Source organism: Danio rerio, chromosome 8, assembly GCF_049306965.1.
Source record: "Danio rerio strain Tuebingen ecotype United States chromosome 8, GRCz12tu, whole genome shotgun sequence".
NCBI lineage: Eukaryota > Metazoa > Chordata > Actinopteri > Cypriniformes > Danionidae > Danio > Danio rerio.
In genome coordinates this window covers 36,925,757-37,204,082 of record NC_133183.1, presented here as the reverse complement: position 1 = coordinate 37,204,082, position 278,326 = coordinate 36,925,757, and the positions used below count along the sequence as shown (strand labels likewise).

At 36.3% G+C, this 278,326-nt stretch overlaps 13 protein-coding genes and 10 long non-coding RNA genes across 54 annotated transcripts; 7 read left to right on the top strand and 16 right to left on the bottom strand.

The window, feature by feature from the left end:
• Positions 1-17,030: 17,030 nt before the first annotated feature.
• On the bottom strand, positions 17,031-19,993 carry LOC141375711 (E3 ubiquitin-protein ligase RBBP6-like). 2 transcript variants are annotated; one of them, XM_073910611.1, is made up of 7 exons: positions 18,849-19,993; positions 18,559-18,655; positions 18,380-18,455; positions 18,145-18,233; positions 18,008-18,068; positions 17,766-17,905; positions 17,037-17,670 (listed from the first exon to the last, which is right to left on the bottom strand). In XM_073910611.1, exons 1-7 carry the CDS (start codon positions 19,006-19,008, stop codon positions 17,496-17,498), a joined length of 798 nt encoding a protein of 265 aa, XP_073766712.1. In that variant the 5' UTR covers positions 19,009-19,993; the 3' UTR covers positions 17,037-17,495. The 2 variants fall into 2 exon arrangements, with proteins under 2 accessions (XP_073766713.1, XP_073766712.1); XM_073910612.1 differs by lacking the exon at positions 18,008-18,068 and having other exon boundaries at positions 17,031-17,670.
• Positions 19,994-26,794: 6,801 nt separating this feature from the next.
• On the bottom strand, positions 26,795-32,250 carry LOC141375723 (E3 ubiquitin-protein ligase RBBP6-like). Of its 2 annotated transcripts, XM_073910638.1 has the most exons (7): positions 29,499-30,450; positions 29,209-29,305; positions 29,030-29,105; positions 28,795-28,883; positions 28,658-28,718; positions 28,416-28,555; positions 26,795-28,320 (listed from the first exon to the last, which is right to left on the bottom strand). In XM_073910638.1, exons 1-7 carry the CDS (start codon positions 29,656-29,658, stop codon positions 28,146-28,148), a joined length of 798 nt encoding a protein of 265 aa, XP_073766739.1. In that variant the 5' UTR covers positions 29,659-30,450; the 3' UTR covers positions 26,795-28,145. The 2 variants fall into 2 exon arrangements, with proteins under 2 accessions (XP_073766739.1, XP_073766740.1); XM_073910639.1 differs by lacking the exon at positions 28,658-28,718 and having other exon boundaries at positions 28,059-28,320; positions 29,499-32,250.
• A 3,990-nt stretch (positions 32,251-36,240) lies between these two features.
• LOC141375701 (E3 ubiquitin-protein ligase RBBP6-like) lies at positions 36,241-39,754 on the bottom strand. 2 transcript variants are annotated; one of them, XM_073910582.1, is made up of 7 exons: positions 37,687-39,754; positions 37,397-37,493; positions 37,218-37,293; positions 36,983-37,071; positions 36,846-36,906; positions 36,604-36,743; positions 36,247-36,508 (listed from the first exon to the last, which is right to left on the bottom strand). In XM_073910582.1, the coding sequence occupies exons 1-7, from the start codon at positions 37,844-37,846 to the stop codon at positions 36,334-36,336; spliced, it is 798 nt and encodes a 265-aa protein (XP_073766683.1). In that variant the 5' UTR covers positions 37,847-39,754; the 3' UTR covers positions 36,247-36,333. The 2 variants fall into 2 exon arrangements, with proteins under 2 accessions (XP_073766684.1, XP_073766683.1); XM_073910583.1 differs by lacking the exon at positions 36,846-36,906 and having other exon boundaries at positions 36,241-36,508.
• Positions 39,755-44,296: 4,542 nt separating this feature from the next.
• LOC141375687 (E3 ubiquitin-protein ligase RBBP6-like) lies at positions 44,297-46,708 on the bottom strand. 3 transcript variants are annotated; one of them, XM_073910546.1, is made up of 7 exons: positions 45,746-46,681; positions 45,456-45,552; positions 45,277-45,352; positions 45,042-45,130; positions 44,905-44,965; positions 44,663-44,802; positions 44,306-44,567 (listed from the first exon to the last, which is right to left on the bottom strand). In XM_073910546.1, the coding sequence occupies exons 1-7, from the start codon at positions 45,903-45,905 to the stop codon at positions 44,393-44,395; spliced, it is 798 nt and encodes a 265-aa protein (XP_073766647.1). In that variant the 5' UTR covers positions 45,906-46,681; the 3' UTR covers positions 44,306-44,392. The 3 variants fall into 3 exon arrangements, with proteins under 3 accessions (XP_073766648.1, XP_073766647.1, XP_073766649.1); XM_073910547.1 differs by lacking the exon at positions 44,905-44,965 and having other exon boundaries at positions 44,297-44,567; positions 45,746-46,708; XM_073910548.1 differs by lacking the exons at positions 44,306-44,567; positions 44,905-44,965 and having other exon boundaries at positions 44,607-44,802.
• Positions 46,709-47,068: 360 nt separating this feature from the next.
• Positions 47,069-104,831, top strand: LOC137489318 (uncharacterized). Of its 4 annotated transcripts, XR_012384567.1 has the most exons (26): positions 47,069-47,183; positions 47,454-47,621; positions 48,730-48,897; positions 49,182-49,241; positions 49,525-49,603; positions 49,918-49,993; positions 52,393-52,468; positions 52,787-52,863; positions 53,168-53,240; positions 63,225-63,276; positions 63,486-63,563; positions 64,865-65,018; positions 69,608-69,719; positions 71,399-71,519; positions 76,027-76,083; positions 76,225-76,276; positions 77,104-77,146; positions 77,804-77,854; positions 78,207-78,261; positions 79,645-79,699; positions 81,464-81,518; positions 82,108-82,162; positions 83,291-83,345; positions 90,157-90,214; positions 104,119-104,180; positions 104,289-104,831. It is a non-coding gene; the product is annotated as an uncharacterized lncRNA (long non-coding RNA). The 4 variants fall into 4 exon arrangements; XR_012384568.1 differs by lacking the exons at positions 77,104-77,146; positions 77,804-77,854; positions 78,207-78,261; ... (5 more) ...; positions 104,119-104,180; positions 104,289-104,831 and adding exons at positions 53,557-53,611; positions 69,478-69,512 and having other exon boundaries at positions 47,458-47,621; positions 76,225-76,292; XR_012384570.1 differs by lacking the exons at positions 76,027-76,083; positions 76,225-76,276; positions 77,104-77,146; ... (7 more) ...; positions 104,119-104,180; positions 104,289-104,831 and adding an exon at positions 53,557-53,611 and having other exon boundaries at positions 71,399-71,431.
• LOC141375783 (uncharacterized) lies at positions 49,915-51,987 on the bottom strand. Its single transcript, XR_012384594.1, has 4 exons — positions 51,605-51,987; positions 51,317-51,404; positions 51,089-51,218; positions 49,915-50,974 (listed from the first exon to the last, which is right to left on the bottom strand). It is a non-coding gene; the product is annotated as an uncharacterized lncRNA (long non-coding RNA).
• Positions 104,832-106,126: 1,295 nt separating the features above from the next.
• LOC141375754 (E3 ubiquitin-protein ligase RBBP6-like) lies at positions 106,127-107,167 on the bottom strand. Its single transcript, XM_073910702.1, has 5 exons — positions 107,097-107,167; positions 106,862-106,950; positions 106,725-106,785; positions 106,483-106,622; positions 106,127-106,387 (listed from the first exon to the last, which is right to left on the bottom strand). Exons 2-5 carry the CDS (start codon positions 106,894-106,896, stop codon positions 106,213-106,215), a joined length of 411 nt encoding a protein of 136 aa, XP_073766803.1. The 5' UTR covers positions 106,897-106,950; positions 107,097-107,167; the 3' UTR covers positions 106,127-106,212.
• A 939-nt stretch (positions 107,168-108,106) lies between these two features.
• On the bottom strand, positions 108,107-109,569 carry LOC141375757 (E3 ubiquitin-protein ligase RBBP6-like). The gene is made up of 2 exons (XM_073910706.1): positions 109,234-109,569; positions 108,107-109,040 (listed from the first exon to the last, which is right to left on the bottom strand). The coding sequence occupies exons 1-2, from the start codon at positions 109,391-109,393 to the stop codon at positions 108,940-108,942; spliced, it is 261 nt and encodes an 86-aa protein (XP_073766807.1). The 5' UTR covers positions 109,394-109,569; the 3' UTR covers positions 108,107-108,939.
• Positions 109,570-110,532: 963 nt separating this feature from the next.
• On the top strand, positions 110,533-128,222 carry LOC141375776 (uncharacterized). Of its 4 annotated transcripts, none has more exons than XR_012384576.1 (13): positions 110,533-110,647; positions 110,922-111,085; positions 112,196-112,363; positions 112,648-112,707; positions 112,994-113,072; positions 113,384-113,459; positions 115,862-115,937; positions 116,256-116,332; positions 116,637-116,709; positions 117,026-117,080; positions 125,797-125,848; positions 126,058-126,135; positions 127,439-128,222. It is a non-coding gene; the product is annotated as an uncharacterized lncRNA (long non-coding RNA). The 4 variants fall into 4 exon arrangements; XR_012384575.1 differs by having other exon boundaries at positions 110,918-111,085; XR_012384573.1 differs by lacking the exon at positions 117,026-117,080.
• On the bottom strand, positions 114,587-115,151 carry LOC141375786 (uncharacterized). The gene is made up of 3 exons (XR_012384599.1): positions 115,074-115,151; positions 114,786-114,873; positions 114,587-114,687 (listed from the first exon to the last, which is right to left on the bottom strand). It is a non-coding gene; the product is annotated as an uncharacterized lncRNA (long non-coding RNA).
• Positions 128,223-135,579: 7,357 nt separating the features above from the next.
• On the bottom strand, positions 135,580-137,990 carry LOC141375682 (E3 ubiquitin-protein ligase RBBP6-like). 3 transcript variants are annotated; one of them, XM_073910528.1, is made up of 7 exons: positions 137,016-137,966; positions 136,726-136,822; positions 136,547-136,622; positions 136,312-136,400; positions 136,175-136,235; positions 135,933-136,072; positions 135,580-135,837 (listed from the first exon to the last, which is right to left on the bottom strand). In XM_073910528.1, the coding sequence occupies exons 1-7, from the start codon at positions 137,173-137,175 to the stop codon at positions 135,663-135,665; spliced, it is 798 nt and encodes a 265-aa protein (XP_073766629.1). In that variant the 5' UTR covers positions 137,176-137,966; the 3' UTR covers positions 135,580-135,662. The 3 variants fall into 3 exon arrangements, with proteins under 3 accessions (XP_073766629.1, XP_073766631.1, XP_073766630.1); XM_073910530.1 differs by having other exon boundaries at positions 136,918-137,386; XM_073910529.1 differs by lacking the exon at positions 136,175-136,235 and having other exon boundaries at positions 137,016-137,990.
• A 2,345-nt stretch (positions 137,991-140,335) lies between these two features.
• LOC141375669 (E3 ubiquitin-protein ligase RBBP6-like) lies at positions 140,336-142,748 on the bottom strand. Of its 2 annotated transcripts, XM_073910495.1 has the most exons (7): positions 141,774-142,724; positions 141,484-141,580; positions 141,305-141,380; positions 141,070-141,158; positions 140,933-140,993; positions 140,691-140,830; positions 140,336-140,595 (listed from the first exon to the last, which is right to left on the bottom strand). In XM_073910495.1, exons 1-7 carry the CDS (start codon positions 141,931-141,933, stop codon positions 140,421-140,423), a joined length of 798 nt encoding a protein of 265 aa, XP_073766596.1. In that variant the 5' UTR covers positions 141,934-142,724; the 3' UTR covers positions 140,336-140,420. The 2 variants fall into 2 exon arrangements, with proteins under 2 accessions (XP_073766596.1, XP_073766597.1); XM_073910496.1 differs by lacking the exon at positions 140,933-140,993 and having other exon boundaries at positions 141,774-142,748.
• Positions 142,749-145,113: 2,365 nt separating this feature from the next.
• Positions 145,114-147,526, bottom strand: LOC141375673 (E3 ubiquitin-protein ligase RBBP6-like). Of its 2 annotated transcripts, XM_073910504.1 has the most exons (7): positions 146,552-147,502; positions 146,262-146,358; positions 146,083-146,158; positions 145,848-145,936; positions 145,711-145,771; positions 145,469-145,608; positions 145,114-145,373 (listed from the first exon to the last, which is right to left on the bottom strand). In XM_073910504.1, exons 1-7 carry the CDS (start codon positions 146,709-146,711, stop codon positions 145,199-145,201), a joined length of 798 nt encoding a protein of 265 aa, XP_073766605.1. In that variant the 5' UTR covers positions 146,712-147,502; the 3' UTR covers positions 145,114-145,198. The 2 variants fall into 2 exon arrangements, with proteins under 2 accessions (XP_073766605.1, XP_073766606.1); XM_073910505.1 differs by lacking the exon at positions 145,711-145,771 and having other exon boundaries at positions 146,552-147,526.
• Positions 147,527-149,887: 2,361 nt separating this feature from the next.
• On the bottom strand, positions 149,888-152,284 carry LOC141375740 (E3 ubiquitin-protein ligase RBBP6-like). Of its 2 annotated transcripts, XM_073910676.1 has the most exons (5): positions 151,326-152,284; positions 151,036-151,132; positions 150,857-150,932; positions 150,243-150,382; positions 149,888-150,147 (listed from the first exon to the last, which is right to left on the bottom strand). In XM_073910676.1, exons 1-5 carry the CDS (start codon positions 151,483-151,485, stop codon positions 149,973-149,975), a joined length of 648 nt encoding a protein of 215 aa, XP_073766777.1. In that variant the 5' UTR covers positions 151,486-152,284; the 3' UTR covers positions 149,888-149,972. The 2 variants fall into 2 exon arrangements, with proteins under 2 accessions (XP_073766777.1, XP_073766778.1); XM_073910677.1 differs by lacking the exons at positions 150,857-150,932; positions 151,036-151,132; positions 151,326-152,284 and adding an exon at positions 150,485-150,616 and having other exon boundaries at positions 149,894-150,147.
• Positions 152,285-152,599: 315 nt separating this feature from the next.
• Positions 152,600-174,409, top strand: LOC141375773 (uncharacterized). Of its 5 annotated transcripts, XR_012384562.1 has the most exons (14): positions 152,600-152,712; positions 152,987-153,150; positions 154,259-154,426; positions 154,711-154,770; positions 155,057-155,135; positions 155,447-155,522; positions 157,925-158,000; positions 158,319-158,395; positions 158,700-158,772; positions 167,891-167,942; positions 168,152-168,229; positions 169,532-169,685; positions 174,168-174,202; positions 174,298-174,409. It is a non-coding gene; the product is annotated as an uncharacterized lncRNA (long non-coding RNA). The 5 variants fall into 5 exon arrangements; XR_012384561.1 differs by lacking the exons at positions 174,168-174,202; positions 174,298-174,409 and adding an exon at positions 159,089-159,143 and having other exon boundaries at positions 169,532-170,316; XR_012384559.1 differs by lacking the exons at positions 174,168-174,202; positions 174,298-174,409 and adding an exon at positions 159,089-159,143 and having other exon boundaries at positions 152,983-153,150; positions 169,532-170,316.
• LOC141375785 (uncharacterized) lies at positions 155,869-157,541 on the bottom strand. The gene is made up of 4 exons (XR_012384598.1): positions 157,137-157,541; positions 156,849-156,936; positions 156,621-156,750; positions 155,869-156,503 (listed from the first exon to the last, which is right to left on the bottom strand). It is a non-coding gene; the product is annotated as an uncharacterized lncRNA (long non-coding RNA).
• A 6,236-nt stretch (positions 174,410-180,645) lies between the features above and the next one.
• LOC141375780 (uncharacterized) lies at positions 180,646-181,767 on the top strand. Its single transcript, XR_012384587.1, has 3 exons — positions 180,646-180,722; positions 180,864-180,915; positions 181,713-181,767. It is a non-coding gene; the product is annotated as an uncharacterized lncRNA (long non-coding RNA).
• Positions 181,768-181,783: 16 nt separating this feature from the next.
• Positions 181,784-207,016, top strand: LOC141375775 (uncharacterized). Of its 2 annotated transcripts, XR_012384571.1 has the most exons (12): positions 181,784-182,414; positions 183,076-183,126; positions 183,785-183,839; positions 184,495-184,545; positions 184,905-184,959; positions 186,366-186,420; positions 188,184-188,238; positions 188,828-188,882; positions 190,089-190,143; positions 190,895-190,952; positions 206,304-206,365; positions 206,474-207,016. It is a non-coding gene; the product is annotated as an uncharacterized lncRNA (long non-coding RNA). The 2 variants fall into 2 exon arrangements; XR_012384572.1 differs by lacking the exon at positions 188,184-188,238.
• Positions 207,017-208,312: 1,296 nt separating this feature from the next.
• Positions 208,313-210,517, bottom strand: LOC141375675 (E3 ubiquitin-protein ligase RBBP6-like). Of its 2 annotated transcripts, XM_073910509.1 has the most exons (7): positions 209,751-210,331; positions 209,461-209,557; positions 209,282-209,357; positions 209,047-209,135; positions 208,910-208,970; positions 208,668-208,807; positions 208,313-208,572 (listed from the first exon to the last, which is right to left on the bottom strand). In XM_073910509.1, the coding sequence occupies exons 1-7, from the start codon at positions 209,908-209,910 to the stop codon at positions 208,398-208,400; spliced, it is 798 nt and encodes a 265-aa protein (XP_073766610.1). In that variant the 5' UTR covers positions 209,911-210,331; the 3' UTR covers positions 208,313-208,397. The 2 variants fall into 2 exon arrangements, with proteins under 2 accessions (XP_073766610.1, XP_073766611.1); XM_073910510.1 differs by lacking the exon at positions 208,910-208,970 and having other exon boundaries at positions 209,751-210,517.
• A 2,521-nt stretch (positions 210,518-213,038) lies between these two features.
• On the bottom strand, positions 213,039-215,206 carry LOC141375693 (E3 ubiquitin-protein ligase RBBP6-like). Of its 3 annotated transcripts, XM_073910562.1 has the most exons (7): positions 214,486-215,145; positions 214,196-214,292; positions 214,017-214,092; positions 213,782-213,870; positions 213,645-213,705; positions 213,403-213,542; positions 213,046-213,307 (listed from the first exon to the last, which is right to left on the bottom strand). In XM_073910562.1, the coding sequence occupies exons 1-7, from the start codon at positions 214,643-214,645 to the stop codon at positions 213,133-213,135; spliced, it is 798 nt and encodes a 265-aa protein (XP_073766663.1). In that variant the 5' UTR covers positions 214,646-215,145; the 3' UTR covers positions 213,046-213,132. The 3 variants fall into 3 exon arrangements, with proteins under 3 accessions (XP_073766664.1, XP_073766663.1, XP_073766665.1); XM_073910563.1 differs by lacking the exon at positions 213,645-213,705 and having other exon boundaries at positions 213,039-213,307; positions 214,486-215,206; XM_073910564.1 differs by lacking the exons at positions 213,046-213,307; positions 213,645-213,705 and having other exon boundaries at positions 213,347-213,542.
• Positions 215,207-215,734: 528 nt separating this feature from the next.
• LOC137490063 (uncharacterized) lies at positions 215,735-251,705 on the top strand. 4 transcript variants are annotated; one of them, XR_012384591.1, is made up of 14 exons: positions 215,735-215,847; positions 216,122-216,285; positions 224,657-224,824; positions 228,311-228,372; positions 228,650-228,725; positions 229,034-229,110; positions 229,444-229,521; positions 229,826-229,909; positions 230,240-230,294; positions 233,419-233,470; positions 233,680-233,757; positions 235,056-235,209; positions 239,812-239,923; positions 249,702-251,705. It is a non-coding gene; the product is annotated as an uncharacterized lncRNA (long non-coding RNA). The 4 variants fall into 4 exon arrangements; XR_012384589.1 differs by lacking the exons at positions 239,812-239,923; positions 249,702-251,705 and having other exon boundaries at positions 224,761-224,824; positions 235,056-235,839; XR_012384590.1 differs by lacking the exons at positions 230,240-230,294; positions 239,812-239,923; positions 249,702-251,705 and having other exon boundaries at positions 224,761-224,824; positions 235,056-235,839.
• A 738-nt stretch (positions 251,706-252,443) lies between these two features.
• Positions 252,444-254,690, bottom strand: LOC141375720 (E3 ubiquitin-protein ligase RBBP6-like). 3 transcript variants are annotated; one of them, XM_073910630.1, is made up of 7 exons: positions 253,874-254,404; positions 253,584-253,680; positions 253,405-253,480; positions 253,170-253,258; positions 253,033-253,093; positions 252,791-252,930; positions 252,444-252,695 (listed from the first exon to the last, which is right to left on the bottom strand). In XM_073910630.1, exons 1-7 carry the CDS (start codon positions 254,031-254,033, stop codon positions 252,521-252,523), a joined length of 798 nt encoding a protein of 265 aa, XP_073766731.1. In that variant the 5' UTR covers positions 254,034-254,404; the 3' UTR covers positions 252,444-252,520. The 3 variants fall into 3 exon arrangements, with proteins under 3 accessions (XP_073766731.1, XP_073766733.1, XP_073766732.1); XM_073910632.1 differs by having other exon boundaries at positions 253,776-254,244; XM_073910631.1 differs by lacking the exon at positions 253,033-253,093 and having other exon boundaries at positions 253,874-254,690.
• Positions 254,691-255,128: 438 nt separating this feature from the next.
• On the top strand, positions 255,129-273,870 carry LOC141375771 (uncharacterized). 3 transcript variants are annotated; one of them, XR_012384554.1, is made up of 12 exons: positions 255,129-255,241; positions 255,519-255,682; positions 262,766-262,933; positions 263,218-263,279; positions 263,559-263,637; positions 263,948-264,024; positions 264,343-264,393; positions 267,164-267,236; positions 267,559-267,636; positions 267,964-268,047; positions 271,459-271,510; positions 273,087-273,870. It is a non-coding gene; the product is annotated as an uncharacterized lncRNA (long non-coding RNA). The 3 variants fall into 3 exon arrangements; XR_012384553.1 differs by lacking the exon at positions 264,343-264,393; XR_012384555.1 differs by lacking the exon at positions 264,343-264,393 and having other exon boundaries at positions 255,515-255,682.
• The last annotated feature ends 4,456 nt before the right edge of the window (positions 273,871-278,326 follow it).

Here is a 278,326-nt window from a genome sequence, read left to right as displayed (position 1 = left end):
CACTAAAGAGCCAATTCATCGATGCGTAGCTCTACCAATCCTGAACCATGCGAGGCAGTGGCGACAGCGGAGAGGGAAAAAAACTTCACCTGATGGGAGTGAAGAAAAAAAACCTTGAGAGAACCAGACTCAGTTGGGCACGACCATTTTAATTTCTCCGCTGGCCAAAAGTCTAGTGCAGAACTTCATTCGTCGTGGTTTAGGCTGGAAGATGGCCTCAGCGAAGACTCGTCTGTCCCTGGAGCGTCGCTGGAATCAGACTCATGTTCTCCACTCCCCACGACCATCAGCGCAGCAGCAGCTCAGGATATGGCCTGGTCCCGGATATGGAATCCTTGGGATCATCACGTCGCTGGTCTTGGATCCAATCAGTGACTCCGCATAATCTGAGGACCTCGGGATGAGTATCCCCAGGTGAAAATAGAGAATAAAGAAAATAATTAGCGTAGCTGCTGTTCATAGTGTATATAAGCAAGATGTAGAAGCCAGTGTGGAACCCGCTAGGTGATGCATTGAGAGCATGCTTTACTAAACAGATAGGTCTTTAATCTAGTTTTGAACTGGGAGAGTGTGTCTGAGCCTCGGACGTTATCAGGAAGGCTATTCCAGAGTGTAGGAGCCATGAAAGAGAAGGCTCGACCTCCTTTACTTGATTTTGCTATTCTAGGTACTACCAGAAGCCCTGAATTTTGAGATCTTAAAGAGCGAGTTGGTTTGTAGCGAGACAGAAGGTTGGTTAGATAAACAGGAGCTAGATTATTTAGAGCTTTATAGGTGAGAAGTAATATTTTAAATTCAATACGAAACTTAACAGGCAGCCAGTGTAAGGAGGATAAAATTGGGGTTATATGATCATATTTTCTAGACCTGGTCAGAACTCTGGCTGCTGCATTTTGTACTAATTGAAGTTTGTTAATAGAGGATGCTGGGCAGCCAGCAAATAGAGCATTACAGTAATCCAGTCTCGAAGTCATAAAAGCATGGACTAGCTTTTCTGCATCTGAGATGGATAGCATATTTCGTAATTTAGCGATATTTCTCAGATGAAAGAAGGCAGTTTTAGTGACATGGGATATATGGTTTTTAAAAGTTAGATTGCTGTCAAATATGACACCCAAATCTTTTATAGTAGAGCTAAAGCTAACTTTGTATCCTTCTAATTGTAAATTGAGTTGCGAGATCTGCTGTGTGCAAGATTTAGGCCCAATAAGTAACAATTCTGTTTTGTCGGAGTTTAAGAGAAGAAAATTGTTGGTCATCCAGTCTTTGATGTCTTTGATACACTCAGTTAGTTTAGAAAGTTCAGACGTCTCGTCAGGTTTAGTTGAAATATATAATTGAGTATCATCTGCATAGCAGTGAAAGCTGATCCCATGTCTTCTAATAATGTCTCCCAGAGGTAGCATATAAATTGTAAACAGTAAAGGGCCTAAAACTGATCCTTGAGGCACCCCATACTTTACTGGGCAGATTTGTGAAGGCTGTCCATTAAGATTCACAAACTGGTAGCGGTCAGTTAAGTATGACTTAAACCATTGTATAGCCTGTCCCTGGACACCTGTAGACTTTAAGCGATTTATGAGGATATTGTGGTCTATGGTATCAAATGCCGCACTAAGATCGAGTAAAACTAATAGCGAGACGCACCCTCGGTCAGCAGTTAAGAGTAAATCGTTGGTTATTTTCACTAAGGCGGTTTCTGTACTGTGGTGAGCCCTGAAACCTGACTGAAACACTTCAAAAATATTGTTCGTCTGCAGAAAAGAGCATAATTGAGTGGAAACAACTTTTTCTAGTATTTTAGGCATAAATGGAAGATTTGAAATAGGCCTATAGTTAGCTAAGTTGTTGGTGTCTAGTTGCGGTTTCTTAATAATAGGCTTAATAACAGCTAGCTTGTAAGAGTTTGGAACATGGCCTATAGATAAAGAAGAGTTGATAATGTTAAGAAGAGGTTCTCCTATAGCAGGTAGCAGCTCTTTCAGTAATTTTGTTGGAATTGAGTCCAGCATACACGTAGCTGGTTTAGAGCTATTTATAATTTTTACTAACTCTTCATGTTCTATGATTTTGAAGCAGTGTAGGTTATTATTATGATTTAATGAAATATTTACAGGATTTGGAGTATAAGCCGGTGCAGAAAGTTTGGCATCTCCTATTTTTTGTCTAAAGCCTTCTATTTTATTACTGAAAAAATTCATAAAGTCATCACTACTAATTTGCGGTGGAGTAGTTTGTTCCAAGGATGACCGATTATTAGCTAATTTAGAGATGGTGTTAAATAAAAATCTAGGATTGTTATGATTATTTTCTATCAGTTTGCGCAGGTGCTCGGTCCTGGCAGATTTTAGAGCCCTCCTATAGCTGGACATACTGTCTTTGTACGCAATTCTAAAGACCTCTAAATTAGTTTTTTTCCATTTACGTTCCAGGGCGCGGGTTGCTGTTTTGAGCGCACGAGTATGACTATTATACCATGGTATAGTTTTAATCTCTCTAGCCTTTTTTAATTTGATGGGTGCCACAGTATTTAGTGTGCTAGTAAAGATGGCATCCATACTGCTGGTTACTACATCAAGATCATTTGAGTTTGCGGGTGCATTACGAAATAGAGAGAGATCAGGTAAGTTATTTATAAATTCATCTTTAGTTGACGGAACAATAGTTCTACCAGGGCGGAGTATTGGAGCGGGTTTGCTGATTTCAGGTAAACACAGCTTATATAGTAAGAGGTAGTGATCTGTAATATCATCACTTTGTGGTATAATGTCTACGTCAATAACCTCGATTCCATAAGACAGAATTAGATCTAATGTATGCTTTAAGCGATGGGTTGGGCCCACAACGTTTTGCTTTATCCCAAGTGAGTGTATTAAATCCATAAACGCGAGTCCTAATGTATCATTAGCGTCATCTATGTGGATGTTAAAGTCACCTACAATTAGCATTTTATCAGTTTTGACTAGTAAGTCAGAAATAAAATCAGAAAATTCTTTTAGAAATTTGACATAGGGTCCTGGGGGTCTATATATGGTGATTAAAGCGAGAGATAACATAGGTTTTTGTATAGTATCTGGAAGCTGAACATTAAGCGATAATACTTCAAAGGAGCTAAACATAAGTCCGTTTCTCTGTTTAATATTAAGGAAATCACTAAAGATTGATGCAACTCCACCACCACGACCAGTTTGACGAGCCTCATGTTTATATAAGAATCCTGGAGGAGTTGCTTCATTTAAGCTAATATAGTCATTTTGTTTCAGCCAGGTTTCAGTGAGACAGAGTGCATTAAGATTGTTTGACTGAAGTAAGAACGCTGGAGGAACATCAAATTTTAACACGGAAGAGTTTTTTTGTCTCTCTCAAATTAAAGCAATATTTCTTAATCTTGTTGTTTTTTTGTTTTTTTTTTACTGTACAGTTGCCCCAGGTGTTTATCAGGTGTGATGCCTGCTCATCTGACCTTTGACCTTGGCACTCAACTGCTGCCAGTTTTCTTTCAATGCCATGAGATTTCTGAATTCTACATGCAGGAACCGATGCATTCTTTTTTTTTTTTAAACAAAACAGATATGGCAGACACGGCCAAACATTGAAACTTTGGAGGGCATTGAGGGAAAAAAAAAGCACAATATCATCAAGGGGAATAAAAGGTTTGATCAAAGCGTGCGTTTACACACGTTCATTTAAATATGGACAAAACCAACATTGGGTTATTTTTGTTATTAGATTTAAAATGCACGGACCCTATTTGACCCAGTGTTCATATATACATATGTTTTTATGAATGAATATTTTTGCATATAAAAGATAATAAAAGACTGACTAGACAGATTAGATAGTTTAATAGACAGATTGACACGTGTAGTCATTCGTTCCTGTGTATTTGATGACTAGCTTCCAGCAGTATCTGGCTGCAGACTTGCATGCAATCTGAGACACAAAGCACTCAGCGGAGCTAGTGAGGTCACTGTGAGAGGCGGGGTTAGGGGTGCACACTCACTGACAGCCTAGATTTAGCCTGGTTTTAACCAAGCCGTCTATTAGACTTTTAACCCTTATGTATTGTTCATATTGTTCAAGTGGCTGTTTTTGCCCCCAATGACCTCCATTATAACTAAACTTGTTTTAATTGCAAAGCCATGACACCAGATAGTAACTCATTCTTTATTGTTGGTGGTTTCCCTGTTGGGATGAGATAAAATGAGTCATTTTTACTTTTGATGGTCAGTTGGCACCTTTAAACACCCCAAAAAAATGCTTGCTGGGATGGTACCAAGAGGCTGTGCTCACTTCTGGACAGAGGGGGTGTAGACTTGCAGCTAGTGCCGATAAGAGGTGCAGACGCTGAGGCTGTTCTGTACGCGAGTGTTGAGGTTTTGAAACATCAGCTGACAACGTGTAGGTAGAGAGTAGCAGGTTCTGGGAGTAGATGAGCTTGTCACCGGTGTAGACTTTGACCGACTTGTGAAGTTACTCACAAGACCTCCGCTTATGGGACATTACCATTCAAATGAAACGTTTCCAGCAGAATATGACGCTTTAAAAAACTCCATCGGCACTGGTAACTATGAAAAACACGACTGAGCACTAATAGTGTACTCAACACTTTACACTGACATTTGAAGGATCACCTGACATTAAAGACTGACGTAAGAACGCTGGAGGAACATCAAATTTTAACACGGAGGAGGCGTGTCAAGATGGCGCTCTGAGCACACGCTTGTTTGAGAGGCTCCCGATCCCAAACTTTATTTTGGAAGTTCTACTGAATTGTGAGAAATTTATTTTGATTGGTTAATGTTTTTTACTACCTAAGGCATCTCAATCACAGTAATGGGTGGTTCTGAAAAGAGAAAAAATTCGAAGAAGTCCGGGAAAACAGTGTCGAGCACAGCTGCTAATTCTAGCTCTCCTAGCAAAACGGCCTGTAACTCGCTTGAATCGCAAGGATGTGATTATGCTTCCGCTGTCGGGGTTTTGAAAAATAACATGCACGACTATGTTGAGCAAAACGATGATTCTGTGCTTATGCTCATGGAGGAAGTAATCCCGCCGCTACCCGACACTCCGTGCAATTCTCCCGTGGTCAAAATAAGGAAAACGGACAAATTCGACGCGACAAGTGTCTCCTCGCAACTCTCTGAATGATTTCAGTTGGTGACAAATAAATCAGACGAATTACAAACGCTGATAGTTGAAAACTCCCGGATAATCAAAGACATGAAAGAAGAGGTCGGCAAGAACACAGAAAAAATCTCTAGTGTGTTGGAAACTATTGATTTCATCTGCAACGAGGTTAAAGATCTGAAACAAAGAGTTGATTTCATTGACTCGCGCACAAAGAAAGAAGAAATTAATTCCACTGAACGAGAACAACGCCTGGCGCATTTAGAAACCTACACTCGTCGATGGAATCTGAGGATCCACGGAATTCCTGAGAAAGATAAAGAAAATGTCCGTCAGGAGATTATTGACGTGTGCCAACAGATTCTTCCTCAGTTTAAGGAGAAATTTCCTGATGTCATTGATGTGGCACACCGTCTTGGCCGTGTTCACCCACACAGCAAGGGCCGTGGTATTCTCTTCCGATTTACATCGCGCTTTTACCGAGATGCAGTTTGGCGTGCTGCAAAGGATGCTGACTTTCTGACAAAAAATCGTTTGAAAATCACGGAGGACTTGTCATCAGCTGATCGAGCAAAAAGATTGAAGCTGTGGCCAATAATTGAAAAAGCTCGAAAAGAGAACAAGCGAGCGTTCTTCGTGGGCGGACGCGCTTTTGTGGATGGTACAGAGATTTTTCCTCCTACATAAAAACTAAAGTTTGGACTTGATATGATCCATCTTCATTGCTTTTTGGCGGTGCTATAGTATGGACTGCAGCTCTTATAAAACTTTTTTTTTTCTCTTTTTCTCCACCTCGAAGATACCTGATTTTCTCATACTTCAAAAGTTCAGTTCAAACTAATTATAAAGGGATTGTTGTCCTCATCCCTTCCGATTTAGGGTTTGACCATTTGGTTTTCCATTATAGTGATATTCTCTCTTTGTAGTAATTCTTAGGTCTTGTTCCTGTTTCCAGTGTTTTGTTCTTATCCTTCTTGTTTCTTTTTATGTCCTTGTCTATTGTCTCTTTAAATTGTAGAGGGCTACGCAACATTCTTAAACGAAAAACAGTTTTTTTATTTCTTAAACGTTTTGAAACAGATTTTTGCTTTCTTCAAGAATCTCATTCAACCGTACAAGAAGTTAATTTATGGAGATCACAATGGGGGTCAGAAATTTGGGTGTCCCATGGAAATGAACATTCTGCCGGAGTTTGTATTTTAAAAAATAATTTTAGTGGAAACATTTTGGCTAGTGATTGTGATATTAATGGTCATTTCATTTTACTAGCTTTACAGTTTGCTAACCTAACATATGTTATTGCCAATATTTATGGTTATAATTCTCCAAAAGATAATAAGTTTTTTTTTGTAAATTAGAAACTCAATTATCTAAAATGTTAACTAAATATCCAAACTCTTATTTAATTATTGGTGGTGACTTTAATGTTGTGTTTAATAACACATTAGATAGATGGCCCCCCCATCCCACCTGTATTAATAATGATTATTTATTTTCTTTTGTACAAAAGTTTTCTGTTGTTGATGTGTGGCGAGAAACTCATCCTTTACAAAAAGTTTTCACTTGGAACAATAACTCACTTTCTAATCAATCCCGTCTTGACTTTTGGTTAACTTCAGCTGAATTATCAAACATAAAAACGGATATTATTCCCTCTTTATTTTCTGATCATAAAGCCATTATTATCTATGTACCAATATCTTCTACTCCCCCACATAAAAGATCCTCATACTGGAAACTTAATAATTCAATTTTAAAACACAATGAAGTTCAAACTAAAATTGATTATTTAATTTCTTCTTATTGGGATAAAGCTAATAAAGAAAATTTATTTTGTAGCAATTGGGAACTTCTTAAATTTGACATTGGCAAATACTGTAGAAATTATTGTAGTCTATTAGCAAAAACTCGAAAAAAAAAAATGAAGATCAAATTATGGCTAGAATATCTGTATTATCACATAAAAATGTAGAGGATCTTACCGACACAGAGAGATCTGAATTTATAGATCAGAAACATCTTTTAGAAGATATATATAAACAAAAAGCTGAAGGTGCCTTCATAAGGTCTCGTCGAAAATGGCTAGAAGAGGGTGAGCAGAACTCTGCATATTGTTTTAGGCTAGAAAGGCAGCGAGTTAAATATTCTATTCAAAAACGACGTATTGACGGGAATATATCTGAGGACCTCAAAACAATTGCAGAATTTTGTGCCAGATTTTATAAAGATTTATACTCTTCTAAATTTTGTCAGGCATCCGCCACACATTTTTTTGATTCGTTATCCAACATAAATAAAATCAGTTCTGAAGAGAGTCTTCTGTGTGATGCTCCTATTAGTCTTACTGAAATTGCTGAGACAATTGATCATCTCAAATAAAATAAATCCCCTGGAACTGATGGGTTGTCTGCAGAAATTTTAAAAAAAACTGGCTCCTTTTTTACACAAAATGTTTTTAGAAAGTATTGAGAATTTAATGCTCCCTCCTACTTTATGTCAGGGTCTAATAACTCTAATACCCAAGTCCAATAGAGACCCCCTTTTAATAGAAAACTGGCGTCCAATCTCCTTATTGAACACTGACTATAAAATGATTGCCCTAGTCTTAGCAAAAAGATTAAAATCTATTCTAAATAGTATAATAGATGAGTGCCAATCAGGTTTTATACCCCAGAGACATATATCTAATAATATCCGCTTGATTTTAGATTTATTGGATTATTCAGATCTTATTTCTACTGACAGTTTTATTCTTTTTTTGGATTATTATAAAGCATTTGATTGCCTAGAACATGATTTTATATTACAGGCCCTGCGTAAACTTGGTTTTGGTAGTTTTTTCTGTAATTGTATAAAAATGTTTTATAATAATGGAAATAGTTCTATTCGGCTTTACAATGGCACTTCTCCCAGATTTGATTTAAAGCGTGGTGTAAGACAAGGATGCCCCATTTCCCCATATCTGTTCTTAATTGCTACACAATTTTTAAGTTTACATATTAAAGAAAGTCCTCTTAAAGGAATTTCTGTCGCTGGAACAGAATTGATAATCAGCCAGTTAGCTGATGATAGTGCGTTGTTTTAAAAGATGTCTCTCAGATCCCAATTGCTTTAAAGTCTCTTCAGTTTTTTACTAATGCTTCTGGCCTTCAGCTTAATATTGATAAGTGTGAGTTGCTTCCGATTAAAAAATGTGTTGCCACCTCTATTTATAATATTCCTGTCAAAGAGAATGTAAAATATTTAGGAATTAGAATAACAAAAGACATAAAACTAAGATGTAAGGAAAACTTTGACCCTATATTAGAAAAAACAAAAAAAAAATTTAATGTTTGGTTACTAAGAGATTTATCTTTAAAAGGTAGGACTTTACTTACAAAAGCTGAAGGCATCTCTAGGTTATCCTATGCGGCTCATTCTTTATTTGTAGATAAACCGACCTGTAAATTGATTGATGTAATGCTGTTTAAATTTCTTTGGAAGAATAAAACGCACTATGTTAGAAAATCAGTTATTTTAAATTCCTATAATAAGGGTGGCTTAAACTTCATAGATTTTGATTCACTTAATAATACCTTAAAAATAAATTGGCTTAAACGCTTTCTCCACAATCAATCTTCTATTTGGAATGTAATTCCTAATTATATTTTTTCTCAATTAGGAGGCATTGACTTTTTATTAATGTGTAATTTCTCAATTAACAAACTGCCTATCAAACTTTCCAATTTTCATCAGCAAATGCTTCAGGCTTGGAAACTTGTTTATAAGCACAATTTCTCGCCACACAATTTTTTAATTTGGAACAATTGTAATATTTTGTATAAGAGGAAATCGATATTCTTTAATAATTGGTTCAGTAACGGTGTGATATTAGTAAAGCAGTTATTTGACAGTAATGGTAATTTATTTACTTACTCTGTTTTTACTGCAAGATATAGTCTTGACATATGTAAAAAAGAATTTAATATAGTTTGTAAGGCCATCTCCTCTGAAATCTGTATGCTTTTTAGAAATAATAATAATAATAATTCATTGATTTCTGCTTGTTCCCTTAGTCCTGATTCTACTGCTGTTGGTTCTATTTGTTTTTCCACTAAAAAATCCAATCATAAAATCAGATCTTTATTTTTAGACCTTATCATCACAAATCCTTCTTCTATTTCTTATTGGAACAACCTATTTGATGATATTAAATGGTCGTATGTCCGGTCGCTCCCCCAGAAATATCTTTTAAAATTATTCACAGGTTTTATCCCGTTAAACAATTTTTACAAAAATTCAAAAATGACATTGACATCTCTTGCACTTTCTGTGAAACCTCTTCTGAATCTGTTGCTCACTTGTTTTGGGAGTGTCCCACTGTTAAATCTTTTTGGTCTGATGTAAACTCTTTAATTGTCCAAAAGGTTTGTGGTGATTTTTCTTTAAGCTATCGTCATGTTATTTTGGGGCTATATATTAAAGGAAAAGAATTCCTTAATGCAACTTTTTGCATAAACCTCATTTTATTTATTGGAAAGTTTTTTATACACAAATGCAAATATACTCATAGTAAGCCTAATTTTTTATTTTTTAAACGAGAACTAGCTCTTTATTTAAAAAACATCATAGACTCTCACAATAAGAAAGCTATTAAAACTTCTAAAATATGTGGTTTATTTAATATTCTGCAACAATTTAATTTTTCTTTATGTGCCCTTAATTATTTATTTTTCTTCTTCTTTTCTCTCTCTTGCTCCCTTTAATTTCTTTTACATTTATTATATTTGTTCTAAATTTGTTACAATCCACTTTTTTCAAAAAGTAATATTTCTATTGATTGTACTATACTTCTTTCAGTTTTGTATCGGTATTTGTTGTAATGTAATGTTACTATTGCAATAAAAAAAAAAAAAATTCAAAAAAAAAAAAAAAATCAAATTTTAACACGGAAGAGTTTTTTTTGTCTCTCTCAAATTAAAGCAATATTTCTTAATCTTGTTGTTTTTTTGTTTTGTTTTTTTACTGTACAGTTTCCCCAGGTGTTTATCAGGTGTGATGCCTGCTCATCTGACCTTTGACCTCGGCACTCAACTGCTGCAAGTTTTCTTTCAATGCCATGAGATTTCTGAATTCTACATGCAGGAACCGATGCATTCTTTTTTTTCCTTTTTTTTTTTAAAACAAAACAGATATGGCAGACACGGCCAAACATTGAAACTTTGGAGGGCATTGAGGGGAAAAAAAAGCACAATATCATCAAGGGGAATAAAAGGTTTGATCAAAGCGTGCGTTTACACACGTTCATTTAAATATGGACAAAACCAACATTGGGTTATTTTTGTTATTAGATTTAAAATGCACGGACCCTATTTGACCCAGTGTTCATATATACATATGTTTTTATGAATGAATATTTTTGCATATAAAAGATAATAAAAGACTGACTAGACAGATTAGATAGTTTAATAGACAGATTGACACTTGTAGTCATTCGTTCCTGTGTATTTGATGACTAGCTTCCAGCAGTATCTGGCTGCAGACTTGCATGCAATCTGAGACACAAAGCACTCAGCGGAGCTAGTGAGGTCACTGTGAGAGGCGGGGTTAGGGGTGCACACTCACTGACAGCCTAGATTTAGCCTGGTTTTAACCAAGCCGTCTATTAGACTTTTAACCCTTATGTATTGTTCATATTGTTCAAGTGGCTGTTTTTGCCCCCAATGACCTCCATTATAACTAAACTTGTTTTAATTGCAAAGCCATGACACCAGATAGTAACTCATTCTTTATTGTTGGTGGTTTCCCTGTTGGGACGAGATAAAATGAGTCATTTTTACTTTTGATGGTCAGTTGGCACCTTTAAACACCCCAAAAAAATGCTTGCTGGGATGGTACCAAGAGGCTGTGCTCACTTCTGGACAGAGGGGGTGTAGACTTGCAGCTAGTGCCGATAAGAGGTGCAGACGCTGAGGCTGTTCTGTATGCGAGTGTTGAGGTTTTGAAACATCAGCTGACAACGTGTAGGTAGAGAGTAGCAGGTTCTGGGAGTAGATGAGCTTGTCACCGGTGTAGACTTTGACCGACTTGTGAAGTTACTCACAAGACCTCCGCTTATGGGACATTACCATTCAAATGAAACGTTTCCAGCAGAATATGACGCTTCAAAAAACTCCATCGGCACTGGTAACTATGAAAAACACGACTGAGAGAGGACTTCCGGTTGCGCCACCGACAGGATGACTGCTTAATCTTCGAGCTCGCCGACGGTTAACAAAATAACCCCCTAAAACCTGATTTTGTGAAACTTTGGGAGTATTAAAGTAATGATGGAGAAAGGGGTCACCACAAGGAGCAAAATAACATCGAATGTATCGGAAAACAACCCTGAAACAAGTCAAGTAACGTTAAACAGAAGCCGTTCCCGGACACCATCACCTCATGGCGAAGAGGGCCCCGAGGTCAGTCTGCGGTGTATTCTCATCGAACTTCGAGAATTCAGAAAGGATAACATGGAGCAGTTTGACGAATTCAAACAGGATTTAAAAAGAACGAACGATAGACTGGAAGAGGCTGAGGAAAGAATTGAAGAGACCGAGACCACGCTACAATTAGCATCGACGCTAATCAAACGCCTCATACAGCGCCAAGCTAATCTGGAAGCCAGAGTGCTCGATCAGGAAGGACGGGCACGCAGAGATAATCTAAGGATTTACGGTATACCTGAAGACAAGGAAGGCACAGACATGATCGAGTTTCTAAATAATTTGCTGAAAAACGCATTGGACTTACCCCGGGACCGTGAACTTGGAATTGAACGAGCACATCGAGCGTTACAACCGAAACCCAGTAACCCGGAGGCAAAGCCACGCTCAAAAGTAGTGAAATTTTCGAGCTACCGGACGAAAGAAGAAGTGCTTCGAAAGGCCTGGCAGAGAAAAAAGGTGTATTTTAATCACACTCGTTTCTTCGTAGACCACGACTTCCCTTTAGAGGTGCTTAAAAAGCGAGGAGAGTATGTCGAAGTCAAGAAAGTATTGAAGGAGAAGCAAATAAAATTCCAGACCCCATACCCGGCAAGGATGCGTGTTTTCTATGAGGATGGCACCCAACTGTACCAGAGTGCGACGGAGGCAACGAAAGACTTGGTCAAGCGTGGATTTACGGTCGCGGTGGTGAAACCTTCCGTGGCAATAGAACAGGAGGAAATTACAGCTAAACAACTAACCACCTGGCAACCGGTACTGAAACGACGGGACCGGGGAGAAGATCAGAGATACGGAGAGGTGGCCGGTGACGCACAACCCAAAAAAGCTTCCCGCAGTCAGTATAAGGAGAAGCTTAAGCAATTTAGAAAATGAACAAAAACGGAATTCTATACATCTAATCCAGGAAAACAGCTAAGATCTCATATGTCTTTCACACCAATATTTTATCCTATCTGACTGTTTTTGAAACAATCATCTGAATGAATAACGTTATATTCCTAATTGCGTTCGAATAATGTTTGAAAATGTCGGTACTTAATGATTGACTGTCATCCGAGGATAATTTTCTTTTGGAGTTAGACTTTTTTTTTTGTGTTGTCTGGACTAATTTACGACCAATTAATAGGGCCCCACTTCTTGAATAAAGTGGACATTTCCCTTACGGAGGCTTAAAACTCAGTAAGCCCCATAAGGCTCTTTAGAATCGAGCCTCTACACCGGAAGCAACTGTTCTTGTTAGTTACGGTGGTGTAATGTTCTTTAAAATTGTTCTAATTTGGTATCAGTTTAGTATCTATAATTTAAGAGAGGCAATGTCAAAATATACACTACGGTCAATAAGAGAGACGCAGAGGGGAATTAAATTGGTTAGTAAACTACAAAAATATGAATAAAGGTAATCTTAAAGTTATTACATTTAATGTAAATGAAGTGTTGAATCCAGCTAAGAGGAGTCAAATACTGTTAAAAATGAAAAAAGAAAATGCAGGGATAGTGTTGTTACAAGAGACACACCTTACACCAATAGAACATGAAAAATTAAAGAGAATGGGATTTTCCAAAGTGTATTATTCTTCTTACAAATCAGGACATAGAAGGGGAGTAGCAATATTAATTTCGCAAAAAATACCATTTGAACACCTCTCAGAAATTTCAGACAAGGAAGGGAGATATATTTCAGTAAAAGGGAAAGTTGAAGATATTAATATAACTGTATGTAATGTATATGCTCCCCCAGGAAGCAAGTTATCTTTCTATAGGAAAATAATTGACTTAATGATAGAAGGCAAAGGAATTGTTATATGTGGTGGAGATTGGAATATCCGTCTTAATCCAAATCTAGATTCATCAAAAAACTCTAAACTCACACCCCTACATAAAAAAATAAAAATTGTAATGAATGAGCTAGGTATAGTAGATCTCTGGAGAGATCTTTATCCAACAGGCCGTGACTACACTTTTTACTCAAACCCCCATGATGTATACTCACGAATAGATTATTTTTTTGTACTCAAGCGAGATCGACATAGAGTACAAACCTGTGATATTGGAACGATTGACCTATCTGATCACGCCCCTCTCTCTTGTACTATACATATTAGAGATAATCCAGGAAGAACATTGTGGAGATTAAATACAAATATGCTGAATAATCAACAATTTCAAACTCAAATTAAGGAAGATATAAAGTTATTTTTTACAGAGAATGATAATGGAGAAGTTAACCCAGCCATATTATGGGATACATTAAAAGCAGTCATTAGAGGTAGAATCATATCACTATGTGCTCAAGAAAAGAAACAAAAACGATTAAAATTAACAAACCTTAATGAAGAACTAAAAGATCTGGAATTACAACATAAGAAGGAAAAAAAATCTGATTTAATGACTAAAATAAAGAAAATCAGAAACGAGATAAATTTAATATATGCACAAGAAATTGAAAGAAAGATTAATTTTACAAAACAAAAATGCTATGAATCTGGTCCAAAGGGCACTAAATTGTTAGCAAGAAGGATGCAAAAACAACAAATTGAGAGATCAATATACAAAATAAGGGATTTGAATTCTAAAAATACACTACACAAACAACATGAAATACAAAAGACTTTTGAAAACTATTACGAGCTCTTGTATACTCAGCCACATTTAAAGAACGCCCAACAAATAGAACAATTTCTCGATTCTATCAACCTACCAGTTGTAACAGAAGAACAAAATAAAATATTAACTGCTGAAATAACTGAAACTGAATTAGTCAACGCTATTTCTAATCTTAAATCAAATAAGTCACCTGGCCCCGACGGGTTTTCATCAGAATGGTATAAAACTTTTCGATCAAACTTAACTCCAAGCCTACTCCAAGCGTGCAATATCACTATAAAAGAGGGTAAGATGCCCCCATCATGGAATGAAGCAGTAATCTCTGTTTTACCAAAGGAGGGGAAAGATAAATTAGAATGCGGTTCATATAGGCCAATCTCGATCTTAAATGTTGATTATAAATTATACACAGGCATTCTCGCCAAAAGACTGGAAAAGATTCTTCCGCAGCTAATACATAAAGATCAGACAGGTTTTATCTCGCAAAGACAAACTTATGATAATATTAGAAGATCCTTACATATACTAAATCATATATATCAGAACAAAATGGAGGCTCTTTTAATCAGTCTTGAGAAGGCTTTTGACTCTGTAAATTGGTCTTTTTTATATAAAGCTCTTGAAAGATTTGGCATACATGAAAACTTTATAAAAGGCATTCGTACAATTTACAATAAACCAGTAGCCCGGATAAAAATAAATGGATACCTCACAGACACCATAACATTACAACGTGGGACAAGACAAGGATGCCCAATCTCACCATTGTTATTTGCTCTATATATAGAACCTTTGGCACAATGGATAAGACAAACTAAAAATATTAAAGGTATAAACATAAATGGAGATATTCACAAGCTGGCATTGTATGCAGATGATATTTTGATTTATTTAAGCACACCCACAACCTCACTTCCTGAACTAATGACTTTACTGGAGAAATTTGGTTCCTATGCAGGTTATAAATTAAATATACAAAAAACACAGACCCTATCTTTTAAATATACACCCCCAGTAACTATAAAAGACAAATTGAATATGAAATGGGATCAGAAATCACTAAAATACTTAGGAATTCATTTAACAAAAGAGATTTCAACATTGGCAAAAGTAAATTATGATCCTCTACTAATAAATATTAAAAATGATATATACAGATGGAATGCCGTTTCTTTCTTGAGCTTTAGCCAGAGAATTGACGCAATAAGAGTGAATGTCCTTCCTCGATACCTCTATTTATTCCAAGCTCTCCCAACAGAAATACCCCAAACACATTGGTCAGAATTGAACAAGACCATTTCTAGATTCATTTGGCAGGGGAAAAAACCAAGGATTAAATTAAAAACAGTAGAACTTCCAAAGGAACAAGGAGGAATGGCTTTACCCTACTTTAAGGATTACTTTTATGCAGCCCAGACTAAATATCTGGTTAACCTATGTAACCCAACATATCAAGCAAAATGGAAAGACATTGAAATTACACTAATGAATGATCCTCCATTACAAGCGATATTGGCACATAAAAACCTGGGGGGATACATAGAAAAAACGCAAAATTTATGAATTAAAGCCCAATTAAAAATTTGGAACATTATAAAAGAAGAATACAAACTGAATGATAAACTACAAATAATTCAATGGTGTGCTTATGACACTGAATTCAAACCAAATCAAATGGACTATAGATTTAAATCCTGGATTTCTAAAGGAATATTAACATTCTACTCACTCACAGAGAAAGGCCTTTTGAAAGATTTTGAAAGTCTGAAGAAAGAATATAACCTGGATAAATCTGATTTTTATAGATACCTTCAATTACGTAACCACTTTGAAAATAATATTAAAATTAAAACAGATCTGGATGACTCAATACTGAAAATTTTTATAGATGCCTACAAAGGCAGTGGGAGTAAAGGTATAATTTCAAAACTTTATAAAGGATTTAGATCGATTAAACCCCATTCAACAGAATATGTTAAAGAAAAATGGGGAAAGGAAAGTAATGCCATTATTACGGTGGAAGAATGGTTAGACATATGTAGATTTACATCAAAATGTACTAATTCACATATGTGGAGAGAATTTGGATGGAAATGTCTAATGAGATTTTTCATCACGCCAAAACAAAGAGCATACACCACAGGAAAGAACACTAAGTGCTGGAGACTATGCGGGTCTCAGGAACCTAATCACTGGCACATTTTTTGGGAATGTCCAGTAATAAAACATTTTTGGGTAGAAGTACATGGAGTAATAGAAAACATACTTAATATTACACTACCCTTTCAATTTATAGTTATTTATTTTGGAAGCTCTGATATCCAAATATGTAAATCTGATAAATACTTACTTGATATTTTAATACTCGCAGCCAAAAAAGCAATTACAAGACACTGGTTACTTCCTGAATCCCCAACAACCCAAGAATGGCTAGAGATAGTATATAATATCTATGTGATGGAAAAAATTACATTCTCCCTTCGACTCCAAATTAATACATTTAGAAACATCTGGTCCAAGTGGACTGATTACGTTAGATTGCTCCATCCAATCTTCATAGAAATATAAAACTATTACTATCTAATTCCCATCCACATAACAAACATTTTTTCAATTTACGACCCATTGCACTCCCCCTCTCAATCATCTTTTTAAATTAGTAATTCACAGTTGATAATAACCTAAAGTTGAATGAATAAATAAAGATTTGACCCTCTCTGACCTATGGAAATTTAGTATTGATATTATTTATGTTACCATTTTACTGTTATTTTCATATATTGTATTTGATGAAACCTTTATTTATTTTTATATATTTTTTATTTTTTTGTGTTCTGTTACTTTAGAGTTTGTGAAAAAGAAAAATGTTAAGCAGTGGGAAATGTTTTCTCTTAAGTGGTATCATTGTACTGTGTTTATTGCTACTACAAATAAAAAGTTATAAAAAAAAAAAAAAAAAAAAAACACGACTGAGCACTAATAGTGTACTCAACACTTTACACTGACATTTGAAGGATCACCTGACATTAAAGACTGAAGTAAGAACGCTGAAAAAAACCCATCAGATTTTAGCTCAGAAGAGTTTCTCTTTTCCTAAATTAAAGCAAAACTTCATGATATTGTGTTTATGAATTCATTCGTGTGTGTGTGTGTGTGTGTGTGTGTGTGTTGCACTGCTGGAGTGAAGGTTAACCAGTCCACACAGTTCATGCGGCTATAATCTTTATTATCTTTTATTAATAAACTATGTACAATATTTACACGTCGGCTCCAGGTCTCTTGGATGAAGGTCTCTCAGCGACGTGGTCTCTTCTGGTCGCCGCGCGTCTCTGGTGAAGATGGGGAGCGGGACCGTTTCCCTCCGGCGTCCCGGACCGAAGATGCCGCACCTGCTGAGGACGAGGAGGGCAAAGGCTCGGTCTGGCAGGAGAAGGACGGCCTCTTTCTCTTCTCAGCAGCATAGGCCTCACTGAACAGATCGAGCGCAAACACACACAAGCAGACATCATGTGAGATTTGGACAAACACTAGAACATGCGGCTATGCCAAGTACAGTTTACTCACGCGTCTATGATGGGAATGACGTATCTGCCGCTGCCGTCTATCATGACTCCCTTTCGCTCTGGGTCGTCCACCTCCAACAGGAAGCTGCGGGGAATCCCTGTGCTCTTCCGGATGCGCTTGTGCGGCGCGGAGCGGCTGCCCTGTGAATTGAGGAGTGACAGTCAAACTCTGAGCAAACAATCTGACTGATGAGGACAAGAGCTCAAGTTCACAGCAACCGTGAGCTTGGAAAACCCAGTTACCACATTAGTGGGGCAGTGCCTAATGTGGTGTCCCGGGATCCCAAGCAGCCTCATGGCCTCACTAGTGAACATCAGAACCATGAGAATCAGCTCAGACATCTCTCACAAAGCAAACCTGTCAGTGTCTGAACGCTCACCTGCTGGAGTAGTAGCACAGGCTGGACTGGTACATCACCGCTTTCAGCTTGTCCTCCTCTGACGCCTTTGCCTCAGCCAGATTCTCAGTCTGTTTCACAGGCATTTGCACATTTGAATCTTTTTCACCCTCAACCCTTCAAACAATCTCAAATCTCCCTAAGAAGCTGAGTGCGTGTGCGTATATTGTGTGCTTTACATTGCGTTTTGCTATTGTGCTATTCATTTGTTCAATACCTTCAACAACTGCTCCAGTGAGAGGAGTGAAGGATCAGCTCTAGGTGAAGGTTCACGCCAGCGTCCAGCTTGATGTCTGCAAAACAAAGGAGCTTGTGTGACTAAAACACCAGGGACAGACCAGGAGTCTTCATATAACATCTAACAGAGGACGCGTGTGCTCATTTCACAGCACTTACCCAACAAATCTTCTGTTTGAGGACTTCAGTCCCGCCGCAGGGATCCGTCTGATGATGACCGACGTGTTTTTAGGGATGAGAGCATCATCTGTGTATTCTGACAGCAAAATAAAATCAGAATCAGCACATAATTATGGAGCACGGTATACTTTGAGAGCCATTAGCCTTTTAAAACAGTCAAAACATCCCTACATGTCAGCATCAGCACCACCTTACAGCTTCCAGAAGTGTCTGATGTAACGCATCTAATGTTAGCGTAGAACAGTTGAAGTGTCTTTTCCTCAACTCACCTTCATCAGTCTGGGCGTTGCTGATCTTCAGCTGGCAGAACTTCAGCCTCTTGCTCCTCATGATCTGCCGCTTCAGCTCCCCCGCGCTGATGTTGAGGCCTTCAAACTGGAGCGAGTCGTAGGTGAGTCGACTCTGGAACCTGTAGTGAACACAAGACATACTGAACACAAACACAAAGCACAGCGTAATAAAAAGGGTCAAACCTGAGTGACGGGAACAGCGGGCGATCAATCGACGTATCCAACGATCAATAATATCGATAATCTGGAAAAATTGTCACGGAGGACGCAGAGATCAGATGCCAATCGACACAGCGAGATTCAAACAACACCCACAGGACGGTTGTCATGGATGCTGATGATGAACACGTGACGCATGCGCTGTACAACTTCCGGCAATATTATCATTATTCATATTAATTTTATTGATAGTAGTAGTAAAATCATTGCGATAAGTATAATAAAATAAACAGCAGAACAGTTGGCCATCTCTGAATAATACACAGCGACGTTTCCCTGCACGAACGATTCAGGCCTTCGCCAAGAAGACTCGGGTGAGTCGATGATTCAGGGATTGATTCAACTGTCCGTTCATCCTATTGGCTTCTTTGGCTGAATGAATCGTTCAATGCTTTACTCAAATAAAGCGGCCTCTTGCTGCCACCTATTGGGGGTTTGCTTTTTTGTTTTCAAAAGTACTTTGACACTTTTTTAAAGGCACCTTTAAGTTCATTTTTGCACAAAAGCTCGTCTCTGTGCGTTCCAAATGGTTTGAAATTTCCTTAGCACATGGTTTTCTTGATGCGTTTGAAATTTTCAATGTAAATCCACTCGTACTTGCATTTGATCTTTATTATGCCTTAAAATCAAAACTATACTAAAGGTGTCTTATCCAAATGCAGATTTTCATTCAAAACGTTATGACAGAACCATATTACTTTACAGTGGCCCATGGATATATATATATATATGTGTGTGTGTGTGTGTGTGTTGCTTGTTGTTCTGTCTTTTCATCTAGCAGCAATAATGACGACTGGAAAACTTTGTTTAGAACGAAAATGAACTGTTTACTGAAGTTTTTGTATACTGAAGCAGGAGCGAAACTCCGAACACACACTCTCTCTCACACTGAGTCAGTTGCCAATGGTTACAGGCGCGCTTTCAGTAGCGCTAAGCATCATAGGAAAACTGTTCTTAAAGCAAAACAGCATATATAAATAAAAAGGTAAATAAAGTCACTTTATGACAATTAAACGATAAATGGAGCATTAATTAATCACTCTTGCATATATATCAATTTAAGTCATAACATCCTCCCCCCCATGAACAACTGTTCATCTACTCAATCTCTAATGCATATAGCAATTGAATTGGTCTTCTCAAAACAGTCCCTGCAGATGTGCGAACAGCACATGCTCGAACTTTACCATCTCGCCCTGGAAACAAAAGTTCAATTTTTCCTAACTTCCAAGATTGTCTTGGCATGTTAGCTTCTCCAATGAGAACAATGTCCCCAATTTTCAGCTCAGTAGGTTTCTGTATGCGGCACGAATGTGCAGATTTTAGGTCTAACAGATAGTCCTTTCTCCAGCGGTTCCACAGGACGGTTATGAGTCGATTCCTGTATCTCCATCTCCGTGTCATATCCTCTTTGTTCACAGTGGGGTGATCATAGTCCGCAGGAAATGGTTTTGGTGGCAGTGAAGTTAGTCGCTCGCCAACTAGAAAGTGTGCAGGTGTAAGTGGCTGTGGCTCATCAAGTTCATTATTGACAAAGGTAAGTGGTCTGGAGTTAAGTACAGCTTCTACTTCTGTAAGTAGTGTACACATCTCTTCGAAAGTTAGTGATGCTCTCCCAAGCACCTTTCTCAGACACGTCTTCACAGATCGTACTAACCTCTCCCAAAAGCCGCCCCACCAGGCTGCTCGCTCTACGATGAAACGCCAGATGATGCCCTTCCCTGAGAAATATTCTAGAACTTGAGGATCTTTAATTGTTTGCCACAGCTCACTAAGATCTTGATTGGCTCTTTTGAATGTTTTGGCATTGTCTGAATAAATTATCTTGCACAGTCCTCTTCTAGATACAAATCGCTTAAGTGCTAGCAGGAAGCTTTCTGTTGATTGGCTTGAAACCAGCTCCAAGTGCACTGCTCTGGTGACGGCACATGTGAACAATGCAATGTAGGCCTTGCATAACACACGATCATTTTTTACATACAGAGGACCTGCAAAATCAATGCCAGTCACTTCAAATGGAGGGGTCTCTACTATCCTATCTCGGGGCAAGGGGGCAGTGTCCTGTTGTGAGGGCTTTGCTTTAAATCTTTTGCACACAGCACATTTTGACAGAATAGTTTTCACAAGTTGTCGGCCTTGTAAAATCCAGTATTTACTCCTAATTTGTACTAGAGTGTCTCTTAAACCTGAATGCATAGTTAATTCATGGTTGTGCTGCACTAGCAGCTCACAGTACCTGGCCCTTTTAGGTAGAATCCATGGGTGCTTTTCCCTGTAACTGAATTCTGATTGTTGCAGTCTGCCTCCAACACAGATTAATTCATCGTCATCCAGGAAAGGTTTCAGTTCTCTTATTTTTGAGTCCGCATTTAGGCCTTTGTGAGCTTTTAGCAAAGTAATCTCATGCCTGAAGTTGCTGTCTTGTGTCACTTTAATCCAGTACTTTTCAGCCTCAAACATTTCATCTGCAGTTAACTCACCGCGTCTTTTAGAGCTTGATTTACTGTTGTGCATGAACCTCTTGATCCAAGCAGTTATTCGCAATACTCTGTTCAGTTTACTGTACTTTGCTAAATTTAACAAAGGTTCCATTCCACTGTTGTCCTCGCAACTGTTAAGTTGCACAGTGATCTGCTGAACTTCTAATTCATCACTCACCTCTTCATCTTGATTTTCATCACTCATTTCCACTGAACCCTGTGCTGTCAGAAACTGAGGTCCCTTCCACCAAAGTTCATTTTCCTTTAGATTAGTCACAGTCTGACCTCTAGTGGGAAAGTCTGCGGGATTGTCTTTGCTCCTACAGTGTGACCACATTGCAGGGTTAGTTATAGACTGTATTTCAGCCACTCTGTTTGACACAAACTGTTTCCACTTGTGAGCTGGACTTTGAATCCACTGTAGTACGATCATAGAATCAGTCTACATGTGAAGTGATTGGGGATCCATATTCATCGGTTTTAACAAGCTGTTTCCTAGTCTTGCACCAATCACCGCACCCATAAGCTCAAGACGTGGCAGTGACATTTTCTTCAAAGGCGCTACCCTGGACTTGGAAGCGACAAGGCAAGTAGTCTTTGTTCCATCATTCAGCTCTAGTAACAGGTAGGCAGCAGCACTATAGGCTCTTTCACTTGCATCACAGAACACGTGAAGTTGCTGTGCATCATGTCTGTGCTCGGATGTTATTCCATACCAGCGCGGGATGACTATGTGGTGGATCTGTGCTAGCTCTGAGCACCATTTTCTCCATTCCTTTTCAATGTCTGCAGGCAGCTCCTCATCCCAGCCGAGACCACGCGTCCACATCTCTTGAAATAGGCATTTTACTCGCACAGTGAAGGGAGTGAGGAATCCTATTGGGTCGAATATGCGAGCAGAGAGTTTCAGAATGGCTCTTTTTGTGTTCTCTCCCTTTGCTACAGCATCTAGTAATGCAGTCAAATCAAAGACAAAGTCATCTGTCTCAGTTCTCCAAACCAGGCCTAATACCTTCAATACAGATCCTGGCATTTCTTTATCTGGAACAATGTCATTTCTCACTGTTTTCCATTTTTCCTTTAACACATGACAGTTGGTTGTCCATTTGCACAGGTCCATGCCAGCAGTTGACATAATCTGTTTTGCAGTAGTTGTTATGGAGAAGGCCTTTTCAACATCACTTGCACTTGAGATGAAATCATCAACATATAGTGATTCTTTTATTATGTTTACTACCTCAGGATTCTGCTCTTCATATTTCTTCAGATGCTTTCTCACGGTAGCTGCAAGGAGAAATGGGCTGGGGGACACTCCAAACACCACTCTCGTCATCCGTAGCACACGCAGCTTCTCGCCTTTATCCTCGTGTGGTGGCACAGCAAGCCAGAGAAATCGTACTGCATCCCTGTCCTTCTCAGCAAGAGAAATCTGCAAGAAAGCCTTCTTGATGTCTGCTGTAAATGCGATTGCATTCAGTCTGAATTTGATTAATATGCTGAGAAGATCTGGGTTCAGATTAGGACCAGTTAGCAAACAGTCATTTAGTGATGGAGAATCAGTTTCATGTTATGATGCATCAAACACCACTCTGAGCTTTGTTGTTACCTTGTCTTCACGCAGAACAGCATGATGAGGCATGTAATATTTTGCAGTGGGCTGAGATGACTGATCCTCCGCAACTTCTTCGACAATGCCCTGCTCAAGGTAATCACACACAACTTCATTATATCTGTGATACAAAACTACATCTGACTGCAACCTTTTTTTCAGGCCCTCAAATCTCTTCTTAGCAATCCTGTAGTTATCAGGGAGTTCTGGTTTGTCAGGTCGCCATGGCAACTCAACTTCATATCGGCCATTTTTGTACTGAGTTGTCTTTTCAAATTTGTGAAGAGCTTCCTCTTCCTCAGCGCTGTCTGTCTGCTTCATGGTTATACCAAGAGACTCAATTTCCCAGAAGGCTTTTAAGTGATCTGAAACCAGCGTGTCTTCATTGACTTGAATATGCATACATGCTGCATCAGCAACACTGGACATTTTGACTGGGCCCTGCACTGACCATCCGAAAATGCTTTCAACAGCTACAAGAGCATCTGTTATTCTTTCCACATGGCCTGACACTATGTGCCAGTAATAGTCAGCACCAATCAACACAGATAACTCTGTGTCACAAGCATTGTCATCTTGGTAATCTGCTATCTGCAGCCCTTTTCTTCTCAGTTCTGCTTGTATGTGCCCACCTGGAATTTTCATCAGAGCAGTGCACACCTGGGGTGTCTGAAGTGCTTCTATTTCAATTTTCTGCCCCCTGTGTTGGGTGTTCTGGAGAGTTACCTTCACTGTATTTCGCTTTGTTGTCACTGGTTCTGCACAACCAAAGGTATGTAGAGTGAATGTTTCTCGTTTTATTACAGGTAATTTTAAAGCTCTGACAGCCTTTTCACTGATAAAGCTTCTCTGGCTGCCTCCATCTAATAAGCACCGAACGCTTATTCGTCCACCAGGCCCTTCAGCCCAAGCTCTGACTGTCTGCAGCAACACACTGTGGTCTTGTTTAGTGGGTTGTATCTTTAATGAATGTGAGGTAAAGGAGGAAACCACATTATCTTTGTCTACACTGTCAGGTGCATTTTTCTCTTTTTTCTCACATACAGCACTGTGATGTCTGCTTCCACATGAATTGCAGCTCACTTTGCTTTTACAGAACCTTGCAATATGTTTTGGTCCTAGACACAAAAAACATCGTCCCATTTTCATCAATTTTTCTTTCCGTGTAGCAATATCAGTTTCTGCACACAGTTCTGTTTTGTGTGTTGTGCTGTCACAGAAAACACAGCTTTGTGGTCTATGACTGGTAGTTTGAAGTACTGCAGCTGATGGAATGTGATGCTTTCTCTGCTTAAATTCAAATGCTGTGTCTTGTTTTTTGAATGGTTTCTGATAGCTTTGATTGTCTTTGTAGTTACTTGGTTTAAGCAGCTGCACAGTTCTCTCTCTGCTTAAAATCTCAGCTTGTAGGAATTTCATTATTTCTGCAACTTTCCATTCATCACTGTTTCCCCTCTGACGACTGTACTGCAGAGCAATATCATCTGGAATCATCTGTAGCAGAACGGGACATAACAGGCTTCCATAGGCATCTGATACGACACCCAGCGACTCTAAGCTGCGGATCTGCACTTCACACTCGTCATATAGCTGTCTCAGAGCAGTGACGTCATGGGATTTCCTTACGGGACAGAGATTCAGGAGCTTGGTCATATGCGCGTTAATAAGCAGATCTTTTCGTCCGAATCGATTCAGCAGCAGATCAATAGCATGGTCGTAATTACTGTCTGTTAACATCAGCCCCGCTATGGCCTTTGAAGCAGCGCCGGTTAAATATGTCTTTAAGTAGTTAAACTTTTCCGTTTTGCTCAGCGCGTCATTTTTATGAATAGCTGTGTCAAATTGATTCCAAAAGTCCTGCCATTGGCCAATTTCTCCGTTAAACTTGTTAATAATTAACTTCGGTAACTTAACTGTCTGTCCTTGTCGCGGGGGGTCTGTGTTGCTCTGCCTGCTGCTTTCGCGGCTCTTCTGTATCACTCTGTGCGCGCGGGTTTTCACAGTGATTATCCTTCCTTTATATTCCTCCACGTTCTCAACTTCATTCTCCAAATCATCAATGTCCGTTCCTTCTTCTATCTTAATATTCAACTCCAGTAGCGTTTCCTCTTTTGCAGATAACAGGGCTAACAGTTCACGCAAATGATCAACAATCGGATCTTCTTTGCTAACTTCCGTTTCAATGTCCTGCAAAAGTCTCGTTGTGGATCCGCGTACAGCTCTCCGTTTTCGGTGTAATCTCTCCAGCTGTTCCGCCATTTCGGATGTTGCTTGCTAGTTTCCCGGGTTTCGGCACCAAACTTTCTGTTCTGTCTTTTCATCTAGCAGCAATAATGACGACTGGAAAACTTTGTTTAGAACGAAAATGAACTGTTTACTGAAGTTTTTGTATACTGAAGCAGGAGCGAAACTCCGAACACACACTCTCTCTCACACTGAGTCAGTTGCCAATGGTTACAGGCGCGCTTTCAGTAGCGCTAAGCATCATAGGAAAACTGTTCTTAAAGCAAAACAGCATATATAAATAAAAAGGTAAATAAAGTCACTTTATGACAATTGAACGATAAATGGAGCATTAATTAATCACTCTTGCATATATATCAATTTAAGTCATAACACTTGTTTCTTATTTACCCATGCAGTGACTTTTAGGCATAAATACTATGTAGGCTTGCTAAAGGGTTGCATGAGAAATGTCATCATCGTGAGAGCTTGACTTTTTTTTTGTCGCTGCCTTTAGTTGTGGTGAAATGAGATGCATCATGTCGTTTATCTGTTTGTGCAGTCTGTACCTTCATTTCTGAATCGTGTGGCATCGTACTTGAAGCCAAGTCATTTAGCCCAAGGCATAGTTGTCTTAGAATGAGTAGTTTGCTGATCAAATTCCACATTTTGATGAGGCAAAACACATCTTGGATGTTTTAATTACTATTTTAGGTGAAAAACAAAACAATGAGATTTGTGTAAAATCTAAAGTTAACCAAGTCCAGCCCGCCATCTTGTCCTGCCTCTCAGTTCTCTTAAGCCTTGGGCCGGCTCTGTGAAGTGGCCTCTTTTGGGCTCATCATTGAAGACCGGACGAGCTGCAACATTTCGTTCTGCCAGGTTCTGGGAGTAGATGAGCATGTCATCGCTCTAGACTATGGTCAACTTGTGAAGTTACTCATACACCTCCGCTCATGGCATATTACCATTAAAATGAAACTTTTCCAGCAGAATATGACGCTCTAAAAAAAAAAACTCCATCGGCACTGGTAACTATGAAAAACACGACTGAGCACTAATGGTACACTCAACAATTTACACTGACATTTGAAGGATCACCTGACATTAAAGACTGACGTAAGAACGCTGGAGGAACATCAAATTTTAACACGGAAGAGTTTTTTTTGTCTCTCTCAAATTAAAGCAATATTTCTTAATCTTGTTGTTTTTTTTGTTTTGTTTTTTTTTACTGTACAGTTGCCCCAGGTGTTTATCAGGTGTGATGCCTGCTCATCTGACCTTTGACCTCGGCACTCAACTGCTGCCAGTTTTCTTTCAATGCCATGAGATTTCTGAATTCTACATGCAGGAACCGATGCATTCCTTTTTTTTCCTTTTTTTTTTTTAAACAAAACAGATATGGCAGACACGGCCAAACATTGAAACTTTGGAGGGCATTGAGGGGAAAAAAAAGCACAATATCATCAAGGGGAATAAAAGGTTTGATCAAAGCGTGCGTTTACACACGTTCATTTAAATATGGACAAAACCAACATTGGGTTATTTTTGTTATTAGATTTAAAATGCACGGACCCTATTTGACCCAGTGTTCATATATACATATGTTTTTATGAATGAATATTTTTGCATATAAAAGATAATAAAAGACTGACTAGACAGATTAGATAGTTTAATAGACAGATTGACACGTGTAGTCATTCGTTCCTGTGTATTTGATGACTAGCTTCCAGCAGTATCTGGCTGCAGACTTGCATGCAATCTGAGACACAAAGCACTCAGCGGAGCTAGTGAGGTCACTGTGAGAGGCGGGGTTAGGGGTGCACACTCACTGACAGCCTAGATTTAGCCTGGTTTTAACCAAGCCGTCTATTAGACTTTTAACCCTTATGTATTGTTCATATTGTTCAAGTGGCTGTTTTTGCCCCCAATGACCTCCATTATAACTAAACTTGTTTTAATTGCAAAGCCATGACACCAGATAGTAACTCATTCTTTATTGTTGGTGGTTTCCCTGTTGGGATGAGATAAAATGAGTCATTTTTACTTTTGATGGTCAGTTGGCACCTTTAAACACCCCAAAAAAATGCTTGCTGGGATGGTACCAAGAGGCTGTGCTCACTTCTGGACAGAGGGGGTGTAGACTTGCAGCTAGTGCCGATAAGTGGTGCAGACGCTGAGGCTGTTCTGTATGCGAGTGTTGAGGTTTTGAAACATCAGCTGACAGCGTGTAGGTAGAGAGTAGCAGGTTCTGGGAGTAGATGAGCTTGTCACCGGTGTAGACTTTGACCGACTTGTGAAGTTACTCACAAGACCTCCGCTTATGGGACATTACCATTCAAATGAAACGTTTCCAGCAGAATATGACGCTTCAAAAAACTCCATCGGCACTGGTAACTATGAAAAACACAACTGAGCACTAATAGTGTACTCAACACTTTACACTGACATTTGAAGGATCACCTGACATTAAAGACTGAAGTAAGAACGCTGAAAAAAACCCATCAGATTTTAGCCCAGAAGAGTTTCTCTTTTCCTAAATTAAAGCAAAACTTCATGATATTGTGTTTATGAATTCATTCGTGTGTGTGTGTGTGTGTGTGTGTGTGTATGTGTGTGTTGCACTGCTGGAGTGAAGGTTAACCAGTCCACACAGTTCATGCGGCTATAATCTTTATTATCTTTTATTAATAAACTATGTACAATATTTACACGTCGGCTCCAGGTCTCTTGGATGAAGGTCTCTCAGCGACGTGGTCTCTTCTGGTCGCCGCGCGTCTCTGGTGAAGATGGGGAGCGGGACCGTTTCCCTCCGGCGTCCCGGACCGAAGATGCCGCACCTGCTGAGGACGAGGAGGGCAAAGGCTCGGTCTGGCAGGAGAAGGACGGCCTCTTTCTCTTCTCAGCAGCATAGGCCTCACTGAACAGATCGAGCGCAAACACACACAAGCAGACATCATGTGAGATTTGGACAAACACTAGAACATGCGGCTATGCCAAGTACAGTTTACTCACGCGTCTATGATGGGAATGACGTATCGGCCGCTGCCGTCTATCATGACTCCCTTTCGGTCTGGGTCGTCCACCTCCAACAGGAAGCTGCGGGGAATCCCTGTGCTCTTCCGGATGCGCTTGTGCGGCGCGGAGCGGCTGCCCTGTGAATTGAGGAGTGACAGTCAAACTCTGAGCAAACAATCTGACTGATGAGGACAAGAGCTCAAGTTCACAGCAACCGTGAGCTTGGAAAACCCAGTTACCACATTAGTGGGGCAGTGCCTAATGTGGTGTCCCGGGATCCCAAGCAGCCTCATGGCCTCACTAGTGAACATCAGAACCATGAGAATCAGCTCAGACATCTCTCACAAAGCAAACCTGTCAGTGTCTGAACGCTCACCTGCTGGAGTAGTAGCACAGGCTGGACTGGTACATCACCGCTTTCAGCTTGTCCTCCTCTGACGCCTTTGCCTCAGCCAGATTCTCAGTCTGTTTCACAGGCATTTGCACATTTGAATCTTTTTCACCCTCAACCCTTCAAACAATCTCAAATCTCCCTAAGAAGCTGAGTGCGTGTGCGTATATTGTGTGCTTTACATTGCGTTTTGCTATTGTGCTATTCATTTGTTCAATACCTTCAACAACTGCTCCAGTGAGAGGAGTGAAGGATCAGCTCTAGGTGAAGGTTCACGCCAGCGTCCAGCTTGATGTCTGCAAAACAAAGGAGCTTGTGTGACTAAAACACCAGGGACAGACCAGGAGTCTTCATATAACATCTAACAGAGGACGCGTGTGCTCATTTCACAGCACTTACCCAACAAATCTTCTGTTTGAGGACTTCAGTCCCGCCGCAGGGATCCGTCTGATGATGACCGACGTGTTTTTAGGGATGAGAGCATCATCTGTGTATTCTGACAGCAAAATAAAATCAGAATCAGCACATAATTATGGAGCACGGTATACTTTGAGAGCCATTAGCCTTTTAAAACAGCCAAAACATCCCTACATGTCAGCATCAGCACCACCTTACAGCTTCCAGAAGTGTCTGATGTAACGCATCTAATGTTAGCGTAGAACAGTTGAAGTGTCTTTTCCTCAACTCACCTTCATCCGTCTGGGCGTTGCTGATCTTCAGCTGGCAGAACTTCAGCCTCTTGCTCCTCATGATCTGCCGCTTCAGCTCCCCCGCGCTGATGTTGAGGCCTTCAAACTGGAGCGAGTCGTAGGTGAGTCGACTCTGGAACCTGTAGTGAACACAAGACATACTGAACACAAACACAAAGCACAGCGTAATAAAAAGGGTCAAACCTGAGTGATGGGAACAGCAGGCGATCAATCGACGTATCCAACGATCAATAATATCGATAATCTGGAAAAATTGTCACGGAGGACGCAGAGATCAGATGCCAATCGACACAGCGAGATTCAAACAACACCCACAGGACGGTTGTCATGGATGCTGATGATGAACACGTGACGCATGCGCTGTACAACTTCCGGCAATATTATCATTATTAATATTAATTTTATTGATAGTAGTAGTAAAATCATTGCGATAAGTATAATAAAATAAACAGCAGAACAGTTGGCCATCTCTGAATAATACACAGCGACGTTTCCCTGCACGAACGATTCAGGCCTTCGCCAAGAAGACTCGGGTGAGTCGATGATTCAGGGATTGATTCAACTGTCCGTTCATCCTATTGGCTTCTTTGGCTGAATGAATCGTTCAATGCTTTACTCAAATAAAGCGGCCTCTTGCTGCCACCTATTGGGGGTTTGCTTTTTTGTTTTCAAAAGTACTTTGACACTTTTTTAAAGGCACCTTTAAGTTCATTTTTGCACAAAAGCTCGTCTCTGTGCGTTCCAAATGGTTTGAAATTTCCTTAGCACATGGTTTTCTTGATGCGTTTGAAATTTTCAATGTAAATCCACTCGTACTTGCATTTGATCTTTATTATGCCTTAAAATCAAAACTATACTAAAGGTGTCTTATCCAAATGCAGATTTTCATTCAAAACGTTATGACAGAACCATATTACTTTACAGTGGCCCATGGATATATATATATATATGTGTGTGTGTGTGTGTTGCTTGTTTCTTATTTACCCATGCAGTGACTTTTAGGCATAAATACTATGTAGGCTTGCTAAAGGGTTGCATGAGAAATGTCATCATCGTGAGAGCTTGACTTTTTTTTTGTCGCTGCCTTTAGTTGTGGTGAAATGAGATGCATCATGTCGTTTATCTGTTTGTGCAGTCTGTACCTTCATTTCTGAATCGTGTGGCATCGTACTTGAAGCCAAGTCATTTAGCCCAAGGCATAGTTGTCTTAGAATGAGTAGTTTGCTGATCAAATTCCACATTTTGATGAGGCAAAACACATCTTGGATGTTTTAATTACTATTTTAGGTGAAAAACAAAACAATGAGATTTGTGTAAAATCTAAAGTTAACCAAGTCCAGCCCGCCATCTTGTCCTGCCTCTCAGTTCTCTTAAGCCTTGGGCCGGCTCTGTGAAGTGGCCTCTTTTGGGCTCATCATTGAAGACCGGACGAGCTGCAACATTTCGTTCTGCCAGGTTCTGGGAGTAGATGAGCATGTCATCGGTCTAGACTATGGTCAACTTGTGAAGTTACTCATACACCTCCGCTCATGGCATATTACCATTAAAATGAAACTTTTCCAGCAGAATATGACGCTCTAAAAAAAAAAACTCCATCGGCACTGGTAACTATGAAAAACACGACTGAGCACTAATGGTACACTCAACAATTTACACTGACATTTGAAGGATCACCTGACATTATTCAATTCAATTCAATTCAGCTTTATTTGTATAGCGCTTTTACAATGTAGATTGTGTCAAAGCAGCTTCACATAAATGGTCATAGTAACTGGAACAGTGTGGTTCAGTAACTGGAACAGTGTAGTTCAGTTTTTAGTGTTTAAGTTCAGTTCAGTTTAGCTCAGTTCAGTGTGATTTAATCATTACTGAGAGTTCAAACACTGAAGAGCCAATTCATCGATGCGTAGCTTTACCAATCCTGAACCATGCGAGGCAGTGGCTACAGCGGAGAGGGAAAAAAAACTTCACTTGATGGGAGTGAAGAAAAAAAAACTTGAGAGAACCAGACTCAGTTGGGCACGACCATTTTAATTTCTCCGCTGGCCAAAAGTCTAGTGCAGAACTTCATTCGTCGTGGTTTAGGCTGGAAGATGGCCTCAGCGAAGACTCGTCTGTCCCTGGAGCGTCGCTGGAATCAGACTCATGTTCTCCACTCCCCACGACCATCAGCGCAGCAGCAGCTCAGGATATGGCCTGGTCCCGGATATGGAATCCTTGGGATCATCACGTCGCTGGTCTTGGATCCAATCAGTGACTCCGCATAATCTGAGGACCTCGGGATGAGTATCCCCAGGTGAAAATAGAGAATAAAGAAAATAATTAGCGTAGCTGCTGTTCATAGTGTATATAAGCAAGATGTAGAAGCCAGTGTGGAACCCGCTAGGTGATGCATTGAGTGTATGCTTTACTAAACAGATAGGTCTTTAATCTAGTTTTGAACTGGGAGAGTGTGTCTGAGCCTCGGACGTTATCAGGAAGGCTATTCCAGAGTGTAGGAGCCATGAAAGAGAAGGCTCGACCTCCTTTACTTGATTTTGCTATTCTAGGTACTACCAGAAGCCCTGAATTTTGAGATCTTAAAGAGCGAGTTGGTTTGTAGCGAGACAGAAGGTTGGTTAGATTAACAGGAGCTAGATTATTTAGAGCTTTATAGGTGAGAAGTAATATTTTAAATTCAATACGAAACTTAACAGGCAGCCAGTGTAAGGAGGATAAAATTGGGGTTATATGATCATATTCTCTAGACCTGGTCAGAACTCTGGCTGCTGCATTTTGTACTAATTGAAGTTTGTTAATAGAGGATGCTGGGCAGCCAGCAAATAGAGCATTACAGTAATCCAGTCTTGAAGTCATAAAAGCATGGACTAGCTTTTCTGCATCTGAGATGGATAGCATATTTCGTAATTTAGCGATATTTCTCAGATGAAAGAAGGCAGTTTTAGTGACATGGGATATATGGTTTTTAAAAGTTAGATTGCTGTCAAATATGACACCCAAATCTTTTATAGTAGAGCTAAAGCTAACTTTGTATCCTTCTAATTGTAAATTGAGTTGCGAGATCTGCTGTGTGCAAGATTTAGGCCCAATAAGTAACAATTCTGTTTTGTCGGAGTTTAAGAGAAGAAAATTGTTGGTCATCCAGTCTTTGATGTCTTTGATACACTCAGTTAGTTTAGAAAGTTTAGACGTCTCGTCAGGTTTAGTTGAAATATATAATTGAGTATCATCTGCATAGCAGTGAAAGCTGATCCCATGTCTTCTAATAATGTCTCCCAGAGGTAGCATATAAATTGTAAACAGTAAAGGGCCTAAAACTGATCCTTGAGGCACCCCATACTTTACTGGGCAGATTTGTGAAGGCTGTCCATTAAGATTCACAAACTGGTAGCGGTCAGTTAAGTATGACTTAAACCATTGTATAGCCTGTCCCTGGACACCTGTAGACTTTAAGCGATTTATGAGGATATTGTGGTCTATGGTATCAAATGCCGCACTAAGATCGAGTAAAACTAATAGCGAGACGCACCCTCGGTCAGCAGTTAAGAGTAAATCGTTGGTTATTTTCACTAAGGCGGTTTCTGTACTGTGGTGAGCCCTGAAACCTGACTGAAACACTTAAAAAATATTGTTCGTCTGCAGAAAAGAGCATAATTGAGTGGAAACAACTTTTTCTAGTATTTTAGACATAAATGGAAGATTTGAAATAGGCCTATAGTTAGCTAAGTTGTTGGTGTCTAGTTGCGGTTTCTTAATAATAGGCTTAATAACAGCTAGCTTGTAAGAGTTTGGAACATGGCCTATAGATAAAGAAGAGTTGATAATGTTAAGAAGAGGTTCTCCTATAGCAGGTAGCAGCTCTTTCAGTAATTTTGTTGGAATTGAGTCCAGCATACACGTAGCTGGTTTAGAGCTATTTATAATTTTTACTAACTCTTCATGTTCTATGATTTTGAAGCAGTGTAGGTTATTATTATGATTTAATGAAATATTTACAGGATTTGGAGTATAAGCCGGTGCAGAAAGTTTGGCATCTCCTTTTTTTTGTCTAAAGCCTTCTATTTTATTACTGAAAAAATTCATGAAGTCATCACTACTAATTTGCGGTGGAGTAGTTTGTTCCAAGGATGACCGATTATTAGCTAATTTAGAGATGGTGTTAAATAAAAATCTAGGATTGTTATGATTATTTTCTATCAGTTTGCGCAGGTGTTCGGTCCTGGCAGATTTTAGAGCCCTCCTATAGCTGGACATACTGTCTTTGTACGCAATTCTAAAGACCTCTAAATTAGTTTTTTTCCATTTACGTTCCAGGGCGCGGGTTGCTGTTTTGAGCGCACGAGTATGACTATTATACCATGGTATAGTTTTAATCTCTCTAGCCTTTTTTAATTTGATGGGTGCCACAGTATTTAGTGTGCTAGTAAAGATGGCATCCATACTGCTGGTTACTACATCAAGATCATTTGAGTTTGCGGGTGCATTACGAAATAAAGAAAGATCAGGTAAGTTATTGATAAATTCATCTTTAGTTGACGGAACAATAGTTCTACCAGGGCGGAGTATTGGAGCGGGTTTGCTGATTTCAGGTAAACACAGCTTATATAGTAAGAGGTAGTGATCTGTAATATCATCACTTTGTGGTATAATGTCTACGTCAATAACCTCGATTCCATAAGACAGAATTAGATCTAATGTATGCTTTAAGCGATGGGTTGGGCCCACAACGTTTTGCTTTATCCCAAGTGAGTGTATTAAATCCATAAACGCGAGACCTAATGTATCATTAGCGTCATCTATGTGGATGTTAAAGTCACCTACAATTAGCATTTTATCAGTTTTGACTAGTAAGTCAGAAATAAAATCAGAAAATTCTTTTAGAAATTTGACATAGGGTCCTGGGGGTCTATATATGGTGATTAAAGCGAGAGATAACATAGGTTTTTGTATAGTATCTGGAAGCTGAACATTAAGCGATAATACTTCAAAGGAGCTAAACATAAGTCCGTTTCTCTGTTTAATATTAAGGAAATCACTAAAGATTGATGCAACTCCACCACCACGACCAGTTTGACGAGCCTCATGTTTATATAAGAATCCTGGAGGAGTTGCTTCATTTAAGCTAATATAGTCATTTTGTTTCAGCCAGGTTTCAGTGAGACAGAGTGCATTAAGATTGTTTGACTGAAGTAAGAACGCTGGAGGAACATCAAATTTTAACACGGAAGAGTTTTTTTTGTCTCTCTCAAATTAAAGCAATATTTCTTAATCTTGTTTTGTTTTTTTTGTTTTTTTACTGTACAGTTGCCCCAGGTGTTTATCAGGTGTGATGCCTGCTCATCTGACCTTTGACCTCGGCACTCAACTGCTGCCAGTTTTCTTTCAATGCCATGAGATTTCTGAATTCTACATGCAGGAACCGATGCATTCTTTTTTTTCCTTTTTTCTTTTTAAACAAAACAGATATGGCAGACACGGCCAAACATTGAAACTTTGGAGGGCATTGAGGGAAAAAAAAAAGCACAATATCATCAAGGGGAATAAAAGGTTTGATCAAAGCGTGCGTTTACACACGTTCATTTAAATATGGACAAAACCAACATTGGGTTATTTTTGTTATTAGATTTAAAATGCACGGACCCTATTTGACCCAGTGTTCAAATATACATATGTTTTTATGAATGAATATTTTTGCATATAAAAGATAATAAAAGACTGACTAGACAGATTAGATAGTTTAATAGACAGATTGACACGTGTAGTCATTCGTTCCTGTGTATTTGATGACTAGCTTCCAGCAGTATCTGGCTGCAGACTTGCATGCAATCTGAGACACAAAGCACTCAGCGGAGCTAGTGAGGTCACTGTGAGAGGCGGGGTTAGGGGTGCACACTCACTGACAGCCTAGATTTAGCCTGGTTTTAACCAAGCCATCTATTAGACTTTTAACCCTTATGTATTGTTCATAATGTTCAAGTGGCTGTTTTTGCCCCCAATGACCTCCATTATAACTAAACTTGTTTTTATTGCAAAGCCATGACACCAGATAGTAACTCATTCTTTATTGTTGGTGGTTTCCCTGTTGGGATGAGATAAAATGAGTCATTTTTACTTTTGATGGTCAGTTGGCACCTTTAAACACCCCAAAAAAATGCTTGCTGGGATGGTACCAAGAGGCTGTGCTCACTTCTGGACAGAGGGGGTGTAGACTTGCAGCTAGTGCCGATAAGTGGTGCAGACGCTGAGGCTGTTCTGTACGCGAGTGTTGAGGTTTTGAAACATCAGCTGACAACGTGTAGGTAGAGAGTAGCAGGTTCTGGGAGTAGATGAGCTTGTCACCGGTGTAGACTTTGACCGACTTGTGAAGTTACTCACAAGACCTCCGCTTATGGGACATTACCATTCAAATGAAACGTTTCCAGCAGAATATGACGCTTTAAAAAACTCCATCGGCACTGGTAACTATGAAAAACACGACTGAGCACTAATAGTGTACTCAACACTTTACACTGACATTTGAAGGATCACCTGACATTAAAGACTGAAGTAAGAACGCTGAAAAAAACCCATCAGATTTTAGCCCAGAAGAGTTTCTCTTTTCCTAAATTAAAGCAAAACTTCATAATATTGTGTTTATGAATTCATTCGTGTGTGTGTGTGTGTGTGTGTGTGTGTGTGTGTGTGTGTGTTGCACTGCTGGAGTGAAGGTTAACCAGTCCACACAGTTCATGCGGCTATAATCTTTATTATCTTTTATTAATAAACTATGTACAATATTTACACGTCGGCTCCAGGTCTCTTGGATGAAGGTCTCTCAGCGACGTGGTCTCTTCTGGTCGCCGCGCGTCTCTGGTGAAGATGGGGAGCGGGACCGTTTCCCTCCGGCGTCCCGGACCGAAGATGCCGCACCTGCTGAGGACGAGGAGGGCAAAGGCTCGGTCTGGCAGGAGAAGGACGGCCTCTTTCTCTTCTCAGCAGCATAGGCCTCACTGAACAGATCGAGCGCAAACACACACAAGCAGACATCATGTGAGATTTGGACAAACACTAGAACATGCGGCTATGCCAAGTACAGTTTACTCACGCGTCTATGATGGGAATGACGTATCTGCCGCTGCCGTCTATCATGACTCCCTTTCGGTCTGGGTCGTCCACCTCCAACAGGAAGCTGCGGGGAATCCCTGTGCTCTTCCGGATGCGCTTGTGCGGCGCGGAGCGGCTGCCCTGTGAATTGAGGAGTGACAGTCAAACTCTGAGCAAACAATCTGACTGATGAGGACAAGAGCTCAAGTTCACAGCAACCGTGAGCTTGGAAAACCCAGTTACCACATTAGTGGGGCAGTGCCTAATGTGGTGTCCCGGGATCCCAAGCAGCCTCATGGCCTCACTAGTAAACATCAGAACCATGAGAATCAGCTCAGACATCTCTCACAAAGCAAACCTGTCAGTGTCTGAACGCTCACCTGCTGGAGTAGTAGCACAGGCTGGACTGGTACATCACCGCTTTCAGCTTGTCCTCCTCTGACGCCTTTGCCTCAGCCAGATTCTCAGTCTGTTTCACAGGCATTTGCACATTTGAATCTTTTTCACCCTCAACCCTTCAAACAATCTCAAATCTCCCTAAGAAGCTGAGTGCGTGTGCGTATATTGTGTGCTTTACATTGCGTTTTGCTATTGTGCTATTCATTTGTTCAATACCTTCAACAACTGCTCCAGTGAGAGGAGTGAAGGATCAGCTCTAGGTGAAGGTTCACGCCAGCGTCCAGCTTGATGTCTGCAAAACAAAGGAGCTTGTGTGACTAAAACACCAGGGACAGACCAGGAGTCTTCATATAACATCTAACAGAGGACGCGTGTGCTCATTTCACAGCACTTACCCAACAAATCTTCTGTTTGAGGACTTCAGTCCCGCCGCAGGGATCCGTCTGATGATGACCGACGTGTTTTTAGGGATGAGAGCATCATCTGTGTATTCTGACAGCAAAATAAAATCAGAATCAGCACATAATTATGGAGCACGGTATACTTTGAGAGCCATTAGCCTTTTAAAACAGCCAAAACATCCCTACATGTCAGCATCAGCACCACCTTACAGCTTCCAGAAGTGTCTGATATAACGCATCTAATGTTAGCGTAGAACAGTTGAAGTGTCTTTTCCTCAACTCACCTTCATCAGTCTGGGCGTTGCTGATCTTCAGCTGGCAGAACTTCAGCCTCTTGCTCCTCATGATCTGCCGCTTCAGCTCCCCCGCGCTGATGTTGAGGCCTTCAAACTGGAGCGAGTCGTAGGTGAGTCGACTCTGGAACCTGTAGTGAACACAAGACATACTGAACACAAACACAAAGCACAGCGTAATAAAAAGGGTCAAACCTGAGTGATGGGAACAGCAGGCGATCAATCGACGTATCCAACGATCAATAATATCGATAATCTGGAAAAATTGTCACGGAGGACGCAGAGATCAGATGCCAATCGACACAGCGAGATTCAAACAACACCCACAGGACGGTTGTCATGGATGCTGATGATGAACACGTGACGCATGCGCTGTACAACTTCCGGCAATATTATTATTCTTATTAATATTAATTTTATTGATAGTAGTAGTAAAATCATTGCGATAAGAAAACAGCAGAACAGTTGGCCATCTCTGAATAATACACAGCGACGTTTCCCTACACGAACGATTCAGGCCTTCGCCAAGAAGACTCGGGTGAGTCGATGATTCAGGGATTGATTCAACTGTCCGTTCATCCTATTGGCTTCTTTGGCTGAATGAATCGTTCAATGCTTTACTCAAATAAAGCGGCCTCTTGCTGCCACCTATTGGGGGTTTGCTTTTTTGTTTTCAAAAGTACTTTGACACTTTTTTAAAGGCACCTTTAAGTTCATTTTTGCACAAAAGCTCGTCTCTGTGCGTTCCAAATGGTTTGAAATTTCCTTAGCACATGGTTTTCTTGATGCGTTTGAAATTTTCAATGTAAATCCACTCGTACTTGCATTTGATCTTTATTATGCCTTAAAATCAAAACTATACTAAAGGTGTCTTGTCCAAATGCAGATTTTCATTCAAAACGTTATGACAGAACCATATTACTTTACAGTGGCCCATGGATATATAAATATATATATATGGGTCAGTGACAAAACAGGTTTGGCAAGATGGGAAATTTAAAAATCTTTTACAAAGTTGATTTAAAAGCATCCGTCAGATATTTTAAAATGTACAGATTGTATTCATGTTGATTTTATGTAATTAAAAATAACATTTACACCATTTTTTACAGACATTAAGACTGAATGCAACTGAAAATGTCAAATGGTGTAACTGCCAAAAATTGTGAAATATTAAATAATTTACTCCTCCTAGATGATATGCAAGTGTACACACTGAAATAAATACTTCATTTTAAAATACCACAATAACATTTATTGTATTCGCATTATCTCTAAATGTACATTTTAATGAGTTTTTGCAATATTCGGCCAGACACATGCTAAAAACACTTCTGGTTTCTAAATAATCTTTGACAAATTATGTAAAAAATGTTAAAAACTATTTTATTACACTAAACTAAGTGTTTTAATTTTAATTTCACATTATTTCCATGTACATAATTATATTTTTATGTAAAATACTGGTTACACCAATTGACAAAAACCAGTTACACCACCTGACAGTGTTGCTTCTACAGCCAAAGATTTTGAAATTGACAATTAAAATCAATTCAAATTAAGAATGAAAGTCAACAATTTCAGTGGGATTGTCATTGACAAATGTGTTTAGAACAATGAAACCAGGTTGCTGAACTTTAATACACCAAGGAATAACATCCTTTACATTAAATGTGTGGCCCTCATCATTAGAATATTAATAAACTAAAGAAACATGTTTAACATTTGACACCTTTTCCATCACTGTTTCTTTTCAGTTGGCTTAATTAAAATAAAAATAAGTAGATGATATTAGAAAAAAATCCACTATTTTACTTTTAAGCTATTTAGAAACAATTTGCCAAACACTGTACGTAAATCACTAGTACGTAAGAACTGCTGCTTACTCGTTGTTGCCTTGGTGCTGGGATTAAAGGCCAATTTTTGTAAGCATACACGACTGACTGACAACAAATAATTTCATGAGTGTATCCACAACTTATCCACAAACTATTTATTTTATACAGTTAACTTCAGAATTATGCAGAATTATTATTAGTCCCCCTGAGCTATTAGCTCCCCTGTTATTTTTTCCCCAATTTCGGTTTAACAGAGAGAAGATTTTTTCAACACATTTTCAACACATAATAGTTTTAATAACTCATCTCTAATAACTGATTTATTTTCTCTTTGCCATGATGACAGTAAATAATATTAGACTAGATATTCTTCAAGACACTTCTATACAGCTTAAAGTAGCATTTAAAGGCTTAATTAGGTTAACTAGGCAGGTTAGAGTAATTAGATAAGTTATTGTATATCCATGGTTTGTTCTGTAGACTATCGCGAGGAAAAAGCTTAAAAGGGCCAATAATTTTTACCTCAAAATGGCTTTTAAAAATTGCTTTTATTCTAGCCTAAATAAAACAAACAAGACTTTCTCCAAAAGAAAATTTTTTATCAGACATGCTGTAAAAAAACCCAAACAAAACTGATTTCAACTGCAATTCATTTGTTTAGCAACTTCTGACTTGTTCTTCACAACTTTTCATCATTAAAGTTCCTCCGAGTCACCTCCAGTTGTTAATAATAATAGTACAACAGCAAGCGCATCAAGTATGAAAACCTCCAAAACTTAAGGCTGTGTGCACTCAGTCTATAGAGGCTTGTCAACCTTATTTCATTTCCCATGTTAATTTTTTCTTTTATTTAAAAAAGAAATTCCCAAGTGCTCTTTAACAGAGAGAATATTATTGTCAACACATTTCTAAACAAAATAGTTTAAATGACTAAATTCTAATAACTGATTTCTTCCGTAATCTTTGCCATGATGACAGCACATAATATTTGACTAGATAATTTGTAAGACATTAGTATTCAGCCTAAAGTGACATTTAAAAATGTAATTAGGTTAATTAGGCAAGTAAGATCTATTGGCCAAGTCATTGGGTAACTGTGGTTTGTTCTGTATTTAAGAAGGCTAACAATATTGACCTTAAAAACTGCTTAAACATTTTAAAAACTGCTTTTATTCTATCCAAACTAAAAGAAATAAGACTTTCTCAAGAAGAAAAATAATACTTACAACATTTCAAAGGAGGGTGATACAGTGGCTAATGTGGTTAGCACAGTTGTCTCACAGCAAGAAGGTTGCTGGTTTGAGTCCAAGATGGACCAGGATGGCTTACTGTGTGGAGTTGACATGGGTTTCCTCTGGGAGCTCCAGTTTCCCCCACAGTCCAAAGACTTGCGGTATAGGTGAATTAGAAAAACTAAATTGACTGTAGTGTATGAATGTGTGTGTGAATGAGAGAGTGTGTACATTATATTGTGTGAATATAAACATGGATTAACATAAACAAAAAAAACCATTCATGTTGTGCAGTAAAATAATTTTATCCTATGTTTACAGAGCTTTAATAGTAAGGTTGTGGATTAAGCACCTATTTCTCAAACAAAAATAAATAAATAATCTACACTATGAACACAAATAGTAGTTTAATTTATGTCGCATTTTTGATCAGCATCATGAACTAATGATATTTGACTAAATTGACCCCTGACAGAAAGACTCCTGCTATATGAGTCAAATGGTGTAACCAGTTACACCCCTTGACATTTCAACTTAAAATGAAATTTGACAGGCATTATCAATAACATCTATGTAAGCACATGGGCTTGGTGGGAATATTTCAAATTTAACTTTTAAATATAATACTTATTTTTATAATTATGAACAATTATCAGTGCATTTCTGGGGTCTTACCATTTGACATGCATATCTAAGAATAGCTGGCCATACCTTAAAAAGGTCAAAGTATCTCACATTTTAAAAAGAGTTACTAACCTTTGCATGCAGCAATTAGTCTTATCAAGAGTTCTTCTCTGTGATTCAATTTCCTGTCTAACTGTCTTGTGCACAATATTAACAAAATGGCTCAATAAATAGTGGTTACACCATCTTGACATTTCAGAAATTTGAGGTGACAGAAAAAATTCCCCAAATGAATTATAATATTTAAAACAATTATATTTACCTTTATTTACTATTAAATATGTCTAATGTAAAATTATGCCAGACTAGCCGATACAATGTTTCATTGAGGCTTTCACATTTTTTAAACAAGGTAAACTATTTGGTACCAATTTCTTTTGGTTACACCACATTGACATTCTTGCAATAATCCCCTAAAAATTTTCTTAAAATGGATTAAACCCAAAAAATTAAACTTGGTCCTCAAAATAGAGAATGTATGCAAGTAATTTGCTTATTTATTTTGAAACTGTAACCTACTTGAATTTATTTAAAAGACATGGACACAAAAAAATGAGCGTCACGTCATTGACCCATATATGTGTGTGTGTGTGTGTGTGTGTGTGTGTTGCTTGTTTCTTATTTACCCATGCAGTGACTTATAGGCATAAATACTATGTAGGCTTGCTAAAGGGTTGCATGAGAAATGTCATCATCGTGAGAGCTTGACTTTTTTTTTGTCGCTGCCTTTAGTTGTGGTGAAATGAGGTGCATCATGTCGTTTATCTGTTTGTGCAGTCTGTACCTTCATTTCTGAATCGTGTGGCATCGTACTTGAAGCCAAGTCATTTAGCCCAAGGCATAGTTGTCTTAGAATGAGTAGTTTGCTGATCAAATTCCACATTTTGATGAGGCAAAACACATCTTGGATGTTTTAATTACTATTTTAGGTGGAAAAACAAAACAATGAGATTTGTGTAAAATCTAAAGTTAACCAAGTCCAGCTCGCCATCTTGTCCTGCCTCTCAGTTCTCTTAAGCCTTGGGCCGGCTCTGTGAAGTGGCCTCTTTTGGGCTCATCATTGAAGACCGGACGAGCTGCAACATTTCGTTCTGCCAGGTTCTGGGAGTAGATGAGCATGTCATCGGTCTAGACTATGGTCAACTTGTGAAGTTACTCATACACCTCCGCTCATGGCATATTACCATTAAAATGAAACTTTTCCAGCAGAATATGACGCTCTAAAAAAAAAAACTCCATCGGCACTGGTAACTATGAAAAACACGACTGAGCACTAATGGTACACTCAACAATTTACACTGACATTTGAAGGATCACCTGACATTAAAGACTGACGTAAGAACGCTGGAGGAACATCAAATTTTAACACGGAAGAGTTTTTTTGTCTCTCTCAAATTAAAGCAATATTTCTTAATCTTTTTGTTTTTTTTGTTTTTTTTTACTGTACAGTTGCCCCAGGTGTTTATCAGGTGTGATGCCTGTTCATCTGACCTTTGACCTCGGCACTCAACTGCTGCCAGTTTTCTTTCAATGCCATGAGATTTCTGAATTCTACATGCAGGAACCGATGCATTCTTTTTTTTCCTTTTTTTTTTTAAACAAAACAGATATGGCAGACACGGCCAAACATTGAAACTTTGGAGGGCATTGAGGGGAAAAAAAAGCACAATATCATCAAGGGGAATAAAAGGTTTGATCAAAGCGTGCGTTTACACACGTTCATTTAAATATGGACAAAACCAACATTGGGTTATTTTTGTTATTAGATTTAAAATGCACGGACCCTATTTGACCCAGTGTTCATATATACATATGTTTTTATGAATGAATATTTTTGCATATAAAAGATAATAAAAGACTGACTAGACAGATTAGATAGTTTAATAGACAGATTGACACGTGTAGTCATTCGTTCCTGTGTATTTGATGACTAGCTTCCAGCAGTATCTGGCTGCAGACTTGCATGCAATCTGAGACACAAAGCACTCAGCGGAGCTAGTGAGGTCACTGTGAGAGGCGGGGTTAGGGGTGCACACTCACTGACAGCCTAGATTTAGCCTGGTTTTAACCAAGCCGTCTATTAGACTTTTAACCCTTATGTATTGTTCATATTGTTCAAGTGGCTGTTTTTGCCCCCAATGACCTCCATTATAACTAAACTTGTTTTAATTGCAAAGCCATGACACCAGATAGTAACTCATTCTTTATTGTTGGTGGTTTCCCTGTTGGGATGAGATAAAATGAGTCATTTTTACTTTTGATGGTCAGTTGGCACCTTTAAACACCCCAAAAAAATGCTTGCTGGGATGGTACCAAGAGGCTGTGCTCACTTCTGGACAGAGGGGGTGTAGACTTGCAGCTAGTGCCGATAAGAGGTGCAGACGCTGAGGCTGTTCTGTATGCGAGTGTTGAGGTTTTGAAACATCAGCTGACAACGTGTAGGTAGAGAGTAGCAGGTTCTGGGAGTAGATGAGCTTGTCACCGGTGTAGACTTTGACCGACTTGTGAAGTTACTCACAAGACCTCCGCTTATGGGACATTACCATTCAAATGAAACGTTTCCAGCAGAATATGACGCTTTAAAAAACTCCATCGGCACTGGTAACTATGAAAAACACGACTGAGCACTAATAGTGTACTCAACACTTTACACTGACATTTGAAGGATCACCTGACATTAAAGACTGAAGTAAGAACGCTGAAAAAAACCCATCAGATTTTAGCCCAGAAGAGTTTCTCTTTTCCTAAATTAAAGCAAAACTTCATGATATTGTGTTTATGAATTCATTCGTGTGTGTGTGTGTGTGTGTGTGTGTGTTGCACTGCTGGAGTGAAGGTTAACCAGTCCACACAGTTCATGCGGCTATAATCTTTATTATCTTTTATTAATAAACTATGTACAATATTTACACGTCGGCTCCAGGTCTCTTGGATGAAGGTCTCTCAGCGACGTGGTCTCTTCTGGTCGCCGCGCGTCTCTGGTGAAGATGGGGAGCGGGACCGTTTCCCTCCGGCGTCCCGGACCGAAGATGCCGCACCTGCTGAGGACGAGGAGGGCAAAGGCTCGGTCTGGCAGGAGAAGGACGGCCTCTTTCTCTTCTCAGCAGCATAGGCCTCACTGAACAGATCGAGCGCAAACACACACAAGCAGACATCATGTGAGATTTGGACAAACACTAGAACATGCGGCTATGCCAAGTACAGTTTACTCACGCGTCTATGATGGGAATGACGTATCTGCCGCTGCCGTCTATCATGACTCCCTTTCGGTCTGGGTCGTCCACCTCCAACAGGAAGCTGCGGGGAATCCCTGTGCTCTTCCGGATGCGCTTGTGCGGCGCGGAGCGGCTGCCCTGTGAATTGAGGAGTGACAGTCAAACTCTGAGCAAACAATCTGACTGATGAGGACAAGAGCTCAAGTTCACAGCAACCGTGAGCTTGGAAAACCCAGTTACCACATTAGTGGGGCAGTGCCTAATGTGGTGTCCCGGGATCCCAAGCAGCCTCATGGCCTCACTAGTGAACATCAGAACCATGAGAATCAGCTCAGACATCTCTCACAAAGCAAACCTGTCAGTGTCTGAACGCTCACCTGCTGGAGTAGTAGCACAGGCTGGACTGGTACATCACCGCTTTCAGCTTGTCCTCCTCTGACGCCTTTGCCTCAGCCAGATTCTCAGTCTGTTTCACAGGCATTTGCACATTTGAATCTTTTTCACCCTCAACCCTTCAAACAATCTCAAATCTCCCTAAGAAGCTGAGTGCGTGTGCGTATATTGTGTGCTTTACATTGCGTTTTGCTATTGTGCTATTCATTTGTTCAATACCTTCAACAACTGCTCCAGTGAGAGGAGTGAAGGATCAGCTCTAGGTGAAGGTTCACGCCAGCGTCCAGCTTGATGTCTGCAAAACAAAGGAGCTTGTGTGACTAAAACACCAGGGACAGACCAGGAGTCTTCATATAACATCTAACAGAGGACGCGTGTGCTCATTTCACAGCACTCACCCAACAAATCTTCTGTTTGAGGACTTCAGTCCCGCCGCAGGGATCCGTCTGATGATGACCGACGTGTTTTTAGGGATGAGAGCATCATCTGTGTATTCTGACAGCAAAATAAAATCAGAATCAGCACATAATTATGGAGCACGGTATACTTTGAGAGCCATTAGCCTTTTAAAACAGTCAAAACATCCCTACATGTCAGCATCAGCACCACCTTACAGCTTCCAGAAGTGTCTGATGTAACGCATCTAATGTTAGCGTAGAACAGTTGAAGTGTCTTTTCCTCAACTCACCTTCATCAGTCTGGGCGTTGCTGATCTTCAGCTGGCAGAACTTCAGCCTCTTGCTCCTCATGATCTGCCGCTTCAGCTCCCCCGCGCTGATGTTGAGGCCTTCAAACTGGAGCGAGTCGTAGGTGAGTCGACTCTGGAACCTGTAGTGAACACAAGACATACTGAACACAAACACAAAGCACAGCGTAATAAAAAGGGTCAAACCTGAGTGATGGGAACAGCAGGCGATCAATCGACGTATCCAACGATCAATAATATCGATAATCTGGAAAAATTGTCACGGAGGACGCAGAGATCAGATGCCAATCGACACAGCGAGATTCAAACAACACCCACAGGACGGTTGTCATGGATGCTGATGATGAACACGTGACGCATGCGCTGTACAACTTCCGGCAATATTATCATTATTAATATTAATTTTATTGATAGTAGTAGTAAAATCATTGCGATAAGTATAATAAAATAAACAGCAGAACAGTTGGCCATCTCTGAATAATACACAGCGACGTTTCCCTGCACGAACGATTCAGGCCTTCGCCAAGAAGACTCGGGTGAGTCGATGATTCAGGGATTGATTCAACTGTCCGTTCATCCTATTGGCTTCTTTGGCTGAATGAATCGTTCAATGCTTTACTCAAATAAAGCGGCCTCTTGCTGCCACCTATTGGGGGTTTGCTTTTTTGTTTTCAAAAGTACTTTGACACTTTTTTAAAGGCACCTTTAAGTTCATTTTTGCACAAAAGCTCGTCTCTGTGCGTTCCAAATGGTTTGAAATTTCCTTAGCACATGGTTTTCTTGATGCGTTTGAAATTTTCAATGTAAATCCACTCGTACTTGCATTTGATCTTTATTATGCCTTAAAATCAAAACTATACTAAAGGTGTCTTATCCAAATGCAGATTTTCATTCAAAACGTTATGACAGAACCATATTACTTTACAGTGGCCCATGGATATATATATATATATATATATATATATATATATATATATATATATATATATATATATATATATATATATATATATATATATGTGTGTGTGTGTGTGTGTGTGTGTGTGTGTGTGTGTGTGTGTGTGTGTGTGTGTGTGTGTGTGTTTGTTTGTTTGTTTTTATTACATGGTGGGGACCTCAGCATGATAGCACACTCACAAAGTGGGGACCAAAAACACACTATGTTTTGCCTTTAAAAGACTCAGGGGGCGTTGCTGATATGCCTAGTGCAGTTTTTTTCACTGATCCCCACCTTGACCATTTACCTGAATTGAGTGTGTAAGTGTGTGTCGGCGCACTGCTCTATAGCGGTCCTGTAGTCGGATGGCGGTACTGCACCCTGACACACACTTGACGCCTACTGCACATGCGCAATCTCATAAATGAATCCGACTTTAATCAACTTAATTAAGATCTATCATCAAATTATTCGAATTTTTGGGTAAGTTAGAATGTTTTTCACCATCATAATGTAATAAAATAGGTTATATGACAAATACTTATGTTGCATATTTTGACAGTTATCAGGTATAGTTAATTAAATGTTTTAACTAATTTCCTGGGTGTTTTAATCGATGTTGTTTCAAATTACGTATTAATATAACACTGATAAGACACAAACTACAGTTCGGTATGTAATTTAACTTGTTTACACGAGTAAAAGTTACTCGCGCTAATGTGCTAACGTGCTAACTGCCCGGTGCTACGTGAGTCAGAGGCCGGGGTGGAGTGCATGAGCCGCGGTCAGACAGTCACCAATCACCGGGCGGCTAAATGGATCGACGGAGGATAAAACCATTAAAAGATGCGGAGAAACACATCACCAGCTCCACTGACAAGACCCATTCACTGGAAACCGAATATATAGAAGGTTACTAAGGTATGTTTTCATAGTTCTTGTATCGTACTTTTTAAATGGTTAATTGGTTTAAACATTTAACGTTAATCCTGAAATAACACTATTATATACTATTTATACGTTAATGTAGTAATATAACGTTAGAGGTTATAATTAAAATGTGGGGCTATCTGGTCCTAGAAATGTACTTAATTTATTGTTCTATGACGTGTAGAAACGTTTTATTTTAGATAAATAATTATAAATATATAACTTAGTGTAAAACATATATAAAAGTACATAAATGTTCACTGTGTGTGTTTTATTTATTTATTTGCTGTCAACTGGTAGCCTTTTACAATAAGGTTAAATTAGTTAATGCTGGTTAATGCATTTACTAACATGAACAATAAATAATACTTTATTACAGTGTTTGTTCATGTTTGTTAACTTTAGTAAATGAAAATAAAGTTGTTCATTACTAGTTGAACACGCACAATGCATTAATTATTGCAATGCATTATTACTGGTACAAGCATGAATTTAGATTTGAATAATGCATTAGTAATTAGTAAATGTTAAACTGATTAATAAATGCTGTACATGCATTGTTCATTACTAGGTCATGTTAGTAAGTACATTAACTAATAAAACCTGATTGTAAAGTGTGACCTGTAAACAATTGAAGTGGAAAAAAAGTTCTTTAAAACTGTCCTAAGAAAGAAGAACAGGTGTTCAATAGTATTAGAACAACATTGAGGAAAGGTTCTGATCCACTTCAAAAGGTTTACTGTATTTATAATTCACACACAGAGAGGATGCTAATGTGAGGTTTTTGTAGTTTTTGAACCCTACACATTTCATTAAATCTTTTAGGTCAGAGTTTGCGTTGTCCACATTTATCAAAGGAAGTTTTGTGGTTGAGTACAAATGATAGACCTTGTGGAAGCAAAACATATATGAGATATAATAAAAATACTGTCTTTATGTTTGACTTTATATGGTAAAACAAGAACAGGTGGTTAAGTGTTTTCCCCATTCAAATGTACATGTATATATTATATTCATTGTGTTTGTATTCATGCCATAGTTTAGCTTTTTATTGCTATGAGAGGGCATAATTAAAATGTTGCTTGCTCTTTTCTCTTAGTTTTGCAGCATTGATGCCGATCATGAGGACGATCTGCACCCTAACTGCACTGTCAATAAGATCGTTGTTCAGAGAAAACCTCATTTGTGCCTTTTTGCAATCAGGGATATTTTCTTTGGAGAGGAAATAACATTTGACTATGGCGCATGTGATTGGCCTTGGAGAAAGGTTTGACATTTTGATTACTTAATACATTAATCCTTAATACATTCAGCAAAGCTAAGAGTTTTTTAATGTTAATATAGATTAAGGGTAAATCTGTTCAAAAATAAAGAGTTTGCATCATCCATAAGAGATAATGAAATCAATCTCTTAATATCTTCTTCGTGTCTTAATGGGTAAAAAAGTTTAATTAATTGGGTAATGCTTTACTTTAAAGGGGGGTTCATAAGACTGTCATGAAAGCTTTATAGTCATGACATGACTTATATAACAAAGCTGTTTTTAAATAGCTTTCATTGAAGGATGCCCATATGACTGCAGAAGAAAACTGCTCCGACAACTCTGATGAGGTATGTTTATTAGTATTATTATTATTATTAGTAGTAGTAGTAGTAGTAGTAGTAGTAGTAGATGTTGTTGCTGTAGTAGTGCATTTAATTGTAATTATTTAACTTAGTGTGTGTCCTAATTTATGAACATATGCAATAGTGTAACATTGTGGGGACCAGAGGCATGTTAGAGAAGCTGTGAAACACACTTAGTCCTCAATACACACACAGTACGGTCTGACATAGTGGGGACCAGGAGCCGAGTACTACTGTCTAATTATTATTTTGTGTTTTTTATATTCAGCTTTCATTGAAGTATGATCATATGACGAGAAGAAGAGAACTGCTCTGCTCCAGTAGGAGACCCACAACCCTCTGATGAGGTGTGTTTAAATTTAATAATAATAATAATAATTATTATTATTATTAGTAGTAGTAGTAGTAGTTGTTGTTGTTGTTGTAGTAGTAGTGCATTTAATTATAATTATTTAACTTAATCAAAATCTAGAAATGAAACAGAGTGTGTGTCCTAATTGGTGAACGTATGCACTAGTGTAACATTGTGGGGACCAGAGGCATGTTAGAGAAACTGTGAAACACACTTAGTCCTGAATACACACTCAGTACGGTCTGACATTGTGGGGACCGGAACCCTTGAGTACTGCTGTCTAACTAACATAATTTTTTTTATTTTCAGCTTATATTGAAGGATGACCATATGACAGAGGAAGAGAACTGCTCTGCTCCAGTACGTGACCCACAACTCTGATGAGGTGTGTTTAATGTTGTTGTTATTATTATTAGTACACAGCAAATTCTGGTCTTTGGAATAAACTCCCTGGGATTCAAAATCAACTCAATCTGAGTGTACATGCGTGACCATCAAATGTACTCCCATTCAGAGTTAAAATCACTCTGCTTTTGGAGTTGAATTTTAACACATTTTTTGGAGTTAGATTATAACACTTTCTGGAGTTAAAATTGTATTCCTACAGAGAGTACTTTTACATTTGGGTATAATATAAACTCCTTACCAATGTTAAAATGTAACACTTTTTAGAGTTAAAGTGTACTTCAAACAAATATATATATATACGAAAATGACTGAACTGATGCAATACTCTTTACTTACTGCTTTTATTCATGCAAATCCACACATTAGATTTAGAATTTCCATCGATGTACACACTTTGAAATTAATTGTCATCACAGCATTAAATTTAACAGCAAAACATTTACAATTAATATATGTTAGCAGCTAGTGCCAACTAAAACCAATGACTTAGTAAAATTGCATGAGACAATCAACACATTACATTATATAAAATTAACTTCACAGGAATCAAAAGCAGTAAAAAAATATCTTGTCATACTCCTCAATCACAGTCAACTCTGCTGGCTTTGATGTTAGAATTTGCTCGATTTTCTGAAACGAAGAAAAAAAAGTATTTAGAAAGATAACCAAAATTAACATTTTTTTAACAAAAAAAAACTAAATCTAATAACTGTGTTTATACTATGTTTTACTTTAAAATGCATTCATTATGTAACGTTATTTTGTAATGTTTACGGTATAATTTCTATGTATATGGAAGTTTAAAAAAAACTTTGATTTTTTTGGACACTGCCCATTAAAGGTTGAATAATTTGAGATCCAGAATCACTGCTGCTCAAACTGCTTGACACAGACAATGTATCTGTCATACTTGGGGAGGAGGGCACTTTAACAGCCCCTTGCTGCAGGACAGTCAAATCTGATGAAAAAACAACAACAACACGTGTCAGTAAATGGTTCTGAAATGCACACTTTCACTTTGAGTCATGAGACCAACTTTCAAAATTTATAAAAATGTTCTTAAATAACCTACCATCATTAGTGTGGATGACATGTTTCTTTGGTTGTTGCAAGTTCTTGAAATACATCCTCATCCACCTCTATGCCATGGTCATCTGTGACTTTCGATGCTGTATCCTCTGGTATCACAAACTTGTGCTGGACTACAACATAACAACAATGTATAATTTATCAAATAAATTTCAAAATGACTTATTATTATTATAATTAAAAAAAAAAACTCTGTTACACTAAAACTCACCCGCACTGAAAAAATCCAAGAAACAATCTTCTTCCAGTTTAATATATTTTTTCTTGCCTCCAAATTGCACTTTTATCAGCATCGTGGCCTGAAATAAAAAAGATAAATGTTATTTAACAACTTATGTTAGTGTGATTGAAAATGTAATGTAAATATAGCTGAAAACAGCATACTCTCACGGTCACGACTAAATCATGATACAATCCAAAACATTTCATGAGCAATATTACACATATTAAATCTTACAGACATAAAGCTCTATTGCTGGATAAAAGATATTGACATTACCTCGTTGTGTAAGTTAGCCTATTTGAAATGTGAACAGCAGGTTTCTCCATCTGATCAAGTAGGCCTACCACCTTTTTGACAGCAGAACACATATTTTTAGAAACACAGGGGAAGAAAAGATTATTAGCTAGTGTTAGCTTGTTCAAATCCACAACATTTTTTAAAAAAAAACTGCCACATTGGAAAAGCTAACATGCTATGCTAAGTTAGCCACATGCAGTCACTAGCCTCACAGTACAAAATGAAACAGCTACAGCAAAACACACTTCTGCTACAAAACATCCAACATTTAGAAAAAGCTTTCTAAAACTTTCTAAACTTTCTAAAAATTTAACTCCAGTAAGGAGTTAAAGCACGTTTCTGAACACCAGAGAATGAACTCCAAAATACAACACAGCAAGGGGTATCCCATAACACAAAATCGTGTTAAAGTTTAAAAATAAACTCAAAAAAATTTACTCTCACACTTTTTTGCCTAACTCCTAATTTTTCAACTCCAAAAAATTTGCTGTGTAGTAGTAGTAGTAGTAGTAGTTGTAGTAGTTGTTGTTGTAGTAGTAGTGCATTTAATTGTAATTATTTTCTTAATCAAAATCTAGAAATGAAATAGAGTGTGTGTCCTAATTGGTGAACATATGCACTAGTGTAACATTGTGGGGACCAGAGGCATGTTAGAGAAGCTGTGAAACACACTTAGTCCTGAATACACACACAGTACGGTCTGACATAGTGGGGACCGGAACCCTTGAGTACTGCTGTCTAACTAATATAAATTTTTTTATATTCAGCTTATATTGAAGGATGACCATATGACAGAGGAAGAGAACTGCTCTGCTCCAGTACGAGACTCACAACTCTGATGAGGTGTGTTTATTATGGTTGTTGTTGTTATTATTATTAGTAATAGTAGTAGTAGTAGTAGTAGTAGCAGTAGTTGTTGTTGTAGTAGTAGTGCATTTAATTGTAATTATTTAACTTAATCAAAATATAGAAATGAAACAGAGTGTGTGTCCTAATTGGTGAACGTATGCACTAGTGTAACATTGTGGGGACCAGAGGCATGTTAGAGAAGCTGTGAAACACACTTAGTCCTGAATACACACACAGTACGGTCTGACATAGTGGGGACCGGAACCCTTGAGTACTGCTGTCTAACTAATATATATATATTTTTATATTCAGGTTTGCTGAAGTATGAACGTATGACAGAAGGAGAGAACAGCTCTGCTCCAGTACGAGACCCACAACCCTCTGATGAGGTGTGTTTATTAATATTGTTGTTGTTGTTGTTATTATTATTATTATTATTACTAGTTGTTGTAGTAGTAGTGCATTTAATTGTAATTATTTAACTTAATCAAAATATAGAAATGAAACAGAGTGTGTGTCCTAATGTATGAACATATGCACTAGTGTAACATTGTGGGGACCAGAGGCATGTTAGAGAAGCTGTGAAACACACTTAGTCCTGAATACACACAGTAATGTCTGACGTAGTGGGGACCGGGACCCTTGAGTACTACTGTCTAACTAAAATATATATATTTTATTTTTTTTTTTCAGCTTTTATTGAAGGATGACCATATGACAGAGGAAGAGAACTGCTCTGCTCCAGTAGGAGAACCACAACTCTGAGGTGTGTTTATAATAATAATAATAACAATTATTTTTAATATTATTATTATTATTATTAGTTGTAGTAGTGATAGTAGTTGTTGTTGTAGTAGTGGTGTATTTAATTGTAACTATTTAACTTAATCAAAATATAGAAATGAAACAGAGTGTGGGTCCTAATTGGTGAACATATGCACTGACATTGTGGGGACCAGAGGCATGTTAGAGAAGCTGTGAAACACACTTAGTCCTCAATACACACACAGTAAGGTCTGACATAGTGGGGACCGCGACCCTTGAGTACTGCTGTCTAACTAATATATATTTTTTATATTCAGCTTTTATTGAAGGATGACCATATGACAGAGGAAGAGAACTGCTCTGCTCCAGCACGTAACTCACAACTCTGTTATTGCATATCAGATTCAACGAACCGTTTACTACGGATTTCATGTAATTTTGATAACTGTGCATTAATCAGATGTCATCAAGCTGCTGTGCCGTCAGCCAATCGTTGTATTGCTGATAATGATTTTGAGGATCGATAGATCTGTCACAACACACAGTCACAACACCTCTCAGATCAGTTTAATCTGATTCGCAAACTTTTTTAAAGAACCAAATTAGCCTAAGATGAGTTATCAAGATTAAAAGATCCAGGATCTGTAATATATTCTTAGATTATTTAAGCGAGGTCCGAAGAACAGACCCCTGGACCCTTGAGTACTACTGTCTAAATTATATTTTTCAAAATAAAAATTATAAATTATATATAAAAATATATAAAATATTTTTTTATAAAATATTTATAAAATTATATATAAAATATATATTTTTAATTATATACAGTTGAAGTCAGAATTATTAGCCCCCTTGTTTATTTCTTGTACTAAATTTCTGTTTAATGGAAAGCAGATTTTTTAAACACATTTCTAATCATAACAGTGTTAATAACTCATCTCTAATAACTGATTTATTTTCTCTTTGCCATGATGACAGTAAAAATTATTTGACTAGATATTTTTCAAGACACTTCTATACAGCTTAGTGACATTTAAAGGCTTCACTAAGTTAATTAGGGTAACTAGGCAAGTTATTGGAGGGATAATAATATTGACCTTAAAATGGTTCATAAAAAATTAAAACTGCTTTTATTCTAGCTGAAATAAAACAAATAAGACTTTCTCCAGAAGAAAAAAATATTATCAGACATACTATGAAAAAATTCCCTGCTCTGTTACACATCATTTGGGAAATATTTGTAAAAAAGTTTTAAAAAGGTGGGCTGACTTCAACTGTATATACTTTTATTGCGACTTCCTGATGCCTCCTATAAGTCGCTCGAGAGGCAGTGAGGGTCCTTTATATTTGTGACGCGCTGGTGGCTTTAGACAGAGACACTGAGCCCAAGATGTTATATGGAAAACTTTATGTAACTTGAAGCATGAAAAAAACAATACAGCAATTTGTGTCTTTGAATACCTGTTTTGTATGGTGCCGATTATTGCGTTGGTGTGATGATTGTTGCGTGTGCCGTTGTGATACAGTTTTGCGTTGCATGGTTTGCGCTGCTGTTTGCGCTGCTGTTTGCGGTCAACAAAAAACCACCTGTGTGATTGTGCACGCGCTTTATATGTTCGAGCAGGTGTCAGTTATGCCCACGTGACCAAAACATAAAACGTCACTGTGAAACCCAAACCAATCAGTATACAAATAAACATTATAATTAAATGAAAAGTAATATGGCTCCTATACACCAGCCCCTAATTATTAGATCACCACATAATAATTATCCAAAATTACAGATAGGAGACATAAATCAAACACACAAAAGTTCAACTGTAAAGTCCAACAGTAAAATGTCCATACTTTTCTTCTTTGTGTCCTAATGGCAAAATCCACAAAAAAAAAAACAAAAAAAAAAAATCCACAAAAGGAATTATTCAATTCAATTAAATTCAATTCAGCTTTATTTGTATAGCGCTTTTACAATGTAGATTGTGTCAAAGCAGCTTCACATAAATGGTCATAGTAACTGGAACAGTGTGGTTCAGGTTTTAGTGTTTAAGTTCAGTTCAGTTCAGTTTAGCTCAGTTCAGTGTGATTTAATCATTACTGAGAGTTCAAACACCGAAGAGCAAATTCATCGATGCGTAGCTCTACCAATCCTGAACCATGCGAGGCAGTGGCGACAGCGGAGAGGGAAAAAAAACTTCACCTGATGGGAGTGAAGAAAAAAAACCTTGAGAGAACCAGACTCAGTTGGGCACGACCATTTTAATTTCTCCGCTGGCCAAATGTCTTGTGCAGAACTTCATTCGCCGTGGTTTATGCTGGAAGATGGCCTCAATGAAGACTCGTCTGTCCCTGGAGCGTCGCTGGAATCAGACTCATGTTCTCCACTCCCCACGACCATCAGCGCAGCAGCAGCTCAGGATATGGCCTGGTCCCGGATATGGAATCCTTGGGATCATCACGTCGCTGGTCTTGGATCCAATCAGTGACTCCGCCTAATCTGAGGACCTCGGGATGAGTATCCCCAGGTGAAAATAGAGAAAAGAGAATAATTAGCGTAGCTGCTGTTCATAGTGTATATAAGCAAGATGTAGAAGCCAGTGTGGAACCCGCTAGGTGATGCACTGAGTGTATGCTTTACTAAACAGATAGGTCTTTAATCTAGTTTTGAACTGGGATAGTGTGTCTGAGCCTCGGACATTACCAGGAAGGCTATTCCAGAGTGTAGGAGCCATGAAAGAGAAGGCTCGACCTCCTTTACTTGATTTTGCTATTCTAGGTACTTCCAGAAGCCCTGAATTTTGAGATCTTAAGGAGCGAGTTGGTTCGAATTATCAAAAAAAAGAAAAGAATTTAACTGTAGTTCATATTTAATCAAACTCAGCCTCCTGCAGCAAGCAGACCTTGGTAATAGGTCTTTCCAAACAGCTGGTTTTTGTTTTAATCCGTACTTGACGGACAAATCCTCCTCGGTCTGGGAAGGTTTGGATCACTCGACCTGTTGGCCAAGAATTTCTAGGAGCTGTGCTGTCCATAATGATCACAAGATCTCCCACAACGAGGTTCCTCTTAACTCCAATCCATCTCTGACGCTCCTGTAGCTGAGGTAAGTATTCCTTAACCCATCTCTTCCAGAATAGATCGGACATGTATTGTACCTGTTTCCACCTCCTAAGTGCATACATGTCTGTCGGTTGGAACAACCCTGGGGGTAATGATGGTGAAGTCTTTAACTGCAACAAGTGGTTTGGAGTTAGTGCTTCCAGGTCATTTGGATCCATGGAAGCCTTGGTGATTGGACGGCTGTTGATGATGGCTTCAATCTCACAGAGCACTGTGTGAAGACCTTCTTCATCCAGGTTTTGCACCTTAAACATTGATTTAAGGACTTTACGCACTGATCTTATTAACCTCTCCCATGATCCTCCATGATGAGAGCCAGCCGGTGGGTTAAAACTCCATCTGATTCCCTTCTGCAGCAAAAGATCATTGATCTGCCCCTGGTTCCACTGTTTAATAGCAGCTTTCAACTCACGTTCTGCACCTACAAAATTAGTTCCGTTATCTGAACGGATCTCTCGCACCTGTCCCCTTCTGGAAATGAAACGCCTGAGTGCATTAATGAATGAGTCCGTATCCAGAGATGGAGCAACCTCAAGGTGTACAGCTCTGATGGCAAGACAGGTAAATATAACCCCATACCGCTTTACCATGCTCCTTCGGCTCTTAACCTCAAAAGGTCCAAAATAGTCCACTCCCACTCGAGTAAATGGTGGTTCATCTGGGACTATTCTTTCGTGTGGCAAGTCTGCCATTTGCTGGTAAACTGGCAGAGCATTTAGACGGCGACAGACGATGCATTTGGACAGTACTTTCCTTATGGCTACACTGACACCAGTTATCCAGTACTTCTCCCTCAATTTGGACAGCATATGGTTCCGTCCACCATGCCCCACTTCCTGATGGATATGTCTCAGCAAGAGTTCTGAAATGTGAAGATCTTTTGTTAATATTATAGGGTGTTTAACTTCCACAGGCATAGCCAACCTACAGAGACGACCACCAACTCTCAGGATTCCATCTTGCAGCTGTGGACAGAGTTTATGGAGGTGACTGGATATTTTAATATGTTGCCCTTTGTCCAGACTGGCTAGCTCTTCAGGAAATCTCTGTCCCTGACAGAATTTAATGATGGCAAGCTCAGCCCGGTCCAAGTCCTCCACTGTAAGTTTACTGCTTGTCCTTTTAAAATAATCAATCTCCTCTGCCACGGAGGAGCTCTGCTGTGCATTGTTGTCAGACTGTACAACGGTCTGATGAAAGTGCCTTGTTTCCTTTAAACAAGACATGAGCCAGTCCTTGATCCTCAAGAACCATGCTACGGATTTCTTAAGGCGTGTCCAGGAAGAAAAATACTTGATCAGGTAAGTGACTGAATCTTCTTTGAGTTGTGTAACGTTTGTTGCAGCAACATTTTTGACCTCGGGGTCTTCAGGTGAAAGGTAGTTGACGTCCTTGTTTACAGGCCACTCACTCTCCGGATGTAAAAGAAAGTGAGGCCCTGACACCCATGTAGTGTTTTGAATAAACACATCCACCTTAACACCTCTAGATGCCATATCAGCTGGATTGCTTGCAGTGTCCACATACCTCCACTGCTCAGGACTGGAAACTTTCAGGATTTGAGAGACCCGATTAGAAACGAAAACTTTGAATCGTGAGGTTTCATTTCGGATGTATTTGAGCACAGATGTACTGTCTGTCCAAAACACAGAATCCAAAAGATCCATATGCATCTCTTTCCTCCAAAGAATGTCCATGCGACTGGCCATGGTAGCAGCAATAAGCTCCATTCTAGGGATGGTTACGGATTTTAACGGAGCCACTCTTGCCTTCCCCATGATGAAAGCACTGTGCATTACTGAATGCTGGTTCTTCAGCAACAGGTAAGACACTGTTCCATACCCATCCTGACTGGCATCACTGAAATGGTGTAACTGGGCTGTAACAACATCTCCAAAGCATGATGGTTTCACACATCGGTCCACCTTAAACACATCCAACAAATGCAGCTGCTGCAGCCATTTCAGCCAACCCTTTGACACGGACTCCGGCACAGTGTCATCCCAGCCAATTTCTCTCCTGCACAAATCTCTCAGAATTTTCTTTGCTGTTAAAATGACAGGGCTTAGCATTCCCAGAGGGTCATAAATTGAACTGATAGTAGAGAGAATTCCTCTTCTGGTGAGTGGTCTATCCTTTAGTACAATCTTGAACTTAAAACAGTCTGATTTTATGCACCATTCCAAACCCAGCACTCTCTCCACAGGTAATGAATCCAACTCCATGTTTAACCCTTCCATGCCTCTTGCTCTGTGACTTTCAGGGATAGCTTCCAATACACCAGGCCTGTTGGTTATCCATTTTGTGAGGGAAAACCCACCCCTGGCACACAGAGAAACCAGCTCCTGGTAAAGTGACACTGCTTCCTTCTCTGTAACAACTGACACAAGGCAGTCATCTACATAAAAAGAGTTCAATAATTTGTCTACTGCATTCTCACTGTAGTGACATCCATAATCCTCTGCACACCTTCTGAGGGCATAATTGGCACAACTAGGTGATGATGCTGCCCCAAACAAATGCACCTTCATACGGTATTCAACAGGTTGTTGTTCCACATCTCCATTAGGCCACCAAAGAAACCTAAGCAGGTCTGAGTAATCCGAAGAGACCCGTACCTGGTAAAACATGGATTCAACATCAGCCATGATTACTACTGGTTCCTTTCTAAAACGAGTCATGACTCCTATCAAAGAACTCGTAAGATCTGGGCCCTGTAAGAGCTGAGCATTCAACGATGTTCCTTGATAACTCGCTGCACAGTCAAACACAACTCTCATCTTTCCCTTGGTGGGATGAAACACTCCATGGTGTGGTATATACCATACCTTTCCAGCACTGCGGTCTAGTTCCTCTACAGGCACCTTCTCAGCATAATCTTTAAGAAGCAGATCATTCATAAAGTTGTTATATTCAGCATGAAATAATGAATCTTTCTGAAACCTCCTTTTCAGATGATGCAAACGCTGTTCGACAATGTTCTTGTTTTTTGGCATGCTGACGTCAATGCTCCTTAATGGTAATGCAATTTGGTAGTGCCCATTCACATGTTTTACTGAATTACTCACTAGTTCTAGGAATTTTTGATCTTCTCTTGACATACCAGCATAATCATCGAGACTGTTTTCAGGGAAGTCAGTTTTAAACTGTTGGTGCCAAATCTCATCCAGATTTACAGCTGACACTCTATTAACCATTACCAGGGGCTGTTTCCAGTTAACCCTTTCTCCACTGTCTCCCATCAGTGGTCCATTAACAGTCCAGCCCAACATGGTTCTAATGGCATATGGTCCATCATTTACACTGCATACCACTTGTAATGGTTCCAGTGCTTTAGGGACATTGGTTCCTATCAGGAGTTCTATTTCGGAATTTTTAGTTGGAATATTTCCTCGGTGCACTGGCATGGACTCTTGTGTATAAACTTTTGGCAGCTCAAGAAAACGATCTCCTTCCAGAGCTGCAACCTCCAAACCAGATATAATGTTGCTACTCACAACCTTCTCCTGCCCCATGGTTCGTAGAAGAATACGCCCCTTCCTTCCTGTAAGGTGAAGCTTGTGCATCAAGTTCTCTGTACAAAACACTGCAGTGCTCCCTTGGTCCAAAAATGCATAGGTATTAATAATTTTGCTTCCTTTATTAGATTTTACCTGAACCGGTACTATGGGTAGCTTGCAGTCCTCATCTCCAGCCCCTGTAAGACCACTTGACACCAGCATGTTGTCAACAGGCACCACTTTGATTTTATCAACAGCACGTTTACGTTCACATTGCAATCTCTCAATTTTATTCAGCAAGGCCTTTTGAGTGAGTTTGCTTTCCCTTTTCTTTCCCATCTCTTCAACCGAGCACGGGGTACCACCAGTTTGACTCATAGTGACTCTTTTGATTCAGTGTTCAGTGAATCACAACATCCAAACACAATGCAACGTTTGAACACGCTCAAACGATTCGATTCAATTCAACAGCAGTTCATTTTCCTTCCAAACAACATCACGGCATCACACAAACAAGCCGCAAAGTGCAGACTTCCTACAGACACCAAAGTAAGTCGCGCGACCTCGCGCATCCGATTTGCATTCCAAACAACTTTAACATGCACCAATGCCAACCAGATTCCTCATCCACACATATATCCACAGATAAACTTATCTGTCCTATGTAAACGAACACATGACGTGGCCCATTTGGTTTGCAATCGCATCACTTACTTGGCGTCTTCCTGATTCGTCTGTGCGCTGATTTTGCGAGCGATGATTTTCCTGATAAGATGCCGTTTTTTGTTGACAAAATATTGCGACTTCCTGATGCCTCCTATAAGTCGCTCGAGAGGCAGTGAGGGTCCTTTATATTTGTGACGCGCTGGTGGCTTTAGACAGAGACACTGAGCCCAAGATGTTATATGGAAAACTTTATGTAAACTTGAAGCATGAAAAAACAATACAGCAATTTGTGTCTTTGAATACCTGTTTTGTATGGCGCCGATTATTGCGTTGGTGTGATGATTGTTGCGTGTGCCGTTGTGATACAGTTTTGCGTTGCTTGGTTTGCGCTGCTGTTTGCGGTCAACAAAAAATACGGCTACCCCACTCTCCTTCTCTCCTCCACCTGTGTGATTGTGCACGCGCTTTATATGTTCGAGCAGGTGTCAGTTATGCCCAAGTGACCAAAACATAAAACGTCACTGTGAAACCCAAACCAATCAGTATACAAATAAACATTATAATTAAATGAAAAGTAATATGGCTCCTATAACTTTCATATATATATATATATATATATATATATATATATACAGTTGAAGTCAGAATTATTAGACCCCTTGGAATTTTTCTCTTCTTTTTTAAATATTTCCTAAACGATGTTTAACAGAGCAAGGAAATTTTCACAGTGTGTCTGGTAATATTTTTTTCTTCTGGACACCGTTTAAGGGACAAAATTATTAGCCTCTTTAAGCTATATTTTTTCTCGATAATCTACAGAACAAACCATCATTATACAATAACTTGACTAATTACCCTAACCTGTCTAGTTAACCTAATTACCCTAGTGAAGCCTTTAAATTTCACTTTAAGCTGTATAGAAGTGTCTTAAAGAATATCTAGTCTAATATTATTTACTGTCGTCATGGCAAAGAGAAAATAAGTCCATTATTAGAAATGATTATTAGAAATAGTTATTAAAACTATTATGTTTAGAAATGTGTTGAAAAAAATCTTCTCTCCGTTAAACAGAAATTGGGGAAATAATAAACAAGCTGTCTAATAATTCAGGGGGGCTAATAATTCTGACTTCAACTGTATATAAAGAGTTTCATTGCAGAACGAGATATATCCATTTAAAAAAATGTTGGTAATTTTGACATTATTTTTCAGGACATCAACTGTCAAGTTCATTCACAATTTTTGTACATTAAACTATAACTTGAGCTCAGTGAAGGCCAGGAACACAATATTTTCAAATCCAGGATATTTTTTATTTAATTTTATGTCTATAATTAAGTAAAAAAAAACATGCCAAAATGCTACATATTAATCCAACCCACATTGTCAAACATGGAATAATATATGCAAAGATTGATTAATAATAATAAGATTCTAAGTTAGATTTGGCCAGAATGTACACAACATAACATACTGTAACTTTATTATTATTTTTTTTTGCAAAACGCTACATCCACCTGAGGCTATATTATACTACATTAATACCATTACCAAAAGCTAGTGAATCAATGTTTTGTTTGATAAGTAAGATTAAGTTAGTTAGATAAATGACCTTTAGCTTGGTACAGAAAGAGTGGGGGGCGGCTCCTTCCACACCGCTGCAGAAAACCAAACCTGTATGATTAGAGCGGGCGGAGCTGAGTCCGTGACACAAACTTGCCTCGCTATGTCATATTTAATGAATTATTTGACTGTAATAATAATTATAGCTTATTTATTTGGTTGTGAAAAAGCTAAACCGTTTTCTCCATAACAACATGTGCCCTTTAAGTTCCTTTGTAATAAATCAACAACAACAAGAATTAATTTTAAATAATAGCTGCAACCACATAAATAAATCTTCAGATAGGCTACTCAGCTACATTTAAGAAATTATTTAAAAAATAAACTTATAAAGAACACTTGCAGACAGGTATCTTGTGATGGGGAGTAGGAAAAAAGGCGCTCCTAGGCCTTCTCTTGACATCAGCGGAGACTCGTTCCCTGCTGCATTTGTGTATTGTTGACGCAGAAGTATCTTATTCTGGTCCACTTTTGTGGCCTTTTTATAATTTTTTGTGAAGTTGAAGACTTCATCTTCTATCGCTAAATCAATGAGCAAACTCTGAGCACTTCACCGGCGATGACTCTCTTCCCAGGGGATGCTGAGCTCGCGCCGCATCCTGAACGCTCTCTAACTGTTATATCGCACTTTGTAAAGAAACTGGTCTGACGGATATTGCGTTTTGTGAAAAAAAATACGTTTTGTACTTGGCCTAAAATGTGCATTCTTAAATGTTATTAATGGCAGCAATTGACACATAGATTAAGGTACATCTGAACAGTGATTTCCAATAATAAAATCCAAATGTCAAAAAATGCCGTTTATCGCATTTTGCAACCGAACTCTTCATATGTATGTGTGTGTTATGACTGTATGACTGCAGAAGAGAACTGCTCTGTTCCCACAACTCAGTTTTTCTGGGACTTGAAAACAGACGCTCAGCAGATTTTAAAGGGGGGAATCTTGATCAAATCGTGGGTTTACACACAAACATGTAATACAGTGCCAGATTTTCTGGATGTTATATACACATTTGTATTTGCAAACATATACCATATTGTTTTAAATGATGTATTTTTGTGTGGGTTTTTACATTCAGAGAAAGTTACAGTGGATCGTGATTTTGGAGGAGGTGAAGTCCAATCTAAAAGGTAAAAATATTATTTATTTTTCTAATCAGATTTTTTCTTTTTTCAGAATGTTTATTTTTATCATGATATGTATGTGCTATGTTTGAAAACTATTTTTAAGCTACCATCACACGCTTTTACCCATTAAAAAGAACAACACAAAATCAAATAAATATTTTGGTAAGCTTTATGCAGAGAAGTCAACTCTCAGACTTGATTTTTACTTTCAGAGTCCCCTCAAGTATCATCACCATGGTACAGTGTCTGTGAAGATAGTGATGCAGACCCAGCATTCACAAAAAAGAGAGGTATGATCATTAAAGTTAATTTGTGACTGACTTGTTTTATTGTACAAGTCCAAATGCACAAGCTCATTTACATAACATGTAGGGTAAAACAGGACAGAAGCACATTACTTCTATGATGATTTCAGTACAGTTGCACTTGATGTCTCATTTCATGTTAGTTAAACAATATTGCTAAATACTTTGGAAAAATATACTAATTGCATATCTGGTTACACTTTATTTTGATAATTTACTTTACTACTACTACTACTACTAACTACAAGTAACTGCAACTACTTGTCAACTAACAGCCATTAGACTGTCTGTTAGAATCAACACTGCTAATGCTCTACTAAATTTATATAAGAATTAGTCATATTGTACTAATTTTGAGCGTAACCTAACAGTCTGCTGTACTATTTACTGAGACCAATGAGAGTTGGTTTTATTGAGGTAACCTTAACTGTCAGCTAATACTCTACACTCTAAAATTAATACAAATAAGTAATAATAATTAAATTAGCAGTTTTTCATAATTTGTTTTTATGAAATCTGTTTGTTTCTGCTTTTGAATTGCATTATGGGATCTTGATCTTTCTTCCAACAACTTTTAATCTTAAAAAGTAAAAAAAAGTGACTTTTTGTTTGGGTTGTTGTTGTATATTATGCTACAGAAACCTTGTAATAAACTGCCGGTACATTTTCTGTTATTCTAAAGACTTATTTATCTCTATATATTATTTCTTATACATTATATTATTTCAAACTACTAAAATGTCAGTAAAAGTCACTTTGTTAAACTGTAGAGTTGAATTTTCAACATCAAAAGTGCACAGAGCAGAGATCAACATCCCATAATGCAATTCACCACCACAAAAAAAAACAAAAAAAAAAACTTGTAAATCACAAAATACAGGAACTGGTAATGAACAGATATCTGTTACAGTGTAGTGTTTTGAGCTAAACTTGAGCTAACAGTCTGCTAATACTCTACTGATAATCAGATGAGCGTTAGTCTTATTGAAATACTCTAATACATAATACTTTACGGTGAGATAATTAACGTAGTTGCAGAGTTACGCATAGTTAGAAGAATGTCTAAACTGGACTATGGAATAAAGTGTAACCCCATTAACCAGATTTGAAGTTATTAGGAAGTATTTTTTAATCCATCTCCATCTTAAGTATTTTTAATAATAGGCAAGACATATTTTTCTAGCATTTTCTATCACAATATTAAACTAACATAACAGCACATGTTGTAAAAATGACTGAACATTTATGCAACTAAAACCACTTTTTTATATTTTAACCACCCATAGGTCCCATAAAGAGAAGATCCTGGAGCAAACAGGAAGTACATGCTGTGGTGAAAGCTGAACCATTGGCTCTAAAAACCAGAGATCAGCTTTGGATTTTTATATTAAAAACTGAATCTCGGCTCTTTAGATAAAAAATCTGAATAACACTTTTATAGTAAGTATACACTATACATCATTAGTTTAGCACTAACTCTACATTAATAGACTTTAGGAAGCAGTTTATAAATACAGCTTCAAACGCTGTATTCTTGACTTGACTTAATTGTATTTTCATGCTTTGTTACTGATTCATTTTTCATTACTATATTATGTATTGCATTATTTACAAACTATTTGTATATAAGAGTAGTTGGTGGTTTTTAAGATAATTCAGAATGAGTTATTAAATGAATAATAAACTATTCAAATGAGCATTTATACATGTTATATTCAGGCATATAGTAATTGTAACCATGTGTGTTTGTAAATGCTATAATAACACAACTTCATGCAGTTTTGTGACCTAAGGACTGTTTATAGTTGATAAATCCCTTATAAATGTCAATTTAAGGCTCAGTATCTAATGAACAATAAATCTTTGCAATCTTATTTAAAAAATTCTGTAAAGTTTAAACATTGCAAAATAAAAATACAACATCATTTCAAAACAACAATTAACAATATGACAATATTCATTTCAGTGTTTCTGTGATGTTTGCACTGTACAGTAATTTTATATTTTGATAAGATTGCAAAGATTTATTTTTCATTAGATAGTTTCATTTGTGTATCTTGAAATTAATGGAAAAAAAATATATATATATATATATATCTTTTTTGGCCTTAGTCCCGTATGATTGCGGGGTCGGCTCTTTTTGGAACAAGTCCTTCAGTTTTAGACTTGTCCATATGATAACGACTTTTTTACACCTTCCGGCCAGCCTGTCATATGGGCCTGTCACACTCATACACTAGGGACAATTTAGCCTTCCCAATTCACCTGTAGCATGTCTTTGGACTGTGCCTTTGCACCCGGAGGAAACCCACACGAATGCAGGGAGAACATGCAAACTTCTCACAGAAATGCCAACTGAGCCGAGGTTCAAACCAGTGACCCAGCGACCTTCTTGCTGTGAGGCGACAGCACTACCTACCGCGCCACTGCTTCACCATATATATATATATATAAAGCTATAAATCACTCCCCCTTTTAATTTATTTCTTTTTTTCTGTGTAGAATATAGCTGAGATTTTAATTTTCATTTATAAGGGATTTATAAAGCATCAATAGTCCTCACTTTAGATTAGCTCACAAAACTGCATGAAGTTGAGTTTATAAAGCATTTATTATTAGACAGAGTAACCATTACTATATGCCTGATTAATAAGATATATAAATGTTGGGTAACACTATAATAACTGCACACAATGAATTATTTATGAAACATTAGCAAATAGTTAGTTGAACGTTTGTTAAGCATTAACGCTACATTAATAGGCATTAGTAAGCAGTTTATAAATTATATTTATAAATATAAATTACAAATATTATTGACTTATAAGCACAATTATAATGTGCTTAATGATTGTTTTCATACTTGGTAAATAATGCAATACTTAATTTAGTAATGAAAAATACATCATTAACAAACCAGATATTTAAAAGTAGTAGGTGTTTTTTTTTTTTAGATAATTCAGAATGTGCAAGTAAATGATTAATAAACTATTCAAAATAACATTGATAATTCTTATTATTCAGGCATATAATAAGTTGTTTAGTATGTTAATAAATGCTTTATGAACTCAACTTCATGCAGTTTTGTGATCTAATCTAAAGCGAGGGCTATTCATGCTTTATAAATCCATTATAAATGACAATATAAGGCTCAGTTACATTATATACAGGGAAAAAATGACTATTAATTTCTACTTATTACAAGATGCTCAAATGAAACTGTATCAAATGAAAAGTAAATCATTGCAATCTTGTCTAAATATAAAATTGCTTTACACGTAATGTATTGTTAAATTATTATATTGTTGTTTTATCAAATGATGTTGTATTTCGACACTCCTGTTATTCAGCAATGTTTAAAATTTACAGTAATTGTATTTGTTTAGGTACGATTGCAAATACTTATTGTTTATTTGATACACAGTAGGTAGTGCTGTCACCTCACAGCAAGAAGGTCGCTGGTTCGAGCCCTGGCTGGGTCAGTTGGCATTTCTGTGTAAAGTTTGCATGTTCTCCCTGTGTTGGTGTGGGTTTCCTCCAGGTGCTCCTACATGCGGTACAGGTGAATTGGGTAGCCTAAAATGGTCCGTAGTAAATGAGTGTGTATGTGTATGGATGTGTCCCAGGGATGGGTTGCAGCTGGAAGGGCATCCGCTGCATAAAAACATGCTGGATAAGTTGGTGGTTCAATCCGCTGTTGCGACCCCGAATTAATAAAGAGAGAAAACCAAAATGAAAATAAATGAATAAATGAATGATTCTGAGCCTTTAATTGTCATTTATAAGGGATTTATAAAGCATCAATATTCCTCACTTTAGATTAGATCTCAAAACTGCATGAAGTTGAGTTAATAAAGCATTATTTAACATGCAGAAAAACGTATTATATGCAGGGCTCCAAACCGGTTCAAGGAACGGAAACGAAAAACAGAATCAAATGACATTTTTCAGGAACAGAAACGAAAACCGAAAAAAAAAGATCAACTTTAATCGTTCTGAACAGAAATGTTTACAGTTAAACGGTTAATAATGTTATTTTATCGTTCTCTTTATTATATTATTTTTGGGAGACAAAAAGCATTAATTTAAAGCATGTGAACAAATGCGACGGTGACGCTCGTTTTTATATAAACTATAAATGTCTGGCCGTGATGCGTATTTAGGCCTATGCCAGTCTATAAAAGATAATGTAGCTTAAAACACTTTAAAATTTTAGAGAACGTAATACAGTTTGCACAACCAATGTTTGGTCTTAATAACCTGCCCATAATTAAACGTCATGTAGCCTACTTTTTGATTACTTGACCAGCGGATTAATGGCAGCACCAGCGGATAAACGAGATCTGAGCATAATAGGTATGACCAATATGTGCATAACCAATATGCAAAGTCAAGAGAGTGCACGACTCCATAGGGTAACGTAGCCTAAACTGCGCACACTTGATTATGTAATGTGTGAAATCGTGGACGCATCTCAAAGAGCAAAGCATAACTTATTAAATGCCCATGCTTAATCGGTCATCGATAAGGTCTATCGGTTTTAAAGGGTTACCGACAATAAATCAATCGAGTAATCGTTAGCATCCCTAGTTTAATCAATGAATGTGTTAAATTTTATATTTATATTAAAGATGAATAAGGCAAGAATATGATAATGATACTTTTTAGATTTTTACACCTACAAAAATATCTTGTGGTAGTGCACTTGTTTAATAAAAATCTTTGTAAATAGGTTATCTGTAAAAAACGCAATCAGAGCCAATGACATGTAGAAGTAGTGTTGCCTAAACGGCTATTAAATTTCTAATAAAATTAAAACCAAAGTATAAATCATTGCATTTTTCGTTTGATAAAAATATACAGAAACGAGATAAAATCATAAGGATGCTAGTTTGTAATTTATGTTAATAATAAATAAATGACATGCTTAGACTATAAGCTTAACGGCTATACGCTGCCAATAGGCCACTAATAAATATTATTTTACTTTGTACTGGATTATAATGTATATTTTACTATAAAAACTAAATATAGCATGTCTTACTGTCATTTAAAACAAGAATTTCAAAATACACATCAAAACTGTAGACCTGCAGTGTGTAAACTGTATACAGGGGGTGTTGGTCAATCAATAGCCTACAGCACATAATTGAACTAATTATGATGCTAACTGTAATATAGGCCTACGATATATTTTCTGGTGTTTAATTTTGCATGAGCAAATAGCAGTATAGCCTAAAGTAAATTTTTTAAAAAGATTTTACTAATATTAATAATAATGGATATAATAAATTTAAATAATAATTGCACTGTGCAGTGTACTAAATATTTGTATTAGGCTACATGACTGAAAAACTATTTCATAACAATTTTCATAATTTTTACTGCTATTTCATATTATACAACATCTAAATGTAGGGCCGGGCCTGCGCTCGATACCAAGGAGTGGGGCTGTGTGTAGAGTGAACCGATTGGATTTTCTTTTTTTTTTCTTTTTTTTTTAGCCCTGATTATATGCCTGAATAGTAAATGTATAAATGTTCATTTATATAGTTTTTTAATCATTTATTTACTCATTCTTAATGATCTTAAAAAACACCAATTATTCTTAGACAGTTTGTAAATAATGCAATACTTCATTTAGTTATGAAAAATGAATTATAAACAAAGTATGAAAACACAAAAATTGAGCACATTACACATGCTTATAAGTCAACAATAGAGCATCTAGCTGTGTTTATAAACTGCTTACTATTAATGTAGAGTTAATGCTTAACAAATGATGTCTATTTGGAGTTTTGGTGGCTTGGTTATATGATGAAGGTCTCTTTGCATTTGTGGGGTTCAGTTCTTTATTAATATATTTTAAAATATTTTTAATGTTTTTTTTTTCAAATAGTTAAAATACGACAGAAACAGAAATAGAACATACTGGTGGGTTTTAAGAGTTTACCCAAAAATGTACATTATATTATTAATTACTTGCCCTCATCTCACTCTAATCCCCTGAGACCTTCATTCTTCTTCAGACTCAAAGGAAGATAACTTAGATGAAGTGCAAGAACTCCTCATCCTCCATAGACAGCAAGGGATTGAAACAATTTGAAGGAGAGGAATTAATAAAAGAATCTTCATTTTGAGGTGAACTAACCGTTTAATATTATTTGCTATTGCACTTAACTAAATGTGCACGCAGACATGGAAGAGTTATGTGGAAGCTTGTTATACCCAATGAGAACTGCTTTTAGACAAGCAAGAGAGTTTCATGGATTTTGTGTTTACTGTTTTTTTGTGTTTAAAGTTTTTGTGGAAATTATTTATAATAAATATAACATTTATTAAATCTATTCTGGACCATTTCCTGTTTGGATCTTGAGGTTCCTTCTGTATTCAAATTACATTTCTTATAAACTGACCTGCTCTTCAAATGAAAATTCTAAAGCAGTTTACTGTCAAATTACTTGATTGAGGTTTAAAATTTAATATTAGTAAGGGTGCTGATCTGATCCCCACGTTGCCTAAAAACCGGTAATGTGTGTGTAGAACTGGTCCTTACTTTGACTAAAAAACGGTAATGTGTGTGTAGATCTGGGGCCTCATGTATCAACGCTGCGTACGCACAAAAACTTTGCGTACGCCAGGTTTCACGCTCAGAATAGCTCACGTTTGGATTTACTAACGATGAACTGAACGTGGGAATGTGCGCAGCTTCACGGCAGCTTTCTGGCAGGCGTACGCACATTTTTTGTGCGTGTCTGTTTTATTTCCATTGGCGACTCTTAGAGGCAGTTGTGTTAAATTCCTCTCTACAAAGTGTCTGAGCCTTGCAATGGCAGCTTTTTGAGACGGGTTCATATAGTAGGTATGTAACATTTCCATACCATACAGTTGACCAGCTAAACATTAAAGCGCAAATTGCAGCAGTCGCAATGTAATCTATTAACTAATCTAATCTATCAATTATTTATTATTATATGTACTGTATTATTCCACTTGTTATTCAAAATAGCAAGTTTATTTATATATTTATATCCGGCGCGTACTGTTTTAGACAATAATAATTAGTGACTGGGAACAGAAGATGAGAACAAATAAACGTTAGAAATAGGTGTTTGTAATGGCAGCATCAGACGTAGTTCTTCAAAATGTGTATTTGCTAATAATAGCACGCGCTCGGCCTGTATCTGGCTCGGAAGCGCCGGTGTCGATTTCACCCAGAACCGGGCAGAGCTCACTCCTCCGCGGTAAACAATTCGCCGTCTGATTCCATGAGATGTAACGTTATGATAGATGCACTATGTAACTGTGATTTTTTTTCTACACATACTTTTATGTGAGAAGCAATGACCATTCGAATATGGTATAAATAACATGGTAACAAGGTATATTAAACATAAATATGACGTAGAAACAATTTACTAAACTTGAATTATTAAGCATGATTGAACAAAATGTTTGAATTTAGTAATGTAAATGTGTGGTTTTATTTTTTCTAATGTTTTTTTGTGATAAACTTGTGTTCAGTTAAACTGTACATTTGAATAAATGAACTTTTATTATGAAAAGAGGTTAACTTACCCAAGTTAAATAACTTTATTTGATCAAATTGTCAAAATAGTGCACTACTAACTTATATTTTGTTAAATGGTTTGAAATGTGATAACTGTATTATGAAATCTGATAACTATATTACTATTTTCTGTTTTGGTCTTCTTTAGAGAATTTTACACTACGTCACATATATTAATACTGCTTTGCATATGTGGTATTGTATTGATATTATAAACTGTGAAGTTTAACCTTATATAATATTTTAACAGTGAATGAATGGTGGTAAGAGTCAAAGCAGAGGATTAAATCCTTTGAAAGATGCTGCTCATCATGTGAGGTTGGGGAAGGATAAAGACATGCTTACGTGGAGGTACATCAGTGACATCAAAGGTACCAAAGTTTTGTACATGTTTTTTCTTACTGCAGGTAGTCCCCAGTTATTGTTTCATTATAAGCATAGTGTATAAAATGTTAAGATGCAAAAAGGAGTTTAATTTAACACAAAAAAATTAAGTCATGAACGATGATTTGATGACAAGACATTATAAATGTCAACAAATAACATTTAAATAATAATAATAATAATAAAAAGAAATGTCCTAATTGAAAACCACACTTTAAAATGTTAATGTTTAATTTAAGAGTCTAAAAAATGCTAATATTAATGATTTCCATATTAGTGAAAAGTTAAAACTATTAAAGATTGTACACTATCCAGGGCCTGATTAACCAATGGTTAATAACACACATTGATGGAATAAGCCATTTACACAAATTTTGTCAGACAAGTGATGTCTGACCGACAGAGACAACATAACTAAATAGCGCCAGTGGTGTAGCTTGTAATGCACAGCAACATGTTTTGACGCGATTGATCATCAACTCGAGTTCTAATATACCGTCTGCTGAACTTATTCTTATTTTTTTTCTCCCCATTGGATATCAGATGGGAAATACATTTATTTTTAGGAAACATTTAAAAAAAAATTAAAATAATGCAAATGTTAAATAAAGTCACAAGTGCCTCGTGTGTTTTGATGATGTTTATCTTATTTCTCTAAATAGGTATTTTAAATATATAATAAAGTTATTTTCAAATGTTAGCAACATCTTAATAGAATTCATTTGTATTTATTTATTTGTGACGTTAGTCACTAGGGGTGTAACGGATCACTGTTGATCCGTGATCGATACGGATCACAACCCACGGTTCGGAATGCGCGTGACCCGTAGATTAATAACTTTTTTTGAACTTGTAGGTTAATCCAACATTTATAACAATCGCAGAGAGATCGCCTCCCGTGTCATTCAAATTGCATGAATGAAAGCATTTTGGCTTCCCTGTAAAATATAATGATGACGTTGTGGGACCTACATAAATGCTTTTGGCTATTAAGGTGTTTTTTTGTCACTGTTTGTTTAGCCTGCATTAATGCATTCATTATGGTAAGAATAAAATCACTGTTTAATGAAACAAGATGCTGGTGAAAGCAACTACATTGTGTAACCAACAGATGGCGACAAACAAACATCAAAACTATGTAATTGAATAGGTTTTCAAATATAATACACCTACAGTATAATGAAACATGAAGTTTTATGTGTGAATTGTTGAATCATTAATTGAAGATAAATATATGTTGTGCAAGATTTCTATATATTTTGCATTATCAGCAACAGTAGCAAAGATCATATTTCATATTGAATACTTTTTTTTAGCTGGTTATTTCCTGATTTTTATTTTTTATTAAAATTACAGGTTCTATGTTCTGTTTGTTAAAAGCAATGTTTTATGCAGTAACATTTTTGTATAAATGGAAAGCAAATTGTCTCCTCCCTTTTTTGCTGATCCAAAAAATGGTCCGATCCATAACTCAAAAAACGTAGAGTGATCCGAACTGCAGATTTTGGACCCGTTACACCACTATTAGTCGCCCTTTCCCAAACCCTGGTTAGCCTGTCGATTATCATTTGCCACAACTAGCGCTACTTCACCCATATTCTCCTACCTCATGGCTCTGTTGAAGAGCATTTAATAGGTTGCACATGTCTTAATAAAGGTTGCCTCCCTCTCTTTAAAAACATTTTTTTTAGAAACTAGGCATTTCCTCTTAGCAAATAGTCAATATCATATATTAGGGGTGTAACGATACACTCAGCTCACGATACGAAGTGTATCACGATATAGTGTTCACGATTCGATATGTATCACGATATTTGGAATAAAAATTGAAAATTTAACTGAAATGCAAATTTTACCAAGTAAACTATTTTTTATGTATTTCTTTTGTTTCAACTTGTTAAACTGAACCTTCTTTTAGAAAATATATTAAACAGGCCTGTCTCTGGAAAATAAAACAATTTAAAAACTTCTTAAAAAATATTATTGCAATGACAGAGACAAAATTAAGGAACAATTTAAGTAAAGGTGCAAAAAAATAAGCTTTCTATTCAATTGAATTTAACAGTGAGAGCTTAAGGCTTTGCTTGGTCACTTGCGTTTTTTGTGTGTGCAAAAAAAAATCTACATTTCCAGGTAATCAGCAGTTCTATAAGATAATCCTGAACTTATGTGTATCTGTCTGAGAGGTTTTTATGGATGGCTGTCTTCATGTTGGGCATGAGTGACAGGGTGGCCGTCTTATCATTACACAGGACAGTCGTGACTCTTTTTAGCAGTTTAGGCAGGTTTACTATTTCTTCGGCGTCGCTGATGTCGGCGCTATCAAGTGTATCATGTTGACGTGCATTTTTGTGTACCTCTGTACTCAAATTTAGCTTTAAAGGGTTAGCTCGTCGTAATCATAACTCTAAAATCGATATGATTGTTTAAATAATGTGTACGTTTTCGGTTTCATTTACACTGCTAAGTGCTGTTCAAACTTCCCACGCTGCTCCTGAAAGATCACTCTGTTCCACAAACTGAATGTTGTTTACTACTTTATTAGTCACAACCTGCAGGTTCTGTTCACTGAAGCAGACGCGCGCGTATGGCAAGCCGTTTTAGCATTTAAACCTTTGTTCTGACTATCCATAAATATATGTAATTAATATTTAATTAAATTCATTTAGAGATATCTCTAATTATATTTTGACTAGTCGAATTATAATTATGACTAGTCAAAATATAATTAGAGATATCTCTAAATATATTTATGGATAGTCAGATCAAAGGTTTAAATGTTAAAACGGCTTGCCATACGCACGCGTCTATCATAGTCCGCCCTTTGTAGTAACAGCTCACGGTCAGCTCATGTCATGTGTGATTTTGCGGCCGCCAATACATCATATGAAGACAGAATGATATTTTAGGGTGAATTGTACCTTATAAATACAGTATGTGACTCTTTCAACACCATTAGGAGGTATCCCTGTCGCTGTGCAAAGTATGTAAATCACTGTGAAGACTTTAAAACTTAGGATGTGTGACCCAGTATGCGTGTCAAAAAGCGGACGAGTCTAAAGCAATTACTGTACAACCGAAATGTTGCCAGACGTCTGATTTTGAGAGGATGGGCCATCCTCTATTTCAACTCCACTCATCTTGGTTTGCTAACATTACTGCTGCTGCAATCTGAACTCACGTGCGACAGCAGGTGGAACGTAGCTCACGTGCAAACAGCTCAACTAATAAGAGAAAACGGACGTCATATCGTAATCATATCGTCATAACGCCACGATGCATATCGAGACATTTTTGCATCGCAATAAATCGTACAACGATAAATCGTTACACCCCTATCATATATTATTATTATCATTGTATTTAAATTGTCAGAAAATGTCACCATGTATAAAAAGCATGCAGATTTTTTCCTTTCCTTCTTTACTTTTTTTAACTAAACAGCATGCTTTAATTGGTGAAGTGCTTGTAAGTTTTGAAATAACCTGCACTGAATTGAGCGGACTGTAGTGTAGTATTTGCCGTAGATCAAAATGAGTGAACAAGTGGATTTGGCAATCACAAGAGAAAAAGAGGAGAGGGTGCATCTTTATTGAGGCATGTTTCATGTATTCACTCCTTCAAACAGACCCATGATGAGGAGAATGAGAGTATAGAAGACGTTATGGTAATGTTATGTGCAAGCTAGCATTAACCAGGTGGAGGATGCTAATGGCAGTGCAGACTGGATTCATCGTGTGTCTGAGGGCGTACTCGCACTGTACAGTTGCCATGAACCAGGCTGAAGCATGCTTTTCCCCCCTTCCGTCTCCCCCTACGGCCTGCACTCACATTGCATTCGTGCCTGGGCAGTCTTGTCAACGAACGTGCTGTTCAGTAAGCGCTCTCGCAAAGCACAGTGGAGAATAGTAATAAATACCTTTTAAAATATATATTTTAGTACTGCTTCAGTTAACTTGAACAAGTGTACTTATACCATCAATTTTCATTTTCATAAGAAAATTTTCATTTTCTTAAAAAATAAGTTAAATCTTTGTAGACTATATATATATATATATATATATATATATATATATATATATATATAATTTATTTAAAAAATGTGGGCAATATATTATAGATTTGTTTTGAAAAAAATGTATTCTATTCTTATTTTTTTTAATACAGACCTCTTGAGTTCTTAATCCGGGCCTGACACTATCAAATAGTAAAGTATTAGATAATTGTTTTGGGCCAGTTTCCTGTACAGTGTACTTTTTGTGCACTATTAAACCAACATAATGAATTTTTTCAATGATTTAGTTTCTTCTGTATCAGTTTTCACTGTCCAGAAAAGTTTGTGATGCATACTCTGTGGAGTCAGTGTTCATGTGTTGACAGAACTGTTTTTATTTGGCAGAGTTACAATTTTAATCTTGTATAAAAAAAAGTACCTTGTGTTTAATTTTAAAACATTGTTCTGCACGATATCACAACATACAATTGTAATTTTAGAGTGTGTCATGTGGAGGAGTTGACCTTCTCTCCTGTAACAAACATGAAAAAGCAAAGGTAGGGTATATTGGATTTTATTTTAAAAATTGGCATATTTTGAACCGTATGTAGTATTAAATATAATGTTTAATAATGTCTGTTTAGCACACACTTGAGTTGTTTTAGCTTTATTTTCTGTGTTTTGATTATGTTTTTCAGTCTCTTCATGAGCCATTATCTTTGAATTCTGAACAGAGTGAGCTTCAAAGAGGTTTGTCTATATAATTGTCTTTTAAATGTTGATCTGAAGAGATATTTTCTTATTGTTCCTGTATCTGTGCAGTTATTTTTATATAATAATACATTTAATATGGGTGTAGCGATACATTATTATATTGAGAATCGCAATATAACAATTCAAAGTTTTTTCTTTAGATTAGCCTCTATTCACACGGTGAGTATTATGTGTAAGATTAAACGTTTACACAGTTGCAGTATAAACTACTGTTGTTAAATGATGAAAATAATGCAAGTTGAAATCTGATGATGACAAATGCCTGGTTATACCAGTGAAAATGATCTATTTGCATGTGGACCATAAGAGAGTGCAAGCATACATCTAACACTCATCTTCAGAATTTTGAATTTGTATTCTGATGTCATCTCTGTCCTGTGCATTAAAGACCAATTTAAAGTTTAACATGCCAGATCTATGCAAAATTGAGCATTTTAACCATTACTAGGCCTACATATTATAATAATATTGTTTTTTACCACATTTGAGAAATAACAAATATTACTAATATTTAAAGCTTTTTTTTATAGCTTACAATATTGAGATATCAAGAGAAACAATGTCAAGTTTGCTGACCTATCAATAGGCTATTGTTTTAATATCTGTGTGTTTGCTCATGGTTTATGAGGACCAAGTATGTCTATTTTATGTGAGTTAGCAGCAAGCTATTGTTATATCAAATATGTGTGTTTACTCATAGTTTATGAGGACATGATTGGTTATGGAAGACTTGAAGCTTTCAGTAAGTGAATGTCATGTTTTCTTCATCTTTCTTTGCTTCTCTCTTTCGGTACCTCCATGAGCCCGTCGCTTGGACAAACACAAACAGAGTTGTTTTCTACAGAGGTTTGTTAATTCTTTTGTCAAGCTATTTTGACACTCCTTAAAGGCATAGTTCACCCAAAAATGAACATTTACTCACTATTAATTTACCCTCAAGTGTTTCAAACCTTTATGGGTTTCTTTTTTTCTGTTTAATAAAACAAATGAGATACTTTGAAAAAAGATGGAAACATGTATCCATTGACTTACATAATAGAAAACACAAATAATATGAAAGTCAATGGTTACAGGTTTCCATCGTTTTTCAAAGTATCTTCTTTTGTGTTTAACAGAAAAAAGAAACCCTTAAAGGTTTGGAACACTTGAGGGTAAATTAATAGTGAGTAAATGTTAATTTTTGTGTGAATCATCCCTTTAAGTGCTAAAATGACAGTTACATATTTCTGCTAAATGCAGTGTAGCAGTCCTGTGTGATTAGTCATGGTTTATGAGGACCAAGTATGTCTATTAGATGTGACTTAGCAGTAGGATAATGTTTTAATAAATCTGTGTGTTTCTTCATGGTTCATAAGGACACAGTATGTGTAGGTTGACATAGTGCTAGCAGTAGACAATTATAACGTGTGTTTCTTCGTTATTTGTAAGGGCATGATTTGTTATGCGTGACTTAAAGTAATTTAACAATGTTAAAAAAATCTTATCTTTGCTTCTCTTTTTCAGTACCTCCCTGAGCCCGTCACTTTGACCAACACAGAGTTGTTTTCTACAGAGGTTTGTTTATTCTTTTGTCATGTTATTTTGACACTCCTTAAAGGGATAGTTCACCCAACAGTACAATTGTGTCCTCATTTGCCTACCCTTTACTTGTTTCTTTATTTGTTCTGTTAAAGACAAAACAAAATACTTTTAAAAAGATGTAAACCTGTAATTCATAGTAAGTAAATGTTCATTTTTGGGTGAACCATCCCTTTAAGTGCTAAAATGACAGTTTCTTAATTAGACTAAATGCAGTGTAGCAATCCTGTGTGTTTAGTCATGGTTTATGAGGACATGATTGGTTTTGTGAGACTTTCAGTAAGCGAATGTCATGTTTCCTTCATCTTTCTTTGCTTCTCTCTTTCAGTACCTCCATGACCCAGTCACTTTGTCAAACACAAACAAAGCTGTCTTCTACAGAGGTTAGTTAATTCTTTTGTAATGCTATTTTGACACTCCTTAAAGGGATAGTTCACCCAAACAGTACAATTGTGTCATCATTTGCTCACCCTTTACTTGTTTTAAATCTTTATGGGTTTATTTTTTCTGTTGAACACAAAAGAAGATACTTTGAAAAAAGATGGAAACTTGTAACCATTGACTTCCATATTATTTGTGTTTTCTATTATGGAAGTCATTAGCCCCTTTCACACAGTGATACCGGTAAATATCTGGAAAATTTCCGGAAAGACTTTACCGGTATATTCAAAAAAGCGCTGTTCACACAGGCGAGGACGTTACGGAAATATTCCGGAAAAGAGCATTCACACATCCATTCCAAAATACCGGTAAATTCTGACAACATTCACCACAAATGAGCTTTAAACGGCTGCGCTTGTATTTGTAAACATTTGACTAAATTACAAACTCTGTGGATGATCAATATTGTGAACATCTTTCGCAGGATCACTTTCGCATGTCGAGATGTTCATAATATGTGCATGTGCAAAGCTTGAAGGTAAACAAACAACGGCTTATCATAAGCATCTCATCGATGATTATTTACACAGTTATCATTAAGAAGAACATATAAACGTGATCTGACTAACTTCTAGCAGCTAAATGTGTCTGGAAAAATATTCAAAGGCTTTTATCCTCACAAACCGCGCAGACGTAAATGCGTCTGACTGTTGTGATTGGCTAAAGCAGACGTCTCACGTCAGCACGTTCTAGACGTGCACGCGCTTATTACGGGAATCTTCTTTTTGCATTCACACAGCGCAGCATTCCGGCACATTGCCGGTAATGTTACAACTTCTCTTTCCGGAAAATAGCAAGAACGAATTTACCGGTATTTTCAAAAAGGACCTGTTCACACATACTATTTTCCGGAAAGGTCTGTATGTGTGAAAGGGGCTATTGATTGCAGGTTTTCTTCTTCCATCATAATATCTTGTTTTTGTTGTTTATCAGAAGAAATAAGCACATAAAAGTTTGGAACACTTGAGGGTAAATTCATAGTGAGTAAATGTTCATTTTTGAGTGAACCATCCCTTTAAATGCTAAAATTACAGTTTCCTTTTTCAGCTAAATGCAATGTAGCGGTCCTGTGTGTTTAGTCATGGTTTATGAAGACACAGTATGTCTATTTAATGTGACTTAGCAGTAGGATGTTGTTTTATGGAAACTGCGTGTTTCTTCATGGTTTATGAGGACACAGTATGTGTAGTTTTACATGGTGCTAGCAGTAGACTATTATAACGTGTGTTTCTTCATGGTTTATGAGGGCATGGTTTGTTGTGCAAAACTTAAAACAGTAAGTAAACGAATGGTAAATTTTCTTTATCTTTGCTTCTCTCTTTCAGTACCTTCATGAGTCCGTCACTTTGACAAACACAAACAGAGTTGTCTTCTACAGAGGTTTGTTAATTCTTTTGTAATGCTATTTTGACACTCCCTAAATGGATAGTTCACCCAAACGGTACAAATGTGTCATTATTTGCTTACATTTTACTTGTTTCAAACCATTTTGGGTTATTTCTTCTGTTAAAGACAAAAGAAAGTACTTTAAAAAAAGATGTAAACCTGTAACCATAGACTTCCATAGTAGAAAACACAAATAATATGAAAGTCAATATTCATTGGTTTTCAAAGTATCTTTTGTGTTTAATAGAAGAAATAAACCCATAAAGGTTTGGAACACTTGAGGGTAAATTAATAGAGTAAATGTTGATTTTTGGATGAACTATCCCTTTAAGTGCTAAAATAACAGTTTCCTATCTCTGCTAAATGCAGTGTAGCAGTCCTGCGTGTTTAGTCATGGTTTATAAGGACCAAGTATGTCTATTAGATGTGACTTAGCAGTAGACTATTGTTTTATTAAATCTGTGTATTTCTTCAGGGTTTATGAGGACATGATTGGTTATGCGAGCCTTAAAGCTTTCAGTAGTTTTCTTCATCTTTCTTTGCTTCTCGCTTTTAGTACCTATATGAGCCTGTCACTTTGACAAACACAAAGACTTGTCTTCTACAGAGGTTTTTGTAATTGTTTTGTCAAGCTATTTTGGTACTTTAAACCAATCATGTCCTCATAAACCATGAAGAAGCACACATTATAAAACAACAGTCTTCTGTTAACATTGTAAAACTACACATACTGTGTCCTCATAAACCATGAAGAAACACAGATTTAATAAAAAAAACATTGTACTGCTAAGTCACATCCAATAGTCATACTTGGTCCTCATAAACCATGACTAAACACACAGGACTGCTACACTGCATTTAGCAGAAATAGGAAACTGTAATTTTAGCACTTAAAGGGATGATTCACCCAAAAATTAACATTTACTCACCATTAATTTACCCTCAAGTGTTCCAAACCTTTATGGGTTTCTTTTTTTCTGTTTGACAAAACAAATAAGATACTTTGAAAAAAGATGGATACCTCTAACCATTGACTTTCATATTATTTTTGATTTCTATTATGGAAGTCATTGATTGCAGGTTTTCTTCTTCTGTCAAAATATCTAGTTTGTTTGTAGGTTTGGAACACTTGAGGGTAAATTAATAGTGAGTAAATGTTCATTTTTGGGTGATCAATCTCTCTGAGTGTTAAAATGACAGTTTCCTATTTTTACTAAATGCAATTTAGCAGTCCTGTGTGTTTAGTCAGGGTTTATGAGGACCAAGTATGTCTATTGGATGTGAGTTAGCAACAGGCTATTGTTTTATTAAATCTGTGTGTTTACTCATGGTTTATGAGGACACAGTATGTGTAAGTTTACATAGTGCTAGCAGTTGACTTATAACTTGTTTCTTCATGGTTTATAAGGGCATGGTTTGTTATGCGTGACTTAAAAAGTCCCTTCAAGTGCTAAAATTACAGTTTCCTATTTCTGCTAAATGCAGTGTAGCAGTCCTGTGTGTTTAGTCATGGTTTACGAGGACCAAGTATGTCTATTGAATGTGACTTAGCAGTAGACTATTGTTTTATTAAATCTGTGTGTTTCTTCATGGTTCATGAGGACACAGTATGTGTAGGTTTACAATGTTACCAGTAGACTTATTTCATAACGTTTGTTTCTTCATGGTTTATGAGGACATGATTGGTTTTGTGAGACTTAAAGCTTTCAGTAAGCGAATGTCATGTTTTCTTCATCTTTCTTTACTTCTCTCCTTCAGCACCTCCATAAGCCAGTCGCTTTGTCAAACACAAACAGAGTTGTCTTCTACAGAGGTTTGTTAATTATTTTGTCAAGCTATTTTGACGCTCCTTAAAGGGCTAGTTCACCCAAAAGTACAATTGTGTCATCATTTGCTCACCATTTGCTTGTTTTAAATCTTTATGGGTTTATTTTTTCTGTTAAACACAAAAGAAGATACTTTGAAATAAGGTGGAAACCTGTAACCATTGACTTCCATATTTTTTGTGTTTTCTATTGTGGAAGTCAATGATTGCAGGTTTTCTTCTTCAATCAAAATATCTTGTTTTGTTTTTTATCAGAAGAAATAAACCCTTAAAGGTTTGGAACACTTGAGGGTAAATTCATAGTAAGGAAATGTTCATTTTTGGGTGAACCATCACTTTAAGTGCTAAAATGACAGTTTCCTATTTTTACTAAATGCAGTTTAGCAGTCCTTTGAGTTTAGTCATGGTTTATGAGGACCAAGTATGTCTATTGGATGTGACTTACCAGCAGGCTATTGTTTTATTAAATCTGTGTGTTTCTTCATGGTTTATAAGGACATGATTGGTTTGCGAGACATAAAGCTTTCATTAAGCCAATGACATGTCTTCTTAATCTTTCTGTGCTTCTTTCTTTCAGTATCTCAATGAGCTCGTCACTTTGACAAACACAAACAGAGCTGTCTTCTACAGAGGTTTGTTAATTTTTTGTCAAGCTATTTTGACAGTCGTTAAAGGGATAGTTTACCCAAAAATGACAATTGTTTCATCATTTGCTCATCCTTTACTTGTTTTAAATCTTATGGGTTTAATTCTTCTGTTAAAGACAAAAGAAAATACTTTTTAAAAAAAAGATGGAAACCTGTAACCATAGATTTCCATAATAGAAAATACCAATAATATGAAAGTCAATGGTTACAGGTTTTCATCAGTTTTCAAAGTATCTTTTGTGTTTAACAGAAGAAATAAACCCATAAAAGTTTGGAACACTTGAGGGTAAATTAATAGTAAGTAAATGTAAATTTTTGGGTGAACCATCACTTTAAGTGCAAAAATGACAGTTTCCTATTTTTACTAAATGCAGGTTAGCAGTCCTGTGTGTTTAGTCATGGTTTATGAGAACTAAGTATGTCTATTGGATGTGACTTAGCAGTAGGTTGTTGTTTTATTAAATCTGTGTGTTTCTTCATGGTATATGAGGACACAGTATGTGTAGGTTTACAATGGTTTGCATAGTGCTAGCAGTAGACTATTATAACATGTTTCTTCATGGTTTATGAGGGCAGAGTAAAGGAGTACACCCAAAAACGACAATTGTGTCATCATTTGCTCACCCTTTACTTGTTTTAAATCTTTATGGGTTTATTTTTCTGTTAAACACAAAAGAAGATGGAAACCTGTAACCATTGACTTTCATATTTTTTGTGTTTTCTATTATGAAAGTCAATGATTGCAGGTTTTCTTCTTCCATCAAAATATCTTGTTTTTGTTGTTTATCAGAAGAAATAAACCCTTAAAGGGTTGGAATGCTTTGGGGTATATTAATAGCAAGTACATTTTCATTTTTGGATGAACCATCCTTTTAAGTGCTAAAGTAACAGTTTCCTATTTCTGCTAAATGCAGTGTAGCAGTCCTGTGTGTTTATTCATGGTTTATGAGGACCAAGTATGTCTATTGGATGTGACTTAGCAGTAGACTATTGTTTTATTAAATCTGTGTGTTTCTTCATGGTTTATGAGGACATGATTGGTTTTGCAAGACTTAAAGCTTTCAGTAAGTGAATTTCATGTTTTCTTCATCTTTCTTTACTTCTCTCTTTCAGCACCTCTATAAGTCAGTCACTTTGACAAACACAAACAGAGCTGTCTTCTACAGAGGTTTGTTAATTCTTTTGTAATGCTATTTTGACACTCCTTAAAAGGATAGTTCACCCAAAAATGACAATTTTGTCATCATTTGCTCATCCTTCACTTCCTTCAATCTGTGTTTCTTCATGGTTTATGAGGACACAGTATGTGTAGGTTTACATGGTGCTAGCAGTAGACTATTATAACATGTGTTTCTTCATGGTTTATGAGGGCATGGTTTGTTATGCTTGACTTTAAAAGTAAGTAAACGAATGTTGAATTTTCTTTATCTTTGCTTTTCTGTTTCAGTACCTCCATGAGCCAGTCGCTTTATTTTATTTTATTTTTTTTTTATTTTTTTTTATTTATTATTTTTTTTATTGGGATTAACAAGACAATACATCATAGTATACAATACAATAAAGGAAAAATTACAGAGTGTCTTATTTTCCTTATTTTCCCACTGTCCCCTTAAAATAAAATAAGTTCAAATGTATGAATTATAAACAAACATATCCTCTAAACAAAATAATAATAAATAAAATACAAGAATTAAAAGAAATTGTTAAGCAGTATAATAATAAATGAGCAAGTTTACGATACAAGCAAAATAAATAAAAAATAAATAAATAAAATAAATAAAATAATAATAATAACAATTGAAAAAAAATAGTAATTAAAAGTTCACATTAAGGAGTCAATATTTTCTCTTTTCAATTAATTACTGTTTATTAGATCTGATATCAACTAAACAAGGTAAGCCTTTGATATAGTCTAAAACAGGGTTCCAGGTCTTGTAAAAAGATTTGAGAGATCCTGCAAGTAAACATCTTAATTTTTCAAGTTTTATGTAACTAAAAATTTCTCGGATCCACATGTCATGTGATGGAGGAATCACCTGTTTCCATTTGATAAGAATGGCTCGTCTAGCTAGAAGAGTAGAAAAGGCAATAACTTGGCGAGATGCAACAGTCAGGTCAACTATCTCTGAAATACCAAAAAGTGCTGTCAAGGGGTTAGGGTCTAGATTTATGTTAGTAGATTTATTGAGAGTGTCAAAAACACTGGACCAGAAATTTTTTAATTGAGGGCAACTCCAGAACATATGAAGATGGTTGGCCGGAGACTGCTTACAACGATGACAGGCATCACTTCTATCAGGGAAAAATCTGGCTAATTTGGCATTGGTTAAATGAGCTCTATGGAGTACCTTACACTGCATTAGGCCATGTCTGGCGCATATGGAAGAAGAGTGGACCATCTTTAAAATATCCTCCCATTGTTCTTCCATAATATCAATGCCAAGGTCATTTTCCCAAGATTCTTTGAGAGACACTATAGGATTTTCATTTAGTGTACTTATTAAATTATAAATTGCTGATATTAAATGTTTCTGACCCGTATCTAAACTGACAAAATAATCAAGATGGTGTTCAGGAGGGCGGTTAGGAAAGTGGGGAAACAATTTCTTAACAAAGTGTCTGACCTGAAAGAAGCGAAACAAGTGACTGTTGGGGAGATTGTATTTAGTGGATAGGAATGAAAAAGATGTAAATACCCCGTCTTCATATAAATCCTTTACCTCAATGAGTCCATTAGCTGCCCAAATGCGAAAAGTGTTATCAGAACAAGATGGTGAGAAAAATTTATTGTTCAAAATAGGTGTATGGATAGATGTTTTATGTAAGCCGTAATGTTTTCTGAATTGAACCCAAATTTTTATAGAGTTAGTGACTACCAAGTTAGTTGAAATTCCGCTGATAATTAATGGAAGCTGGGAGCTGATAACAGAGTGCAGAGTGCCTTTTGTTGACACTATCTCTGAGTGAACCCAGGGGGCACAATTGTCAGCTGGAGGAGGATTCTTCCAGTAGAGAATCTTATTAATATTACAAGCCCAGTAGTATTGTTGGAAGTTGGGAAGTGCAAGTCCTCCTTTGGATTTAGGAAGTTGGAGAACTGATTTCTTGAGGCGTGCAGGCTTGTTGCCCCAGATAAATGAACGTAAAATACCATCCAAATTAGTAAAAAAAAGATTTCTTAATGAGAATTGGAACATGTTGAAAAAGATAGAGAAATTTAGGTAAAATAACCATTTTTACTAAATTAATACGGCCTACAAGGGACAAAGGTAGGACCATTTAGAAAAGTGTAATTTGATTTTATCAATCACTGGTTGGAAATTATTAATAAATAAGTTATTGAATGAGTTGGTAAAGAAAATTCCAAGGTATTTGAACCCACTTATAGCTATTTTAAAAGGAAAATGTGAGTATGAGATCTTACTCGCTTCAGAGTTGACAAAAAATAGTTCACTTTTCTGTAAATTTATTTTATAACCTGAGAGGTGACTGAATTTATCTAGAATGTCCAAAATCACTGGTAGGGAGGTGGCCGGATTAGAAATGTAAAGTAAGAGATCGTCAGCATAGAATGAGAGTTTATGTACTAAGCCATATCGTGATATTCCCTCAAAACCATTATGGCTACGGAGCCATATAGCTAGAGGCTCTATAGCAAGGTTAAAAAGTAAGGGGGAAAGGGGACAGCCCTGTCGTGTTCCACGTTGAAGGAAAAAAAGGGGTGAATTTAAACCATTAGTGTAAACTGACGCAACTGGTGATGAATAGAGTAACTTAATCCAAGAGATAAAGTTAGCATCAAACCCAAACTTCTCTAAAATAAAATATAAATAAGCCCATTCCACTCTGTCAAATGCCTTTTCAGCATCTAATGACAAAATTATTTCTGGTGAATCAGAAGGAGGTGAAAAAAGAATATTAAGAAGTCTCCTAGTATTAAAGAATGAGTGTCTCATTGGTATAAAGCCTGTCTGGTCTAGACATATTAAAGATGGTAGTATAGATTGGAGACGGCATGACAATACTTTAGCCAAAATTTTAAAATCCACATTAAGCAGTGATACTGGCCTATAACTGCTACAGTTGGTGGGGTCTTTATCTTTTTTAAGAAGCAATGATATTGAAGCTTCGCATAAAGTGGGTGGGAGGTGGCCTTCTTTAAATGAATCGTTATATAACCTTGCTAAGACTGGGGTTAGTGAGGAGGCAAATGACTTATAAAACTCGGCTGTGAAGCCGTCCGGACCTGGCGATTTACCAGATTGCATAGATTTAATTGCGTCTTGTATCTCTACCTCAGTGATAGGACTGCCTAAATTAATAGAAAGAGTTTCGTCAATTTTCGGAAATGTTAAGGCATTGAGGGAATCCCAGCTTGTAAAGTTCGAGGAATTTTCTGACATATATAATGTTTTATAGTAATCTAAAAATACAGAGTTAATCCCTTTATGATCTGATGTCAATTCACCTGTTGGCGCTTTGACTTTTGAAATCCACCTTGAGGTATAAATTGTGCGGGCTTGGTGAGCCAAAAGCTTACCGGCTTTGTCCCCATGTTCAAAGAAACGTTGCTTGCTTTGTCTAAGTTGTCTTGCTATTGTATTTGTCAGTAAAAGATTATGTTCTGCATGTAACTGTACTCGTTTATTATAAAGGGAAGGGGAGGGGGAAGAGGCATATAATATATCTAATTTGTGAAGATCATCTGTGATTGAAGACAATCTGGAAGTTTCAGTTTTCTTCAAGTGAGATATAAAAGAAATAATCTGCCCCCGCATATAGGCTTTAAAAGCTTCCCAAATAGTTAGACTACTGATATCTGGGGTCTGATTAAGTTCAAAATACAAATTAATTTTCGAAGCTACAAAGTTTTTAAAATTGTCATCTGATAATCTGGAAGAGTCTAATCTCCAGATTGGGGATGTAAGTCTGTTAGGGACTAAAACTACATCTATGGATACAGGGGAATGGTCGGAAATTACTATTGCATGATAGGTACATGCCTTGACGCAGTTAAACAGTTTATTATCAAGAAGAAAGAAATCAATCCTTGAGAATGTATGATGCACATGTGAGAAAAAAGAGTAGATTTTATCCTGAGGATGTTTGTGTCTCCAAGGGTCAGAGATACCCAACTGAGAACTATAGTCTGCCACTATTTTTGCCGACTTGGATAAAACTGATTGCTTAGAAGAGGATCTATCCAACACAATATCTTGAACCAGGTTAAAATCCCCCCCAATAAGTATATAGTGGTCAGCCACATTCGGGAGAATAGAAAAAAATTTTACAAAAAAGTTGTCGTCATCCCAATTGGGAGCATAGACTGAGGCCAAAATGATTGGGACATTGTTTAGCTTGCCTTGGACTACTACAAAACGACCATTTGGATCTGAAATTATATGCGACTCTTCAAACATAACCTTTCTATGCATTATAATAGCTGCCCCACGAGCTCTTTGAGAAAATTTGGAATGGTAAAAATTACCCATCCAGGGTCTCTTAATTCGTGTCAAATCAGAAGATTTTAAATGTGTTTCTTGTAGAAACATAATGTCAGCCTTTAGTTGCTTTAAATGTAATAAAACCTTGCCAGCCTTGACCCAAATTATTAATTCCTTTGACATTCCAGGAGATTAGACGCATCTCATTGCCATTCACTGTAGTTACACTAGCCATTTCCTGAGATCCTGATTTTGACAGACTCCATGTTGAAATAAAACATTAAAAAGTTAACAAAGAAACCAGAAAAAAAAGCAAGAAAGTAAAATAAATAAATAATTGAAATAAATATAAAATATTCCCCATAGAAAAAACCTAATTGAGCATTTAGGCTCCACATCATAAACCACTTCTACCTTTCTAGGTTAGGTACTCCCGCTTTTTTTTTATATTAAATTTACGTAAGTTAGCAGCTATGTTACAGATCAAAAATAATCTGAAACCTTACTTTCAAATGTCAAGTGAATGGAAAAAATACAAAAAATGTAGAGAACCATCTAAATATCTTTAGAAACATCTAAAAAACAAAAGAAACAAGTAACAATAGAATACTATGTATCATCTATTCAATCAATTGTTGTAAAATAGCAAAAACCAAATATCGATAGATGATCAAATAAGGCACTTAAACAGACCTCTATTATTTGCATTCTCTTACAATGGTAATCAATACAGTGAACAAACCATGATGCACATTGCACATAACAAAAATAAACAATGCTGTGACCGTTCTGATAAGAAAAAAGGAAACTCAAAATGATACTATTGTAATAACAGGGATAAAAAAAAAAGTTCCTCATCTTGATAATGTATTGCAATAAATTGTCTGCAGCAAAAATTCAGTTCAGTTTCTCAGTTTTATCAAAAATGTTCGAAAGGAAGTAAAATATAAAATAAACAAATAATGATAATGCCAATAAATGGTCAGCAAAAACTAAACATCGTATGTGCAACACTTAACGTCTGTATTGTACCTGATCGTAGCGTTCTTAGAAAACAGCGCGTTTGAGAGTGCACGCAGCCAACTGTGCGTCAGGTATTTTGAGCTACTTCAGTGAGGAGAGGCAGACCGGATAGAACGTAAATATTCCTCAGTTTCAGACACCGATGTAAACGATCTTCGACTCCCGTCTTTGGCTGTAATGGACAGTCTCGCAGGGAAAAGCAAAGCTGGTTTGAGCCCCAAATTGTACAACTCCCCCATCACCTGTCGGTATTTAGAGCGTTGTGCCATCACCTCAGGTGCATAGTCCTCATATATGGCAATTGGGTGGCCTTGAAACATCAGCTTCCCTCTTTTGGTTCTCGCTTCACGGATTATCATTTCCTTTTGCTGATAACGGTGTAACCGGATGATGACCGCGCGTGGCTTTTCACCGGCCGCAGGTTTGTTGACGAGAGCCCTGTGGGCTCGGTCAATCTCCGGTGGAGAAGAAAGAACATCTTTTCCCAGAGTATCAAATAGAAGTTGTGAGAAGAAGGTAGAGGGTCGCGGTCCCTCCATCGCTTCTGGTAGACCGATAATGCGGATGTTATTTCGGCGGCTCCGTGATTCAAGATCGGTGACTTTCGCGAGCAGCTTAGCGTTACTGTCGGACAGGGCGGCGCAGGTCGCTTCCAGCGTTAGCATGCGCTCGTCAACAGCGTTAGCATTAGATTCAAGAGAAGCAATCTTAGAAGAATGTTCTGTTACCGCAACTTGAACGCAGTCGATTTTTGACTCGAGTGAGGATATGGTAGACTTAAATTCGGCTGATAAGGCCTGGCGGTGTTCCTCCAACAGCTTCGCAATCTCCGCCATTTTGAGCTCGCTGGAGACGTTGTCAGCAAAGTCCGTTTTGGTGTCTTTTTTAGTTTGTTTACTCGATTTTGAGGTCATGTTGACACTAAAATGTAAACTACGTCGTTGTGGTCAGGTTTATAGACAATATTATGTACAAAGTGGCTGCAAAATCACAGCAATAGCGGGAGCTACGCGTAGACACGTCTACTCCATCTGCTGTCCGACGTCGTCGAGCCAGTCGCTTTGACCAACACAGAGTTGTTTTTTACAGAGGTTTGTTAATTCTTTTGTCAAGAATTAACAAACCTCTGTAGAAAACAACTCTGTGACTGGCTCATACCCAAAAATGACAAATGTGTCATCATTTGCACACCCTTTATGGGTTTATTTTTTCTGTTAAACACAAAAGAAGATGGAAGATGAAAACCTGTACTCATTGACTTCCATATTTTTGGTGTTTTTATTTTGGAAGTCAATGATTGCAGGTTTTCTTCTTCCATCAAAATACCTTGTTTTTTGTTTAACAGAAAAAATAAACTTGTAAAGTAGAAAAGTCCAATAGTAGGAAAAATAATAACATGGAAGTCAATGAGTGCACGTTTTAATTTATTAAGAAAATAAACTAATAATAATTAAAATAATAAAATAATTTAAATAAGTGAATAATAATGTCTCTCTCACTTTCTCCCTTCAGGAAATAACAGGTAAATCTTGACAGAAACCCAGGAAGCCAGACAGTGATGGTGGTGATGGTAAGAATTTCTGTCAATAACAATGCAGGAAGAAACTAAGTAACTAAAATTACTTTAAAAATAATGTGCATTTTAGGCCTTTTTTATTTTAAGCAAATTTTAAGCATGATCTAAAGGGTTGAGTTTATTTTCTTAATGAGTTATAGGTGTATTTTGAGAATAAACCAATCAGAGTCTCATCTCCCATTCCCTTTAATAGCCTTGCATCGTGCCATAAGCGCATTTGCTATTTACATGACGTAAAGTAAGTTTAAGTGGAAAAACTGAGCATTTCACAAGCAAACAGTTAACAGTTATTTTTAACAGAAAACTGTTAAACAGAGCATCTACCGCGCGAGAATGAGAGATAAATGATCTACTTTCACTTTCGCTCTTGGTGGATAGGAAAATCTTTACGCACAGACATCAGTTAGCCTAATAATAATAATTAATTGCGTTTGTTAAGCGCAAGTATTTGTTTCAAAACTATTTCTAAATGCAGTTCTAATTTTCAGCAAATGAATAAATGAACAATAATAACTAAGTGTTGTCATAAACCTGAGTTATATCCTAAAAAACATGTTGCCCGCATATGGTCTAAAACCTGCAGGTGGGCAAATCTAAGCTTTTTTTTTAATAAAACAAATATAAATATGGATATAATAATTAATACTGCTAATAATAACATACAAAAGCAAATTGTTATGAATAAAAACTATTGCGTCGTAGAGAGATAAACAGTGTTTGTTATTTTAAAGTAATAGGACTAAGATGGTCAATAAATAAGCTTTTTATTTACCTATTAATTCACAGTTTTAATTTACATTTTTTGATTATATTTTACTCTTATTTTTACCTATTAAGAATCTTATTTTTTTCTTATTATTACTCTTATTTTACTTTTATTATATTTATATTTTACTATTATGTTATTTTGTCTCAATTACTGTACATTAATAGCAAATTAATATTTAAGTAGGCCTAATTATTTATTTAAAAACATTACCAGCGAAATACTGAGAAACGGTCTGGCGCTATTTTTATATACAGGCCTATCATAATTTTAAAGAAAGCTGCAAGGTGTGCTACATTATTTTAAATTATTTTTTCTGTCTGTTACTTGAAGTTCAGTGCGTGTGCGTGTGCGCTGAGAGACAAGGCAATATTGACAAAATATTGAATTTTGTTTTTTATATTGCATTGCATTAATTTGCAGAGATGTTTTATAGTTTATACAGGCCTAAAATAAACGCTTTGGTACAGAGTTATTATTTTAAAACAAACCTGTGTTTGTAATGATAGATGTAGGTGTCACAAAATACTTTTTAAATCAGTGTTTTTATTAATATGATTATTATTTATTGTGAACAACACTTAATAAATACTGAAATGTCCTTAATACACACCTTATTTTTTTATCAATTACAGTGCTTCCCGCTAGGGCTGCTCTATTATGGGAAAAATCATAATCACGATTTTTTTGGTCATTATTTTAATCACAATTATTCAAAATGATTATCAGTTCAAGTCAAAATTATTAGGGCTCCTGTGAAATTATTATTATTATTTTTTATAAATATTTCCCAAATGATGTTTAACAGATTCAGGAATTTTTCACAGTATTTCCTATAATATTTTTTCCTTTGGAGAAAGTCTTATTTGTTTTATTTCAGCTAAAATAAAAGCAGGTTTAAATATTTTGAAATCTATTTTATGGTCAATATTAATAGCTCCCTTAAGCAAAATAGTTTTTGATGGTCATCAGAAGAAATTACTGGTATACAATGACTTGCCCAATTATCCTAATTAAGCCTTTGAATCATACTTTAATCTGAATGCTTGTATTTTGAAAAATATCTAGTAAAATATGTGCTGTCATCATAACAAAGATGAATGAAATCAGTTATAAAAAATTAGTTATTAAAACTATTATGTTTAGAAATGGGTTAAAAAAAATCTTCTTTCCATTAATCAGAAATTGGGGGGGAAAGTAGGGCTAATAATTTAGATTTCAACTGTATTCATTTATTTCTTCCCTGCAAAGGAAAGGGAAATATGTACAATAGAATAAAAATATGAAACAAACTGTGCTTTAAGCATCTTCACTGTAAAAAAAAAAAAACTTTGATTATAGCTACTAAAGTCCTTCAGACAAGAACAGTGAGGGATTGTCTTCTTTTGTTGTTTGATTAATGGTAAAAACAGTCGGCAGCAGGAATATCACGCACTTTCACTTTAAGAGCAGTACGGTTCTGATTTATGGTTTCTCTTTCACATGTCTTTTGATTCTCAACTAGTTTGTTTATTACTTAAATGAGAGTTAATATGAATAATCACTGAACATCGCGTTTTGATACCTATTTGACCATTAAAATGCTCACATTAAGATAACTTTAGATGTGTGTGCTTTGCTCTGAGCACACAGTGTGCGAATATGTGTGTGCCGCATACACACACCATGCGGTCTCATTCATGCTTTTAAAACATGAATGATTCGAATGTACATCAATGAATGATGCACATGCCGTGCTGCAAAATTACAATGCATGCTTTTAGTAATATTCACGTGAAACTGAGCTTTGCAGAGCAACAAATGTGTACAACTGAAAAGAGGACGATATATGATGCAACAATCGTTTTATCTCGATTAATGATTTTCATATTCGTTTGAAGCTATAATCAAAATCGAATTTTCGATTAATTGCATAGCCCTACTTCCCGTATGTTTATAATATACTTGCGAAGGTAGCAGGCCCGGCGCCAGGATATCATAACTGAGGAGGCATTTTAATCCCATGACTAATTTTGGTCCCTCTTGTTCCTTTCATTTAGGCTATTTATTCACATTAATTATTACTTTGCATTACTGCCTAAGTTACTGACTCAAGGCAGTAATATACTTTTTTATAGTAATAATGATATGCAGTTTTGCTATTATTGATTTTATACCATTTATCAACGCAGACAGATCATGGTTCATTGCCAAACGAGTGCTTTATATCAAATTTTATTATCCTTATATGGGCCTATAATAGGCCTATAAAGGTTTAAAGTTTTAGGTAAAGACGTCAAACTATGCCCATACATGCAAGCCAATCCACGGTTAGACTATTCTATAACCGGTAAATAAATATAGTAAAATCAGCATTACTGAATCACGCTTCACAAAACCTTAACCAACCAAAATCAGTGTTAGGAAAAAGTTAAATGTTACAATCAAATGTCATTAAAAAAAATTTATTAAGTTACATTTTAAGGCATTAGTACGGAGACTCAGAAGGGACGTGATGGTGAAGAAAAAAATTGGGTGGAAGAAAAAAAAACTGAGTGGGAGAAAAAAAAGGATGGTAGAAAAAAAAACAGTGATAGGAATATATATATATATATTTTTAAGTTTTTGTTCCCTCACAAAGATGTTTTGCGTTATCCACACTTCCTGTTCACTTCATACCTGTCAACCCTCCCGTATTTTACCATTCTATCCCTCTATCATACTATTGTTAAGTATTTTCCCATATTTCTCATATATTTTTATTTTTGAAAGCATTCTGAAACAAATATAAAAATGTCTGCATTTACTTTCTTTTCATTAAAAGCTGTGGGTTGATCATCGCCCTTCATATGCAACCTCTGAATCAGGGAATGATAAACTGATCCCAGATCAACTTCTGTACATGCCATTTAAAGAGGAGCTAAAGTGCAGGATTCAGATCTGTGTTTAAACAGACAAATATACTTAACAATATGTAAACATGTTCGTCCTGTGTGTTTTATTTTAAACACAACTCATTTTCTCTTAAATGAGCACAAACAGTTACTTAAGTAATGGAATACTTTCATTATAGATCTGTGCATTCTTAAATTGACACCTCTGATATGAAATAAAAGAAAATGAGAGATTCATTTGCTGCTCATCACTTGTTTGATAACAGAGGTGTCGCTTTAAATGGTGTGTATAGAAGCTGATCTGGGATCAGTTTATCATACCTAGCACATCCGTATACATGCATTCGCTAATTCACAGGTTGCATATGAAGAGCGATGATCGACCCACAGCTTTAATGGAAAGAAAGAGAAATATGGGAGAATCCCAGCAAAAACGGAAGGCTTGGGAGAATCCTGGTAAAACAGGAGGGTTGACATGTATGAAGTGAACAGGAAGTGTTTGTGGAAAAACAGTTTTGCGAGAACGCAAAACATCTGCGAGGGAACGCAAAAACTTCCAAAAGAGGATTTTTAAATAAAAATATAGTCAAGGTAAAATGTTCAAAAACTAGGTCTGACTCACTCCTTTTCTTCCGCCGTCTCATTAACACACCTTTATTAAATTACAATAATTAACAAATTGCACAAACAAACAGTAATATTTAAGAGTAAACTAATGAGCTATTTAAAAGTACACTTTAAAGAAAACCACATTTATAAGAGAGACTGTGCCTTAAAGCATATACTGCTCTGTCACACTGCTTTTATTTATTATTTTAGGTTTGTTTATGAATGAATTATTTAAGTTAAATATTTCATGTATGTGGTTTAATATTTAATTGGTCATTAAATCAAATGAAGAAGCTAGCTACTTTATTTTTTGACACTTCAACCGATCAATAAACAAAGAAATGAACAACCACAGATTATTTTATTCTCTCTGTAAAGTATTTAGATACTTAGACTATACTAAATAATTAGACTATTCTATATAGTTTTTAACATTGTTTGGGCTCAGTTGGGATTATTTGTTAATGAACTGCCACTCATCTTTCCATTAAACATTTTGATATTAAAATTATGTTTTAACTTTATGTCTCCAAGATTGCATTGTAATTTTCTAAGTTAAACTAAACTAGTTAAACTAGACAATTAAAATATGCTGTAAAAAAGTTTAGGTTGATAACTATTTTATTTTGGCTGGAAATGATTTACTGCTGGTTTTATCTGACCAGAGAACAACACAATGTTGGAATTGACGTAGTAGCATTGTGTAAAGTGCGATATGAGACAGCATATTTAATCCTTGCACTATTTTAAGTGAATGCATATGTATTCCACCGACTCCAAAATTAGGAGTTAAGAGTCTCATCCAAAAAACCCAGAACCGAACATCCCTAATCGACGCCCCATTGATGTTTCTTTGAACATCAGGTGCCATTATTAACTGTTTATCAAGTTAAATTTCAAACTGAACCTATAAATGTTTTTGATTAATTCAAAGTATAGCCCAGACTATTTTTTTCCTTTTCAAAATCAGTAGCAGTATAGCCTAAACAGGACAGTTTTACAAATGTACAGATAAGCATTTTTATAACTGAACATCACAAAAGGCCTACAAGAATTTTCAGTCCATTTTTATATACAGGCCTATTATAATTTTAAAGAAAACTGCTAGGTGGGCTATATTATTTTAAATCTAGCCTATATTATTTTTATTAATTTCCTCTGTATCTGTCACTTGCGATTCAATGCACACGTGCTGAGCGAGACGAGAAATAAGGCAATATTGACCATTTTTTATAGGCCACTATAGTATATAATAGTTTATTTTTACATATAGTATTGCATTAATTTGCATTGACGTTTTGTAGTTTGTAGAGGCCTAAAATGAATGCCTCGATTTGGAGTTATTTAAAACATAATCCTGCGTTTTTAACATTCTTTAAACCAATGTTTTTTATTATTATTATTTAATGTGAATAACTTTTAATTAAAAATTGTAATGTATTTATTACACCACCTTATTGGGAAAAAAAAACGATCAATTACAGTGCTTCCCGCAGGTTTGAAATATAGGACTTGCAGCATTGAAACACCATTTACCCACATCACATAGTTAACTATGCGACAGACAAAACTTAATTGCATTTTTAATAATAATTGTATTTATTATGACACTTTTTCTTTTAATGGGTTAAAGTAAAAAAAAAAAAAAAGAATGTTACAAAATGTTACAGAATGTTTATGCTATTTAGGAGCAATGTGCAGCCACTGACAGGTAAAATTCGCTTTTCTCTCTCAAGTTCAAAGCAAATTAGGCTTGCCACGATAGACGGTGTTGACGGTGATACCGGTTTTAAGACGCAACACCGGTGACATCACGTTTTTACCGTGACACCGTCCTCACATTTGTTTTTTCTAAGTATTCGTTTTTTTTTTATTTTTTTTTTATTAAATATTTATTTTAATTAAATGGAAAATAGAATTCGTAATAATTTACTTAAGGCCAGAGCATGCTTTATAATTAAAATCTGAACATAGTAATGCGTCATATTTCATTTATCACGTGAGAATAAATATGCAAGGCATACTCTCATTTTAAAAATCACGCGACCATCATCTCACAGTGTTTAATAATAAATATCTTATTTTTATTAAAACAAGAATGATGTAGCAATGCCGCGCCATTGACAAGCCAACTGCAGAGAAACAAAGCAATCATCACGGCAACTGAAGTGAGCACTTTTTCCGAAGTTCAGCTCTTCTTTTTTGCACTTTATGCATTTCATGTAAAAAAAATAAAAGATGAATATGCCTACAAGAATGTAACCTGTGTGCGCGCGTCTTTTATCACTGAGGCCGCTGTCTTTAAAAACCAAAAGTTGCTTCATCTGTCTGGAAATATTTCGGCTTTTAATAAATGAAAAGTTAATTTAGGTGAGGCAATATTAAAAATTGCTATAAAGTAACTGTGAAGTGCGGCTACACATCGAATCTGAGGTCTGATCTCATCTCTCTCTCGCTATCATTCAGACATCGAAACGCCACACAGGTCAAGTCGCAAAACTGAGGCTGGTCCCAGCTGACAGGTAGAACAGCTGAAGCCTTTGCGAAATCTGTCAAAATACAGCGCTGAAATTAACAGGCACAAATATCTTTGAGCCAGAAAGTCACGGAGTTGTGTAGCCTATTAATTATATTAATTCTAATAAAATGAAAACCAAATTAAACTATTCATTGCATTTTTCGATTGATAAAAATATACGTAAACGAAAAAAAATCAAAGGGTGGCTAGTTTGTATTAATGTGTCTTAAAATTAATAAAAATATGCTCAGCTTATTTAAGCTTCACGGTTATATGCTGCGAACCACGTTACTGAACTACAATATCTCCGAGGGAGACTATATAACTCGATAGACAACATTACCTTGAGGGATTTTAAAAACAAAAGGTGTTTTAAAAAAGGAACAACACGCCAATCGGCAACAAATAAAACATCTTGCCAGGGTATGCTGTGTGTAATCCGCCACTGACAGTGACATAAGACACCTGCGCCTGTCAACTGTGCTTGTAAGAGAGCTCAAAGCTTGTATCGATATAACCAAAAAAAGCAAGATCATATAGTTATAAATATTCCATAACAATACTTATCGAAATATTTATACATTTACATGTTGATTATTTTTTTAGCCTGTTAAATAAAATTACTTTTATTTAGCCTGTCTTTAGATTTTTTACACAATGTTTAATTTCTTAACATTTCTTTCTTTTTTATTTAAAGTTTATATATAAAATGAGTGCTAGCTTGTTTAGTTGTGATCATTATGCAAGGATCATATTTCATATTCGGTTTATTCTTCACTAGCCTATAAATTCGTTAATAAGGCTATTTTATAAACGGATTGTTCATAAGGACTAAGCTATTAATATATAATGCAATAGGCTAAATAATACATTAAGAAATTGAAGTCAGGTAGGACAACAAAAGACAACCAAACATGTTCCCCCTGTTAGCAAATGTAACCAAAAAGTATCTTTACGTGCAACAAGCTGCTCATCTGAGGGTGTGTTCAGCACGATGGGGAACATAGTAAGCCCCACAAGATCCCATCTTAAGCCAGAGATGGTCAACATATTGGCCAGGATTCCTCGCAAAGAACAAGTAAACCTCACTGTTAATAAATGCCAATTTACAATGTTTTATTTTATTTTATTTTTTAAAGACTGTGTCAACCTGTCATTTTTGTAATGTAATTTTGAAAGCTTTTCTTTTATATTTGTTTCTTGTTCATTCGTTTAATCTTATTTAAACTTTGTGCAATTTAATTACTTATCTTGCTATTTTATTTTCTTATTCGTTTTAAAAACATTCTAACATTCATCACATTCGTCCATTCAAACAATTTACGCCGAATTGGCAATTCCCGCAAAACTGAAAGTGAAAGTATTATATGCATTTATAAGCTATTTAAAAGCAGAAAGAAAAGAGGAAACCCCGACCCCCACTATGATACCGGTATTACCGGTGTTGTCACATGTCGATTAACCGGTGGGGAAATTTCCTCATCGTCACAACCTTAATTTGAATGATTTTAGATGTGTATATAAAATAGCCTATGTAAAATATTAACATCATCAAATTAATAAAATAATGACAAATTTGAAATAAATGACAGAAAAGTTAATAAAAACAGACATTCTCTAAAAAATGTAAAAATCGCAATATTAAAATGAGTGGATTTTTTTTAAATAAAATGCGTTGATTAACTATTACTATTGGTGTATATATTTTACAGCCAGTCTAGATCTCATTACGTCCTCTCCCGAGTATATAGCCGAAGTTTTTCTTAGTCGTTTACATTAAAGAATCTATTATTTACTTTTTCTCTCTGTATTGCGGCTGAGTGTGCGCTGTCAGCTGAATATAGGCTTAAATTAAATCTAAAAAGCAACTAGCCTGCGAGCTAATATTTGTTCTTTTTTTTTTCGCATAACAGCCAATTTCAACCGCGAGGAGATACCAACAGCTTGATATGCAACATTTTCTAAAATGTTATTTAGCTCGGAATAAAAACAATTCACAAAAAATGATTTAGTGTGTGTGTTTTTTTAAGATTGGATTAGCCTATTTCACAGTGTGTAAACATTAGAAATAATAATTAGGCTAAAATACAGTAGATTACCCCTTCATTCAGATATATGTCGTTGTTTGGGAAACTCTCCCCTGGTCTAGAAGTTTCTCTTGCTTCTTATCTGCTCCACAAGCGCAGCACGCTTCTTCCTCTGGCTCTGCACCAGGGCTGGGTTTCCCAAACAACAACGTAACTCGCGGCAGAAATATCATAGTACAATGTGTCGTTTGGGAAAAGAACGATGTAGTGACGAGTGTGTCCCAAAACCTGTAGTTTCTCTGTCACAGATCTATTGTTTGACCCACATTAGTTATAACGTAAAATGCCCATAATGATGCTCTAAACGAGGTGGTAACAATTTCTTTAGAGAGAGAGAAAAAAAAAACATTATTTTATTTGCAAATTATATTGTTTTACACAATCACACATTTAAAAAAAAAATCTATCATAGTTTTGGTGAAAACATGCACTTATATTCCATATTAATTGAAATATATATAACGGCACATATAAGACCTATATTTGTTTCCTTTACAAATATTATTAAGAATTTCATTTCTAATTTCATATATAAATCATTAATGGTTGTAGGCCTAATTTACAGTAGGCTATTTATTTAGAAATAGAAAAAACTTTTTAATATAATATTAATTATTATTATTATTATTAAAGTAGGATATTGCAAACAATATGCAAAATAAATGCAAACAATATTCCATGACTCCCAATATCAATTGCTACGAGCCTAATATAGAAATTTTAATTAACACGTAGTTCAGTCCATAAGTTGCTGTGAATAGAAACAGCCTATATAAGCCTACATTACCAGAAGTTGGCCTATAGGTAAAAGGTATATAACCGGGGATTTTGTGTCAACCTTGCTTGTGAAATATACTCAAGATATACCCCTGCCCTCATCTCAAACAAAATGTTTGGCTATTAATGAAGCAGCCTGTCTGAGGTGTTAATGGGGCATTGCGCTTTAACCGAAAACAACAACAACCCAAAAGCACTAAATTGGTTACAGGGGTTGCTTCAGAAAATTGCCTAATAATAATAGAAGTAGTAGTAATAATAATAATAATAATAGTAACTACTGGCATGTTTATAACTAAAGTTGTTTTTACTTCGGTTGCACCACATGCTCTTAAGGCAAACCGTAGTTAGTAAGGTCATAAGCTCTCCGTAAAGTCATACATAGTTGCATTAAATCACCTAATATCAAATAAAAAGTGTTTCAATCGTTAAACTGATTTAGAATTCTGCAACTAATGCATCTACATATAACTGTTCTTTGAAAATTTGCTGTGAATGCACACAAATTACACAAAGTTATCAAAACATAAAACTTGATTTTTTAAATATTCTACACGTTAAAGAAAAAATAGCAGGGAGAAAAAACCCAGTCATAAAGAAATGTATGTTAACACAAAACATTTCTTGAAACAAAATTAAACTCTTCATTCACAAACCGAAAGAAATGCGAGATTTAGGAAGAAAATAAGGCTGTGAATAGAGGGAGATCATCGCAAGCTCCTCGATGTAAACTAATCTCACCGTCATCTCTTTTCTACCATTATACATGGGGGGAGGCTGCGGTAAATTTTTAGTTGGAACACAGCGTTAGGTTTAAACTGAGTGAAATGCTGCAACACAGAAATATTTAGTAGTGCGTACATTGTAAATTAGTGTCCCTTTAAGTCACAACTAGGCTTCATTTTAACTTACACACTGCTGGTGCAACTGGCCCCATGTAATCAAAAAAGGCTGCATATTAATAAGTGGGTCGCGGGTTATAATCTAAAAGCTATTGCCAGTCAAACACAGCACAGCCATTACAGCAAAATGGAGAGATTTAAATGTACATATTGCACATATGGAATTATCCACTCACTGCATGTCGTCTACCCTGATAAACATGCTAATTGTCTTATTATTATTAATATTATATTGTATGCACTTATGAAATTAAAGTTTATAGAGCCTGGTTTATACTTCTGCGTTATGATCGGCGTAACCCACGGCACATGCAACGCGCGTAGCTGTTTATTTTACTTCTGCGCAATGTCTCTGTTGGTCTGCATTAACACTTTCAAAACGCTAGTTGGCAGTGAGGTGTTAATGTTCCTCTGTGTTGAGTTTCTTCGCTGTTGTTTTGTTTTTTCTAAACGCTTCCTGAACATGCAAGTGACTCAAACTCGCTCATTTTGAGGCTGGAACCGGCGGACGTGGAACAACTTTAACTATGAGATAAACACAAAACAAAACTTTCTATCCAGAGCTCCTTCATGGGACTCCACACTTGTAAACAATCGCTCTATTGGGCTCGCACCACTCGCACGGCTCTTGGTCCCGCCCCCAGACTTGTCAGCGCTGCCAAGCCGACCAATCACGACCATCAAACAAATCACGACCTTGCGCTCTGTGTCGTTGCGACTTGTAGTTACATTTTTTGAGAGGTGCACATCATCGACGCCGACGGCCAATAAACAATGCTTAAACATTAAAATGTGCTTTTAGAAACTTAAAATATTTATGTTTCTAATATTTAATTATACATTTGCTGTGTTTAATATAGGGGATAGAATAGCATACAGTTTATAAAAAAAAAAAATTTTGTCCTTTATACCGAAATAGGCCGGCTATAAGAGGAGGCGCTCTATTAAACAAGCAGAAACAGCACAGACTGTTCACTCTGCATGCATGTGAAAGAAATGAACAGAGAAAAATAAACAGACGATAAATAATAGGCGACTCACCTTACGTGCCGATATGCCCATTTATTTAATTCATAACTGCCACTAATAGCTATGCAAAAGGGAACCTATTTTGAGTGTTTGGCATGTAGTGACAGATTTTCAAATATTTGTAACCTGGCCTATAATAAATAATAATAATTATTGATAAAGCAAGTTATACTGCAATCAGGTGATGTGTTTCATTGACTCGATAACCTTAATATTTTGTAGTGTGTGCTGTGACGCGATTTTCATTTCTTGCAATGTGCGCACGTTTAAGATTTGAGGTAATAACATCGCCATGATAGTCAAAGAAATGTAAACATTCTTTTTACCCCAACACAATTTAATAGGGCGCTATAAAGGCTAAACAACTTCATTCTTATATTTGTTTAATTTTTGCAGCCTGGGGCTATACTTCTCACCATCTATTGTATCTTTTCTAAAGCATACAGTATAGTGTAAAAGCATGTTTATTACTAAGAAAAAAGAAAATGTATTTTTTAATTGATCACATCACATAATCTACTGTACACTACATTACACATACAGTAAGGGCTGCTCTATTATGGGAAAAATCATAATCACGATTATTTTTGTCATAATTTCAAACAATATTATTTAAAACGATTTTTCAGCTGAAGTCAAAATTATTAGCGCTCCTGTGAATTTTTTATTTATATTTTTTTAATAAATATTTCCAAAAGGATGTTTAACAAATTCAGGATTTTTTTTACAGTATTTTCTATAATATTTTTTTTCTTCTGGAGGAAGTCTTATTTGTTTTATTTTGGCTAGAATAAAAGCAGGTTTAAATATTTTGAAACCTATTTTAAGGTCAATATTAATGACTTGCCCAATTATCCTAATTAAGCCTTTGAATTGTACTTTAATCTGAATGCTTGTACTTTGAAAAATATATAGTAAAGTATGTGCTGTCATCATAACAAAGATGAATGAAATCAGTTATAAAAAATTAGTTATTAAAACTATTATGTTTAGAAATGGGTTGAAAAAAAATCTTCTTTCCATTAAACAGAAATTGGTGGAAAATGGTTGCTAATAATTCAGGAGGGCTAATAATTCGGATTTCAACTGTATATATGCAGTTATTTTCCTCCCTGTAAATGAGCAAAGGGAAATATGTACAATAGAATAAAAATATGAAACAAACTGTGCTTTAAGCTTCTTATAAATGAATAAATGATCACTGAACACAGCATTTTGACACCTATTTGACCATTAAAACGCTCACAGTAAGATAACTTTAGATGTGTGTACTCTGCTCGTCTAGCCTAAGTGCACACACACAGCAGCATGTACAAATCAGATTATGAAAAATGATGAAGAGCATGCTTTTCCTTTTATCCTTTATTTTTAGTTTTTTTTTTTTTTTTTTTTTTATTTACACATTTTTTTAAGTGGTGAGGACAATATTCACTGGTTCCCCCCTCCTGTATAATAATTAAATGTTACATTTTTAAGAACTTCACAAATAGCCTAAATAACACTTTTCAGTATCAGTGATAATATAAATAGTAACTAATAATAATAATGATAATAATAAAAAGAAGAACAAAAAATATTAGCCTATTGATAACAATATAAGTGAGATGTTGAGGAAAAAACAGCGTAGGCTACTAACTCTCCACTGTTTTTGGTAAATTCTTTGACAGAAAAGCTAACATGCTGACACATTGTCTGGATTAAGCAGACCTAGTTGGAGTCGCAATGTTTCCAGCAGCACTCAATACACGTTCAGACTTTCTATCGCAGTGCTTGTAGCGCAAATGCACAAATGCTTTTTCCTATGCTACATTTCTCGTCAATGTCTTCCATTTATCACTTTCTCTTTTGTATCTGGCCATTTTTAAATAGGGCTCTGCGATATCTGGCTGACAAAAAAATCAAAAAATAAATTTTAATTTTTATAATTTTATATATTTTTATTTTATTTTTTGTGCTCATAATATTGACCTTTGCAGTTTTTACCTTTTTATTATTCAGCTAAACTAAAAAACGGAAGACTTTCTCCAGTGGAAAAATATAATAGGGAATATTATGAAATTATTGATTGCCTTTTTTTAAAATTAAGAAAAGTCTTTACATGGAAAGGTCATATCACTTTCAATAGTCCACAATGATTCAAAGCAGCTACTGAAAGTTATACTCGCATATGTTGCTGTTAAATCATGTAGTTGTGTGATGTATAACCATGGTGTAAGTGCACACCTAAGGATTAACCTTTTTTCCAAGAAAGAGACTTTTAAACGATATTGATGAACAGTTGATATGATCTATTAAAAGTCAGTGATGCTAACAGTTAATCATCTTGTTTGCTTTCAGGCTCTAGCACTGGCAGAACAACCTACATGAGAAGACCATGGACAAAAGCAGACGTGAAGGCTGTAATGAGTTCAAAAGACTGATTATTATTATACACATTTTCATTTTTTTTCCTTGTCACAGAGTGACAATATTTAACCATTTTCAAACCCACTTCTGTTCCATGCCAGTGCTTCACAGTCCATCATCACTCTAGGGTAGTCTCTACATTGCTCTACAGTTTGCCTCTGCTTCTCAACCCATGTCTGCCACTACTCCACAGTCTGGTACTGCTCCACAGTCCAGGTCCACGTCTGCTTCATGAGCCTGGGCAATACCCATCACACAAAAATACATAACCCACAAATGCAGTCCCTCAGACTAAACATTTACAACAGTGTTGAGTAGCAAAAAGACATGTTTTTTGTTTTTTATTTACATGTTTGAAAATGGTCAAATATTGTCACTGTGACAAAAAAGTGAAAATGTGTATGATATTAATTAGTCACATTATAACACATTATATTACTGTCACATTACGAAATTTAGTTTTTAATCTGTTTTGTGTTCATATCATTCTGTATGTATCATTCAATTTGTGGAATCAAACTTTTATGTCTAGTTTTATCTTTTTTTCTTTTTATCTATCTTTTTATCTATTTTTATCCATCTATTTTTTGTTCTTGTCAGAGCGATAATAGTTGATGCATTTCATAATAAAATGTATATACATGTTTAGTTCCCCTGCTGTTTTCCTGGACTTCAAAAGTAAAATAAAAAAAGTTTATTTTTTTATTTCTGTCATTGAGTGGCAATGTTTTGTATTTGACAGTATTCTAGTGCACTACCATGTTGTGTTCTAGTATAAATATTTAAATTTGAAAAAGAATAATCTGTTGAACGACTTAATTAAATTTTAAAATACCATTAGTTTGTTTATAAGCTGTAATCATTCATTCATTCATTTTCTTTTCGGCTTAACCCCTTTATTTATCAGGGGTTTCCACAGTGAAATGAACCACCAACTTATCCAGAATATGTTTTACGTTGCGGTTGTTCTTCCAGCTGCAACCCATCACTGGAAAACATCCATACACACTCATACACACACACTACGGACAATTTAGTGTATTCAATCCCCTGTACCGCTTGTCTTTGGACTGTGGGGGAAACCGGAGCACCCGGAGGAAACCCACTCCAACACAGAGAACATGCAAACTCCACACAGAGTTCACAGAGGGGAACATTTGTGCTCTGGCCAAGTAAAAGAATAAAATAATGAATATGTTATCGTACAGTTGTGCTTCTGGTTGTTCATGGTTGAAGGTTCTTTGCCAATTATGGTCTTTTTTTATCTGAAGTTGCCTTTCAAAATATCTACTGTCTTATAAAATAAGAGCAAAGGCCCTTAAACAATTAACTCTTCATACTTTAATGTTAAAATGCTGTCTTTTTCAGGTTATTGTTCAACAGTACATTAAACAGATTGTTTAACTGATACAACACAATAAGCCTACAGAATTGTTAAATCAAAAGTGTATTTTAAGCAAAATAGTATTTTGTCATTTAAGAAGTGACAGGCAGAACCTTAGCAACTGAGATGGGTTTAGCAGGTGTCTAGCTGAGGAAAGCCAGAGTCTGTTCTGTTGTCACCCTTACTGCAATAGCAGAATAGTGTGATATGTAAAATGTGTTAATCAGTCCTTTTAAACCATGAAGGGGCTAGGTTTGTGTGTAACATGTAAACAGACCTTGTAAACCATGATTTTGTCTGTCCCCATAAGCCTGTGAAATGTCACATAGTTAATTTGAGTGTGTTGTGAAACTAAAATTGCTGTTTTTAAGCGTTGTTTGCCTTTTGTAGCTCAAATAAAAAATTTTGGCACAAGTTTTATGTTCGTAGGATGTTGGCAAAGGTATGTCCCCGTAAACCACCAAAAAGTCACATTGACCTCATAAACCATGTATGCCTGTATGTGTGTGTGTTTGTTGCACTGCTGGAGTGAAGGTTAACCAGTCCACACAGTTCATGCGGCTATAATCTTTATTATCTTTTATTAATAAACTATGTACAATATTTACACGTCGGCTCCAGGTCTCTTGGATGAAGGTCTCTCAGCGACGTGGTCTCTTCTGGTCGCCGCGCGTCTCTGGTGAAGATGGGGAGCGGGACCGTTTCCCTCCGGCGTCCCGGACCGAAGATGCCGCACCTGCTGAGGACGAGGAGGGCAAAGGCTCGGTCTGGCAGGAGAAGGACGGCCTCTTTCTCTTCTCAGCAGCATAGGCCTCACTGAACAGATCGAGCGCAAACACACACAAGCAGACATCATGTGAGATTTGGACAAACACTAGAACATGCGGCTATGCCAAGTACAGTTTACTCACGCGTCTATGATGGGAATGACGTATCGGCCGCTGCCGTCTATCATGACTCCCTTTCGGTCTGGGTCGTCCACCTCCAACAGGAAGCTGCGGGGAATCCCTGTGCTCTTCCGGATGCGCTTGTGCGGCGCGGAGCGGCTGCCCTGTGAATTGAGGAGTGACAGTCAAACTCTGAGCAAACAATCTGACTGATGAGGACAAGAGCTCAAGTTCACAGCAACCGTGAGCTTGGAAAACCCAGTTACCACATTAGTGGGGCAGTGCCTAATGTGGTGTCCCGGGATCCCAAGCAGCCTCATGGCCTCACTAGTGAACATCAGAACCATGAGAATCAGCTCAGACATCTCTCACAAAGCAAACCTGTCAGTGTCTGAACGCTCACCTGCTGGAGTAGTAGCACAGGCTGGACTGGTACATCACCGCTTTCAGCTTGTCCTCCTCTGACGCCTTTGCCTCAGCCAGATTCTCAGTCTGTTTCACAGGCATTTGCACATTTGAATCTTTTTCACCCTCAACCCTTCAAACAATCTCAAATCTCCCTAAGAAGCTGAGTGCGTGTGCGTATATTGTGTGCTTTACATTGCGTTTTGCTATTGTGCTATTCATTTGTTCAATACCTTCAACAACTGCTCCAGTGAGAGGAGTGAAGGATCAGCTCTAGGTGAAGGTTCACGCCAGCGTCCAGCTTGATGTCTGCAAAACAAAGGAGCTTGTGTGACTAAAACACCAGGGACAGACCAGGGGCCTGTTTCAGTAAGGAGGTTCAAACAACTCAGAGTTTAAACTTGAACTCTGAGTTGATTTACCGAGAGATTAAAAACTCAGAGTTTTCGGTTTCAGAACAGCTGATCTGAGTTGGGTCAATCAACTTCGAGTAGACCAACTCAGAGTTAAGCGCGCACACTGTGACTTTAAAAAGGCATTATCAATGGAGCGCAGACATTACGAGTGACTATGGCAATGTCTTATAAAAGAGATCACCATTTCTTTCTCCAGCTGAACTTGATGTTCTCATGCAAAGTTATAGCAAATATGAGTGTATATATTTGAAAAGAAGCAACCATCAGTGAAGAAGAGACAGTTAGCGTGGGAAAACAGCTGCTCAAGTTAATGCCTAATTTAACTTTTTAAGTATTTAAATATTTAAGTATAATAAAATAAGTAATGTAATTTGTGACGTTTATATATTTTTTTCTAAACTTTTTTATACATTTATTAGTTTTAAATGATTTAACAGTGCACTTGTATGTCTGCCTTTTTTATTGATCAAGTGATAGAGGTTAATATAACATTTAGAAGGTAAGCAGTACTAAAAATAATTTTTAGAAAGAATAATAATCCCATTAATCTAGTTACAGTGCATGTCGAAGGTGAATTTAATTTAATTATTTATTAAAAAAGGATAAGCCATTCTAGTACAGTTCTTCTGTGTGTGACTAAAATGTAGGCAATAGCTATGTTTCCATCCAAATATATTACATAAATTTATGTGCAAAACTGGAATATTGCATAAAAGATGCGAATAAAATTCCATCCAACGAGTCAAAGAGAAAAAAATTGTCACTTCCTGATTAAACTGGCACCAAATATCAACAGTAAAAACAGAATTTACTGTGGTAGAAGAAGCTGCGTCAATTAATTCTTTATTTAGCCTAATTAATGTACTTGCGCCTCGATGTCAGAAGACAATGCTGAAACACAATGAACACGTGGGGGCGTCTGAAGCCATGAGACGCGGAGACTCTTGACATGCACCAGACGTTCAGAGGTAATTAATAATATACACTAATACTGAAACAGTTAAGGCATTTTAGAATGACTAAAACAATATTTAAGACATGTTACAGTGTGCTCAGCCTGCTGGTATGTCCATTTACACACATTTTCATTATCATATGATCATGATCTTTTTTTTAATGCACATACTGTAATTTGTTCAGTAAAAGTGTTTCCATCGTAGTTTATGCGCACATTTTCTATTGAATAAAAGTTTATCCTACTCAGTTATGCGCGTTTTTTATGCATATTTTAAAAATTTATGTGTATCATGACGTTTCTATCAATCGTTTTTATGCACGTATCCAAAATGAGCATTAAAATAGGTGGGTGGAAACGTAAGGCTAAGGCGAGAAATACCGCTTCATCTTTAAAAAAGGGGAGGAGACAGACAGAAACTTTGAGTTTAGAGAATAAAACCTGCTTCTGACCAGGTTAGATTCACAGAGTAAGTTACCACAGTAACTGACTCTGAGTTAAAGTTACCTCTCTTTCAGAAACAGGCTTGACTTACCCTGCTTTCTCGAGTTTAACAAACCTGCCATTTTGAAACGGAAAACCCAGAGTTTCTCTTATTTCAGGGTTAAATACTCTTGAGTTTTCAGTTAACCTCCTTTCTGAAACAGGCCCCAGGAGTCTTCATATAACATCTAACAGAGGACGCGTGTGCTCATTTCATAGCACTTACCCAACAAATCTTCTGTTTGAGGACTTCAGTCCCGCCGCAGGGATCCGTCTGATGATGACCGACGTGTTTTTAGGGATGAGAGCATCATCTGTGTATTCTGACAGCAAAATAAAATCAGAATCAGCACATAATTATGGAGCACGGTATACTTTGAGAGCCATTAGCCTTTTAAAACAGCCAAAACATCCCTACATGTCAGCATCAGCACCACCTTACAGCTTCCAGAAGTGTCTGATGTAACGCATCTAATGTTAGCGTAGAACAGTTGAAGTGTCTTTTCCTCAACTCACCTTCATCAGTCTGGGCGTTGCTGATCTTCAGCTGGCAGAACTTCAGCCTCTTGCTCCTCATGATCTGCCGCTTCAGCTCCCCCGCGCTGATGTTGAGGCCTTCAAACTGGAGCGAGTCGTAGGTGAGTCGACTCTGGAACCTGTAGTGAACACAAGACATACTGAACACAAACACAAAGCACAGCGTAATAAAAAGGGTCAAACCTGAGTGATGGGAACAGCAGGCGATCAATCGACGTATCCAACGATCAATAATATCGATAATCTGGAAAAATTGTCACGGAGGACGCAGAGATCAGATGCCAATCGACACAGCGAGATTCAAACAACACCCACAGGACGGTTGTCATGGATGCTGATGATGAACACGTGACGCATGCGCTGTACAACTTCCGGCAATATTATCATTATTAATATTAATTTTATTGATAGTAGTAGTAAAATCATTGCGATAAGTATAATAAAATAAACAGCAGAACAGTTGGCCATCTCTGAATAATACACAGCGACGTTTCCCTGCACGAACGATTCAGGCCTTCGCCAAGAAGACTCGGGTGAGTCGATGATTCAGGGATTGATTCAACTGTCCGTTCATCCTATTGGCTTCTTTGGCTGAATGAATCGTTCAATGCTTTACTCAAATAAAGCGGCCTCTTGCTGCCACCTATTGGGGGTTTGCTTTTTTGTTTTCAAAAGTACTTTGACACTTTTTTAAAGGCACCTTTAAGTTCATTTTTGCACAAAAGCTCGTCTCTGTGCGTTCCAAATGGTTTGAAATTTCCTTAGCACATGGTTTTCTTGATGCGTTTGAAATTTTCAATGTAAATCCACTCGTACTTGCATTTGATCTTTATTATGCCTTAAAATCAAAACTATACTAAAGGTGTCTTATCCAAATGCAGATTTTCATTCAAAACGTTATGACAGAACCATATTACTTTACAGTGGCCCATGGATATATATATATATATATATATATATATATATATATATATATATATATATATATATATATATATATATATATATATATATTTATATGTGTGTGTGTGTGTGTGTGTGTGTGTGTGTGTGTGTTTGTTTGTTTGTTTTTATTACATGGTGGGGACCTCAGCATGATAGCACACTCACAAAGTGGGGACCAAAAACACACTATGTTTTGCCTTTAAAAGACTCAGGGGGCGTTGCTGATATGCCTAGTGCAGTTTTTTTCACTGATCCCCACCTTGACCATTTACCTGACTTGAGTGTGTAAGTGTGTGTCGGCGCACTGCTCTATAGCGGTCCTGTAGTCGGATGGCGGTACTGCACCCTGACACACACTTGACGCCTACTGCACATGCGCAATCTCATAAATGAATCCGACTTTAATCAACTTAATTAAGATCTATCATCAAATTATTCGAATTTTTGGGTAAGTTAGAATGTTTTTCACCATCATAATGTAATAAAATAGGTTATATGACAAATACTTATGTTGCATATTTTGACAGTTATCAGGTATAGTTAATTAAATGTTTTAACTAATTTCCTGGGTGTTTTAATCGATGTTGTTTCAAATTACGTATTAATATAACACTGATAAGACACAAACTACAGTTCGGTATGTAATTTAACTTGTTTACACGAGTAAAAGTTACTCGCGCTAATGTGCTAACGTGCTAACTGCCCGGTGCTACGTGAGTCAGAGGCCGGGGTGGAGTGCATGAGCCGCGGTCAGACAGTCACCAATCACCGGGCGGCTAAATGGATCGACGGAGGATAAAACCATTAAAAGATGCGGAGAAACACATCACCAGCTCCACTGACAAGACCCATTCACTGGAAACCGAATATATAGAAGGTTACTAAGGTATGTTTTCATAGTTCTTGTATCGTACTTTTTAAATGGTTAATTGGTTTAAACATTTAACGTTAATCCTGAAATAACACTATTATATACTATTTATACGTTAATGTAGTAATATAACGTTAGAGGTTATAATTAAAATGTGGGGCTATCTGGTCCTAGAAATGTACTTAATTTATTGTTCTATGACGTGTAGAAACGTTTTATTTTAGATAAATAATTATAATAAACTCCAACTTAGTGTAAAACATATATAAAAGTACATAAATGTTCACTGTGTGTGTTTTATTTATTTATTTGCTGTCAACTGGTAGCCTTTTACAATAAGGTTAAATTAGTTAATGCTGGTTAATGCATTTACTAACATGAACAATAAATAATACTTTATTACAGTGTTTGTTCATGTTTGTTAACTTTAGTAAATGAAAATAAAGTTGTTCATTACTAGTTGAACACGCACAATGCATTAATTATTGCAATGCATTATTACTGGTACAAGCATGAATTTAGATTTGAATAATGCATTAATAAATAGTAAATGTTAAACTGATTAATAAATGCTGTACATGCATTGTTCATTACTAGGTCATGTTAGTAAGTACATTAACTAATAAAACCTGATTGTAAAGTGTGACCTGTAAACAATTGAAGTGGAAAAAAAGTTCTTTAAAACTGTCCTAAGAAAGAAGAACAGGTGTTCAATAGTATTAGAACAACATTGAGGAAAGGTTCTGATCCACTTCAAAAGGTTTACTGTATTTATAATTCACACACAGAGAGGATGCTAATGTGAGGTTTTTGTAGTTTTTGAACCCTACACATTTCATTAAATCTTTTAGGTCAGAGTTTGCGTTGTCCACATTTATCAAAGGAAGTTTTGTGGTTGAGTACAAATGATAGAGCTTGTGGAAGCAAAGCATATATGAGATATAATAAAAATACTGTCTTTATGTTTGACTTTATATGGTAAAACAAGAACAGGTGGTTAAGTGTTTTCCCCATTCAAATGTACATGTATATATTATATTTATTGTGTTTGTATTCATGCCATAGTTTAGCTTTTTATTGCTATGAGAGGGCATAATTAAAATGTTGCTTGCTCTTTTCTCTTAGTTTTGCAGCATTGATGCCGATCATGAGGACGATCTGCACCCTAACTGCACTGTCAATAAGATCGTTGTTCAGAGAAAACCTCATTTGTGCCTTTTTGCAATCAGGGATATTTTCTTTGGAGAGGAAATAACATTTGACTATGGCGCATGTGATTGGCCTTGGAGAAAGGTTTGACATTTTGATTACTTAATACATTAATCCTTAATACATTCAGCAAAGCTAAGAGTTTTTTAATGTTAATATAGATTAAGGGTAAATCTGTTCAAAAATAAAGAGTTTGCATCATCCATAAGAGATAATGAAATCAATCTCTTAATATCTTCTTCGTGTCTTAATGGGTAAAAAAGTTTAATTAATTGGGTAATGCTTTACTTTAAAGGGGGGTTCATAAGACTGTCATGAAAGCTTTATAGTCATGACATGACTTATATAACAAAGCTGTTTTTAAATAGCTTTCATTGAAGGATGCCCATATGACTGCAGAAGAAAACTGCTCCGACAACTCTGATGAGGTATGTTTATTAGTATTATTATTATTATTATTATTATTATTAGTAGTAGTAGTAGTAGTAGTAGATGTTGTTGCTGTAGTAGTGCATTTAATTGTAATTATTTAACTTAGTGTGTGTCCTAATTTATGAACATATGCAATAGTGTAACATTGTGGGGACCAGAGGCATGTTAGAGAAGCTGTGAAACACACTTAGTCCTCAATACACACACAGTACGGTCTGACATAGTGGGGACCAGGAGCCGAGTACTACTGTCTAATTATTATTTTGTGTTTTTTATATTCAGCTTTCATTGAAGTATGATCATATGACGAGAAGAAGAGAACTGCTCTGCTCCAGTAGGAGACCCACAACCCTCTGATGAGGTGTGTTTAAATTTAATAATAATAATAATTATTATTATTATTAGTAGTAGTAGTAGTAGTTGTTGTTGTTGTTGTAGTAGTAGTGCATTTAATTATAATTATTTAACTTAATCAAAATCTAGAAATGAAACAGAGTGTGTGTCCTAATTGGTGAACGTATGCACTAGTGTAACATTGTGGGGACCAGAGGCATGTTAGAGAAACTGTGAAACACACTTAGTCCTGAATACACACTCAGTACGGTCTGACATTGTGGGGACCGGAACCCTTGAGTACTGCTGTCTAACTAATATAATTTTTTTTATTTTCAGCTTATATTGAAGGATGACCATATGACAGAGGAAGAGAACTGCTCTGCTCCAGTACGTGACCCACAACTCTGATGAGGTGTGTTTAATGTTGTTGTTATTATTATTAGTACACAGCAAATTCTGGTCTTTGGAATAAACTCCCTGGGATTCAAAATCAACTCAATCTGAGTGTACATGCGTGACCATCAAATGTACTCCCATTCAGAGTTAAAATCACTCTGCTTTTGGAGTTGAATTTTAACACATTTTTTGGAGTTAGATTATAACACTTTCTGGAGTTAAAATTGTATTCCTACAGAGAGTACTTTTACATTTGGGTATAATATAAACTCCTTACCAATGTTAAAATGTAACACTTTTTAGAGTTAAAGTGTACTTCAAACAAATATATATATATACGAAAATGACTGAACTGATGCAATACTCTTTACTTACTGCTTTTATTCATGCAAATCCACACATTAGATTTAGAATTTCCATCGATGTACACACTTTGAAATTAATTGTCATCACAGCATTAAATTTAACAGCAAAACATTTACAATTAATATATGTTAGCAGCTAGTGCCAACTAAAACCAATGACTTAGTAAAATTGCATGAGACAATCAACACATTACATTATATAAAATTAACTTCACAGGAATCAAAAGTAGTAAAAAAATATCTTGTCATACTCCTCAATCACAGTCAACTCTGCTGGCTTTGATGTTAGAATTTGCTCGATTTTCTGAAACGAAGAAAAAAAAGTATTTAGAAAGATAACCAAAATTAACATTTTTTTAACAAAAAAAAACTAAATCTAATAACTGTGTTTATACTATGTTTTACTTTAAAATGCATTCATTATGTAACGTTATTTTGTAATGTTTACGGTATAATTTCTATGTATATGGAAGTTTAAAAAAAACTTTGATTTTTTTGGACACTGCCCATTAAAGGTTGAATAATTTGAGATCCAGAATCACTGCTGCTCAAACTGCTTGACACAGACAATGTATCTGTCATACTTGGGGAGGAGGGCACTTTAACAGCCCCTTGCTGCAGGACAGTCAAATCTGATGAAAAAACAACAACAACAACACGTGTCAGTAAATGGTTCTGAAATGCACACTTTCACTTTGAGTCATGAGACCAACTTTCAAAATTTATAAAAATGTTCTTAAATAACCTACCATCATTAGTGTGGATGACATGTTTCTTTGGTTGTTGCAAGTTCTTGAAATACATCCTCATCCACCTCTATGCCATGGTCATCTGTGACTTTCGATGCTGTATCCTCTGGTATCACAAACTTGTGCTGGACTACAACATAACAACAATGTATAATTTATCAAATAAATTTCAAAATGACTTATTATTATTATAATTAAAAAAAAAAACTCTGTTACACTAAAACTCACCCGCACTGAAAAAATCCAAGAAACAATCTTCTTCCAGTTTAATATATTTTTTCTTGCCTCCAAATTGCACTTTTATCAGCATCGTGGCCTGAAATAAAAAAGATAAATGTTATTTAACAACTTATGTTAGTGTGATTGAAAATGTAATGTAAATATAGCTGAAAACAGCATACTCTCACGGTCACGACTAAATCATGATACAATCCAAAACATTTCATGAGCAATATTACACATATTAAATCTTACAGACATAAAGCTCTATTGCTGGATAAAAGATATTGACATTACCTCGTTGTGTAAGTTAGCCTATTTGAAATGTGAACAGCAGGTTTCTCCATCTGATCAAGTAGGCCTACCACCTTTTTGACAGCAGAACACATATTTTTAGAAACACAGGGGAAGAAAAGATTATTAGCTAGTGTTAGCTTGTTCAAATCCACAACATTTTTAAAAAAAAAACTGCCACATTGGAAAAGCTAACATGCTATGCTAAGTTAGCCACATGCAGTCACTAGCCTCACAGTACAAAATGAAACAGCTACAGCAAAACACACTTCTGCTACAAAACATCCAACATTTAGAAAAAGCTTTCTAAAACTTTCTAAACTTTCTAAAAATTTAACTCCAGTAAGGAGTTAAAGCACGTTTCTGAACACCAGAGAATGAACTCCAAAATACAACACAGCAAGGGGTATCCCATAACACAAAATCGTGTTAAAGTTTAAAAATAAACTCAAAAAAATTTACTCTCACACTTTTTTGCCTAACTCCTAATTTTTCAACTCCAAAAAATTTGCTGTGTAGTAGTAGTAGTAGTAGTAGTTGTAGTAGTTGTTGTTGTAGTAGTAGTGCATTTAATTGTAATTATTTTCTTAATCAAAATCTAGAAATGAAATAGAGTGTGTGTCCTAATTGGTGAACATATGCACTAGTGTAACATTGTGGGGACCAGAGGCATGTTAGAGAAGCTGTGAAACACACTTAGTCCTGAATACACACACAGTACGGTCTGACATAGTGGGGACCGGAACCCTTGAGTACTGCTGTCTAACTAATATAAATTTTTTTATATTCAGCTTATATTGAAGGATGACCATATGACAGAGGAAGAGAACTGCTCTGCTCCAGTACGAGACTCACAACTCTGATGAGGTGTGTTTATTATGGTTGTTGTTGTTATTATTATTAGTAATAGTAGTAGTAGTAGTAGTAGTAGCAGTAGTTGTTGTTGTAGTAGTAGTGCATTTAATTGTAATTATTTAACTTAATCAAAATATAGAAATGAAACAGAGTGTGTGTCCTAATTGGTGAACGTATGCACTAGTGTAACATTGTGGGGACCAGAGGCATGTTAGAGAAGCTGTGAAACACACTTAGTCCTGAATACACACACAGTACGGTCTGACATAGTGGGGACCGGAACCCTTGAGTACTGCTGTCTAACTAATATATATATATTTTTATATTCAGGTTTGCTGAAGTATGACCGTATGACAGAAGGAGAGAACAGCTCTGCTCCAGTACGAGACCCACAACCCTCTGATGAGGTGTGTTTATTAATATTGTTGTTGTTGTTGTTATTATTATTATTATTATTACTAGTTGTTGTAGTAGTAGTGCATTTAATTGTAATTATTTAACTTAATCAAAATATAGAAATGAAACAGAGTGTGTGTCCTAATGTATGAACATATGCACTAGTGTAACATTGTGGGGACCAGAGGCATGTTAGAGAAGCTGTGAAACACACTTAGTCCTGAATACACACAGTAATGTCTGACGTAGTGGGGACCGGGACCCTTGAGTACTACTGTCTAACTAAAATATATATATTTTATTTTTTTTTTTCAGCTTTTATTGAAGGATGACCATATGACAGAGGAAGAGAACTGCTCTGCTCCAGTAGGAGAACCACAACTCTGAGGTGTGTTTATAATAATAATAATAACAATTATTTTTAATATTATTATTATTATTATTAGTTGTAGTAGTGATAGTAGTTGTTGTTGTAGTAGTGGTGTATTTAATTGTAACTATTTAACTTAATCAAAATATAGAAATGAAACAGAGTGTGGGTCCTAATTGGTGAACATATGCACTGACATTGTGGGGACCAGAGGCATGTTAGAGAAGCTGTGAAACACACTTAGTCCTCAATACACACACAGTAAGGTCTGACATAGTGGGGACCGCGACCCTTGAGTACTGCTGTCTAACTAATATATATTTTTTATATTCAGCTTTTATTGAAGGATGACCATATGACAGAGGAAGAGAACTGCTCTGCTCCAGCACGTAACTCACAACTCTGTTATTGCATATCAGATTCAACGAACCGTTTACTACGGATTTCATGTAATTTTGATAACTGTGCATTAATCAGATGTCATCAAGCTGCTGTGCCGTCAGCCAATCGTTGTATTGCTGATAATGATTTTGAGGATCGATAGATCTGTCACAACACACAGTCACAACACCTCTCAGATCAGTTTAATCTGATTCGCAAACTTTTTTAAAGAACCAAATTAGCCTAAGATGAGTTATCAAGATTAAAAGATCCAGGATCTGTAATATATTCTTAGATTATTTAAGCGAGGTCCGAAGAACAGACCCCTGGACCCTTGAGTACTACTGTCTAAATTATATTTTTCAAAATAAAAATTATAAATTATATATAAAAATATATAAAATATTTTTTTATAAAATATTTATAAAATTATATATAAAATATATATTTTTAATTATATACAGTTGAAGTCAGAATTATTAGCCCCCTTGTTTATTTCTTGTACTAAATTTCTGTTTAATGGAAAGCAGATTTTTTAAACACATTTCTAATCATAACAGTGTTAATAACTCATCTCTAATAACTGATTTATTTTCTCTTTGCCATGATGACAGTAAAAATTATTTGACTAGATATTTTTCAAGACACTTCTATACAGCTTAGTGACATTTAAAGGCTTCACTAAGTTAATTAGGGTAACTAGGCAAGTTATTGGAGGGATAATAATATTGACCTTAAAATGGTTCATAAAAAATTAAAACTGCTTTTATTCTAGCTGAAATAAAACAAATAAGACTTTCTCCAGAAGAAAAAAATATTATCAGACATACTATGAAAAAATTCCCTGCTCTGTTACACATCATTTGGGAAATATTTGTAAAAAAGTTTTAAAAAGGTGGGCTGACTTCAACTGTATATACTTTTATTGCGACTTCCTGATGCCTCCTATAAGTCGCTCGAGAGGCAGTGAGGGTCCTTTATATTTGTGACGCGCTGGTGGCTTTAGACAGAGACACTGAGCCCAAGATGTTATATGGAAAACTTTATGTAACTTGAAGCATGAAAAAAACAATACAGCAATTTGTGTCTTTGAATACCTGTTTTGTATGGTGCCGATTATTGCGTTGGTGTGATGATTGTTGCGTGTGCCGTTGTGATACAGTTTTGCGTTGCATGGTTTGCGCTGCTGTTTGCGCTGCTGTTTGCGGTCAACAAAAAACCACCTGTGTGATTGTGCACGCGCTTTATATGTTCGAGCAGGTGTCAGTTATGCCCACGTGACCAAAACATAAAACGTCACTGTGAAACCCAAACCAATCAGTATACAAATAAACATTATAATTAAATGAAAAGTAATATGGCTCCTATACACCAGCCCCTAATTATTAGATCACCACATAATAATTATCCAAAATTACAGATAGGAGACATAAATCAAACACACAAAAGTTCAACTGTAAAGTCCAACAGTAAAATGTCCATACTTTTCTTCTTTGTGTCCTAATGGCAAAATCCACAAAAAAAAAAACAAAAAAAAATAATCCACAAAAGGAATTATCAAAAAAAAGAAAAGAATTTAACTGTAGTTCATATTTAATCAAACTCAGCCTCCTGCAGCAAGCAGACCTTGGTAATAGGTCTTTCCAAACAGCTGGTTTTTGTTTTAATCCGTACTTGACGGACAAATCCTCCTCGGTCTGGGAAGGTTTGGATCACTCGACCTGTTGGCCAAGAATTTCTAGGAGCTGTGCTGTCCATAATGATCACAAGATCTCCCACAACGAGGTTCCTCTTAACTCCAATCCATCTCTGACGCTCCTGTAGCTGAGGTAAGTATTCCTTAACCCATCTCTTCCAGAATAGATCGGACATGTATTGTACCTGTTTCCACCTCCTAAGTGCATACATGTCTGTCGGTTGGAACAACCCTGGGGGTAATGATGGTGAAGTCTTTAACTGCAACAAGTGGTTTGGAGTTAGTGCTTCCAGGTCATTTGGATCCATGGAAGCCTTGGTGATTGGACGGCTGTTGATGATGGCTTCAATCTCACAGAGCACTGTGTGAAGACCTTCTTCATCCAGGTTTTGCACCTTAAACATTGATTTAAGGACTTTACGCACTGATCTTATTAACCTCTCCCATGATCCTCCATGATGAGAGCCAGCCGGTGGGTTAAAACTCCATCTGATTCCCTTCTGCAGCAAAAGATCATTGATCTGCCCCTGGTTCCACTGTTTAATAGCAGCTTTCAACTCACGTTCTGCACCTACAAAATTAGTTCCGTTATCTGAACGGATCTCTCGCACCTGTCCCCTTCTGGAAATGAAACGCCTGAGTGCATTAATGAATGAGTCCGTATCCAGAGATGGAGCAACCTCAAGGTGTACAGCTCTGATGGCAAGACAGGTAAATATAACCCCATACCGCTTTACCATGCTCCTTCGGCTCTTAACCTCAAAAGGTCCAAAATAGTCCACTCCCACTCGAGTAAATGGTGGTTCATCTGGGACTATTCTTTCGTGTGGCAAGTCTGCCATTTGCTGGTAAACTGGCAGAGCATTTAGACGGCGACAGACGATGCATTTGGACAGTACTTTCCTTATGGCTACACTGACACCAGTTATCCAGTACTTCTCCCTCAATTTGGACAGCATATGGTTCCGTCCACCATGCCCCACTTCCTGATGGATATGTCTCAGCAAGAGTTCTGAAATGTGAAGATCTTTTGTTAATATTATAGGGTGTTTAACTTCCACAGGCATAGCCAACCTACAGAGACGACCACCAACTCTCAGGATTCCATCTTGCAGCTGTGGACAGAGTTTATGGAGGTGACTGGATATTTTAATATGTTGCCCTTTCTCCAGATTGGCTAGCTCTTCAGGAAATCTCTGTCCCTGACAGAATTTAATGATGGCAAGCTCAGCCCGGTCCAAGTCCTCCACTGTAAGTTTACTGCTTGTCCTTTTAAAATAATCAATCTCCTCTGCCACGGAGGAGCTCTGCTGTGCATTGTTGTCAGACTGTACAACGGTCTGATGAAAGTGCCTTGTTTCCTTTAAACAAGACATGAGCCAGTCCTTGATCCTCAAGAACCATGCTACGGATTTCTTAAGGCGTGTCCAGGAAGAAAAATACTTGATCAGGTAAGTGACTGAATCTTCTTTGAGTTGTGTAACGTTTGTTGCAGCAACATTTTTGACCTCGGGGTCTTCAGGTGAAAGGTAGTTGACGTCCTTGTTTACAGGCCACTCACTCTCCGGATGTAAAAGAAAGTGAGGCCCTGACACCCATGTAGTGTTTTGAATAAACACATCCACCTTAACACCTCTAGATGCCATATCAGCTGGATTGCTTGCAGTGTCCACACACCTCCACTGCTCAGGACTGGAAACTTTCAGGATTTGAGAGACTCGATTAGAAACGAAAACTTTGAATCGTGAGGTTTCATTTCGGATGTATTTGAGCACAGATGTACTGTCTGTCCAAAACACAGAATCCAAAAGATCCATATGCATCTCTTTCCTCCAAAGAATGTCCATGCGACTGGCCATGGTAGCAGCAATAAGCTCCATTCTAGGGATGGTTACGGATTTTAACGGAGCCACTCTTGCCTTCCCCATGATGAAAGCACTGTGCATTACTGAATGCTGGTTCTTCAGCAACAGGTAAGACACTGTTCCATACCCATCCTGACTGGCATCACTGAAATGGTGTAACTGGGCTGTAACAACATCTCCAAAGCATGATGGTTTCACACATCGGTCCACCTTAAACACATCCAACAAATGCAGCTGCTGCAGCCATTTCAGCCAATCCTTTGACACGGACTCCGGCACAGTGTCATCCCAGCCAATTTCTCTCCTGCACAAATCTCTCAGAATTTTCTTTGCTGTTAAAATGACAGGGCTTAGCATTCCCAGAGGGTCATAAATTGAACTGATAGTAGAGAGAATTCCTCTTCTGGTGAGTGGTCTATCCTTTAGTACAATCTTGAACTTAAAACAGTCTGATTTTATGCACCATTCCAAACCCAGCACTCTCTCCACAGGTAATGAATCCAACTCCATGTTTAACCCTTCCATGCCTCTTGCTCTGTGACTTTCAGGGATAGCTTCCAATACACCAGGCCTGTTGGTTATCCATTTTGTGAGGGAAAACCCACCCCTGGCACACAGAGAAACCAGCTCCTGGTAAAGTGACACTGCTTCCTTCTCTGTAACAACTGACACAAGGCAGTCATCTACATAAAAAGAGTTCAATAATTTGTCTACTGCATTCTCACTGTAGTGACATCCATAATCCTCTGCACACCTTCTGAGGGCATAATTGGCACAACTAGGTGATGATGCTGCCCCAAACAAATGCACCTTCATACGGTATTCAACAGGTTGTTGTTCCACATCTCCATTAGGCCACCAAAGAAACCTAAGCAGGTCTGAGTAATCCGAAGAGACCCGTACCTGGTAAAACATGGATTCAACATCAGCCATGATTACTACTGGTTCCTTTCTAAAACGAGTCATGACTCCTATCAAAGAACTCGTAAGATCTGGGCCCTGTAAGAGCTGAGCATTCAACGATGTTCCTTGATAACTCGCTGCACAGTCAAACACAACTCTCATCTTTCCCTTGGTGGGATGAAACACTCCATGGTGTGGTATATACCATACCTTTCCAGCACTGCGGTCTAGTTCCTCTACAGGCACCTTCTCAGCATAATCTTTAAGAAGCAGATCATTCATAAAGTTGTTATATTCAGCATGAAATAATGAATCTTTCTGAAACCTCCTTTTCAGATGATGCAAACGCTGTTCGACAATGTTCTTGTTTTTTGGCATGCTGACGTCAATGCTCCTTAATGGTAATGCAATTTGGTAGTGCCCATTCACATGTTTTACTGAATTACTCACTAGTTCTAGGAATTTTTGATCTTCTCTTGACATACCAGCATAATCATCGAGACTGTTTTCAGGGAAGTCAGTTTTAAACTGTTGGTGCCAAATCTCATCCAGATTTACAGCTGACACTCTATTAACCATTACCAGGGGCTGTTTCCAGTTAACCCTTTCTCCACTGTCTCCCATCAGTGGTCCATTAACAGTCCAGCCCAACATGGTTCTAATGGCATATGGTCCATCATTTACACTGCATACCACTTGTAATGGTTCCAGTGCTTTAGGGACATTGGTTCCTATCAGGAGTTCTATTTCGGAATTATTAGTTGGAATATTTCCTCGGTGCACTGGCATGGACTCTTGTGTATAAACTTTTGGCAGCTCAAGAAAACGATCTCCTTCCAGAGCTGCAACCTCCAAACCAGATATAATGTTGCTACTCACAACCTTCTCCTGCCCCATGGTTCGTAGAAGAATACGCCCCTTCCTTCCTGTAAGGTGAAGCTTGTGCATCAAGTTCTCTGTACAAAACACTGCAGTGCTCCCTTGGTCCAAAAATGCATAGGTATTAATAATTTTGCTTCCTTTATTAGATTTTACCTGAACCGGTACTATGGGTAGCTTGCAGTCCTCATCTCCAGCCCCTGTAAGACCACTTGACACCAGCATGTTGTCAACAGGCACCACTTTGATTTTATCAACAGCACGTTTACGTTCACATTGCAATCTCTCAATTTTATTCAGCAAGGCCTTTTGAGTGAGTTTGCTTTCCCTTTTCTTTCCCATCTCTTCAACCGAGCACGGGGTACCACCAGTTTGACTCATAGTGACTCTTTTGATTCAGTGTTCAGTGAATCACAACATCCAAACACAATGCAACGTTTGAACACGCTCAAACGATTCGATTCAATTCAACAGCAGTTCATTTTCCTTCCAAACAACATCACGGCATCACACAAACAAGCCGCAAAGTGCAGACTTCCTACAGACACCAAAGTAAGTCGCGCGACCTCGCGCATCCGATTTGCATTCCAAACAACTTTAACATGCACCAATGCCAACCAGATTCCTCATCCACACATATATCCACAGAAAAACTTATCTGTCCTATGTAAACGAACACATGACGTGGCCCATTTGGTTTGCAATCGCATCACTTACTTGGCGTCTTCCTGATTCGTCTGTGCGCTGATTTTGCGAGCGATGATTTTCCTGATAAGATGCCGTTTTTTGTTGACAAAATATTGCGACTTCCTGATGCCTCCTATAAGTCGCTCGAGAGGCAGTGAGAGTCCTTTATATTTGTGACGCGCTGGTGGCTTTAGACAGAGACACTGAGCCCAAGATGTTATATGGAAAACTTTATGTAAACTTGAAGCATGAAAAAACAATACAGCAATTTGTGTCTTTGAATACCTGTTTTGTATGGCGCCGATTATTGCGTTGGTGTGATGATTGTTGCGTGTGCCGTTGTGATACAGTTTTGCGTTGCTTGGTTTGCGCTGCTGTTTGCGGTCAACAAAAAATACGGCTACCCCACTCTCCTTCTCTCCTCCACCTGTGTGATTGTGCACGCGCTTTATATGTTCGAGCAGGTGTCAGTTATGCCCAAGTGACCAAAACATAAAACGTCACTGTGAAACCCAAACCAATCAGTATACAAATAAACATTATAATTAAATGAAAAGTAATATGGCTCCTATAACTTTCATATATATATATATATATATATATATATATATATATATACAGTTGAAGTCAGAATTATTAGACCCCTTGGAATTTTTCTCTTCTTTTTTAAATATTTCCTAAACGATGTTTAACAGAGCAAGGAAATTTTCACAGTGTGTCTGGTAATATTTTTTTCTTCTGGACACCGTTTAAGGGACAAAATTATTAGCCTCTTTAAGCTATATTTTTTCTCGATAATCTACAGAACAAACCATCATTATACAATAACTTGACTAATTACCCTAACCTGTCTAGTTAACCTAATTACCCTAGTGAAGCCTTTAAATTTCACTTTAAGCTGTATAGAAGTGTCTTAAAGAATATCTAGTCTAATATTATTTACTGTCGTCATGGCAAAGAGAAAATAAGTCCATTATTAGAAATGATTATTAGAAATAGTTATTAAAACTATTATGTTTAGAAATGTGTTGAAAAAAATCTTCTCTCCGTTAAACAGAAATTGGGGAAATAATAAACAAGCTGTCTAATAATTCAGGGGGGCTAATAATTCTGACTTCAACTGTATATAAAGAGTTTCATTGCAGAACGAGATATATCCATTTAAAAAAATGTTGGTAATTTTGACATTATTTTTCAGGACATCAACTGTCAAGTTCATTCACAATTTTTGTACATTAAACTATAACTTGAGCTCAGTGAAGGCCAGGAACACAATATTTTCAAATCCAGGATATTTTTTATTTAATTTTATGTCTATAATTAAGTAAAAAAAAAACATGCCAAAATGCTACATATTAATCCAACCCACATTGTCAAACATGGAATAATATATGCAAAGATTGATTAATAATAATAAGATTCTAAGTTAGATTTGGCCAGAATGTACACAACATAACATAACATACTGTAACTTTATTTTTTTTTTTTTTTGCAAAACGCTACATCCACCTGAGGCTATATTATACTACATTAATACCATTACCAAAAGCTAGTGAATCAATGTTTTGTTTGATAAGTAAGATTAAGTTAGTTAGATAAATGACCTTTAGCTTGGTACAGAAAGAGTGGGGGGCGGCTCCTTCCACACCGCTGCAGAAAACCAAACCTGTATGATTAGAGCGGGCGGAGCTGAGTCCGTGACACAAACTTGCCTCGCTATGTCATATTTAATGAATTATTTCACTGTAATAATAATAATAGCTTATTTATTTGGTTGTGAAAAAGCTAAACCGTTTTCTCCATAACAACATGTGCCCTTTAAGTTCCTTTGTAATAAATCAACAACAACAAGAATTAATTTTAAATAATAGCTGCAACCACATAAATAAATCTTCAGATAGGCTACTCAGCTACATTTAAGAAATTATTTAAAAAATAAACTTATAAAGAACACTTGCAGACAGGTATCTTGTGATGGGGAGTAGGAAAAAAGGCGCTCCTAGGCCTTCTCTTGACATCAGCGGAGACTCGTTCCCTGCTGCATTTGTGTATTGTTGACGCAGAAGTATCTTATTCTGGTCCACTTTTGTGGCCTTTTTATAATTTTTTGTGAAGTTGAAGACTTCATCTTCTATCGCTAAATCAATGAGCAAACTCTGAGCACTTCACCGGCGATGACTTTCTTCCCAGGGGATGCTGAGCTCGCGCCGCATCCTGAACGCTCTCTAACTGTTATATCGCACTTTGTAAAGAAACTGGTCTGACGGATATTGCGTTTTGTGAAAAAAAATACGTTTTGTACTTGGCCTAAAATGTGCATTCTTAAATGTTATTAATGGCAGCAATTGACACATAGATTAAGGTACATCTGAACAGTGATTTCCAATAATAAAATCCAAATGTCAAAAAATGCCGTTTATCGCATTTTGCAACCGAACTCTTCATATGTATGTGTGTGTTATGACTGTATGACTGCAGAAGAGAACTGCTCTGTTCCCACAACTCAGTTTTTCTGGGACTTGAAAACAGACGCTCAGCAGATTTTAAAGGGGGGAATCTTGATCAAATCGTGGGTTTACACACAAACATGTAATACAGTGCCAGATTTTCTGGATGTTATATACACATTTGTATTTGCAAACATATACCATATTGTTTTAAATGATGTATTTTTGTGTGGGTTTTTACATTCAGAGAAAGTTACAGTGGATCGTGATTTTGGAGGAGGTGAAGTCCAATCTAAAAGGTAAAAATATTATTTATTTTTCTAATCAGATTTTTTCTTTTTTCAGAATGTTTATTTTTATCATGATATGTATGTGCTATGTTTGAAAACTATTTTTAAGCTACCATCACACGCTTTTACCCATTAAAAAGAACAACACAAAATCAAATAAATATTTTGGTAAGCTTTATGCAGAGAAGTCAACTCTCAGACTTGATTTTTACTTTCAGAGTCCCCTCAAGTATCATCACCATGGTACAGTGTCTGTGAAGATAGTGATGCAGACCCAGCATTCACAAAAAAGAGAGGTATGATCATTAAAGTTAATTTGTGACTGACTTGTTTTATTGTACAAGTCCAAATGCACAAGCTCATTTACATAACATGTAGGGTAAAACTGGACAGAAGCACATTACTTCCATGATGATTTCAGTACAGTTGCACTTGATGTCTCATTTCATGTTAGTTAAACAATATTGCTAAATACTTTGGAAAAATATACTAATTGCATATCTGGTTACACTTTATTTTGATAATTTACTTTACTACTACTACTACTACTAACTACAAGTAACTGCAACTACTTGTCAACTAACAGCCATTAGACTGTCTGTTAGAATCAACACTGCTAATGCTCTACTAAATTTATATAAGAATTAGTCATATTGTACTAATTTTGAGCGTAACCTAACAGTCTGCTGTACTATTTACTGAGACCAATGAGAGTTGGTTTTATTGAGGTAACCTTAACTGTCAGCTAATACTCTACACTCTAAAATTAATACAAATAAGTAATAATAATTAAATTAGCAGTTTTTCATAATTTGTTTTTATGAAATCTGTTTGTTTCTGCTTTTGAATTGCATTATGGGATCTTGATCTTTCTTCCAACAACTTTTAATCTTAAAAAGTAAAAAAAAGTGACTTTTTGTTTGGGTTGTTGTTGTATATTATGCTACAGAAACCTTGTAATAAACTGCCGGTACATTTTCTGTTATTCTAAAGACTTATTTATCTCTATATATTATTTCTTATACATTATATTATTTCAAACTACTAAAATGTCAGTAAAAGTCACTTTGTTAAACTGTAGAGTTGAATTTTCAACATCAAAAGTGCACAGAGCAGAGATCAACATCCCATAATGCAATTCACCACCACAAAAAAAACAAAAAAAAAAAACACTTGTAAATCACAAAATACAGGAACTGGTAATGAACAGATATCTGTTACAGTGTAGTGTTTTGAGCTAAACTTGAGCTAACAGTCTGCTAATACTCTACTGATAATCAGATGAGCGTTAGTCTTATTGAAATACTCTAATACATAATACTTTACGGTGAGATAATTAACGTAGTTGCAGAGTTACACATAGTTAGAAGAATGTCTAAACTGGACTATGGAATAAAGTGTAACCCCATTAACCAGATTTGAAGTTATTAGGAAGTATTTTTTAATCCATCTCCATCTTAAGTATTTTTAATAATAGGCAAGACATATTTTTCTAGCATTTTCTATCACAATATTAAACTAACATAACAGCACATGTTGTAAAAATGACTGAACATTTATGCAACTAAAACCACTTTTTTATATTTTAACCACCCATAGGTCCCATAAAGAGAAGATCCTGGAGCAAACAGGAAGTACATGCTGTGGTGAAAGCTGAACCATTGGCTCTAAAAACCAGAGATCAGCTTTGGATTTTTATATTAAAAACTGAATCTCGGCTCTTTAGATAAAAAATCTGAATAACACTTTTATAGTAAGTATACACTATACATCATTAGTTTAGCACTAACTCTACATTAATAGACTTTAGGAAGCAGTTTATAAATACAGCTTCAAACGCTGTATTCTTGACTTGACTTAATTGTATTTTCATGCTTTGTTACTGATTCATTTTTCATTACTATATTATGTATTGCATTATTTACAAACTATTTGTATATAAGAGTAGTTGGTGGTTTTTAAGATAATTCAGAATGAGTTATTAAATGAATAATAAACTATTCAAATGAGCATTTATACATGTTATATTCAGGCATATAGTAATTGTAACCATGTGTGTTTGTAAATGCTATAATAACACAACTTCATGCAGTTTTGTGACCTAAGGACTGTTTATAGTTGATAAATCCCTTATAAATGTCAATTTAAGGCTCAGTATCTAATGAACAATAAATCTTTGCAATCTTATTTAAAAAATTCTGTAAAGTTTAAACGTTGCAAAATAAAAATACAACATCATTTCAAAACAACAATTAACAATATGACAATATTCATTTCAGTGTTTCTGTGATGTTTGCACTGTACAGTAATTTTATATTTTGATAAGATTGCAAAGATTTATTTTTCATTAGATAGTTTCATTTGTGTATCTTGAAATTAATGGAAAAAAAAAAATATATATATATATATATATCTTTGGCCTTAGTCCCGTATGATTGCGGGGTCGGCTCTTTTTGGAACAAGTCCTTCAGTTTTAGACTTGTCCATATGATAACGACTTTTTTACACCTTCCGGCCAGCCTGTCATATGGGCCTGTCACACTCATACACTAGGGACAATTTAGCCTTCCCAATTCACCTGTAGCATGTCTTTGGACTGTGCCTTTGCACCCGGAGGAAACCCACACGAATGCAGGGAGAACATGCAAACTTCTCACAGAAATGCCAACTGAACCGAGGTTCAAACCAGTGACCTTCTTGCTGTGAGGCGACAGCACTACCTACCGCGCCACTGCTTCACCATATATATATATATGTATATATATATATAAAGCTATAAATCACTCCCCCTTTTAATTTATTTCTTTTTTTCTGTGTAGAATATAGCTGAGATTTTAATTTTCATTTATAAGGGATTTATAAAGCATCAATAGTCCTCACTTTAGATTAGCTCACAAAACTGCATGAAGTTGAGTTTATAAAGCATTTATTATCAGACAGAGTAACCATTACTATATGCCTGATTAATAAGATATATAAATGTTGGGTAACACTATAATAACTGCACACAATGAATTATTTATGAAACATTAGCAAATAGTTAGTTGAACGTTTGTTAAGCATTAACGCTACATTAATAGACATTAGTAAGCAGTTTATAAATTATATTTATAAATATAAATTACAAATATTATTGACTTATAAGCACAATTATAATGTGCTTAATGATTGTTTTCATACTTGGTAAATAATGCAATACTTAATTTAGTAATGAAAAATACATCATTAACAAACCAGATATTTAAAAGTAGTAGGTGTTTTTTTTTTTAGATAATTCAGAATGTGCAAGTAAATGATTAATAAACTATTCAAAATAACATTGATAATTCTTATTATTCAGGCATATAATAAGTTGTTTAGTATGTTAATAAATGCTTTATGAACTCAACTTCATGCAGTTTTGTGATCTAATCTAAAGCGAGGGCTATTCATGCTTTATAAATCCATTATAAATGACAATATAAGGCTCAGTTACATTATATACAGGGAAAAAATGACTATTAATTTCTACTTATTACAAGATGCTCAAATGAAACTGTATCAAATGAAAAGTAAATCATTGCAATCTTGTCTAAATATAAAATTGCTTTACACGTAATGTATTGTTAAATTATTATATTGTTGTTTTATCAAATGATGTTGTATTTCGACACTCCTGTTATTCAGCAATGTTTAAAATTTACAGTAATTGTATTTGTTTAGGTACGATTGCAAATACTTATTGTTTATTTGATACACAGTAGGTAGTGCTGTCACCTCACAGCAAGAAGGTCGCTGGTTCGAGCCCTGGCTGGGTCAGTTGGCATTTCTGTGTAAAGTTTGCATGTTCTCCCTGTGTTGGTGTGGGTTTCCTCCAGGTGCTCCTACATGCGGTACAGGTGAATTGGGTAGCCTAAAATGGTCCGTAGTAAATGAGTGTGTATGTGTATGGATGTGTCCCAGGGATGGGTTGCAGCTGGAAGGGCATCCGCTGCATAAAAACATGCTGGATAAGTTGGTGGTTCAATCCGCTGTTGCGACCCCGAATTAATAAAGAGAGAAAACCAAAATGAAAATAAATGAATAAATGAATGATTCTGAGCCTTTAATTGTCATTTATAAGGGATTTATAAAGCATCAATATTCCTCACTTTAGATTAGATCTCAAAACTACATGAAGTTGAGTTAATAAAGCATTATTTAACATGCAGAAAAACGTATTATATGCAGGGCTCCAAACCGGTTCAAGGAACAGAAACGAAAAACAGAATCAAATGACATTTTTCAGGAACAGAAACGAAAACCGAAAAAAAAAGATCAACTTTAATCGTTCTGAACAGAAATGTTTACAGTTAAACGGTTAATAATGTTATTTTATCGTTCTCTTTATTATATTATTTTTGGGAGACAAAAAGCATTAATTTAAAGCATGTGAACAAATGCGACGGTGACGCTCGTTTTTATATAAACTATAAATGTCTGGCCGTGATGCGTATTTAGGCCTATGCCAGTCTATAAAAGATAATGTAGCTTAAAACACTTAAAAATTTTAGAGAACGTAATAAAGTTTGCACAACCAATGTTTAGTCTTAATAACCTGCCCATAATTAAACGTCATGTAGCCTACTTTTTGATTACTTGACCAGCGGATTAATGGCAGCACCAGCGGATAAACGAGATCTGAGCATAATAGGTATGACCAATATGTGCATAACCAATATGCAAAGTCAAGAGAGTGCACGACTCCATAGGGTAACGTAGCCTAAACTGCGCACACTTGATTATGTAATGTGTGAAATCGTGGACGCATCTCAAAGAGCAAAGCATAACTTATTAAATGCCCATGCTTAATCGGTCATCGATAAGGTCTATCGGTTTTAAAGGGTTACCGACAATAAATCAATCGAGTAATCGTTAGCATCCCTAGTTTAATCAATGAATGTGTTAAATTTTATATTTATATTAAAGATGAATAAGGCAAGAATATGATAATGATACTTTTTAGATTTTTACACCTACAAAAATATCTTGTGGTAGTGCACTTGTTTAATAAAAATCTTTGTAAATAGGTTATCTGTAAAAAACGCAATCAGAGCCAATGACATGTAGAAGTAGTGTTGCCTAAACGGCTATTAAATTTCTAATAAAATTAAAACCAAAGTATAAATCATTGCATTTTTCGTTTGATAAAAATATACAGAAACGAAATAAAATCATAAGGATGCTAGTTTGTAATTTATGTTAATAATAAATAAATGACATGCTTAGACTATAAGCTTAACGGCTATACGCTGCCAATAGGCCACTAATAAATATTATTTTACTTTGTACTGGATTATAATCTATATTTTACTATAAAAACTAAATATAGCATGTCTTACTGTCATTTAAAACAAGAATTTCAAAATACACATCAGAACTGTAGACCTGCAGTGTGTAAACTGTATACAGGGGGTGTTGGTCAATCAATAGCCTACAGCACATAATTGAACTAATTATGATGCTAACTGTAATTTAGCTCTTAATATAGGCCTACGATATATTTTCTGGTGTTTAATTTTGCATGAGCAAATAGCAGTATAGTCTAAAGTAAATTTTTTTAAAAGATTTTACTAATATTAATAATAATGGATATAATAAATTTAAATAATAATTGCACTGTGCAGTGTACTAAATATTTGTATTAGGCTACATGACTGAAAAACTATTTCATAACAATTTTCATAATTTTTACTGCTATTTCATATTATACAACATCTAAATGTAGGGCCGGGCCTGCGCTCGATACCAAGGAGTGGGGCTGTGTGTAGAGGGAACCGATTGGATTTTCTTTTTTTTTTCTTTTTTTTTTAGCCCTGATTATATGCCTGAATAGTAAATGTATAAATGTTCATTTATATAGTTTTTTAATCATTTATTTACTCATTCTTAATGATCTTAAAAAACACCAATTATTCTTAGACAGTTTGTAAATAATGCAATACTTCATTTAGTTATGAAAAATGAATTATAAACAAAGTATGAAAACACAAAAATTGAGCACATTACACATGCTTATAAGTCAACAATAGAGCATCTAGCTGTGTTTATAAACTGCTTACTATTAATGTAGAGTTAATGCTTAACAAATGATGTCTATTTGGAGTTTTGGTGGCTTGGTTATATGATGAAGGTCTCTTTGCATTTGTGGGGTTAAGTTCTTTATTAATATATTTTAAAATATTTTTAATGTTTTTTTTTTTTCAAATAGTTAAAATACGACAGAAACAGAAATAGAACATACTGGTGGGTTTTAAGAGTTTACCCAAAAATGTACATTATATTATTAATTACTTGCCCTCATCTCACTCTAATCCCCTGAGACCTTCATTCTTCTTCAGACTCAAAGGAAGATAACTTAGATGAAGTGCAAGAACTCCTCATCCTCCATAGACAGCAAGGGATTGAAACAATTTGAAGGAGAGGAATTAATAAAAGAATCTTCATTTTGAGGTGAACTAACCGTTTAATATTATTTGCTATTGCACTTAACTAAATGTGCACGCAGACATGGAAGAGTTATGTGGAAGCTTGTTATACCCAATGAGAACTGCTTTTAGACAAGCAAGAGAGTTTCATGGATTTTGTGTTTACTGCTTTTTTTTGTGTTTAAAGGTTTTGTGGAAATTATTTATAATAAATATAACATTTATTAAATCTATTCTGGACCATTTCCTGTTTGGATCTTGAGGTTCCTTCTGTATTCAAATTACATTTCTTATAAACTGACCTGCTCTTCAAATGAAAATTCTAAAGCAGTTTAGTGTCAAATTACTTGATTGAGGTTTAAAATTTAATATTAGTAAGGGTGCTGATCTGATCCCCACGTTGCCTAAAAACCGGTAATGTGTGTGTAGAACTGGTCCTTACTTTGACTAAAAAACGGTAATGTGTGTGTAGATCTGGTCCTTACTTTGACTCAAAACCAGTGATGTGTGTGTAGATCTGGTCCTTACTTTGACTTAATACCGGTAATGTGTGTGTAGATCTGGTCCTTACTTTGACTTAATACCGGTAATGTGTGTGTAGACCTGGTCCTTACTTTGACTCAATACCAGTAATGTGTGTGTAGATCTGGTCCTTACTTTGACTCAATACCGGTAATGTGCGTGTAGATCTGGTCCCTACTTTGACTCAATACCGGTAATGTGTATCTGGAACTGGTCCTTACTTTGTCTCAAAACCAGTAAAGTGTGTGTAGAATTGGTCCCCACTTTGTCTAAAAATCGGTTGTGTATGTGGCGGACCCCACTTCTACACAAAACCTGAAATGTCCCCACAAGTGACCACTGTGTCAGGTCTAAAAATAAAATTGCAGAATATCCAAAATCTGAAGTGATTTTATGAAATAGTTTGTGTTTTTGTGTGGCAAACTATTTTTTTTTATGTCTCTAACATCATCAGAAAGGTTCAGAAATGAACTAATGACTTTACTGGAGAAATTTGGTTCCTATGCAGGTTATAAATTAAATATACAAAAAACACAGACCCTATCTTTTAAATATACACCCCCAGTAACTATAAAAGACAAATTGAATATGAAATGGGATCAGAAATCACTAAAATACTTAGGAATTCATTTAACAAAAGAGATTTCAACATTGGCAAAAGTAAATTATGATTCTCTACTAATAAATATTAAAAATGATATACACAGATGGAATGCCGTTTCTTTCTTGAGCTTTAGCCAGAGAATTGACGCAATAAGAGTGAATGTCCTTCCTCGATACCTCTATTTATTCCAAGCTCTCCCAACAGAAATACCCCAAACACATTGGTCAGAATTGAACAAGACCATTTCTAGATTCATTTGGCAGGGGAAAAAACCAAGGATTAAATTAAAAACAGTAGAACTTCCAAAGGAACAAGGAGGAATGGCTTTACCCTACTTTAAGGATTACTTTTATGCAGCCCAGACTAAATATCTGGTTAACCTATGTAACCCAACATATCAAGCAAAATGGAAAGACATTGAAATTACACTAATGAATGATCCTCCATTACAAGCGATATTGGCACATAAAAACCTGGGGGGATACATAGAAAAAACGCAAAATTTATGGATTAAAGCCCAATTAAAAATTTGGAACATTATAAAAGAAGAATACAAACTGAATGATAAACTACAAATAATTCAATGGTGTGCTTATGACACTGAATTCAAACCAAATCAAATGGACTATAGATTTAAATCCTGGATTTCTAAAGGAATATTAACATTCTACTCACTCACAGAGAAAGGCCTTTTGAAAGATTTTGAAAGGCTGAAGAAAGAATATAACCTGGATAAATCTGATTTTTATAGATACCTTCAATTACGTAACCACTTTGAAAATAATATTAAAATTAAAACAGATCTGGATGACTCAATACTGAAAATTTTTATAGATGCCTACAAAGGCAGTGGGAGTAAAGGTATAATTTCAAAACTTTATAAAGGATTTAGATCGATTAAACCCCATTCAACAGAATATGTTAAAGAAAAATGGGAAAAGGAAAGTAATGCCATTATTACGGTGGAAGAATGGTTAGACATATGTAGATTTACATCAAAATGTACTAATTCACATATGTGGAGAGAATTTGGATGGAAATGTCTAATGAGATTTTTCATCACGCCAAAACAAAGAGCATACACCACAGGAAAGAACACTAAGTGCTGGAGACTATGCGGGTCTCAGGAACCTAATCACTGGCACATTTTTTGGGAATGTCTAGTAATAAAACAATTTTGGGTAGAAGTACATGGAGTAATAGAAAACATACTTAATATTACACTACCCTTTCAATTTATAGTTATTTATTTTGGAAGCTCTGATATCCAAATATGTAAATCTGATAAATACTTACTTGATATTTTAATTCTCGCAGCCAAAAAAGCAATTACAAGACACTGGTTACTTCCTGAATCCCCAACAACCCAAGAATGGCTAGAGATAGTATATAATATCTATGTGATGGAAAAAATTACATTCTCCCTTCGACTCCAAATTAATACATTTAGAAACATCTGGTCCAAGTGGACTGATTACGTTAGATTGCTCCATCCAATCTTCATAGAAATATAAAACTATTACTATCTAATTCCCATCCACATAACAAACATTTTTTCAATTTACGACCCATTGCACTCCCCCTCTTAATCATCTTTTTAAATTAGTAATTCACAGTTGATAATAACCTAAAGTTGAATGAATAAATAAAGATTTGACCCTCTCTGACCTATGGAAATTTAGTATTGATATTATTTATGTTACCATTTTACTGTTATTTTCATATATTGTATTTGATGAAACCTTTATTTATTTTTATATATTTTTTTATTTTTTTGTGTTCTGTTACTTTAGAGTTTGTGAAAAAGAAAAATGTTAAGCAGTGGGAAATGTTTTCTCTTAAGTGGTATCATTGTACTGTGTTTATTGCTACTACAAATAAAAAGTTATAAAAAAAAAAAAAAAAAGAAAAACACGACTGAGCACTAATAGTGTACTCAACACTTTACACTGACATTTGAAGGATCACCTGACATTAAAGACTGAAGTAAGAACGCTGAAAAAACCCATCAGATTTTAGCCCAGAAGAGTTTCTCTTTTCCTAAATTAAAGCAAAACATCATGATATTGTGTTTATGAATTCATTCGTGTGTGTGTGTGTGTGTGTGTGTGTGTGTGTGTGTGTGTTGCACTGCTGGAGTGAAGGTTAACCAGTCCACACAGTTCATGCGGCTATAATCTTTATTATCTTTTATTAATAAACTATGTACAATATTTACACGTCGGCTCCAGGTCTCTTGGATGAAGGTCTCTCAGCGACGTGGTCTCTTCTGGTCGCCGCGCGTCTCTGGTGAAGATGGGGAGCGGGACCGTTTCCCTCCGGCGTCCCGGACCGAAGATGCCGCACCTGCTGAGGACGAGGAGGGCAAAGGCTCGGTCTGGCAGGAGAAGGACGGCCTCTTTCTCTTCTCAGCAGCATAGGCCTCACTGAACAGATCGAGCGCAAACACACACAAGCAGACATCATGTGAGATTTGGACAAACACTAGAACATGCGGCTATGCCAAGTACAGTTTACTCACGCGTCTATGATGGGAATGACGTATCGGCCGCTGCCGTCTATCATGACTCCCTTTCGGTCTGGGTCGTCCACCTCCAACAGGAAGCTGCGGGGAATCCCTGTGCTCTTCCGGATGCGCTTGTGCGGCGCGGAGCGGCTGCCCTGTGAATTGAGGAGTGACAGTCAAACTCTGAGCAAACAATCTGACTGATGAGGACAAGAGCTCAAGTTCACAGCAACCGTGAGCTTGGAAAACCCAGTTACCACATTAGTGGGGCAGTGCCTAATGTGGTGTCCCGGGATCCCAAGCAGCCTCATGGCCTCACTAGTGAACATCAGAACCATGAGAATCAGCTCAGACATCTCTCACAAAGCAAACCTGTCAGTGTCTGAACGCTCACCTGCTGGAGTAGTAGCACAGGCTGGACTGGTACATCACCGCTTTCAGCTTGTCCTCCTCTGACGCCTTTGCCTCAGCCAGATTCTCAGTCTGTTTCACAGGCATTTGCACATTTGAATCTTTTTCACCCTCAACCCTTCAAACAATCTCAAATCTCCCTAAGAAGCTGAGTGCGTGTGCGTATATTGTGTGCTTTACATTGCGTTTTGCTATTGTGCTATTCATTTGTTCAATACCTTCAACAACTGCTCCAGTGAGAGGAGTGAAGGATCAGCTCTAGGTGAAGGTTCACGCCAGCGTCCAGCTTGATGTCTGCAAAACAAAGGAGCTTGTGTGACTAAAACACCAGGGACAGACCAGGAGTCTTCATATAACATCTAACAGAGGACGCGTGTGCTCATTTCACAGCACTTACCCAACAAATCTTCTGTTTGAGGACTTCAGTCCCGCCGCAGGGATCCGTCTGATGATGACCGACGTGTTTTTAGGGATGAGAGCATCATCTGTGTATTCTGACAGCAAAATAAAATCAGAATCAGCACATAATTATGGAGCACGGTATACTTTGAGAGCCATTAGCCTTTTAAAACAGCCAAAACATCCCTACATGTCAGCATCAGCACCACCTTACAGCTTCCAGAAGTGTCTGATGTAACGCATCTAATGTTAGCGTAGAACAGTTGAAGTGTCTTTTCCTCAACTCACCTTCATCAGTCTGGGCGTTGCTGATCTTCAGCTGGCAGAACTTCAGCCTCTTGCTCCTCATGATCTGCCGCTTCAGCTCCCCCGCGCTGATGTTGAGGCCTTCAAACTGGAGCGAGTCGTAGGTGAGTCGACTCTGGAACCTGTAGTGAACACAAGACATACTGAACACAAACACAAAGCACAGCGTAATAAAAAGGGTCAAACCTGAGTGATGGGAACAGCAGGCGATCAATCGACGTATCCAACGATCAATAATATCGATAATCTGGAAAAATTGTCACGGAGGACGCAGAGATCAGATGCCAATCGACACAGCGAGATTCAAACAACACCCACAGGACGGTTGTCATGGATGCTGATGATGAACACGTGACGCATGCGCTGTACAACTTCCGGCAATATTATCATTACTAATATTAATTTTATTGATAGTAGTAGTAAAATCATTGCGATAAGTATAATAAAATAAACAGCAGAACAGTTGGCCATCTCTGAATAATACACAGCGACGTTTCCCTGCACGAACGATTCAGGCCTTCGCCAAGAAGACTCGGGTGAGTCGATGATTCAGGGATTGATTCAACTGTCCGTTCATCCTATTGGCTTCTTTGGCTGAATGAATCGTTCAATGCTTTACTCAAATAAAGCGGCCTCTTGCTGCCACCTATTGGGGGTTTGCTTTTTTGTTTTCAAAAGTACTTTGACACTTTTTTAAAGGCACCTTTAAGTTCATTTTTGCACAAAAGCTCGTCTCTGTGCGTTCCAAATGGTTTGAAATTTCCTTAGCACATGGTTTTCTTGATGCGTTTGAAATTTTCAATGTAAATCCACTCGTACTTGCATTTGATCTTTATTATGCCTTAAAATCAAAACTATACTAAAGGTGTCTTATCCAAATGCAGATTTTCATTCAAAACGTTATGACAGAACCATATTACTTTACAGTGGCCCATGGATATATATATATATATATATATATATATATATATATATATATATATATATATATATATATATATATATATATATATATATATATATATATATGTGTGTGTGTGTGTGTTGCTTGTTTCTTATTTACCCATGCAGTGACTTTTAGGCATAAATACTATGTAGGCTTGCTAAAGGGTTGCATGAGAAATGTCATCATCGTGAGAGCTTGACTTTTTTTTTGTCGCTGCCTTTAGTTGTGGTGAAATGAGATGCATCATGTCGTTTATCTGTTTGTGCAGTCTGTACCTTCATTTCTGAATCGTGTGGCATCGTACTTGAAGCCAAGTCATTTAGCCCAAGGCATAGTTGTCTTAGAATGAGTAGTTTGCTGATCAAATTCCACATTTTGATGAGGCAAAACACATCTTGGATGTTTTAATTACTATTTTAGGTGAAAAACAAAACAATGAGATTTGTGTAAAATCTAAAGTTAACCAAGTCCAGCCCGCCATCTTGTCCTGCCTCTCAGTTCTCTTAAGCCTTGGGCCGGCTCTGTGAAGTGGCCTCTTTTGGGCTCATCATTGAAGACCGGACGAGCTGCAACATTTCGTTCTGCCAGGTTCTGGGAGTAGATGAGCATGTCATCGCTCTAGACTATGGTCAACTTGTGAAGTTACTCATACACCTCCGCTCATGGCATATTACCATTAAAATGAAACTTTTCCAGCAGAATATGACGCTCTAAAAAAAAAAACTCCATCGGCACTGGTAACTATGAAAAACACGACTGAGCACTAATGGTACACTCAACAATTTACACTGACATTTGAAGGATCACCTGACATTAAAGACTGACGTAAGAACGCTGGAGGAACATCAAATTTTAACACGGAAGAGTTTTTTTTGTCTCTCTCAAATTAAAGCAATATTTCTTAATCTTGTTGTTTTTTTTTTTTTTTACTGTACAGTTGCCCCAGGTGTTTATCAGGTGTGATGCCTGCTCATCTGACCTTTGACCTCGGCACTCAACTGCTGCCAGTTTTCTTTCAATGCCATGAGATTTCTGAATTCTACATGCAGGAACCGATGCATTCCTTTTTTTTCCTTTTTTTTTTTTAAACAAAACAGATATGGCAGACACGGCCAAACATTGAAACTTTGGAGGGCATTGAGGGGAAAAAAAAGCACAATATCATCAAGGGGAATAAAAGGTTTGATCAAAGCGTGCGTTTACACACGTTCATTTAAATATGGACAAAACCAACATTGGGTTATTTTTGTTATTAGATTTAAAATGCACGGACCCTATTTGACCCAGTGTTCATATATACATATGTTTTTATGAATGAATATTTTTGCATATAAAAGATAATAAAAGACTGACTAGACAGATTAGATAGTTTAATAGACAGATTGACACGTGTAGTCATTCGTTCCTGTGTATTTGATGACTAGCTTCCAGCAGTATCTGGCTGCAGACTTGCATGCAATCTGAGACACAAAGCACTCAGCGGAGCTAGTGAGGTCACTGTGAGAGGCGGGGTTAGGGGTGCACACTCACTGACAGCCTAGATTTAGCCTGGTTTTAACCAAGCCGTCTATTAGACTTTTAACCCTTATGTATTGTTCATATTGTTCAAGTGGCTGTTTTTGCCCCCAATGACCTCCATTATAACTAAACTTGTTTTAATTGCAAAGCCATGACACCAGATAGTAACTCATTCTTTATTGTTGGTGGTTTCCCTGTTGGGATGAGATAAAATGAGTCATTTTTACTTTTGATGGTCAGTTGGCACCTTTAAACACCCCAAAAAAATGCTTGCTGGGATGGTACCAAGAGGCTGTGCTCACTTCTGGACAGAGGGGGTGTAGACTTGCAGCTAGTGCCGATAAGTGGTGCAGACGCTGAGGCTGTTCTGTATGCGAGTGTTGAGGTTTTGAAACATCAGCTGACAGCGTGTAGGTAGAGAGTAGCAGGTTCTGGGAGTAGATGAGCTTGTCACCGGTGTAGACTTTGACCGACTTGTGAAGTTACTCACAAGACCTCCGCTTATGGGACATTACCATTCAAATGAAACGTTTCCAGCAGAATATGACGCTTCAAAAAACTCCATCGGCACTGGTAACTATGAAAAACACGACTGAGCACTAATAGTGTACTCAACACTTTACACTGACATTTGAAGGATCACCTGACATTAAAGACTGAAGTAAGAACGCTGAAAAAAACCCATCAGATTTTAGCCCAGAAGAGTTTCTCTTTTCCTAAATTAAAGCAAAACTTCATGATATTGTGTTTATGAATTCATTCGTGTGTGTGTGTGTGTGTGTGTGTGTATGTGTGTGTTGCACTGCTGGAGTGAAGGTTAACCAGTCCACACAGTTCATGCGGCTATAATCTTTATTATCTTTTATTAATAAACTATGTACAATATTTACACGTCGGCTCCAGGTCTCTTGGATGAAGGTCTCTCAGCGACGTGGTCTCTTCTGGTCGCCGCGCGTCTCTGGTGAAGATGGGGAGCGGGACCGTTTCCCTCCGGCGTCCCGGACCGAAGATGCCGCACCTGCTGAGGACGAGGAGGGCAAAGGCTCGGTCTGGCAGGAGAAGGACGGCCTCTTTCTCTTCTCAGCAGCATAGGCCTCACTGAACAGATCGAGCGCAAACACACACAAGCAGACATCATGTGAGATTTGGACAAACACTAGAACATGCGGCTATGCCAAGTACAGTTTACTCACGCGTCTATGATGGGAATGACGTATCGGCCGCTGCCGTCTATCATGACTCCCTTTCGGTCTGGGTCGTCCACCTCCAACAGGAAGCTGCGGGGAATCCCTGTGCTCTTCCGGATGCGCTTGTGCGGCGCGGAGCGGCTGCCCTGTGAATTGAGGAGTGACAGTCAAACTCTGAGCAAACAATCTGACTGATGAGGACAAGAGCTCAAGTTCACAGCAACCGTGAGCTTGGAAAACCCAGTTACCACATTAGTGGGGCAGTGCCTAATGTGGTGTCCCGGGATCCCAAGCAGCCTCATGGCCTCACTAGTGAACATCAGAACCATGAGAATCAGCTCAGACATCTCTCACAAAGCAAACCTGTCAGTGTCTGAACGCTCACCTGCTGGAGTAGTAGCACAGGCTGGACTGGTACATCACCGCTTTCAGCTTGTCCTCCTCTGACGCCTTTGCCTCAGCCAGATTCTCAGTCTGTTTCACAGGCATTTGCACATTTGAATCTTTTTCACCCTCAACCCTTCAAACAATCTCAAATCTCCCTAAGAAGCTGAGTGCGTGTGCGTATATTGTGTGCTTTACATTGCGTTTTGCTATTGTGCTATTCATTTGTTCAATACCTTCAACAACTGCTCCAGTGAGAGGAGTGAAGGATCAGCTCTAGGTGAAGGTTCACGCCAGCGTCCAGCTTGATGTCTGCAAAACAAAGGAGCTTGTGTGACTAAAACACCAGGGACAGACCAGGAGTCTTCATATAACATCTAACAGAGGACGCGTGTGCTCATTTCACAGCACTTACCCAACAAATCTTCTGTTTGAGGACTTCAGTCCCGCCGCAGGGATCCGTCTGATGATGACCGACGTGTTTTTAGGGATGAGAGCATCATCTGTGTATTCTGACAGCAAAATAAAATCAGAATCAGCACATAATTATGGAGCACGGTATACTTTGAGAGCCATTAGCCTTTTAAAACAGCCAAAACATCCCTACATGTCAGCATCAGCACCACCTTACAGCTTCCAGAAGTGTCTGATGTAACGCATCTAATGTTAGCGTAGAACAGTTGAAGTGTCTTTTCCTCAACTCACCTTCATCAGTCTGGGCGTTGCTGATCTTCAGCTGGCAGAACTTCAGCCTCTTGCTCCTCATGATCTGCCGCTTCAGCTCCCCCGCGCTGATGTTGAGGCCTTCAAACTGGAGCGAGTCGTAGGTGAGTCGACTCTGGAACCTGTAGTGAACACAAGACATACTGAACACAAACACAAAGCACAGCGTAATAAAAAGGGTCAAACCTGAGTGATGGGAACAGCAGGCGATCAATCGACGTATCCAACGATCAATAATATCGATAATCTGGAAAAATTGTCACGGAGGACGCAGAGATCAGATGCCAATCGACACAGCGAGATTCAAACAACACCCACAGGACGGTTGTCATGGATGCTGATGATGAACACGTGACGCATGCGCTGTACAACTTCCGGCAATATTATCATTACTAATATTAATTTTATTGATAGTAGTAGTAAAATCATTGCGATAAGTATAATAAAATAAACAGCAGAACAGTTGGCCATCTCTGAATAATACACAGCGACGTTTCCCTGCACGAACGATTCAGGCCTTCGCCAAGAAGACTCGGGTGAGTCGATGATTCAGGGATTGATTCAACTGTCCGTTCATCCTATTGGCTTCTTTGGCTGAATGAATCGTTCAATGCTTTACTCAAATAAAGCGGCCTCTTGCTGCCACCTATTGGGGGTTTGCTTTTTTGTTTTCAAAAGTACTTTGACACTTTTTTAAAGGCACCTTTAAGTTCATTTTTGCACAAAAGCTCGTCTCTGTGCGTTCCAAATGGTTTGAAATTTCCTTAGCACATGGTTTTCTTGATGCGTTTGAAATTTTCAATGTAAATCCACTCGTACTTGCATTTGATCTTTATTATGCCTTAAAATCAAAACTATACTAAAGGTGTCTTATCCAAATGCAGATTTTCATTCAAAACGTTATGACAGAACCATATTACTTTACAGTGGCCCATGGATATATATATATATATATATATATATATATATATATATATATATATATATATATATATATATATATATATATATATATATATATATATATATATATATATATATATATATATGTGTGTGTGTGTGTGTTGCTTGTTTCTTATTTACCCATGCAGTGACTTTTAGGCATAAATACTATGTAGGCTTGCTAAAGGGTTGCATGAGAAATGTCATCATCGTGAGAGCTTGACTTTTTTTTTGTCGCTGCCTTTAGTTGTGGTGAAATGAGATGCATCATGTCGTTTATCTGTTTGTGCAGTCTGTACCTTCATTTCTGAATCGTGTGGCATCGTACTTGAAGCCAAGTCATTTAGCCCAAGGCATAGTTGTCTTAGAATGAGTAGTTTGCTGATCAAATTCCACATTTTGATGAGGCAAAACACATCTTGGATGTTTTAATTACTATTTTAGGTGAAAAACAAAACAATGAGATTTGTGTAAAATCTAAAGTTAACCAAGTCCAGCCCGCCATCTTGTCCTGCCTCTCAGTTCTCTTAAGCCTTGGGCCGGCTCTGTGAAGTGGCCTCTTTTGGGCTCATCATTGAAGACCGGACGAGCTGCAACATTTCGTTCTGCCAGGTTCTGGGAGTAGATGAGCATGTCATCGCTCTAGACTATGGTCAACTTGTGAAGTTACTCATACACCTCCGCTCATGGCATATTACCATTAAAATGAAACTTTTCCAGCAGAATATGACGCTCTAAAAAAAAAAACTCCATCGGCACTGGTAACTATGAAAAACACGACTGAGCACTAATGGTACACTCAACAATTTACACTGACATTTGAAGGATCACCTGACATTAAAGACTGACGTAAGAACGCTGGAGGAACATCAAATTTTAACACGGAAGAGTTTTTTTTGTCTCTCTCAAATTAAAGCAATATTTCTTAATCTTGTTGTTTTTTTTTTTTTTTACTGTACAGTTGCCCCAGGTGTTTATCAGGTGTGATGCCTGCTCATCTGACCTTTGACCTCGGCACTCAACTGCTGCCAGTTTTCTTTCAATGCCATGAGATTTCTGAATTCTACATGCAGGAACCGATGCATTCCTTTTTTTTCCTTTTTTTTTTTTAAACAAAACAGATATGGCAGACACGGCCAAACATTGAAACTTTGGAGGGCATTGAGGGGAAAAAAAAGCACAATATCATCAAGGGGAATAAAAGGTTTGATCAAAGCGTGCGTTTACACACGTTCATTTAAATATGGACAAAACCAACATTGGGTTATTTTTGTTATTAGATTTAAAATGCACGGACCCTATTTGACCCAGTGTTCATATATACATATGTTTTTATGAATGAATATTTTTGCATATAAAAGATAATAAAAGACTGACTAGACAGATTAGATAGTTTAATAGACAGATTGACACGTGTAGTCATTCGTTCCTGTGTATTTGATGACTAGCTTCCAGCAGTATCTGGCTGCAGACTTGCATGCAATCTGAGACACAAAGCACTCAGCGGAGCTAGTGAGGTCACTGTGAGAGGCGGGGTTAGGGGTGCACACTCACTGACAGCCTAGATTTAGCCTGGTTTTAACCAAGCCGTCTATTAGACTTTTAACCCTTATGTATTGTTCATATTGTTCAAGTGGCTGTTTTTGCCCCCAATGACCTCCATTATAACTAAACTTGTTTTAATTGCAAAGCCATGACACCAGATAGTAACTCATTCTTTATTGTTGGTGGTTTCCCTGTTGGGATGAGATAAAATGAGTCATTTTTACTTTTGATGGTCAGTTGGCACCTTTAAACACCCCAAAAAAATGCTTGCTGGGATGGTACCAAGAGGCTGTGCTCACTTCTGGACAGAGGGGGTGTAGACTTGCAGCTAGTGCCGATAAGTGGTGCAGACGCTGAGGCTGTTCTGTATGCGAGTGTTGAGGTTTTGAAACATCAGCTGACAGCGTGTAGGTAGAGAGTAGCAGGTTCTGGGAGTAGATGAGCTTGTCACCGGTGTAGACTTTGACCGACTTGTGAAGTTACTCACAAGACCTCCGCTTATGGGACATTACCATTCAAATGAAACGTTTCCAGCAGAATATGACGCTTCAAAAAACTCCATCGGCACTGGTAACTATGAAAAACACGACTGAGCACTAATAGTGTACTCAACACTTTACACTGACATTTGAAGGATCACCTGACATTAAAGACTGAAGTAAGAACGCTGAAAAAAACCCATCAGATTTTAGCCCAGAAGAGTTTCTCTTTTCCTAAATTAAAGCAAAACTTCATGATATTGTGTTTATGAATTCATTCGTGTGTGTGTGTGTGTGTGTGTGTGTATGTGTGTGTTGCACTGCTGGAGTGAAGGTTAACCAGTCCACACAGTTCATGCGGCTATAATCTTTATTATCTTTTATTAATAAACTATGTACAATATTTACACGTCGGCTCCAGGTCTCTTGGATGAAGGTCTCTCAGCGACGTGGTCTCTTCTGGTCGCCGCGCGTCTCTGGTGAAGATGGGGAGCGGGACCGTTTCCCTCCGGCGTCCCGGACCGAAGATGCCGCACCTGCTGAGGACGAGGAGGGCAAAGGCTCGGTCTGGCAGGAGAAGGACGGCCTCTTTCTCTTCTCAGCAGCATAGGCCTCACTGAACAGATCGAGCGCAAACACACACAAGCAGACATCATGTGAGATTTGGACAAACACTAGAACATGCGGCTATGCCAAGTACAGTTTACTCACGCGTCTATGATGGGAATGACGTATCGGCCGCTGCCGTCTATCATGACTCCCTTTCGGTCTGGGTCGTCCACCTCCAACAGGAAGCTGCGGGGAATCCCTGTGCTCTTCCGGATGCGCTTGTGCGGCGCGGAGCGGCTGCCCTGTGAATTGAGGAGTGACAGTCAAACTCTGAGCAAACAATCTGACTGATGAGGACAAGAGCTCAAGTTCACAGCAACCGTGAGCTTGGAAAACCCAGTTACCACATTAGTGGGGCAGTGCCTAATGTGGTGTCCCGGGATCCCAAGCAGCCTCATGGCCTCACTAGTGAACATCAGAACCATGAGAATCAGCTCAGACATCTCTCACAAAGCAAACCTGTCAGTGTCTGAACGCTCACCTGCTGGAGTAGTAGCACAGGCTGGACTGGTACATCACCGCTTTCAGCTTGTCCTCCTCTGACGCCTTTGCCTCAGCCAGATTCTCAGTCTGTTTCACAGGCATTTGCACATTTGAATCTTTTTCACCCTCAACCCTTCAAACAATCTCAAATCTCCCTAAGAAGCTGAGTGCGTGTGCGTATATTGTGTGCTTTACATTGCGTTTTGCTATTGTGCTATTCATTTGTTCAATACCTTCAACAACTGCTCCAGTGAGAGGAGTGAAGGATCAGCTCTAGGTGAAGGTTCACGCCAGCGTCCAGCTTGATGTCTGCAAAACAAAGGAGCTTGTGTGACTAAAACACCAGGGACAGACCAGGAGTCTTCATATAACATCTAACAGAGGACGCGTGTGCTCATTTCACAGCACTTACCCAACAAATCTTCTGTTTGAGGACTTCAGTCCCGCCGCAGGGATCCGTCTGATGATGACCGACGTGTTTTTAGGGATGAGAGCATCATCTGTGTATTCTGACAGCAAAATAAAATCAGAATCAGCACATAATTATGGAGCACGGTATACTTTGAGAGCCATTAGCCTTTTAAAACAGCCAAAACATCCCTACATGTCAGCATCAGCACCACCTTACAGCTTCCAGAAGTGTCTGATGTAACGCATCTAATGTTAGCGTAGAACAGTTGAAGTGTCTTTTCCTCAACTCACCTTCATCAGTCTGGGCGTTGCTGATCTTCAGCTGGCAGAACTTCAGCCTCTTGCTCCTCATGATCTGCCGCTTCAGCTCCCCCGCGCTGATGTTGAGGCCTTCAAACTGGAGCGAGTCGTAGGTGAGTCGACTCTGGAACCTGTAGTGAACACAAGACATACTGAACACAAACACAAAGCACAGCGTAATAAAAAGGGTCAAACCTGAGTGATGGGAACAGCAGGCGATCAATCGACGTATCCAACGATCAATAATATCGATAATCTGGAAAAATTGTCACGGAGGACGCAGAGATCAGATGCCAATCGACACAGCGAGATTCAAACAACACCCACAGGACGGTTGTCATGGATGCTGATGATGAACACGTGACGCATGCGCTGTACAACTTCCGGCAATATTATCATTACTAATATTAATTTTATTGATAGTAGTAGTAAAATCATTGCGATAAGTATAATAAAATAAACAGCAGAACAGTTGGCCATCTCTGAATAATACACAGCGACGTTTCCCTGCACGAACGATTCAGGCCTTCGCCAAGAAGACTCGGGTGAGTCGATGATTCAGGGATTGATTCAACTGTCCGTTCATCCTATTGGCTTCTTTGGCTGAATGAATCGTTCAATGCTTTACTCAAATAAAGCGGCCTCTTGCTGCCACCTATTGGGGGTTTGCTTTTTTGTTTTCAAAAGTACTTTGACACTTTTTTAAAGGCACCTTTAAGTTCATTTTTGCACAAAAGCTCGTCTCTGTGCGTTCCAAATGGTTTGAAATTTCCTTAGCACATGGTTTTCTTGATGCGTTTGAAATTTTCAATGTAAATCCACTCGTACTTGCATTTGATCTTTATTATGCCTTAAAATCAAAACTATACTAAAGGTGTCTTATCCAAATGCAGATTTTCATTCAAAACGTTATGACAGAACCATATTACTTTACAGTGGCCCATGGATATATATATATATATATATATATATATATATATATATATATATATATATATATATATATATATATATATATATATATATATATATATATATATATATATATATATATGTGTGTGTGTGTGTGTTGCTTGTTTCTTATTTACCCATGCAGTGACTTTTAGGCATAAATACTATGTAGGCTTGCTAAAGGGTTGCATGAGAAATGTCATCATCGTGAGAGCTTGACTTTTTTTTTGTCGCTGCCTTTAGTTGTGGTGAAATGAGATGCATCATGTCGTTTATCTGTTTGTGCAGTCTGTACCTTCATTTCTGAATCGTGTGGCATCGTACTTGAAGCCAAGTCATTTAGCCCAAGGCATAGTTGTCTTAGAATGAGTAGTTTGCTGATCAAATTCCACATTTTGATGAGGCAAAACACATCTTGGATGTTTTAATTACTATTTTAGGTGAAAAACAAAACAATGAGATTTGTGTAAAATCTAAAGTTAACCAAGTCCAGCCCGCCATCTTGTCCTGCCTCTCAGTTCTCTTAAGCCTTGGGCCGGCTCTGTGAAGTGGCCTCTTTTGGGCTCATCATTGAAGACCGGACGAGCTGCAACATTTCGTTCTGCCAGGTTCTGGGAGTAGATGAGCATGTCATCGCTCTAGACTATGGTCAACTTGTGAAGTTACTCATACACCTCCGCTCATGGCATATTACCATTAAAATGAAACTTTTCCAGCAGAATATGACGCTCTAAAAAAAAAAACTCCATCGGCACTGGTAACTATGAAAAACACGACTGAGCACTAATGGTACACTCAACAATTTACACTGACATTTGAAGGATCACCTGACATTAAAGACTGACGTAAGAACGCTGGAGGAACATCAAATTTTAACACGGAAGAGTTTTTTTTGTCTCTCTCAAATTAAAGCAATATTTCTTAATCTTGTTGTTTTTTTTTTTTTTTACTGTACAGTTGCCCCAGGTGTTTATCAGGTGTGATGCCTGCTCATCTGACCTTTGACCTCGGCACTCAACTGCTGCCAGTTTTCTTTCAATGCCATGAGATTTCTGAATTCTACATGCAGGAACCGATGCATTCCTTTTTTTTCCTTTTTTTTTTTTAAACAAAACAGATATGGCAGACACGGCCAAACATTGAAACTTTGGAGGGCATTGAGGGGAAAAAAAAGCACAATATCATCAAGGGGAATAAAAGGTTTGATCAAAGCGTGCGTTTACACACGTTCATTTAAATATGGACAAAACCAACATTGGGTTATTTTTGTTATTAGATTTAAAATGCACGGACCCTATTTGACCCAGTGTTCATATATACATATGTTTTTATGAATGAATATTTTTGCATATAAAAGATAATAAAAGACTGACTAGACAGATTAGATAGTTTAATAGACAGATTGACACGTGTAGTCATTCGTTCCTGTGTATTTGATGACTAGCTTCCAGCAGTATCTGGCTGCAGACTTGCATGCAATCTGAGACACAAAGCACTCAGCGGAGCTAGTGAGGTCACTGTGAGAGGCGGGGTTAGGGGTGCACACTCACTGACAGCCTAGATTTAGCCTGGTTTTAACCAAGCCGTCTATTAGACTTTTAACCCTTATGTATTGTTCATATTGTTCAAGTGGCTGTTTTTGCCCCCAATGACCTCCATTATAACTAAACTTGTTTTAATTGCAAAGCCATGACACCAGATAGTAACTCATTCTTTATTGTTGGTGGTTTCCCTGTTGGGATGAGATAAAATGAGTCATTTTTACTTTTGATGGTCAGTTGGCACCTTTAAACACCCCAAAAAAATGCTTGCTGGGATGGTACCAAGAGGCTGTGCTCACTTCTGGACAGAGGGGGTGTAGACTTGCAGCTAGTGCCGATAAGTGGTGCAGACGCTGAGGCTGTTCTGTATGCGAGTGTTGAGGTTTTGAAACATCAGCTGACAGCGTGTAGGTAGAGAGTAGCAGGTTCTGGGAGTAGATGAGCTTGTCACCGGTGTAGACTTTGACCGACTTGTGAAGTTACTCACAAGACCTCCGCTTATGGGACATTACCATTCAAATGAAACGTTTCCAGCAGAATATGACGCTTCAAAAAACTCCATCGGCACTGGTAACTATGAAAAACACGACTGAGCACTAATAGTGTACTCAACACTTTACACTGACATTTGAAGGATCACCTGACATTAAAGACTGAAGTAAGAACGCTGAAAAAAACCCATCAGATTTTAGCCCAGAAGAGTTTCTCTTTTCCTAAATTAAAGCAAAACTTCATGATATTGTGTTTATGAATTCATTCGTGTGTGTGTGTGTGTGTGTGTGTGTATGTGTGTGTTGCACTGCTGGAGTGAAGGTTAACCAGTCCACACAGTTCATGCGGCTATAATCTTTATTATCTTTTATTAATAAACTATGTACAATATTTACATGTCGGCTCCAGGTCTCTTGGATGAAGGTCTCTCAGCGACGTGGTCTCTTCTGGTCGCCGCGCGTCTCTGGTGAAGATGGGGAGCGGGACCGTTTCCCTCCGGCGTCCCGGACCGAAGATGCCGCACCTGCTGAGGACGAGGAGGGCAAAGGCTCGGTCTGGCAGGAGAAGGACGGCCTCTTTCTCTTCTCAGCAGCATAGGCCTCACTGAACAAATCGAGCGCAAACACACACAAGCAGACATCATGTGAGATTTGGACAAACACTAGAACATGCGGCTATGCCAAGTACAGTTTACTCACGCGTCTATGATGGGAATGACATATCGGCCGCTGCCGTCTATCATGACTCCCTTTCGGTCTGGGTCGTCCACCTCCAACAGGAAGCTGCGGGGAATCCCTGTGCTCTTCCGGATGCGCTTGTGCGGCGCGGAGCGGCTGCCCTGTGAATTGAGGAGTGACAGTCAAACTCTGAGCAAACAATCTGACTGATGAGGACAAGAGCTCAAGTTCACAGCAACCGTGAGCTTGGAAAACCCAGTTACCACATTAGTGGGGCAGTGCCTAATGTGGTGTCCCGGGATCCCAAGCAGCCTCATGGCCTCACTAGTGAACATCAGAACCATGAGAATCAGCTCAGACATCTCTCACAAAGCAAACCTGTCAGTGTCTGAACGCTCACCTGCTGGAGTAGTAGCACAGGCTGGACTGGTACATCACCGCTTTCAGCTTGTCCTCCTCTGACGCCTTTGCCTCAGCCAGATTCTCAGTCTTTTTCACAGGCATTTGCACATTTGAATCTTTTTCACCCTCAACCCTTCAAACAATCTCAAATCTCCCTAAGAAGCTGAGTGCGTGTGCGTATATTGTGTGCTTTACATTGCGTTTTGCTATTGTGCTATTCATTTGTTCAATACCTTCAACAACTGCTCCAGTGAGAGGAGTGAAGGATCAGCTCTAGGTGAAGGTTCACGCCAGCGTCCAGCTTGATGTCTGCAAAACAAAGGAGCTTGTGTGACTAAAACACCAGGGACAGACCAGGAGTCTTCATATAACATCTAACAGAGGACGCGTGTGCTCATTTCACAGCACTTACCCAACAAATCTTCTGTTTGAGGACTTCAGTCCCGCCGCAGGGATCCGTCTGATGATGACCGACGTGTTTTTAGGGATGAGAGCATCATCTGTGTATTCTGACAGCAAAATAAAATCAGAATCAGCACATAATTATGGAGCACGGTATACTTTGAGAGCCATTAGCCTTTTAAAACAGCCAAAACATCCCTACATGTCAGCATCAGCACCACCTTACAGCTTCCAGAAGTGTCTGATGTAACGCATCTAATGTTAGCGTAGAACAGTTGAAGTGTCTTTTCCTCAACTCACCTTCATCAGTCTGGGCGTTGCTGATCTTCAGCTGGCAGAACTTCAGCCTCTTGCTCCTCATGATCTGCCGCTTCAGCTCCCCCGCGCTGATGTTGAGGCCTTCAAACTGGAGCGAGTCGTAGGTGAGTCGACTCTGGAACCTGTAGTGAACACAAGACATACTGAACACAAACACAAAGCACAGCGTAATAAAAAGGGTCAAACCTGAGTGATGGGAACAGCAGGCGATCAATCGACGTATCCAACGATCAATAATATCGATAATCTGGAAAAATTGTCACGGAGGACGCAGAGATCAGATGCCAATCGACACAGCGAGATTCAAACAACACCCACAGGACGGTTGTCATGGATGCTGATGATGAACACGTGACGCATGCGCTGTACAACTTCCGGCAATATTATCATTATTAATATTAATTTTATTGATAGTAGTAGTAAAATCATTGCGATGAGTATAATAAAATAAACAGCAGAACAGTTGGCCATCTCTGAATAATACACAGCGACGTTTCCCTGCACGAACGATTCAGGCCTTCGCCAAGAAGACTCGGGTGAGTCGATGATTCAGGGATTGATTCAACTGTCCGTTCATCCTATTGGCTTCTTTGGCTGAATGAATCGTTCAATGCTTTACTCAAATAAAGCGGCCTCTTGCTGCCACCTATTGGGGGTTTGCTTTTTTGTTTTCAAAAGTACTTTGACACTTTTTTAAAGGCACCTTTAAGTTCATTTTTGCACAAAAGCTCGTCTCTGTGCGTTCCAAATGGTTTGAAATTTCCTTAGCGCATGGTTTTCTTGATGCGTTTGAAATTTTCAATGTAAATCCACTCGTACTTGCATTTGATCTTTATTATGCCTTAAAATCAAAACTATACTAAAGGTGTCTTATCCAAATGCAGATTTTCATTCAAAACGTTATGACAGAACCATATTACTTTACAGTGGCCCATGGATATATATATATATATATATATATATGTGTGTGTGTGTGTGTGTGTGTGTGTGTTTGTTTGTTTGTTTTTATTACATGGTGGGGACCTCAGCATGATAGCACACTCACAAAGTGGGGACCAAAAACATAGTGGGGACCGATCGCCCGGTCCCCACTATGTTTTGCCTTTAAAAGACTCAGGGGGCGTTGCTGATATGCCTAGTGCAGTTTTTTTCACTGATCCCCACCTTGACCATTTACCTGAATTGAGTGTGTAAGTGTGTGTCGGCGCACTGCTCTATAGCGGTCCTGTAGTCGGATGGCGGTACTGCACCCTGACACACACTTGACGCAATTCACACACTCTGTCTACTGCACATGCGCAATCTCATAAATGAATCCGACTTTAATCAATTTAATTAAGATCTATCATCAAATTATTCGAATTTTTGGGTAAGTTAGAATGTTTTTCACCATCATAATGTAATAAAATAGGTTATATGACAAATACTTATGTTGCATATTTTGACAGTTATCAGGTATAGTTAATTAAATGTTTTAACTAATTTCCTGGGTGTTTTAATCGATGTTGTTTCAAATTACGTATTAATATAACACTGATAAGACACAAACTACAGTTCGGTATGTAATTTAACTTGTTTACACGAGTAAAAGTTACTCGCGCTAATGTGCTAACGTGCTAACTGCCCGGTGCTACGTGAGTCAGAGGCCGGGGTGGAGTGCATGAGCCGCGGTCAGACAGTCACCAATCACCGGGCGGCTAAATGGATCGACGGAGGATAAAACCATTAAAAGATGCGGAGAAACACATCACCAGCTCCACTGACAAGACCCATTCACTGGAAACCGAATATATAGAAGGTTACTAAGGTATGTTTTCATAGTTCTTGTATCGTACTTTTTAAATGGTTAATTGCTTTAAACATTTAACGTTAATCCTGAAATAACACTATTATATACTATTTATACGTTAATGTAGTAATATAACGTTAGAGGTTATAATTAAAATGTGGGGCTATCTGGTCCTAGAAATGTACTTAATTTATTGTTCTATGACGTGTAGAAACGTTTTATTTTAGATAAATAATTATAAATATATAACTTAGTGTAAAACATATATAAAAGTACATAAATGTTCACTGTGTGTGTTTTATTTATTTATTTGCTGTCAACTGGTAGCCTTTTACAATAAGGTTAAATTAGTTAATGCTGGTTAATGCATTTACTAACATGAACAATAAATAATACTTTATTACAGTGTTTGTTCATGTTTGTTAACTTTAGTAAATGAAAATAAAGTTGTTCATTACTAGTTGAACACGCACAATGCATTAATTATTGCAATGCATTATTACTGGTACAAGCATGAATTTAGATTTGAATAATGCATTAGTAAATAGTAAATGTTAAACTGATTAATAAATGCTGTACATGCATTGTTCATTACTAGGTCATGTTAGTAAGTACATTAACTAATAAAACCTGATTGTAAAGTGTGACCTGTAAACAATTGAAGTGGAAAAAAAGTTCTTTAAAACTGTCCTAAGAAAGAAGAACAGGTGTTCAATAGTATTAGAACAACATTGAGGAAAGGTTCTGATCCACTTCAAAAGGTTTACTGTATTTATAATTCACACACAGAGAGGATGCTAATGTGAGGTTTTTGTAGTTTTTGAACCCTACACATTTCATTAAATCTTTTAGGTCAGAGTTTGCGTTGTCCACATTTATCAAAGGAAGTTTTGTGGTTGAGTACAAATGATAGACCTTGTGGAAGCAAAGCATATATGAGATATAATAAAAATACTGTCTTTATGTTTGACTTTATATGGTAAAACAAGAACAGGTGGTTAAGTGTTTTCCCCATTCAAATGTACATGTATATATTATATTCATTGTGTTTGTATTCATGCCATAGTTTAGCTTTTTATTGCTATGAGAGGGCATAATTAAAATGTTGCTTGCTCTTTTCTCTTAGTTTTGCAGCATTGATGCCGATCATGAGGACGATCTGCACCCTAACTGCACTGTCAATAAGATCGTTGTTCAGAGAAAACCTCATTTGTGCCTTTTTGCAATCAGGGATATTTTCTTTGGAGAGGAAATAACGTTTGACTATGGCGCATGTGATTGGCCTTGGAGAAAGGTTTGACATTTTGATTACTTAATACATTAATCCTTAATACATTCAGCAAAGCTAAGAGTTTTTTAATGTTAATATAGATTAAGGGTAAATCTGTTCAAAAATAAAGAGTTTGCATCATCCATAAGAGATAATGAAATCAATCTCTTAATATCTTCTTCGTGTCTTAATGGGTAAAAAAGTTTAATTAATTGGGTAATGCTTTACTTTAAAGGGGGGTTCATAAGACTGTCATGAAAGCTTTATAGTCATGACATGACTTATATAACAAAGCTGTTTTTAAATAGCTTTCATTGAAGGATGCCCATATGACTGCAGAAGAAAACTGCTCCGACAACTCTGATGAGGTATGTTTATTAGTATTATTATTATTATTATTATTATTATTAGTAGTAGTAGTAGTAGTAGTAGATGTTGTTGCTGTAGTAGTGCATTTAATTGTAATTATTTAACTTAGTGTGTGTCCTAATTTATGAACATATGCAATAGTGTAACATTGTGGGGACCAGAGGCATGTTAGAGAAGCTGTGAAACACACTTAGTCCTCAATACACACACAGTACGGTCTGACATAGTGGGGACCAGGAGCCGAGTACTACTGTCTAATTATTATTTTGTGTTTTTTATATTCAGCTTTCATTGAAGTATGATCATATGACGAGAAGAAGAGAACTGCTCTGCTCCAGTAGGAGACCCACAACCCTCTGATGAGGTGTGTTTAAATTTAATAATAATAATAATTATTATTATTATTATTAGTAGTAGTAGTAGTTGTTGTCGTTGTTGTAGTAGTAGTGCATTTAATTATAATTATTTAACTTAATCAAAATCTAGAAATGAAACAGAGTGTGTGTCCTAATTGGTGAACGTATGCACTAGTGTAACATTGTGGGGACCAGAGGCATGTTAGAGAAACTGTGAAACACACTTAGTCCTGAATACACACTCAGTACGGTCTGACATTGTGGGGACCGGAACCCTTGAGTACTGCTGTCTAACTAATATAATTTTTTTTATTTTCAGCTTATATTGAAGGATGACCATATGACAGAGGAAGAGAACTGCTCTGCTCCAGTACGTGACCCACAACTCTGATGAGGTGTGTTTAATGTTGTTGTTATTATTATTAGTACACAGCAAATTCTGGTCTTTGGAATAAACTCCCTGGGATTCAAAATCAACTCAATCTGAGTGTACATGCGTGACCATCAAATGTACTCCCATTCAGAGTTAAAATCACTCTGCTTTTGGAGTTGAATTTTAACACATTTTTTGGAGTTAGATTATAACACTTTCTGGAGTTAAAATTGTATTCCTACAGAGAGTACTTTTACATTTGGGTATAATATAAACTCCTTACCAATGTTAAAATGTAACACTTTTTAGAGTTAAAGTGTACTTCAAACAAATATATATATATACGAAAATGACTGAACTGATGCAATACTCTTTACTTACTGCTTTTATTCATGCAAATCCACACATTAGATTTAGAATTTCCATCGATGTACACACTTTGAAATTAATTGTCATCACAGCATTAAATTTAACAGCAAAACATTTACAATTAATATATGTTAGCAGCTAGTGCCAACTAAAACCAATGACTTAGTAAAATTGCATGAGACAATCAACACATTACATTATATAAAATTAACTTCACAGGAATCAAAAGCAGTAAAAAAATATCTTGTCATACTCCTCAATCACAGTCAACTCTGCTGGCTTTGATGTTAGAATTTGCTCGATTTTCTGAAACGAAGAAAAAAAAGTATTTAGAAAGATAACCAAAATTAACATTTTTTTAACAAAAAAAAACTAAATCTAATAACTGTGTTTATACTATGTTTTACTTTAAAATGCATTCATTATGTAACGTTATTTTGTAATGTTTACGGTATAATTTCTATGTATATGGAAGTTTAAAAAAAACTTTGATTTTTTTGGACACTGCCCATTAAAGGTTGAATAATTTGAGATCCAGAATCACTGCTGCTCAAACTGCTTGACACAGACAATGTATCTGTCATACTTGGGGAGGAGGGCACTTTAACAGCCCCTTGCTGCAGGACAGTCAAATCTGATGAAAAAACAACAACAACAACACGTGTCAGTAAATGGTTCTGAAATGCACACTTTCACTTTGAGTCATGAGACCAACTTTCAAAATTTATAAAAATGTTCTTAAATAACCTACCATCATTAGTGTGGATGACATGTTTCTTTGGTTGTTGCAAGTTCTTGAAATACATCCTCATCCACCTCTTTGCCATGGTCATCTGTGACTTTCGATGCTGTATCCTCTGGTATCACAAACTTGTGCTGGACTACAACATAACAACAATGTATAATTTATCAAATAAATTTCAAAATGACTTATTATTATTATAATTAAAAAAAAAAACTCTGTTACACTAAAACTCACCCGCACTGAAAAAATCCAAGAAACAATCTTCTTCCAGTTTAATATATTTTTTCTTGCCTCCAAATTGCACTTTTATCAGCTTCGTGGCCTGAAATAAAAAAGATAAATGTTATTTAACAACTTATGTTAGTGTGATTGAAAATGTAATGTAAATATAGCTGAAAACAGCATACTCTCACGGTCACGACTAAATCATGATACAATCCAAAACATTTCATGAGCAATATTACACATATTAAATCTTACAGACATAAAGCTCTATTGCTGGATAAAAGATATTGACATTACCTCGTTGTGTAAGTTAGCCTATTTGAAATGTGAACAGCAGGTTTCTCCATCTGATCAAGTAGGCCTACCACCTTTTTGACAGCAGAACACATATTTTTAGAAACACAGGGGAAGAAAAGATTATTAGCTAGTGTTAGCTTGTTCAAATCCACAACATTTTTTAAAAAAAAACTGCCACATTGGAAAAGCTAACATGCTATGCTAAGTTAGCCACATGCAGTCACTAGCCTCACAGTACAAAATGAAACAGCTACAGCAAAACACACTTCTGCTACAAAACATCCAACATTTAGAAAAAGCTTTCTAAAACTTTCTAAACTTTCTAAAAATTTAACTCCAGTAAGGAGTTAAAGCACGTTTCTGAACACCAGAGAATGAACTCCAAAATACAACACAGCAAGGGGTATCCCATAACACAAAATCGTGTTAAAGTTTAAAAATAAACTCAAAAAAATTTACTCTCACACTTTTTTGCCTAACTCCTAATTTTTCAACTCCAAAAAATTTGCTGTGTAGTAGTAGTAGTAGTAGTAGTTGTAGTAGTTGTTGTTGTAGTAGTAGTGCATTTAATTGTAATTATTTTCTTAATCAAAATCTAGAAATGAAATAGAGTGTGTGTCCTAATTGGTGAACATATGCACTAGTGTAACATTGTGGGGACCAGAGGCATGTTAGAGAAGCTGTGAAACACACTTAGTCCTGAATACACACACAGTACGGTCTGACATAGTGGGGACCGGAACCCTTGAGTACTGCTGTCTAACTAATATAAATTTTTTTATATTCAGCTTATATTGAAGGATGACCATATGACAGAGGAAGAGAACTGCTCTGCTCCAGTACGAGACTCACAACTCTGATGAGGTGTGTTTATTATGGTTGTTGTTGTTATTATTATTAGTAATAGTAGTAGTAGTAGTAGTAGTAGCAGTAGTTGTTGTTGTAGTAGTAGTGCATTTAATTGTAATTATTTAACTTAATCAAAATATAGAAATGAAACAGAGTGTGTGTCCTAATTGGTGAACGTATGCACTAGTGTAACATTGTGGGGACCAGAGGCATGTTAGAGAAGCTGTGAAACACACTTAGTCCTGAATACACACACAGTACGGTCTGACATTGTGGGGACCGGAACCCTTGAGTACTGCTGTCTAACTAATATATATATATTTTTATATTCAGGTTTGCTGAAGTATGACCGTATGACAGAAGGAGAGAACAGCTCTGCTCCAGTACGAGACCCACAACCCTCTGATGAGGTGTGTTTATTAATATTGTTGTTGTTGTTGTTATTATTATTATTATTATTACTAGTTGTTGTAGTAGTAGTGCATTTAATTGTAATTATTTAACTTAATCAAAATATAGAAATGAAACAGAGTGTGTGTCCTAATGTATGAACATATGCACTAGTGTAACATTGTGGGGACCAGAGGCATGTTAGAGAAGCTGTGAAACACACTTAGTCCTGAATACACACAGTAATGTCTGACGTAGTGGGGACCGGGACCCTTGAGTACTACTGTCTAACTAAAATATATATATTTTATTTTTTTTTTTCAGCTTTTATTGAAGGATGACCATATGACAGAGGAAGAGAACTGCTCTGCTCCAGTAGGAGAACCACAACTCTGAGGTGTGTTTATAATAATAATAATAACAATTATTTTTAATATTATTATTATTATTATTAGTTGTAGTAGTGATAGTAGTTGTTGTTGTAGTAGTGGTGTATTTAATTGTAACTATTTAACTTAATCAAAATATAGAAATGAAACAGAGTGTGTGTCCTAATTGGTGAACATATGCACTGACATTGTGGGGACCAGAGGCATGTTAGAGAAGCTGTGAAACACACTTAGTCCTCAATACACACACAGTAAGGTCTGACATAGTGGGGACCGCGACCCTTGAGTATTGCTGTCTAACTAATATATATTTTTTATATTCAGCTTTTATTGAAGGATGACCATATGACAGAGGAAGAGAACTGCTCTGCTCCAGCATGTAACTCACAACTCTGTTATTGCATATCAGATTCAACGAACCGTTTACTACGGATTTCATGTAATTTTGATAACTGTGCATTAATCAGATGTCATCAAGCTGCTGTGCCGTCAGCCAATCGTTGTATTGCTGATAATGATTTTGAGGATCGATAGATCTGTCACAACACACAGTCACAACACCTCTCAGATCAGTTTAATCTGATTCGCAAACTTTTTTAAAGAACCAAATTAGCCTAAGATGAGTTATCAAGATTAAAAGATCCAGGATCTGTAATATATTCTTAGATTATTTAAGCGAGGTCCGAAGAACAGACCCCTGGACCCTTGAGTACTACTGTCTAAATTATATTTTTCAAAATAAAAATTATAAATTATATATAAAAATATATAAAATATTTTTTTATAAAATATTTATAAAATTATATATAAAATATATATTTTTAATTATATACAGTTGAAGTCAGAATTATTAGCCCCCTTGTTTATTTCTTGTACTAAATTTCTGTTTAATGGAAAGCAGATTTTTTAAACACATTTCTAATCATAACAGTGTTAATAACTCATCTCTAATAACTGATTTATTTTCTCTTTGCCATGATGACAGTAAAAATTATTTGACTAGATATTTTTCAAGACACTTCTATACAGCTTAGTGACATTTAAAGGCTTCACTAAGTTAATTAGGGTAACTAGGCAAGTTATTGGAGGGATAATAATATTGACCTTAAAATGGTTCATAAAAAATTAAAACTGCTTTTATTCTAGCTGAAATAAAACAAATAAGACTTTCTCCAGAAGAAAAAAATATTATCAGACATACTATGAAAAAATTCCCTGCTCTGTTACACATCATTTGGGAAATATTTGTAAAAAAGTTTTAAAAAGGTGGGCTGACTTCAACTGTATATACTTTTATTGCGACTTCCTGATGCCTCCTATAAGTCGCTCGAGAGGCAGTGAGGGTCCTTTATATTTGTGACGCGCTGGTGGCTTTAGACAGAGACACTGAGCCCAAGATGTTATATGGAAAACTTTATGTAACTTGAAGCATGAAAAAAACAATACAGCAATTTGTGTCTTTGAATACCTGTTTTGTATGGTGCCGATTATTGCGTTAGTGTGATGATTGTTGCGTGTGCCGTTGTGATACAGTTTTGCGTTGCATGGTTTGCGCTGCTGTTTGCGCTGCTGTTTGCGGTCAACAAAAAACCACCTGTGTGATTGTGCACGCGCTTTATATGTTCGAGCAGGTGTCAGTTATGCCCACGTGACCAAAACATAAAACGTCACTGTGAAACCCAAACCAATCAGTATACAAATAAACATTATAATTAAATGAAAAGTAATATGGCTCCTATACACCAGCCCCTAATTATTAGATCACCACATAATAATTATCCAAAATTACAGATAGGAGACATAAATCAAACACACAAAAGTTCAACTGTAAAGTCCAACAGTAAAATGTCCATACTTTTCTTCTTTGTGTCCTAATGGCAAAATCCACAAAAAAAAAAACAAAAAAAAAATAATCCACAAAAGGAATTATCAAAAAAAAGAAAAGAATTTAACTGTAGTTCATATTTAATCAAACTCAGCCTCCTGCAGCAAGCAGACCTTGGTAATAGGTCTTTCCAAACAGCTGGTTTTTGTTTTAATCCGTACTTGACGGACAAATCCTCCTCGGTCTGGGAAGGTTTGGATCACTCGACCTGTTGGCCAAGAATTTCTAGGAGCTGTGCTGTCCATAATGATCACAAGATCTCCCACAACGAGGTTCCTCTTAACTCCAATCCATCTCTGACGCTCCTGTAGCTGAGGTAAGTATTCCTTAACCCATCTCTTCCAGAATAGATCGGACATGTATTGTACCTGTTTCCACCTCCTAAGTGCATACATGTCTGTCGGTTGGAACAACCCTGGGGGTAATGATGGTGAAGTCTTTAACTGCAACAAGTGGTTTGGAGTTAGTGCTTCCAGGTCATTTGGATCCATGGAAGCCTTGGTGATTGGACGGCTGTTGATGATGGCTTCAATCTCACAGAGCACTGTGTGAAGACCTTCTTCATCCAGGTTTTGCACCTTAAACATTGATTTAAGGACTTTACGCACTGATCTTATTAACCTCTCCCATGATCCTCCATGATGAGAGCCAGCCGGTGGGTTAAAACTCCATCTGATTCCCTTCTGCAGCAAAAGATCATTGATCTGCCCCTGGTTCCACTGTTTAATAGCAGCTTTCAACTCACGTTCTGCACCTACAAAATTAGTTCCGTTATCTGAACGGATCTCTCGCACCTGTCCCCTTCTGGAAATGAAACGCCTGAGTGCATTAATGAATGAGTCCGTATCCAGAGATGGAGCAACCTCAAGGTGTACAGCTCTAATGGCAAGACAGGTAAATATAACCCCATACCGCTTTACCATGCTCCTTCGGCTCTTAACCTCAAAAGGTCCAAAATAGTCCACTCCCACTCGAGTAAATGGTGGTTCATCTGGGACTATTCTTTCGTGTGGCAAGTCTGCCATTTGCTGGTAAACTGGCAGAGCATTTAGAGGCGACAGACGATGCATTTGGACAGTACTTTCCTTATGGCTACACTGACACCAGTTATCCAGTACTTCTCCCTCAATTTGGACAGCATATGGTTCCGTCCACCATGCCCCACTTCCTGATGGATATGTCTCAGCAAGAGTTCTGAAATGTGAAGATCTTTTGTTAATATTATAGGGTGTTTAACTTCCACAGGCATAGCCAACCTACAGAGACGACCACCAACTCTCAGGATTCCATCTTGCAGCTGTGGACAGAGTTTATGGAGGTGACTGGATATTTTAACATGTTGCCCTTTCTCCAGACTGGCTAGCTCTTCAGGAAATCTCTGTCCCTGACAGAATTTAATGATGGCAAGCTCAGCCCGGTCCAAGTCCTCCACTGTAAGTTTACTGCTTGTCCTTTTAAAATAATCAATCTCCTCTGCCACGGAGGAGCTCTGCTGTGCATTGTTGTCAGACTGTACAACGGTCTGATGAAAGTGCCTTGTTTCCTTTAAACAAGACATGAGCCAGTCCTTGATCCTCAAGAACCATGCTACGGATTTCTTAAGGCGTGTCCAGGAAGAAAAATACTTGATCAGGTAAGTGACTGAATCTTCTTTGAGTTGTGTAACGTTTGTTGCAGCAACATTTTTGACCTCGGGGTCTTCAGGTGAAAGGTAGTTGACGTCCTTGTTTACAGGCCACTCACTCTCCGGATGTAAAAGAAAGTGAGGCCCTGACACCCATGTAGTGTTTTGAATAAACACATCCACCTTAACACCTCTAGATGCCATATCAGCTGGATTGCTTGCAGTGTCCACATACCTCCACTGCTCAGGACTGGAAACTTTCAGGATTTGAGAGACCCGATTAGAAACGAAAACTTTGAATCGTGAGGTTTCATTTCGGATGTATTTGAGCACAGATGTACTGTCTGTCCAAAACACAGAATCCAAAAGATCCATATGCATCTCTTTCCTCCAAAGAATGTCCATGCGACTGGCCATGGTAGCAGCAATAAGCTCCATTCTAGGGATGGTTACGGATTTTAACGGAGCCACTCTTGCCTTCCCCATGATGAAAGCACTGTGCATTACTGAATGCTGGTTCTTCAGCAACAGGTAAGACACTGTTCCATACCCATCCTGACTGGCATCACTGAAATGGTGTAACTGGGCTGTAACAACATCTCCAAAGCATGATGGTTTCACACATCGGTCCACCTTAAACACATCCAACAAATGCAGCTGCTGCAGCCATTTCAGCCAATCCTTTGACACGGACTCCGGCACAGTGTCATCCCAGCCAATTTCTCTCCTGCACAAATCTCTCAGAATTTTCTTTGCTGTTAAAATGACAGGGCTTAGCATTCCCAGAGGGTCATAAATTGAACTGATAGTAGAGAGAATTCCTCTTCTGGTGAGTGGTCTATCCTTTAGTACAATCTTGAACTTAAAACAGTCTGATTTTATGCACCATTCCAAACCCAGCACTCTCTCCACAGGTAATGAATCCAACTCCATGTTTAACCCTTCCATGCCTCTTGCTCTGTGACTTTCAGGGATAGCTTCCAATACACCAGGCCTGTTGGTTATCCATTTTGTGAGGGAAAACCCACCCCTGGCACACAGAGAAACCAGCTCCTGGTAAAGTGACACTGCTTCCTTCTCTGTAACAACTGACACAAGGCAGTCATCTACATAAAAAGAGTTCAATAATTTGTCTACTGCATTCTCACTGTAGTGACATCCATAATCCTCTGCACACCTTCTGAGGGCATAATTGGCACAACTAGGTGATGATGCTGCCCCAAACAAATGCACCTTCATACGGTATTCAACAGGTTGTTGTTCCACATCTCCATTAGGCCACCAAAGAAACCTAAGCAGGTCTGAGTAATCCGAAGAGACCCGTACCTGGTAAAACATGGATTCAACATCAGCCATGATTACTACTGGTTCCTTTCTAAAACGAGTCATGACTCCTATCAAAGAACTCGTAAGATCTGGGCCCTGTAAGAGCTGAGCATTCAACGATGTTCCTTGATAACTCGCTGCACAGTCAAACACAACTCTCATCTTTCCCTTGGTGGGATGAAACACTCCATGGTGTAGTATATACCATACCTTTCCAGCACTGCGGTCTAGTTCCTCTACAGGCACCTTCTCAGCATAATCTTTAAGAAGCAGATCATTCATAAAGTTGTTATATTCAGCATGAAATAATGAATCTTTCTGAAACCTCCTTTTCAGATGATGCAAACGCTGTTCGACAATGTTCTTGTTTTTTGGCATGCTGACGTCAATGCTCCTTAATGGTAATGCAATTTGGTAGTGCCCATTCACATGTTTTACTGAATTACTCACTAGTTCTAGGAATTTTTGATCTTCTCTTGACATACCAGCATAATCATCGAGACTGTTTTCAGGGAAGTCAGTTTTAAACTGTTGGTGCCAAATCTCATCCAGATTTACAGCTGACACTCTATTAACCATTACCAGGGGCTGTTTCCAGTTAACCCTTTCTCCACTGTCTCCCATCAGTGGTCCATTAACAGTCCAGCCCAACATGGTTCTAATGGCATATGGTCCATCATTTACACTGCATACCACTTGTAATGGTTCCAGTGCTTTAGGGACATTGGTTCCTATCAGGAGTTCTATTTCGGAATTATTAGTTGGAATATTTCCTCGGTGCACTGGCATGGACTCTTGTGTATAAACTTTTGGCAGCTCAAGAAAACGATCTCCTTCCAGAGCTGCAACCTCCAAACCAGATATAATGTTGCTACTCACAACCTTCTCCTGCCCCATGGTTCGTAGAAGAATACGCCCCTTCCTTCCTGTAAGGTGAAGCTTGTGCATCAAGTTCTCTGTACAAAACACTGCAGTGCTCCCTTGGTCCAAAAATGCATAGGTATTAATAATTTTGCTTCCTTTATTAGATTTTACCTGAACCGGTACTATGGGTAGCTTGCAGTCCTCATCTCCAGCCCCTGTAAGACCACTTGACACCAGCATGTTGTCAACAGGCACCACTTTGATTTTATCAACAGCACGTTTACGTTCACATTGCAATCTCTCAATTTTATTCAGCAAGGCCTTTTGAGTGAGTTTGCTTTCCCTTTTCTTTCCCATCTCTTCAACCGAGCACGGGGTACCACCAGTTTGACTCATAGTGACTCTTTTGATTCAGTGTTCAGTGAATCACAACATCCAAACACAATGCAACGTTTGAACACGCTCAAACGATTCGATTCAATTCAACAGCAGTTCATTTTCCTTCCAAACAACATCACGGCATCACACAAACAAGCCGCAAAGTGCAGACTTCCTACAGACACCAAAGTAAGTCGCGCGACCTCGCGCATCCGATTTGCATTCCAAACAACTTTAACATGCACCAATGCCAACCAGATTCCTCATCCACACATATATCCACAGATAAACTTATCTGTCCTATGTAAACGAACACATGACGTGGCCCATTTGGTTTGCAATCGCATCACTTACTTGGCGTCTTCCTGATTCGTCTGTGCGCTGATTTTGCGAGCGATGATTTTCCTGATAAGATGCCGTTTTTTGTTGACAAAATATTGCGACTTCCTGATGCCTCCTATAAGTCGCTCGAGAGGCAGTGAGGGTCCTTTATATTTGTGACGCGCTGGTGGCTTTAGACAGAGACACTGAGCCCAAGATGTTATATGGAAAACTTTATGTAAACTTGAAGCATGAAAAAACAATACAGCAATTTGTGTCTTTGAATACCTGTTTTGTATGGCGCCGATTATTGCGTTGGTGTGATGATTGTTGCGTGTGCCGTTGTGATACAGTTTTGCGTTGCTTGGTTTGCGCTGCTGTTTGCGGTCAACAAAAAATACGGCTACCCCACTCTCCTTCTCTCCTCCACCTGTGTGATTGTGCACGCGCTTTATATGTTCGAGCAGGTGTCAGTTATGCCCACGTGACCAAAACATAAAACGTCACTGTGAAACCCAAACCAATCAGTATACAAATAAACATTATAATTAAATGAAAAGTAATATGGCTCCTATAACTTTCATATATATATATATATATATATATATATATATATATATATATATATATATATATATATATATATATATATACAGTTGAAGTCAGAATTATTAGACCCCTTGGAATTTTTCTCTTCTTTTTTAAATATTTCCTAAACGATGTTTAACAGAGCAAGGAAATTTTCACAGTGTGTCTGATAATATTTTTTTCTTCTGGACACCGTTTAAGGGACAAAATTATTAGCCTCTTTAAGCTATATTTTTTCTCGATAATCTACAGAACAAACCATCATTATACAATAACTTGACTAATTACCCTAACCTGTCTAGTTAACCTAATTACCCTAGTGAAGCCTTTAAATTTCACTTTAAGCTGTATAGAAGTGTCTTAAAGAATATCTAGTCTAATATTATTTACTGTCGTCATGGCAAAGAGAAAATAAGTCCATTATTAGAAATGATTATTAGAAATAGTTATTAAAACTATTATGTTTAGAAATGTGTTGAAAAAAATCTTCTCTCCGTTAAACAGAAATTGGGGAAATAATAAACAAGCTGTCTAATAATTCAGGGGGGCTAATAATTCTGACTTCAACTGTATATAAAGAGTTTCATTGCAGAACGAGATATATCCATTTAAAAAAATGTTGGTAATTTTGACATTATTTTTCAGGACATCAACTGTCAAGTTCATTCACAATTTTTGTACATTAAACTATAACTTGAGCTCAGTGAAGGCCAGGAACACAATATTTTCAAATCCAGGATATTTTTTATTTAATTTTATGTCTATAATTAAGTAAAAAAAAACATGCCAAAATGCTACATATTAATCCAACCCACATTGTCAAACATGGAATAATATATGCAAAGATTGATTAATAATAATAAGATTCTAAGTTAGATTTGGCCAGAATGTACACAACATAACATAACATACTGTAACTTTATTATTTTTTTTTTTTGCAAAACGCTACATCCACCTTTGGCTATATTATACTACATTAATACCATTACCAAAAGCTAGTGAATCAATGTTTTGTTTGATAAGTAAGATTAAGTTAGTTAGATAAATGACCTTTAGCTTGGTACAGAAAGAGTGGGGGGCGGCTCCTTCCACACCGCTGCAGAAAACCAAACCTGTATGATTAGAGCGGGCGGAGCTGAGTCCGTGACACAAACTTGCCTCGCTATGTCATATTTAATGAATTATTTCACTGTAATAATAATAATAGCTTATTTATTTGGTTGTGAAAAAGCTAAACCGTTTTCTCCATAACAACATGTGCCCTTTAAGTTCCTTTGTAATAAATCAACAACAACAAGAATTAATTTTAAATAATAGCTGCAACCACATAAATAAATCTTCAGATAGGCTACTCAGCTACATTTAAGAAATTATTTAAAAAATAAACTTATAAAGAACACTTGCAGACAGGTATCTTGTGATGGGGAGTAGGAAAAAAGGCGCTCCTAGGCCTTCTCTTGACATCAGCGGAGACTCGTTCCCTGCTGCATTTGTGTATTGTTGACGCAGAAGTATCTTATTCTGGTCCACTTTTGTGGCCTTTTTATAATTTTTTGTGAAGTTGAAGACTTCATCTTCTATCGCTAAATCAATGAGCAAACTCTGAGCACTTCACCGGCGATGACTCTCTTCCCAGGGGATGCTGAGCTCGCGCCGCATCCTGAACGCTCTCTAACTGTTATATCGCACTTTGTAAAGAAACTGGTCTGACGCATATTGCGTTTTGTGAAAAAAAATACGTTTTGTACTTGGCCTAAAATGTGCATTCTTAAATGTTATTAATGGCAGCAATTGACACATAGATTAAGGTACATCTGAACAGTGATTTCCAATAATAAAATCCAAATGTCAAAAAATGCCGTTTATCGCATTTTGCAACCAAACTCTTCATATGTATGTGTGTGTTATGACTGTATGACTGCAGAAGAGAACTGCTCTGTTCCCACAACTCAGTTTTTCTGGGACTTGAAAACAGACGCTCAGCAGATTTTAAAGGGGGGAATCTTGATCAAATCGTGGGTTTACACACAAACATGTAATACAGTGCCAGATTTTCTGGATGTTATATACACATTTGTATTTGCAAACATATACCATATTGTTTTAAATGATGTATTTTTGTGTGGGTTTTTACATTCAGAGAAAGTTACAGTGGATCGTGATTTTGGAGGAGGTGAAGTCCAATCTAAAAGGTAAAAATATTATTTATTTTTCTAATCAGATTTTTTCTTTTTTCAGAATGTTTATTTTTATCATGATATGTATGTGCTATGTTTGAAAACTATTTTTAAGCTACCATCACACGCTTTTACCCATTAAAAAGAACAACACAAAATCAAATAAATATTTTGGTAAGCTTTATGCAGAGAAGTCAACTCTCAGACTTGATTTTTACTTTCAGAGTCCCCTCAAGTATCATCACCATGGTACAGTGTCTGTGAAGATAGTGATGCAGACCCAGCATTCACAAAAAAGAGAGGTATGATCATTAAAGTTAATTTGTGACTGACTTGTTTTATTGTACAAGTCCAAATGCACAAGCTCATTTACATAACATGTAGGGTAAAACAGGACAGAAGCACATTACTTCCATGATGATTTCAGTACAGTTGCACTTGATGTCTCATTTCATGTTAGTTAAACAATATTGCTAAATACTTTGGAAAAATATACTAATTGCATATCTGGTTACACTTTATTTTGATAATTTACTTTACTACTACTACTACTACTAACTACAAGTAACTGCAACTACTTGTCAACTAACAGCCATTAGACTGTCTGTTAGAATCAACACTGCTAATGCTCTACTAAATTTATATAAGAATTAGTCATATTGTACTAATTTTGAGCGTAACCTAACAGTCTGCTGTACTATTTACTGAGACCAATGAGAGTTGGTTTTATTGAGGTAACCTTAACTGTCAGCTAATACTCTACACTCTAAAATGAATAAAAATAAGTAATAATAATTAAATTAGCAGTTTTTCATAATTTGTTTTTATGAAATCTGTTTGTTTCTGCTTTTGAATTGCATTATGGGATCTTGATCTTTCTTCCAACAACTTTTAATCTTAAAAAGTAAAAAAAAGTGACTTTTTGTTTGGGTTGTTGTTGTATATTATGCTACAGAAACCTTGTAATAAACTGCCGGTACATTTTCTGTTATTCTAAAGACTTATTTATCTCTATATATTATTTCTTATACATTATATTATTTCAAACTACTAAAATGTCAGTAAAAGTCACTTTGTTAAACTGTAGAGTTGAATTTTCAACATCAAAAGTGCACAGAGCAGAGATCAACATCCCATAATGCAATTCACCACCACAAAAAAAACAAAAAAAAAAACACTTGTAAATCACAAAATACAGGAACTGGTAATGAACAGATATCTGTTACAGTGTAGTGTTTTGAGCTAAACTTGAGCTAACAGTCTGCTAATACTCTACTGATAATCAGATGAGCGTTAGTCTTATTGAAATACTCTAATACATAATACTTTACGGTGAGATAATTAACGTAGTTGCAGAGTTACACATAGTTAGAAGAATGTCTAAACTGGACTATGGAATAAAGTGTAACCCCATTAACCAGATTTGAAGTTATTAGGAAGTATTTTTTAATCCATCTCCATCTTAAGTATTTTTAATAATAGGCAAGACATATTTTTCTAGCATTTTCTATCACAATATTAAACTAACATAACAGCACATGTTGTAAAAATGACTGAACATTTATGCAACTAAAACCACTTTTTTATATTTTAACCACCCATAGGTCCCATAAAGAGAAGATCCTGGAGCAAACAGGAAGTACATGCTGTGGTGAAAGCTGAACCATTGGCTCTAAAAACCAGAGATCAGCTTTGGATTTTTATATTAAAAACTGAATCTCGGCTCTTTAGATAAAAAATCTGAATAACACTTTTATAGTAAGTATACACTATACATCATTAGTTTAGCACTAACTCTACATTAATAGACTTTAGGAAGCAGTTTATAAATACAGCTTCAAACGCTGTATTCTTGACTTGACTTAATTGTATTTTCATGCTTTGTTACTGATTCATTTTTCATTACTATATTATGTATTGCATTATTTACAAACTATTTGTATATAAGAGTAGTTGGTGGTTTTTAAGATAATTCAGAATGAGTTATTAAATGATTAATAAACTATTCAAATGAGCATTTATACATGTTATATTCAGGCATATAGTAATTGTAACCATGTGTGTTAGTAAATGCTATAATAACACAACTTCATGCAGTTTTGTGACCTAAGGACTGTTTATAGTTGATAAATCCCTTATAAATGTCAATTTAAGGCTCAGTATCTAATGAACAATAAATCTTTGCAATCTTATTTAAAAAATTCTGTAAAGTTTAAACATTGCAAAATAAAAAATACAACATCATTTCAAAACAACAATTAACAATATGACAAGATTCATTTCAGTGTTTCTGTGATGTTTGCACTGTACAGTAATTTTATATTTTGATAAGATTGCAAAGATTTATTTTTCATTAGATAGTTTCATTTGTGTATCTTGAAATTAATGGAAAAAAAATATATATATATATATCTTCTTTGGCCTTAGTCCCGTATGATTGCGGGGTCGGCTCTTTTTATAACAAGCCCTTCAGTTTTAGACTTGTCCATATGATAACGACTTTTTTACACCTTCCGGCCAGCCTGTCATATGGGCCTGTCACACTCATACACTAGGGACAATTTAGCCTTCCCAATTCACCTGTAGCATGTCTTTGGACTGTGCCTTTGCACCCGGAGGAAACCCACACGAATGCAGGGAGAACATGCAAACTTCTCACAGAAATGCCAACTGAGCCGAGGTTCAAACCAGTGACCCAGAGACCTTCTTGCTGTGAGGCGACAGCACTACCTACCGCGCCACTGCTTCACCATATATATATATATATGTATATATATATATAAAGCTATAAATCACTCCCCCTTTTAATTTATTTCTTTTTTTCTGTGTAGAATATAGCTGAGATTTTAATTTTCATTTATAAGGGATTTATAAAGCATCAATAGTCCTCACTTTAGATTAGCTCACAAAACTGCATGAAGTTGAGTTTATAAAGCATTTATTATCAGACAGAGTAACCATTACTATATGCCTGATTAATAAGATATATAAATGTTGGGTAACACTATAATAACTGCACACAATGAATTATTTATGAAACATTAGCAAATAGTTAGTTGAACGTTTGTTAAGCATTAACGCTACATTAATAGACATTAGTAAGCAGTTTATAAATTATATTTATAAATATAAATTACAAATATTATTGACTTATAAGCACAATTATAATGTGCTTAATGATTGTTTTCATACTTGGTAAATAATGCAATACTTAATTTAGTAATGAAAAATACATCATTAACAAACCAGATATTTAAAAGTAGTAGGTGTTTTTTTTTTTAGATAATTCAGAATGTGCAAGTAAATGATTAATAAACTATTCATAATAACATTGATAATTCTTATTATTCAGGCATATAATAAGTTGTTTAGTATGTTAATAAATGCTTTATGAACTCAACTTCATGCAGTTTTGTGATCTAATCTAAAGCGAGGGCTATTCATGCTTTATAAATCCATTATAAATGACAATATAAGGCTCAGTTACATTATATACAGGGAAAAAATGACTATTAATTTCTACTTATTACAAGATGCTCAAATGAAACTGTATCAAATGAAAGGTAAATCATTGCAATCTTGTCTAAATATAAAATTGCTTTACACGTAATGTATTGTTAAATTATTATATTGTTGTTTTATCAAATTATGTTGTATTTCGACACTCCTGTTATTCAGCAATGTTTAAAATTTACAGTAATTGTATTTGTTTAGGTACGATTGCAAATACTTATTGTTTATTTGATACACAGTAGGTAGTGCTGTCACCTCACAGCAAGAAGGTCGCTGGTTCGAGCCCTGGCTGGGTCAGTTGGCATTTCTGTGTAAAGTTTGCATGTTCTCCCTGTGTTGGTGTGGGTTTCCTCCAGGTGCTCCTACATGCGGTACAGGTGAATTGGGTAGCCTAAAATGGTCCGTAGTAAATGAGTGTGTATGTGTATGGATGTGTCCCAGGGATGGGTTGCAGCTGGAAGGGCATCCGCTGCATGAAAACATGCTGGATAAGTTGGTGGTTCAATCCGCTGTTGCGACCCCGAATTAATAAAGAGAGAAAACCAAAATGAAAATAAATGAATAAATGAATGATTCTGAGCCTTTAATTGTCATTTATAAGGGATTTATAAAGCATCAATATTCCTCACTTTAGATTAGATCTCAAAACTACATGAAGTTGAGTTAATAAAGCATTATTTAACATGCAGAAAAACGTATTATATGCAGGGCTCCCAACCGGTTCAAGGAACGGAAACGAAAAACAGAATCAAATGAAATTTTTCAGGAACAGAAACGAAAACCGAAAAAAAAAGATCAACTTTAATCGTTCTGAACAGAAATGTTTACAGTTAAACGGTTAATAATGTTATTTTATCGTTCTCTTTATTATATTATTTTTGGCAGACAAAAAGCATTAATTTAAAGCATGTGAACAAATGCGACGGTGACGCTCGTTTTTATATAAACTATAAATGTCTGGCCGTGATGCGTATTTAGGCCTATGCCAGTCTATAAAAGATAATGTAGCTTAAAACACTTTAAAATTTTAGAGAACGTAATACAGTTTGCACAACCAATGTTTGGTCTTAATAACCTGCCCATAATTAAACGTCATGTAGCCTACTTTTTGATTACTTGACCAGCGGATTAATGGCAGCACCAGCGGATAAACGAGATCTGAGCATAATAGGTATGACCAATATGTGCATAACCAATATGCAAAGTCAAGAGAGTGCACGACTCCATAGGGTAACGTAGCCTAAACTGCGCACACTTGATTATGTAATGTGTAAAATCGTGGACGCATCTCAAAGAGCAAAGCATAACTTATTAAATGCCCATGCTTAATCGGTCATCGATAAGGTCTATCGGTTTTAAAGGGTTACCGACAATAAATCAATCGAGTAATCGTTAGCATCCCTAGTTTAATCAATGAATGTGTTAAATTTTAAATTTATATTAAAGATGAATAAGGCAAGAATATGATAATGATACTTTTTAGATTTTTACACCTACAAAAATATCTTGTGGTAGTGCACTTGTTTAATAAAAATCTTTGTAAATAGGTTATCTGTAAAAAACGCAATCAGAGCCAATGACATGTAGAAGTAGTGTTGCCTAAACGGCTATTAAATTTCTAATAAAATTAAAACCAAAGTATAAATCATTGCATTTTTCGTTTGATAAAAACATACAGAAACGAGATAAAATCATAAGGATGCTAGTTTGTAATTTATGTTAATAATAAATAAATGACATGCTTAGACTATAAGCTTAACGGCTATACGCTGCCAATAGGCCACTAATAAATATTATTTTACTTTGTACTGGATTATAATGTATATTTTACTATAAAAACTAAATATAGCATGTCTTACTGTCATTTAAAACAAGAATTTCAAAATACACATCAGAACTGTAGACCTGCAGTGTGTAAACTGTATACAGGGGGTGTTGGTCAATCAATAGCCTACAGCACATAATTGAACTAATTATGATGCTAACTGTAATTTAGCTCTTAATATAGGCCTACGATATATTTTCTGGTGTTTAATTTTGCATGAGCATATAGCAGTATAGCCTAAAGTAAATTTTTTAAAAAGATTTTACTAATATTAATAATAATGGATATAATAAATTTAAATAATAATTGCACTGTGCAGTGTACTAAATATTTGTATTAGGCTACATGACTGAAAAACTATTTCATAACAATTTTCATAATTTTTACTGCTATTTCATATTATACAACATCTAAATGTAGGGCCGGGCCTGCGCTCGATACCAAGGAGTGGGGCTGTGTGTAGAGTGAACCGATTGGATTTTCTTTTTTTTTTTCTTTTTTTTTTAGCCCTGATTATATGCCTGAATAGTAAATGTATAAATGTTCATTTGTATAGTTTTTTAATCATTTATTTACTCATTCTTAATGATCTTAAAAAACACCAATTATTCTTAGACAGTTTGTAAATAATGCAATACTTCATTTAGTTATGAAAAATGAATTATAAACAAAGTATGAAAACACAAAAATTGAGCACATTACACATGCTTATAAGTCAACAATAGAGCATCTAGCTGTGTTTATAAACTGCTTACTATTAATGTAGAGTTAATGCTTAACAAATGATGTCTATTTGGAGTTTTGGTGGCTTGGTTATATGATGAAGGTCTCTTTGCATTTGTGGGGTTCAGTTCTTTATTAATATATTTTAAAATATTTTTAATGTTTTTTTTTTCAAATAGTTAAAATACGACAGAAACAGAAATAGAACATACTGGTGGGTTTTAAGAGTTTACCCAAAAATGTACATTATATTATTAATTACTTGCCCTCATCTCACTCTAATCCCCTGAGACCTTCATTCTTCTTCAGACTCAAAGGAAGATAACTTAGATGAAGTGCAAGAACTCCTCATCCTCCATAGACAGCAAGGGATTGAAACAATTTGAAGGAGAGGAATTAATAAAAGAATCTTCATTTTGAGGTGAACTAACCGTTTAATATTATTTGCTATTGCACTTAACTAAATGTGCACGCAGACATGGAAGAGTTATGTGGAAGCTTGTTATACCCAATGAGAACTGCTTTTAGACAAGCAAGAGAGTTTCATGGATTTTGTGTTTACTGTTTTTTTTGTGTTTAAAGGTTTTGTGGAAATTATTTATAATAAATATAACATTTATTAAATCTATTCTGGACCATTTCCTGTTTGGATCTTGAGGTTCCTTCTGTATTCAAATTACATTTTTTATAAACTGACCTGCTCTTCAAATGAAAATTCTAAAGCAGTTTACTGTCAAATTACTTGATTGAGGTTTAAAATTTAATATTAGTAAGGGTGCTGATCTGATCCCCACGTTGCCTAAAAACCGGTAATGTGTGTGTAGAACTGGTCCTTACTTTGACTAAAAAACGGTAATGTGTGTGTAGATCTGGGGCCTCATGTATCAACGCTGCGTACGCACAAAAACTTTGCGTACGCCAGGTTTCACGCTCAGAATCGCTCACGTTTGGATTTACTAACGATGAACTGAACGTGGGAATGTGCGCAGCTTCACGGCAGCTTTCTGGCAGGCGTACGCACATTTTTTGTGCGTGTCTGTTTTATTTCCATTGGCGACTCTTAGAGGCAGTTGTGTTAAATTCCTCTCTACAAAGTGTCTGAGCCTTGCAATGGCAGCTGTATGAGACGGGTTCATATAGTAGGTATGTAACATTTCCATACCATACAGTTGACCAGCTAAACATTAAAGCGCAAATTGCAGCAGTCGCAATGTAATCTATTTACTAATCTAATCTATCAATTATTTATTATTATATGTACTGTATTATTCCACTTGTTATTCAAAATAGCAAGTTTATTTATATATTTATATCCGGCGCGTACTGTTTTAGACAATAATAATTAGTGACTGGGAACAGAAGATGAGAACAAATAAACGTTAGAAATAGGTGTTTGTAATGGCAGCATCAGACGTAGTTCTTCAAAATGTGTATTTGCTAATAATAGCACGCGCTCGGCCTGTATCTGGCTCGGAAGCGCCGGTGTCGATTTAACCCAGAACCGGGCAGAGCTCACTCCTCCGCGGTAAACAATTCGCCGTCTGATTCCATGAGATGTAACGTTATGATTGATGCACTATGTAACTGTGATTTTTTTTCTACACATACTTTTATGTGAGAAGCAATGACCATTCGAATATGGTATAAATAACATGGTAACAAGGTATATTAAACATAAATATGACGTAGAAACAATTTACTAAACTTGAATTATTAAGCATGATTGAACAAAATGTTTGAATTTAGTAATGTAAATGTGTGGTTTTATTTTTTCTAATGTTTTTTTGTGATAAACTTGTGTTCAGTTAAACTGTACATTTGAATAAATGAACTTTTATTATGAAAAGAGGTTAACTTACCCAAGTTAAATAACTTTATTTGATCAAATTGTCAAAATAGTGCACTACTAACTTATATTTTGTTAAATGGTTTGAAATGTGATAACTGTATTATGAAATTTGATAACTATATTACTATTTTCTGTTTTGGTCTTCTTTAGAGAATTTTACACTACGTCACATATATTAATACTGCTTTGCATATGTGGTATTGTATTGATATTATAAACTGTGAAGTTTAACCTTATATAATATTTTAACAGTGAATGAATGGTGGTAAGAGTCAAAGCAGAGGATTAAATCCTTTGAAAGATGCTGCTCATCATGTGAGGTTGGGGAAGGATAAAGACATGCTTACGTGGAGGTACATCAGTACCAAAGTTTTGTACATGTTTTTTCTTACTGCAGGTAGTCCCCAGTTAATGTTTCATTATAAGCATAGTGTATAAAATGTTAAGATGCAAAAAGGAGTTTAATTTAACACAAAATGATGATTTGATGACAAGACATTATAAATGTCAAAAAATAACATTTAAATAATAATAATAATAATAAAAAGAAATGTCCTAATTGAAAACCACACTTTAAAATGTTAATGTTTAATTTAAGAGTCTAAAAAATGCTAATATTAATGATTTCCATATTAGTGAAAAGTTAAAACTATTAAAGATTGTACACTATCCAGGGCCTGATTAACCAATGGTTAATAACACACATTGATGGAATAAGCCATTTACACAAATTTTGTCAGACAAGTGATGTCTGACCGACAGAGACAACATAACTAAATAGCGCCAGTGGTGTAGCTTGTAATGCACAGCAACATGTTTTGACGCGATTGATCATCAACTCGAGTTCTAATATACCGTCTGCTGAACTTATTCTTATTTTTTTTCTCCCCATTGGATATCAGATGGGAAATACATTTATTTTTAGGAAACATTTAAAAAAAAATTAAAATAATGCAAATGTTAAATAAAGTCACAAGTGCCTCGTGTGTTTTGATGATGTTTATCTTATTTCTCTAAATAGTTATTTTAAATATATAATAAAGTTATTTTCAAATGTTAGCAACATCTTAATAGAATTCATTTGTATTTATTTATTTGTGACGTTAGTCACTAGGGGTGTAACGGATCACTGTTGATCCGTGATCGATACGGATCACAACCCACGGTTCGGAATGCGCGTGACCCGTAGATTAATAACTTTTTTTGAACTTGTAGGTTAATCCAACATTTATAACAATCGCAGAGAGATCGCCTCCCGTGTCATTCAAATTGCATGAATGAAAGCATTTTGGCTTCCCTGTAAAATATAATGATGACGTTGTGGGACCTACATAAATGCTTTTGGCTATTAAGGTGTTTTTTTGTCACTGTTTGTTTAGCCTGCATTAATGCATTCATTATGGTAAGAATAAAATCACTGTTTAATGAAACAAGATGCTGGTGAAAGCAACTACATTGTGTAACCAACAGATGGCGACAAACAAACATCAAAACTATGTAATTGAATAGGTTTTCAAATATAATACACCTACAGTATAATGAAACATGAAGTTTTATGTGTGAATTGTTGAATCATTAATTGAAGATAAATATATGTTGTGCAAGATTTCTATACATTTTGCATTATCAGCAACAGTAGCAAAGATCATATTTCATATTGAATACTTTTTTTTAGCTGGTTATTTCCTGATTTTTATTTTTTATTAAAATTACAGGTTCTATTTTCTGTTTGTTAAAAGCAATGTTTTATGCAGTAACATTTTTGTATAAATGGAAAGCAAATTGTCTCCTCCCTTTTTTGCTGATCCAAAAAATGGTCCGATCCATAACTCAAAAAACGTAGAGTGATCCGAACTGCAGATTTTGGATCCGTTACACCACTATTAGTCGCCCTTTCCCAAACCCTGGTTAGCCTGTCGATTATCATTTGCCACAACTAGCGCTACTTCACCCATATTCTCCTACCTCATGGCTCTGTTGAAGAGCATTTAATAGGTTGCACATGTCTTAATAAAGGTTGCCTCCCTCTCTTTAAAAACATTTTTTTTTTAGAAACTAGGCATTTCCTCTTAGCAAATAGTCAATATCATATATTAGGGGTGTAACGATACACTCAGCTCACGATACGAAGTGTATCACGATATAGTGTTCACGATTCGATATGTATCACGATATTTGGAATAAAAATTGAAAATTTAACTGAAATGCAAATTTTACCAAGTAAACTATTTTTTATGTATTTCTTTTGTTTCAACTTGTTAAACTGAACCTTCTTTTAGAAAATATATTAAACAGGCCTGTCTCTGGAAAATAAAACAATTTAAAAACTTCTTAAAAAATATTATTGAAATGACAGAGACAAAATTAAGGAACAATTTAAGTAAAGGTGCAAAAAAATAAGCTTTCTATTCAATTGAATTTAACAGTGAGAGCTTAAGGCTTTGCTTGGTCACTTGCGTTTTTTGTGTGTGCAAAAAAAAATCTACATTTCCAGGTAATCAGCAGTTCTATAAGATAATCCTGAACTTATGTGTATCTGTCTGAGAGGTTTTTATGGATGGCTGTCTTCATGTTGGGCATGAGTGACAGGGTGGCCGTCTTATCATTACACAGGACAGTCGTGACTCTTTTTAGCAGTTTAGGCAGGTTTACTATTTCTTCGGCGTCGCTGATGTCGGCGCTATCAAGTGTATCATGTTGACGTGCATTTTTGTGTACCTCTGTACTAAAATTTAGCTTTAAAGGGTTAGCTCGTCGTAATCATAACTCTAAAATCGATATGATTGTTTAAATAATGTGTACGTTTTCGGTTTCATTTACACTGCTAAGTGCTGTTCAAACTTCCCACGCTGCTCCTGAAAGATCACTCTGTTCCACAAACTGAATGTTGTTTACTACTTTATTAGTCACAACCTGCAGGTTCTGTTCACTGAAGCAGACGCGCGCGTATGGCAAGCCGTTTTAGCATTTAAACCTTTGTTCTGACTATCCATAAATATATGTAATTCATATTTAATTAAATTCATTTAGAGATATCTCTAATTATATTTTGACTAGTCGAATTATAATTATGACTAGTCAAAATATAATTAGAGATATCTCTAAATATATTTATGGATAGTCAGATCAAAGGTTTTAAATGTTAAAACGGCTTGCCATACGCACGCGTCTATCATAGTCCGCCCTTTGTAGTAACAGCTCACGGTCAGCTCATGTCATGTGTGATTTTGCGGCCGCCAATACATCATATGAAGACAGAATGATATTTTAGGGTGAATTGTACCTTATAAATACAGTATGTGACTCTTTCAACACCATTAGGAGGTATCCCTGTCGCTGTGCAAAGTATGTAAATCACTGTGAAGACTTTAAAACTTAGGATGTGTGACCCAGTATGCGTGTCAAAAAGCGGACGAGTCTAAAGCAATTACTGTACAACCGAAATGTTGCCAGACGTCTGATTTTGAGAGGATGGGCCATCCTCTATTTCAACTCCACTCATCTTGGTTTGCTAACATTACTGCTGCTGCAATCTGAACTCACGTGCGACAGCAGGTGGAACGTAGCTCCCGTGCAAACAGCTCAACTAATAAGAGAAAACGGACGTCATATCGTAATCATATCGTCATAACGCCACGATGCATATCGAGACATTTTTGCATCGCAATAAATCGTACAACGATAAATCGTTACACCCCTATCATATATTATTATTATCCTTGTATTTAAATTGTCAGAAAATGTCACCATGTATAAAAAGCATGCAGATTTTTTCCTTTCCTTCTTTACTTTTTTTAACTAAACAGCATGCTTTAATTGGTGAAGTGCTTGTAAGTTTTGAAATAACCTGCACTGAATTGAGCGGACTGTAGTGTAGTATTTGCCGTAGATCAAAATGAGTGAACAAGTGGATTTGGCAATCACAAGAGAAAAAGAGGAGAGGGTGCATCTTTATTGAGGCATGTTTCATGTATTCACTCCTTCAAACAGACCCATGATGAGGAGAATGTGAGTATAGAAGACGTTATGGTAATGTTATGTGCAAGCTAGCATTAACCAGGTGGAGGATGCTAATGGCAGTGCAGACTGGATTCATCGTGTGTCTGAGGGCGTACTCGCACTGTACAGTTGCCATGAACCAGGCTGAAGCATGCTTTTCCCCCCTTCCGTCTCCCCCTACGGCCTGCACTCACATTGCATTCGTGCCTGGGCAGTCTTGTCAACGAACGTGCTGTTCAGTAAGCGCTCTCGCAAAGCACAGTGGAGAATAGTAATAAATACCTTTTAAAATATATATTTTAGTACTGCTTCAGTTAACTTGAACAAGTGTACTTATACCATCAATTTTCATTTTCATAAGAAAATTTTCATTTTCTTAAAAAATAAGTTAAATCTTTGTAGACTATATATATATATAATTTATTTAAAAAATGTGGGCAATATATTATAGATTTGTTTTGAAAAAAATGTATTCTATTCTTATTTTTTTTAATACAGACCTCTTGAGTTCTTAATCCGGGCCTGACACTATCAAATAGTAAAGTATTAGATAATTGTTTTGGGCCAGTTTCCTGTACAGTGTACTTTTTGTGCACTATTAAACCAACATAATGAATTTTTTCAATGATTTAGTTTCTTCTGTATCAGTTTTCACTGTTTGTCCAGAAAAGTTTGTGATGCATACTCTGTGGAGTCAGTGTTCATGTGTTGACAGAACTGTTTTTATTTGGCAGAGTTACAATTTTAATCTTGTATAAAAAAAAGTACCTTGTGTTTAATTTTAAAACATTGTTCTGCACGATATCACAACATACAATTGTAATTTTAGAGTGTGTCATGTGGAGGAGTTGACCTTCTCTCCTGTAACAAACATGAAAAAGCAAAGGTAGGGTATATTGGATTTTATTTTAAAAATTGGCATATTTTGAACCGTATGTAGTATTAAATATAATGTTTAATAATGTCTGTTTAGCACACACTTGAGTTGTTTTAGCTTTATTTTCTGTGTTTTGATTATGTTTTTCAGTCTCTTCATGAGCCATTATCTTTGAATTCTGAACAGAGTGAGCTTCAAAGAGGTTTGTCTATATAATTGTCTTTTAAATGTTGATCTGAAGAGATATTTTCTTATTGTTCCTGTATCTGTGCAGTTATTTTTATATAATAATACATTTAATATGGGTGTAGCGATACATTATTATATTGAGAATCGCAATATAACAATTCAAAGTTTTTTCTTTAGATTAGCCTCTATTCACACGGTGAGTATTATGTGTAAGATTAAACGTTTACACAGTGGCAGTATAAACTACTGTTGTTAAATGATGAAAATAATGCAAGTTGAAATCTGATGATGACAAATGCCTGGTTATACCAGTGAAAATGATCTATTTGCATGTGGACCATAAGAGAGTGCAAGCAAACATCTAACACTCATCTTCAGAATTTTGAATTTGTATTCTGATGTCATCTCTGTCCTATGCATTAAAGACCAATTTAAAGTTTAACATGCCAGATCTATGCAAAATTGAGCATTTTAACCATTACTAGGCCTACATATTATAATAATATTGTTTTTTACCACATTTGAGAAATAACAAATATTACTAATATTTAAAGCTTTTTTTATAGCTTACAATATTGAGATATCAAGAGAAACAATGTCAAGTTTGCTGACCTATCAATAGGCTATTGTTTTAATATCTGTGTGTTTGCTCATGGTTTATGAGGACCAAGTATGTCTACTGAATGTGACTTAGCAGTAGGCTATTGTTTTGTTAAATCTGTTTATTCATGGTTTATGAGGACATGGTTTGTTATGCGAGACTTAAAGCTTTTAATGTTTTCTTCATCTTTCTTTGCTTCTCTCTTTCAGCGCCTCCATGAGCCTGTGGCTTTAACCAACACAAACAGAGTTGTCTTCTACAGAGGTTTGTTAATTATTTTGTCATGCTAATTTGACACTCCTTAAAGGGATAGTTCATCCAAAAAGTGCAATTGTCTCATTATTTGATCCCCCTTTACTTGTCTCAAACCATTATTGGGATATTTCTTCTGTTAAAGACAAAAGAAGATACTTAGAAAAAATATGGAAACCTGTAACCATAGACTTCCATATTATTTGTGTTTTCTGTTGTGGAAGTCAATGATTGCAGGTTTTCTTCTTCCATCAAAATATCTTTTTTTTGTTGTTTAACAGAAGTAATAAACCCTTAAAGGTTTGGAACACTTGAGGGTAAATTAATAGTGAGTAAATATAAATTTTTGTGTGAATCATCCCTTTAAGTGCTAAAATGACAGTTTCATATTTCTACTACATTCAACGTAGCAGTCCTGTGTGTTTAGTCATGGTTTATGAGGACCAAGTATGTCTATTTTATGTAAGTTAGCAGCAAGCTATTGTTATATCAAATATGTGTGTTTACTCATAGTTTATGAGGACATGATTGGTTATGGAAGACTTGAAGCTTTCAGTAAGTGAATGTCATGTTTTCTTCATCTTTCTTTGCTTCTCTCTTTCGGTACCTCCATGAGCCCGTCGCTTGGACAAACACAAACAGAGTTGTTTTCTACAGAGGTTTGTTAATTCTTTTGTCAAGCTATTTTGACACTCCTTAAAGGCATAGTTCACCCAAAAATGAACATTTACTCACTATTAATTTACCCTCAAGTGTTTCAAACCTTTATGGGTTTCTTTTTTTCTGTTTAATAAAACAAATGAGATACTTTGAAAAAAGATGGAAACATGTATCCATTGACTTACATAATAGAAAACACAAATAATATGAAAGTCAATGGTTACAGGTTTCCATCGTTTTTCAAAGTATCTTCTTTTGTGTTTAACAGAAAAAAGAAACCCTTAAAGGTTTGGAACACTTGAGGGTAAATTAATAGTGAGTAAATGTTAATTTTTGTGTGAATCATCCCTTTAAGTGCTAAAATGACAGTTACATATTTCTGCTAAATGCAGTGTAGCAGTCCTGTGTGATTAGTCATGGTTTATGAGGACCAAGTATGTCTATTAGATGTGACTTAGCAGTAGGATATTGTTTTAATAAATCTGTGTGTTTACTCATGTTTTATGAGGACTCAGTATGTGTAGGTTTACATGGTGCTAGCAGTAGACTATTATAACATGTGTTTCTTCATGGTTTATGAGGGCATTTTTTGTTATGCGAGACTTCAAACAGTTAGTAAACAAATGTTACATTTTCTTTATCTTTGTTTCTCTCTTTCAGTACCTCTATGAGCTCGTCACTTTGACAAACACAGAGTTGTCTTCTACAGAGGTTTGTTAATTATTTTGTCAAACTATTTTGACACTTTTTAAAAGGATAGTTCTCCCAAAAAGTACAATTGTGTCATCATTTGCTCACCCATTAATTGTCTCAAACCTTTTTGGGGTTATTTATTCTGTTAAAGACAAAAGAAAATACTTACAAATAATATGGGAGTGAATGATTACAGGTTTCCATCTTTTCTTGTTTTCTACCATGAAAGTCAATGATTGCAGATTTTCTTCCACCAAATGTCTTGTTTTTGTTTTTTATCAGAAGAAATAAACACGTAAAGGTTTGGAACCCTTGAGGGTAAATTGTTAGTGAGTAAATGTTCGTTTTTGGGTGAATCATCCCTTTAAGTGCTAAAATAACAGTTTCATATTTCTGCTAAATGCAGTGTAGCAGTCCTGTGTGTTTTGTCATGGTTTATGAGGACCAAGTATGTCTATTGGATGTGACTTAGCAGTAGGATATTGTTTTAATAAATCTGTGTGTTTACTCATGGTTTATGAGGACACTGTATGTAGAATGCAATGTTAGCAGTAGACTATTGTTTACGTGTGTGTTTCTTCATGGTTTATGAGGACATGATTGGTTAAACGAGACTTAAAGCTTTCAGTAAGCGAATCTCATGTTTTCTTCATCTTTCTTTACTTTTCTCTTTCAGCACCTCCATAAGCCAGTCGCTTTGACAAACACAAACAAAGCTGTCTTCTACAGAGGTTTGTTAATTATTTTGTCATGCTATTTTGATACTTCTTGAAAGGATAGTTTTACCCAAAAATGAACATTTACTCACTATTAGTTTACCCTCAAGTGTTCCAAACCTTTATGGTTTTCTTTTTTCTGTTTAACAAAACAAATAAGATACTTTGAAATAAGATAGAAACCTGTAACCATTGACTTCCATAGTAGTAAAAAACAAGTAATATAAAAGTCAATGGTTACAGGTTTCCATCGTTTTTCAAAGTATGTTTTGTTTTTAAAAAAAGAAATAAACCCTTAAAGGTTTGGAACACTCGAGGGTAAATTAATAGTGAGTAAATGTTAATTTTTAGGTGAACCATCCCTTTAAGTGCTAAAATGACAGTTTCCTATTTCTGCTAAATGCAGGTTAGCAGTCCTGTGTGTTTAGTCATGGTTTATGAGGACCAAGTATGTCTATTAGATGTGACTTAGCAGTAGACTATTGTTTTATTAAATCTGTGTGTTTCTTCATGGTTCATAAGCACACAGTATGTGTAGGTTGACATAGTGCTAGCAGTAGACAATTATAACGTGTGTTTCTTCGTTATTTGTAAGGGCATGATTTGTTATGCGTGACTTAAAGTAATTTAACAATGTTAAAAAAATCTTATCTTTGCTTCTCTTTTTCAGTACCTCCCTGAGCCCGTCACTTTGACCAACACAGAGTTGTCTTCTACAGAGGTTTGTTTATTCTTTTGTCATGTTATTTTGACACTCCTTAAAGGGATAGTTCACCCAACAGTACAATTGTGTCCTCATTTGCCTACCCTTTACTTGTTTCTTTATTTGTTCTGTTAAAGACAAAACAAAATACTTTTAAAAAGATGTAAACCTGTAATTCATAGTAAGTAAATGTTCATTTTTGGGTGAACCATCCCTTTAAGTGCTAAAATGACAGTTTCTTAATTAGACTAAATGCAGTGTAGCAATCCTGTGTGTTTAGTCATGGTTTATGAGGACATGATTGGTTTTGTGAGACTTAAAGCTTTCAGTAAGCGAATGTCATGTTTCCTTCATCTTTCTTTGCTTCTCTCTTTCAGTACCTCCATGACCCAGTCACTTTGTCAAACACAAACAAAGCTGTCTTCTACAGAGGTTAGTTAATTCTTTTGTAATGCTATTTTGACACTCCTTAAAGGGATAGTTCACCCAAACAGTACAATTGTGTCATCATTTGCTCACCCTTTACTTGTTTTAAATCTTTATGGGTTTATTTTTTCTGTTGAACACAAAAGAAGATACTTTGAAAAAAGATGGAAACTTGTAACCATTGACTTCCATATTATTTGTGTTTTCTATTATGGAAGTCATTAGCCCCTTTCACACAGTGATACCGGTAAATATCTGGAAAATTTCCGGAAAGACTTTACCGGTATATTCAAAAAAGCGCTGTTCACACAGGCGAGGACGTTACGGAAATTTTCCGGAAAAGAGCATTCACACATCCATTCCAAAATACCGGTAAATTCTGACAACATTCACCACAAATGAGCTTTAAACGGCTGCGCTTGTATTTGTAAACATTTGACTAAATTACAAACTCTGTGGATGATCAATATTGTGAACAACTTTCGCAGGATCACTTTCGCATGTCGAGATGTTCATAATATGTGCATGTGCAAAGCTTGAAGGTAAACAAACAACGGCTTATCATAAGCATCTCATCGATGATTATTTACACAGTTATCATTAAGAAGAACATATAAACGTGATCTGACTAACTTCTAGCAGCTAAATGTGTCTGGAAAAATATTCAAAGGCTTTTATCCTCACAAACCGCGCGGACGTAAATGCGTCTGACTGTTGTGATTGGCTAAAGCAGACGTCTCACGTCAGCACGTTCTAGACGTGCACGCGCTTATTACGGGAATCTTCCTTTTGCATTCACACAGCGCAGCATTCCGGCACATTGCCGGTAATGTTACAACTTCTCTTTCCGGAAAATAGCAAGAACGAATTTACCGGTATTTTCAAAAAGGACCTGTTCACACATACAACCTTTCCGGAAAATTGCTGGCAATTTTCCGGAATGGTCTGTAAGTGTGAAAGGGGCTATTGATTGCAGGTTTTCTTCTTCCATCATAATATCTTGTTTTTGTTGTTTATCAGAAGAAATAAGCACATAAAAGTTTGGAACACTTGAGGGTAAATTCATAGTGAGTAAATGTTCATTTTTGAGTGAACCATCCCTTTAAATGCTAAAATTACAGTTTCCTTTTTCAGCTAAATGCAATGTAGCGGTCCTGTGTGTTTAGTCATGGTTTATGAAGACACAGTATGTCTATTTAATGTGACTTAGCAGTAGGATGTTGTTTTATGGAAACTGCGTGTTTCTTCATGGTTTATGAGGACACAGTATGTGTAGTTTTACATGGTGCTAGCAGTAGACTATTATAACGTGTGTTTCTTCATGGTTTATGAGGGCATGGTTTGTTGTGCAAAACTTAAAACAGTAAGTAAACGAATGGTAAATTTTCTTTATCTTTGCTTCTCTCTTTCAGTACCTTCATGAGTCCGTCACTTTGACAAACACAAACAGAGTTGTCTTCTACAGAGGTTTGTTAATTCTTTTGTAATGCTATTTTGACACTCCCTAAATGGATAGTTCACCCAAACGGTACAAATGTGTCATTATTTGCTTACATTTTACTTGTTTCAAACCATTTTGGGTTATTTCTTCTGTTAAAGACAAAAGAAAGTACTTTAAAAAAGATGTAAACCTGTAACCATAGACTTCCATAGTAGAAAACACAAATAATATGAAAGTCAATATTCATTGGTTTTCAAAGTATCTTTTGTGTTTAATAGAAGAAATAAACCCATAAAGGTTTGGAACACTTGAGGGTAAATTAATAGAGTAAATGTTAATTTTTGGATGAACTATCCCTTTAAGTGCTAAAATAACAGTTTCCTATCTCTGCTAAATGCAGTGTAGCAGTCCTGCGTGTTTAGTCATGGTTTATAAGGACCAAGTATGTCTATTAGATGTGACTTAGCAGTAGACTATTGTTTTATTAAATCTGTGTATTTCTTCAGGGTTTATGAGGACATGATTGGTTATGCGAGCCTTAAAGCTTTCAGTAGTTTTCTTCATCTTTCTTTGCTTCTCGCTTTTAGTACCTATATGAGCCTGTCACTTTGACAAACACAAAGACTTGTCTTCTACAGAGGTTTTTGTAATTGTTTTGTCAAGCTATTTTGGTACTTTAAACCAATCATGTCCTCATAAACCATGAAGAAGCACACATTATAAAACAACAGTCTTCTGTTAACATTGTAAAACTACACATACTGTGTCCTCATAAACCATGAAGAAACACAGATTTAATAAAAAAAACATTGTACTGCTAAGTCACATCCAATAGTCATACTTGGTCCTCATAAACCATGACTAAACACACAGGACTGCTACACTGCATTTAGCAGAAATAGGAAACTGTAATTTTAGCACTTAAAGGGATGATTCACCCAAAAATTAACATTTACTCGCCATTAATTTACCCTCAAGTGTTCCAAACCTTTATGGGTTTCTTTTTTTCTGTTTGACAAAACAAATAAGATACTTTGAAAAAAGATGGATACCTCTAACCATTGACTTTCATATTATTTTTGATTTCTATTATGGAAGTCATTGATTGCAGGTTTTCTTCTTCTGTCAAAATATCTAGTTTGTTTGTAGGTTTGGAACACTTGAGGGTAAATTAATAGTGAGTAAATGTTCATTTTTGGGTGATCAATCTCTCTGAGTGTTAAAATGACAGTTTCCTATTTTTACTAAATGCAATTTAGCAGTCCTGTGTGTTTAGTCAGGGTTTATGAGGACCAAGTATGTCTATTGGATGTGAGTTAGCAACAGGCTATTGTTTTATTAAATCTGTGTGTTTACTCATGGTTTATGAGGACACAGTATGTGTAAGTTTACATAGTGCTAGCAGTTGACTTATAACTTGTTTCTTCATGGTTTATAAGGGCATGGTTTGTTATGTGTGACTTAAAAAGTCCCTTCAAGTGCTAAAATTACAGTTTCCTATTTCTGCTAAATGCAGTGTAGCAGTCCTGTGTGTTTAGTCATGGTTTACGAGGACCAAGTATGTCTATTGAATGTGACTTAGCAGTAGACTATTGTTTTATTAAATCTGTGTGTTTCTTCATGGTTCATGAGGACACAGTATGTGTAGGTTTACAATGTTACCAGTAGACTTATTTCATAACGTTTGTTTCTTCATGGTTTATGAGGACATGATTGGTTTTGTGAGACTTAAAGCTTTCAGTAAGCGAATGTCATGTTTTCTTCATCTTTCTTTACTTCTCTCCTTCAGCACCTCCATAAGCCAGTCGCTTTGTCAAACACAAACAGAGTTGTCTTCTACAGATGTTTGTTAATTATTTTGTCAAGCTATTTTGACGCTCCTTAAAGGGCTAGTTCACCCAAAAGTACAATTGTGTCATCATTTGCTCACCATTTGCTTGTTTTAAATCTTTATGGGTTTATTTTTTCTGTTAAACACAAAAGAAGATACTTTGAAATAAGGTGGAAACCTGTAACCATTGACTTCCATATTTTTTGTGTTTTCTATTGTGGAAGTCAATGATTGCAGGTTTTCTTCTTCAATCAAAATATCTTGTTTTGTTTTTTATCAGAAGAAATAAACCCTTAAAGGTTTGGAACACTTGAGGGTAAATTCATAGTAAGGAAATGTTCATTTTTGGGTGAACCATCACTTTAAGTGCTAAAATGACAGTTTCCTATTTTTACTAAATGCAGTTTAGCAGTCCTTTGAGTTTAGTCATGGTTTAATAGGACCAAGTATGTCTATTGGATGTGACTTACCAGCAGGCTATTGTTTTATTAAATCTGTGTGTTTCTTCATGGTTTATAAGGACATGATTGGTTTGCGAGACATAAAGCTTTCATTAAGCCAATGACATGTCTTCTTAATCTTTCTGTGCTTCTTTCTTTCAGTATCTCAATGAGCTCGTCACTTTGACAAACACAAACAGAGCTGTCTTCTACAGAGGTTTGTTAATTTTTTGTCAAGCTATTTTGACAGTCGTTAAAGGGATAGTTTACCCAAAAATGACAATTGTTTCATCATTTGCTCATCCTTTACTTGTTTTAAACCTTATGGGTTTAATTCTTCTGTTAAAGACAAAAGAAAATACTTTTAAAAAAAAAGATGGAAACCTGTAACCATAGATTTCCATAATAGAAAATACCAATAATATGAAAGTCAATGGTTACAGGTTTTCATCAGTTTTCAAAGTATCTTTCGTGTTTAACAGAAGAAATAAACCCATAAAAGTTTGGAACACTTGAGGGTAAATTAATAGTAAGTAAATGTTAATTTTTGGGTGAACCATCACTTTAAGTGCAAAAATGACAGTTTCCTATTTTTACTAAATGCAGGTTAGCAGTCCTGTATGTTTAGTCATGGTTTATGAGAACTAAGTATGTCTATTGGATGTGACTTAGCAGTAGGTTGTTGTTTTATTAAATCTGTGTGTTTCTTCATGGTATATGAGGACACAGTATGTGTAGGTTTACAATGGTTTACATAGTGCTAGCAGTAGACTATTATAACATGTTTCTTCATGGTTTATGAGGGCAGAGTAAAGGAGTACACCCAAAAACGACAATTGTGTCATCATTTGCTCACCCTTTACTTGTTTTAAATCTTTATGGGTTTATTTTTCTGTTAAACACAAAAGAAGATGGAAACCTGTAACCATTGACTTTCATATTTTTTGTGTTTTCTATTATGAAAGTCAATGATTGCAGGTTTTCTTCTTCCATCAAAATATCTTGTTTTTGTTGTTTATCAGAAGAAATAAACCCTTAAAGGGTTGGAATGCTTTGGGGTATATTAATAGCAAGTACATTTTCATTTTTGGATGAACCATCCTTTTAAGTGCTAAAGTAACAGTTTCCTATTTCTGCTAAATGCAGTGTAGCAGTCCTGTGTGTTTATTCATGGTTTATGAGGACCAAGTATGTCTATTGGATGTGACTTAGCAGTAGACTATTGTTTTATTAAATCTGTGTGTTTCTTCATGGTTTATGAGGACACAGTATGTGTAGGTTTACAATGTTACCAGTAGACTGTTATTTTATAACGTGTGTGTTTCTTCATGGTTTATGAGGACATGATTGGTTTTGCAAGACTTAAAGCTTTCAGTAAGTGAATTTCATGTTTTCTTCATCTTTCTTTACTTCTCTCTTTCAGCACCTCTATAAGTCAGTCACTTTGACAAACACAAACAGAGCTGTCTTCTACAGAGGTTTGTTAATTCTTTTGTAATGCTATTTTGACACTCCTTAAAAGGATAGTTCACCCAAAAATGACAATTTTGTCATCATTTGCTCATCCTTCACTTCCTTCAATCTGTGTTTCTTCATGGTTTATGAGGACACAGTATGTGTAGGTTTACATGGTGCTAGCAGTAGACTATTATAACATGTGTTTCTTCATGGTTTATGAGGGCATGGTTTGTTATGCGAGACTTTAAAAGTAAGTAAACGAATGTTGAATTTTCTTTATCTTTGCTTTTCTGTTTCAGTACCTCCATGAGCCAGTCGCTTTGACCAACACAGAGTTGTTTTTTACAGAGGTTTGTTAATTCTTTTGTCAAGAATTAACAAACCTCTGTAGAAAACAACTCTGTGACTGGCTCATACCCAAAAATGACAAATGTGTCATCATTTGCACACCCTTTATGGGTTTATTTTTTCTGTTAAACACAAAAGAAGATGGAAGATGAAAACCTGTACTCATTGACTTCCATATTTTTGGTGTTTTTATTTTGGAAGTCAATGATTGCAGGTTTTCTTCTTCCATCAAAATACCTTGTTTTTCGTTTAACAGAAAAAATAAACTTGTAAAGTAGAAAAGTCCAATAGTAGGAAAAATAATAACATGGAAGTCAATGAGTGCACGTTTTAATTTATTAAGAAAATAAACTAATAATAATTTAAATAATTAAATAATTTAAATAAGTGAATAATAATGTCTCTCTCACTTTCTCCCTTCAGGAAATAACAGGTGAATCTTGACAGAAATCCAGGAAGCCAGACAGTGATGGTGGTGATGGTAAGAATTTCTGTCAATAACAATGCAGGAAGAAACTAAGTAACTAAAATTACTTTAAAAATAATGTGCATTTTAGGCCTTTTTTATTTTAAGCAAATTTTAAGCATGATCTAAAGGGTTGAGTTTATTTTCTTAATGAGTTATAGGTGTATTTTGAGAATAAACCAATCAGAGTCTCATCTCCCATTCCCTTTAATAGCCTTGCATCGTGCCATAAGCGCATTTGCTATTTACATGACGTAAAGTAAGTTTAAGTGGAAAAACTGAGCATTTCACAAGCAAACAGTTAACAGTTATTTTTAACAGAAAACTGTTAAACAGAGCATCTACCGCGCGAGAATGAGAGATAAATGATCTACTTTCACTTTCGCTCTTGGTGGATAGGAAAATCTTTACGCACAGACATCAGTTAGCCTAATAATAATAATTAGTTGCGTTTGTTAAGCGCAAGTATTTGTTTCAAAACTATTTCTAAATGCAGTTCTAATTTTCAGCAAATGAATAAATGAACAATAATAACTAAGTGTTGTCATAAACCTGAGTTATATCCTAAAAAACATGTTGCCCGCATATGGTCTAAAACCTGCAGGTGGGCAAATCTAAGCTTTTTTTTTAATAAAACAAATATAAATATGGATATAATAATTAATACTGCTAATAATAACATACAAAAGCAAATTGTTATGAATAAAAACTATTGCGTCGTAGAGAGATAAACAGTGTTTGTTATTTTAAAGTGATAGGACTAAGATGGTCAATAAATAAGCTTTTTATTTACCTATTAATTCACAGTTTTAATTTACATTTTGTTGATTATATTTTACTCTTATTTTTACCTATTAAAAATCTTATTTTTTTCTTATTATTACTCTTATTTTACTTTTATTATATTTATATTTTACTATTATGTTATTTTGTCTCAATTACTGTACATTAATAGCAAATTAATATTTAAGTAGGCCTAATTATTTATTTAAAAACATTACCAGCGAAATACTAAGAAACGGTCTGGCGCTATTTTTATATACAGGCCTATCATAATTTTAAAGAAAGCTGCAAGGTGTGCTACATTATTTTAAATTATTTTTTCTGTCTGTTACTTGAAGTTCAGTGCGTGTGCCTGTGCGCTGAGAGACAAGGCAATATTGACAAAATATTAAATTTTGTTTTTTATATTGCATTGCATTAATTTGCAGAGATGTTTTATAGTTTATACAGGCCTAAAATAAACGCTTTGGTACAGAGTTATTATTTTAAAACAAACCTGTGTTTGTAATGATAGATGTAGGTGTCACAAAATACTTTTTAAATCAGTGTTTTTATTAATATGATTATTATTTATTGTGAACAACACTTAATAAATACTGAAATGTCCTTAATACACACCTTATTTTTTTATCAATTACAGTGCTTCCCGCTAGGGCTGCTCTATTATGGGAAAAATCATAATCACGATTTTTTTGGTCATTATTTTAATCACAATTATTCAAAATGATTATCAGTTCAAGTCAAAATTATTAGGGCTCCTGTGAAATTATTATTATTATTTTTTATAAATATTTCCCAAATGATGTTTAACAGATTCAGGAATTTTTCACAGTATTTCCTATAATATTTTTTCCTTTGGAGGAAGTCTTATTTGTTTTATTTCAGCTAAAATAAAAGCAGGTTTAAATATTTTGAAATCTATTTTATGGTCAATATTAATAGCTCCCTTAAGCAAAATAGTTTTTGATGGTCAGCAGAAGAAATTACTGGTATACAATGACTTGCCCAATTATCCTAATTAAGCCTTTGAATCGTACTTTAATCTGAATGCTTGTATTTTGAAAAATATCTAGTAAAATATGTGCTGTCATCATAACAAAGATGAATGAAATCAGTTATAAAAAATTAGTTATTAAAACTATTATGTTTAGAAATGGGTTAAAAAAAATCTTCTTTCCATTAATCAGAAATTGGGGGGGAAAGTAGGGCTAATAATTTAGATTTCAACTGTATTCATTTATTTTCCTCCCTGCAAAGGAAAGGGAAATATGTACAATAGAATAAAAATATGAAACAAACTGTGCTTTAAGCATCTTCACTGTAAAAAAAAAAAACTTTGATTATAGCTACTAAAGTCCTTCAGACAAGAACAGTGAGGGATTGTCTTCTTTTGTTGTTTGATTAATGGTAAAAACAGTCGGCAGCAGGAATATCACGCACTTTCACTTTAAGAGCAGTACGGTTCTGATTTATGGTTTCTCTTTCACATGTCTTTTGATTCTCAACTAGTTTGTTTATTACTTAAATGAGAGTTAATATGAATAATCACTGAACATCGCGTTTTGATACCTATTTGACCATTAAAATGCTCACATTAAGATAACTTTAGATGTGTGTGCTTTGCTCTGAGCACACAGTGTGCGAATATGTGTGTGCCGCATACACAAACCATGCGGTCTCATTCATGCTTTTAAAACATGAATGATTCGAATGTACATCAATGAATGATGCACATGCCGTGCTGCAAAATTACAATGCATGCTTTTAGTAATATTCACGTGAAACTGAGCTTTGCAGAGCAACAAATGTGTACAACTGAAAAGAGGACGATATATGATGCAACAATCGTTTTATCTCGATTAATGATTTTCATATTCGTTTGAAGCCATAATCAAAATCGAATTTTCGATTAATTGCATAGCCCTACTTCCCGTATGTTTATAATATACTTGCGAAGGTAGCAGGCCCGGCGCCAGGATATCATAACTGAGGAGGCATTTTAATCCCATGACTAATTTCGGTCCCTCTTGTTCCTTTCATTTAGGCTATTTATTCACATTAATTATTACTTTGCATTACTGCCTAAGTTACTGACTCAAGGCAGTAATATACTTTTTTATAGTAATAATGATATGCAGTTTTGCTATTATTGATTTTATACCATTTATCAACGCAGACAGATCATGGTTCATTGCCAAACGAGTGCTTTATATCAAATTTTATTATCCTTATATGGGCCTATAATAGGCCTATAAAGGTTTAAAGTTTTAGGTAAAGACGTCAAACTATGCCCATACATGCAAGCCAATCCACGGTTAGACTATTCTATAACCGGTAAATAAATATAGTAAAATCAGCATTACTGAATCACGCTTCACAAAACCTTAACCAACCAAAATCAGTGTTAGGAAAAAGTTAAATGTTACAATCAAATGTCATTAAAAAAATTTTATTAAGTTACATTTTAAGGCATTAGTACGGAGACTCGGAAGGGACGTGATGGTGAAGAAAAAAATTGGGTGGAAGAAAAAAAAACTGAGTGGGAGAAAAAAAAAGGATGGTAGAAAAAAAAACAGTGATAGGAATATATATATATATATATTTTTAAGTTTTTGTTCCCTCACAAAGATGTTTTGCGTTATCCACACTTCCTGTTCACTTCATACCTGTCAACCCTCCTGTATTTTACCATTCTATCCCTCTATCATACTATTGTTAAGTATTTTCCCATATTTCTCATATATTTTTATTTTTGAAAGCATTCTGAAACAAATATAAAAATGTCTGCATTTACTTTCTTTCCATTAAAAGCTGTGGGTTGATCATCGCCCTTCATATGCAACCTCTGAATCAGGGAATGATAAACTGATCCCAGATCAACTTCTGTACATGCCATTTAAAGAGGAGCTAAAGTGCAGGATTCAGATCTGTGTTTAAACAGACAAATATACTTAACAATATGTAAACATGTTCGTCCTGTGTGTTTTATTTTAAACACAACTCATTTTCTCTTAAATGAGCACAAACAGTTACTTAAGTAATGGAATACTTTCATTATAGATCTGTGCATTCTTAAATTGACACCTCTGATATGAAATATAAGAAAATGAGAGATTCATTTGCTGCTCATCACTTGTTTGATAACAGAGGTGTCGCTTTAAATGGTGTGTATAGAAGCTGATCTGGGATCAGTTTATCATACCTAGCACATCCGTATACATGCATTCGCTAATTCACAGGTTGCATATGAAGAGCGATGATCGACCCACAGCTTTAATGGAAAGAAAGAGAAATATGGGAGAATCACAGCAAAAACGGAAGGCTTGGGAGAATCCTGGTAAAACAGGAGGGTTGACATGTATGAAGTGAACAGGAAGTGTTTGTGGAAAAACAGTTTTGCGAGAACGCAAAACATCTGCGAGGGAACGCAAAAACTTCCAAAAGAGGATTTTTAAATAAAAATATAGTCAAGGTAAAATGTTCAAAAACTAGGTCTGAGTCACTCCTTTTCTTCCGCCGTCTCATTAACACGCCTTTATTAAATTACAATAATTAACAAATTGCACAAACAAACAGTAATATTTAAGAGTAAACTAATGAGCTATTTAAAAGTACACTTTAAAGAAAACCACATTTATAAGAGAGACTGTGCCTTAAAGCATATACTGCTCTGTCACACTGCTTTTATTTATTATTTTAGGTTTGTTTATGAATGAATTATTTAAGTTAAATATTTCATGTATGTGGTTTAATATTTAATTGGTCATTAAATCAAATGAAGAAGCTAGCTACTTAATTTTTTGACACTTCAACCGATCAATAAACAAAGAAATGAACAACCACAGATTATTTTATTCTCTCTGTAAAGTATTTAGATACTTAGACTATACTAAATAATTAGACTATTCTATATAGTTTTTAACATTGTTTGGGCTCAGTTGGGATTATTTGTTAATGAACTGCCACTCATCTTTCCATTAAACATTTTGATATTAAAATTATGTTTTAACTTTATGTCTCCAAGATTGCATTGTAATTTTCTAAGTTAAACTAAACTAGTTAAACTAGACAATTAAAATATGCTGTAAAAAAGTTTAGGTTGATAACTATTTTATTTTGGCTGGAAATGATTTACTGCTGGTTTTATCTGACCAGAGAACAACACAATGTTGGAATTGACGTAGTAGCATTGTGTAAAGTGCGATATGAGACAGCATATTTAATCCTTGCACTATTTTAAGTGAATGCATATGTATTCCACCGACTCCAAAATTAGGAGTTAAGAGTCTCATCCAAAAAACCCAGAACCGAACATCCCTAATCGACGCCCCATTGATGTTTCTTTGAACATCAGGTGCCATTATTAACTGTTTATCAAGTTAAATTTCAAACTGAACCTATAAATGTTTTTGATTAATTCAAAGTATAGCCCAGACTATTTTTTTCCTTTTCAAAAGCAGAAGCAGTATAGCCTAAACAGGACAGTTTTACAAATGTACAGATAAGCATTTTTATAACTGAACATCACAAAAGGCCTACAAGAATTTTCAGTCCATTTTTATATACAGGCCTATTATAATTTTAAAGAAAACTGCTAGGTGGGCTATATTATTTTAAATCTAGCCTATATTATTTTTATTAATTTCCTCTGTATCTGTCACTTGCGATTCAATGCACATGTGCTGAACGAGACGAGAAATAAGGCAATATTGACCATTTTTTATAGGCCACTATAGTATATAATAGTTTGTTTTTACATATAGTATTGCATTAATTTGCATTGACGTTTTGTAGTTTGTAGAGGCCTAAAATGAATGCCTCGATTTGGAGTTATTTAAAACATAATCCTGCGTTTTTAACATTCTTTAAACCAATGTTTTTTATTATTATTATTTAATGTGAATAACTTTTAATTAAAAATTGTAATGTATTTATTACACCACCTTATTGGGAAAAAAAAACGATCAATTACAGTGCTTCCCGCAGGTTTGAAATATAGGACTTGCAGCATTGAAACACCATTTACCCACATCACATAGTTAACTATGCGACAGACAAAACTTAATTGCATTTTTAATAATAATTGTATTTATTATGACACTTTTTCTTTTAATGGGTTAAAGTAAAAAAAAAAAAAAAAGAATGTTACAAAAGAAAGAAATGCTTTATGCTATTTAGGAGCAATGTGCAGCCACTGACAGGTAAAATTCGCTTTTCTCTCACAAGTTAAAAAAGCAAATTAGGCTTGCCACGATAGACGGTGTTGACGGTGATACCGGTTTTAAGACGCAACACCGGTGACATCACGTTTTTACCGTGACACCGTCCTCACATTTGTTTTTTCTAAGTATTCGTTTTATTTATTTATTTTTTTATTAAATATTTATTTTAATTAAATGGAAAATAGAATTCGTAATAATTTACTTAAGGCCAGAGCATGCTTTATAATTAAAATCTGAACATAGTAATGCGTCATATTTCATTTATCACGTGAGAATAAATATGCAAGGCATACTCTCATTTTAAAAATCACGCGACCATCATCTCACAGTGTTTAATAATAAATATCTTATTTTTATTATAACAAGAATGATGTAGCAATGCCGCGCCATCGACAAGCCAACTGCAGAGAAACAAAGCAATCATCACGGCAACTGAAGTGAGCACTTTTTCCGAAGTTCAGCTCTTCTTTTTTGCACTTTATGCATTTCATGTAAAAAAATAAAAGATGAATATGCCTACAAGAATGTAACCTGTGTGCGCGCGTCTTTTATCACTGAGGCCGCTGTCTTTAAAAACCGAAAGTTGCTTCATCTGTCTGGAAATATTTCGGCTTTTAATAAATGAAAAGTTAATTTAGGTGAGCCAATATTAAAAATTGCTATAAAGTAACTGTGAAGTGCGGCAACACATCGAATCTGAGGTCTGATCTCATCTCTCTCTCGCTATCATTCAGACATCGAAACGCCACACAGGTCAAGTCGCAAAACTGAGGCTGGTACCAGCTGACAGGTAGAACAGCTGAAGCCTTTGCGAAATCTTTCAAAATACAGCGCTGAAATTAACAGGCACAAATATCTTTGAGCCAGAAAGTCACGCCTTATCTGTCAAAACGCAATTCGAGCCAATAGGAGTTGTGTAGCCTATTAATTATATTAATTCTAATAAAATGAAAACCAAATTAAACTATTCATTGCATTTTTCGATTGATAAAAATATACGTAAACGAAAAAAAATCAAACGGTGGCTAGTTTGTATTAATGTGTCTTAAAATTAATAAAAATATGCTCAGCCTATTTAAGCTTCACGGTTATATGCTGCGAAGCATGTTACTGAACTACAATATCTCCGAGGGAGACTATATAACTCGATAGACAACATTACCTTGAGGGATTTTAAAAACAAAAGGTGTTTTAAAAAAGGAACAACACGCCAATCGGCAACAAATAAAACATCTTGCCAGGGTATGCTGTGTGTAATCCGCCACTGACAGTGACATAAGACACCTGCGCCTGTCAACTGTGCTTGTAAGAGAGCTCAAAGCTTGTATGGATATAACCAAAAAAAGCAAGATCATATAGTTATAAATATTCCATAACAATACTTATCGAAATATTTATACATTTACATGTTGATTATTTTTTTAGCCTGTTAAATAAAATTACTTTTATTTAGCCTGTCTTTAGATTTTTTACACAATGTTTAATTTCTTAACATTTCTTTCTTTTTTATTTAAAGTTTATATATAAAATGAGTGCTAGCTTGTTTAGTTGTGATCATTATGCAAGGATCATATTTCATATTCGGTTTATTCTTCACTAGCCTATAAATTCGTTAATAAGGCTATTTTATAAACGGATTGTTCATAAGGACTAAGCTATTAATATATAATGCAATAGGCTAAATAATACATTAAGAAATAGAGTGGAGGAACTAGGAACTATGACGTCACTTTGTAGGCTAAACGGCTGCTAGCATAAAACTGGTTCCCTCGTGAAAATCCCTATAGGATTTTCCCATAGGGTTTTCGAAGATTGCGAATAATACGCTCTGTGTTCAAACACTGTTCATTACACTTACACGTTTTGTTCAGCCGGATAATTGTCACACGAAAATATAACATTGAGCACTTTTGGATCTTAAATGCAAACGCAAGACTTAAAAAGCTAACATAAGGCTATAAACGGACTACAGCGCCCTCGGGGCGCTCGTCAGTGACGTCAGCCCCACCCTACTACAGACGACTTATCAAGCTTATTTTTAGAAATAACGTCCATGACAAAGAGTTAATCTCTCAGTATATTATATTGTAATCCACGCTATATATTATAAACTAATAAATACGCAAACACACATAGACCTTTGTGCCTTTTGGATCGTTTTTACGTGGGAAATACATGTTTTGCTTTGCGGTTGTTCTAAAAGTTTAAAAAATGTGTATAAATGTGCCTATATAGTATTATTATGAGACATATTTAAATAAGTGTATCGCTCGCGTGCACACAGCCCGCTTACCTTAACAGACGACGGCGTGAGGAGGAACAAGTCTATCAAATGCCTGCAGGTTTCATCATCATGGACACAGAATAACATTCAATATTCCTTTTGTGTCACGAAGTACAGCGAAAAACAGCCCAATACAGTCACATCTGCTATACGTTTTATGGAGGAGTGTAAATATTGCAGTTATGACAGAGTTAAATGTGTTGATGAAGAAAAAAAGACGAGAAATCACTTGATCACGTTAAAATGACAGTTAACATGCATGTATTTTTACACATTTATTCACACGTTTGCATTACTGAGAGCAGGAAAGAAACTGAGCAGTATCTTCATATTATCGTTTAATTAAAATGAATGATCAACAAATGAATCTGTCTCGACAGCCTTTACATGTGAAGGAATTATCTACACACAATCTGAATTCTCAATTAGAATAATACAACAAACTATAAAATACTATTCTGAAAATACTTAAATCACAGACTAATCCAAACGCCCAAGCGAGCTGCGCTCCAGACCAGATCAGCTCGATGACGTATAATGCCCCCGACGCAGCCTGTAGTCTCATTTAGCAACTTGATAGCAACCGTCTTTTTAAAGAAGCATAATCGATTTAAAAGTTGAAGAGTGTGCTGTAACTGATGTGTTTTATGTCGTAGAACAAAACGTGAAAGTATATTGAGTTGGTGTTAGCCACGGACCTTATTTGAGCGATTTTACTGAAACCCCATTCAAAAAACCCATTGACTTTGGGACGAGGGAACCGGAAGTGCTAAAATGCTAACTCGCTTCCGGGTTTTTGCATACAAATTGACGTCATAGTTCCTCCACTCTATTGAAGTCAGGTAGGACAACAAAAGACAACCAAACATGTTCCCCCTGTTAGCAAATGTAACCAAAAAGTATCTTTACGTGCAACAAGCTGCTCATCTGAGGGTGTGTTCAGCACGATGGGGAACATAGTAAGCCCCACAAGATCCCATCTTAAGCCAGAGATGGTCAACATATTGGCCAGGATTCCTCGCAAAGAACAAGTAAACCTCACTGTTAATAAATGCCAATTTACAATGTTTTATTTTTTATTTTTTTTTTAAAGACTGTGTCAACCTGTCATTTTTGTAATGTAATTTTGAAAGCTTTTCTTTTATATTTGTTTCTTGTTCATTCGTTTAATCTTATTTAAACTTTGTGCAATTTAATTACTTATCTTGCTATTTTATTTTCTTATTCGTTTTAAAAACATTCTAACATTCATCACATTCGTCCATTCAAACAATTTACGCCGAATTGGCAATTCCCGCAAAACTGAAAGTGAAAGTATTATATGCATTTATAAGCTATTTAAAAGCAGAAAGAAAAGAGGAAACCCCGACCCCCACTATGATACCGGTATTACCGGTGTTGTCACATGTCGATTAACCGGTGGGGAAATTTCCTCATCGTCACAACCTTAATTTGAATGATTTTAGATGTGTATATAAAATAGCCTATGTAAAATATTAACATCATCAAATTAATAAAATAATGACAAATTTGAAATAAATGACAGAAAAGTTAATAAAAACAGACATTCTCTAAAAAATGTAAAAATCGCAATATTAAAATGAGTAGATTTTTTTTAAATAAAATGCGTTGATTAACTATTACTATTGGTGTATATATTTTACAGCCAGTCTAGATCTCATTACGTCCTCTCCCGAGTATATAGCCGAAGTTTTTCTTAGTCGTTTACATTAAAGAATCTATTATTTACTTTTTCTCTCTGTATCGCGGCTGAGTGTGCGCTGTCAGCTGAATATAGGCTTAAATTAAATCTAAAAAGCAACTAGCCTGCGAGCTAATATTTGTTTTTGTTTTTTTTCGCATAACAGCCAATTTCAACCGCGAGGAGATACCAACAGCTTGATATGCAACATTTTCTAAAATGTTATTTAGCTTGGAATAAAAACAATTCACAAAAAATGATTTAGTGTGTGTGTTTTTTTAAGATTGGATTAGCCTATTTCACAGTGTGTAAACATTAGAAATAATAATTAGGCTAAAATACAGTAGATTACCCCTTCATTCAGATATATGTCGTTGTTTGGGAAACTCTCCCCTGGTCTAGAAGTTTCTCTTGCTTCTTATCTGCTCCACAAGCGCAGCACGCTTCTTCCTCTGGCTCTGCACCAGGGCTGGGTTTCCCAAACAACAACGTAACTCGCGGCAGAAATATCATAGTACAATGTGTCGTTTGGGAAAAGAACGATGTAGTGACGAGTGTGTCCCAAAACCTGTAGTTTCTCTGTCACAGATCTATTGTTTGACCCACATTAGTTATAACGTAAAATGCCCATAATGATGCTCTAAACGAGGTGGTAACAATTTCTTTAGAGAGAGAGAAAAAAAAAAAACATTATTTTATTTGCAAAGTATATTGTTTTACACAATCACACATTTAAAAAAAAAATCTATCATAGTTTTGGTGAAAACATGCACTTATATTCCATATTAATTGAAATATATATAACGGCACATATAAGACCTATATTTGTTTCCTTTACAAATATTATTAAGAATTTCATTTCTAATTTCATATATAAATCATTAATGGTTGTAGGCCTAATTTACAGTAGGCTATTTATTTAGAAATAGAAAAAACTTTTTAATATAATATTAATTATTATTATTATTATTAAAGTAGGATATTGCAAACAATATGCAAAATAAATGCAAACAATATTCCATGACTCCCAATATCAATTGCTACGAGCCTAATATAGAAATTTTAATTAACACGTAGTTCAGTCCATAAGTTGCTGTGAATAGAAACAGCCTATATAAGCCTACATTACCAGAAGTTGGCCTATAGGTAAAAGGTATATAACCGGGGATTTTGTGTCAACCTTGCTTGTGAAATATACTCAAGATATACCCCTGCCCTCATCTCAAACAAAATGTTTGGCTATTAATGAAGCAGCCTGTCTGAGGTGTTAATGGGGCATTGCGCTTTAACCGAAAACAACAACAACCCAAAAGCACTAAATTGGTTACAGGGGTTGCTTCAGAAAATTGCCTAATAATAATAGAAGTAGTAGTAATAATAATAATAATAATAGTAACTACTGGCATGTTTATAACTAAAGTTGTTTTTACTTCGATTGCACCACATGCTCTTAAGGCAAACCGTAGTTAGTAAGGTCATAAGCTCTCCGTAAAGCCATACATAGTTGCATTAAATCACCTAATATCAAATAAAAAGTGTTTCAATCGTTAAACTGATTTAGAATTCTGCAACTAATGCATCTACATATAACTGTTCTTTGAAAATTTGCTGTGAATGCACACAAATTACACAAAGTTATCAAAACATAAAACTTGATTTTTTAAATATTCTACACGTTAAAGAAAAAATAGCAGGGAGAAAAAACCCAGTCATAAAGAAATGTATGTTAACACAAAACATTTCTTGAAACAAAATTAAACTCTTCATTCACAAACCGAAAGAAATGCGAGATTTAGGAAGAAAATAAGGCTGTGAATAGAGGGAGATCATCGCAAGCTCCTCGATGTAAACTAATCTCACCGTCATCTCTTTTCTACCATTATACATGGGGGGAGGCTGCGGTAAATTTTTAGTTGGAACACAGCGTTAGGTTTAAACTGAGTGAAATGCTGCAACACAGAAATATTTAGTAGTGCGTACATTGTAAATTAGTGTCCCTTTAAGTCACAACTAGGCTTCATTTTAACTTACACACTGCTGGTGCAACTGGCCCCATGTAATCAAAAAAGGCTGCATATTAATAAGTGGGTCGCGGGTTATAATCTAAAAGCTATTGCCAGTCAAACACAGCACAGCCATTACAGCAAAATGGAGAGATTTAAATGTACATATTGCACATATGGAATTATCCACTCACTGCATGTCGTCTACCCTGATAAACATGCTAATTGTCTTATTATTATTAATATTATATTGTATGCACTTATGAAATTAAAGTTTATAGAGCCTGGTTTATACTTCTGCGTTATGATCGGCGTAACCCACGGCACATGCAACCCGCGTAGCTGTTTATTTTACTTCTGCGCAATGTCTCTGTTGGTCTGCATTAACACTTTCAAAACGCTAGTTGGCAGTGAGGTGTTAATGTTCCTCTGTGTTGAGTTTCTTCGCTGTTGTTTTGTTTTTTCTAAACGCTTCCTGAACATGCAAGTGACTCAAACTCGCTCATTTTGAGGCTGGAACCGGCGGACGTGGAACAACTTTAACTATGAGATAAACACAAAACAAAACTTTCTATCCAGAGCTCCTTCATGGGACTCCACACGTGTAAACAATCGCTCTATTGGGCTCGCACCACTCGCACGGCTCTTGGTCCCGCCCCCAGACTTGTCAGCGCTGCCAAGCCGACCAATCACGACCATCAAACAAATCACGACCTTGCGCTCTGTGTCGTTGCGACTTGTAGTTACATTTTTTGAGAGGTGCACATCATCGACGCCGACGGCCAATAAACAATGCTTAAACATTAAAATGTGCTTTTAGAAACTTAAAATATTTATGTTTCTAATATTTAATTATACATTTGCTGTGTTTAATATAGGGGATAGAATAGCATACAGTATATAAAAAAAAATTTTTTTGTCCTTTATACCAAAATAGGCCGGCTATAAGAGGAGGCGCTCTATTAAACAAGCAGAAACAGCACAGACTGTTCACTCTGCATGCATGTGAAAGAAATGAACAGAGAAAAATAAACAGACGATAAATAATAGGCGACTCACCTTACGTGCCGATATGCCCATTTATTTAATTCATAACTGCCACTAATAGCTATGCAAAAGGGAACCTATTTTGAGTGTTTGGCATGTAGTGACAGATTTTCAAATATTTGTAACCTGGCCTATAATAAATAATAATAATTATTGATAAAGCAAGTTATACTGCAATCAGGTGATGTGTTTCATTGACTCGATAACCTTAATATTTTGTAGTGTGTGCTGTGACGCGATTTTCATTTCTTGCAATGTGCGCACGTTTAAGATTTGAGGTAATAACATCGCCATGATAGTCAAAGAAATGTAAACATTCTTTTTACCCCAACACAATTTAATAGGGCGCTATAAAGGCTAAACAACTTCATTCTTATATTTGTTTAATTTTTGCAGCCTGGGGCTATACTTCTCACCATCTATTGTATCTTTTCTAAAGCATACAGTATAGTGTAAAAGCATGTTTATTACTAAGAAAAAAGAAAATGTATTTTTTAATTGATCACATCACATAATCTACTGTAGGCTACATTACACATACAGTAAGGGCTGCTCTATTATGGGAAAAATCATAATCACGATTATTTTTGTCATAATTGCAAACAAGATTATTCAAAACGATTTTTCAGCTGAAGTCAAAATTATTAGCGCTCCTGTGAATTTTTTATTTATATTTTTTTAATAAATATTTCCAAAAGGATGTTTAACAAATTCAGGATTTTTTTTACAGTATTTTCTATAATATTTTTTTTCTTCTGGAGGAAGTCTTATTTGTTTTATTTTGGCTAGAATAAAAGCAGGTTTAAATATTTTGAAACCTATTTTAAGGTCAATATTAATGACTTGCCCAATTATCCTAATTAAGCCTTTGAATTGTACTTTAATCTGAATGCTTGTACTTTGAAAAATATATAGTAAAGTATGTGCTGTCATCATAACAAAGATGAATGAAATCAGTTATAAAAAATTAGTTATTAAAACTATTATGTTTAGAAATGGGTTGAAATAAAATCTTCTTTCCATTAAACAGAAATTGGTGGAAAATGGTTGCTAATAATTCAGGAGGGCTAATAATTCGGATTTCAACTGTATATATGCAGTTATTTTCCTCCCTGTAAATGAGCAAAGGGAAATATGTACAATAGAATAAAAATATGAAACAAACTGTGCTTTAAGCTTCTTATAAATGATCACTGAACACAGCATTTTGACACCTATTTGACCATTAAAACGCTCACAGTAAGATAACTTTAGATGTGTGTACTCTGCTCGTCTAGCCTAAGTGCACACACACAGCAGCATGTACAAATCAGATTATGAAAAATGATGAAGAGCATGCTTTTCCTTTTATCCTTTATTTTTAGTTTTTTTTTTTTGTTTTTATTTACACATTTTTTTAAGTGGTGAGGACAATATTCACTGGTTCCCCCCTCCTGTATAATAATTAAATGTTACATTTTTAAGAACTTCACAAATAGCCTAAATAACACTTTTCAGTATCAGTGATAATATAAATAGTAACTAATAATAATAATGATAATAATAAAAAGAAGAACAAAAAATATTAGCCTATTGATAACAATATAAATGAGATGTTGAGGAAAAAACAGCGTAGGCTACTAACTCTCCACTGTTTTTGGTAAATTATTTGACAGAAAAGCTAACATGCTGACACATTGTCTGGATTAAGCAGACCTAGTTGGAGTCGCAATGTTTCCAGCAGCACTCAATACACGTTCAGACTTTCTATCGCAGTGCTTGTAGCGCAAATGCACAAATGCTTTTTCCTATGCTACATTTCTCGTCAATGTCTTCCATTTATCACTTTCTCTTTTGTATCTGGCCATTTTTAAATAGGGCTCTGCGATATCTGGCTGACAAAAAAATCAAAAAATAAATTTTAATTTTTATAATTTTATATATTTTTATTTTATTTTTTGTGCTCATAATATTGACCTTTGCAGTTTTTACCTTTTTATTATTCAGCTAAACTAAAAAACGGAAGACTTTCTCCAGTGGAAAAATATAATAGGGAATATTATGAAATTATTGATTGCCTTTTTTTAAAATTAAGAAAAGTCTTTACATGGAAAGGTCATATCACTTTCAATAGTCCACAATGATTCAAAGCAGCTACTGAAAGTTATACTCGCATATGTTGCTGTTAAATCATGTAGTTGTGTGATGTATAACCATGGTGTAAGTGCACACCTAAGGATTAACCTTTTTTCCAAGAAAGAGACTTTTAAACGATATTGATGAACAGTTGATATGATCTATTAAAAGTCAGTGATGCTAACAGTTAATCATCTTGTTTGCTTTCAGGCTCTAGCACTGGCAGAACAACCTACATGAGAAGACCATGGACAAAAGCAGACGTGAAGGCTGTAATGAGTTCAAAAGACTGATTATTATTATACACATTTTCATTTTTTTTCCTTGTCACAGAGTGACAATATTTAACCATTTTCAAACCCACTTCTGTTCCATGCCAGTGCTTCACAGTCCATCATCACTCTAGGGTAGTCTCTACATTGCTCTACAGTTTGCCTCTGCTTCTCAACCCATGTCTGCCACTACTCCACAGTCTGGTACTGCTCCACAGTCCAGGTCCACGTCTGCTTCATGAGCCTGGGCAATACCCATCACACAAAAATACATAACCCACAAATGCAGTCCCTCAGACTAAACATTTACAACAGTGTTGAGTAGCAAAAAGACATGTTTTTTGTTTTTTATTTACATGTTTGAAAATGGTCAAATATTGTCACTGTGACAAAAAAGTGAAAATGTGTATGATATTAATTAGTCACATTATAACACATTATATTACTGTCACATTACGAAATTTAGTTTTTAATCTGTTTTGTGTTCATATCATTCTGTATGTATCATTCAATTTGTGGAATCAAACTTTTATGTCTAGTTTTATCTTTTTTTCTTTTTATCTATCTTTTTATCTATTTTTATCCATCTATTTTTTGTTCTTGTCAGAGCGATAATAGTTGATGCATTTCATAATAAAATGTATATACATGTTTAGTTCCCCTGCTGTTTTCCTGGACTTCAAAAGTAAAATAAAAAAAGTTTATTTTTTTATTTCTGTCATTGAGTGGCAATGTTTTGTATTTGACAGTATTCTAGTGCACTACCATGTTGTGTTCTAGTATAAATATTTAAATTTGAAAAAGAATAATCTGTTGAACGACTTAATTAAATTTTAAAATACCATTAGTTTGTTTATAAGCTGTAATCATTCATTCATTCATTTTCTTTTCGGCTTAACCCCTTTATTTATCAGGGGTTTCCACAGTGAAATGAACCACCAACTTATCCAGAATATGTTTTACGTTGCGGTTGTTCTTCCAGCTGCAACCCATCACTGGAAAACATCCATACACACTCATACACACACACTACGGACAATTTAGTGTATTCAATCCCCTGTACCGCTTGTCTTTGGACTGTGGGGGAAACCGGAGCACCTGGAGGAAACCCACTCCAACACAGAGAACATGCAAACTCCACACAGAGTTCACAGAGGGGAACATTTGTGCTCTGGCCAAGTAAAAGAATAAAATAATGAATATGTTATCGTACAGTTGTGCTTCTGGTTGTTCATGGTTGAAGGTTCTTTGCCAATTATGTTCTTTTTTTATCTGAAGTTGCCTTTCAAAATATCTACTGTCCTATAAAATAAGAGCAAAGGCCCTTAAACAATTAACTCTTCATACTTTAATGTTAAAATGCTGTCTTTTTCAGGTTATTGTTCAACAGTACATTAAACAGATTGTTTAACTGATACAACACAATAAGCCTACAGAATTGTTAAATCAAAAGTGTATTTTAAGCAAAATAGTATTTTGTCATTTAAGAAGTGACAGGCAGAACCTTAGCAACTGAGATGGGTTTAGCAGGTGTCTAGCTGAGGAAAGCCAGAGTCTGTTCTGTTGTCACCCTTACTGCAATAGCAGAATAGTGTGATATGTAAAATGTGTTAATCAGTCCTTTTAAACCATGAAGGGGCTAGGTTTGTGTGTAACATGTAAACAGACCTTGTAAACCATGATTTTGTCTGTCCCCATAAGCCTGTGAAATGTCACATAGTTAATTTGAGTGTGTTGTGAAACTAAAATTGCTGTTTTTAAGCGTTGTTTGCCTTTTGTAGCTCAAATAAAAAATTTTGGCACAAGTTTTATGTTCGTAGGATGTTGGCAAAGGTATGTCCCCGTAAACCACCAAAAAGTCACATTGACCTCATAAACCATGTATGCCTGTATGTGTGTGTGTGTGTTGCACTGCTGGAGTGAAGGTTAACCAGTCCACACAGTTCATGCGGCTATAATCTTTATTATCTTTTATTAATAAACTATGTACAATATTTACACGTCGGCTCCAGGTCTCTTGGATGAAGGTCTCTCAGCGACGTGGTCTCTTCTGGTCGCCGCGCGTCTCTGGTGAAGATGGGGAGCGGGACCGTTTCCCTCCGGCGTCCCGGACCGAAGATGCCGCACCTGCTGAGGACGAGGAGGGCAAAGGCTCGGTCTGGCAGGAGAAGGACGGCCTCTTTCTCTTCTCAGCAGCATAGGCCTCACTGAACAGATCGAGCGCAAACACACACAAGCAGACATCATGTGAGATTTGGACAAACACTAGAACATGCGGCTATGCCAAGTACAGTTTACTCACGCGTCTATGATGGGAATGACGTATCGGCCGCTGCCGTCTATCATGACTCCCTTTCGGTCTGGGTCGTCCACCTCCAACAGGAAGCTGCGGGGAATCCCTGTGCTCTTCCGGATGCGCTTGTGCGGCGCGGAGCGGCTGCCCTGTGAATTGAGGAGTGACAGTCAAACTCTGAGCAAACAATCTGACTGATGAGGACAAGAGCTCAAGTTCACAGCAACCGTGAGCTTGGAAAACCCAGTTACCACATTAGTGGGGCAGTGCCTAATGTGGTGTCCCGGGATCCCAAGCAGCCTCATGGCCTCACTAGTGAACATCAGAACCATGAGAATCAGCTCAGACATCTCTCACAAAGCAAACCTGTCAGTGTCTGAACGCTCACCTGCTGGAGTAGTAGCACAGGCTGGACTGGTACATCACCGCTTTCAGCTTGTCCTCCTCTGACGCCTTTGCCTCAGCCAGATTCTCAGTCTGTTTCACAGGCATTTGCACATTTGAATCTTTTTCACCCTCAACCCTTCAAACAATCTCAAATCTCCCTAAGAAGCTGAGTGCGTGTGCGTATATTGTGTGCTTTACATTGCGTTTTGCTATTGTGCTATTCATTTGTTCAATACCTTCAACAACTGCTCCAGTGAGAGGAGTGAAGGATCAGCTCTAGGTGAAGGTTCACGCCAGCGTCCAGCTTGATGTCTGCAAAACAAAGGAGCTTGTGTGACTAAAACACCAGGGACAGACCAGGAGTCTTCATATAACATCTAACAGAGGACGCGTGTGCTCATTTCACAGCACTTACCCAACAAATCTTCTGTTTGAGGACTTCAGTCCCGCCGCAGGGATCCGTCTGATGATGACCGACGTGTTTTTAGGGATGAGAGCATCATCTGTGTATTCTGACAGCAAAATAAAATCAGAATCAGCACATAATTATGGAGCACGGTATACTTTGAGAGCCATTAGCCTTTTAAAACAGCCAAAACATCCCTACATGTCAGCATCAGCACCACCTTACAGCTTCCAGAAGTGTCTGATGTAACGCATCTAATGTTAGCGTAGAACAGTTGAAGTGTCTTTTCCTCAACTCACCTTCATCAGTCTGGGCGTTGCTGATCTTCAGCTGGCAGAACTTCAGCCTCTTGCTCCTCATGATCTGCCGCTTCAGCTCCCCCGCGCTGATGTTGAGGCCTTCAAACTGGAGCGAGTCGTAGGTGAGTCGACTCTGGAACCTGTAGTGAACACAAGACATACTGAACACAAACACAAAGCACAGCGTAATAAAAAGGGTCAAACCTGAGTGATGGGAACAGCAGGCGATCAATCGACGTATCCAACGATCAATAATATCGATAATCTGGAAAAATTGTCACGGAGGACGCAGAGATCAGATGCCAATCGACACAGCGAGATTCAAACAACACCCACAGGACGGTTGTCATGGATGCTGATGATGAACACGTGACGCATGCGCTGTACAACTTCCGGCAATATTATCATTACTAATATTAATTTTATTGATAGTAGTAGTAAAATCATTGCGATAAGTATAATAAAATAAACAGCAGAACAGTTGGCCATCTCTGAATAATACACAGCGACGTTTCCCTGCACGAACGATTCAGGCCTTCGCCAAGAAGACTCGGGTGAGTCGATGATTCAGGGATTGATTCAACTGTCCGTTCATCCTGTTGGCTTCTTTGGCTGAATGAATCGTTCAATGCTTTACTCAAATAAAGCGGCCTCTTGCTGCCACCTATTGGGGGTTTGCTTTTTTGTTTTCAAAAGTACTTTGACACTTTTTTAAAGGCACCTTTAAGTTCATTTTTGCACAAAAGCTCGTCTCTGTGCGTTCCAAATGGTTTGAAATTTCCTTAGCACATGGTTTTCTTGATGCGTTTGAAATTTTCAATGTAAATCCACTCGTACTTGCATTTGATCTTTATTATGCCTTAAAATCAAAACTATACTAAAGGTGTCTTATCCAAATGCAGATTTTCATTCAAAACGTTATGACAGAACCATATTACTTTACAGTGGCCCATGGATATATATATATATATATATATATATATATATATATATATATATATATATATATATATATATGTGTGTGTGTGTGTTGCTTGTTTCTTATTTACCCATGCAGTGACTTTTAGGCATAAATACTATGTAGGCTTGCTAAAGGGTTGCATGAGAAATGTCATCATCGTGAGAGCTTGACTTTTTTTTGTCGCTGCCTTTAGTTGTGGTGAAATGAGATGCATCATGTCGTTTATCTGTTTGTGCAGTCTGTACCTTCATTTCTGAATCGTGTGGCATCGTACTTGAAGCCAAGTCATTTAGCCCAAGGCATAGTTGTCTTAGAATGAGTAGTTTGCTGATCAAATTCCACATTTTGATGAGGCAAAACACATCTTGGATGTTTTAATTACTATTTTAGGTGAAAAACAAAACAATGAGATTTGTGTAAAATCTAAAGTTAACCAAGTCCAGCCCGCCATCTTGTCCTGCCTCTCAGTTCTCTTAAGCCTTGGGCCGGCTCTGTGAAGTGGCCTCTTTTGGGCTCATCATTGAAGACCGGACGAGCTGCAACATTTCGTTCTGCCAGGTTCTGGGAGTCGATGAGCATGTCATCGCTCTAGACTATGGTCAACTTGTGAAGTTACTCATACACCTCCGCTCATGGCATATTACCATTAAAATGAAACTTTTCCAGCAGAATATGACGCTCTAAAAAAAAAAACTCCATCGGCACTGGTAACTATGAAAAACACGACTGAGCACTAATGGTACACTCAACAATTTACACTGACATTTGAAGGATCACCTGACATTAAAGACTGACGTAAGAACGCTGGAGGAACATCAAATTTTAACACGGAAGAGTTTTTTTTGTCTCTCTCAAATTAAAGCAATATTTCTTAATCTTGTTGTTTTTTTTTTTTTTTACTGTACAGTTGCCCCAGGTGTTTATCAGGTGTGATGCCTGCTCATCTGACCTTTGACCTCGGCACTCAACTGCTGCCAGTTTTCTTTCAATGCCATGAGATTTCTGAATTCTACATGCAGGAACCGATGCATTCCTTTTTTTTCCTTTTTTTTTTTTAAACAAAACAGATATGGCAGACACGGCCAAACATTGAAACTTTGGAGGGCATTGAGGGGAAAAAAAAGCACAATATCATCAAGGGGAATAAAAGGTTTGATCAAAGCGTGCGTTTACACACGTTCATTTAAATATGGACAAAACCAACATTGGGTTATTTTTGTTATTAGATTTAAAATGCACGGACCCTATTTGACCCAGTGTTCATATATACATATGTTTTTATGAATGAATATTTTTGCATATAAAAGATAATAAAAGACTGACTAGACAGATTAGATAGTTTAATAGACAGATTGACACGTGTAGTCATTCGTTCCTGTGTATTTGATGACTAGCTTCCAGCAGTATCTGGCTGCAGACTTGCATGCAATCTGAGACACAAAGCACTCAGCGGAGCTAGTGAGGTCACTGTGAGAGGCGGGGTTAGGGGTGCACACTCACTGACAGCCTAGATTTAGCCTGGTTTTAACCAAGCCGTCTATTAGACTTTTAACCCTTATGTATTGTTCATATTGTTCAAGTGGCTGTTTTTGCCCCCAATGACCTCCATTATAACTAAACTTGTTTTAATTGCAAAGCCATGACACCAGATAGTAACTCATTCTTTATTGTTGGTGGTTTCCCTGTTGGGATGAGATAAAATGAGTCATTTTTACTTTTGATGGTCAGTTGGCACCTTTAAACACCCCAAAAAAATGCTTGCTGGGATGGTACCAAGAGGCTGTGCTCACTTCTGGACAGAGGGGGTGTAGACTTGCAGCTAGTGCCGATAAGAGGTGCAGACGCTGAGGCTGTTCTGTATGCGAGTGTTGAGGTTTTGAAACATCAGCTGACAACGTGTAGGTAGAGAGTAGCAGGTTCTGGGAGTAGATGAGCTTGTCACCGGTGTAGACTTTGACCGACTTGTGAAGTTACTCACAAGACCTCCGCTTATGGGACATTACCATTCAAATGAAAAGTTTCCAGCAGAATATGACGCTTCAAAAAACTCCATCGGCACTGGTAACTATGAAAAACACGACTGAGCACTAATAGTGTACTCAACACTTTACACTGACATTTGAAGGATCACCTGACATTAAAGACTGAAGTAAGAACGCTGAAAAAAACCCATCAGATTTTAGCCCAGAAGAGTTTCTCTTTTCCTAAATTAAAGCAAAACTTCATGATATTGTGTTTATGAATTCATTCGTGTGTGTGTGTGTGTGTGTGTGTGTGTGTGTGTGTATGTGTGTGTTGCACTGCTGGAGTGAAGGTTAACCAGTCCACACAGTTCATGCGGCTATAATCTTTATTATCTTTTATTAATAAACTATGTACAATATTTACACGTCGGCTCCAGGTCTCTTGGATGAAGGTCTCTCAGCGACGTGGTCTCTTCTGGTCGCCGCGCGTCTCTGGTGAAGATGGGGAGCGGGACCGTTTCCCTCCGGCGTCCCGGACCGAAGATGCCGCACCTGCTGAGGACGAGGAGGGCAAAGGCTCGGTCTGGCAGGAGAAGGACGGCCTCTTTCTCTTCTCAGCAGCATAGGCCTCACTGAACAGATCGAGCGCAAACACACACAAGCAGACATCATGTGAGATTTGGACAAACACTAGAACATGCGGCTATGCCAAGTACAGTTTACTCACGCGTCTATGATGGGAATGACGTATCTGCCGCTGCCGTCTATCATGACTCCCTTTCGGTCTGGGTCGTCCACCTCCAACAGGAAGCTGCGGGGAATCCCTGTGCTCTTCCGGATGCGCTTGTGCGGCGCGGAGCGGCTGCCCTGTGAATTGAGGAGTGACAGTCAAACTCTGAGCAAACAATCTGACTGATGAGGACAAGAGCTCAAGTTCACAGCAACCGTGAGCTTGGAAAACCCAGTTACCACATTAGTGGGGCAGTGCCTAATGTGGTGTCCCGGGATCCCAAGCAGCCTCATGGCCTCACTAGTGAACATCAGAACCATGAGAATCAGCTCAGACATCTCTCACAAAGCAAACCTGTCAGTGTCTGAACGCTCACCTGCTGGAGTAGTAGCACAGGCTGGACTGGTACATCACCGCTTTCAGCTTGTCCTCCTCTGACGCCTTTGCCTCAGCCAGATTCTCAGTCTGTTTCACAGGCATTTGCACATTTGAATCTTTTTCACCCTCAACCCTTCAAACAATCTCAAATCTCCCTAAGAAGCTGAGTGCGTGTGCGTATATTGTGTGCTTTACATTGCGTTTTGCTATTGTGCTATTCATTTGTTCAATACCTTCAACAACTGCTCCAGTGAGAGGAGTGAAGGATCAGCTCTAGGTGAAGGTTCACGCCAGCGTCCAGCTTGATGTCTGCAAAACAAAGGAGCTTGTGTGACTAAAACACCAGGGACAGACCAGGAGTCTTCATATAACATCTAACAGAGGACGCGTGTGCTCATTTCACAGCACTCACCCAACAAATCTTCTGTTTGAGGACTTCAGTCCCGCCGCAGGGATCCGTCTGATGATGACCGACGTGTTTTTAGGGATGAGAGCATCATCTGTGTATTCTGACAGCAAAATAAAATCAGAATCAGCACATAATTATGGAGCACGGTATACTTTGAGAGCCATTAGCCTTTTAAAACAGCCAAAACATCCCTACATGTCAGCATCAGCACCACCTTACAGCTTCCAGAAGTGTCTGATATAACGCATCTAATGTTAGCGTAGAACAGTTGAAGTGTCTTTTCCTCAACTCACCTTCATCAGTCTGGGCGTTGCTGATCTTCAGCTGGCAGAACTTCAGCCTCTTGCTCCTCATGATCTGCCGCTTCAGCTCCCCCGCGCTGATGTTGAGGCCTTCAAACTGGAGCGAGTCGTAGGTGAGTCGACTCTGGAACCTGTAGTGAACACAAGACATACTGAACACAAACACAAAGCACAGCGTAATAAAAAGGGTCAAACCTGAGTGATGGGAACAGCAGGCGATCAATCGACGTATCCAACGATCAATAATATCGATAATCTGGAAAAATTGTCACGGAGGACGCAGAGATCAGATGCCAATCGACACAGCGAGATTCAAACAACACCCACAGGACGGTTGTCATGGATGCTGATGATGAACACGTGACGCATGCGCTGTACAACTTCCGGCAATATTATCATTATTAATATTAATTTTATTGATAGTAGTAGTAAAATCATTGCGATAAGTATAATAAAATAAACAGCAGAACAGTTGGCCATCTCTGAATAATACACAGCGACGTTTCCCTGCACGAACGATTCAGGCCTTCGCCAAGAAGACTCGGGTGAGTCGATGATTCAGGGATTGATTCAACTGTCCGTTCATCCTATTGGCTTCTTTGGCTGAATGAATCGTTCAATGCTTTACTCAAATAAAGCGGCCTCTTGCTGCCACCTATTGGGGGTTTGCTTTTTTGTTTTCAAAAGTACTTTGACACTTTTTTAAAGGCACCTTGAAGTTCATTTTTGCACAAAAGCTCGTCTCTGTGCGTTCCAAATGGTTTGAAATTTCCTTAGCACATGGTTTTCTTGATGCGTTTGAAATGTTCAATGTAAATCCACTCGTACTTGCATTTGATCTTTATTATGCCTTAAAATCAAAACTATACTAAAGGTGTCTTATCCAAATGCAGATTTTCATTCAAAACGTTATGACAGAACCATATTACTTTACAGTGGCCCATGGATATATATATATATGTGTGTGTGTGTGTGTGTGTGTGTTTGTTTTTATTACATGGTGGGGACCTCAGCATGATAGCACACTCACAAAGTGGGGACCAAAAACATAGTGGGGACCGATCGCCCGGTCCCCACTATGTTTTGCCTTTAAAAGACTCAGGGGGCGTTGCTGATATGCCTAGTGCAGTTTTTTCACTGATCCCCACCTTGACCATTTACCTGAATTGAGTGTGTAAGTGTGTGTCGGCGCACTGCTCTATAGCGGTCCTGTAGTCGGATGGCGGTACTGCACCCTGACACACACTTGACGCAATTCACACACTCTGTCTACTGCACATGCGCAATCTCATAAATGAATCCGACTTTAATCAACTTAATTAAGATCTATCATCAAATTATTCGAATTTTTGGGTAAGTTAGAATGTTTTTCACCATCATAATGTAATAAAATAGGTTATATGACAAATACTTATGTTGCATATTTTGACAGTTATCAGGTATAGTTAATTAAATGTTTTAACGAATTTCCTGGGTGTTTTAATCGATGTTGTTTCAAATTACGTATTAATATAACACTGATAAGACACAAACTACAGTTCGGTATGTAATTTAACTTGTTTACACGAGTAAAAGTTACTCGCGCTAATGTGCTAACGTGCTAACTGCCCGGTGCTACGTGAGTCAGAGGCCGGGGTGGAGTGCATGAGCCGCGGTCAGACAGTCACCAATCACCGGGCGGCTAAATGGATCGACGGAGGATAAAACCATTAAAAGATGCGGAGAAACACATCACCAGCTCCACTGACAAGACCCATTCACTGGAAACCGAATATATAGAAGGTTACTAAGGTATGTTTTCATAGTTCTTGTATCGTACTTTTTAAATGGTTAATTGCTTTAAACATTTAACGTTAATCCTGAAATAACACTATTATATACTATTTATACGTTAATGTAGTAATATAGAGGTTATAATTAAAATGTGGGGCTATCTGGTCCTAGAAATGTACTTAATTTATTGTTCTATGACGTGTAGAAACGTTTTATTTTAGATAATATAATAAACTCCAACTTAGTGTAAAACATATATAAAAGTACATAAATGTTCACTGTGTGTGTTTTATTTATTTATTTGCTGTCAACTGGTAGCCTTTTACAATAAGGTTAAATTAGTTAATGCTGGTTAATGCATTTACTAACATGAACAATAAATAATACTTTATTACAGTATTTGTTCATGTTTGTTAACTTTAGTAAATGAAAATAAAGTTGTTCATTACTAGTTGAACACGCACAATGCATTAATTATTGCAATGCATTATTACTGGTACAAGCATGAATTTAGATTTGAATAATGCATTAGTAATTAGTAAATGTTAAACTGATTAATAAATGCTGTACATGCATTGTTCATTACTAGGTCATGTTAGTAAGTACATTAACTAATAAAACCTGATTGTAAAGTGTGACCTGTAAACAATTAAAGTGGAAAAAAAGTTCTTTAAAACTGTCCTAAGCAAGAAGAACAGGTGTTCAATAGTATTAGAACAACATTGAGGAAAGGTTCTGATCCACTTCAAAAGGTTTACTGTATTTATAATTCACACACAGAGAGGATGCTAATGTGAGGTTTTTGTACACTGTTAGACCTTACCAGGCTTTTTTACAGTAGAACACTGGCAACACTGTTGCCAGCTACTCACTGTAAAAGTTTGGTTACAGTAAGTAACTGGCAACAGTGTTGCCAGTTAATTACTGAAACTGAACCATACAGTGAGTGGCTGGCAACAGTGTTGCCAGTTAATTACTGTAATAGAGAAGCAGTGGTAACTAACTGGAAACTGTGTACAGTTAATTACTGTACTGTAGTGTTACAACTCACAGCATTATACTGCATACACAATAGTATGTCAAGGTGTTACTAAAATTAATTAGTATTCTTACCTGTTATTAATTCTTTAAATTAATTAAGTTGTAAATTCTGACAAATTTATTTTATTGTTTTGGCAGCAAACAAATATAAAACAGAAAATGTATAACAAAATTAAGAAATCAGCAGATATAAATATCATCATACATATTACTGAGAGCCACAGGTCTGCACAGCATGCAATATTCTGTCATATGGCTCTGCGAAAAGGAGTGGGATTAAACAAAATATTTAGAGATTGAAAAAGCAAACAACTGGTCCATAATTTCTGTTCAGACAGGTCATGGTTTGATCTTTGATTAGTCTCAAGCAATCACATGATGTGATTTCGCAGGTCAGAGATCTCCAAGCTTGAACTTTCCAATGCTGCAAACTGTAAAATTTGTCACATGAGCATGCATTCCAGATCTGCAGCATTCACATGCGTATGAATGGAAGTCTAAAGGGAGAAAAGTGCAGTGTGACCGGGACTTTAAGCTGTAACTCTAATTAAACACACCTGATCAAACTAATTAAGGCTTGTTAGAAATCTACAGGTAATGTTGAAGCAGGGTGGGAACTAAACTCTGCTGCGCTGCAGTTCTCCAGGAACTTGGAGTTTGACCCCCATGGTATATAGCAGGGGTGCTCAATCCTGTTCCTGGAGATCTACGTTCCTGCAGATTTCAGTTGCTACCCATATCAAACACACCTGCCTGTAATTATCACGTGGTGTTCAGGTCCTAATTAATTGGTTTAGGTGTGTTTGATATGGATAGCAACTGAAATCTGCAGTAAGGTAGATCTCCAGGAACAGGATTATATGAGGTGCCGTATAGGATTTAAATCAAACTTTGCTTATCAACACATACATAAAACACGTGTATATACACCTATTAATTACTCGCATATACACCTATACTGAATGTTCAAAGCAACATGGATGAAACTTGTGTATATACATATAAACTTGACGCATGAATACATCCACATACACACGCGCATACATATAAACTCGATCCTTACATAAACACCCACATTAACACACGCACATACATATAAACTTGCTGCATGCAAACACACCTATACACACTCGCATATACATATAAACTTGATCTATGCATATACACCCATAAACTCTCACATAAGAATATAAACTTGATGTGTGCATAAACACCCAAATGACACTTGTGCAAACATACAAAATAAAATTCACAAACATATATACAGTTGTGTATATACATATATGCAAGTGATTTCATATGTGTGTATGCATGAATTTTCACAGTAAAAGGAAGTTATTTCACTTTAAAAGGAAGTCGTTTAATTTCAACGTAAAAGTCCTTTGAGTGTAATGAACAAGATTATTATTTGTCATGAATCAGGTTATTGCAAACCTTAAGAAACAGAAATAATGCGATTAATAGAGGAATTACATCTGTTGAAATATGAAAATAGATTATGCTAATTCTAAAAAATAAATAAATAAAAAGGTAATGCAAAGGAATGCTCCTGCAAAATTAAAGGTTTATTATGCAATTAAATTATTGGAAATGGTATTATGGTTTAATAAATATAAAGTTGCTTAAGTAATCATTTTGAATAAAATATGTTTGTCTAATATTAGTTTTTTATGTTTGTTTTATTATTGGTGTCACTATTCGTCAAGGGTTATGATACACACTTATGTCCAGTAGGGGGCAGGAATGCACTTAAGTGGGTTTTCCTGTCACCAATAAACAGGCTAACGCCCCAAAATGCTGGATGTCAGCTGCTGTAAAAATATAAGTAGTACTTATTAAACACAAAAGGAGTGTCCAGATAATATATATGTAGCTTTTCCATGGAGGTTAACTTGACCAACATGATGAGCAGAGACTTTTAATCAGCGTTTTATTTTTTTTTTTTTAGTTTGTTTTTTGTATATGCTGAATAATTAACAATCAAAATGATACCAAAATCTTGCAATTTTGACACCCACATTGTAAAAACATATAAAAAGCATAATAATTATAAACATGTAAAAAACAAAACAAGAAGACTATAGGCTACATTAAAGGGCCATGAAACCCCCTCGTTTCAGCAGGGTGTTTTCACACCTCTACTTTGGAAAAAGTCAGAAAAGTGGGCGTGTCCAGCTCTGTTTAGGGGGGAGTGTCGGAGGAACAAAAGAGGCTTGGTGTGGGAGTGTCTATTTGGGTGCGCTGAATTTCAGAGTCAAAACACACAACCACAGCAGACAATGTGACTGTGGCCCCGTTTACACTAGTGCGTTTTAGTTTTAAAACGGCGTTTTAGAATGAAAACGATCCGCGTCCACACTCGCGTTTCACCCAGCGTTTCTGAACTGCTCTCCGTCCACACCAAAACGCTGAAAACGCACATCACGTGACCACACACACACTCTCAGGCAAGCGCTGTAGCCCATCTACCCAGATGAGAGCTGTGCTAGTCGGACTTCTCATCAAGCATCTCCCGCTGGATCTAACCTCACTATATTTATTAAACGGAATATTTCTTTCATCTTGTTGTCTTTATTTAACGACATATTCATTGGACATTGGAATCTATTACTTGTTCTCAGGTAACGTGTTTTGGCTAAGCGCAAAGATAAGTTAATGATTAATGTAACCACGTACATTCTGTATATTGACTGATCGCTTGCCTTTATTTCCTATAATGTATAAACTTATTGTATGTTATACTTTTATAATGGCCATTATCGATTAAAACTGATATTCAGCAAAGAGAGGGTGTGTTTCGTATTTTCACTGAAATTGAAAGGAGGCAGTTGTTGTAGGCTCCGTTTTGTTATAAATATGCACACAGTGAAGATGACGCTCATATTTGCAGCACGGCGCCTCAACATTTTTGCTGTCTGTTTAGTTGTTAATATTAAAATGAAAATAGGCAGTTCCTTATATCATGTTTACATTTTATTGTTGAGAAAGTAAAACAACGTAGCCAGGGTGATGTGAATGAAGTTATAAAGTACACTGTTCCCTTTGAAGATTTACCCGTGTCCTCGGTATAGTCTGTTTTCCATATCAAACTGAGAAGAAGAGACTGCAGCCATGATCAAACTTGCGAAGTTTTAACTTACACGGAGAAGATGCAGGACTGAACTGTGCGTGTTAGGCTACTTAATATTCAGGAAAAGCCCCAATCAGAGAGGCGAATGTCTGCAGCCCCGCCTCCGTTTTCAAATGTCTCCGTTTTCCATCATCCACACTGAGACGGAGCAGCTGCGTTTCAGAATGAAAACGGCCTCTCCAGCGTTTTCGAAACGCTCCGTTTTCGGCGCTCGAGAACTCCGGCGTAGTGTGGACGGATGGCGTAACCGTAGCAAAACTTATGCGTTTTCAAACTAAAACGCATTAGTGTAAACGGGGCCTGTGTTTACATGGACATCTGTAGTCGAATTATTTGCCAAATTATTAAATAGTGGACTTTTATTTGCAGTTTGGCTCTTTCATTCAGGGAATTCATTCATGTCCCTCCCGACAAACGTGATATTTTTCATGCAATGTTTGATACCGCACAGCGAATGAGAGAAAAAAAAAAACTCAGCATTTCCCGGAAACTTAGATGCACACGGCAGGTAGCGTCAGAAAGCCGCGTGTGTTATTCCGGTCACAAAATCCAACACGAGGTTATAGTTTGGTTGTAACTGTTAGTGCTAACTTGTTTACACTCGTTGCAATAGTTTGTTTGATACGAATAAAATACGAACTGAATAAACAAAGAGCACTGGTCGCTCACTTACCAAATCTGTAGAGACAGGACAATCACCAGCAACTAGAGCCGCGTCTTTATTAAGAGGAGACTAAAGCGAATCTGGAACAGCTCTCAGGTAAACAATAATCCTCCTTAGACACGTAAGTTATTGTTGTCGCGCGTCGCGTACACTGTTAATCCACACGTGAGTCTGAGCTCTCACAGAGAGAAAATGAAAACGAAACTTAACGGCAGCAAACTATAAAAGCAACACTTCACGCTTGTTTTGCCAACACAACATGGCGTCTCTGTCATCTACACTCTGACAGTAATGAATATTAATGAAGTTGCACAATAGAGCGCGCTGATTGGTTTGAACCAAGCTTTACTCATGCATTAATGCAGCACACTGTAAGACGTAATAAGACTCACTCTGGCACAGATGTCCAGTCTGCACGCTGGAATACAGGCTATTATGTCATGGCCGTGACGCAGCTTTAAAAATTTGTTTCAAACCGGAAGTACGAATTTGCTTGAAATAACGCAAAAACAACCAATTTACACTTTTTAGTGAAATATAGGTGTCCTAAAAGTGTTTTTAGCAGTGTGGGACACATATACCACTGTCAACAGCTCAACACATGTGTTTTGGTGTTTCGTGACCCTTTAACATTTGCAATAGAAAAGAGGAGTTTAGTTTGAGTATACATTTATATTTATAATTCTGGTTGCTTTTTGAACGTCCTTTAAGGGTTCTATCTGTCCATTTATATTTGTGTATGTAATTACCTAATTAAATGAAAAGGTTTTAAATAAAAGTATTTCTTATTTTGAATAGTCTATTTATATAGACTAATATTTTATATAACATATGTTCATAATTTAACATATTTAATCCCTCTATTAATCACATTATTTCTATTTCATAAGCTTTGCAATAACCAGATTCGTGATAAATGTTTGTGTATTTTTTTATTTTATTTTTTTGTATGTTTGCGCGAGATGTTGTAGGTGTGTAGTGAGTTTGTGTATGTGCGCGTGTTGTTGAGGGTGTATATGCATAGACCGAGTTTATATGTATATGCGAGTATGTATAGGTGTGTTTGCATGCTGCGAGTTTATATGTATGTGCATGTAAATGTGGGTATTTATGCGAGAATCGAGTTTATATGTATATGCGAGTGTGTATAGGTGTGTTTGCATGCAGCAAGTTTATATTTATGTGCGTGTGTTAATGTGAGTGTTTATGTTAGGATCGAGTTTATATGTATGCGCGTGTGTATGTGGGTGTATTCATGCATCAAGTTTATATGTATATACACAAGTTTCATCCATGTTGTTTTGAACATTCAGTATAGGTGTATATGCGAGTAATTAATAGGTGTATATACACGTGTTTTATGTATGTGTTGATAAGCAAAGTTTGATTTAAATCCTATACGGCACCTCATAGGATTAAGCACCCCTGGTATATAGCATACTTTGAAAGCAACTGCCAACATTTATCACAATCACATATCCAATAAACACACACACACACACACACACACACACACAAAGTGCTGCAGTGAAATGTGTTACTCTCTCCTCAATGCTGACTATGCAAAAAAAAAAAAAAAAACTGAACAGCAAAAAACACAAAATAATTCTTTTAAATTTTAAAGTTTTAAATAATTAAAAGCTCTGTCAAATCTCAAAAAGTTTAAAATAATTATAGAAAACAAAAATATAGTTGGCAACACCGATAAACCAAAGAATCCAATCTTTTATTGTTATAATTATCTCATGACAACAAACTTTTTTATTATTTCTAATATAAATTCATAGGTGGAAACACTGCTCTGAAAAATACTTAGCAACAAACTCACAACCTGGGACCGGACAGTGGAGCTTTTGTATGTGGATGGCTATGTGTATCATATTTTTGTGATTCCCTGTGATGATGTGCACATGTTACCTTACAGAGATGAAGGAATTTAATTTTGGCTTAGTTGCCAGAAAGATACATACAACTGTTAGCATCTGTACATTATGGCAGTATGCAATATCCAATAAATACTTAAACAAAAGTAATGTAAGAAGTTATATGAGGAGAGGCTAACTAGCTAACAATGTAGCTTTCAAGTACACAGTTCAAGATAACAAAAATATAACTTAAAACACAGCCTTATTTTATAAACCCTCAAAAACATTTGAACACATTTTACTTACTCATTTTAGATTCTTATTTAAGGCCTAAAACATATCAGACTCTACATCTGAATTGATAGACAGAGAATAGAGCACACTCAGCAGTAAACAAATCAAACACCTGGCTCTCTTAAAGGGCCAGTATTTTCTGAAAACTCTTTCTAACACCTTTGTGTTTAGAATAAGACGGACAGCCTGTGGGAGTGTGTGGTGATGCCTAAATCATTGTTTTTTACAGTTATTTACTGCACAATCTACAGAGTAACAGTGCAGTTATACTAACTAAACACACCTGATCAAACTAAATCTAAAGGTAGTGTGTTGAAGCAGGGCTAGAACTAAATTCTACTAGGCTGTGGCCTTCAGGAGTTTGACACCCCTGGTACATAGCATATTTTCAAAGCAACTGCCTACATTTATCACAGTTATGCACATATCGTTTAATAAAAACAATAAAAAATATACTATAATATAAACTTCATCCATAGAAAAAAATAATAATAATAATCTGATTCTCATGTCGTTCCAAATCTGTAATAATATTAAAAAACACAACAAATATCATGATTTATACATTTATTTAGGAAAGCCTTTATACTGTTAATGGCACTTTTACTTGCCAGTTTTCCAGACAAGTTCATTGAGTCTCTGCAAAAATGTATGTGCGTGTTGTTTAAGATATATATATATTTTTTTAAATAACACATTTTTACTAGTTATTTGGCAAAATACTAATATTCAGTTGAAAGTGCAATTTAAAATCTTAACTATAGGTCAAACTAGGCAATTAAATTAGATTAATTATAGAAAAACTAAACAAAGTTATAAAAATTATTGTGACAATTTCTTTGCTCTGTGTGAATATTTTTGCCTATAAATGCATTTTGTCCATATCTTACACTTACCTTTTAATAAGCTCTGTGGCATTGGTTGACTACTGATACTCAATGTTAAGAACACAAAAGGAACCAAAGAAAACACAGAGATAAAATAAATATAAAATTGCAACATAAAGCATCAGAGTAAATGGGGCAGTAATGGTTGAACAGTAATTTACCATTTATTATCACAGTAAATATCTGTAATGGTACATAGATTTTGAACCCTACACATTTCATTAAATCTTTTAGGTCAGAGTTTGCGTTGTCCACATTTATTAAAGGAAGTTTTGTGGTTGAGTACAAATGATAGAGCTTGTGGAAGCAAAGCATATATGAGATATAATAAAAATACTGTCTTTATGTTTGACTTTATATGGTAAAACAAGAACAGGTGGTTAAGTGTTTTCCCCATTCAAATGTACATGTATATATTATATTCATTGTGTTTGTATTCATGCCATAGTTTAGCTTTTTATTGCTATGAGAGGGCATAATTAAAATGTTGCTTGCTCTTTTCTCTTAGTTTTGCAGCATTGATGCCGATCATGAGGACGATCTGCACCCTAACTGCACTGTCAATAAGATTGTTGTTAAGAGAAAACCTCATTTGTGCCTTTTTGCAATCAGGGATATTTTCTTTGGAGAGGAAATAACGTTTGACTATGGCGCATGTGATTGGCCTTGGAGAAAGGTTTGACATTTTGATTACTTAATACATTAATCCTTAATACATTCAGCAAAGCTAAGAGTTTTTTAATGTTAATATAGATTAAGGGTAAATCTGTTCAAAAATAAAGAGTTTGCATCATCCATAAGAGATAATGAAATCAATCTCTTAATATCTTCTTCTTGTCTTAATGGGTAAAAAAGTTTAATTAATTGGGTAATGCTTTACTTTAAAGGGGGGTTCATAAGACTGTCATGAAAGCTTTATAGTCATGACATGACTTATATTTTTTTTTTCCCAATATGTTTATTGATTTTTTTCCTTTTCACCCCATCAACTAGGCATACAGACAACAATGCAGCCTACACAGCACATATCTACACCCTTCTTATGTATATACACCCATACATACAAAAATAATAATAATAATAATTATAATAATAAATATAAATATATACATATACATATATATACATGCATACACACATATACACATATACATACATACACATACATACACACATATACGCACATACATACATATACAATATTTGAATTATATATATGTGTGACGTAAACAATAACACAATAATACAAAAGGGAAAAAAAAGAAAAAAGGGGGAAAAAAAAGGTATTAATAAATAAAAAACATGTTTACAAACACACAATTTACATAATATTCATATATGGTTCCCAAAGATAGTCAAAGTTCTTCTGCTTGCCTTTGATAATATAAGTTAGTCTCTCCAGTCCAATACAGTTCAATATTTCTTTTTTCCACATTTCTATGGATGGAGCATCCATGTGTTTCCAGTATAATGCTATAGCCCTTCTAGCTTGAAGGAAACCAAAATCCAAAATTCTTGTATTTCCAATTGTAAGTTCCTTAGGATACAACCCAAGAATACAGAGCTTGGCATTTAAAGGAATTTTAATATTAAACATGTCTGACATACATTCAGTTATATCTTTCCAAAACTTTTGTATTTTAGGACATTGCCAGAGGCAGTGATATAGTGTACCTTTATCATCTAAACATTTAGAACACACATCTGGAATATTAGCAGACATATGATGAAGTTTCACAGGGGTTATATACATTCTCATTAACCATTTATATTGAAGTAGTTTAAACCTGGTATTTATTGTTTGCGTTTGAGCTTTTAAGCAAACATAATTCCAGTCTGCCTCATCTATCTCCTCTTGCATATCTGCTTTCCAGGCATTTAATTTATCCAATGTTGATTCATTACTATGTTTGACCATAAAATTGTAATATATAGAAACATGACCTCTTCCTTCTAAATTTTGGATAGTTATTTCCTCCGATTTTGATAAAGATGGTATACAACCAATCTGTGTTTCTTTTGATGACATGTAACTCTTTAACTGTAGGTATTTAAAGAAATGTTTTTTAGGAACCACATATTTTTTACATAAAAGCTCAAAGGAAAGTAAAATCCCATCTTCATACAAATCTCTTATACTTTGGATGCCTCTTGTATTCCACAACTTGAAACCTCCATCTTTATTACCAGGAATAAATTGTTTATTACCCCAGATAGGAGTGAACTGTGACAATTTGGGTACATTATCTATACATTTATGAGAGGAATGCCAAATTAAAATTGTATTTTTTAGAAATGGATTTTTGGTATTTTTTTTTAGTGACTTAATATCTGATGAATATAAATACATTTTTAATGGTAAATCTGGGGTGGAGGTTTGTTCAATATCTACCCATGCTGGGGGCGTTGTTGTGTAGAAATAATATACTGCTGTGGTCAGCTGGGCAGCCATGTAATACCATCTGAAATTTGGAAATTGCAGACCTCCCCTTTCATAGGGTAAATGTAATAGCTTGAGGCGAAGTCTGGCTTTTCTGTCATTCCAAATGAACTGGGCAAGCAGTTTATTTAGTTTATCATAAAATGTATTTGGTAACGGTAGTGGGAGTGTTTGAAAATAATATAAAAATTTAGGTAAAATAGACATTTTTATTATATTAATTCGTCCAATCATAGATATTGGTAAATTTGACCATTTTTGTAATACTTTAGTGGTTCTGTCCATAAGGGGATCATAGTTTGTTGATACAATTTTATTAAGGTCGGGGATCATTTTAACACCTAAATAACTAAAACCATCAGTAGTTACTCTAAATGGAGTCTTTATTATGGGCTTATGTCTTTCTTCTTCATTTAGAAATAATAATACTGACTTTGAGTTGTTAATTTTATATCCAGAAACAAGTCCAAAATTTTCAATTAGTTTCATAATTTTAGGAATAGTATTTAACAAATCTGTCATAAATAGTATTATGTCATCTGCAAATAAAGAAATGCGGTGATCTTTCCTCCCAATTGTAATACCTGATATCTCTGGATTTGTTCTTACTGACATAGCTAAAGGCTCAACTGCCAGTACAAATAACAGTGGGGACAAGGGGCATCCTTGACGGGTAGATCGCTGCAAATTAAAAGGTTTTGAAATTATATTATTGGTTAGTATTTCAACAGTTGGGTTTGTATACAAAAGCCGAATCCATTTAAGAAACGTTTCACCAAGTCCAAATCTTGGTAGCACTTCAAAAAGATAGTCCCATTCTATCCGGTCAAATGCTTGGCATGCATTTATTGATAGCATTGCTGTATTTTTCTCATTATGTTTCTCATATAATATATTCAAGACCCTTCTGATATTATGGTATCCCTGTCTTTTTTGTATAAAACCTTGTTGATCATCAGCAATTAACTGAGGGAGGTACTGGTCTAGTCTTCTAGAAAGTATTTTGCAAAGTATCTTTATATCACATCCCATTAAGCTAATTGGTTTGTAAGACGAGCATTCGGTTGGGGGTTTATTAGGTTTTAATATTAAAGTTATTATTGCTAATCTTAATGAGTCGGGAAGCATTCCTACTTTAAATGATTCTTCATACATATCTAATAATGGCCTTAAAAGTTGTTTTTTAAATGTTTTATAGAATTCAATAGGAAGACCGTCCGGTCCTGGTGCTTTGCCACTATTCATATCACCAATAGCTTCACTAAGATCTTCTACAGTTAATGGACTATCTAGTGTTGTCTTTTCATCCTCTGATAAGGTCCTGAATTGTAACTGATCCAGAAATATTTTTTTCACATTAATATTTTTATTACTTTCAGATTTATATAGAGTTTGGTAAAAAATCACTAAACCGTTCATTAATCTCTTTTGGATCTAAAGTTAAATTTCCAGATTTTGATTTTATACTTTTAATTGTCCTTTCAGAATGCATTTTCTTTATCCTCCATGCTAATAATTTACCAGCTTTTTCCCCTTGATCGTAATACATTTGTTTGGTCCATAAAAGAGTTTTTGCCACTTTTTCAATTGCTAGCTTATCATAATTGGCTCTCATAATAGCTAAATTATGTAATTTGTCAGGGTTATTATCAATGCTAATTTCAATTTCATATTTTTTTAATTTGGTGACATGACTTATATAACAAAGCTGTTTTTAAATAGCTTTCATTGAAGGATGCCCATATGACTGCAGAAGAAAACTGCTCCGACAACTCTCTGATGAGGTATGTTTATTAGTATTATTATTATTAGTAGTAGTAGTAGTAGTAGTAGTAGTAGATGTTGTTGCTGTAGTAGTGCATTTAATTGTAATTATTTAACTTAGTGTGTGTCCTAATTTATGAACATATGCAATAGTGTAACATTGTGGGGACCAGAGGCATGTTAGAGAAGCTGTGAAACACACTTAGTCCTCAATACACACACAGTACGGTCTGACATAGTGGGGACCGGAACCCTTGAGTACTGCTGTCTAACTAATATAAATTTTTTTATTTTCAGCTTATATTGAAGGATGACCATATGACAGAGGAAGAGAACAGCTCTGCTCCAGTACGTGACCCACAACTCTGATGAGGTGTGTTTAATGTTGTTGTTATTATTATTAGTAGTAGTAGTAGTAGTAGTAGTTGTAGTAGTTGTTGTTGTAGTAGTAGTGCATTTAATTGTAATTATTTTCTTAATCAAAATCTAGAAATGAAATAGAGTGTGTGTCCTAATTGGTGAACCCATGCACTAGTGTAACATTGTGGGGACCAGAGGCATGTTAGAGAAGCTGTGAAACACACTTAGTCCTGAATACACACACAGTACGGTCTGACATAGTGGGGACCGGAACCCTTGAGTACTGCTGTCTAACTAATATATATATATTTTTATATTCAGGTTTGCTGAAGTATGACCGTATGACAGAAGAAGAGAACAGCTCTGCTCCAGTACGAGACCCACAACCCTCTGATGAGGTGTGTTTATTAATATTGTTGTTGTTGTTGTTGTTGTTGTTATTATTATTATTATTATTATTATTACTAGTTGTTGTAGTAGTAGTAGTAGTTGTTGTTGTAGTAGTGGTGCATTTAATTGTAATTATTTAACTTAATCAAAATATAGAAATGAAACAGAGTGTGTGTCCTAATTGGTGAACATATGCACTGACTTTGTGGGGACCAGAGGCATGTTAGAGAAGCTGTAAAACACACTTAGTCCTGAATACACACACAGTACGGTCTGACATAGTGGGGACCGCGACCCTTGAGTACTGCTGTCTAACTAATATATATATTTTTTATTTTCAGCTTATATTGAAGGATGACCATATGACAGAGGAAGAGAACTGCTCTGCTCCAGTACGAGACTCACAACTCTCTGATGAGGTGTGTTTAATGTTGTTGTTATTATTTTTATTAGTAGTAGTAGTTGTAGTAGTTGTTCTTGTAGTAGTAGTGCATTTAATTGTAATTATTTAACTTAATGAAAATCTAGAAATGAAACAGAGTGTGTGTCCTAATGTATGAACATATGCACTAGTGTAACATTGTGGGGACCAGAGGCATGTTAGAGAAGCTGTGAAACACACTTAGTCCTGAATACACACAGTAATGTCTGACGTAGTGGGGACCGGGACCCTTGAGTACTACTGTCTAACTAAAATATATATATATATATATTTTTTTTCAGCTTTTATTGAAGGATGGAAGGATGACCATATGACAGAGGAAGAGAACTGCTCTGCTCCAGTAGGAGACCCACAACTCTGATGAGGTGTGTGTATAATAATAATAATAACAATTAATATTATTATTATTATATTATTATTATTATTAATATTATTAGTTGTAGTAGTAATAGTAGTTGTTGTTGTAGTAGTGGTGCATTTAATTGTAATTATTTAACTTAATCAAAATATAGAAATGAAACAGAGTGTGTGTCCTAATTGGTGAACATATGCACTGACATTGTGGGGACCAGAGGCATGTTAGAGAAGCTGTGAAACACACTTAGTCCTCAATACACACACAGTAAGGTCTGACATAGTGGGGACCGGAACCCTTGAGTACTGCTGTCTAACTAATATATATTTTTTATATTCAGCTTTTATTGAAGGATGACCATATGACAGAGGAAGAGAACTGCTCTGCTCCAGCACGTAACTCACAACTCTGTTATTGCATATCAGATTCAACGAACCGTTTACTACGGATTTCATGTAATTTTGATAACTGTGCATTAATCAGATGTCATCAAGCTGCTGTGCCGTCAGCCAATCGTTGTATTGCTGATAATGATTTTGAGGATCGATAGATCTGTCACAACACACAGTCACAACACCTCTCAGATCAGTTTAATCTGATTCGCAAACTTTTTTGAAGAACCAAATTAGCCTAAGATGAGTTATCAAGATTAAAAGATCCAGGATCTGTAATATAATCTTAGATTATTTAAGCGAGGTCCGAAGAACAGACCCCTGGACCCTTGAGTACTACTGTCTAAATTATATTTTTCAAAATAAAAATTATAAATTATATATACAAATATATAAAATATTTTTTTATAAAATATTTATAAAATTATATATAAAATATATATTTTTAATTATATACAGTTAAAGTCAGAATTATTAGCCCCCTTGTTTATTTCTTGTACTAAATTTCTGTTTAATGGAAAGCAGATTTTTTAAACACATTTCTAATCATAACAGTGTTAATAACTCATCTCTAATAACTGATTTATTTTCTCTTTGCCATGATGACAGTAAAAATTATTTGACTAGATATTTTTCAAGACACTTCTATACAGCTTAAAGTGACATTTAAAGGCTTCACTAAGTTAATTAGGGTAACTAGGCAAGTTATTGGAGGGATAATAATATTGACCTTAAAATGGTTCATAAAAAATTAAAACTGCTTTTATTCTAGCTGAAATAAAACAAATAAGACTTTCTCCAGAAGAAAAAAATATTATCAGACATACTATGAAAAAATTCCCTGCTCTGTTACACATCATTTGGGAAATATTTGTAAAAAAGTTTTAAAAAGGTGGGCTGACTTGAACTGTATATACTTTCATATATATATATATATATATATATATATATATATATATATATATATATATATATATATATATATATATATATATATATACAGTTGAAGTCAGAATTATTAGACCCCTTGGAATTTTTCTCTTCTTTTTTAAATATTTCCTAAACGATGTTTAACAGAGCAAGGAAATTTTCACAGTGTGTCTGATAATATTTTTTTCTTCTGGAGAAAGTCTTATTTGTTTTATTTTGACTAGAATAAAAACAGTTTACATTTTTTTAAACACCGTTTAAGGGACAAAATTATTAGCCTCTTCAAGCTATATTTTTTTCTCGATAATCTACAGAACAAACCATCATTATACAATAACTTGACTAATTACCCTAACCTGTCTAGTTAACCTAATTACCCTAGTGTAGCCTTTAAATTTCACTTTAAGCTGTATAGAAGTGTCTTAAAGAATATCTAGTCTAATATTATTTACTGTCGTCATGGCAAAGACAAAATAAGTCCATTATTAGAAATGATTATTAGAAATAGTTATTAAAACTATTATGTTTAGAAATGTGTTGAAAAAAATCTTCTCTCCGTTAAACAGAAATTGGGGAAATAATAAACAAGCTGTCTAATAATTCAGGGGGGCTAATAATTCTGACTTCAACTGTATATAAAGAGTTTCATTGCAGAACGAGATATATCCATTTAAAAAAATGTTGGTAATTTTGACATTATTTTTCAGGACATCAACAGTCAAGTTCATTCACAATTTTTGTACATTAAACTATAACTTGAGCTCAGTGAAGGCCAGGAACACAATATTTTCAAATCCAGGATATTTTTTATTTAATTTTATGTCTATAATTAAGTAAAAAAAAACATGCCAAAATGCTACATATTAATCCAACCCACATTGTCAAACATGGAATAATATATGCAAAGATTGATTAATAATAATAAGATTCTAAGTTAGATTTGGCCAGAATGTACACAACATAACATAACATAACTTTTTTTTTTTTTTTTTTTGCAAAACGCTACATCCACCTTAGGCTATATTATACTACATTAATACCATTACCAAAAGCTAGTGAATCAATGTTTTGTTTGATAAGTAAGATTAAGTTAGTTAGATAAATGACCTTTAGCTTGGTACAGAAAGAGTGGGGGGCGGCTCCTTCCACACCGCTGCAGAAAACCAAACCTGTATGATTAGAGCGGGCGGAGCTGAGTCCGTGACACAAACTTGCCTCGCTATGTCATATTTAATGAATTATTTCACTGTAATAATATTAATAGCTTATTTATTTGGTTGCAAAAAAGCTAAACCGTTTTCTCCATAACAACATGTGCCCTTTAAGTTCCTTTGTAATAAATCAACAACAACAAGAATTAATTTTAAATAATAGCTGCAACCACATAAATAAATCTTCAGATAGGCTACTCAGCTACATTTAAGAAATTATTTAAAAAATAAACTTATAAAGAACACTTGCAGACAGGTATCTTGTGATGGGGAGTAGGAAAAAAGGCGCTCCTAGGCCTTCTCTTGACATCAGCGGAGACTCGTTCCCTGCTGCATTTGTGTATTGTTGACGCAGAAGTATCTTATTCTGGTCCACTTTTGTGGCCTTTTTATAATTTTTTGTGAAGTTGAAGACTTCATCTTCTATCGCTAAATCAATGAGCAAACTCTGAGCACTTCACCGGCGATGACTCTCTTCCCAGGGGATGCTGAGCTCGCGCCGCATCCTGAACGCTCTCTAACTGTTATATCGCACTTTGTAAAGAAACTGGTCTGACGCATATTGCGTTTTGTGAAAAAAAATACGTTTTGTACTTGGCCTAAAATGTGCATTCTTAAATGTTATTAATGGCAGCAATTGACACATAGATTAGGGTACATCTGAACAGTGATTTCCAATAATAAAATCCAAATGTCAAAAAATGCCGTTTATCGCATTTTGCAACCAAACTCTTCATATGTATGTGTGTGTTATGACTGTATGACTGCAGAAGAGAACTGCTCTGTTCCCACAACTCAGTTTTTCTGGGACTTGAAAACAGACGCTCAGCAGATTTTAAAGGGGGGAATCTTGATCAAATCGTGGGTTTACACACAAACATGTAATACAGTGCCAGATTTTCTGGATGTTATATACACATTTGTATTTGCAAACATATACCATATTGTTTTAAATGATGTATTTTTGTGTGGGTTTTTACATTCAGAGAAAGTTACAGTGGATCGTGATTTTGGAGGAGGTGAAGTCCAATCTAAAAGGTAAAAATATTATTTATTTTTCTGATCAGAATTTTTCTTTTTTCAGAATGTTTATTTTTATCATGATATGTATGTGCTATGTTTGAAAACTATTTTTAAGCTACCATCACACGCTTTTACCCATTAAAAAGAACAACACAAAATCAAATAAATATTTTGGTAAGCTTTATGCAGAGAAGTCAACTCTCAGACTTGATTTTTACTTTCAGAGTCCCCTCAAGTATCATCACCATGGTACAGTGTCTGTGAAGATAGTGATGCAGACCCAGCATTCACAAAAAAGAGAGGTATGATCATTAAAGTTAATTTGTGACTGACTTGTTTTATTGTACAAGTCCAAATGCACAAGCTCATTTACATAACATGTAGGGTAAAACTGGACAGAAGCACATTACTTCCATGATGATTTCAGTACAGTTGCACTTGATGTCTCATTTCATGTTAGTTAAACAATATTGCTAAATACTTTGAAAAAATATACTAATTGCATATCTGGTTACACTTTATTTTGATAATTTACTTTACTACTACTACTACTACTAACTACAAGTAACTGCAACTACTTGTCAACTAACAGCCATTAGACTGTCTGTTAGAATCAACACTGCTAATGCTCTACTAAATTTATATAAGAATTAGTCATATTGTACTAATTTTGAGCGTAACCTAACAGTCTGCTGTACTATTTACTGAGACCAATGAGAGTTGGTTTTATTGAGGTAACCTTAACTGTCAGCTAATACTCTACACTCTAAAATTAATAAAAATAAGTAATAATAATTAAATTAGCAGTTTTTCATAATTTGTTTTTATGAAATCTGTTTGTTTCTGCTTTTGAATTGCATTATGGGATCTTGATCTTTCTTCTTTAATCTTAAAAAGTAAAAAAAAGTGACTTTTTGTTTGGGTTGTTGTTGTATATTATGCTACAGAAACCTTGTAATAAACTGCCGGTACATTTTCTGTTATTCTAAAGACTTATTTATCTCTATATATTATTTCTTATACATTATATTATTTCAAACTACTAAAATGTCAGTAAAAGTCACTTTGTTAAACTGTAGAGTTGAATTTTCAACATCAAAAGTGCACAGAGCAGAGATCAACATCCCATAATGCAATTCACCACCACAAAAAAAAACAAACAAAAAAAAACCACTTGTAAATCACAAAATACAGGAACTGGTAATGAACAGATATCTGTTACAGTGTAGTGTTTTGAGCTAAACTTGAGCTAACAGTCTGCTAATACTCTACTGATAATCAGATGAGCGTTAGTCTTATTGAAATACTCTAATACATAATACTTTACGGTGAGATAATTAACGTAGTTGCAGAGTTACGCATAGTTAGAAGAATGTCTAAACTGGACTATGGAATAAAGTGTAACCCCATTAACCAGTTTTGGAGTTATTAGGAAGTATTTTTTAATCCATCTCCATCTTAAGTATTTTTAATAATAGGCAAGACATATTTTTCTAGCATTTTCTATCACAATATTAAACTAACATAACAGCACATGTTGTAAAAATGACTGAACATTTATGCAACTAAAACCACTTTTTTATATTTTAACCACCCATAGGTCCCATAAAGAGAAGATCCTGGAGCAAACAGGAAGTACATGCTGTGGTGAAAGCTGAACCATTGGCTCTAAAAAACAGAGATCAGCTTTGGATTTTTATATTAAAAACTGAATCTCGGCTCTTTAGATAAAAAATCTGAATAACACTTTTATAGTAAGTATACACTATACATCATTAGTTTAGCACTAATTCTACATTAATAGACTTTAGGAAGCAGTTTATAAATACAGCTTCAAACGCTGTATTCTTGACTTGACTTAATTCTATTTTCATGCTTTGTTACTGATTCATTTTTCATTACTATATTATGTATTGCATTATTTACAAACTATTTGTATATAAGAGTAGTTAGTGGTTTTTAAGATAATTCAGAATGAGTTATTAAATGAATAATAAACTATTTAAATGAGCATTTATACATGTTATATTCAGGCATATAGTAATTGTAACCATGTGTGTTAGTAAATGCTATAATAACACAACTTCATGCAGTTTTGTGACCTAAGGACTGTTTATAGTTGATAAATCCCTTATAAATGTCAATTTAAGGCTCAGTATCTAATAAACAATAAATCTTTGCAATCTTATTTAAAAAATTCTGTAAAGTTTAAACATTGCAAAATAAAAATACAACATCATTTCAAAACAACAATTAACAATATGACAATATTCATTTCAGTGTTTCTGTGATGTTTGCACTGTACAGTAATTTTATATTTTGATAAGATTGCAAAGATTTATTTTTCATTAGATAGTTTCATTTGTGTATCTTGAAATTAATGGAAAAAAAAAATATATATATATATCTTCTTTGGCCTTAGTCCCGTATGATTGCGGGGTCGGCTCTTTTTGGAACAAGGCCTTCAGTTTTAGACTTGTCCATATGATAACGACTTTTTTACACCTTCCGGCCAGCCTGTCATATGGGCCTGTCACACTCATACACTAGGGACAATTTAGCCTTCCCAATTCACCTGTAGCATGTCTTTGGACTGTGCCTTTGCACCCGGAGGAAACCCACACGAATGCAGGGAGAACATGCAAACTTCTCACAGAAATGCCAACTGAACCGAGGTTCAAACCAGTGACCCAGCGACCTTCTTGCTGTGAGGCGACAGCACTACCTACCGCGCCACTGCTTCACCATATATATATATATAAATATAAAGCTATAAATCACTCCCCCTTTTAATATATTTCTTTTTTTCTGTGTAGAATATAGCTGAGATTTTAATTTTCATTTATAAGGGATTTATAAAGCATCAATAGTCCTCACTTTAGATTAGCTCACAAAACTGCATGAAGTTGAGTTTATAAAGCATTTATTATTAGACAGAGTAACCATTACTATATGCCTGATTAATAAGATATATAAATGTTGGGTAACACTATAATAACTGCACACAATGAATTATTTATGAAACATTAGCAAATAGTTAGTTGAACGTTTGTTAAGCATTAACGCTACATTAATAGACATTAGTAAGCAGTTTATAAATTATATTTATAAATATAAATTACAAATATTATTGACTTATAAGCACAATTATAATGTGCTTAATGATTGTTTTCATACTTGGTAAATAATGCAATACTTAATTTAGTAATGAAAAATACATCATTAACAAACCAGATATTTAAAAGTAGTAGGTGTTTTTTTTTTTAGATAATTCAGAATGTGCAAGTAAATGATTAATAAACTATTCAAAATAACATTGATAATTCTTATTATTCAGGCATATAATAAGTTGTTTAGTATGTTAATAAATGCTTTATGAACTCAACTTCATGCAGTTTTGTGATCTAATCTAAAGCGAGGGCTATTCATGCTTTATAAATCCATTATAAATGACAATATAAGGCTCAGTTACATTATATACAGGGAAAAAATGACTATTAATTTCTACTTATTACAAGATGCTCAAATGAAACTGTATCAAATGAAAAGTAAATCATTGCAATCTTGTCTAAATATAAAATTGCTTTACACGTAATGTATTGTTAAATTATTATATTGTTGTTTTATCAAATGATGTTGTATTTCGACACTCCTGTTATTCAGCAATGTTTAAAATTTACAGTAATTGTATTTGTTTAGGTACGATTGCAAATACTTATTGTTTATTTGATACACAGTAGGTAGTGCTGTCACCTCACAGCAAGAAGGTCGCTGGTTCGAGCCCTGGCTGGGTCAGTTGGCATTTCTGTGTAAAGTTTGCATGTTCTCCCTGTGTTGGTGTGGGTTTCCTCCAGGTGCTTCTACATGCGGTACAGGTGAATTGGGTAGCCTAAAATGGTCCGTAGTAAATGAGTGTGTATGTGTATGGATATGTCCCAGGGATGGGTTGCAACTGGAAGGGCATCCGCTGCATAAAAACGTGCTGGATAAGTTGGTGGTTCAATCCGCTGTTGCGACCCCGAATTAATAAAGAGAGAAAACCAAAATGAAAATAAATGAATAAATGAATGATTCTGAGCCTTTAATTGTCATTTATAAGGGATTTATAAAGCATCAATATTCCTCACTTTAGATTAGATCTCAAAACTACATGAAGTTGAGTTAATAAAGCATTATTTAACATGCAGAAAAACGTATTATATGCAGGGCTCCAAACCGGTTCAAGGAACGGAAACGAAAAACAGAATCAAATGACATTTTTCAGGAACAGAAACGAAAACCGAAAAAAAAAGATCAACTTTAATCGTTCTGAACAGAAATGTTTACAGTTAAACGGTTAATAATGTTATTTTATCGTTCTCTTTATTATATTATTTTTGGGAGACAAAAAGCATTAATTTAAAGCATGTGAACAAATGCGACGGTGACGCTCGTTTTTATATAAACTATAAATGTCTGGCCGTGATGCGTATTTAGGCCTATGCCAGTCTATAAAAGATAATGTAGCTTAAAACACTTTAAAATTTTAGAGAACGTAATACAGTTTGCACAACCAATGTTTGGTCTTAATAACCTGCCCATAATTAAACGTCATGTAGCCTACTTTTTGATTACTTGACCAGCGGATTAATGGCAGCACCAGCGGATAAACGAGATCTGAGCATAATAGGTATGACCAATATGTGCATAACCAATATGCAAAGTCAAGAGAGTGCACGACTCCATAGGGTAACGTAGCCTAAACTGCGCACACTTGATTATGTAATGTGTGAAATCGTGGACGCATCTCAAAGAGCAAAGCATAACTTATTAAATGCCCATGCTTAATCGGTCATCGATAAGGTCTATCGGTTTTAAAGGGTTACCGACAATAAATCAATCGAGTAATCGTTAGCATCCCTAGTTTAATCAATGAATGTGTTAAATTTTATATTTATATTAAAGATGAATAAGGCAAGAATATGATAATGATACTTTTTAGATTTTTACACCTACAAAAATATCTTGTGGTAGTGCACTTGTTTAATAAAAATCTTTGGAAATAGGTTATCTGTAAAAAACGCAATCAGAGCCAATGACATGTAGAAGTAGTGTTGCCTAAACGGCTATTAAATTTCTAATAAAATTAAAACCAAAGTATAAATCATTGCATTTTTCGTTTGATAAAAATATACAGAAACGAAATAAAATCATAAGGATGCTAGTTTGTAATTTATGTTAATAATAAATAAATGACATGCTTAGACTATAAGCTTAACGGCTATACGCTGCCAATAGGCCACTAATAAATATTATTTTACTTTGTACTGGATTATAATGTATATTTTACTATAAAAACTAAATATAGCATGTCTTACTGTCATTTAAAACAAGTAATTCAAAATACACATCAGAACTGTAGACCTGCAGTGTGTAAACTGTATACAGGGGGTGTTGGTCAATCAATAGCCTACAGCACATAATTGAACTAATTATGATGCTAACTGTAATTTATCTCTTAATATAGGCCTACGATATATTTTCTGGTGTTTAATTTTGCATGAGCAAATAGCAGTATAGCCTAAAGTAAATTTTTAAAAAAGATTTTACTAATATTAATAATAATGGATATAATAAATTTAAATAATAATTGCACTGTGCAGTGTACTAAATATTTGTATTAGGCTACATGACTGAAAAACTATTTCATAACAATTTTCATAATTTTTACTGCTATTTCATATTATACAACATCTAAATGTAGGGCCGGGCCTGCGCTCGATACCAAGGAGTGGGGCTGTGTGTAGAGTGAACCGATTGCATTTTCTTTCTTTTTTTTCTTTTTTTTTTAGCCCTGATTATATGCCTGAATAGTAAATGTATAAATGTTCATTTATATAGTTTTTTAATCATTTATTTACTCATTCTTAATGATCTTAAAAAACACCAATTATTCTTAGACAGTTTGTAAATAATGCAATACTTCATTTAGTTATGAAAAATGAATTATAAACAAAGTATGAAAACACAAAAATTGAGCACATCACACATGCTTATAAGTCAACAATAGAGCATCTAGCTGTGTTTATAAACTGCTTACTATTAATGTAGAGTTAATGCTTAACAAATGATGTCTATTTGGAGTTTTGGTGGCTTGGTTATATGATGAAGGTCTCTTTGCATTTGTGGGGTTCAGTTCTTTATTAATATATTTTAAAATATTTTTAATGTTTTTTTTTTCAAATAGTTAAAATACGACAGAAACAGAAATAGAACATACTGGTGGGTTTTAAGAGTTTACCCAAAAATGTACATTATATTATTAATTACTTGCCCTCATCTCACTCTAATCCCCTGAGACCTTCATTCTTCTTCAGACTCAAAGGAAGATAACTTAGATGAAGTGCAAGAACTCCTCATCCTCCATAGACAGCAAGGGATTGAAACAATTTGAAGGAGAGGAATTAATAAAAGAATCTTCATTTTGAGGTGAACTAACCGTTTAATATTATTTGCTATTGCACTTAACTAAATATGCACGCAGACATGGAAGAGTTATGTGGAAGCTTGTTATACCCAATGAGAACTGCTTTTAGACAAGCAAGAGAGTTTCATGGATTTTGTGTTTACTGTTTTTTTTGTTTTTAAAGGTTTTGTGGAAATTATTTATAATAAATATAACATTTATTAAATCTATTCTGGACCATTTCCTGTTTGGATCTTGAGGTTCCTTCTGTATTCAAATTACATTTTTTATAAACTGACCTGCTCTTCAAATGAAAATTCTAAAGCAGTTTACTGTCAAATTACTTGATTGAGGTTTAAAATTTAATATTAGTAAGGGTGCTGATCTGATCCCCACGTTGCCTAAAAACCGGTAATGTGTGTGTAGAACTGGTCCTTACTTTGACTAAAAAACGGTAATGTGTGTGTAGATCTGGGGCCTCATGTATCAACGCTGCGTACGCACAAAAACTTTGCGTACGCCAGGTTTCACGCTCAGAATCGCTCACGTTTGGATTTACTAACGATGAACTGAACGTGGGAATGTGCGCAGCTTCACGGCAGCTTTCTGGCAGGCGTACGCACATTTTTTGTGCGTGTCTGTTTTATTTCCATTGGCGACTCCTAGAGGCAGTTGTGTTAAATTCCTCTCTACAAAGTGTCTGAGCCTTGCAATGGCAGCTGTATGAGACGGGTTCAGCAGGTATATAAGGTTTCCATACCATACATTTGACCAGCTAAACATTAAAGCACAATTTGCAGCAGTCGCCTGTTTTCCCAATGTAATCTGAGCGATCTACCACACGCACATTGCTATAAAGACACTATCTGAAGATGAATTTGCATGCGTGAATCAGAAACATTTCCATTCAATAAATGTGCAAATAAAATATGATGCTTATTGATATGAAGTTATTGATTATTCCTACTTGTCTTTCTCGTGATAAATAGTTGGCAAAATCTGATATGTAGCGGGGGAAAAAAACAAGAAAGAGTTCATCAGACGCTGGATTCGAGCCGAGTTCATGCTCGAACGTATAAATTCATGATCACATGCGTCTTACGAGTAGCGCCACTGAGACTGTCAAACGACCTGCAACATTTTACAGATATAAATCACACTATTTCTTTATTTTAATGCACTCAGTGCGATGTTCAGACCCAACTGTGTTGACCGCATCAGCTAAACTCTCCCACTCTATTTTTTTCTTTTGTTGTTAATTCCGGAAAACAAACGTGCAAATAACACCGCTTTTCACGGTCTACCTCCGAAAGCAGCACCTCCAATTCACATTCTGTTCAAAGTTTCTCTTTTGGCTTGATTTTGCCGTTGCTTTTTCGTTGGGTTTTGCCATTAGCATAGTCATTAGCATATTCATACGGGGGAGGAGGCAGGGAGGGGTTTTGTGCTCGTGCATGTTGCGCTCAGTTTCACGTTCATTCAGATGTACAAAAGAATATGCGTGAGATTCGGCGTACGCAGTGTTTCATACATCTGAAATTTTTTCTGCGTACGCACATTTACAGCTTTGTGCGTACGCAATGTTTTAGTAAGATTTCCACGCAAGTCTTCGTACATGAGGCCCCTGGTCCTTACTTTGACTCAATACCAGTAATGTGTGTGTAGACCTGGTCCCTACTTTGACTCAATACCGGTAATGTGTATCTGGAACTGGTCCTTACTTTGTCTCAAAACCAGTAAAGTGTGTGTAGAATTGGTCCCCACTTTGTCTAAAAATCGGTTGTGTATGTGGCGGACCCCACTTCTACACAAAACCTGAAATGTCCCCACAAGTGACCACTGTGTCAGGTCTAAAAATAAAATTGCAGAATATCCAAAATCTGAAGTGATTTTATGAAATAGTTTGTGTTTTTGTTTGGCAAACTATTTTTTTATGTCTCTAACATCATCAGAAAGGGCGGTCCCCATTACGTAACCACCGTGACAGGTGACCCCCACAATGCACAAAAACAAGTATGTGTGTGTCGCTTGTTTCTTATTTACCCATGCAGTGACTTTTAGGCATAAATACTATGTAGGCTTGCTAAAGGGTTGCATGAGAAATGTCATCATCGTGAGAGCTTGACTTTTTTTTTGTCGCTGCCTTTAGTTGTGGTGAAATGAGATGCATCATGTCGTTTATCTGTTTGTGCAGTCTGTACCTTCATTTCTGAATCGTGTGGCATCGTACTTGAAGCCAAGTCATTTAGCCCAAGGCATAGTTGTCTTAGAATGAGTAGTTTGCTGATCAAATTCCACATTTTGATGAGGCAAAACACATCTTGGATGTTTTAATTACTATTTTAGGTGAAAAACAAAACAATGAGATTTGTGTAAAATCTAAAGTTAACCAAGTCCAGCCCGCCATCTTGTCCTGCCTCTCAGTTCTCTTAAGCCTTGGGCCGGCTCTGTGAAGTGGCCTCTTTTGGGCTCATCATTGAAGACCGGACGAGCTGCAACATTTCGTTCTGCCAGGTTCTGGGAGTAGATGAGCATGTCATCGCTCTAGACTATGGTCAACTTGTGAAGTTACTCATACACCTCCGCTCATGGCATATTACCATTAAAATGAAACTTTTCCAGCAGAATATGACGCTCTAAAAAAAAAACTCCATCGGCACTGGTAACTATGAAAAACACGACTGAGCACTAATGGTACACTCAACAATTTACACTGACATTTGAAGGATCACCTGACATTAAAGACTGACGTAAGAACGCTGGAGGAACATCAAATTTTAACACGGAAGAGTTTTTTTTGTCTCTCTCAAATTAAAGCAATATTTCTTAATCTTGTTGTTTTTTTTGCTTGTTTTTTTTTACTGTACAGTTGCCCCAGGTGTTTATCAGGTGTGATGCCTGCTCATCTGACCTTTGACCTCGGCACTCAACTGCTGCCAGTTTTCTTTCAATGCCATGAGATTTCTGAATTCTACATGCAGGAACCGATGCATTCCTTTTTTTTCCTTTTTTTTTTTTAAACAAAACAGATATGGCAGACACGGCCAAACATTGAAACTTTGGAGGGCATTGAGGGAAAAAAAAAGCACAATATCATCAAGGGGAATAAAAGGTTTGATCAAAGCGTGCGTTTACACACGTTCATTTAAATATGGACAAAACCAACATTGGGTTATTTTTGTTATTAGATTTAAAATGCACGGACCCTATTTGACCCAGTGTTCATATATACATATGTTTTTATGAATGAATATTTTTGCATATAAAAGATAATAAAAGACTGACTAGACAGATTAGATAGTTTAATAGACAGATTGACACGTGTAGTCATTCGTTCCTGTGTATTTGATGACTAGCTTCCAGCAGTATCTGGCTGCAGACTTGCATGCAATCTGAGACACAAAGCACTCAGCGGAGCTAGTGAGGTCACTGTGAGAGGCGGGGTTAGGGGTGCACACTCACTGACAGCCTAGATTTAGCCTGGTTTTAACCAAGCCGTCTATTAGACTTTTAACCCTTATGTATTGTTCATATTGTTCAAGTGGCTGTTTTTGCCCCCAATGACCTCCATTATAACTAAACTTGTTTTAATTGCAAAGCCATTGTAATGGAAATTCATTTTTAGATGAGCTTTATATGTTAGAAACTTGTCTAAGACTCATTATTACATTTGTGTGTATCTGTGTTCTCCATATGTTCATCATAAAACCTATGTGTGTACATTTTTATAGATAACTATATTTCTTTAGGTGAAAGCTTTTTCATTATCCTAAGAAGGATGTGTGGTTGTTATGAGCATATCGCACGAACAGCAGAAGACACCTGACGTAATTGTAGATGAGGCCTTATTGGGAGTTGACCTCGTAAGCAGTACAAACTAGATAAAAAGGGGAACACACTTTGCTTTAGTATCTCACTCTGCAGAAACTGTTGTTGCTGTATGACTGTGATCTTCTTTATAAAGAATAAAACTTGTAAAAGACATCCCGGGTAAGACTTTGTTTCTTGACCACTGAGAGAGCCTCCTTAGAGAAAAAAGCCACTACAATTTGGTGTCAGAATAGTGGGATGTCTTGGAGGAACCTTTCCGGACCCTGCGGACGGTGACTGATCATCCTGGGACTTTGTGTCACAGCCCTGCCCCGCGATTGAGGGTTGAAGGGCCGACCGCCGGGCTCGGAGGGGGACCCCACTGACATCTGGGAAAAGAACTCAGTGGCATCTGAACTCTCTGGTAAGAAACAAATTCTTTGTTTATTGTTAAAAAAGGAAATTTAACAAGTTTTGGGTATTTGATTATTGTGATCAAAAATAATTAGAAGGGTTTTTACTGCAAATTGGGCCTCACCATGCTGGTAGATCTGTCTCTGTGGGATAGCGGCGTGATTAATGAAAGTGAGATCGGACATCGGGCGGAGATCAAGACCGTTGTTACAAGTGAGATCTGGCATTTAGCTGAGATCAAGACCTTATACAAGTGAGATCTGGCGTTTAGCTGAGATCAAGACCTTATACAAGTGAGATCTGGCGCCTGTCTAAGATCAAGACCTTTTTAATACCTTCGGCTAGCTAACTGCGATTTACTCCCGGGAGGGGGTTGAAATCAGGGGGCTGTACAATTTACTTCCAAAAAGAAGTTGAAATCCAGGCTGTGCGATTTACTTCCAGATGGAGGTTGAAATCAGGGGCCGGGCGATTTACTTCTAAAAGGAAAGTGAAATTGTGTGCCACGAGAAATAGAGCTGGAAAGCTTAACTTGTCGATTTTAGGTGAAAAATCGAAATCTGTTGGAGACGTCCGACAGATTAATAGGTACCGACAAAGTCCAGGGGAAGATTTTTGCCAGCATGGGGACGTTTCAAAACAAAGTACGAAGATATGATAGACCGGTGTTTTGGAATATGGGAAAAAATTTATATGGAAAAAGAAAAAAAATAAAGCATGCAAGATATAGGAAAACTAATAAAGTATCACAAGTTTCTGAGGGAAAGGGAATGTTGAGTGTTACTAGGTTAAACAAAATGAAAGAGTTGATTGAGAAGGCAGAAGGAAAAACAGGTTGTTTTTGTGAAAGGCATGTGTGTGTGTCGTGTGGAGACACAGTTGATTGTTTGCTCAGGGAGGCAGATAAGAGGCAAAGAGGAAAATGCTGCAGAGGCAGCTGGCATGAAAAATGTGAAAGGGTGAATGAGTAAATGTGAAATGTTCTTTAAATGTAAAGAAAGATTAATTAGCACTACTAATCCTTTCTATACATCTGTTTCCATACATGTACCGCCGTACCATCACTATCCCGTGGCTGAGCTGCGAGCCCTGAAAACTGACCCAGACCTCAACTGCTACTGTCCCAGAAGACCTCCGACCGCACCAACGAAATTCCCACCTCGAACGAGCGGAGGACATCTGTTTGAACTGGAGAAATGGACATTTAACAGACATTTTGCTGTGTGCTCAACATGTTGAAGACAAGCTGACAGCGAAGCACGAGCAAGACAAGAAGAAAGCAGAAAACGAGCTGCACATGGCTCTGGTACAAGCGGCCAACCAAAGATCCAACCAAGACCTGACAACCAAAGATATCGCAAGTTCAAAGGCGACAAAGGTGTCAAGGGTGAGAAAGATACCAGAAGACGGAGAAACTGGAATGTGACGGATGGCGATGAAATCTACAGAGCCTGTGGTATAAATGACGAGAAACTGTACCAAATGTCTGCGCTTGCCACCGAGATAGACTTTTGGTCAAGGATTGACCCGAAAGGCGCAAACCAACAACGGAGCTGATGTGCGGAGAGGGAAGAGCAGAATGGAGAGGGTCTGGGCAAGCAGCCAACAGCTACAGTAAAGGGAAGTGAACATTTTTTACTAACATGTTTAAATGCAGACACATTTTTATACACACATATTCACATACACTGATATACTGGCTCTCTGCAATGAAGAAAAAGCTTGCATTTCCCACTGTAATTTTGATCACAGTGATGTTGATCATTTTTCTGATGAAATGGCATTGTTTTTTTGGTAATGAAGCATTTTTAATATGACAAAATATTTTATGTTGATTGAGACCACTTTGGTTGAGTTTTTTAGCTGATAGCGGAGCTAGCAGATCTTACATACGACCATGTGACCTGCAGTGTGAAATACCTCTATCAACCAAATTTCACAAGTCTCTGTCTGGATCTGGTCATACAGTGGTTGAGCGATTTACAGCTCCGCTGACCTGTGAAACAGAGGGTGGTAAAATTTTCAGACATGCATTTGTTTGTTCACCAAAATGACCCGTTTCCATCATCGGAAGGGACATTTTGTGTAAACTAAATTTGATTTTAACGGCAGATTCCTCTGGTGTGAGAGTGATTGAAGGGGAGGAATTTTGTCGTTTACAAATTGAATCACAAGAGCCGAAGTGGGCCTATGAATGGCTGATTGAAGACAATGAATGGGCTAATTAAATTTGCAAATTGGCTAAAGAACGTGTTAAACCTTTTGACAGTGATATGATGTCTCCTGGTGAACTGCATTGTACGTCACATGTCGTAATTTACAGATGAGGAATTTGAGAAAGCTTGGTTTGAGACAAATGTGAATGAAACGTTGATTTTAGAGAAAATGTACTGGAAGGATAGTCTGTGTGCAGTTTCAGTGTCTCTGTCAGAAAAGCAGGTTTCATTGTATCTCTTGTCAGCACAGGCTGTGCCTCACATATCAGTTTGCAAGGGTAAACAACAATCTTGGGCTGATTTAGGGCCATTTGTGAAGCAGTGTGTTGATGGAATTTAGCAAAAGCATTTAGAGTAGACAGTGAAACTGAAACAGCTGTTTCAAAAACTGTGACTGCTATTGACAAACTTTGCGTAAAGAATTCTTGCATGGTTGACTTTAACGCTGAAGACATACACCCAGCTTTAGCAGAAATACCAAGTGAATTGTGGGCTAAAAGCAAATATGATGTTGGTTTAATCAAAGGTTGTGATTCAGTGAAAATCACTGCAAAATCTGATAACAGACCTTGTCAACAATAATATCCTTTGAAAAGGGAAGCCATTGAGGGCATTACCCCAGTATTTGAGGCTTTACTGAAACAGGGTGTTATTGTACCATGCAAGAATTCTGAGGTTCGCACCCCTATTTTTCCTGTTAAAAAGATAAGGGATAATGGGATGCCTACAGAATGGCGTTTTGTACAGGATTTACAAGCAGTAAATGCAGCTGTCAAACAAAGGGCTCCATTAGTTCCAAATCCGTACACGATTTTGTCACAAATTCCTGAAAAATCACAATTGTATTCAGTGGTTGATCTGGCAAATGCATTTTTCAGTGTGTCAGTGGACAAAGACAGCCAATTTTAGGTTTGCATTTAATTTCAATGGAAAAGGCTACACCTTTACATGTCTGTGTCAGGGTTTTACAGCATCTCCAAACTTGCAATGAAGCGTTGTTAATAAGTTTGGAACCTTTAACTCTGACAGCTGGAACTGCTTTGTTACAGTATGTTGATGACTTGTTGATATGTGCTGAGGATGAGGAGACATGTGTGAAAGACACTGTGACTCTCCTTAAACACCTGGCTAAGGAGGGCCACAAAGTCAGTTTGACAAAATTGCAGTTTGTTAAACAAAAGGTAACATTTTTGGGGCATGTCATTACACCACACAGTAAATCTCTGTCTGAAAAAAGGGTGAGTGGTATAAAAAAATGTACCAAAACCGCTGACGAAAAAACAAATGTTGTCATTTTTGGGAATGTGCTCATATTGTCGCACATTTATTCCAAATTATGCAATTTTGGAACAACCCCTGAGAGCCCTAACATTAGGGAAGGGGATGAAATCCACTGACAAACTAGAGTGGACGAAAGAGGCAGAGCAGGTATTTGTAAACATGAAGTTACAAATGGCTGAGGCCCCTGCATTGGGTTTACCTGTACCAACAAAACCATTTGTTCAGATGGTAGATGAGAGAAGTGGGTTCATGACGTCATTGCTCCTACAGGATCATGGAGGTAGATTGTGACCTGTGGCCTACTTTTCGAGCAAACTTGACCCTGTAGCAGCAGGCCTGCCACGTTGCTTAAGAGCAGTGGCGGCTGCGGAAAAAGCTGTTATGGCTTCAAGAGATTCTGTTGGTTATTCTGATCTGATATTGATGGTGCCACATTCTGTGTCCATGATACTTCAAGAACAAAAAACATCGCATCTGTCAACAGCTCGCTGGCTGAGATATCACACTATCTTGTTAGATATGCCAAATGTGACTGTTAAACGATGTACTGGTTTGAATGCAGCTACTCTTCTTCCTACTGAGGATGGGGAAGAGCATCATTGTTGTTTAACAGCACTTGAACAGGTGTGTACACCACGACCTGACCTCTCTGACGTACCACTTGAAAATTGTGACAATGTCCTCTTTGTGGATGGTTCAGCGTTCAAAGATCCACAAACAGGCCAGAATAAGGTTGGTTACACTGTAACAACTGAATTAGATGTGATGGCTTCTGGTAAATTACCAGGGCACTATTCGGCACAGGCCGCAGAGCTTGTGGCGTTGACAGAGGCATGTAAATTGATGGCAGAAAAAGAAGCTACCATTTACACTGACTCTAGGTATGCATTTGGGGTAGCTCATGATTTTGGGGCTGTGTGGAAACAGAGAAAATTTCTAAAGTCTGATGGTTGACCAATACTCAATGCTCCTTTATAGGCAGCGCTGCTTGATGCGATTTAACTACCTGACAAACTGGCCATTTGTAAATGCGCAGCGCACACTAACAACAAAGATTATGTTTCTGCAGGTAACTCCAGAGCAGACGCAGCAGCAAAAGTCGCGGCGTCCCGAGACGAGGACAACTATGAATGTTCTCTGATATCTGTCGATAATGACAATGACGTGTGTTCTTCTTTGCAGGATATGCAGACCTTCGCGACGGGGTTGGAGAAAAAACAAGTGGAGACAGTCTGGCTGTGTGATGAAAGATAATGTGTGGAAGTGTGCTGAGGGCAAGGCGTGTTTACCAAAACATTTTTTCCAACATTATGCGAAATTACTTCACGGTAAAGATCATGTGTCAAAAACAGCAATGGTTGCGCAAATGAACGAACTGTGGTTCACAAAGGGGTTCACTACATTTGCTGACAATTTCTGTAGACGATGTGTAATTTGCAACACACATAATGTGGCCAGAGCGATAAAGGTTCCACTATCATCTCATCCACCTCCAACAGGGCCTTTTGAATATTTGATGATGGATTTCATTGAATTGTCCCCATGCAATGGGAAAAGGTATTGTTTGGTGATGGTTGACATGTGGTCAAAGTAGGTTGAAGTTTTTCCAACCTCAAAACAAGATTCGGCTGCGGTAGCAAAAGCGTTACTGACTGAAATCGTGCCGAGATGGGGAATACCACGAAAAATAAGCTCAGATAATGGTACCCATTTTGTTAATGAAGCAATCAAACAAGAGGGCCAATATTTGGAAATTGATTTGAGAACACATTGCAGTTACCATCCAGCTTCAGGCGGAGCTGTCGAAAGAGAAAATGGTATTCTGAAAAACAAATTGGCAAAATGCTGTGAAGACACAGGGCTTACATGGGTTCAAGCTCTACCCATTGTCCTAATGTACATGAGAATGAGAAAAAGACCAAAAATGAATTTGAGCCCATTTGAAATTGTCTTTGGCAGACCACCACGTGTAGGTGTGAATGGGGGTAAACAGCAGCTGCCCTCAACAGATGTGTGTGAGGATGACATGTTGAATTACTGTAAAGAAATGTCTCATGTGTTGTCCAATGTTTGTGTGCAGGTAAAGGCTGCATTGGGGAAGGCAGCTGACAGACCATTACACAATCTGAGGCCTGGCGATTTCGTGGTGATAAGGGACCTGAGGAGAAAGAGCTGGAGAGCGAAATGTTGGCTGGGTCCATTTCAAGTGCTACTGACCACTGGGACAGCGGTGAAGGTCGCGGAGCGGGCGACGTGGGTGCACGCTGGGCACTGCAGGAAAATTCCACCACATGAGGAGGATTCTGCGAGGGAGTAGGAGAGAAAGAGGGGCTCTGAAGCTGTCTGAAGGAAAAGAGCAGGCTGATATCTGAGTGAAGCAAGGTCACAGCTGGGGAGAAACAACAACAAAGTCAAGAGGTGTGTGTGTGAAACAGTAACTTCTGAATACAACACCAAGCAGCAATCAGACGGAGGAGAAGGCGACCAAAAGAGAGGTGAAAAAGCTGTGCTTGACCATCACATTAAGGATCTGAAGATGGACGCAAAGATTGCTGGCATCCATTCTGTGTGCAAGGAATGTGTGGTCTGAGGAGAACAACACTGGCATTGCTGCTAGTGTCACCTTAATTAACCTGATTACAACAAAACATTACTGGCATTGTAGTTGATATGAGATTGGCCGTAAAAGTGCCTAAGAACGCTAAACAACTCATGGCTAGATTGGCTGTCATTTAAGTGGGGAAACTGAATCTACTGGGCCTTTACTGTGGTGTTACCTGTATTGGGGGTGGGCCTGGTGATATTATGTTGTCTGCCATGTATTTTCAGATTTATATCATGGTCAGTGGGCAGACTGATTACATCTACAACATCCCTTCAGATGGTAAAGATGGCTGTCAACAAAGAGGGTATGAATATTGATATGGGGGATGAATTTGATTATGACTTTGATGATAGCAGCAGCTATGTGGATATGAACAAAGAAAACCCATAAACAGACTGAGAACAGATTTAGGTGACGGCTGTTACTTAATTGAGAAAATGTTAATGGATCTGACTTTTTGTTTGAATTTTGAGACGACTATTTGCTTGCTTATATGTATTTTGAGTCTATCCAAACAAAAACAGCAAACTGCATGAGTTGTATGTTCTGTAACAAGTCTTAAAAGAGTGATCATTTGCATGAAAATCGAGAGAAGAGTAAAAATGCGATGTATGTTTAAGAGTACAGAAACAACAACATGTTCCTATGTTTATGAGTATTATGATTGAATCAACAATGTAGAGGGTTAGTAATTTTAACTGATTGACAAATGTTTCTGAATTTTGTTGTGTGAAATTAATCAATAATGTGAAAATAACAGGCAATTTCTGTGATGGAAACCTCTGAGGGGTGACTGAGCGCAATAACAGTGATTATTCGTTTAGCCCGGCTCCCAGGGAAGAGGGATGTTTTGAAAAGTAAATCTTAATGGGGAAACTATATTAAGAAGAGGGTTTGAACATCTCCAGTGTATTAATGTGTGCAGAAACCTGTTAAATGATTTGTGTAACCAGTGTGATTAATATAATTGGAATGATTTTTTTTGTAATCAGCATGATCAATATAATCAGAATGAGATTTATAACTAGTGTGATTTTAGAAAAGGTGAAAAAATGAATTTGATGATGAGTTATCAATGAATGATAAAAAGAGAGGAATTGTAATGGAAATTCATTTTTAGATGAGCTTTATATGTTAGAAACTTGTCTAAGACTCATTATTACATTTGTGTGTATCTGTGTTCTCCATATGTTCATCATAAAACCTATGTGTGTACATTTTTATAGATAACTATATTTCTTTAGGTGAAAGCTTTTTCATTATCCTAAGAAGGATGTGTGGTTGTTATGAGCATATCGCACGAACAGCAGAAGACACCTGACGTAATTGTAGATGAGGCCTTATTGGGAGTTGACCTCGTAAGCAGTACAAACTAGATAAAAAGGGGAACACACTTTGCTTTAGTATCTCACTCTGCAGAAACTGTTGTTGCTGTATGACTGTGATCTTCTTTATAAAGAATAAAACTTGTAAAAGACATCCCGAGTAAGACTTTGTTTCTTGACCACTGAGAGAGCCTCCTTAGAGAAAATAGCCACTACACCATGACACCAGATAGTAACTCATTCTTTATTGTTGGTGGTTTCCCTGTTGGGATGAGATAAAATGAGTCATTTTTACTTTTGATGGTCAGTTGGCACCTTTAAACACCCCAAAAAAATGCTTGCTGGGATGGTACCAAGAGGCTGTGCTCACTTCTGGACAGAGGGGGTGTAGACTTGCAGCTAGTGCCGATAAGAGGTGCAGACGCTGAGGCTGTTCTGTATGCGAGTGTTGAGGTTTTGAAACATCAGCTGACAACGTGTAGGTAGAGAGTAGCAGGTTCTGGGAGTAGATGAGCTTGTCACCGGTGTAGACTTTGACCGACTTGTGAAGTTACTCACAAGACCTCCGCTTATGGGACATTACCATTCAAATGAAACGTTTCCAGCAGAATATGACGCTTTAAAAAACTCCATCGGCACTGGTAACTATGAAAAACACGACTGAGCACTAATAGTGTACTCAACACTTTACACTGACATTTGAAGGATCACCTGACATTAAAGACTGAAGTAAGAACGCTGAAAAAAACCCATCAGATTTTAGCCCAGAAGAGTTTCTCTTTTCCTAAATTAAAGCAAAACTTCATGATTTTGTGTTTATGAATTCATTCGTGTGTGTGTGTGTTGCACTGCTGGAGTGAAGGTTAACCAGTCCACACAGTTCATGCGGCTATAATCTTTATTATCTTTTATTAAAAAACTATGTACAATATTTACACGTCGGCTCCAGGTCTCTTGGATGAAGGTCTCTCAGCGACGTGGTCTCTTCTGGTCGCCGCGCGTCTCTGGTGAAGATGGGGAGCGGGACCGTTTCCCTCCGGCGTCCCGGACCGAAGATGCCGCACCTGCTGAGGACGAGGAGGGCAAAGGCTCGGTCTGGCAGGAGAAGGACGGCCTCTTTCTCTTCTCAGCAGCATAGGCCTCACTGAACAGATCGAGCGCAAACACACACAAGCAGACATCATGTGAGATGTGGACAAACACTAGAACATGCGGCTATGCCAAGTACAGTTTACTCACGCGTCTATGATGGGAATGACGTATCTGCCGCTGCCGTCTATCATGACTCCCTTTCGGTCTGGGTCGTCCACCTCCAACAGGAAGCTGCGGGGAATCCCTGTGCTCTTCCGGATGCGCTTGTGCGGCGCGGAGCGGCTGCCCTGTGAATTGAGGAGTGACAGTCAAACTCTGAGCAAACAATCTGACTGATGAGGACAAGAGCTCAAGTTCACAGCAACCGTGAGCTTGGAAAACCCAGTTACCACATTAGTGGGGCAGTGCCTAATGTGGTGTCCCGGGATCCCAAGCAGCCTCATGGCCTCACTAGTGAACATCAGAACCATGAGAATCAGCTCAGACATCTCTCACAAAGCAAACCTGTCAGTGTCTGAACGCTCACCTGCTGGAGTAGTAGCACAGGCTGGACTGGTACATCACCGCTTTCAGCTTGTCCTCCTCTGACGCCTTTGCCTCAGCCAGATTCTCAGTCTGTTTCACAGGCATTTGCACATTTGAATCTTTTTCACCCTCAACCCTTCAAACAATCTCAAATCTCCCTAAGAAGCTGAGTGCGTGTGCGTATATTGTGTGCTTTACATTGCGTTTTGCTATTGTGCTATTCATTTGTTCAATACCTTCAACAACTGCTCCAGTGAGAGGAGTGAAGGATCAGCTCTAGGTGAAGGTTCACGCCAGCGTCCAGCTTGATGTCTGCAAAACAAAGGAGCTTGTGTGACTAAAACACCAGGGACAGACCAGGAGTCTTCATATAACATCTAACAGAGGACGCGTGTGCTCATTTCACAGCACTTACCCAACAAATCTTCTGTTTGAGGACTTCAGTCCCGCCGCAGGGATCCGTCTGATGATGACCGACGTGTTTTTAGGGATGAGAGCATCATCTGTGTATTCTGACAGCAAAATAAAATCAGAATCAGCACATAATTATGGAGCACGGTATACTTTGAGAGCCATTAGCCTTTTAAAACAGTCAAAACATCCCTACATGTCAGCATCAGCACCACCTTACAGCTTCCAGAAGTGTCTGATGTAACGCATCTAATGTTAGCGTAGAACAGTTGAAGTGTCTTTTCCTCAACTCACCTTCATCAGTCTGGGCGTTGCTGATCTTCAGCTGGCAGAACTTCAGCCTCTTGCTCCTCATGATCTGCCGCTTCAGCTCCCCCGCGCTGATGTTGAGGCCTTCAAACTGGAGCGAGTCGTAGGTGAGTCGACTCTGGAACCTGTAGTGAACACAAGACATACTGAACACAAACACAAAGCACAGCGTAATAAAAAGGGTCAAACCTGAGTGATGGGAACAGCGGGCGATCAATCGACGTATCCAACGATCAATAATATCGATAATCTGGAAAAATTGTCACGGAGGACGCAGAGATCAGATGCCAATCGACACAGCGAGATTCAAACAACACCCACAGGACGGTTGTCATGGATGCTGATGATGAACACGTGACGCATGCGCTGTACAACTTCCGGCAATATTATCATTATTAATATTAATTTTATTGATAGTAGTAGTAAAATCATTGCGATAAGTATAATAAAATAAACAGCAGAACAGTTGGCCATCTCTGAATAATACACGTTTCCCTGCACGAACGATTCAGGCCTTCGCCAAGAAGACTCGGGTGAGTCGATGATTCAGGGATTGATTCAACTGTCCGTTCATCCTATTGGCTTCTTTGGCTGAATGAATCGTTCAATGCTTTACTCAAATAAAGCGGCCTCTTGCTGCCACCTATTGGGGGTTTGCTTTTTTGTTTTCAAAAGTACTTTGACACTTTTTTAAAGGCACCTTTAAGTTCATTTTTGCACAAAAGCTCGTCTCTGTGCGTTCCAAATGGTTTGAAATTTCCTTAGCACATGGTTTTCTTGATGCGTTTGAAATTTTCAATGTAAATCCACTCGTACTTGCATTTGATCTTTATTATGCCTTAAAATCAAAACTATACTAAAGGTGTCTTATCCAAATGCAGATTTTCATTCAAAACGTTATGACAGAACCATATTACTTTACAGTGGCCCATGGATATATATATATATATGTGTGTGTGTGTGTGTGTGTGTGTGTGTGTGTGTGTGTGTGTGTGTGTGTGTGTTTGTTTTTATTACATGGTGGGGACCTCAGCATGATAGCACACTCACAAAGTGGGGACCAAAAACATAGTGGGGACCGTTTTGCCTTTAAAAGACTCAGGGGGCGTTGCTGATATGCCTAGTGCAGTTTTTTCACTGATCCCCACCTTGACCATTTACCTGAATTGAGTGTGTAAGTGTGTGTCGGCGCACTGCTCTATAGCGGTCCTGTAGTCGGATGGCGGTACTGCACCCTGACACACACTTGACGCAATTCACACACTCTGTCTACTGCACATGCGCAATCTCATAAATGAATCCGACTTTAATCAACTTAATTAAGATCTATCATCAAATTATTCGAATTTTTGGGTAAGTTAGAATGTTTTTCACCATCATAATGTAATAAAATAGGTTATATGACAAATACTTATGTTGCATATTTTGACAGTTATTATCAGGTATAGTTAATTAAATGTTTTAACGAATTTCCTGGGTGTTTTAATCGATGTTGTTTCAAATTACGTATTAATATAACACTGATAAGACACAAACTACAGTTCGGTATGTAATTTAACTTGTTTACACGAGTAAAAGTTACTCGCGCTAATGTGCTAACGTGCTAACTGCCCGGTGCTACGTGAGTCAGAGGCCGGGGTGGAGTGCATGAGCCGCGGTCAGACAGTCACCAATCACCGGGCGGCTAAATGGATCGACGGAGGATAAAACCATTAAAAGATGCGGAGAAACACATCACCAGCTCCACTGACAAGACCCATTCACTGGAAACCGAATATATAGAAGGTTACTAAGGTATGTTTTCATAGTTCTTGTATCGTACTTTTTAAATGGTTAATTGCTTTAAACATTTAACGTTAATCCTGAAATAACACTATTATATACTATTTATACGTTAATGTAGTAATATAGAGGTTATAATTAAAATGTGGGGCTATCTGGTCCTAGAAATGTACTTAATTTATTGTTCTATGACGTGTAGAAACGTTTTATTTTAGATAAATAATTATAATAAACTCCAACTTAGTGTAAAACATATATAAAAGTACATAAATGTTCACTGTGTGTGTTTTATTTATTTATTTGCTGTCAACTGGTAGCCTTTTACAATAAGGTTAAATTAGTTAATGCTGGTTAATGCATTTACTAACATGAACAATAAATAATACTTTATTACAGTATTTGTTCATGTTTGTTAACTTTAGTAAATGAAAATAAAGTTGTTCATTACTAGTTGAACACGCACAATGCATTAATTATTGCAATGCATTATTACTGGTACAAGCATGAATTTAGATTTGAATAATGCATTAGTAATTAGTAAATGTTAAACTGATTAATAAATGCTGTACATGCATTGTTCATTACTAGGTCATGTTAGTAAGTACATTAACTAATAAAACCTGATTGTAAAGTGTGACCTGTAAACAATTAAAGTGGAAAAAAAGTTCTTTAAAACTGTCCTAAGCAAGAAGAACAGGTGTTCAATAGTATTAGAACAACATTGAGGAAAGGTTCTGATCCACTTCAAAAGGTTTACTGTATTTATAATTCACACACAGAGAGGATGCTAATGTGAGGTTTTTGTACACTGTTAGACCTTACCAGGCTTTTTTACCGTAGAACACTGGCAACACTGTTGCCAGCTACTCACTGTAAAAGTTTGGTTACAGTAAGTAACTGGCAACAGTGTTGCCAGTTAATTACTGAAACTGAACCATACAGTGAGTGGCTGGCAACAGTGTTGCCAGTTAATTACTGTAAAAGAGAAGCAGTGGTAACTAACTGGAAACTGTGTACAGTTAATTACTGTACTGTAGTGTTACAACTCACAGCATTATACTGCATACAAAATAGTATGTCAAGGTGTTACTAAAATTAATTAGTATTCTTACCTGTTATTAATTCTTTAAATTAATTAAGTTGTAAATTCTGACAAATTTATTTTATTGTTTTGGCAGCAAACAAATATAAAACAGAAAATGTATAACAAAATTAAGAAATCAGCAGATATAAATATCATCATACATATTACTGAGAGCCACAGGTCTGCACAGCAAGGCTGCAGTCAAACTAACGTTTAAGCATGCAATATTCTGTCATATGGCTCTGCGAAAAGGAGTGGGATTAAACAAAATATTTAGAGATTGAAAAAGCAAACAACTGGTCCATAATTTCTGTTCAGACAGGTCATGGTTTGATCTTTGATTAGTCTCAAGCAATCACATGATGTGATTTCGCAGGTCAGAGATCTCCAAGCTTGAACTTTCCAATGCTGCAAACTGTAAAATTTGTCACATGAGCATGCATTCCAGATCTGCAGCATTCACATGCGTATGAATGGAAGTCTACAGGGAGAAAAGTGCAGTGTGACCGGGACTTTAAGCTGTAACTCTAATTAAACACACCTGATCAAACTAATTAAGGCTTGTTAGAAATCTACAGGTAATGTTGAAGCAGGGTGGGAACTAAACTCTGCTGCGCTGCAGTTCTCCAGGAACTTGGAGTTTGACCCCCATGGTATATAGCAGGGGTGCTCAATCCTGTTCCTGGAGATCTACGTTCCTGCAGATTTCAGTTGCTACCCATATCAAACACACCTGCCTGTAATTATCACGTGGTGTTCAGGTCCTAATTAATTGGTTTAGGTGTGTTTGATATGGATAGCAACTGAAATCTGCAGTAAGGTAGATCTCCAGGAACAGGATTATATGAGGTGCCGTATAGGATTTAAATCAAACTTTGCTTATCAACACATACATAAAACACGTGTATATACACCTATTAATTACTCGCATATACACCTATACTGAATGTTCAAAGCAACATGGATGAAACTTGTGTATATACATATAAACTTGACGCATGAATACATCCACATACACACGCGCATACATATAAACTCGATCCTTACATAAACACCCACATTAACACACGCACATACATATAAACTTGCTGCATGCAAACACACCTATACACACTCGCATATACATATAAACTTGATCTATGCATATACACCCATAAACTCTCACATAAGAATATAAACTTGATGTGTGCATAAACACCCAAATGCGATTAATAGAGGAATTACATCTGTTGAAATATGAAAATAGATTATGCTAATTCTAAAAAATAAATAAATAAAAAGGTAATGCAAAGGAATGCTCCTGCAAAATTAAAGGTTTATTATGCAATTAAATTATTGGAAATGGTATTATGGTTTAATAAATATAAAGTTGCTTAAGTAATCATTTTGAATAAAATATGTTTGTCTAATATTAGTTTTTTATGTTTGTTTTATTATTGGTGTCACTATTCGTCAAGGGTTATGATACACACTTATGTCCAGTAGGGGGCAGGAATGCACTTAAGTGGGTTTTCCTGTCACCAATAAACAGGCTAACGCCCCAAAATGCTGGATGTCAGCTGCTGTAAAAATATAAGTAGTACTTATTAAACACAAAAGGAGTGTCCAGATAATATATATGTAGCTTTTCCATGGAGGTTAACTTGACCAACATGATGAGCAGAGACTTTTAATCAGCGTTTTTTTTTTTTTTTAGTTTGTTTTTTGTATATGCTGAATAATTAACAATCAAAATGATACCAAAATCTTGCAATTTTGACACCCACATTGTAAAAACATATAAAAAGCATAATAATTATAAACATGTAAAAAACAAAACAAGAAGACTATAGGCTACATTAAAGGGCCATGAAACCCCCTCGTTTCAGCAGGGTGTTTTCACACCTCTACTTTGGAAAAAGTCAGAAAAGTGGGCGTGTCCAGCTCTGTTTAGGGGGGAGTGTCGGAGGAACAAAAGAGGCTTGGTGTGGGAGTGTCTATTTGGGCGCGCTGAATTTCAGAGTCAAAACACACAACCACAGCAGACAATGTGACTGTGTTTACATGGACATCTGTAGTCGAATTATTTGCCAAATTATTAAATAGTGGACTTTAACTGCAGTTTGGCTCTTTCATTCAGGGAATTCATTCATGTCCCTCCCGACAAACGTGATATTTGATTCGAGGATCTGCTGTAAGCGTGTATTTTTCATGCAATGTTTGATACCGCACAGCGAATGAGAGAAAAAAAAAAAACTCAGCATTTCCCGGAAACTTAGATGCACACGGCAGGTAGCGTCAGAAAGCCGCGTGTGTTATTCCGGTCACAAAATCCAACACGAGGTTATAGTTTGGTTGTAACTGTTAGTGCTAACTTGTTTACACTCGTTGCAATAGTTTGTTTGATACGAATAAAATACGAACTGAATAAACAAAGAGCACTGGTCGCTCACTTACCAAATCTGTAGAGACAGGACAATCACCAGCAACTAGAGCCGCGTCTTTATTAAGAGGAGACTAAAGCGAATCTGGAACAGCTCTCAGGTAAACAATAATCCTCCTTAGACACGTAAGTTATTGTTGTCGCGCGTCGCGTACACTGTTAATCCACACTTGAGTCTGAGCTCTTACAGAGAGAAAATCAAAAAAAGGAAACTTAACGGCAGCAAACTATAAAAGCAACACTTCACGCTTGTTTTGCCAACACAACGTGGCGTCTCTGTCATCTACACTCTGACAGTAATGAATATTAATGAAGTTGCACAATAGAGCGCGCTGATTGGTTTGAACCAAGCTTTACTCATGCATTAATGCAGCACACTGTAAGACGTAATAAGACTCACTCTGGCACAGATGTCCAGTCTGCACGCTGGAATACAGGCTATTATGTCATGGCCGTGACGCAGCTTCAAAAATTTGTTTCAAACCGGAAGTACGAATTTGCTTGAAATAACGCAAAAACAACCAATTTACACTTTTTAGTGAAATATAGGTGTCCTAATAGTGTTTTTAGCAGTGTGGGACACATATACCACTGTCAACAGCTCAACACATGTGTTTTGGTGTTTCGTGACCCTTTAACATTTGCAATAGAAAAGAGGAGTTTAGTTTGAGTATACATTTATATTTATAATTCTGGTTGCTTTTTGAACGTCCTTTAAGGGTTCTATCTGTCCATTTATATTTGTGTATGTAATTACCTAATTAAATGAAAAGGTTTTAAATAAAAGTATTTCTTATTTTGAATAGTCTATTTATATAGACTAATATTTTATATAACATATGTTCATAATTTAACATATTTAATCCCTCTATTAATCACATTATTTCTATTTCATAAGCTTTGCAATAACCAGATTCGTGATAAATGTTTGTGTATTTTTTTATTTTATTTTTTTGTATGTTTGCGCGAGATGTTGTAGGTGTGTCTGCATGCAGTGAGTTTGTGTATGTGCGCGTGTTGTTGAGGGTGCATATGCATAGACCGAGTTTATATGTATATGCGAGTATGTATAGGTGTGTTTGCATGCTGCGAGTTTATATGTATGTGCATGTAAATGTGGGTATTTATGCGAGAATCGAGTTTATATGTATATGCGAGTGTGTATAGGTGTGTTTGCATGCAGCAAGTTTATATTTATGTGCGTGTGTTAATGTGAGTGTTTATGTTAGGATCGAGTTTATATGTATGCGCGTGTGTATGTGGGTGTATTCATGCATCAAGTTTATATGTATATACACAAGTTTCATCTATGTTGTTTTGAACATTCAGTATAGGTGTATATGCGAGTAATTAATAGGTGTATATACACGTGTATTATGTATGTGTTGATAAGCAAAGTTTGATTTAAATCCTATACGGCACCTCATAGGATTAAGCACCCCTGGTATATAGCATACTTTGAAAGCAACTGCCAACATTTATCACAATCACATATCCAATAAACACACACACACACACACACACACACACACACACACACACACACACACAAAGTGCTGCAGTGAAATGTGTTACCCTCTCCTCAATGCTGACTATGCAAAAAAAAAAAAAAAACTGAACAGCAAAAAACACAAAATAATTCTTTTAAATTTTAAAGTTTTAAATAATTAAAAGCTCTGTCAAATCTCAAAAAGTTTAAAATAATTATAGAAAACAAAAATAAAGTTGGCAACACCGAAAAACCAAAGAATCCAATCTTTTATTGTTATAATTATCTCATGACAACAAACTTTTTTATTATTTCTAATATAAATTCATAGGTGGAAACACTGCTCTGAAAAATACTTAGCAACAAACTCACAACCTGGGACCGGACAGTGGAGCTTTTGTATGTGGATGGCTATGTGTATCATATTTTTGTGATTCCCTGTGATGATGTGCACATGTTACCTTACAGAGATGAAGGAATTTAATTTTGGCTTAGTTGCCAGAAAGATACATACAACTGTTAGCATCTGTACATTATGGCAGTATGCAATATCCAATAAATACTTAAACAAAAGTAATGTAAGAAGTTATATGAGGAGAGGCTAACTAGCTAACAATGTAGCTTTCAAGTACACAGTTCAAGATAACAAAAATATAACTTAAAACACAGCCTTATTTTATAAACCCTCAAAAACATTTGAACACATTTTACTTACTCATTTTAGATTCTTATTTAAGGCCTAAAACATATCAGACTCTACATCTGAATTGATAGACAGAGAATAGAGCACACTCAGCAGTAAACAAATCAAACACCTGGCTCTCTTAAAGGGCCAGTATTTTCTGAAAACTCTTTCTAACACCTTTGTGTTTAGAATAAGACGGACAGCCTGTGGGAGTGTGTGGTGATGCCTAAATCATTGTTTTTTACAGTTATTTACTGCACAATCTACAGAGTAACAGTGCAGTTATACTAACTAAACACACCTGATCAAACTAAATCTAAAGGTAGTGTGTTGAAGCAGGGCTAGAACTAAATTCTACTAGGCTGTGGCCTTCAGGAGTTTGACACCCCTGGTACATAGCATATTTTCAAAGCAACTGCCTACATTTATCACAGTTATGCACATATCGTTTAATAAAAACAATAAAAAATATACTATAATATAAACTTCATCCATAGAAAAAAATAATAATAATAATCTGATTCTCATGTCGTTCCAAATCTGTAATAATATTAAAAAACACAACAAATATCATGATTTATACATTTATTTAGGAAAGCCTTTATACTGTTAATGGCACTTTTACTTGCCAGTTTTCCAGACAAGTTCATTGAGTCTCTGCAAAAATGTATGTGCGTGTTGTTTAAGATATATATATATATTTTTTTTAAATAACACATTTTTACTAGTTATTTGGCAAAATACTAATATTCAGTTGAAAGTGCAATTTAAAATCTTAACTATAGGTCAAACTAGGCAATTAAATTAGATTAATTATAGAAATCTAAACAAAGTTATAAAAATTATTGTGACAATTTCTTTGCTCTGTGTGAATATTTTTGCCTATAAATGCATTTTGTCCATATCTTACACTTACCTTTTAATAAGCTCTGTGGCATTGGTTGACTCCTGATACTCAATGTTAAGAACACAAAAGGAACCAAAGAAAACACAGAGATAAAATAAATATAAAATTGCAACATAAAGCATCAGAGTAAATGGGGCAGTAATGGTTGAACAGTAATTTACCATTTATTATCACAGTAAATATCTGTAATGGTACATAGATTTTGAACCCTACACATTTCATTAAATCTTTTAGGTCAGAGTTTGCGTTGTCCACATTTATTAAAGGAAGTTTTGTGGTTGAGTACAAATGATAGAGCTTGTGGAAGCAAAGCATATATGAGATATAATAAAAATACTGTCTTTATGTTTGACTTTATATGGTAAAACAAGAACAGGTGGTTAAGTGTTTTCCCCATTCAAATGTACATGTATATATTATATTCATTGTGTTTGTATTCATGCCATAGTTTAGCTTTTTATTGCTATGAGAGGGCATAATTAAAATGTTGCTTGCTCTTTTCTCTTAGTTTTGCAGCATTGATGCCGATCATGAGGACGATCTGCACCCTAACTGCACTGTCAATAAGATCGTTGTTCAGAGAAAACCTCATTTGTGCCTTTTTGCAATCAGGGATATTTTCTTTGAAGAGGAAATAACGTTTGACTATGGCGCATGTGATTGGCCTTGGAGAAAGGTTTGACATTTTGATTACTTAATACATTAATCCTTAATACATTCAGCAAAGCTAAGAGTTTTTTAATGTTAATATAGATTAAGGGTAAATCTGTTCAAAAATAAAGAGTTTGCATCATCCATAAGAGATAATGAAATCAATCTCTTAATATCTTCTTCGTGTCTTAATGGGTAAAAAAGTTTAATTAATTGGGTAATGCTTTACTTTAAAGGGGGGTTCATAAGACTGTCATGAAAGCTTTATAGTCATGACATGACTTATATAACAAAGCTGTTTTTAAATAGCTTTCATTGAAGGATGCCCATATGACTGCAGAAGAAAACTGCTCCGACAACTCTCTGATGAGGTATGTTTATTAGTATTATTATTATTAGTAGTAGTAGTAGTAGTAGTAGTAGTAGATGTTGTTGCTGTAGTAGTGCATTTAATTGTAATTATTTAACTTAGTGTGTGTCCTAATTTATGAACATATGCAATTGTGTAACATTGTGGGGACCAGAGGCATGTTAGAGAAGCTGTGAAACACACTTAGTCCTCAATACACACACAGTACGGTCTGACATAGTGGGGACCAGGAGCCCTGAGTACTACTGTCTAATTATTATTTTGTGTTTTTTATATTCAGCTTTCATTGAAGTATGATCATATGACGAGAAGAAGAGAACTGCTCTGCTCCAGTAGGAGACCCACAACCCTCTGATGAGGTGTGTTTAAATTTAATAATAATAATAATTATTATTATTAGTAGTAGTAGTAGTAGTAGTTGTTGTTGTTGTAGTAGTAGTGCATTTAATTATAATTATTTAACTTAATCAAAATCTAGAAATGAAACGGAGTGTGTGTCCTAATTGGTGAACGTATGCACTAGTGTAACATTGTGGGGACCAGAGGCATGTTAGAGAAACTGTGAAACACACTTAGTCCTGAATACACACACAGTACGGTCTGACATTGTGGGGACCGGAACCCTTGAGTACTGCTGTCTAACTAATATATATATATTTTTATATTCAGGTTTGCTGAAGTATGACCGTATGACAGAAGGAGAGAACAGCTCTGCTCCAGTACGAGACCCACAACCCTCTGATGAGGTGTGTTTATTAATATTGTTGTCGTTGTTGTTATTATTATTATTATTATTACTAGTTGTTGTAGTAGTAGTAGTAGTTGTTGTTGTAGTAGTAGTGCATTTAATTGTAATTATTTAACTTAATCAAAATATAGAAATGAAACAGAGTGTGTGTCCTAATTGGTGAACATATGCATTGACTTTGTGGGGACCAGAGGCATGTTAGAGAAGCTGTAAAACACACTTAGTCCTGAATACACACACAGTACGGTCTGACATAGTGGGGACCGCGACCCTTGAGTACTGCTGTCTAACTAATATACATATTTTTTATTTTCAGCTTATATTGAAGGATGACCATATGACAGAGGAAGAGAACTGCTCTGCTCCAGTAGGAGACTCACAACTCTCTGGGGGGTATTCCAGAAAGCTGGGTTAACTTACCATCTGCTAAAACCTAAACTCTCGGTTGATTTACCCAAAACCTGCTTACCGCGAGTATGTTGGTTCCAAAACAGGTGACAAGAGTTAGTTAAATCAACCTCCTGAAGATAACCGCGGGTTAATGCGCGTGCACGGCACACACCTGAAGGCATTTTCAGTAGATCGCCGAATTCACGAGTCACCATAGAAAGTCACGGTGAGAAAAAAAAGGGCAACGCACTTTACAGAGGCGAAGCTGGAGGTTTTAAACACAGAGATTACACATCTGCTTCAACGAAGGAAAGAAATATAGAATAAGAAATAGATAAGAAAATAAAAATTAATAAAAAATAAGAAAATTCATTAGTTCATTAAATTACACATGCCACCCTCCATTTTATTGTAATGATAAATTAAACTACTCTTTAACATCCTTTTTGAGTATGTTGTGTAACCATTCATGCATTTATTTTTATTGCCATTAATTTCTTAAGGCCACAATATGTGTATTGACTAATAAGGCTTATAGAAATTGTAATCTTTCTGGAGCTAGAACTCTGTCCAAAGTCATTAAACACAGAAACATTATCATTAAAGGTAATATTTAATTACTGGAGCTCTTTATTTAACACTCTAGAATATTCTTTCTGTCATGCAGCTAATAGAAAGAGGCCTGTCTAACTGCTGTGTCCTATAATAAAGGCTTTTCAGTGGTTGAGTTTTTCACTTAAACCACACACTCTGTCACTGTTGTAAGTGATTGTTGTCAGATAGCTTTAGGTTCTTTTTATTTTGCATGCAGACGAAGTTCCTTCTGCCTCAACTAACAAGCAGTGTACGAATTTTCTGCACTTTTCCATATTTGAATATTACTCTTGGATCACAAAATCTTTTATCTACATATTTAAATTCTAAAGTAGCTGTATAAGGTCCATCTTCAAAGATAAAGTCACATGAGCATCACCTTAAGGTGAGAAATGTATATGAAAAATATGTTACACGTTGAAAGGTGTGTATAAAGCAGTGTACAAAATCATTCATTTTATTTCAGGAAATGAAGAAATGAACAGACCAAACTATTTGATTAAACATAGTTTTTTGACTAATTATATTTTTTAGCACTCTTCCATCTGTTTTGTCTGCTTGGGTCACTGAGATTTCCTCTGGGTCAGGCTGCAGGTACGTGTCCTCGTATAAGGCAGAAAAGGGTATCTTTTGTCCTCCAGCAAGTAACAATGTAGTGCCCAGTAATGATTCTATTTTATAATACAAATATAATAAAAATAAACATTGTGTTAAGCAACATTTGCTTTATAGTTTTTTATTTTTTTTTTTACTATATTTGTGTTATACACTTGAATCATTACTTCCTGAAAATCAGCCATTTAGCCTCAACATAGTGATGAGGTGGGGTCATGACATATGAGCTGGTAAGTGGAAGCAGTAATGAGTTTAATAGTTGAAACACCAAAAGATTAAGGATAGAAAATTAAGTTGTACCTGCACACTTATACTTTGGACAAATGTTATATCATCAGTTTCCTTTAGTGACTGATGGAGCTTTAAAATCGGCTGCAATTAATGCACACAATAGCATTTAGAAACCCTGAAAAAAATATTATATTAAAAAATGTAGGTGTGTGTGCGTGAATGTATACATATGAACGACGTCCTACATCTTAAATTAAAGATATATTTTCCTACAAAAGACAAAGCTGCCACTTATAATATTATACAGAAAAATGTGAGGGTGCAGAAGGAGAGAAAAAACACAAGATCTGTAAGTGAGATTCGAACTTGCTCCGTTGTGCAATCCGTTGTTCTTTATCGACATACTGTCCACTACGCTATTCCCGTCCTCTGAATCATCTGTGTAATGATACGCAGTAATGTATGACCAAGGAACTGTACAAAAGTGTAAAAAACAGTTCAGTGCCAGGCATACTGTACAGGTGGTCCTACTGCCACATTGTACAGTTGCCTAAAATGCCCTGACGCGAATACAAAGAGCTGCACTGAATGTTTTTTATGGTAAGCGCAGACCCGCGGTTTGTCACATTTGATTTCAAAAAGGTTTGTTAAATACATTAACATTATGAATTTGGTTATGAAAAAAACTATGCACTTATAACCCTCTCACAACGAAAAAACTTGTATCTGTGTGTCCACATCCATAAATATTCTCATCAAAAGAGCACTCAATGCTCAGTAAACTCTCTGAAACAGACAAACTGTGGAACATAGCAACTTACTCTCTGAACATAACCTGCTCCGGAGCAGGTTATCTTCAGAGAGTAAGTTGCTATGGCTACTTAACATACCCAGAAGTTACCTCCGATTTTGGAACCAAAGTTGAGGTTATCCACCTACTTACTCTCAAACTTACCCGTGTATGTCACATAACCTGCTTTCTGGAATAGCCCCCTGATGAGGTGTGTTTAATGTTGTTGTTATTATTTTTATTAGTAGTAGTAGTTGTAGTAGTTGTTCTTGTAGTAGTAGTGCATTTAATTGTAATTATTTAACTTAATGAAAATCTAGAAATGAAACAGAGTGTGTGTCCTAATGTATGAACATATGCACTAGTGTAACATTGTGGGGCCCAGAGGCATGTTAGAGAAGCTGTGAAACACACTTAGTCCTGAATACACACAGTAATGTCTGACGTAGTGGGGACCGGGACCCTTGAGTACTACTGTCTAACTAAAATATATATATATATATTTTTTTTTTTTCAGCTTTTATTGAAGGATGACCATATGACAGAGGAAGAGAACTGCTCTGCTCCAGTAGGAGAACCACAACTCTGAGGTGTGTTTATAATAATAATAATAACAATTATTTTTATTATTATTATTATTATTATTAGTTGTAGTAGTGATAGTAGTTGTTGTTGTAGTAGTAGTGTATTTAATTGTAACTATTTAACTTAATCAAAATATAGAAATGAAACAACGTGTGTGTCCTAATTGGTGAACATATGCACTGACTTTGTGGGGACCAGAGGCATGTTAGAGAAGCTGTAAAACACACTTAGTCCTGAATACACACAGTAAGGTCTGACATAGTGGGGACCGGGACCCTTGAGTACTGCTGTCTAACTAATATATTTTTTTTTATTTTTTTTATTCAGCTTTGATTGAAGGATGACCATATGACAGAGGAAGAGAACTGCTCTGCTCCAGTACGTGACCCACAACTCTCTGATGAGGTGTGTTTAATGTTGTTGTTATTATTTTTATTAGTAGTAGTAGTTGTAGTAGTTGTTGTTGTAGTAGTAGTAGTGCATTTAATTGTAATTATTTAACTTAATCAAAATATAGAAATGAAACAGAGTGTGTGTCCTAATGTATGAATGTATGCACTAGTGTAACATTGTGGGGACCAGAGGCATGTACCAGAGGCATGTTAGAGAAACTGTGAAACACACTTAGTCCTGAATACACACAGTAAGGTCTGACGTAGTGGGGACCGGGACCCTTGAGTACTACTGTCTAACTAATATATATATATATATATATTTTTTTTTATTATTCAGCTTTTATTGAAGGATGGAAGGATGACCATATGACAGAGGAAGAGAACTGCTCTGCTCCAGTAGGAGACCCACAACTCTGATGAGGTGTGTGTATAATAATAATAATAACAATTATTATTATTATTATATTATTATTATTATTAATATTATTAGTTGTAGTAGTAATAGTAGTTGTTGTTGTAGTAGTGGTGTATTTAATTGTAATTATTTAACTTAATCAAAATATAGAAATGAAACAGAGTGTGTGTCCTAATTGGTGAACATATGCACTGACATTGTGGGGACCAGAGGCATGTTAGAGAAGCTGTGAAACACACTTAGTCCTCAATACACACACAGTAAGGTCTGACATAGTGGGGACCGCGACCCTTGAGTACTGCTGTCTAACTAATATATATTTTTTATATTCAGCTTTTATTGAAGGATGACCATATGACAGAGGTAGAGAACTGCTCTGCTCCAGCACGTAACTCACAACTCTGTTATTGCATATCAGATTCAACGAACCGTTTACTACGGATTTCATGTAATTTTGATAACTGTGCATTAATCAGATGTCATCAAGCTGCTGTGCCGTCAGCCAATCGTTGTATTGCTGATAATGATTTTGAGGATCGATAGATCTGTCACAACACACAGTCACAACACCTCTCAGATCAGTTTAATCTGATTCGCAAACTTTTTTGAAGAACCAAATTAGCCTAAGATGAGTTATCAAGATTAAAAGATCCAGGATCTGTAATATAATCTTAGATTATTTAAGCGAGGTCCGAAGAACAGACCCCTGGACCCTTGAGTACTACTGTCTAAATTATATTTTTCAAAATAAAAATTATAAATTATATATAAAAATATATAAAATATTTTTTTATAAAATATTTATAAAATTATATATAAATATATATTTTTAATTATATACAGTTGAAGTCAGAATTATTAGCCCCCTTGTTTATTTCTTGTACCAAAATTCTGTTTAATGGAAAGCAGATTTTTTAAACACATTTCTAATCATAACAGTGTTAATAACTCATCTCTAATAACTGATTTATTTTCTCTTTGCCATGATGACAGTAAAAATTATTTGACTAGATATTTTTCAAGACACTTCTATACAGCTTAAAGTGACATTTAAAGGCTTCACTAAGTTAATTAGGGTAACTAGGCAAGTTATTGGAGGGATAATAATATTGACCTTAAAATGGTTCATAAAAAATTAAAACTGCTTTTATTCTAGCTGAAATAAAACAAATAAGACTTTCTCCAGAAGAAAAAAATATTATCAGACATACTATGAAAAAATTCCCTGCTCTGTTACACATCATTTGGGAAATATTTGTAAAAAAGTTTTAAAAAGGTGGGCTGACTTCAACTGTATATACTTTCATATATATATATATATATACAGTTGAAGTCAGAATTATTAGACCCCTTGGAATTTTTCTCTTCTTTTTTAAATATTTCCTAAACGATGTTTAACAGAGCAAGGAAATTTTCACAGTGATAATATTTTTTTCTTCTGGAGAAAGTCTTATTTGTTTTATTTTGACTAGAATAAAAACAGTTTACATTTTTTTAAACACCGTTTAAGGGACAAAATTATTAGCCTCTTCAAGCTATATTTTTTTCTCGATAATCTACAGAACAAACCATCATTATACAATAACTTGACTAATTACCCTAACCTGTCTAGTTAACCTAATTACCCTAGTGAAGCCTTTAAATTTCACTTTAAGCAGTATAGAAGTGTCTTAAAGAATATCTAGTCTAATATTATTTACTGTCGTCATGGCAAAGAGAAAATAAGTCCATTATTAGAAAAGATTATTAGAAATAGTTATTAAAACTATTATGTTTAGAAATGTGTTGAAAAAAATCTTCTCTCCGTTAAACAGAAATTGGGGAAATAATAAACAAGCTGTCTAATAATTCAGGGGGGCTAATAATTCTGACTTCAACTGTATATAAAGAGTTTCATTGCAGAACGAGATATATCCATTTAAAAAAATGTTGGTAATTTTGACATTATTTTTCAGGACATCAACAGTCAAGTTCATTAATCAATTTTTGTACATTAAACTATAACTTGAGCTCAGTGAAGGCCAGGAACACAATATTTTCAAATCCAGGATATTTTTTATTTAATTTTATGTCTATAATTAAGTAAAAAAAAAACATGCCAAAATGCTACATATTAATCCAACCCACATTGTCAAACATGGAATAATATATGCAAAGATTGATTAATAATAATAAGATTCTAAGTTAGATTTGGCCAGAATGTACACAACATAACATAACATAACTTTTTTTTTTTTTTTTTGCAAAACGCTACATCCACCTTAGGCTATATTATACTACATTAATACCATTACCAAAAGCTAGTGAATCAATGTTTTGTTTGATAAGTAAGATTAAGTTAGTTAGATAAATGACCTTTAGCTTGGTACAGAAAGAGTGGGGGGCGGCTCCTTCCACACCGCTGCAGAAAACCAAACCTGTATGATTAGAGCGGGCGGAGCTGAGTCCGTGACACAAACTTGCCTCGCTATGTCATATTTAATGAATTATTTCACTGTAATAATATTAATAGCTTATTTATTTGGTTGCAAAAAAGCTAAACCGTTTTCTCCATAACAACATGTGCCCTTTAAGTTCCTTTGTAATAAATCAACAACAACAAGAATTAATTTTAAATAATAGGTGCAACCGCATAAATAAATCTTCAGATTGGCTACTCAGCTACATTTAAGAAATTATTTAAAAAATAAACTTATAAAGAACACTTGCAGACAGGTATCTTGTGATGGGGAGTAGGAAAAAAGGCGCTCCTAGGCCTTCTCTTGACATCAGCGGAGACTCGTTCCCTGCTGCATTTGTGTATTGTTGACGCAGAAGTATCTTATTCTGGTCCACTTTTGTGGCCTTTATATAATTTTTTGTGAAGTTGAAGACTTCATCTTCTATCGCTAAATCAATGAGCAAACTCTGAGCACTTCACCGGCGATGACTCTCTTCCTGAACGCTCTCTAACTGTTATATCGCACTTTGTAAAGAAACTGGTCTGACGGATATTGCGTTTTGTGAAAAAAAATACGTTTTGTACTTGGCCTAAAATGTGCATTCTTAAATGTTATTAATGGCAGCAATTCACACATAGATTAAGGTACATCTGAACAGTGATTTCCAATAATAAAATCCAAATGTCAAAAAATGCCGTTTATCGCATTTTGCAACCAAACTCTTCATATGTATGTGTGTGTTATGACTGTATGACTGCAGAAGAGAACTGCTCTGTTCCCACAACTCAGTTTTTCTGGGACTTGAAAACAGACGCTCAGCAGATTTTAAAGGGGGGAATCTTGATCAAATCGTGGGTTTACACACAAACATGTAATACAGTGCCAGATTTTCTGGATGTTATATACACATTTGTATTTGCAAACGTATACCATATTGTTTTAAATGATGTATTTTTGTGTGGGTTTTTACATTCAGAGAAAGTTACAGTGGATCTTGATTTTGGAGGAGGTGAAGTCCAATCTAAAAGGTAAAAATATTATTTATTTTTCTGATCAGAATTTTTCTTTTTTCAGAATGTTTATTTTTATCATGATATGTATGTGCTATGTTTGAAAACTATTTTTAAGCTACCATCACACGCTTTTACCCATTAAAAAGAACAACACAAAATCAAATAAATATTTTGGTAAGCTTTATGCAGAGAAGTCAACTCTCAGACTTGATTTTTACTTTCAGAGTCCCCTCAAGTATCATCACCATGGTACAGTGTCTGTGAAGATAGTGATGCAGACCCAGCATTCACAAAAAAGAGAGTTAATTTGTGACTGACTTGTTTTATTGTACAAGTCCAAATGCACAAGCTCATTTACATAACATGTAGGGTAAAACAGGACAGAAGCACATTACTTCCATGATGATTTCAGTACAGTTGCACTTGATGTCTCATTTCATGTTAGTTAAACAATATTGCTAAATACTTTGAAAAAATATACTAATTGCATATCTGGTTACACTTTATTTTGATAATTTACTTTACTACTACTACTACTACTAACTACAAGTAACTGCAACTACTTGTCAACTAACAGCCATTAGACTGTCTGTTAGAATCAACACTGCTAATGCTCTACTAAATTTATATAAGAATTAGTCATATTGTACTAATTTTGAGCGTAACCTAACAGTCTGCTGTACTATTTACTGAGACCAATGAGAGTTGGTTTTATTGAGGTAACCTTAACTGTCAGCTAATACTCTACACTCTAAAATTAATAAAAAAATAAGTAATAATAATTAAATTAGCAGTTTTTCATAATTTTTTTTTATGAAATCTGTTTGTTTCTGCTTTTGAATTGCATTATGGGATCTTGATCTTTCTTCCAACAACTTTTAATCTTAAAAAGTAAAAAAAAGTGACTTTTTGTTTGGGTTGTTGTTGTATATTATGCTACAGAAACCTTGTAATAAACTGCCGGTACATTTTCTGTTATTCTAAAGACTTATTTATCTCTATATATTATTTCTTATACATTATATTATTTCAAACTACTAAAATGTCAGTAAAAGTCACTTTGTTAAACTGTAGAGTTGAATTTTCAACATCAAAAGTGCACAGAGCAGAGATCAACATCCCATAATGCAATTCACCACCACAAAAAAAAACAAAAAAAAAACACTTGTAAATCACAAAATACAGGAACTGGTAATGAACAGATATCTGTTACAGTGTAGTGTTTTGAGCTAAACTTGAGCTAACAGTCTGCTAATACTCTACTGATAATCAGATGAGCGTTAGTCTTATTGAAATACTCTAATACATAATACTTTACGGTGAGATAATTAACGTAGTTGCAGAGTTACGCATAGTTAGAAGAATGTCTAAACTGGACTATGGAATAAAGTGTAACCCCATTAACCAGTTTTGGAGTTATTAGGAAGTATTTTTTAATCCATCTCCATCTTAAGTATTTTTAATAATAGGCAAGACATATTTTTTTAGCATTTTCTATCACAATATTAAACTAACATAACAGCACATGTTGTAAAAATGACTGAACATTTATGCAACTAAAACCACTTTTTTATATTTTAACCACCCATAGGTCCCATAAAGAGAAGATCCTGGAGCAAACAGGAAGTACATGCTGTGGTGAAAGCTGAACCATTGGCTCTAAAAACCAGAGATCAGCTTTGGATTTTTATATTAAAAACTGAATCTCGGCTCTTTAGATAAAAAATCTGAATAACACTTTTATAGTAAGTATACACTATACATCATTAGTTTAGCACTAACTCTACATTAATAGACTTTAGGAAGCAGTTTATAAATACAGCTTCAAACGCTGTATTCTTGACTTGACTTAATTGTATTTTCATGCTTTGTTACTGATTCATTTTTCATTACTACATTATGTATTGCATTATTTACAAACTATTTGTATATAAGAGTAGTTAGTGGTTTTTAAGATAATTCAGAATGAGTTATTAAATGAATAATAAACTATTTAAATGAGCATTTATACATGTTATATTCAGGCATATAGTAATTGTAACCATGTGTGTTAGTAAATGCTATAATAACACAACTTCATGCAGTTTTGTGACCTAAGGACTGTTTATAGTTGATAAATCCCTTATAAATGTCAATTTAAGGCTCAGTATCTAATGAACAATAAATCTTTGCAATCTTATTAAAAAAATTCTGTAAAGTTTAAACATTGCAAAATAAAAATACAACATCATTTCAAAACAACAATTAACAATATGACAATATTCATTTCAGTGTTTCTGTGATGTTTGCACTGTACAGTAATTTTATATTTTGATAAGATTGCAAAGATTTATTTTTCATTAGATAGTTTCATTTGTGTATCTTGAAATTAATGGAAAAAAAAAAAATATATATATATCTTCTTTGGCCTTAGTCCCGTATGATTGCGGGGTCGGCTCTTTTTGGAACAAGTCCTTCAGTTTTAGACTTGTCCATATGATAACGACTTTTTTACACCTTCCGGCCAGCCTGTCATATGGGCCTGTCACACTCATACACTAGGGACAATTTAGCCTTCCCAATTCACCTGTAGCATGTCTTTGGACTGTGCCTTTGCACCCGGAGGAAACCCACACGAATGCAGGGAGAACATGCAAACTTCTCACAGAAATGCCAACTGAACCGAGGTTCAAACCAGTGACCCAGCGACCTTCTTGCTCTTGCTGTGAGGCGACAGCACTACCTACCGCGCCACTGCTTCACCATATATATATATATATATATATATATATATATATATATATATAAAGCTATAAATCACTCCCCCTTTTAATTTATTTCTTTTTTTCTGTGTAGAATATAGCTGAGATTTAAATTTTCATTTATAAGGGATTTATAAAGCATCAATAGTCCTCACTTTAGATTAGCTCACAAAACTGCATGAAGTTGAGTTTATAAAGCATTTATTATTAGACAGAGTAACCATTACTATATGCCTGATTAATAAGATATATAAATGTTGGGTAACACTATAATAACTGCACACAATGAATTATTTATGAAACATTAGCAAATAGTTAGTTGAACGTTTGTTAAGCATTAACGCTACATTAATAGACATTAGTAAGCAGTTTATAAATTATATTTATAAATATAAATTACAAATATTATTGACTTATAAGCACAATTATAATGTGCTTAATGATTGTTTTCATACTTGGTAAATAATGCAATACTTAATTTAGTAATGAAAAATACATCATTAACAAACCAGATATTTAAAAGTAGTAGGAGTTTTTTTTTTTAGATAATTCAGAATGTGCAAGTAAATGATTAATAAACTATTCATAATAACATTGATAATTCTTATTATTCAGGCATATAATAAGTTGTTTAGCATGTTAATAAATGCTTTATGAACTCAACTTTATGCAGTTTTGTGATCTAATCTAAAGCGAGGGCTATTCATGCTTTATAAATCCATTATAAATGACAATATAAGGCTCAGTTACATTATATACAGGGAAAAAATGACTATTAATTTCTACTTATTACAAGATGCTCAAATGAAACTGTATCAAATGAAAAGTAAATCATTGCAATCTTGTCTAAATATAAAATTGCTTTACACGTAATGTATTGTTAAATTATTATATTGTTGTTTTATCAAATGATGTTGTATTTCGACACTCCTGTTATTCAGCAATGTTTAAAATTTACAGTAATTGTATTTGTTTAGGTACCAAATAAAAAACGGTAATGTGTGTGTAGATCTGGTCCTTACTTTGACTCAAAACCAGTGATGTGTGTGTAGATCTGGTCCCTACTTTGACTCAAAACCAGTGATGTGTATCTGGAACTGGTCCTTACTTTGTCTCAAAACCAGTAAAGTGTGTGTAGAATTGGTCCCCACTTTGTCTAAAAATCGGTTGTGTATGTGGCGGACCCCACTTCTACACAAAACCTGAAATGTCCCCACAAGTGACCACTGTGTCAGGTCTAAAAATAAAATTGCAGAATATCCAAAATCTGAAGTGATTTTATGAAATAGTTTGTGTTTTTGTGTGGCAAACTATTTTTTTTATGTCTCTAACATCATCAGAAAGGGCGTTCCCCATTATGTAACCACCGTGACAGGTGACCCCCACAATGCACAAAAACAAGTATGTGTGTGTGTGTGTGTGTGTGTTGCTTGTTTCTTATTTACCCATGCAGTGACTTTTAGGCATAAATACTATGTAGGCTTGCTAAAGGGTTGCATGAGAAATGTCATCATCGTGAGAGCTTGACTTTTTTTTTGTCGCTGCCTTTAGTTGTGGTGAAATGAGATGCATCATGTCGTTTATCTGTTTGTGCAGTCTGTACCTTCATTTCTGAATCGTGTGGCATCGTACTTGAAGCCAAGTCATTTAGCCCAAGGCATAGTTGTCTTAGAATGAGTAGTTTGCTGATCAAATTCCACATTTTGAAGAGGCAAAACACATCTTGGATGTTTTAATTACTATTTTAGGTGAAAAACAAAACAATGAGATTTGTGTAAAATCTAAAGTTAACCAAGTCCAGCCCGCCATCTTGTCCTGCCTCTCAGTTCTCTTAAGCCTTGGGCCGGCTCTGTGAAGTGGCCTCTTTTGGGCTCATCATTGAAGACCGGACGAGCTGCAACATTTCGTTCTGCCAGGTTCTGGGAGTAGATGAGCATGTCATCGCTCTAGACTATGGTCAACTTGTGAAGTTACTCATACACCTCCGCTCATGGCATATTACCATTAAAATGAAACTTTTCCAGCAGAATATGACGCTCTAAAAAAAAAAACTCCATCGGCACTGGTAACTATGAAAAACACGACTGAGCACTAATGGTACACTCAACAATTTACACTGACATTTGAAGGATCACCTGACATTAAAGACCGACGTAAGAACGCTGGAGGAACATCAAATTTTAACACGGAAGAGTTTTTTTTTTGTCTCTCTCAAATTAAAGCAATATTTCTTAATCTTGTTGTTTTTTTTTTGTTTTGTTTTTTTTTACTGTACAGTTGCCCCAGGTGTTTATCAGGTGTGATGCCTGCTCATCTGACCTTTGACCTCGGCACTCAACTGCTGCCAGTTTTCTTTCAATGCCATGAGATTTCTGAATTCTACATGCAGGAACCGATGCATTCCTTTTTTTTCCTTTTTTTTTTTTAAACAAAACAGATATGGCAGACACGGCCAAACATTGAAACTTTGGTGGGCATTGAGGGGAAAAAAAAGCACAATATCATCAAGGGGAATAAAAGGTTTGATCAAAGCGTGCGTTTACACACGTTCATTTAAATATGGACAAAACCAACATTGGGTTATTTTTGTTATTAGATTTAAAATGCACGGACCCTATTTGACCCAGTGTTCATATATACATATGTTTTTATGAATGAATATTTTTGCATATAAAAGATAATAAAAGACTGACTAGACAGATTAGATAGTTTAATAGACAGATTGACACGTGTAGTCATTCGATCCTGTGTATTTGATGACTAGCTTCCAGCAGTATCTGGCTGCAGACTTGCATGCAATCTGAGACACAAAGCACTCAGCGGAGCTAGTGAGGTCACTGTGAGAGGCGGGGTTAGGGGTGCACACTCACTGACAGCCTAGATTTAGCCTGGTTTTAACCAAGCCGTCTATTAGACTTTTAACCCTTATGTATTGTTCATATTGTTCAAGTGGCTGTTTTTTGCCCCCAACGACCTCCATTATAACTAAACTTGTTTTAATTGCAAAGCCATGACACCAGATAGTAACTCATTCTTTATTGTTGGTGGTTTCCCTGTTGGGATGAGATAAAATGAGTCATTTTTACTTTTGATGGTCAGTTGGCACCTTTAAACACCCCAAAAAAATGCTTGCTGGGATGGTACCAAGAGGCTGTGCTCACTTCTGGACAGAGGGGGTGTAGACTTGCAGCTAGTGCCGATAAGTGGTGCAGACGCTGAGGCTGTTCTGTATGCGAGTGTTGAGGTTTTGAAACATCAGCTGACAGCGTGTAGGTAGAGAGTAGCAGGTTCTGGGAGTAGATGAGCTTGTCACCGGTGTAGACTTTGACCGACTTGTGAAGTTACTCACAAGACCTCCGCTTATGGGACATTACCATTCAAATGAAACGTTTCCAGCAGAATATGACGCTTCAAAAAACTCCATCGGCACTGGTAACTATGAAAAACACGACTGAGCACTAATAGTGTACTCAACACTTTACACTGACATTTGAAGGATCACCTGACATTAAAGACTGAAGTAAGAACGCTGAAAAAAACCCATCAGATTTTAGCCCAGAAGAGTTTCTCTTTTCCTAAATTAAAGCAAAACTTCATGATATTGTGTTTATGAATTCATTCGTGTGTGTGTGTGTGTGTGTGTGTGTGTGTGTGTATGTGTGTGTTGCACTGCTGGAGTGAAGGTTAACCAGTCCACACAGTTCATGCGGCTATAATCTTTATTATCTTTTATTAATAAACTATGTACAATATTTACACGTCGGCTCCAGGTCTCTTGGATGAAGGTCTCTCAGCGACGTGGTCTCTTCTGGTCGCCGCGCGTCTCTGGTAAAGATGGGGAGCGGGACCGTTTCCCTCCGGCGTCCCGGACCGAAGATGCCGCACCTGCTGAGGACGAGGAGGGCAAAGGCTCGGTCTGGCAGGAGAAGGACGGCCTCTTTCTCTTCTCAGCAGCATAGGCCTCACTGAACAGATCGAGCGCAAACACACACAAGCAGACATCATGTGAGATTTGGACAAACACTAGAACATGCGGCTATGCCAAGTACAGTTTACTCACGCGTCTATGATGGGAATGACGTATCGGCCG

Excerpts from the sequence above, each read along its gene's own strand:
- LOC141375687 (XM_073910546.1), bottom strand. The coding sequence starts at position 45,905 with ATGTCTTGTGTTCACTACAGGTTCCAGAGTCGACTCACCTACGACTCG. Across the intron at positions 44,966-45,041 it reads CTGTGCTACTACTCCAGCAG|TGAGGCCATGAGGCTGCTTG; the intron begins GTGAGCGTTCAG and ends GATGTTCACTAG. Across the intron at positions 44,568-44,662 it reads GTCATTCCCATCATAGACGC|TGAGGCCTATGCTGCTGAGA; the intron begins GTGAGTAAACTG and ends CGATCTGTTCAG.
- LOC141375669 (XM_073910495.1), bottom strand. The coding sequence starts at position 141,933 with ATGTCTTGTGTTCACTACAGGTTCCAGAGTCGACTCACCTACGACTCG. Across the intron at positions 141,581-141,773 it reads CAACGCCCAGACTGATGAAG|AATACACAGATGATGCTCTC; the intron begins GTGAGTTGAGGA and ends TTTTGCTGTCAG. Across the intron at positions 140,994-141,069 it reads CTGTGCTACTACTCCAGCAG|TGAGGCCATGAGGCTGCTTG; the intron begins GTGAGCGTTCAG and ends GATGTTCACTAG.
- LOC141375754 (XM_073910702.1), bottom strand. The coding sequence starts at position 106,896 with ATGTACCAGTCCAGCCTGTGCTACTACTCCAGCAG. Across the intron at positions 106,786-106,861 it reads CTGTGCTACTACTCCAGCAG|TGAGGCCATGAGGCTGCTTG; the intron begins GTGAGCGTTCAG and ends GATGTTCACTAG. Across the intron at positions 106,388-106,482 it reads GTCATTCCCATCATAGACGC|TGAGGCCTATGCTGCTGAGA; the intron begins GTGAGTAAACTG and ends CGATCTGTTCAG.
- LOC141375720 (XM_073910630.1), bottom strand. The coding sequence starts at position 254,033 with ATGTCTTGTGTTCACTACAGGTTCCAGAGTCGACTCACCTACGACTCG. Across the intron at positions 253,481-253,583 it reads TCAAACAGAAGATTTGTTGG|ACATCAAGCTGGACGCTGGC; the intron begins GTAAGTGCTGTG and ends TTTGTTTTGCAG. Across the intron at positions 253,259-253,404 it reads CACTGGAGCAGTTGTTGAAG|ACTGAGAATCTGGCTGAGGC; the intron begins GTATTGAACAAA and ends CCTGTGAAACAG.
- LOC141375682 (XM_073910528.1), bottom strand. The coding sequence starts at position 137,175 with ATGTCTTGTGTTCACTACAGGTTCCAGAGTCGACTCACCTACGACTCG. Across the intron at positions 136,401-136,546 it reads CACTGGAGCAGTTGTTGAAG|ACTGAGAATCTGGCTGAGGC; the intron begins GTATTGAACAAA and ends CCTGTGAAACAG. Across the intron at positions 136,236-136,311 it reads CTGTGCTACTACTCCAGCAG|TGAGGCCATGAGGCTGCTTG; the intron begins GTGAGCGTTCAG and ends GATGTTCACTAG.
- LOC141375757 (XM_073910706.1), bottom strand. The coding sequence starts at position 109,393 with ATGTCTTGTGTTCACTACAGGTTCCAGAGTCGACTCACCTACGACTCG. Across the intron at positions 109,041-109,233 it reads CAACGCCCAGACTGATGAAG|AATACACAGATGATGCTCTC; the intron begins GTGAGTTGAGGA and ends TTTTGCTGTCAG.
- LOC141375675 (XM_073910509.1), bottom strand. The coding sequence starts at position 209,910 with ATGTCTTGTGTTCACTACAGGTTCCAGAGTCGACTCACCTACGACTCG. Across the intron at positions 209,136-209,281 it reads CACTGGAGCAGTTGTTGAAG|ACTGAGAATCTGGCTGAGGC; the intron begins GTATTGAACAAA and ends CCTGTGAAACAG. Across the intron at positions 208,971-209,046 it reads CTGTGCTACTACTCCAGCAG|TGAGGCCATGAGGCTGCTTG; the intron begins GTGAGCGTTCAG and ends GATGTTCACTAG.
- LOC141375740 (XM_073910676.1), bottom strand. The coding sequence starts at position 151,485 with ATGTCTTGTGTTCACTACAGGTTCCAGAGTCGACTCACCTACGACTCG. Across the intron at positions 150,933-151,035 it reads TCAAACAGAAGATTTGTTGG|ACATCAAGCTGGACGCTGGC; the intron begins GTAAGTGCTGTG and ends TTTGTTTTGCAG. Across the intron at positions 150,383-150,856 it reads CACTGGAGCAGTTGTTGAAG|GGCAGCCGCTCCGCGCCGCA; the intron begins GTATTGAACAAA and ends CTCAATTCACAG.
- LOC141375711 (XM_073910611.1), bottom strand. The coding sequence starts at position 19,008 with ATGTCTTGTGTTCACTACAGGTTCCAGAGTCGACTCACCTACGACTCG. Across the intron at positions 18,656-18,848 it reads CAACGCCCAGACTGATGAAG|AATACACAGATGATGCTCTC; the intron begins GTGAGTTGAGGA and ends TTTTGCTGTCAG. Across the intron at positions 17,671-17,765 it reads GTCATTCCCATCATAGACGC|TGAGGCCTATGCTGCTGAGA; the intron begins GTGAGTAAACTG and ends CGATCTGTTCAG.
- LOC141375693 (XM_073910562.1), bottom strand. The coding sequence starts at position 214,645 with ATGTCTTGTGTTCACTACAGGTTCCAGAGTCGACTCACCTACGACTCG. Across the intron at positions 213,706-213,781 it reads CTGTGCTACTACTCCAGCAG|TGAGGCCATGAGGCTGCTTG; the intron begins GTGAGCGTTCAG and ends GATGTTCACTAG. Across the intron at positions 213,308-213,402 it reads GTCATTCCCATCATAGACGC|TGAGGCCTATGCTGCTGAGA; the intron begins GTGAGTAAACTG and ends CGATCTGTTCAG.
- LOC141375723 (XM_073910638.1), bottom strand. The coding sequence starts at position 29,658 with ATGTCTTGTGTTCACTACAGGTTCCAGAGTCGACTCACCTACGACTCG. Across the intron at positions 29,306-29,498 it reads CAACGCCCAGACGGATGAAG|AATACACAGATGATGCTCTC; the intron begins GTGAGTTGAGGA and ends TTTTGCTGTCAG. Across the intron at positions 28,321-28,415 it reads GTCATTCCCATCATAGACGC|TGAGGCCTATGCTGCTGAGA; the intron begins GTGAGTAAACTG and ends CGATCTGTTCAG.
- LOC141375673 (XM_073910504.1), bottom strand. The coding sequence starts at position 146,711 with ATGTCTTGTGTTCACTACAGGTTCCAGAGTCGACTCACCTACGACTCG. Across the intron at positions 145,772-145,847 it reads CTGTGCTACTACTCCAGCAG|TGAGGCCATGAGGCTGCTTG; the intron begins GTGAGCGTTCAG and ends GATGTTCACTAG. Across the intron at positions 145,374-145,468 it reads GTCATTCCCATCATAGACGC|TGAGGCCTATGCTGCTGAGA; the intron begins GTGAGTAAACTG and ends CGATCTGTTCAG.
- LOC141375701 (XM_073910582.1), bottom strand. The coding sequence starts at position 37,846 with ATGTCTTGTGTTCACTACAGGTTCCAGAGTCGACTCACCTACGACTCG. Across the intron at positions 37,294-37,396 it reads TCAAACAGAAGATTTGTTGG|ACATCAAGCTGGACGCTGGC; the intron begins GTAAGTGCTGTG and ends TTTGTTTTGCAG. Across the intron at positions 36,744-36,845 it reads GGCACTGCCCCACTAATGTG|GGCAGCCGCTCCGCGCCGCA; the intron begins GTAACTGGGTTT and ends CTCAATTCACAG.